The 243,793-nt window shown below is 43.7% G+C and overlaps 9 protein-coding genes and 6 long non-coding RNA genes across 36 annotated transcripts in view; 9 read left to right on the top strand and 6 right to left on the bottom strand.

Annotated features, from left to right (window-relative positions):
• Window positions 1-743: 743 nt before the first annotated feature.
• Window positions 744-4,473, bottom strand: LOC135912322 (adult enhancer factor 1-like). The gene is made up of 3 exons (XM_065444729.1): window positions 4,405-4,473; window positions 2,448-2,533; window positions 744-1,788 (listed from the first exon to the last, which is right to left on the bottom strand). Exons 1-3 carry the CDS (start codon window positions 4,467-4,469, stop codon window positions 1,355-1,357), a joined length of 585 nt encoding a protein of 194 aa, XP_065300801.1. The 5' UTR covers window positions 4,470-4,473; the 3' UTR covers window positions 744-1,354.
• Window positions 4,474-4,548: 75 nt separating this feature from the next.
• Window positions 4,549-8,029, bottom strand: LOC139046669 (uncharacterized). Its single transcript, XR_010567607.1, has 3 exons — window positions 7,876-8,029; window positions 7,593-7,781; window positions 4,549-5,598 (listed from the first exon to the last, which is right to left on the bottom strand). It is a non-coding gene; the product is annotated as an uncharacterized lncRNA (long non-coding RNA).
• A 207-nt stretch (window positions 8,030-8,236) lies between these two features.
• Window positions 8,237-22,963, top strand: LOC135912321 (zinc finger protein 586-like). 4 transcript variants are annotated; one of them, XR_010567601.2, is made up of 5 exons: window positions 8,237-8,876; window positions 9,045-9,154; window positions 13,973-14,074; window positions 16,279-20,939; window positions 21,354-22,962. XR_010567601.2 is itself a non-coding variant. In XM_065444727.2 (4 exons), the coding sequence occupies exons 1-4, from the start codon at window positions 8,507-8,509 to the stop codon at window positions 16,680-16,682; spliced, it is 687 nt and encodes a 228-aa protein (XP_065300799.1). In that variant the 5' UTR covers window positions 8,237-8,506; the 3' UTR covers window positions 16,683-22,962. The 4 variants fall into 4 exon arrangements, 3 of the variants coding, with proteins under 3 accessions (XP_065300799.1, XP_065300798.1, XP_065300800.1); XM_065444727.2 differs by having other exon boundaries at window positions 8,237-8,577; window positions 16,279-22,962; XM_065444726.2 differs by having other exon boundaries at window positions 16,279-22,962.
• Window positions 22,964-27,718: 4,755 nt separating this feature from the next.
• Window positions 27,719-48,773, top strand: LOC135912324 (zinc finger protein 8-like). 7 transcript variants are annotated; one of them, XR_011515202.1, is made up of 4 exons: window positions 27,719-28,103; window positions 29,207-29,292; window positions 30,349-30,487; window positions 32,526-33,897. XR_011515202.1 is itself a non-coding variant. In XM_065444731.2 (4 exons), the coding sequence occupies exons 1-4, from the start codon at window positions 28,101-28,103 to the stop codon at window positions 48,365-48,367; spliced, it is 648 nt and encodes a 215-aa protein (XP_065300803.1). In that variant the 5' UTR covers window positions 27,728-28,100; the 3' UTR covers window positions 48,368-48,773. The 7 variants fall into 7 exon arrangements, 1 of the variants encoding a protein (XP_065300803.1); XR_011515201.1 differs by having other exon boundaries at window positions 27,720-28,103; window positions 29,197-29,292; XR_011515200.1 differs by having other exon boundaries at window positions 27,726-28,184.
• Window positions 36,527-66,544, top strand: LOC139061130 (uncharacterized). Of its 2 annotated transcripts, XM_070540713.1 has the most exons (3): window positions 36,527-37,404; window positions 50,031-50,171; window positions 65,737-66,544. In XM_070540713.1, exons 1-3 carry the CDS (start codon window positions 36,627-36,629, stop codon window positions 66,135-66,137), a joined length of 1,320 nt encoding a protein of 439 aa, XP_070396814.1. In that variant the 5' UTR covers window positions 36,527-36,626; the 3' UTR covers window positions 66,138-66,544. The 2 variants fall into 2 exon arrangements, 1 of the variants encoding a protein (XP_070396814.1); XR_011515198.1 differs by lacking the exons at window positions 36,527-37,404; window positions 50,031-50,171 and adding an exon at window positions 63,790-63,865 and having other exon boundaries at window positions 65,737-65,867.
• A 9,054-nt stretch (window positions 66,545-75,598) lies between these two features.
• LOC139061126 (zinc finger protein 84-like) lies at window positions 75,599-81,832 on the top strand. Of its 3 annotated transcripts, none has more exons than XR_011515191.1 (3): window positions 75,599-75,945; window positions 77,683-77,768; window positions 80,924-80,975. XR_011515191.1 is itself a non-coding variant. In XM_070540712.1 (3 exons), the coding sequence occupies exons 1-3, from the start codon at window positions 76,811-76,813 to the stop codon at window positions 81,316-81,318; spliced, it is 588 nt and encodes a 195-aa protein (XP_070396813.1). In that variant the 5' UTR covers window positions 76,076-76,810; the 3' UTR covers window positions 81,319-81,832. The 3 variants fall into 3 exon arrangements, 1 of the variants encoding a protein (XP_070396813.1); XR_011515192.1 differs by having other exon boundaries at window positions 75,599-76,066; window positions 80,924-80,973; XM_070540712.1 differs by lacking the exon at window positions 75,599-75,945 and adding an exon at window positions 76,076-76,917 and having other exon boundaries at window positions 80,924-81,832.
• A 1,388-nt stretch (window positions 81,833-83,220) lies between these two features.
• Window positions 83,221-100,527, top strand: LOC135912309 (zinc finger protein 674-like). The gene is made up of 4 exons (XM_070520971.1): window positions 83,221-83,694; window positions 97,339-97,405; window positions 98,042-98,185; window positions 99,809-100,527. The coding sequence occupies exons 1-4, from the start codon at window positions 83,359-83,361 to the stop codon at window positions 100,204-100,206; spliced, it is 945 nt and encodes a 314-aa protein (XP_070377072.1). The 5' UTR covers window positions 83,221-83,358; the 3' UTR covers window positions 100,207-100,527.
• A 4,359-nt stretch (window positions 100,528-104,886) lies between these two features.
• Window positions 104,887-110,705, bottom strand: LOC139061128 (uncharacterized). 2 transcript variants are annotated; one of them, XR_011515196.1, is made up of 3 exons: window positions 110,680-110,705; window positions 108,189-108,337; window positions 104,887-104,973 (listed from the first exon to the last, which is right to left on the bottom strand). It is a non-coding gene; the product is annotated as an uncharacterized lncRNA (long non-coding RNA). The 2 variants fall into 2 exon arrangements; XR_011515197.1 differs by lacking the exon at window positions 110,680-110,705 and adding an exon at window positions 109,856-109,939.
• Window positions 110,041-113,889, top strand: LOC139061127 (uncharacterized). 3 transcript variants are annotated; one of them, XR_011515195.1, is made up of 2 exons: window positions 110,041-110,106; window positions 112,827-113,889. It is a non-coding gene; the product is annotated as an uncharacterized lncRNA (long non-coding RNA). The 3 variants fall into 3 exon arrangements; XR_011515194.1 differs by having other exon boundaries at window positions 110,100-110,222; XR_011515193.1 differs by lacking the exon at window positions 110,041-110,106 and adding an exon at window positions 110,117-110,412.
• A 13,361-nt stretch (window positions 113,890-127,250) lies between these two features.
• Window positions 127,251-144,423, top strand: LOC135912310 (uncharacterized). Of its 3 annotated transcripts, XR_011515188.1 has the most exons (3): window positions 127,342-127,476; window positions 139,297-139,731; window positions 143,817-144,423. It is a non-coding gene; the product is annotated as an uncharacterized lncRNA (long non-coding RNA). The 3 variants fall into 3 exon arrangements; XR_011515187.1 differs by lacking the exon at window positions 143,817-144,423 and having other exon boundaries at window positions 127,251-127,476; window positions 139,297-142,257; XR_011515189.1 differs by lacking the exons at window positions 127,342-127,476; window positions 143,817-144,423 and adding an exon at window positions 136,407-137,777 and having other exon boundaries at window positions 139,297-142,257.
• A 5,060-nt stretch (window positions 144,424-149,483) lies between these two features.
• Window positions 149,484-173,975, top strand: LOC135912325 (zinc finger protein 596-like). Of its 3 annotated transcripts, XM_065444734.2 has the most exons (5): window positions 149,484-149,566; window positions 150,120-150,230; window positions 167,565-167,916; window positions 169,094-169,205; window positions 173,811-173,975. In XM_065444734.2, the coding sequence occupies exons 2-5, from the start codon at window positions 150,203-150,205 to the stop codon at window positions 173,823-173,825; spliced, it is 507 nt and encodes a 168-aa protein (XP_065300806.1). In that variant the 5' UTR covers window positions 149,484-149,566; window positions 150,120-150,202; the 3' UTR covers window positions 173,826-173,975. The 3 variants fall into 3 exon arrangements, 1 of the variants encoding a protein (XP_065300806.1); XR_011515186.1 differs by lacking the exons at window positions 149,484-149,566; window positions 150,120-150,230; window positions 169,094-169,205; window positions 173,811-173,975 and adding exons at window positions 156,175-156,694; window positions 166,013-166,085 and having other exon boundaries at window positions 167,565-167,640; XR_011515185.1 differs by lacking the exons at window positions 149,484-149,566; window positions 150,120-150,230; window positions 167,565-167,916 and adding an exon at window positions 167,969-169,017 and having other exon boundaries at window positions 173,811-173,837.
• A 7,909-nt stretch (window positions 173,976-181,884) lies between these two features.
• LOC135912326 (uncharacterized) lies at window positions 181,885-192,212 on the bottom strand. Its single transcript, XR_010567612.2, has 3 exons — window positions 191,985-192,212; window positions 184,275-184,388; window positions 181,885-183,441 (listed from the first exon to the last, which is right to left on the bottom strand). It is a non-coding gene; the product is annotated as an uncharacterized lncRNA (long non-coding RNA).
• An 8,224-nt stretch (window positions 192,213-200,436) lies between these two features.
• On the bottom strand, window positions 200,437-203,893 carry LOC139061124 (uncharacterized). The gene is made up of 2 exons (XR_011515184.1): window positions 203,690-203,893; window positions 200,437-202,171 (listed from the first exon to the last, which is right to left on the bottom strand). It is a non-coding gene; the product is annotated as an uncharacterized lncRNA (long non-coding RNA).
• Window positions 203,894-207,253: 3,360 nt separating this feature from the next.
• On the bottom strand, window positions 207,254-219,650 carry LOC135912327 (uncharacterized). 3 transcript variants are annotated; one of them, XM_070540710.1, is made up of 3 exons: window positions 219,333-219,638; window positions 212,464-212,730; window positions 207,254-209,148 (listed from the first exon to the last, which is right to left on the bottom strand). In XM_070540710.1, the coding sequence occupies exons 2-3, from the start codon at window positions 212,468-212,470 to the stop codon at window positions 208,331-208,333; spliced, it is 825 nt and encodes a 274-aa protein (XP_070396811.1). In that variant the 5' UTR covers window positions 212,471-212,730; window positions 219,333-219,638; the 3' UTR covers window positions 207,254-208,330. The 3 variants fall into 3 exon arrangements, 2 of the variants coding, with proteins under 2 accessions (XP_070396811.1, XP_070396812.1); XR_010567614.2 differs by lacking the exon at window positions 212,464-212,730 and having other exon boundaries at window positions 219,333-219,650; XM_070540711.1 differs by lacking the exon at window positions 219,333-219,638 and having other exon boundaries at window positions 212,464-213,364.
• Window positions 219,651-238,670: 19,020 nt separating this feature from the next.
• Window positions 238,671-243,793, top strand: part of LOC135912328 (venom serine carboxypeptidase-like) — an 8,662-nt gene continuing 3,539 nt past the window's right edge. The window contains exons 1-3 of the mRNA XM_065444735.2: window positions 238,671-239,040; window positions 240,870-240,989; window positions 243,029-243,215. Coding sequence (XP_065300807.1) covers window positions 240,883-240,989; window positions 243,029-243,215 — 294 coding nt within the window. The 5' untranslated portion in view covers window positions 238,671-239,040; window positions 240,870-240,882. The remainder of the gene's footprint in view (window positions 239,041-240,869; window positions 240,990-243,028; window positions 243,216-243,793) is intronic.

Below are 243,793 nucleotides of genomic sequence, written 5' to 3'. Positions count from 1 at the left end.
AGTAGTGCTTTTGACATGCAGGAACAAATTATACCCCAGTTGGACACACTTCAGCAAACCAATTAACAAGTATACTAATTAAGTTTGAACTCAAATAACATTTATTTTACAAATGTACTCTCCATGGCTAGAAACGAGGGTGAACAGGTTATTTTCACTGTCCTTGATGTGGAACTGCATTTGAGCACTGCAAGGTTTAGCACTACTTCTATCATCAGCCTATTTTACGTCTACTGCAGAACGAAGGCCTCTCCCTGCGATTTCCAATTAGCACTGTTATACCAGACATCAAATTTTGTTTACAAATTTCCTTGTTGCTGCTGTAAGTGAACTGTACGTGATGAGTTCCATCACTAATAAAGCAGCATGAGCAAACATTTTCCATCTGCAGATGTGTGTAGCAAATCTGCACAATGTTTAGCAGCAAAATGAACGAGTTTGACAAATCTTGACCTAGTGACAACTGCGACACCCAGTCTTTATTGTTGTGTGACTGAGGCTCACGGGAAAATGTTTTCTGCATTTCCACCTTGTGCTTGTACTATGAATCAATTGATAGAACTGCACTGTGCTTAGCACTGTACTATGCTTGAAAGCATATTCCGCTCTACTGTCGTGCACTGAGCCAAATGGCAATGGGTAGAGAAGTTTCTTTAACTTGACTACGCAGTGCAGTAAAAGTCGACTGCGCCTGATCCGCCGTAGTCAAGGTTACTTTTCTGTGTGAAATGGTCAAGAAGGAGTTGTTTCACGATCACTGCAAGTGTTTACTAGAATATGCATGCACTGCTTTTCCCAGCGTCTTAGAGAACAGGCCAATTAAAACAAAATAAAAAGTTTCTTTTGCAATTGACTGACCACATGCATCATAATAGAATCGGAAATGTGCACAGCACCAAAGTGAATTACTCAAAGGCGGCACACGTACATCACAGAGGAACTTGCTATCTTCATGACTACCATTACAAGTTTTGCACTTGGCTGCGCCTACGTGCTGTCCTGTGTGCATTCTAAAGCGCGCTTTTACTGTGGCGATTTCTCAACCAAAATTAAACGACTGTGAGCTGTGCAGCCTCGGGTACACTTGTCTCTGACTTGTGCTGCCTATCAACTTTTAAAGTTGGCCTTGGCAACTGCAGCCACTTTAAGGTGCACATCACTGCGCAGGCTGCCACAGGATGGACTGCACACACGGACGTGAACTGTTGTATCAAACGATGTCAGTTAGTTTCGGCTCCTGTAGAATCTCAGCCTTCAGAGGTGTCCTTGTGCACTGTGGCCAGTTCGTATACTACCGTCATTTTTAAGGTGAGCACAGGAAATCACATGCACACGTGCATGCCAAGGCAGGCATTCACGCAGGTGGCATCTCCATGGGAACCGTGCACCGTTTCACGTGGTAGTCGAGTGCCGAAGAGCTGCGGTATGACCGTGTGCAGCGCTTACACTTGTAGGGTCGTTCGTCTGTGTGGGACACCATGTGGCGCTGCAGGTTCGACTTCTGGTGAAACGTCGACGGGCAGATAGGGCACGAGTAGGGTCGCTCATCTGTGTGGATGCGCACATGCATCTTGAGGTCGTAGCAGCGTGCAAATGTGCGAGGGCAGTAGTTGCACACAAAAGGTCGTTCCCCTGTGTGCGTGAGCTGGTGCTGCTCCATGGTTCCCACCTGCGCTGTGGAGAAGCTGCACATGTTGCAGTGGATCGTGCAGCCACTTACAAACACGGGGAGAGACTGTGTTTGCTGGTCACACATGGAAAGTCGGGCATCTGTCTTGGCTGATAGTGCTGGAAGAAAAAGAAAGGCACAGAAACAGGAATACAAGTGAGTACAACGTGGGAAAAGAAACGAAACACGGGAGGATTTAGGATCAAATGTACTTTTTGGGGATAACTGTAGTATTTCGTCTTCACGCAGCATTCCGAAACAATGTCCTAAAAGGAGGACAGGAAACCGTGGTACATAACCTATCAGTGAGTGTTTGTGACCCCCCCCCCGAGAAGTAATTGCCAAAGCGATGCAACTAGTATGGTCGTACAAGTCTCGCTTCCCACATTTCACATCGCAGTTTTTTTTTTTTTTTAAGTCGCAACACTTGCTACGAATTCACTACTTCACAAGTTACAACAACTTGTGGATGTTGGGCCATATCAAAACCTGAATTATGTGTACCCCTGTCCTTCCAGTATGCAACATGCTATGTTCTGGTCACAAGCAAGCGGTGCGTTGTGGCCACTGTTCATAAAAATATGTCACTTAGCTGGTTAAGTGATAAATACGTTCAGATCTCCAACACCTTCCACGTGACAACTGCGCATTATTTTGCAACATACGAGTATGAGACATAACGTTAAGTCAAATTACATGACTTATGCCTACATCTTTCACATGTGTGATGCACTATTTTAAGGCGAAAACCTAAGTGGCTTGTTGCAATGGCTCATACCCGAAAAAGGCAGCGTCTGGTCCAGTGACGCAAAAAATATCACCAGGACTGGATCATATCCGCATAAGCAAGCAAAGATGCAAAGGCTAAATATAAATGAAGAAATGAAAGAGAACAAAGTAAAAAAGAAGGAACGAAAAAAAAGAAGGGAACGAAAGAACCTTTAGGTAAAGCATTAGGTGTTCGCTTGTGTCGTTAATCTACAAGGCCATACATTTATTTCACACAGCGGCTTGTTATGTCTTGCAAGAAGTCTGACCCCTCCAATAATATAACTTAATGCATTACCAGTGACCACGTGTGCAGCAGGCTTTCGCTTTCATGTGTTAGTGCAACATGCAGCCAAATTTTTTTTTAGCGAATGCGAGCTGTGAGAGAAGTCTCTCTAGCCTTTATAGCATTGACGTCTATGTATAAAAAGAATACAGTTTAATGCAGTAAGAATGTAATCTTTTTTTTTTACCAAGAGCCAGACGGACTGCTTTTGAGCTTCTCTATTTACAATTGAAGGCCTGACGACTACTTCCACATCTCTGCAAGACGAAAAAGGCAAGGCACCCAAGGCACATGAAATGTACAGTGCTGTTTACTTATGCGCTAACGTGAAAAAACGTTTAAGACGGGAGTCACCGACTTGGCCTCCTCCTTTTCTCAATGTCCTCCAAACAGCTGACAGACTACCAAATTAGTAGATACTAACCACAGTTATCACATTACAGGGAAGTCAATACTGTAACAAGTCCTGAGTGCAACACTCTGGGCATGCTCTGCATACTTATTTCCGCTTAGCATTTTGTAATGCTCACACATATCTCTCTTCATTTGCACAGCAATGTTCCTGCAAGCACTTGCAATAAACTCGCACTGTGCTAGGTAAGAGGTGCATCAGAGTATCGAAGCACTGACTTTGGCTCCCCGTACAATTGCACCAAATTTGGTGTATTTCGCACAGGACTGCACAAAACATGCCGGATTTAGGTATAAAACAACTATTTGTTGTGTGCGACTCTGTAAGAAATGAATGCAGAGATCTAGGTTTATTTTCTGTATGTGGCATTAAATCCACCTTTCTCTGTAGGATAAGAATTTAGCATATAGTGCCATGTGACCAATTTCTATTAAAACCTTGCTCTGTGTGGCTATGTTGTAGTTGTAGATGAAACATATTTATAGAAAGGAAAATTACGCGCAAATGAAAAAGCACAACATTCCTGTAGCTGACTAAGTGTTCTCAAATGACATAACAGTACAGCAGGATTACAATGTCAAGCATAATTAAGGCATACATTTCAATGATCATTCTTAACGCCAAAACGATCAATAAATGGCTTAACACATGTACAAATAAAGCTTTTGTCTGTTTACATAACATAGGTATGATCAAAATTAGGTTACAAACTGTTAAACAGTAAAATTTTATCAATGAAAAGCCCCCCAAAAGCCATTAACCTATAGCTGATTATGAACTCAAAGTTATTACTAGAGGCACCTTTGATTTCAAATTTATCAAACACCAACATTTCTGATGAGCCACGCCTTGCTTTAAGAGCTGCTGCTATTACAGAAATTTTAGCTGATGAGAAAAAGCTTGCAATAAGCAAAAACAGAGTTCAAACTCTGTAACCATGAAGTACATTCAAAACTGAGTCAACCCAAGTCAAGCCGAAATGAAATATTAGAGCTTAAGCTGCTTCTACCCTACTGTAAGAAAGCATTTTCAGACATTCCAGACACTAAGGCCGACTTGTCAAGAACATCAATAAATGTTAAATCACTACTCAGTGATAGCTACTCAATTCAATTATCGAACAGTCTGTTAGAGATTGACAAAAATTTCATTGCATTTTGACGAAGTTTAGTAAAGCTAGGCCTCTTAAATATCAGGACTTGAGCAGGAACAGCACAAGAAAAACAGGACTTAAACACAAGGGACAGGCAGCAGCATCATTGTCTGTACCTTTCTATATCCTGTTCTTCTGCACTGTTTCTGCTCAAGTCATGAATAGACCAGTCCAAATGCATACGCTTGTGCAGTTCCTAAATATTGGGCTTCACTTTCTCTCTACCATCCTCTGTACACCATCATCGTGTGGACCTGAAAAAGTGCAAACGAAATCATTATCTAGCAACCACTAGATAAAATGACTTGATAAAAACAAGTACCAATAATAGAAGGATCTCGGCTGTTAGTGCATGTGGGGACAAAGAAGACCAGCAAGGATGGTGATAAAGAAAACATCTCGCAACACAAACATGCACGCACACTATCATGCACCAGGCACCACGTTTACAAAATGATTGTTGTAGGAAATGCCCATCTACCTCCTTGCCATTCACCCCCACAAGTGAGGGCACTAAGGCACATGGAAGAGCCAGGAAGGTGAATGGAAGACTGCAAGTCCCCACAGATTATTAAAATTCTGAGTATGTACATGTCAGAACCCTGATCTGAATATGAAGCAACACGTAGTGGGGTACTTCGGATTAATTTTGACCACCTGAGGTTTTACGATATGCATCTAAATCTAAGTGCACAATTCGTTTTTGCACTTCACCCCCATCAAAATGCAGTCACTGCGGAGACCGAATCTGTGGACTTGAGCTCAGCTGAGCAACACCATATTCACTGGGCTACTGGGGCATATCTCCACAGAGGACACTTATGGACATGGACATTTTCTGTACTTCATGAACAAACAACCCTTTGTTGCCCTGAGTAAAAAGGCTTCTGACACAGCAAAACTTAAGCAAGGCAAATGTGGGAATAAAGAAGGAATGCGAGGAGGAACAACACAAGATCATTTACAGCTGCAGGCATAGCTGCTTTCTTTGACAGACAGTCAGTGCTGCATTCCTGACCCATCGGCGACTATAGTAGACTCGGAAACAAGACAAAATGCAGAATAATAACGAATATGCGACAAAAACCACACACACGGGTTTGAAACCCATCGTTGAACTGAGCGCTCAATACGCCATGCAGTGTGCTTCGTGCACACAATAGGGAAAGAGTTTGTCCACTGCAAATAATGCATAAACACTGCTATCACTAATGGCTAATGTAAACATAGTGCCTTAAGGTGACTTTGTAGCGGCTAGAGATTACTGCATCCCCGTGCCTCCTTGTCTTCCTTTCCTGGAGCAGCTAACGCTGCAAGGAAGGAGGGAAAGTGCATTATGATGTGAATGCAGTTTAGTGACTTTCAAAAGCGTGCACAGCTACGCAAACTTCAAACAGGCCACAATGACACTTGAGAGCACAAGACCTAACACAACTTTTGGAACAGCGCTAAATGACGGGACAAGAATGACAACACATGGGTGTTGTCTTTTTTGTCCCATCGTTGCACTACATAAACTCCGTTCAGACATCAGGTGCAACACTGTGGAAGGTGGGCAAAAGGTTTGGCAACGAAAATTTATCACTCCGTGCATTCCGCCAATGCTTCACTGCGCATTAAAGCTGTTTGCTCACGCGAGCATGCGGCCACCGCAACGTGCTGCAGATACACACCCAGAAAGAAAAGCAATGAAAAACTAATTGACCTAAAACAATGCATTAGTAGCCGTATACCGAGTTTTGTTTGTTTCTAAGGATTAACACTCTCTCTATCCAATACTGATCCTATATAAACAGCAGTTTTGCACAATTGTGATCAAGAACCCTGAACTATTTCTAAGTGTGGACTCAGCCACAGCAAAAAGTTTCTCTGGCCTCCACAGCGTTACACCTGATGTCTGAAATGGAGTATAAGACGAGTGTGTCATGGATGCAAAGGACTTATCGGGTACTGTTTGCGTGCCACCCTAGCCGTCACACCTGAACATTTTGATGTGTGTAGAAAATCCAATTAACCAACCAATCCCCTTTAGGCACCACGTCTGCAAACATGCACTAAGAGATAAATCTGCAGAATTATTAACACTAATGAAAGTGATAACATCTTAAGATGTGTCATGTGCATCTTATGGCCACCGTGATCGTACCTGTACTGCAAAGACAGCTAATGAGCTTAAAGTGTGTCATAAAGAAGAGCTGGTAGACCGACGTTTTTTTAATGGTAGTTAGTGATGTTCCATGCAAGGAACGTTCCCTTTTTCTGGAAATTTCAGGCCATAATTTTGGAGTGAAGGGAATTTTTTCGATATAACAGGGAATTGTACGACTCATACCCTGATCGTACTTGTACTGCAAAGACAGCCAATGAGCTTAAAGTGTGTCATAAAGAAGAGCTGGTAGACTGACGTTTTTTTACTGGTAGTTAGTGATGTTCCATGCAAGGAACGTTCCCTTCTTCTGGAAATTTCAGGCCATAATTTTGGAGTGAAGGGAATAAATGTGGAGTAAATGTTAAAATGATGCCAGTGAACAAGACAGCACATCATCGATCATTGTCAGTGCACGGGCTTAACTTAGAGTCAGTCAGTTTTAAGTTTTCATAGTCTGCATAGGTGAAAAGACAAAATGCTGTTTTGTACAACTAAATGTGAACTTGACACTTTTGCATGAATACATTATTTGGTAAGTTAAGCCACTAGGCATTGTTAAGAAGCTGCAGGCTGCAAGTAGTAGTAGTGCTAAAGCTACGACTATACGGAAGAGACGTGTGCAATTGAACAGGAATCCCCATTAGAAATTTAGTGATTATACTGTTGACCGAAACATTGCATAAATTCTGTGATATTTCTTGGCGTGTTTTACTACTAATAATTACGGTTCACAAGGTACTTATTCAAGCGCTACATCTGTATATGTATATGCAGGGAGGTTTATGGGTTCTCAGAATTTTGTGGGGAAAAGGGCTGAATATAGATAATTTTTGTGTCAACAAATAAAAATTCTGTGAAGTACGGAACCTCACAGCTGGCAGTGCCAGTATGCTGTCATGTAGCCGGATGCTGTTCTCATACATATCTCTTTTCATATACATTACGCAATTTTTTTAATTGTTCGCGTTCAGTATTTTCGCAACTAATACACTGCATGCGCTACAGGCAATATATACCGCCTCAGATCTGCCATTCCTGCCATAGTGCTTTAGGTATTCCCGGCCGTTCATGCCACGCGGGGTTTGCTAGCACGCACGATGGCAGTTATCTGTGCTAAAGCTATCGATACGAATGCGCAGAGACAGGACATCATACACGAGGTGCACTGGTAATTGGCGTTCGAAGAAAGATTGTGCATGTTGAAGAATGGGCGCTTGCGCGCACGGCCATCGTTCCGAGAGTCTTGACTGCTACTGTTGCATATATCACAGGCTGAAGGATACTTCCGCGGTCCCTAAGGTTCACCATCAGCAGCAGTGTTCCAAACGAGCCAGGGCCAAGCACCTGCGGAAATGAGGGGGAAGCAACGAGTTATGTATGCCGGTTGAGTCGCGTGGTTGGGAACCTGTCATGAAGCCGCGGTGGCATGCAGCTTTACCAAATGTTACAAACTCTTCAGTCTCACTCCAGTTGCAAGAGTGATTTTACGCCGTCAGTGAGCGCTAACTTGTCATCGCAAACACCAGAAACTGGAGCTAAAGACAGTTCGAGCACCAGCCAGGTACGCGCGCCGCCACCATAAACCGCCATATCCCGCGGCTACAAATTGAGTTTCGTTTTCGTATACTCGCGGATGCATACGGCTTGGCAGCTTTGCGCAATAGGTCAACAAATTCCCCGTCAACAGTATTTTCGCAACTAATATTTTGTTATTATATGTGTTCGTGGAACTCGCTATCAAAGCGGTTTATTCAAAAGTGTTTTTTTTTTTTCATTTCGTCGTTGGCATGCCTGACTGCCTGAAAAGAGCTCAATCGCCGCTAACATCACGTTCCTTTGTCGTCTGCCCGAATGTTCCGTTAGTTCCGTGTAGTTTCGTGAGAGAAAACCGTTGTATGCCTGTATTGGCGTCCCTGCGTTGCCACCAAATAACCACTGAGCGCATGTGTGCCACGTGTGTGCCGTGCATACACTCAGTCAACGCATGTTAATGCACTCAAACGGCGACAACCAGTGACGGCGAGCACCTAAGAACGAGTGCTTCAGGAAAGGCGAATTCCCAAGTGGAAATGTGGACGCCTGCTGAACGAAAACAATGTGTCGCACAGCTTCGAAACTTACTGTGGGGTTGCTCACAGAGGCAAGTGGGTATCTGGCATGGTATGCCCTCACATACGAGGGGTTAGTCTTTTTAATAGGCTGGATTGAATCGGCTACCTTGGGCCCCATCGTTGCCGCCAGTGTACTATGCTTCTGAGTACAGCGCCGTACATAGCGATGAATCTGCAGCCTGATTTCCTTACCATGTTTGACCGACGCCAACGGTGTCAGCTGTCTCTGAATGACTGTTGGTCGTTCAATTAACTTCGTGTACCCCTTCGCTGGAACTCACAAACAGTGTATCAAAGAGCAAGGATTGCATCGTGTGAAACCGGAAGGGTAACAACAACGGCGCAGTGGTTGTTAGCGTCCTTTAATAGTGGACGCAGTGGCCGCGATTGGAAGTGTGAATGTGCGCTAGTACTAAGCGTAGATAACGTGTCGTTATTTTCTATACGGAATGAATTTACGTTTACTGTCTGATTTGATTCTGTATCCCTTCTACAGTGGCACCTGGCGTGATTCTGGTGGGTCTCATCTGAACAGCTGCTCGACATGTAGGAAGTGGTTCCCGAGACTGCTAGGAAAAGGCTGCATTCTGCACCAAACACAAATAGGTTGATGTTTTTGATAGCCGCATTCATGAACGAGCTAGAGCAAAAAATTTTTGTCTTTGACGGTGTGTCGCAGGAATTTTGCTACGCCTGCTGCCTTGAGAGCCAAGCTGTCACTTGTTGCATGACAAACCAATGTGAGGGACTTGTTCGCTTTGTTCGAAAAGGGCGACACAGGCATTGTAGCAGTTTTTTTCTGCCTATCACAGCCTTGTCAAGCTACTCAGCTTCCAGCTGACAAACCTCTCCAAAAAGCTTTTTTTTTGTTTTTCTCTTCTCACTTTCTGGGTAATAAAGCGAATTGAATTGGACAGAGTGACTGGTAACTGGGCGACATTACTGTAGAAACTTTGGGACACCTACAGCTTCCTAGAGCCAGCTGCCATTTCCAGCCCTTGCAACACGATTTCCCAGTAGTATAATGTGGAATGCTGCATAGTTGGATCGAAGACAGAATGAGGACTATCTAAGCAGGATAATGAATCAAGGTAACCCATAGTCGGTGTAGTCGTATGGTCTTTCACTTTGTGCTTAATCATAGCCGCCTGTATTTTTGTTCCTGTCATTGCTAAGGTATGTAAACTTTCTTCACACGCTACTGAACGAGAAGAAGGGGAATTGAGGCGCCCGAATTTTTGTTAATCACAATCATATAAAGCCAACATACAATGAAACTAACGAAAGCACAGCATAAATTGTTGTGAATTGAGATGTAGAAAATGATATAGTGAAGGGAGATGAAACTAGACCAAAAAAATGTCTTGCCGCAGTGGAATACAAACCCACGTCTTTATAATGCATACAGTGTTATTACCAATTGAGCTACTGTAGCACTATTTTCACCAGCCACGGTGGCTTAGGGGCTATGGTGTTGTATTGCTAAGTATGAGGTCGCAGGATCACATCCTGGCTGCGATGGCCGCATTTTGATGGGGGCGAAATGCAAAAATTCTCGTGTCTTGTGCGTTGGAGGCGCGTTAAAGATCCCCTAGAGTCCTCCACCACAGCGTGCCTCATAATCAAATCGTGATTTTAGCATGTAAAACCCCAGAATTCATTCATTCATTCAACGCTGTTTTGCTATTTAATATGTGAGCTAGGTCGAGCCCCGAGAGTGCTAGCCAGTGCCACAACTCAATGGCCATGGTGGCAGATTTAGAACATATCTTTTCTACCGCACTACTGCTGCTTCTGTATGCAACTCAAATTGCAGCAATAACTTGCATCAAAAACATGCTTATGCCACCCTTAGTTGTGGCCCTAAAGATCATGCATGCATGTGTGTGTGTGTGTGTGTGTGTGTGTGTGTGTGTGTGTGTGTGTGTGTGTGTGTGTGAGATTATACATATATAATAACAAAATAAACCTTCAAAACATTTCCACATGTTGGATCGCAGCAGTGCATTTGGTAGCTTCTGCCTCTTCCTCAAATCAAGCAGTCCGATTATTTTATTGAGTTTGTCTGTCCCCTCAAGGTCAAATTAAGTGAAGTCACCATAAGAAATTCTGATATATTCCCTATTGCTCACTGCATGAGTTGCCTTAAGGAGACCCCACATTCAGCGACACATTGGGAGTGACTTGTCGTGTGTGCGTCGCCTCGTGCCTCTATTGCGGATAAAAAATCAAGGTGTAGAATGAGTCTCTATCTTCAGCAAACATCTTGGATTTCTTTTAACTATATCTGTAATGTTCGAAAACAAGCTGGTTGTTTTGGCGTGGAAGGATCCAATAAACGACGATGTAAGGAATGGTCCTAAAAGTTCATGTGATCCTGTTAGTCCTACTAAATGCGCTTGAATTTGAATACGCTGTGTGTGTGTGTGTGTGTGTGTGTGTGTGTGTGTGTGTGTGTGTGTGTGTGTGTGTGTGTGTGTGTGTGTGTGTGTGTGTGTGTGTGTGTGTGTGTGTGTGTGTGTGTGTGTGTGTGTGTGTGTGTGTGTGTGTGTGTGTGTGTGTGTGTGTGTGTGTGTGTGTGTGTGTGTGTGTGTGTGTGTGTGTGTGTGTGTGTGTGTGTGTGTGTGTGTGTGTGTGTGTGTGTGTGTGTGTGTGTGTGTGTGTGTGTGTGTGTGTGTGTGTGTGTGTGTGTGTGTGTGTGTGTGTGTGTGTGTGTGTGTGTGTGTGTGTGTGTGTGTGTGTGTGTGTGTGTGTGTGTGTGTGTGTGTGTGTGTGTGTGTGTGTGTGTGTGTGTGTGTGTGTGTGTGTGTGTGTGTGTGTGTGTGTGTGTGTGTGTGTGTGTGTGTGTGTGTGTGTGTGTGTGTGTGTGTGTGTGTGTGTGTGTGTGTGTGTGTGTGTGTGTGTGTGTGTGTGTGTGTGTGTGTGTGTGTGTGTGTGTGTGTGTGTGTGTGTGTGTGTGTGTGTGTGTGTGTGTGTGTGTGTGTGTGTGTGTGTGTGTGTGTGTGTGTGTGTGTGTGTGTGTGTGTGTGTGTGTGTGTGTGTGTGTGTGTGTGTGTGTGTACACATAGTTAAACTTGATACAACAAACTTCACTATAATGATACCTTGATGTAATGAAACATTTAACTTTTTATAACTTCTTGCCCACAGAACACTGTATTTTGAACCTTGGTATATTGAAGTGTGTTTATCCACAATTTTAAATGAACAAAATTTTAATATATAGTGAAGTGCCAATTATACCTACTTTGTTATATCAAAAGATATATGTTATATTTTACCAGCTATATAGTGATCATTCACACTCTTTCACGAATTCTGTGTATGCAAACAAACTGCTTATTTGTTCCTAATGCTCCATTTGTGCTTTTAAGAAATAATGCTTCATAATGTGCGATGTAATGAAAGAACTTTGCTATTGTTACGAATGCTAGGTTGTGAACCTCGTTTTTTAGTGGTAGTGAGAAAATCCGCTCATTATTCAAAAACTGTAGGTCGTGTTTGCCGGTGTTACATGCCCTCTCCAATCGTCTGTGTGCCACTGCATTCAACTTTTTTGTCTCCTCCCAAGATGTGCAGTGGAAATGACTTGAATGCCCGCAGTGATAGAGCAATGGAATGGAGCACTGGCTGTTTTGGCGAGACTGTGCACCATTGTTACAATGAATGTTAATCCATCCTCGGGCACAATTTGTGCAAGAATCTCACATTCTTTTAATTGAACAACTTGCAAATGACTGTCACAATGTCTCTAGTACTTATCACTAGACGCACAAATGGCAGGATATGCAAATACCCTTGCTGTCTTTCAAGTACCCAGTAACATTTGGCCTGGAAACTAGTTTGAGATAGCAGACCAACTAGTTTGAGATAGCAGACCCAAAGTGAAGTCTTCTGAATGGTGCTGCTGTTCTTCACGGTGGGCATTTGCAGCAGCTAAGTGCACTGCACACAAGAGCAACGAGTTCTGCTGGAATTTACAATTTCAACATTTCTTTTTTCTTTTCACTTACAAAGCTTATGTCTGAAGAAACCATTGGGATTTTTGTTGTGGTCAGATGTCACTCTTGAGGTGGATACTGTCTTTCTTTTCTTTTTTCATAGGACCTCCACCATGTTGCATACTTACGCAGAGCTCATTTGTTTATTCAGTGCTCCTGGACTTCAAGTTGGTTAATTTCTACCTTCTACTGCCTCATCATTAGCTCAATTGATAAAGGCCCAGAAAGGTGGTTGTGATGCCATGCTCAGTTCCCAAACAAAAGGGAATTTCATTCAGACTGCAAATGTTTCTTTTTGAGAAATTTGTATAGATCTTTTTTTTTTTCTTGTCAATTATCCTTGCATGATCTCTCACTTGAAAAGCATCATATCACAGTGAAGCTGAGCGATTTGATAGTCCAGAAGTGTGATCTAGCAGTCTATGTTGTCACTCCTCCTTGGGGTCCCTTTAAGACCTTGCATTTCTTAAGGATTGCTAATGCTCACTGCACAGTACATGAAACCAGGCTTTCATCTTTAGAAGGAAAGAAAGAAAGGTGGCGTGACTTTGCCTAGCAGCTAACTTAGCAATGATTAGGAAGCTGCTTGAGAGTCTGGTCTTGACATTTGAGCCAGCTTTGGGTCAAAGCATCGATTACTGAACAGTAAATGTGAAATGCGACCAGTCTCCATTGAACTTGTGTGTTACTTGCAGTGTGAATGATGGCAGATCTCTATGGGAAGACCTGCGGGGTGCTCAGGTCCACTCAAAAGTAATTCACCATCAGCACGTACTCATCGCATCAAAATTGCCTGCATTCACCTAGAGATTAGAGCACCTGAGTGTGTGTTTTTCAAAGTGGTAGTTCAATGCTCAGTCTCTCTTGCATGGTAATCATAAGGAGATCAGAGGCTCTGTCCTCAACATGTGAGCACATGCTGAAGCAACATACTCATGCAAAACCTATTTTACAGTTAAACTCATTTTAGGCTGTACTCAAACCATGCAGCGATAATTTCTGTGGCTGGTGCCTTTCTTTGAACTCTCTACACAGCTACGGATCCCACAGCATTTCTGGAACAAGGGCCTTGCAGTGGTCCTGGGCATATTCTGCTAGAGAAGTAAAGGTGGCCCACAAGAATGACGATGATAGTGATGACTACTGTGTGGCAATTCTTGAAGAGCAGTTTGGCTGGTGTACCTGTATTCTCTGAACATGTTGGTACCTGAAAGCACCCTCGATCATCTGTACACTTAAGATTTTCCCTTTTGTCAGTGGCACTTCACGTTTGTAAAGTTTTGTGAATATGTGTCCTGCTCTCTACAGTTGAAGAGTCCTCATTACATGTGACTACTGAACGCATGGCATGAAGTGTGATAGGCCTGGCCACTTGCGGCACTGATTTACCTTGACTCCACTTCTCTGTGCGTCGATTTTGCAGGCATCAAGGCAGATGCACAACCCAAGGAAAACGAGATGGTAGAAGATTATGTCAGAGGAACTGATGACAACCTTTTACCTGCAAATTTCTGCAAACAAGCACGTACGCCAAGTTCACTTGCAGCATCACCAGCAGATGCATAGTGTCCACTACAACAGATGTATGAGTGGCGCTGCTGCCTGCTTGTGCACCTTCTTTCGATGTCATTTTGTCACATTCCCTGCGAATTTGTCTTTCTGGTGATAAGTGTAGAATGTTTGTTTTTTTGTATAGTGAGTCCTGTCATTGCTTCTCATTGTCACTGAGTTGGGTGCAATTCAGCAGCACTTTCTGTTTTGTGTCACTAGCACTGTGTTGTGACTGAGTCTGTTGGTTGCTGCCGGTAAGCATTGATCAGTGATGTCGTGTGCAGCACGCAGCATAAGGGCTTTTGCAGTTGCATTGTATGATGTGTTCATGGTCATTCTCGGTTGTCTCTTCATAACCACTACAACTTCAACAGCATAAGGCAGTTACCATTACTGGCACCTTTCTGCTTCATATTTCATCTTGCTGCTTGTGTTCCTGTTGCTATATTTTATCATAGTCTGCTTTGTTCTTTCATTGCACTTAATTGATATTGGCACACACTAGTTACGCTAGAAGTCGAGGAAGAAGAAGTGTGCGTGGTAGCTGCTGCAAAAACGAACTGTAAACGGCCGTCCGCTTAGAACTGGCTGACTGGCTTTTCCTCTCGTGACAATATAGACAAAGTATTTGTTCGTCACAGTTCTTATCTTTCAACTCGCAATGGCAACTTTAGGGAAAAAAATTACGAGTGTGTAAGCAGTGCCCATGAAAGTATCGAATGTGCTTTTTAATGAATGTAAAGGTTTTAGTTCTAAGGCTCTTTGTAAACTGCAGCTTCAAAAACTGCTCAAGATAAAAATTAATGTCAAGTGTAAATGTTTTCTTTCGAGACCCCATAGAATGTATTCTATTGTTGTTGTTTCTGCTTTTTTGACATACTTGTTATGCTGAATATGAACATGCAACATGAATGCTTTAAAACATGAATTCTTCATGACATAAAAATTCACAGCATGAAAGGGTTTAGTGCTCCAAATATTTTATACAAGTCAAATGACGAACCATCCTAACTTCCTGCATTTATAAAAAATTCCTACTCTTCATCAAGGAAACAAACAACATAAGAGAGGCCCTGACGTCACATTTCTGAAGCCAGAAGTGCAGCCATTTTGGTGTGCCATCACCCTTTGCACCTTCAATCAGCTTGCCGAAGCAAATAAGTGTGAGCTTTGAACCTGCTGTGAGCTGCCGGAAGTGTGTGCTGCTGATGCTTCCTAGAACAAAGGCTACAAAACTTTTGTAACACCTTTAGTGAAGCAAACGCACTTCTGTCTTTTTCCATGACAGATTGAAGACGACGAAGACCCGCACTGTGGGGACTGGCTAGTTTGCTTGAGTGTCTCTGTTGCTGAATGACACTCGCACTTACAGCCCCAAAACGCAACGTTCGACCTTACACCCCACACTCCAGAGTCAGCTTGTCTCGCGAACAGAACGTGCTGTGAGAAACACACAGGGCTGAAAGACCTTATCTCACTTTTCAGAGGCCGAGAGCTTCAGGAGCATGTTGATGTTTGGTGTACCAATCCCAGTGCTCCAGTGCTCCTTTATCAAAAACAGAACATTACTTCTACCACACTTTCTCCAACACATCTGTGCTGACCAGGGCCTCTCCTACGCTTTCCTTCCTCTGTGCGGCCCTACAGTTATCTACTCCAGTACTGTTTCTTCTTTGTGACGTCGTTATGTCAGTGCTATAGATCTTATGAAGGCTTCCAAGCAATTTTTATTTACAGTTACTTAAATGTACACACACATGCACGCACACATACATACATACATACATACATACATACATACATACATACATACATACATACATACATACATACATACATACATACATACATACATACATACATACATAAACTTGAGGAGAGCTGCATACAAATGATTGTGCCAAGCCTTAGTGTGGGAAAGCACTGCGGAGGACAAGTAGCAACAGCACCAGGGGTACTTACAGCAAATGAAGCAGAGAGAGAGAGAACCCTTTAATGAAAGACAGAGATTTCAGCCAGCGTTCAATGCTCAGTGTCAATCTAGTAAAGATGCTACCAACTACTTACGCATCACCTCTTGCCTGCGCTCATATGTTACGTTACCCTGTATGTGCAAGACATACAGGCCATCTGATCGGCCTTGCTGTTTTGCAACCAGTTGCATCTTCTGTCTTGCAGGTTCTGCTAGACTACTACAGCACAACGCTTATCAGCTCAGTGATGGCGCATCTACCAGACAAGTAGGGCTGCATTGCTCCCTCTTTCCATCTAGTGGGAGTGACCTGAGCTACCATGAGGGTGTGCATGGTAATGAACGGTTCACATGTGGTTACTGCAAAAAGGTCTTCAAGAAGAGGGGAACCCTGACCGTTCACCTCCGCGTCCACACCGGTGAGAAGCCGTTCCAGTGTCACCTGTGCCCCAGGAACTTCACGCAGAGGGCCACTCTCATGTATCACATGCGAACACACACCGGGGAAAAGCCTTATCAGTGCCGCTATTGCCCCAGGGCCTTTTCACGAAAGATGCTGCAGAAGAACCATGAGCGCAGCAAACATTTGAAGCATTTGACCACTCTTTGATGATGCTTGCCACCTTTTGCTGGCATTTTATGTGACGTGCCTCAATGGTTGACTTTGGGAGGCATGTGCGTCTACTTTTATTTGCCGTGGTGCATTTGCCAAAAAATAAGATATGTCTGTACATTTTTCAGGACAAATTGCAATGTTTCCCCATAAAGTGAAGGTTTATAAAGCAGTGTCCAAGAAAAAGCTAAATAATTGCCACAAGCAGTTAGCCCTTTTTCAAGAGGTAGAGCAAGTCCTTTCCCATAAGACAGCCCATGTTCTTCACTGAATATCTGTGCTGAGTGCCGATGTTGCAAACTATCTTTTTTCTGGCTCCTGTGCTTTGAAAACTTTCACAGTTAGCTGTTCCTATCCTGCAACACTTAAGCATTTCATGAAGCATGGACATATGGACAGCGTAACTAGAGGCCTGATTAACAATGCATTATGATGTAGGTAGTTGCCACCAGGTAAAAGACTTTTGCAGCAGAACTATCCCAGTATGGAAAGCTGTTGCAATTATTCTCCTGAGCTTAGTACTATCATTCCCATGTCCCCTGTTTTAAGTGATTATAAGAGCTTCAAACATGGGAACTGTGTTCCACAACATTAATACAGGCTGCTGAAAGGAATTTTTGGACATGTGTTTAAGAATTATATGCTAGATAATGTGTTCATGTCATTGGGGAAACAGCCTTGATACATGTTATACCTCTAATATCTGGCACAGTGTTGTTTGGCTATGAAAAATGATGACGTCCATTTTCCTCGTGAATTTCCAATGGTTGCACATCCTTGGCGTGTTCCTGCCTGGTGTAGTTTGACCTCGAAACAAATGTGAGCCCACAGACTTCCTGAGTAGAGCCTTATGGATGACAGTTTCATTTCCAAGATCACACAGACCACAGTAGCAGCAAGTAAGTGCATATCAAATAGATAACAGTGATAAGAGGTGGTGCCGGTGTTTTCGTTGGCCACTCAACAAGCTTTTCCTGGCGCATTGCAGGGCCTTTTCAAGTGACTTCCTTGTATGTAGCAGCATATTGCAGTGGCACGAAGGGGCAAGATTTTCTGTCTTGTTTGGTGTGGGTTGAGGTGAAGGGTGGTGGAGGGAGTATTGACTGCACAAAAAAGAAAATTTTGCTTTGAAGAGAGTCTGCCTCATGATTCTAACATTCTACTGGAAGTGCCAAGTGTCCTTAGCAGCAATCTGTCTCTTACTTCTGGTGCATAAACCCAAAGGAAGGAATGAAGTTAAGAAATTTACAAATACAGGACTGGTGTGGCAACCACAGAGAAAGAGCAATAATTGGAGATCGTTTGGAGATGTTTTTCTTTGTACTTAAGTATCCGAACATCACCCTGCCATGCTGTGGACTTACTGGATGATGATGGCGACAGTGATCGTGATTAGTGTGCACAGAATGCCTGTGTCTGTTATGAACACTAGTACCTTACAGCTTGAAGGAGCTGTCGGATCTATGTGCTGCTTATCATCCACACACATTGGAGCGGGTACAAGTGTTACTCTTTACCTCAATTATTGGTTTTCTACCCCCTGTCCTCTCTTGCCTTCACCCTTATATATAAAAAATTTACCCACCCTCCTTCACCTTCACAAAGAACTTATCTGCCCTCCCTCACTCTCACCCTCAGGTTGAAAAGCCTACCTTCCTTCTCTTACCTGTGGTTTGTTGCAATTTCATACTGTTTACTCACCTAGGGAGGTTAGTTGACAATTATGATTGTCTGCCATGCCATTACAATTGTCGAAGTGTGCCACATTGCATTGCTTATATGGACATTGGCTAAACCAGCTGTCTAAACCTAAAGATTAAGCCCTCCGCAATGCTCCCATTGTTTCATCAAGTTGCTGGGATTTCAAAATGGAGAGCTTGTTGGCATTTGTGGTGGGATACTATTAAACTATCTGTTATACTAATCAACTACCCTGTTGTGCTTATTCGAGATAATTAGCATGACGTTATAGACATTAAGCTAAAATGTTTAAGTTGCATGCTTACTGTAAATAAAATCCCTCTACCACTGTTGCCATGTGCCAGCTGAAACAAAAAGTAATTAAGTTTTCGTACTGTAATTGAGCTTTAGCTATATTTATGTCATGTATTTTCTTCTTTTTCATGTTGCATTCTCTAGGTCAAAAAACGCTATCAATGCCTGAGAAGCCTCAAACCTTAAGTTTTTGTCCCTCTCTAATCAGAGAAAGAAAAGATAAATTCCAGAAAGCTTCTTTCAAATAAAGGATCGAGCATGCTTAGTTGTGGTAATTGGTGAAAAAAAAAAAGAAACATCAGAGTGACATCAAAAAGTCACCATCCCTGTTCCCACTTTCATTGCTGTCACAGCTTCCAGTCTACACCTTTATCTACAGCTTACATCAACAGCCATTTTTACAACTGAGGTCAGTTACAAATAGGGGCTTCAGTGTACGTCAGAGCTCAAGAGCCTTCCTGCCGGTGCGCTTCAAAACTTTAGTCCTCAAACACGCATGTGGTCTAAGTGACTTCTCTGCACTTCAGCCATGATGACGTTCAACGAACTTAGTTTCACTGCCTGGCTTGAAGGACTTTCCCACCCCCACACCCTGGGCTGAGCCGAGCAGAGGTGTTGCTGTTCATGACAATTACAATCTGGTTCCTTACCCACCCCAGTGTTAATGAATCAAGATCTGTACCTATGGGATTGCACCAAGTTCCCCGACAAAGATTCGACAAGTACAACGATTCCACCGCGACTCGCGGCTGCGGCGGAATGCTATAGGACAACGAAATCCAAACCTGGGCCCAGCAGGTCTCGGCGACTCTTGAAAGACAAAGGCCGAGCGAAACCGACAGAACATTGTCCCTCAGGGCGACCGACCGCAAGAGTAACAGACGCTGAAGTTGAGTAGAGACCACCCGTTGAAAAGACGTCAGGGCCTGTGTTGCGGCACCATTTAGTCATGGTGTCGTTCTGCAGGCGACTAAATAAAGTTGTTTCTTGCGCTCTCTCTCTGCACTTCAGCGATATGAATTGCGCCTTTCTCATTTAGTTTCACATCGTCACCCTTCCTCACCCTCACCTTAACACATGAGGGTGAGGGCAGATAAGAGAGGATGTCCTCATGAGGGACCACCCTTGTGAGGGCGCCAGTAATGGCAGTTGACATATTGATTGTCGGCTGTCTCTTCATAACGGCAGAGAGTGAATATGACAATTACTATTACTGGTGCCCTCTGTACACCAATCTTCACCTTTGTGCCTGTGTTATTTCTGCCGCCATTTTCATGATTGCCTTTTTCACATTAGAAGTGTGACTGTGCCTTCATGCACTGAAATATACAGGAGCTGGGGCTTGCGTTAGCCTGTGGTCAGTGCAATATGCTGTGCAAAAAAATCTCGCAATGTGCTTCCTCACAAATTACATGCTGTCCTTGTACCCACTTTCCGTCTCAGACTTGTCCTTATGGCTGCACTCCTGGCAGCCATCCCTCTCAAACAGCATAAATAAAACACAAATATGAGCAACCAAAGTAGAAAATGCGGTAATCTTGGTGGGTCTCTGCTAGTGGACAATGGAAAAGTAGGCGGAACAACACAATGATTTGTCTCTTGTCATTTCACTTTGCGACAGGCAACTTATCCATTGCCTATTAACTGGCTCCCTTAGATTAATGCGCATCACTAACCCAATCATGTATCTTGCTAAAAAGCACATTTCAATGTCTAAATTCACCACTGTGTGCAACATTGATGTGGCATTGCAGACACCTAGAATGACATTTATCATGCAGTTATGCCAGAATCACGTGTCGTGGTATCAAATAATTGCAAGAGGTGATCTACTATGTTGCTTCGTGTTCGTATATGTGTGCCATTCCTGTTCATGTTACACAAATGAAAAGCTGTTTCAGTGTAGCGTTTGTCCAATGACATCCAGCCGCAAGTCGTATCATGCTAGAAATTGTGCAGCGACAGGCTTAGCTCAAGCCTTCTTCCAGCCTCTGTTATGTGCCGTTCATCTAAAGACCACTTCGATGGTATTGCATAATAGGTGGAAAGATAGGAAAACAGAAAGGCATAAGTGTGCAAACACTTATGCCTTTTTGTTTATGAACAGCAGATGTTCTTCGCTGTCGATCATGAGAATGTATGTGGGCAGCATATGGTAGTCGTTTGGCAGAAAGTGTTATTCCATCCTGTTAATTCCATCCTGTTTGCACAGGACAAGATCGGTGCGCGGAACACATTGCCAGGAAACTTCGCTGCGAGGTATGATGTATGCTGTGCAAATCAATGCGTTTGTAAAGCTTCAAAATGAAGCATCCTTTTCCCGCCAACTCACTGACACGACCTGCCCACCAAAAGGCCTTTTACTATTTTTAATTTTCTTATTTTTCATAACCTGTTTTCTAATTACGTCTTGTGCTACCATGTGATACACCAATACCATTCACTGACAATTGACAGCCAATATGCTCACTAGTGCGGAAAACAGCAGGTATCATGCTTGGTTCAGAATGTGACAATTTGAACAGCACAAAGGACGGGACACGTAAGAACACAATTGACGAAGCGTTTGCATTCTTATTTGTCCCATCCTTCGTGCTGTTTAGACTTCGATATATGTACCGGTTAGCCCACGTCAACACCCTGGTTCAGAGTGTGTCACTTTCTGTGGCGCAGACACCGTCGCCATGAGTCGCTACCCGGAAGCGTCCCCTCAACTATGCACAGACATGGGAAGGAATCTGCTGTGGCATACTGTGTGCGGCTATGCCACAGCTTCCCGCAACACAATGAAGATTCACCAAAGAGAACATAATGAGAATTTCCTGAACAAGCGTGACTACTGCGGCAAGGTGTTCCCACTGAGGTACAACCTGCACATACATCTACGTGTCCACACTGGCGAGAGACCAGTCTGTTGTCCCCTCTGCCCTATGCCTGTGCACAGAAAGGGGTCCTTATGTGCCGTATACAGTCGCAGAGAGGCGAGAAGCCATGTCAGTGTAGGTTTTGTCCAATGCGGTTTGGCCGCAAAGCACACCAGAAGAGGCATATGAAGAGAAATTACACATGCGGCAGGCCGCACACACTGTAGCAGTAAATTCAGGAGAATTAAGCAACACTTGAGCAAGGCGGAGTAGGAAATTGCCGCCTGCTGTGTGAAGCTATCCATGACAGCCTGTTTTGTTCTGCAGAGAGGTTGTGCATGGGATGTCAACTTCCACATGCTCACGTCAGGGGGCAGATACTTCAAGAATCATTCAAGAGATTATTGTTTCACATGCTAGCTGTTAACAGAGTCTTGCTTATATATTAATTTCCCACATATTTACATTCAGTCCTTTATTTTTCCAACATATCCGTATTGCTAAATGCAATGTTTAACATTACAACTGACATATTTGTTGAGGTTTTGCAGGTTTATGCATTTATCGACTTCATGTGTTCTTAATGGGCTGTGTTGCTTCTTCGGAACATTGTAACATTTTCATTGTGTGCATTAATTTTTGTCACAGTTTCACTTGTTTTGCAGGCTTGTACCAGGCGATCCATTGATTGCATCTTTTTTATTTTTATTATTATTATTATTATTATTTGTTGAAGCAGGTCACCACCATCTTCTGATTTTATATACAGTCAAACCTCCATTCAGTGAAACCCAACTATACAAAATTTTCTATCTGAAATATTTTTATTCCCAAATCCTATTTATAGAGATTGATGTGACAAAAAACCTTGAAGCAATGAAGTGAGTTCAATCTCTCATCTGAATCAATTATATTTCAAGGGAAAATATCGGTAAAAGAAAGAACATGTCACATCAAGTCAAGGTTATGTTCAGAATTTTACTAAATTTATTCAAGTGTTGTAGCAATGAATACATTACCTTGCCAGTTTCACACGGGTGGTTTTCCTTTTATGTAATGGTTTATCGCAGTGTCTCGGTATCACAAGCTCAGTGTTGGCTTACAAGCTGGTGCTATTCTTCCATTGCAGCCAAGTTAAAGAAGGTGTTGTCTTCTCAGTTTAGCCTTATCCCACAATTAATTATTCTTACAAAGCGCAGGAAGACAAAATTTGCCATTTTTGGCTCTTGAATAATGTTGTGTTAGTCGCATGAGTTTTGTCGATGTCAAATGAGTCTGCAATCCCTTGGACTGTTAAACTGAGGTTTAATGCTTTGTGTATACAAGAGTGGTCTTCCTTTTTGTATTGATTTTTATTGCTGCCTTGTATATCAAGAGAACAGAGCAGGTGATCCAGTTGTCTCCACTGGTGTATGTCTTGAGGACTCACCATATATAAGTGAGCAAATAAACGAAATTTCAAACTTGATATGACCAGTTTTGCATTTGTGTACACAACAACAACAGTACAGATAGAAATTTGTAACGGCATGCCCAGGTAATGGAGAAGGCTGATATTTCAAAATTTCAAAACACCACAGTATTTCGTACATCTTATGTGGCCAAGTGTAGGCACACAGCTGGAATTCCCACTCTGTGTCCCTGGTGAGAAGTGCCAGCAAAAAGTGCCCACCTCACCACACAGTTTGACCAACATCCATTACACCTGGCCTCTTGACGAATGATGTAATGGGTCAACTGAATGGCTATGCACAGGGAAAGGCAGGGAAAGTTGGGCTTGTTGGGGGAATTCTTGCTGGGCAGTGCACTTGCTGGACAGTGCCCAAGTAGATGAGAAATAAGGCACGCACATGAGCACCGACTCACAGCCACGAATTTATTGGTGAAAAAATATAAACATAAATTAAAAAAGAAAAACAGGAAACAGATAAAAATCGCACATGCATGACAATGCCTTTCGAGTACAACAAGAAGATAAGATAGAAGGTAAACTTTGTCTTTTAGACACAGAAAAGCAATATGTGCCTCCTCCCGCCCCCCAAGTGCTGGTTAAAGAAATTCATGCGATTGCAAAAATAGTAATCCTTTCCCACTAAGAGCAACTGACTGATGGCTTGCTAATGCACTTGTTCCATTTCCTAGCGACTGACGAGGCCTTCATGGTTTTCCTTATTTCCTAGTCTTCGTGACCAAACAAAATTGTAGTTTTCTCTGTTATCATGTTGGAGAGGGAGCTTCCACATCTACGAAGTGTAGGCAGGTGCAGGTCCCTCTGAAGCAAAGATGATAAGTGCTCTTTTAGTCATACGTAAACATGACAGAAATTGATCAGATGGGCTGAAATTACCAATCCTGTGCAAGATCGACAGAGCCACTGCATTATGTCGGAAGACTGAGTTCACAAATTCTTGCAGTCCTTAGAAATAAAGTGTAATCAGATCCTCTGCAGTGTAGGAATTGGTCATGTGAGACACTTTGCAAGTAGCTGATCATCCAACATTGGGCTTTTAGAAATCGTTGCTATATAGATGAACATGTTTATATAACGGAATTGAGTGGTGTGTGTGATCCAATCATGTGCTCATTGACAGCAGCAAGGTAGTGACGATGGTGATGATAGTAGTATAATAGCAGTGGCATGATGACTGACTTTTGTGTAAAAAATAAATTATGGGGATTTACGTGCCAAAACCACTTTCTGATTATGAGGCACGCCGTAGTGGAGGACTCCGGAAATTTCGACCACCTGGGGTTCTTTAACGTGCACCTAAATCTAAGTACACGGGTGTTTTCGCATTCCGCCCCCATCGAAATGCGGCCGCCGTGGCCGGGATTCGATCCCGCGACCTCGTGCTCAGCAGTCCAACACCATAGCCACTGAGCAACCACGGCGGGTGACTTTTGTGTAGTACTACAGTAAAGAAACATCACGATGTTGTGCTGTACATATCGCAACAGCAGGGTTGAAAGCCAGTAACTCTCTTTTACTTATTCAGGTGCACATTAAATAATCCTAGGTGGTAAAAATTAATCAAAAGCCATCTACTGTGGTGTCTCTCATACCTTCTGTGTAGCTTCAGGATGTTAATCCACACAACTTAATTGTTAACACTCTTGGATACAAGGTGCGTTCATGAAATTTGTGTTACCAGCAGCATAAATTTGAAACAGGCGTACAAGAGAGGCATTAAAATGAGCATGTGTTCCTCTAGCTTTGACGAAGTATAAAAATGATTTTCATAGCATTCGTGATTAGTCTGCGTAAGACCACACCACGAATTTTTGGAGGCTATGCTGTGTTCGCGGCTTCCAATACCGCACAGGTGCACCTTTGCTCTGGCCGTTTCCTTCGGCGCTCTCCCCAGGACAGTGTGGCTGTCGTAGTCCCGCCGCACGCAGCAATGTTGTGCGCTGCAAGCCAACTGCCGAACGTTGTATGCAGTGGCCAGTACTGCGTGCAGTCTACAAGTTTTCGCGCATTTGCGAACATTGTGACTACAGACATAATGCATGTCAAGTTCACTGAGATGCACTCTAATGTCCAGCTGCAGAAACAAATTAACCTTTTGAACCTGCCACAGATAGCAATTTTGTTAATTGCAAGAGATTTCCAATACATTGTGTCTCCTTACTCTAGGCTGCCGCTACAAAAGAATTCGTAGTCGGTCAAAACAAAACTTCCTCAAAACAAGGTAGAAAGATCTGATACTGTAATTCTGATACTGATACTGTAATTCGTTAGTGAATATGCAATGAAATTGCACAACTTACTCTTGAATTATACCATGTGTTTCAAGTAACTAGTGCTAAAATTTTAAAATATCGAAGTGACATGCAGCTGGACACAGCCAAAGTAATGTTGTTTGCTGTCATTTGGACAAATTCAGACTAGTCTAGTATATTGCCTAATTACATAATTAGTTATTATAGTTAATCGTTTTTTCATATAATATATCCAGAGCAAAAGTGTCAACAAGAAAATTTTGGAGCATGCTGAAAAATTCGCTATTCAGCTTTCTGTTGCTCGGTCGAATTTACGCCGTCGGCGTGATGTTCCATACGAAGTCCGAGTGCAATAATATCGCGACCGCACTCCGTATGATGTCGGTGCGATCGAAAGCCTGCGAGAGTGAGCCGAAAAGGATGGTGGCATATGGTGGCTTGATGCGGCGTAGTCTTCTTGCGCCCACAAGGGAGGAAGGCAGGGAGGGAGGGTGCGCGACGTCTTTTTACAAGCGCTATTGGGGCGGGGGCACCTCCTCTTCTACTTCAGGCGCGGCGAGAGAGAGAGTAAAACTTTACTGCATATAAATAAAATAAGGCACGATGGTTGGAGCCCCGTGCCTTATTTTATTTATATGCAGTAAAATAGGCGAAAGGCGCCGAGACAGGTTGCAGAAAAAAACTGGCTGTGGCTTAGCTAAGGTTAAGCCCAGGATGCGAAGCATACTAGCCTTTATTTTAACGCGACAGCGTTAAAGGAGTACTGACACAAAAATTTGAAGTCGAGATAACTTGTGAGATCGATTTAGTGGGTCACATACACATCGTGTGTAAAATATCAGCGGCGAATATCGCTTAGAACATATTTAAAATCAATTTTAAAGTACGTGCACGCAGCCAACCGTAAAACAGAGCACCTCGCGACATTGACATCACCCGGGTCTGTAAATAGCCAAGAAAACGCTACGTCATAGGGCTACGTCACGAATTTTCGTTGGCTGCCATGCGGCTTTACACGTGCTCTTTACACGTGCTCGCCGTCGCCGGCCGCAATATCCGAGTCGCTGCTCTCCAGTGGGTCAAATTGAAAGTGATTGGCCACGTCTAATACGGCGGCGACTCCCACATGCAGGAAATCGTCGCCGCTGGACGACGAAAACGAGGACGACGACGACGATGATGGCGAGGACATGGCAAACCACGTGCAGGCGTAGCAGACGACTAGCAACACGAAGCTCGCGTGCCGGCGCACCGCACGCTGGCTGCGCGGCAGAGCATACGTCATGGCTTTTTGCGAACACGTGACCACTTTGTTTACACTCCCCGTGGACCGTTTCGTTGCTCTCTGAAACCGAAACTTGGACTGGTCGCTACAAAAAAGACTGCAGATAATTACCTGTCGCGCTCTGAAGTAAATGAGGTCTCGTGCCGTGATTACTGGGTCATTAGCTACTTGTCGCAGAAAAGCCGGTGTCGTCGGCGCCGGCTCAGGCGTGCGGCGGTTGCTCAGGCGCACATTTCGTTGTCGCGCCGAACGCTGCGTTGCTCGACGCTCACCGCGTCCGATGCGGGGCGAGTAGTCGCTGCGCCGTAGCAAAGCCACCTAGAAACAGTCTCTGTAGCACGCCGCAACCTTCGCTTCTCATTCCAACGAGCAGCTCTGTCTCCAGGAGGCATCTCACCTCGTGAGTGTCTAGCAGAGGCAAGCGCAGCTGCTTATATACCCATAGAGAAAGAAAAATACAATGATATACCGCCACGACGGCGCGAGTTGGAGCCCCCGTTTCTCCTCTGTCGTGACGTCATGGTGTCACGTGGTCAGCCTTGAAGGCGACGCCGCGAGCGACGGCGCGAGTTGGAGCCCCGTTTCTCCTCTGTCGTGACGTCACGGTGTCACGTGGTATTGAAGGCGACACCGCCGCGCCTGAGGAGCTGGGTTGAACTCTAGTAATATGCTTCGCATAAAAAGCGCACTTTCTTCGTCACTCTCTCTCGCGCATGCCATCTTGGAGGCATTCCGCCTCCATGCATTCCGCACTCGCTCCGTGTACACTGTACTCCGGGCGCGCTCAGGACGTTGTAGCTCGCCTTCGAATAAAGAACGGTAAAAATCACGGTTGCATAAGCTGCAGTTGCCGGCTCTGCCAGTCGTTGCAGTGCGGTGCGTTGATCGGTGCAACTGAAAACGCGTATAGAAGTGCGCTCAAATTTTGCATTAGGGAGTATCGTAACCGCCTGTGAATGTTTTATCGTAATTGTCGGTAATCGTAGGTGGTGTTCAAAATTCGAAGTCTCCCGAAATCGCGCCTGCCGCATTCTACCAGCAAAAGCACAGCCTCTAAGATGTGCATTATGGACTCAGAGAGTGCCATCCAATGGCGCGTGGATGCGCCGAACGTTCTTGATGCGCCTTCAGAGGCTAGTAACGTTGTTCAAAGGCATATAATATGAAACTCTATGTTCAGAGGCAATGGTTCAAGCTTTATTCTATGGTTCAAGTACACTCCGTCAGAGGCCACGTTGCCGTCCGATTCAAAGGATTGAGCCTCAATCATCCTTCCACTTATATATTCAGTACCACGAAACACCGCTAGGGTATCGAAAGAAAGATGTCAGCGTCCATTAAAAAGTTTGACACAATGATTTGGTACACAAACGGTGATCTGTTTTCTGCATTTGAAAGAATGCAATTCCAAGCAAATTTATGCCAAGCTGGTGGTGGTGCACGGTGACAACGTCCCAACTAATGACACTGTTTTGAAACTGCGCAGACGATTTCAATGCGATCAAGCTAGCCTGGACGACGAGGAACAATGTAACCGACCGTCGCTCGATGGTGAACAACAAATTACTAATGGAAGTGGAGGCTCCATTGCTCTGGCGGATATCTGTTGAACAAATAGTGCCGCAGGATAACGTGAGTGCGGGCTCAGTGCATAGTATCCACCGTGACAAAGGTAGCCGCGCTCTGGTTTGAACGAATGCTCACAGCAATACAGAATGAGAATGACTTGCAAGCTGCGGCAATAATGTTAAAGCGTTGCGAGAGCCACACTGATAACGTACTCGACCGCCTCGTCATCATGGATGAGTGTTGGGTCCACCATTATGACCCAGGAACGAAATCGCAAAGCAAACAGCACGTGAACTGTTAGACTCTCACAGGGGCACTCACCAGTCCGCGCCGGCATCACGAAATGCCATACTAAGCGTATTCTGGGACTGCCCTGGTGCTCTTCTCACAGATTATGCCCACGTAGGCCAAACAATCACAGGGAAAGGAACTTTCTATTTGAGCTAGTTTATGCTTCCCCGGAAACATACTCGTCACTTAAAGTATGCCACACAAACCACAGAGATCACGCAAAACACGATAATCCGGGCGGCAGTTGCGGCTGATGCGGGTACGAAACTAATAGTAAATCATGTCTCATGTCGAGAAGGCATCAGTCACATCTTACGGGACAACCATCACTCAAAGAATCTAATTTCAAACTTGTATAACTGTACGGACGTATCCTTTATACATTCGCTGTCTAACTCTTTAATGCGAAGCATCAAAGCCCCAAGGGAAGATACCTGCACCATGCCGACAGAATATACAAATGGCTCCATTAGTGTGAAGGACTGTTACTGTGTGGACTGTTAACGACACAGGGGCCTTAAATGTGGTACTGCTTTCTTTAGTCACGCATGGGCTGTAAATGCTGTGCAATTTCAAGTTGTTTTCTCATTTAAATCTTGTGTCTACTTATGTTTCAGTATTATTACCTTGTTACTCCAGTACAGAGTAGCCATTTGCACCTTATGCTGGCTAAACTCCCTGTATTTTCCTCTCAATTTCCTCTGTATCTTTTGTTGAGAATGGGCCAGATTGCTTTAAACAGACTTTGTTGATGTGCATATTCATCCCAACTGACCTCGATTAGACTCTCACAGGGAACGGCATCTGTGGCAGTGTCTCATGTGAGTCTACATCACGGTTCTCCACACAAGCACGCAGATTCACCAAAGAATACACAGAGGTGAGTGTCTCCACAAGTGCAACTACTTTGGCAAGGCCTTCATGCAGAGGAGCCACTTGGTTGTAGACCTATGCGTCCATACCATCAGGAGACAGTTCTCTTGCCACCTCTGCCCCTGTTATGTTGCGCAGAAGAACCTTGCACACCATTTTCAGATCCACATAGGCGGGATACCATTTCAGGGGCACTTTTACCCTATGGCGTTTGCATAAAAACTGCAGCAGAAGAGGCCAAGGAGAAACCATGCAACATGATGTTGAATAAAAATGAATGAATGAATACTGATGCCATGGCGTCAAGTGCAGGAGCCTGGGACACTAACTCATGCTTGCACCCAATTTTTCCCGGTTGCGAGTGCAAGCAAGTAACAATGAGCATGACTAGATGTAATTGGTGGCTGATCTCGGTGGTAACAGTGGCATGGCTGAGTTCGACCTGATTATCTGCAGGCTTTATGTAGTATTGGCATATTTTTAGAAGTCCAGCGAGTAAAGCTGACAGCAGGCTGTGCATAGGTTTCATGCTGTAGGGTTGTGTGGCGGCAGAACAAACATAATGCGTCCGTTTTGCCTGTGTGTGTCAAACTGGTTGCGCCTGCTGATGCAGCAAGGGCTAGCAGTGGCTTATTGTTGAAAAAACTTATCAGAGAGAAGCCAAGCATGTGTTTGGTCTTTAGGAGTAAGCTCTAACTCTGAAGAAGAAAAAAAGCACTAAGGTAGATGGTTTAATTTTGCAACTTTGAATAACACGATAGTGAGAAGGTTAAGGAATTGGGAATGAATCCGCTTGCCATCGATCAGTTGCCTGCCATAAATGAACACCAGACAGAGTGCTTGTGATTCAATTTTTAGTGTACTGAAAACTGGCAAGAGGAGTGGCCATATGAGGGTTGAAGGGGACAATCAGTGAAGTGGCAGCCCTAATAGTCACTGAGCCGTCGTGCCGTTAGGAGGGTGACACAGAGTGCATTACAATTTCCAATGCCGCAAGTGCCTCCTGTTTTTATTGCAGTTACCTTGTGCTGAATTCTCAGCTTCATGCTTTCATTTCTTGCAGATGCTATCGCCATTCCACAGGCCAGCACAGGAAAGACTATGTAAAAGGATCAAAGGCCAACATCTACAGAAAAAATAACCTTAGATCTTGATGCCTAAACGAACAAGTCCACCGACAGCAGTGCATCGCATTTCCTTTGGTCTCATTTTCGATTCTCTGCCATATGTATAGGTGTATATGATATCTGGATAAAAGTGTTCACCACAGAACCTAAGAACTAGCACCATTCATTCACCCTGTTCAAAATATGTTGCAGAGCCTTTCGAGAGAAAATTAGTTGCTTAGATGCAGTGATTTTTTTTTTCTTCATGCCTCCAGAGTTGTGCAGACTTTTTTGTTGTTGTTGTTGTATATCTATGTGCATGCAGGTGTGTGTTCCAAAATGACTGAAAGAAGAGTACCTGAGCATATAAGCTCGACTGGTTAAAAAAAAAAAAATCTGTTCACTATGGCTTCTATAAAAGTTGTCGTATAGTTGCCTTTGCTTTGTTTAATCTTGCACAGTTATGGTGTGAAGTATTATGAAATAATTCTATATTTTTTGGGCTTTGCAAATAGTGACTATTCAATTCAAGGGCCAAATTGAATAAATTATTAGTTAAAAGTCATCTAACCGCTAACTAACATACCACTAGCCATTTGCATTCACCATCATCATCGTCAGACATAAATAAGCTGCAGGATGCATATAAAAGAAAATCGTGGCTTAAAATGAGTGAGGGGATTTGAATCCACTAGTAGATGTTAAGATTGTTCTAAATCATTTCTTGGAACCAGAGAATGTTTGGTTATTTTATAAGATATGGTAGATAATTACATGCTATTGTAGTATGCATACAGCACTAAAACACATTATGGAAAGAATATTTGCACTGGACTCGCGGATGACAAGAAGCTGGTGAAGGACGAATCAGCCTCTTGAACGAGCAGCCAAAGAACCAAATACACAGGCATGCAGGGCGCAGACTATGTAGCAAAGTGGACAGTTGGGCGTGTTGCTTAACGGCCATATTTGAAACAGCAAAAATGGGACAGGTACTTCTTCCTGAGTCTTTTACCTGGCTTGCGCTATTTCAGAGTATGTATGCACTTTCGCTCTACATGTACTACAACACCACAATAAAACGTAAATACGAGCAAACTTGAGACATTGTTATTTTGGTGAGTTAATGCCATTGGACAACGGGAAAAATATTTGCTGTCGCAAAATAAGACTACACACACCGCTGAGTGTTAGATTTGACATCTTTCTGCTTTTCTCTTCTGCATCGGATCAAATTGGTATCCATTGCACATGAAAGCTACGCCGATTTAGTATCTGCTCCAAGGAACCAAAAGCGCTGTTTAACTCTGCCAGACTACTCGGTGCGATTACACATACGCAGAAGCTGCGCACCACCAACACAATTGTTCATCTTGCTAAAACACACATTTCGCTGTCCACATTCGCCACTGTGTGAGTGGCACTAGTGAGAAAGCTAGTATTGTGACTAAAGCGTGTTTAGTGTAGAGTTATGCCACAACCACATGCCATGATTTCACCTAATTGGAAGAGGTGTTCTGTGTCACATCCTGTTCTATTCTGATATCGTGCTGGAAACTGGACAATGACAGGCTTGGCTCAACTTTTCTTTAATATATACTTTGGACAGGTTGTTTAAAGACCTCTTTGGGCGACATCACATAAGAGGTGGAATAATAAAACAACATAAATGCATAAATGTACCCTGTGTTGTCATCAAATGTTCTTCAGAGTACATTGTGAGAATGTATGTTGGTAGACTATGTTAGTGATTTGGCAGAAAATGCTTTTCCATCCTGGTTGCACAGGAAAATAATGGTGTGTGGAACACATTCATGTATGCACACTGGCAGAAAACTTTGCAAGGTTATGATATATTTTGGGCAAATCAAGACACCTGTAAAGCTTCAAAATAAACCATCCTTTTCCTACCAAGTCACTGACATAACCTGCCTAACATCCTTGTGGTCGTTCACTATTGTTCCCATTTGCCTCTTCTCACTACCTGTGTGCGATTGCTTCTTGCGCTAACATAAGGAGAACCATGTCCTTCACTGACAACTGCAGCCTTGGGATAGCGAACCAACATGCTCATTGGTGCAGAAAACTGCAGGTAGTATGTTTTGCTCAGAATGTGTCGCTTTCTTTTGTGCAGACATTCAAGCCGTGCATTACCAGCCAGGGCCATCCCCTCTACGATGCTCGAACGTGGAAAGGCGCCTTGTGCGGCACCCTGTGAGCTCCTATGTCACAACTTCCCATAAGAGAATGGAGAATCTCCGAAGAGCACGTTATAGGCAGCGCTCGCACCAGTGCGACTACTGCAACAAGCTCTTCTTTCAAAAGAGTAACTTGGACGATCACCTACGTATCCACACCGGCGAGAAACCGTTCCGCTGTCACCTCTGCCCTATGAGCTTTACACAAAAATCGGGCATGGTGCGGCACACACAAACGCATACAGGCGTAAAGCCATATCAGTGTAGCTTTTGTCCATTGACGTTCACACGCAAGCCACACCGGCAAAAGCACATGGAGAAGGTACACATGTGGCAGGGCATGGATACTTCATAGGGATTGCAGGGAAGCTAAGCACCCTGCGAGCAAGGAGAAATAGGAAATTTTCACCTGTTAAAACTATCAGTGACGACCACATTTGTTCTGCAGAGAGGTTGTGCATGAGTTGTCAACTGCTGTATTCTTGTTCCAAGGGTCAGCACTTCAGAAATCATTCAAATTGCTACACATACTAGCTCATTAGCCTTCTAATATTAGCTGTGTGTTACATATTTATTGCTCCTTCACACATTTAAGTTCACTGCATTTGTGCTTCACCCCTTTATTTTTTTCTACATGTCCTTGTTGATAAACTTAATTATTCCCAAAATACCACTTGAAGTGCATTATACGTTCATTGCCTTATTTTATTTTAACGCTACAAATGACGCGTTTGTTGAGGTCCCATATGGATTTATGCGTTTATTGACTTTATGTGTCCTATAAAGCCTGGTTTTGCGTATTGAACTCAGCATATAGGGAATGTGTTGGTTTCAAAATACCACAAAATTTATTTCAAAAGTGAACGCCTTACCTTGCCTGTTTTAGGATGGCTAGTTTTGCTTTTATGAAACACTCCATTGCAGCGTTACAAACTCAACGTTGGCTTATCAGATGGCACCAGTTGCTGTATAGCAGCCAAGATAAAACAGGTGTTGTCTTCTCAGGGCAGCCTTAGTCTGCAATCCTTTATTCCAAAAAAATTCTGTAAATGCAAAAGTTATGTCTTTTTTTGGCTCTTGAACTATATTATGTTGTCACATGAGTGCTTTTACTGTCCTTAATGTAGCACGGTAAGCCTTGGGTCCCATGGACTTAGTTAAATTGAGGTCTAAGTGTATATGTATATACGTATACAAGAGTGGTGGTCGTTTTTGTTGCAGTGTATGTAAGCTGTTCTCACTGGTGTAATTCTTTAGGACTTGCCATATGTAAGAAGTGAGCAAATAAAGCAATTTTCGAACTTGAAAGGACCAGGTTTGTATTTGTGTATACAGCCACCACAGTACGGCTATAGATTTGTGGTAGCACAGCTGCAGTTGCACTCCGGTTGTGCATTTCCGCACGTTTGCAAATGGTCCTTATGTTTTGTTATAGCTAACCCTTTACCCCAGTCTAGCATAGCAAGGTGTCCCTTATACAAACTTGCTGTCATTCTCTCTCATTTTTATGTAGTTCTCTTTTGCCGAGAATGTGTCATTTTAATTTGTGCAGACCCTGTTGGGATGCATCGCCCAATGATCTCCTCTTCAAGTGTTTGAAGAGGAGACCATGAGGTGGCGGAATGCAATTGTGGTAAAATTGACCTTGCGGACATACAGCCCGACCGAAAGTGAACGGAACGCCATCTGCAGTGGTACTTCAGAAACCAGCAGAAAACAGTGCCCGTTAATGTCGAAAAATGGTGCGCGCATGTGTCGGGTATGCGCCCTTGAGTTTGAAAAAAAAAAGCGAGCGCGCACCGGCAAGAGGAGAGACGCGACAAAGATGAAGTTGCCGCCTAGGAATAGCGAAGCGCCATCTCCACTGCGGCGGTGTCTCGTGTGTGGCTACATGACGCCTTTCCTCGGTTTTATCGTTTGACAGATGTATCATACCTCTATGGTTGTATGACCAGTGCCTGGCAATACTGGCAATATGCTCTCCCAACGTCGTCGCACCCCCTCCTCCCTCACCCCTCTCAATGGGCGTGCAGGGCCGTGACGCAAACAGGGTAGTGGAAGTAGCCCGCAAGGAGTCAAGAAGCCTCTAGGGGTGCTTTCTGGATGTGTCAAAGGCATACGACAGTGTCTCTTCACGATCACCTGTTCGACCGGATGGCAGACATCCACATGCCTAAAGTATGGATTGGTCTGTTACGCCAGCTGTACAAAAACAACATGGTCATTGCATGCTTTGGTGGAGTCCTGTTGCAATCAGTAGTGATGCGGGGACTCTAGCAGTGGCTGTCCAATGTCACTGATGCTATATATGTTGTAGCTTTCTGGACTGGAGCAAGCAATTTTAGCAGCTGGAGGCAGCTTTGCATTTAGGCACCTGTACAACGGAACCCCCGTGACTTGGAAGCTGCCTGGTTCAGTTTACGCTGACAAATTCCTCCTTGCAGGGACCCTAAATGATCTTCAACAGCTGGTTACACTCCCTGCAACCTGCTTACGCTGCCTCGACCTTAGCTTTAATGCCAGAAAATCTGCTATGTTAGTGTTCTCAGGCCCACAGCCCAATGCCAACAAGCGCGTGCCTGGAGGTGAACCAATATAGTGAGCCATGGAATACTGGTATCTCAGTGTGCATGGAGTTCAGCACAATAAGCGACCTGCTGGCAACTCATGATGAGAACCTACGCAAAACATCACAGAGAGCAGCAAAGGTTCTACATCAAGGTTCTGTTGGGGTGCAACCGCTTCCGGATTGGCTGAGATGTGGAAATCTGTGCATGTCCCTGGGGGTGGTTGGAGCAAAGGCAGCAAGAGGTGGCTCGTCTGGCCCTTGGCTGTCATGAGTGCATTGAAATCGAGGCCATTCAGGGTGATCTGGATTGATCCGCATGTGAGGCGTGTGAAGCAAAGTGTGAACTCCTCTACGAAGGACTTATGCAGCTCATGGACGACCCACAATGGCCGAGGCATGTGTTTAGATACATCTGCATAACAGGGCAACAGACCCAGTGGTGCAAGCGGGCTCAATTTCTGCTCCGCAAATATGGATTTCTTGCGAAACCAGTATGCAAGGACCGGGAGTCCAAGTGGGCAGTGGCCGTACAGACCATGAGGTGGCGGAAATGTAACGGTGGTAAAATCGACTTTGCTGACCTATAGCACTTGCTAAACCAACATTAAAATGGAGGAGCTGTATGATAACAGTGGTAACAGTGTGCTCCTCTTTGAGGCAAGAGCAGGAGCACTGCGCACGCTTGAGTACCAGCACCACTTCGACCCATCCGTTGACCCCATATGTAATTGGGCATGTCTGGAACACCTGGTCCTCCGGTGTGCCGGTTTGAGCCCATGACACACACAGGGCATCACGCTCCCGCTAGCACTAGAGTCCAGTGACTCTTGCTAGCACTGTGATTTGGGAGTGAGAATGGAGTGCGGGAGCAGGGTTCGGTGGTGTCGTAACACAATGCGTGTAACGAAGGACAGACTGGCACAGTGGTGGTGTACGACTTGGCAAGAGCACGAAGTGACGTAACTCTGGGAGGAACAAATGAATCCCAGTTTCAATGTCAATGTCTGTGCACCAGATCGGGCTGTGTGAACAAAAGAGCTGGGGTTGCCCTCTCTTTTTGTTCTTTCTCTTCCCCCATTTTTCTTTGACAGGTATATATTTTCTCCGGCTAGGGTGCTTTAAAGGAAACCAGCCGTTACAAAGGAATTAGCCACAATGCATCATCATCATCAGCTCCCGCCGCTGTCGCGATACTCTCGCTTGTTTGCATTTGCGCGTGTTCTTTTGGTTCGAGCTACTAATGGCGACACCAATCTGTGCCCGGACAATGCCTCCTTTACTAGGAGGCATTGTCCGGCATTGTAAAGGCATTGTAAAGGAGGCATTGGCCCGGAAATGCGAGTGCAAGTACGTAGCGAGCCGCGCCAATCCAATGCAGAAGACAGAGGAGGAGGGGGAACGAGGCGCCGCGAATGATTGCATGCTGTGACTCTAAACTCGGCCCAATACCTCAGCATTTGCGCTACAGATGGATGCTTCTCAACCTGTCACTTCCCCATCGATCTTGCTTCCATCTTCAATATCTATTCAACCAATGACTAAGGAAGGAGACGCTACCGTGGACGTCTCACTCCGCGAATATGAGCCGGCGGGCCAGTGCGACCAAAGTGTCCTAGTGGATAGCACCACCAAGCTTGCTGATTGCGGAAAGAAAGATGCTAGAAGATCCAAATCCAGCAACTTCCACAGAGTTGACAAATATAAGCTGGAGCGTAATCACCTGCAAGAGGACAGCCTTGTGTGTGACATTTGCTTTTTAATAGAGGCAACCTGGCAGAAGCAACCTGCTGCATTTTTTCTGCGTGACCAGATGAGAAACTTCCGGAAAAAAAGAAAAAAAAAAAGAAAAAGTAAACGACTTGGTTTGAGGAGACAACTCGTCACTGTGTTGTACTCAGGCACTTGTCAACAATGGCTTGTGAACATCAGCAGGGCAAGGAACTCGGGAGACTGCCTAGTAGAAACACTATCTGCAAATGTCGGTGTACAAAATGTAGAGACAGGCTTCACAAAGCTGATTGAAACATGGCTGCGAACGGAATGCCAGTATTTGCTGGCGCCCCAGTCCAGGGTGCGCTCTCTCACTGTTGATGAGATGCGGGTAAAAGAAACTCCAGTACCACAAGCAGCAAGACTGTTTTGTTGGCCACATAGACCTTGGCTCGAGAGACCACAAGGATATTGTTTTAGCGAACTCGCTCCTCTGTTTTGTGATCAGCGGATTGTCCACAACTTGCAGAATCCCGGTAGGCTACTTTTTGCTGGCTGGCATTCAACTCCATGAGCTGGTTCTCTTCATCATGAAGAAAGTGGAAACTTGTGGGTTTCGCATCACGAGGCTGGTTACTGACAACCACAAAGTAAATGTGCATGCATTTAAGATCCTGGGACATGGCTGACTTATTGGATCGAACATCCCTGTGACCCATAGCGACCCCTTCTCCTTAGCCTTGATCTGTGCTACGTTCTGAAAAATGTGTGCTCCCAGTTCTTGGCCCATGATACCTGGCCAAAAGAAAAAATATCATCTTCGCATCTCAAAGCTGTTTAAGAGCTTCATAAAGACTTGAAAGTAAGACCAGTGCGCTACCTCAGTCACGAGCATGTCTAACCAAACAATATTGCAAAGATGAATGTCGGACGGGCTGTACAGGTGTTATCTTTTGGGGTAACTGTCACCTTGGAGTGCCTGAAAGAATTTGTGGGTCACACTTGCAGTGTATCATTTGCAAGCGCAGGCCCTAGTATTACATTCATGAAGTACTTTTATCGTTGGTTTGTTCTTCATGACACGAGCAACACAATGCAGCACCTTCGTCAGAACTTTGCAGATGCCCGGCATCATGATGATGACCTGATGATGACTTGAAGCTACTGTGGTAATGTACTTGGAGGAGTTAAAAAGAGATATAGCCATCAGAAGGAGTTTTTGACCAAGGAAACATATTGTCACGAGCACAGTTGGCTGTGTAGTGGGTTTGCCGCTTCTGCAGATGCTGAGGCCGACAACGACGAAGATGCATTCTCAGTGAAGGTGTCGGGCGGGAACTTTCTGCTTCCATTTGATTAAACTCAGACAGTTTTCATCATATATATAGTAATGTGACTGGTGGAGGTGCGGGGTAAACCGTTCCATGCACTGTGACCAATAGGAAGCTCTCAACTTAGATTGCGACACCTTTGACACTGAGCTTCAGTGCAGCCGGCGACAACTAGGACTATCACCAGAGCTGGATCCCCTCTCAATAGTACAACCATGACAAGCAGTTCAGTGAATAGCCAGACTGGAGAGAGCACCACTCCGTCTGCTCCGTGGATTTGCAACATGCTGTGAACACCAAGGTTGTTTCACGGTGACGCATTCGAGGATGTGGAGGACTGGCTGGACCACTACAATTGAGTTGCCAGTGTCAGTGAATGGGAGGACCACTGGAAGCTCCGGTATGTCTACGTCGCCCTCGAAGATTTGGTGTGCATCTGGTTAGAAAACCACGAAGCTAGTTTGGCTTCCTGGCAAGAATTTTGTAGCCAGCTGCGCAATACCTATGGAAATTTAGACCAGAAGGAGCAAGCAGAACGTGCACTCAATTCCAGGAATTGAAGACCAAATGAGAGCGTCGCCGTGTTTGTTGAAGACATGCCACGGCTGTTCCGGCACGCTGATCTCGGAATGACAGAAGAAAAAGTATGCTTGTTGATGCAGGGCATGAAAGAGCAGTTGTTCGTAGGTCTAGCGTGCCACCAGGCTACGTTACCTACCAGGTAACGTAGCCAAACTCTTAAATGATGCAACAATGATAGCGCGTATGCTACGGCAGCGGTCATCGCAGTACAAGCACCAGAGTATCTTCACATCTCGTCGTCCATGGCCACCCGATTTGACGACCCTAAGGGAGCTCATGCACAGTACTGTACGCGAGAAGCTGCAACAAATTCCTGCGATGTCTTCTCCATCCCACGTGACTGGTTTAAGTAATGTGGTTCGTGAAGAGGCCAGGCAGCTGGTGCAACTGCTGGTCGCGCTGCCATTCGCAGCCCCTCCTTGAAGTATGCTGAAGCCATAAAATCTCCTATGTCATCAGTCGGCTATTCGTCCCGCCCACCCACACAACAGAGGACACAGCACTTCTCAAGTTCTCAGTACTTTTCGAGCCCTCTGCCTTCGTCAAACCTAAGTAAAAATATGCAGAAATCCAGTGTTTGGAGCACTCCAGACAATCGGCCGCTCTTATACCATTGTGGTGAAGCAGGCCACCTATATTGTGAGTGTACATACCGTCAGATGGGCCTTCCTGGGTTTCACCCAGACGCACGTCGACCCCGTGATAGTGAGCATCCCCGAGCTATTGTCGAGTACTTGGCGAGCCAGCAGTCCCCGACTTTTCCACGATGCCAGTCCCGCTCTCCCTCTCCTTGACATTCTCTGTACCCCAGCCAACGCTTGCCGTTTGCTCATAACGTTGGGGGCAGATCCCTTAGGTCCCGAAGCCCATGCCGAGGAAACTAGGAGGAGCGACCTCCGGGGATGAGGCCACTGTTGACGGATTTTTAAGACATCCTCGTCCCCGATACGCCAGCCAACCACCAACGATTCCCTTTCACCGCCACATGCCGTTGGCTACAAAAGTGTTTCCGCAGACAGCCCCATTCAGGTCGACACCTACCCGGTCACTGCCCTCGTGGATACTGGCACCGATAATTCTGTTACCACTGCCAAACTAGCTGCTGAACTGAGAAAAGTCATGACGCCATGACACGGACCAAGCCTTCGGACAGCACATGGTCATCTCTTGAAGGCGATTGGGAGATGCACCGCCAGGCTCAAAATCCGCCAGTCAACGTACTTTGCTTCGTTTATCGTGTTGCATGAGTGCTCTCAGAAAGTCATCCTTGGAATGAATTTTCTTCGCGAGCATGGTGCTGTTATCGATCTTCGGGAACTGATTATAACATTTTCTGTCAACTGTGCCCCAGTACTGCAAGATAGTAACACGCTTAAGGCAGCATTGCGTGTTGTTGATGGCACTGTGACACTCCCGCTGCAAACCAGTATGTTCGTAACTGTTGAAAGTGACTGCGCCCATGGTAGTAGTGGCATTGCTGAAGGAAACTTGTCCTTGCTCTTGGCTTGGCAAGTCTGTGTCGCCTGTGGCATTATTCAACTGAGCTGCCGAATGGCTGAGCTTTTAGTTGATGAACTTCAGTGGCGAGTACCAACACATGGCACAGCGAACGGCCATTGTTCACTTTGAAGATATTAGAGGTGCAATAGGTCCTACGCGTGCTGAGCTTGCTGCAGCCTCTAAGAGTGACACCATGGTTGTCAGTACAGTCAATGTAAATCCTGAGCTGTCAGCCACACAGAAAGAGTGAAAGAGCAAGTATTTTATGCATGTGTAGTGATAGTTCTACATCCACGCCAAAAGTAACACAGACCCCCATCGCGAAGCGCCGTATTATAACAGATCTGATCAAACATCCTGTGCGTCAGCACGTCTACCGCGTGTCACAAAAGGAGCAAGAGGCGATTCCTTGTCAAGGAAGCAAATGCTAGATGACTATGTAATTCAATCCTCAACCAGCCCATGAGTGTCGCCCGTTGTACTTGTCAAGAAGGACGGCACTCTTCGGTTTTGTGTTTGTGTCTACTCTCTTCCCCGTATAGATGACTCTCTCGACTGTCTTTGACATGCCCAATACTTCTCCTTAATGGATTTATGTAGCGGATACCGTCAGAAGTAGATGAACGAGATTGCAAAAAAACTGCTTTTTAACTCCTGACGGTCTGTGCGGATTTAAAGTGCTGCCTTTTGGATTATGCTCAGCTCCCGCGACCTTTCAAAGGATGATGGACACTGTGCTGTCAGGTCTTGAGTGGGAATTATGTCTTGTCTATTTAGACGACATTGTTGTTTTTTCTCGGACATTTGAACAACACTTGCAGAGACTTCAGTCTGTGTTCCTTGCAATTTGATCTGCAGACTTGTCATTAAAACCTGAGAAATGCAATTTTGGTTATCAGGAACTGAAGTTCCTTAGCCACGTTGTTAGTAATGAAGGTGTACAGCCAGACCCAGAAAAAAGTATGGCTCTTGCCGTATTTCTACCACAAGCCAACAAATGTGACGTGCGCCGCTTCTTGGGCGTCTGCTTATACTACAAATATATTGTGGAGAATTTTTCCAAGATCACAGAACCCCTCACTTGTTTCACAAGGAGGATGTTCCATTTGTTTGTGGTCCAGAGCAGAGAGCCGCCTTCGAGCTTCAGAGGTGCCTCCAGACACTGCCCTTACTTGGACACTTTGATGAATATGCTGGCATTGAACTGCACACTGATGCTGGCAACATCGGCCTCGGTGCAGTCCTCATGCAGTGGCAAGTTGGCGTTAAACGTGCTATTGCTTACGCTAGCTGCACCTTAACCTCTGCAGAAATGAACTACTCTAACACTGAAAAGGAATGCTTAGCTGTTGTCTGGGCGATATCTAAGTTTTGGCCATATTTATACGGTCGTCTGTTTGGAGTGGTTACTGACCATCATGCCCTTTGTTGGCTAGCCAATCTCAAAGACCCTTCAGGACGTATTGCCAGGTAGAACCTTCGTCTTTGAGAATTTGATGTAACAATCATCTACAAGTCTGGCCAGATGCACACTGATGCTGACTGTCGTTCGCGCGCTCCACCTGCAATGGTGTCAAGTGATGCTGACGATGGTGGTACTTTCCTTTGCACTGTCAATATATCCGACTTGGCTCGGCAACAGCAAGACGATTGAGAACTCAGGCAATTTATAGACTATCTTAAAGGCCGAAGTTTGCATCCTCCACGGACATTCACGCATTCACCAACTTCCTTCTGTTTCCGCAACAATGACTTGTATAAAAAGAATATTAACCCTTCCCTGCCGACTGGACATCTGCTTGTCGTTCCATCCGCGCTACATGCCGATATTCTGTCCGCCTGCCACGATGGGCCTTCTTCAAGCCATTCGGGATTCTTGCGTACTTTGACCCCAATCCGACAATGCTACTACTGGCCCAAGCTTGCCGAGGAAGTCAAGCATTACGTGAAAACTTGCTGTGACTGCCAACGCCGAAAGACTCCACCTCAGCTCCCAGCCGGTTTCCTGAAACCTATTACACCACCAACACAACCATTTCAACAAATCGGCATGGACTTGCTCGGGCCCTTCACCAAGTCTTTTTCTGTTAACTGCTGGATCGTGGTTGCGACTGATTACCTGACGTGATATTGCGAAACGGGAGCTTTCCAGTGAGCCACTACTAGTGATGTGCACTTTTTCATCCACAGCATAGTCCTCCGGCATGGTGCACCAGCAGTAGTCATTACAGATTGTGGCACAGGTATCACAGCTCAGATAATGCAAGACGTCAGGATGCTTAATGGAACAGCTCATCACCACCAAGCCAATGCATATCATCCTCGGACCAATGGTCGTACGGAGAGGTTAAATAAGACAATCGTTGACATGCTTTCCATGTATATCGACAACGGGACAATGTTCCTTTCGGCCATGAGGCAACCACCATGGACGCCATGCTCCTCCCTGAACAATACGACATTACCATTGGCACGGAGGAATTTACCCGGCTCACAGACACAGCTCACAAGCTTGCACGCAAGCAAATCCAGAATCAGCAACCCATAGACTCCTAGAGGTATAACGCTCGCCATCGCGAGGTTGTCTACCAACCCAGTGATCAAGTTTGGGTATGGACCTTGATTCGCCAATGCAGCCAGTCGGAAAAGTTACTGCACAGCTACTTCGGCTCTTACAGAGTCATCTGTCGCCTCAGCGAGGTGAACTAAGAAGTTCTCCCTGAAGACACCAATTGGCGATCCCGTCTTTGCACCCTACGGATATTATGCATGTTTCCAGGATGAAACCGTACCACTCACATTGATAAGACCATTCTCACTTCCACTCGCCTTCATTCCTCTTGTGTGACACTTTCCTTTTTACAAACTTTTATCTGTGTTGCCTTGTATGTGCTTTGTTTCTTTCCCTCCATTTCACATTTGAAGCATCAAGGCGGTGCTTTCTGCAGGGGGTAATGTCACGAGCGCAGTTGGCTGTGTAGTGGATTTGCTGCTTCTGCAGAAGCTGAGGGCGATGACGATGAAGACGCACTCTCAGTGAAGGTGTCGAAGGGAACTGTCTGCTTCCATTTGATTAAACTCAACAGTTCTTCTTCTATTGCGGTCAGTACTATTCTTCCGTGACTCCTTGTAAATTAGTTTTGAAGCAGCCCTGTCATGTTGATAAAGCGTTGGTCACGTGCACTGTCAGTATTCATTCTTCTTTCTTTTCTTTCTTCTTTAATACTTGGAGAACAAGTGAAGTGCATCGCACTTAATTAAGTACACAGGCACCGCAGTGCACGGTATAGACAATCGGTTTGTTCGTGACAGCTGCATTCCACAAGCTTGTGTTAGGTTGTGCACTTGCACTGTCTTTAATGCAAATCAAATGCTATCATTGGGTGCGCACACAGACTTCGTCCATTGCATAATGCTGATTGACAAGATGATGTAGAACAATGCACTTTGTTTAATGGAAACTGGTTAAAATTTTGGTCCGAAAAGCGTAGCTGCTGCAGTGCTTGCTTCTGTAGCTTACCTTTGGCAGCGTCAGGAAATTCAAGATTCCTTGAATAAAACGAAACAGCGTGAGACATGGGGTACGAATGGAGCGCATCAATGTGTTCTTACCGTCCCCTTTCCTCACTCTCTCTCTTGGTCAGTGTGAATTATCTGGCCCATCTCATTATAGTGTAAATCCTTGAGATCGTTCAAACACCAATAAGAGCTAGTGCAACGAGCATTATTTCAGTTTGTGTAGTGCAACATTTGCCTCTGATGCTGCTTCAAATTGTGCAGACCACATGTTCCTCATGCGTATGCCACTAACACACACAAGCAAGCACTATATGGTTTACCAACTGAAACACTTTACAGAAAGCAAGAGCAACTAGCTTTTTCCATACTATTCTTTGGAAGGGCTACAGAACTGCACCTCTTGAAAGCTTAGCCCTTAAACTGCCTTGCTAGCATGGTATTTGGGCACACAACAGTATGAAGAAAGATGAGTGCTGAACTAGTTCAGGCAGCAGGTTGTTTTGCTTTGCTCACAGGATACAAACTTGCTCAACTAATTTCAAGAAGTGCAGTTGATCTAGGCTTCACCGATCCTTCCCGCTTGCACGGTTTTGTTATGTGTTTATTTTCTTGTCGCATGGTTGTAAATTAGTATTCGACATTTGCATGTGTGTTGAGCAAAAACCTCTTTTACAGAATACGTTGAGTATTTCTGCGAATAAGAAAGACAAAGCATCTCTATGGTATGTTTTGCATACAGTAACATTGTATATTATTTATTTCTTGAAAGGGCCAGGGATTTAATTATGAGTGATTTATCCTGCAGTTTAATAGTTTAATATGACAAAGCAACAGTATGGTATTAAAGCAACCAGTTTAATTTTGACCATTTGGGATTCTTTCAGTATGCACCTAATTCTAACTACATGAGCATATTTATATGTCACCCCCTTCGGAGTGTGGCTGTGGTGACTATAAGAATTAAATCCTGGCAGTACATGATCAGTAGCAGAGCACCGTAGCCACTGAGTCGTCATGGCAGGTTTGTTAGTTGGGAGGTTATTGCATCGAGTACATTATAAAACCCAATGTCGCATGCACTGCACATTTTCATTGCAGTTCTTGGTTGAAATCTCTGTGTTTCACGCTCTTATTTTTTTTTTCCAGATACCACAACCATTCCGCAAGCCAGCGGAAGAAAGACTAAATAAAAGAAGCGAAGCAAAAATTTGCAGAGATAACGTTAGATACTACAGTGCATTGCAGTTCCTCCTATGATCCAATTGCAAATTTCTGCCAAGGTGCTGAAATTTGCACTTTAGCCTGATCTTCGAGGTTGCATTGTATTGGTTAAAAAAATGTTTTTGAATATGTTTGCTACTTGGGCATGGAGAATCTTAATACGCACTGAATGGCCATATTGCAGCCCACCACAGACCTACCGACCTGTAATTTTGAGGTTTGGGGTCCAATAGAATCGTATCAAACAATATTTAGTACTGTGAAGAAGAGCAGTCAGGTTGAAGCGTTAAGCAGCAAATTATTTCACCACCACCGATGTGCTGCTCCTATCACGAGATAGATATTTGGGCGAGTTGGTAAGGTTTCATGATGAAGTATGGGGATTGCAATCAACACATACAAAGCCACAGAAAAGGACAACATGAGCACTCTCATGTTGTCCTTCAGCTTCATATGTGATGATCGCGCTCCCCTACATCACCATGCTATTCCTTTGTTGGCCGCTGCCACAGAAAGCGATGAAATTCTCTTGGTGTGGGACGTGGACCATAAGTATAGCACTTTTCTCTGTTGGACGCCTTCTTTCTCTTTTCTTGAAGGTAGATATTTAGACCTGTTGGGCAAGGCACAATTCACTGTATGGTCTGGAAAGAAGGTTGGAAAATCAGAGGGAAGAACACACAACATTGTGACATGGGACAAAGAGGACAACGGTGCTGGGGGCTATGTCCTCTCTTCTGCTTATTTGTCCTGTCTTCCATGGCTTAGTGAATTATTCACTTTCCAGTGGCCACTGCTGATTTCGTGAAACCAGCTTGCCATGTTCTCTCACTTATGTTTTGTTGTGAATTTGTCCATGTTTAAGTTGTTTAAGGTAGATTCACATGGTGGAAGCAATGTTCTGCTCATAGCACTCACTGAAAATAAGTGAGCGGAACTGAACCCTACTGCCAGCAGTTTGTCTATCAAGTCCAAATGCGCATTTGGATCTGTTACCTCTACGCCACATCATAATCGGTCAGTAAAGTAAATTGGTGAACTGGCCCATTATGTGAATCAATCTTTTTCCACAATTGTACTTGGTGTTGCACCTCTTGTACGTGGTGTTTTTTGAGACTGTGGCCAACAGGAAATGTTAACATTCTACACTGTCACATTGTCAACAGGAGATTATAGCTGATTTTTAAAGTTTAAGATAGGGTGTGCAACTTTCAAGCAGTATTTGTGGTTCCCTGTCCTGCAGCATAGGTGTAATACCTGAACAAAAGCTTTTATCACAACACTACCTAACAACAAGCAGACTTCATGTACTGTTTTCAAAGAATGCTGTAGAGTCCTTCCAGAGAAAACATTTGGAGGACGCTTAAGCTTCAACTGTAATAGTGGAACACAATGGCACTCAAAGATTCCTGACTGCTTCCCACACTTCCCGGCAACTGCAGCTTATGTAACCGTAATGTTTACCAAGAAACACTTGTGAAGAACGCTATGCACTAAGGCGAGCTTTCTGGTAGAAACATGGCCTCTTGCGTGGGCCACGAATGCGCGGAGGTGAGCACCATCTGGATAGCGTTGTCGCAAGGAACCGAGCTCGCCACACTGCTGTAGGAATGGTAGAAATGCTGGAAGAGGGGCTTGAGTTCCCGCATATCAAAATTACGTTATCTGGTATATTCAAGTTCTAATACAGAGCTATCATATCTTTGGGTTATGTTTAGATTGTACTTTACGATTTTTCTGATGCATACTACTTTGAGAAATTCATTTATTTCAGTAATGCCTCTGAGCCATGCAGAGGGCCTGCGTTGTGGTTGGGAATGGTCTTTCGGGCGTCTTGCGTCTGACAAAAGTGTTAAGCTGTGCCTAATGCTTTCACAGACGTATCATTTGCTGCATGCCTCCAAACTTGGTGCGTGCATATGTGCTTACTTGCACAGGCATCTGTGTGGTTTTTGAGAATGTCTGAATGAAAAATAATTAAGCAGTAACTTTGAGCGAAGAGAAACTTGCCTCTACTTCACTGTTTACAACAGCTCATAAGCAACGCCTTTTGTAAAGGACTAATTCTTGCTTTGATATTTGACTGTTTGACTGTAGCAGCAAAAGAAGAAATTCTTGTCGTGTGTACTGATGTGACGTATAAAGTTTTGAAAGTGTACAGATGTTGCTGTCCAGTGTATAGAAACACACTTTTTCCTTGTAAAGAAGTCGCATCCAGCACGGAAATACCTTTATTATATCTGATCGTAATTATAAGCATATGTTTGCTGTATGCGAATGTTGGCAAATGTTGTAGCCTGCAAGGTGGCGTAAGGCTCATGCTATTGTCGAATAGATGCCAATTTTCCCTTTCATGCAGATGTCGGAGAGAAAAATTTCAAGTTTACTTTGTTGTATGCTATAATTATTTATGTTGGTATTTGTTACATCAACATTTAACTGTAATTATGCTAGTGTTTGGGGCACTGAAGTGTTCGGAAGGATAGCAGTAGTCAGGGTGGTAATGGCAAAGAGGAGGAGGACGAAATAGCATTTCCTAGTCTCATAGGCCCCACCACACTCTCTTGGTAGGGTCAGGCCTCCAGGCCCAGCACATCCATAACATCCTGCATCACAAACGACCACCATAATGTTTTTTACATCTGTTGAGAAGTTGTCCGCTCCAAGCTGCTGGGAGTTGTACTTCTATACTGTCGAGATCCATAGAAGGTTTGATGACGGCACACACTTTGCGTCAATCCTGCATGCTTCCTTCTCTTTAAGCCATCACTAGTTACTTCCAAATTATTGAGCATAGAGCATACAGTGTGCTCTCTGCAAACTGTATATACATTTCCCGTTACCCGTACTTGCAGCCACTGTTAGCTGGCAGATGCAAGAAATGCAAGAGTTGTGCTGTTGAACCTCCCACAGAGTGTAGTTACTACATTGAATTGTCTGTGTTGCAGGCAGCGCCAGATGGCAGCAAAGTGCTCATCCACATGTAGACTTGTCTGCCAGACAAGCAGGTCCGGAATCCTCACTACCAGCAACTAGTAGCAGTGACCTGTGCCTCTCTGAAAATGTCCACATCAACAAGTTGTATGTTTGCAGCTACTGCCACAAGTCCTTCACAGTGCGTACCAAGCTGACCACTCACCTCCGCATCCATACTGGCGAGAGACCATTTCAATGCCACCTGTGCCCCCTGGCCTTCACGCAGAAGGCGCATCTTGTGTATCATGTGCGGACACATACGGGGGAGAGACCTTTCCAGTGCCGCTTTTGTCCCAAGGCGTTCGCACGCAAGTTGCGGCGGAAACACCACGAGATCTCCGAGCACTGGAGAAAGACCACTGCTCCTTGAAGGGCTTGCCACGCATTGGTTACATTGGTTGATGATGTCTTTACCTGTGTTCAGTTACTGTGACATTGTGAGACGTTGTAGAGGAAAATGGCAATGTTTACTTATACTTAATTATAAAAAAAAACTAGTTTTGAACAGCACTACCAAGGCCTGGGAAGAATTGGCATGGATAGTCATAGGGAGCTTGCATAAAACTTTGTTGCAGCCATATTGAATTACTAGTAGCACAGTGGAAAGCTGCTTTATTCCTGTCTGCATGTATTTAGAAGTAATCTTAAAGCTGTGCTGTAAAATATTGTGAAATATGAATGTGTGAAAGTAAGTTCAACTGACATTGCATTCTGATGACATCCTTTCACACTGGATCACTGCAGTTGTGTAATAAAAGCGCTCTGATCATTATAAAGCAGTTTCAGTTTGCTTATCCAAGGTTGCTACCAATACTTTTTTTCAGTACGTCGTGAAAGATTCTTGCACTAAACACATACTCTGTGAGATTCATGAAAACCTCTGCAGTAGACAAGTAGTTCCTGCCTGGAAATCACTCGCAATTGACAGAATACATTTGACAATTCTGCAATTCATCCCCTCTGTACTTTTGATAAGACATTGTTAATGAAATGATGAAGAGCGGCCTCAGTGTTCATTTGTGCTGTTCCTCTGCTTTGCTGTGTGGTGATTCATCATCTGACCAAAGCAGGCGCAGGCAAAAGAAGCAAAAATAAGACAAACACTCATGCTATTAACAGACATTTGATGAGCAAAAAGCATACATATACAATCATGCAAGTACAAGCGTGCCATGCACTAATACACCACAACATTTTACGTAGTGGCTGTTGCTGCCAGCAGTCATTGAGATTAGTGATGCAACACTGGTATAGTGTGATGTTAAATAGTGAGTTCCAATATGGAAGTAAAGGACTTGCATTCAAGACAGCCTATTAGTGCTTCTGCCCTAAAACCACAAGCTTTTTACAGAGTAATGGCTTTTACTTGGAGGCTAGATGGCAAATATCAGCAAGTAAGTTTCAAGCTTGGATGTCTGCTGCAGTCGTTATTTGAAAAGTGATGAGGTGTCCTTGCATTCGAATGCCCTGCAGGTTGTGGAGCAGGCATGCATCTCGTCATTCAAGCACACACTCAACATAACATGGACAGGTTTAGGAAATGAGTACCTCATTCTGTATTTTCAGCTAAGTGCCCAGCTAAGTACTCTCATTGACTTGGGAAGCTGTGCTCCATGTGTGTTGCTTTTAACATCTTCGGCTGCAAGAATAAACTTGGGAAACATCCTCTGTGGCTGCCCTTGCTACAGCATGCAAAGATGAGATGTTGATTATGCTAAACGGTTTAGGATTTCCCCCTTAAATGAGAATAATTTTGGTATGCTTGTCCAGACTATTATCAGCTCAGAGGGCTTTAATTGCATCGCAGCTGTTTTTTCCTCACATGTGGACTGCATGAAAGGCTGTAAGAGTTGTGCACTTACTGATATTTATGTGCAAGTTCTTTCATAGCCTCGTCTCTTATGTTTCATTGCCACCACCATCTCACCGCAGTGTAGAGTGGCAAGCTGCAGCTCATACTGGCTAACCTCCCCGGCTTTCCCTCGAATGTCACGCTCTCTTTTGCTGAGAATGCTCCAATTTGCTTTGCGCAGACTTTGTCGCTGTACGTCGCCGCCCTGGCCGACCACCTCGTCAGGACTCGCACGTCGGAAGGCGTCTGCGGCGGTGTCTCGTGTGTGGGTACACCACACCTTTCCACACTACCATGAAAAATCACCTAAGAATACACACAGGTGAGCGCCCACACAAGTGCAACTATTGTGGCAAAGCTTTCACGCAGAGGAGCCATCTAGTCGTACATGTGCGCCTCCATACTGGCGAGAGACCATTCTGCTGCCACCTCTGTCCCATGGATTTTGTGCAAAAGAAGGACCTTGTGTGCCACTTGAAAACGCACAAAAGCAGGACACTTCTGCCTAATGGTGTGTAAAGGAGGAGACACATGAAGTTTGCTGCTCATTCTGCCGCATCAAGTGCTGATATTGGAGGGCCAAGGTTGGGGCTATTTGCCTGCATATGTGGTTGCGACTGCTGCTACTGAGTCGCAAGAATGATGGAAAGACACATGGCATGACACCTGGAGAAGTGCAAAGTGTACGCAAAGCTACTTTCAGTTTATAATTAAATATCGAATCCTATGCTTATGTCTGTGTTGATGTATGCAGCTAGGGGTGCATCGGGAAACAAGAGATTAGGACCACGGAGAATTGAGACTGCAAACCCGCAAAGAGCAGACAAATCAGCGGATATGTTAGGCATGTAGGGCCCTCTGGGCCGTACTTTTTGGCGACGAGGTAGCCTAGCCGCCTGCGGGATTATCTTACTGAGCTATGTTGAAGACACTGGCGAATGATGCAGAGAGTGAGTGGGGCTATACTAATCCAAGTACAATCAAATTAGGAAGGCCCACTAAGCTTGAACAAAGACACTCCCTCACCAGAACAGGAATTGGCCTCCCTGGTGCAGTATTCAGCCACAACCTCCCTGATGATATCCACAATTAACCAATGGCCCTCAGTCCCCAACAGCTGCGGAGCACCTGACTAAAACAGCGGTCAGACCTGACCAAGGCAGCGGTGAGACCTGTAACGCAGCAGAGGGTGCTAAGAATCTCTGGGTCTGGACAGGCCGCCAATGGAAACTGACCCTGTCAACCTTTAACAGCCGAACTCTGTCGAGTGAGGCTAGCTTAGCAGGACTCTTTGAGGAATTATCAGACGTTGTTTGGAATATTATCGGCCTTAGTGGGATTAGAAGAACTGGTGAGGCTTATACGTTGTTCAATAATGGCCATGTCCTCTGCTACAGAGGTCTGCCAGATAAGAAGCACTACGGAGTAGTATTCTCAATCCACAAGAACATAGCGGGCAACGTTGACGAATTCTACTGCATTTATGAGAGGGTAGCCATATTCGTAACCAAACTTCATAAGAAGCATAGATTAAAGGTAGTACAAGCCTACACTCCAACATTCAGCCACGACGATGAGGAAGTAGATAAGTTTTATGAAGATGTTCAATTAGCGATGAGAAAAGTGCAAACTCAATATACAGTAGTAATGGGTGACTTCAATGCAAAATTGGGGAAAAAGCAGTCGGGTGAACAGGCAGTTGGCAACTACGGCATCGATTCTAGAAACACTAAAGGAGAGGTGCTGATAGAATTCACAGAAAGGAATAAGCTGAGAATAATGAACACCGTTTTCAGGAAGCATAGCAACAGAAAGTGGACCTGGAAAAGCCCTAATGGTTAAACAAGGAATGAAATTGATTTCATACTTTGTGCCTATCCCAGCATAGTGCAGGATGTAGAAGTGATAGGTAAGGTAAAGTGCTGTGAAGGTTAGTGAGGGCTAGGATTCACCTCAATTTGAACAGAGAAAGAGTAAAATTGGTCAAGAAGAAGCAGGTCAACCCAGAGGCAGTAAGGATAAATGCAGACAAATTTAGGCTGTTACTTGCAAACAAATATGCAGCCTTAGAACAGAGAGATGATGATGATGATGACATAGAGGTAATGAATTAAACTGTAAGGAGGCTGACTTCAGACATAGCAATTAAAGTGGGAGGCAAGGCACAAAGACAACCAGTAGGCAAGCTCTCCCACGTAAAAAGGGCCTAATAAAGAAACAACAATGAATGAAAGTGTCGAACTCAAGAGATAAGATAGAATTTGCGCAACTGTCAAAACTGATCAATGAAGCGAAAATAAGTGATATTCGAAATTATAATTGAGAAAGACTGAAGAAGCCGTAAAAAATGGACACAGCCTGAAATCAGTGAAAAGCAAACTCGGCATAGGACAGACCAAGATGTATGTACTGAAAGATAAGCACGGTAATATCATCAGCAATCTCGAAGGTATAATAAAAGCAGCAGAAGAATTCTATACCGACCTGTACAGCACCCAGAAGAGTCGGGAGTACTCCATTCGAAACAATAATGAACAGGATACAGAAACTCCTATAACTAGAGATGCGGTCAGAAGGGCCTTGCAAGACATGATACGGAAAAAAGCGGCAGGAGAAGATGGAATAACAGTCGATTTAATCAAAGATGGACATAATGCTAGAAAAACTGGTGGCTCTCTATACAAAGTGTCTATCGACTGCAAGGGTTGCCGAAAACTGGAAGAATGCAAACTTGATACTAATATACAAAAAGGGAGACGTTAAAGAACTGAAAAATTATAGGCCCATCAGCTTACTCTCAGTATTATCTAAAATATTTACCAAAATAATCTCCAATAGAATAAGGTCAACACTAGGCTTTAGTCAACCAAGGGAACAGGCTGGCTTCAGGAAGGAATTCTCCACAATGGATCACATCCATGTCATTAATCAGGTTATCGAGAAAAATGCAGATTTCAATAAGCCTCTCTATATGGCTTTCATAGATAACGAAAAAGCATTTGATTCAGTAGAGATACCAGCAGTCATATAGGCATTGCGTAATCAAGGAGTACAGAACGCTTGCATAAATACCCTGGAAAATATCTACGTAGATTCAACAGCCACCTTAATTCTACACAAGAAAAGTGGGAAGATACCTATAAAGAAAGGGGTCAGACAAGAAGACACAATCTCTCCAATGCTATTCACTGCCTGCTTGGAAAAAGTATTCAAGCTATCAAACTGGGAATGTTTAGGAGTAAGGATCAACGGCGAATACCTCAGCCACCTTCGGTTGGCCGATGACATTGTTCTATTCAGCAACACTGCAGACGAGTTATACCAAATGATTGAGGACCTTAACAGGGAGAGTGTAAGAGTGGGGCTGAAGATTAATATGCAGAAGACAAAGATAATGATGCACAACCGGGCAAGGGAACAAGGGTTCAGGATCACAAGTCAGCCTCTAGAGTCTGTGAAGGAGTATGTTTACCTAGGTCAACTAATCACAGGAAACCCTGACCATGAGAAGGAAATTCACAGAAGAATAAAAATGGGTTGGATCGGGTACAGCAGACATCGTGAACTCCTGACTGGAAGCTTACCCTTATCATTGAAAAGGAAGGTATACAATCAGTGCATTTTACCTGTGCTGACATATGAGCAGAGACTTGAAGACTGACAAAGAAGCTGGAGAACAAGTTAACGACCGCACAAAGAGCGATGGAACGAAGAATGCTAGGCACAACTTTAAGAGACAGAAAGAGTGTGGTTTGAATCACAGAGCAAACAGGTCTAGACAATATTCTAATTGATATTAAGAGAAAGGGATACGAGAAATTAAGGGTTACGGACTGGATTCCAAGGGAAGGGAAGCGTAGCAGGGGGCGGCAGAAAGTTAGGTGGGCGAATGAGATTAAGAAGTTTGCAGGGACGACATGGCCACAATTTGTACGTGACTGGAGTAGTTGGAGAAATATGGGAGAGGCCTTTGCCCTGCAGTGGGCTTAACCAGGCTTATGATGATGATGATGATGATGATGATGATTAAGAGAAAGAAATGGCACTGGGCAGGTCATGTAATGCGCAGATTAGATAACCATGGGACCATTAGGGTGACAGAATGGGTACCAAGAGAAGGGAAGCGCAGTAGGGGACGGCAGAAGACTAGGTGGTGCGACAAAATTAGGAAATTTGCGGGTACTAATTGGAATCGGTTGGCGCAGGACAGGGGTAATTGGATATCGCAGGGAGAGGCCTTCGTCCTGCAGTGGACATGAAAGATGATTATGATGATGATGATGATGTGTTACACCTGTGTGATGCATATGCTTGTCTATGTGTTTACACATACCCTGAAGTCGTCTTCAATCAACTGCCTTGCAAAGTACTGATTTGGTCATGTGTAGGGTTGCCTCAGTACAGCATTTGAGTACAAGTCACTCGACATTTTGCTCCAAGAACAGGCACATTTTGTTCTTCTCTCATATCTTCTCTGTGTGAATGACTAATTTTATGTTTTATTTCGATACCCAAAGCTCTCTGTTCTTCACTGGTCTCTTCCCTGTCACAAGTTGCGTTATGGTTTGCTTCAAGAACCAACACATTTTGTTCTTCACTAATTACCTTTTTTCTGTATGAATTAGCGGCCTGACATTTTGTTTCCAGCATGCTTTGATGACCAACACCATGCTTCTTTATCTTCCTCAATAAGGATGTGCCTTAGTTCCATTTTTACTAGGATACTATATTCACACTCTCGGTGTTAGTATATGGAAGGGAAGGGCGAGTATTCTGTGATGTATAAACTGGATGCACCAGTTGCTGTTATCCATCCAGCACTCTGCCTATCCTAGCATTGGGATTGAAGCACTGTCTGGTTTTACTGAGGCAAAGTAGTCCGGACTTGATTCACGACCCCGTGTTACCCCCTGAGATTGGAGGCAAAGCTCACTCTGATTGTTGCAGCAGTTGTTTCTCAACATAGTATTACCATAATCATTTACAAAATTATGCTCTTGAAGCTCAGTATTTGTTGCAGCAAAGGTATTTTGGGACCATTTGTTGTTTCATAGCATCATTCCACCAAGAATGGAGCTGCTCACTTACATGTCTGTAAGGCCAATACACAAACCAATTCGCCTATCTTCATTACGATGCAGCATGCTTCTTTGCCAGTTTTCTCCCTCCAGTTACATGCTTTTCGTCTCATTCCTCGTCATGCGTCCGCTTCATCTGTCCACTGCAGGTAAGAAACGAACATAGTGACACCAAACCTTAGCGTAGTAGGCCAGGAAGCTTCGTTTAATTGCCCATCGGAAACATGAGCACAACAAACAAAAGTTCTAAAAGCCGTTCGGTTTGCATGTTCGGCCATTAATACTGCACTACCACATTGAACTGTACTGCAGAGGCTCCAGAAGTGTATCTTGAATAGGGGGAGCAGGGGTTGGGGCTTATGTTGCCCCTACATAGTTTTTTGTTATTGCAAAACCCAGGCCTAAATTACTATAATAGAGCGGGAGGGGTGTATCAGCAATTTCCTCACATGGTGGTTAGGGCAAATTGCTCCCTTGTAGGGACCCTTCAACAAATTTGCTTGGTCCCAAAAGTGTGTACTTTGCAATTGTATACATTAATTATGTTAATTAAACTTTCAAACTACCACACCCCCGTTCTGGACATTCTGGAATGGCTTTGGAGCTTCTGGCAGTGCGGGAGGTCCTATATTCTACAGACCATGTTTGTTTTATGAGCTTTTGCTTAATAACTGCTGCCTTTTTGCCGCTCATCAGACTCTCACTTCAAGACCTTTAGAAATTCATGAGTGTGGCAGTTCTTAATTAAAAATCAGTGCTAACAACGCTTCATGACAGTTGATGATTTTCACTACTGCTTTTTGCATGGTTAACCCAATAACGTACAAAGTGGTCCGATTGCTGAGCTGTGATGGAAGCTACTCCCCACAAATGCAGAAGCCTTTTCCTCTTGCTGAACACTTGAACAAATAGGGAATAAAAACCTGTGAACAAAACAAGGAAGATGGGTTGTGTTGGTTGTGCCAGTTACGTTGCACTCTTTCTACAGAAACACTTGCATAAATTACTTCTAGTATGAAACTTATCGTAAAGTCATGGTAACATTAGCCTTAATTCACGGAATGCTTAAAGGATCGAGCGTTGATATAACATCTTTTATTTTTCATTTTTAGCTTGTAATCAAGGTCCTCGACCCCAACACCCTCGAAATAATACTGTCAAACCTCAATGTGGCCAAAATAATTCACTGTAATGGCTTTTCCATGAAGCAATTTTGATTTTGTTTTGCCGGAAGCATGTGTGTCATGGCAATATCATGACACACATGGTGTGCTTAAATAGGAGCAGAACATTGGGATGCCATATTCCTTGCTGGTCCACCTTACTCGGCTGTCTGCTACACTGCTACATGGGGATGTACCAGCCAGACTTGTACACATTACAAAAAGGAAAACAAGTAACCGATTGCAATTACATTGTTCAAAAATGTAATTGATCACAGTGACAAATCACTGCCATACAAAAGTTAGTAGTCAATTACTTTTACGTTAGTTTCCTCCCAACTTTTATCAACAAATGGAGAAAATCGTCATTAAACCAAGTGTAGCATGTGTCTTCAAAGGAAACCCATATGGTATTCTTCTATAAAAAGCTTTACAGTTGAAGAAAAAAAAAATGCCTTGAGTGGCCAGTTGCTCAGCAATTTCGCGTGTATTCGCAGGCTTCTTTCAAGCTCGGAAACACACTTAGATATGTATCACGTTTTGAGGAACAGAAATCTGTATCGGAAGTTTTTCATGTTGCTCCAAAATTTTCTCATTCACTCTTTTCATCTAACTATAATATTTCAGAAGTTTATTAAGTAACTAAGACTAATTATGTAATTAGGCGGAACACAAAAAATAATCTGAGTATCTCCAAGCAATGGCAAACATTGCCTTGGTTCTGTCCAGCTACGTGGCATTTGCATATTTTGAAATCTTGGTGCTTTATAGTTGGGACACCATGTATATATGTATACAGGGTTCTGAATATTTGGCTGCGCGTATCTGTGCCACAAGTCCATGCCAGGGCCGGCTTTTCAGACGCCATTTTTCTCATAGGCAAAAACAGTTTCTCATTTTTGTCTTAAAAAACAAGCAACTAATCGTGCCAAGTGTTATACTAAACGAAACAGGCAACGAAATGTGATCGTTCTGCAAAATTTGAGCAATAACAACAGCGTGAGTGCAACATCTTTTTTTGAACACGTGCAGCCAAATATTCAGAACCCTGTATATATATATATATATATATATATATATATATATGTGTGTGTGTGTGTGTGTGTGTGTGTGTGTGTGTGTGTGTGTGTGTGTGTGTGTGTGTGTGTGTGTGTGTGTGTGTGTGTGTGTGTGTAGATAGTCATATCATAATTAAGAAGCCAACAAACACTGACACAAAGGAGACAACATAGGGGAATTTACTTGTGCTAAATAAATGAAGTAAAGAAAAGATAAATTGATGGCAATGAAATTGGATGAAAAAACAACTTGCCACATGTGGGGAACAATGCGAAGCTTGTGGGATTGTTCCCCACTTGCGGCAAGTTGTTTTTTCATTGACTACTTTCATTTCCATTAATTTATTGTTTCTTTACTTCATACTCACAAGCAATTTCCCTTATGTGGTCCTTGGCGTCAGTGTTTGTTGGCTTGTTATGATATGACTAATAAAAATCGGGCCCCTCGGTTAACTCCCTCTCTCCTCGTTCACACACACACACACACACACACACACACACACACACACACACACACACACACACACACACACACACATATATATATATATATATATATATATATATATATATATATATATATATATATATATATATATATATATATATATATATATACACACCGATATGTGTGTTGTCGCAAGTGCTGGCTTGGAAGGTGACAGAGAGAGGGCTCCTACAGCAGCATGTGAACAAGTGAGTGAATGCAATTGGGTGAGTGAATAAACTTTTAGTGGGTCCAGCAAAACGTGATTAGACGCCCACCCAGCTAATCCCACGCGACATCGGGGGGTATTGGGGGTACGCATGCAACACAAAATTGTAAAAATCTAGAGCTAATAAAGCTGAAGTGTATTTTCCGCGTTACCACCATTTGTCTTGCGTACTCCATGTTTCTTTCGTTTTGACCACAACAAGCGGCCATCGGGTCCATAGTGTTTCTCCACGAGACATTCATTTGAGGGATCGCCAGCCATTTGTGCACAGGCGTGAGTAAGAGGGCGCGAGAGAGAAACTCTGGGGGCTTTTGCTCCTTGAATAAAATGACTCTGCCTAGGCATTGCGGAGTGGAGTCGAGTTTGTTTACGCTCGGACGCTGGCTGCTGGCGTGGTAAAATAGGTGAAGCAGCGGACACTGACGCCCGATTTGACGACCGCTGTGTTGGACAGACTGTCTCGCACCTGTGGCACTCGTGCTAAGTCAGTCGTGGCGAAACATAGCTTTCTCGCTCCTTACGGCGAAGCGCCTTGCAAATAACATCACAGATGTTTGTGTGAGAGCAGTGTAGCGACCGTAGTAGAGCCCAGAAAATTTATAAGGCAAATCGAGCGCCTTAACAGCCGCGTTTCAACGCAAGTGGCTGAAAGGCCACCGGTGACGATGACTGACTCACCACCAGCGCCGCAGGCGCAATGTCCGACGTATACCTTCAGAGGCAAAGTTTTGACTGGTGTTGCAGAAGACGCGGGGCGCGGTAGTGCTGAACTTAGCGTCACAAGTTGCCGGCTAGACGTAATTATATTTATTCAATAGTGTTTTTTTTTTCTCTCAATGTAACAACGTGTCATTATTTCGCATTATTGGCGGCGCCTCCAGGACACCAAAGCTAGAAACCGGACTATTCTGTGTGTGTTGGCTTGCCGAGGCCTGCGCATGCCAGGTGTGTATAAGATCAGCTGTCCGCGACAACGGACAGCCAATTTTTTTGTGCAAGCACATCCTGGCACGCTTCGGCCTCCGCGGCCTCAACCTACGGGCCGCCCTGCTTCCAGCTTTGATCCCCCCGCTACCCCTTGGGTGCCCTGGAGATTCTGCGCCACCTGCTTTTTGCTCTCCTGAGGCCTCCGTTTGCCGGTTACATGCAGCCTCCTGGAGCAGTGCTTGTGAAAAATCCAATCTATCGTCGCAACGAAAAAAGCGACCCGCTACTTATACATTTTCTTAGGACCCGTCTGATTAAACCGCCTAATTTTGTTTCATCTCGACTTGATCACAACCATAAAGTCCATGTCCCTCACCAAAACACTGCAACATACTCGCACTCTTTCCTGCCCAAAACCAGCCTCGACTGGAACAATCTTCCCGCCTCATTAGTTAACATTACCAACTGTGACCATTTTCGTGAAGCTCTTTCCAGCGAAATTTAACGCATTCCAACATTTTTTTTTTCTTCTCTATGTTGGTTGGAAACTTCATCTTTAGTGTCTCAATCGATTGCAATGGTATGTTCTTGCCGTAATCATCGTACAAGCCGTGCATGACAGTGTGAATTTTTGTTATTAGAAATTACATTCATTCCCATTTTTTTTACATTTGTGATTGTGTATGTGCAAATAACTGAACTTATGTTGAATGTTGACCCCCTCCCCTCTATAATGCTTGTATGTCTAGAGGCTACAATAAATAAATAAATAAATAAATAAATAAACACCAGTCAGAACATTGCTCCTTCAGACACAGCGATCACCAAAAAAGGGCGTCCGCGCCAACTGCTTCACCGCGCGGGCAGCCAGCGGCTGAGCGTGACCGCACTCGGCAATGCCGGCATGTCTGGGGACAAACGAATACAACACGCACTAATCTAAGGTCTCCGTAGTGCCTAGGCAGAGTCATAAATTCAAGAAGCAGAAGTCAAAAGCCCCCAGATTTTATCTCTCGCGCCCGCTCTTGCGCCTGCGCACAAACGGCTGGCGATCTCTCCAATGAACGCCTCGTTCCGATCATTATGCGGAGATCCTTCAATGTAATTTCGTTTTCGTGAGACTCAGCAGTAGCTAAAAGAATGGTCCTGTTTCTGTCGTTTGTCCTCATAACGATTTTTACGTAATGCGTCCGCTAATAAAAAAAAAATTCAAATCTTTTTCACGCCAGGAAAGCCCCATGGTGATCAGCAGCAGCGAGAACGAGCTCCATCGGTTCTATCTTTGACAGATGTTGACTGTTTACAACGAAACTTCGTTGTTTTCCCGAGTGTTCGTGGCGCGTAGCTACAGTGGGGGATGCAGCCTTGGATATTTGTTGTGCACTCGACCGTTAAAAAAGGAAAAGTGTTTCTGCGCTGGCGCTGCCGGTGAATTGACGACAGCGTTCTACTCCACTCCACACTGCTCTCGGCCGACGGCGACAACCGATGCCATTGAAGCTTGTTCGAGCAATTATGATGAGCAGCTTTTGAACAACTTATCTGAATAGTGTAGCAAAAGTTGACTGCACTTGATCTATTGCGGTCAATGCTAATCGACTGTGACTCCTTGTAAATTAATTTTGTAGCAGCCCTGTCTAAATAGTTAGTCACGCGCACTGTCGGTAGCCGTTCTTTCGTTCTTTTCTTTCTTATTAATACTTAGAGAACAAGTGGAGTGCATCGCACTTGAGTACGCAACACTACAGTGCACCGCATAGAAGCTCTTTTTGTTCGCGACGGCTGCATTCCACGAACTTGTGTTAGGTTGTGCACTTGCGCTGTCTTTCACGCAAATCGAACGCAGTCACCGGCTGTACACACAGAATGTGTCCATTGCATAATGCCGATTGGCAAGATGACGTGACAATATATGCGCTTTGTTTAGTGGAGACTATTTAAAAGTTTGGTCCAAAAGGCGTGGCCGCTGCAGCGCTTGCTACTGTAGCTTACCTTGGGCAGTGTCAGAAAATTCCAAATTCCTTGAATAAAACGAAATGGTGTGAAATGGGGTACGAATGGAGCGCATCAATGTGTTTTTACCGACCCCTTTCCTTTCTCACTCTCTCTCTTTGTCAGTATGAATTATCTGGCCCATCTCATTCTAGTGTAAATCCTTGAGATCGTTCAAACACCGATAAGAGCTAGTGCAGCAAGTATTATTTCAGTTTGCGTAGGGCAACATTTGCCTCTGTTGCTGCTTCAAATTGTGCAGACCACATGCACCTCATGTGTACGCCACTAACACATACAAGTAAGCACTATGTGATTTAGCAACTGTAACACAAAGCATCTCTATGGTATGTTTTGCATACAGCAACATTGTATATATATATATTTTTTAAAGGGCTATGGATTTAATTATGAGTGAATTATCTTGGGGGTTTAACATGACAAAGCAACAGTAGGGTATTAAAGAAACCAGTTTAATTTCGACCACCTGGGATTCTTTCAGTATGCACCTAAATCTACCTACACGAGCATATTTATATGTCACCCCCTTCAGAGTGTGGCTGTGGTGACTAAGCAGTACACAATCAGTAGCAGAGCACCATAGCCATTGAGTCGTCATGGCAGGTTTGGTAGTTGGGAGGTTAATGCATCGAGTACATTATAAAACCCAATGTCACAGGCACTGCACATTTTCATTGCAGTTCTTGGTTGAAATCTCTGTGTTTCACACTGTCAATTTTTTTTTTCCAGATACCACAACCATTCCACAAGCCAGTGGAAGAAAGACTAAATAAAAGAAGCAAAGCAAACATTTGCAGAGATAACTTTAGATCCTACAGTGCATTACAGTTCTTCCTATGATCCAATTGCAAATTTCTGCCAAAGTGCTGAAATTTGCACTTTAGCCTGATCTTTGAGGTTGTATTGTGTTGGTGAAAAAATGTTTTTCAATATGTTTGCAACTTGCGCATGGAGAATATTAATACACACCGAATTGCCATATTGCAGCCCACCACAGGCCTACTGGCCTGTAATTTTGAGGTTTGTGGTCCAATAGAATCTTATCAAACAATATTTAGGACTATGAAGAAGAGCAGTCAGGTTGAAATGTTAAGCAGCAAATTATTTCACCACCACCGACGCGCTGCTCCTATAGCGAGACAGATATTTGGGCGAGTTTGTAAGGTTCCATGACGAAGTAGAGGATTGCGATGAACACATATGAAGCCGAAGGAAAGGACAACATGAGCGCTCGTGTTGTCCTTCAGCTTCGTATGTGACGATTGCGCTCCCCTTCTTGACCATGCTACTGCTATGTTGGCCGCTGCCACTGAAAGCTATAAAATTCTCTCAGTGTGGGACATGCACCATAACTATAGCACTTTTCTATGTTGGATGCCTTCTTTCTCTTTTCTTGAAGGTAGATATTTAGACCTGTTGGGCAAGCCATAATTCACTGTACATTCTGGTAAACAGGTTCGAAAACCAGAGGGGACAACACACAACATTGTGACTTGAGACAAAGAGGCGAAGGGGGCAGGTGGACTGTGTCCTCGCTTCTGCTTATTTGTCCTGTCTTCCATCGCTCAGTGAATTATTCACTTTCCAGTGGCCACTGCTGATTTTGTGAAACCAACTTGCCATGTTCTCTAACTTATGTTTTGATGTGAATTTGTCCATGTTTAAGTTGCTTAAGGTAGATTCACATGATGGATGCAATGTTCTGCGCATTGCGCTCACTGAAAATAAGTGAGTTGAACTGAATCCTACTGCCATCAGTTTGTCTATGAAGTCCAAATGCGCAGTTGGATCTGTTACCTCTGCGCCACATCACAATCGGTCAGTAAAGTAAATTGGGGACTTGGCCCATTATGTGAATCAATCTTTCTTCCACTATTGTACTTGGTGTTGCACCTCATATTCGTGTTTTTTTTTTTTTTGAGAATGTGGCCAACAGGAAATGTTAACATTCTACACTGTCACATTGTCAACAGGTGGTGATAGCTGATTTTTAAAGCTGAAGAAAGGGTGGGCAACTTTCAAGCAAGATTTTTGGTTCTCTGTCATGTGACATAGATGTAATATCTAAAGAGAAGCTTTTTATCACCACGCTACCTAATAACTAGCAGCCTTCATTTACTCTCATCAAGGAATGTTGCAGAGTACTGCGACAGAGAAAATTTGGAGGACGCTTAAGCTTCGCCTTCAAGAGTGGAAAGCAATAGCATTAAAAAATCCCCAACTGCTTCTCACACTTCCCAGGAACTGCAACTTATGTAGGCATAATGTTTACCAGGAAATGCTGGCGGCGAACGCTATGCGTAAAGGCGAGCTTTCTGGTATAGATGTGGTCTCTTGCGTGGGCTGCGAGTGCACCGAAGCGAGCGCCAGCTGGACGGTGTTGTTACAAGAAATCGAGCTCGGGGCACCACTCTATGAATGGTAGCAACGCTGGAAAAGCGGTTTATGTTTGAGTTTCAGCTTAGAAGAATTACGTTTTCTGCTACAGTTAATCCTCAATGCAACGAACTTCAATTTAGCGAAAATCTCAATATAACAAAATATTTAAAATTTCAAAACATTTTGTCCATAGAACACCATGTAATTAGAATCCCAATACAACAAAGTGTGTATGCGATTTCAATGTAACGAAATTTCGCTTCCACAGCAAAAGAATCCCGAGACAATAGAAACTTCTGCGGACGCAGATGGTCACATGATTGAATTACTAGCGACTGCTTGCAAACGCACCTCTCGTATCGCGCGCGGCGCGACAAGAGCAACCGCAGAAGTGAAGCCGCATTATGTACCATGTAAAGTCCAAGTGCGATAAGATCCTATCGCGCCCCGCGCACTTTGATGCTTTAGGTGCGAGGGTGAGAAGTAAAGATGGTGGCTTTACGCGCGAGTGTCGCCTCCCCGCGTGAGCAGAGGGAAAGAGGGGGGAGGGGAGCTCGCTCGCGGTAACGCGATCAAGCACGCGTGAGGAGAGGGGGGGGGGAGGGGGAGGAGTTGGCGCGCGTCTCTACCGTGGCTGTAAGCGCAGCTGATCGTATACGCAACCGCATACCCTGCTTTAGAGGTAATTTGCCGCGTGTGCCAAGAGTAGGCGTGCCGAGACGGCATGACATCGTGTAAGCGGTCTTCCCGCGCGTTTAGTATTGGTTAATTGCGTAATCTCCAGTTTCGGTGACCCGTTGGAGCGAGAGGCAGACGAAGCATTCACTCCCCGCTGCCGACGCTTTTAGTATAATAGCGTCGTCCCAGTGCGGACGACGCTATCAGCCGCGGGGGTGGAGTGCACGCGAAAGTGTGGCTGGCTTCCCTTAATTCGTGCCGCCTATGTGAAGATATCGTCGACGTGGCATGAAACCGTATCATTCGTCGCCGGCTCCCAAACTTATCAAAGTGAATAGTTACTCAAATTTGCTTTTCTTTTTCGATTGCCGGATAATTCGGAAAATTCTGCTGCACCTTTCCATGTGGGAAAGATAGATCGGCGGCGGCACATATTTGCATAAAAGGTCGAATTTCATTCAGTACAACGAAATTTCGGTACAATGAAGCAAATTTCTGATTTTATCTACTTTGTTATGTCGAGGTTTAGCTGTATATTCAAATTACAATCCGACGCTATCAGGTCTGTAGGTTGTGTTTAGGTTGTACTTTAAGATTTTTCTGATGCATCGTTGAGGAATTCAATAAGTTCAGTGACGCCTCTGGGCCTGCGTGGTTGTGGTTTGGAATGATATTTTGCCGAACAATGTGCAACGCAAGATGCCGACATCGAATTTTTTGTGACACGGGGCCCTTAATACTGTCGCATTAAAGTTTGTTGCTCAGATGCAGTTTTATAATTTCCGGCATGCCTCCAAACTTATTGTGTGCATATGTGCTTATTTGCACAGGCATCTGTGCGGTGTTTGAGAATCTCGTAAAGAAAAGTAATGAAGCAGATAAGCTTGAGTGAAAAGAAACTTGCCTCCACGTCACTGTATACCACTGCTCATCACCAGCGCCTTTTGCAAAGCACTAATTCTTGCTTTGATGTTAACTGTAATATGCATTGATAGCAGTGAAAGAACAAATTCTTTTCGTGTGTACTGATCTGATGCATAAAGTTTTGAAAGTTTACAGGTGTTGCTGTCCGGTGTGTAGAAACTCACTTTTTTTCTTGTTATAATTAAGTTGTTTCCAGCACGACGATGCCTTCACTGTATCTGATCATCAGTATAAGCATATGTTTGCAATATGCGAATGTTGGAAAATGTTGTAGCCCGCAAGGTAGAGTAAGGTTCATGAAAGCGAGAAAAGGCATCTGCCTGACAGCTTCATGCTGTTGTCGAATGGATGCCAATTTTCCCTTTCATGCAGATTGTGGAGAGAAAATTTCAGGTTTACTTTGTTGTATCCTGTAATTATTTATGTCAGTGTTTGTTATACTAACATTTAACTGTAGTTATGCTAGTGTTGGGGGCACAGAAGTGTGAGGAAGGATAACAGTAGTCATGGTGGTGATAGCTTAGAGGAGGAGGAACTAATGTTTCTTAGTCTCACAGGCCCCACCACACTCTCTTGGTAGGGTCAGGCCTCCAGCCCTAGCACATCCATGACATCCTGCACCACAAGTGACCGCCATGATAATTTTGCATCCGTTGGGGAGTGGTCCACTCCAAGCTGCTGGTAGTTGTACTTATATGCTGTCCGGATGCATAGAAGGCTTGAGGACATAACAGACTTTGCATCACTCCTGCATGCTTCTTCGTCTCTAAGCTATCGATAGTCACTTCCAAATTATTGGGCAGAGAGAATACTGTGTGCTCTCTGGAAATCTTCTATACATTTCCTGTTACCAGCAATTGCAGCTGTTAGCTGGCAGGTGTAAGAAATGGAAGTTGTGCTATTGAACCTTCTACGCAGTGTAGTCATTACATTGAATTGTCTGTGTTGCAGGCACCGCCAGATGGCAGCAAAGTGCTCATCCACATGTAGACAACTTGTCTGCGAGACAAGCTGGTCTGCAATCCTCATTCTTTGCAACTAGTGGCAGTGACCTGTGCCTATCTGAAGATGTCCGCGCCAACGAGTTATATGTTTGCAGCTACTGCAACAAGTCTTTCACAGTGCGTACCAAGCTGGCCACTCACCTCCGCATCCATACTGGCGAGAGACCGTTCCAATGCCACCTGTGCCCCCTGGCCTTCACGCAGAAGGTGCATCTCGTGGATCATGTGCGGACACACACGGGGGAGAGACCTTTCCAATGCCGCTTTTGTCCCAAGGCGTTCGCACGCAAGTTGCGGCGGAAGTACCACGAGCTCTCCAAGCACTTGAAAGGGACCACTGCTCCTTGAAGGGCTTGTTACGCATTGGCGACATTGGTTGATGATGTCTTTGCCTGTGTTCACTTGCTGTGACATTGTGAGACGTTGCAGAAGAAAATAGAAATGTTTGCTTATACTTAAGAAAAAACAAAACAAAGATTTTTGAGAAGCACTACCAGGGCTTGGAAAGAATCGGCATGTATAGTCATAGGGAACTTGCATAAAACTTTGTTGCAGCCATATTGAATTACTATAAGCACAGTGGAAAGCTGCTTTATTCCTGTCTGCATATATTTAGAAGTAATGTTATAGTTGTGCTGTAAGATTTTGTGAAATATTAATGCGTGACAGTAAGTTCAACTGACATTGCATTCTGACGACATCCTTTCACACTGGATCACTGCAATTGTGTAATAAAACACTCGGATCAGTACAAAGCCGTTGAAGTTTGCTTAACCAAGGTTGCTACCAATACTTCTTTTTTTCAGTACATCGTGAAAGATTTTTGCACTAAACACACACTCTGTGAGATGCATCAAAACCTCTGCAGTATACAAGTATTTCCTGCCTGGAAATCACTTGTAACTGATAGAATACATTTGATGATTCTGCTATACATCTCATCTCTGCTTGTAATAGGGCATTGTTACTGAGATGGTGTTCAAGAGTGTCCTCAGTGTTCATATGCGTTGCTCTGCTTTGTTGTGTGGTGGTTCCTCTTCTGAACAAAGTGGGAGCAGACAAAGGAAGCAGTAAATAAGACGAGCACTCTTCCTACTAAGAACCAATTAATGAACAGAAAGCATACATATACAATCAGACAGGTACAAGTGTGCCATGCACTAATATACCACAACATTTTACATAGTGGCTGCTGCCGCCAGCAGCCATTGAGATTAATGATGCAACACCGGTGTAGTGCGATGTTAAATAGTGACTTCCAATATGGAAGTAAAGGACTTTCATTCAAGACAGCCTATTTTCTGCCTATCTTTCTGCCCTAAAATCACAAGCTTGTGACAGGGTAATAACTTTGACTCGGAGGCTACATGGCAAGTATCAGCAAGTAAGTTTCAAGCTTGGATGTCTGCTGCAGTCGTTACTTGAAAAGTGATGAGGTGCCCTTCTTGCATTCGAATGCCCTGTAGGTTGGGGAGCAGGCATGCATCTTGTCATTCAAGTGCACGCTCAACATAACATGGAAAGTTTAGGAAATCAGTGCCTCAGCCTATATGCACAGCCAAGTGCTCTGCGGCAGCAAGCCAAAACTCTCCTCGACTCGGGAAGCTGTGCTCCATGTGTGTTGCTTTTGACATCTTTGGCTGCAAGAATAAACTTGGGGAAACATCCTCTGTGGCTGCCCTTGCTTCAGCATGCAAAGATGAGTTGTTGATTACAGTAAGCGGTTTTGGATTTTTCCTATGAATGAAAAAAATTATAGTACGCTTGTCCAGTCTCATCAGCTCAGAGAGCTTTAAATGCATTGCCGCTGTTTTTTCCTCACGTGGATTGCATGAGAGGCTGTAAGAGTTGTGCATTTTCTTGTGTGTTTATGTGCAAGTTCTTTTCATAACCTCATCTCTTATGTTTCGTTGCCACCACCATCTCACCCCAGTGTAGAGTGGCAAGCTGCAGCTCTTACTGGCTAACCTCCCCACCTTTCCCTCCAATGTTGCGCTCTCATTTGCTGAGAATGCTCCAATTTGCTTCGCGCAGACTTTGTCGCTGTGCGTCGTCGCCCTGGCCGACCACCTCTTCTGGACTCGCACATGGGAAGGCGTCTACGGCGGTGTCTCGTGTGCGGCTACACCACAGCTTTCCACACAAGTATGCAGAATCACCAAAGAATACACACGGGTGAGCGCCCACATAAGTGTGACTACTGCGGCAAGGCCTTCATGCAGAAGGGCAACCTGGTCGCGCACCTACGCATCCACACTGGCGAGAGACCTTTCCGGTGCCATCTCTGCTCCATGGCCTTCACACAAAAGACAAGCCTTGTAGGCCACGTGCGAACGCACACGGGCGAGAAGCCGTTTCAGTGTCGTTTTTGTCCTATGGTGTTCGCACGCAAAATGCAGTTGAAGAGACACGAGGAGATGCACACATGGTGTGCAGATGATGCTGTGGAATCAAGGGCAGCGGCTCTTTCCAACCAGTCTAATGGTCAGGGCTAGAAAAGCTACGGGTTGTCACACTCGCTCAATGAGTGAACTCGCTTGTACTCACTTTCTTATGTGTGAGTGGATGTGTGAATGTGGGCGTAAGTGTAGGTGAGCATAAGTGTATGTAAGTGAATGCTGGTGAGTGTGAGCAGGCAGGAGTAGAAGTGCGAGGGAGTGCATATATTGAAAAGGTGTTCGCTCGCAAGTGCCACCAGTATTTTGCCGACCTATGAAAAAAAAAGCAGACATTGTTATCGAATTAGTCTTTGCAAGTGGTCCATTTTAAGTATTTTCAGATGGACTGCCAGAAAATGATCTCACTGACAATTCTTGCCTCCACTCTTCAAACCCTGCACATGCAGAGATATGCACACACATCAATAATAACTGATCTCTCTATTGCCAGCCTGAAACTGATAATGGATGCATTTAGTGGTTCTTACAGTAATACAGTATGATTCTTTGATCAGTATGGCTAGGGGTGGATCCAGAGTAGCACTGGATATACCAACAAGTATGATTAGAGATAGCCGTCATCAAAGTATGCAGAGGGAGAATGGAGGCAGGTGGGAGACCCCCCCTGGTTCCACCTTGTGCAGATGGGTTTGCATGAGGCTCACCCTACGTGCAACGGTCAGTAAAGGGCACGATGCTCCTCCAGTCCGCAATGTACAAAGGTGCTATGGCAGGGTTCTACTCTCCCACATCACACAGAGAAGACTCGCGCCTGGCGCAGAGAACGTCAACAAAAACGGGTTTATGCACATCGATCCCCGCAACCTGTGAGCATGGCTTAGGACACCAAAATGTGGAATTTATGCACATATGAAGTTCTTTATCCTAGCCTTCAAACAACGTCTGCCTGTGCATAGACATTAGATCTGCATACAGATTGATACCTACCATAATGGCTTAGAAGATATTTTTCCTCCTGTGAAGTGCAAAGCTCTGTGTCCAGTTCTCGGCTTTGGTGGCTGCATTCTCATAATGGTAGAACACACTTACATGCACATTAAAGAACCCTTAACAGTTAAAATTGATCTGGAACCCTACAGCATGGTGTCTTTCATGGACATAGGTCAACATAATGAGGAGATACTTCTCATATTCCCTCACCAATATTTGTGCAGGCTATGTACCCGCACTCTCCGACATTCACTCACATTACTTGCGCTCTCTCATACAAGCACTCACTCACATTCGACGTGACTTCCATTAATACTTACTGGCACCTAATCACACCTACATTTACATCCACTCACTCTCATTGACAGTCACTCACGTACATACTGACGTCTGCTCAGAGACTTTCATTAATACTCCTGTTAATACTGGCATCCACTCACACCATTCACTACTCACGTACTACCTCAGGGCTGCGATATGAGGGTGGAGTGAGTATGAATCAGTGTACTTGTGAGTGAGTAGGCCAGCCTATGCTCATAGGCCATTCTAAACCCCACCAGTTATTACTATGCTCTTCCATCCTCCTGCTGCCTGTGTGGGCTTCATGCCAGAACAAAAGGTTCGCCTTGACATCAGCGCCCATGAAAGTGTAACAGAAATCTGGTACCAGCCTGCCTCACTTGAACAGTGTAAATCACAAAGTAGGTCCAAACTATGTCGTCGTGTGACAAATTTTACCATTTGAAAGGGCTGCAGGCATGTGGACTGGCTCTTTATGCTGAACCATCGTCATCCGACCTGTCTAAATTTAGCATTTGTGAATAAATAAACAGTGTTGAATATGAACAAGATTTTGAACAATAAGGCCTGTGAACAAGCTGTTTATGGCATAAATGTCCTCCCATTATTTAACTAAAGGCGGTAAGGTGCTCCACCCTGCAAAATGATACAGCTGCATGCAGCGGGATGACCCTTGACAAACCTTTTGCTCTGCACGTGTGTTGTGCCGGTTACCCCAACAACCATAAGCTACTGGTTACCCCAACAACCATAACAATATGTCTTGCATATTTATTACCTTCCTATGCATTTCCAGTTGAGTGTTTGTGTCTTTATAGCCTTCTTTTTCTCTCACACTTTGCATAATAGATATGTACAGTCAGGCCTTAAGACAACGAACTGCTTCATATTGGAAAGTGTTTGCATAAGGAAAAGCGCATCATGAAAGGCTGGCATCTAAGGCAACCTTTTGGGAAGCCATCAAGTTCCAGGATTACCATCTGACTCGCAAAAATAGTGCACACAATTTTTCGCAAGAGACATCATGCAGTATGCTCCACCGGTTCCTGCACAACAATTGCGCTCTCGTGGTGTGCGAGGCTGTCTACTTGCTTGCTACCTGTGGCCTATATATAGCACCACAAATTTGCACAGTGCGGGCATTTTGTAGCATTAAATTAATTGTAGGCCTTTCACTCTGTTTCATGCTTTTGCTTTAATAAATTCATGCGCACTGGCAATGGCACAGTGGCTATGGCATTCTGCTGCTGAGTGTAAGGTCGCTGGTTCAATTGCCAGTCATGCAATAATCGGAAAGTATACTTCTGTATATGTATGTACGTACATACATGCATACTGTACCAAGCTAAGGGTACAATCGGAAGAATCTCAGATTAAAATTATTCCAATGCCCCTTGCCACATTTATTCTCATAGCTCTTGTTATGCATTTGGATGTTGGATAATCTTGTCTGTCAGTCAGTCAGTCACGAATTTTACGCTGTCTTTAGCAGCTGTGTGTTTTGGTCCTTTGTTCCTCTCACTTTGTTGGATACCTCAGTATTTACAATTTTATCAAAAATGCCCGATGTTTAGCGCTCATTTATGATTGTCGTATTGGCACGAATATTTTACCATTTTTTCATTTGCACATAGTTTAGGGCAAAAATAACTTCCAAGAGGAAGACAAGTACAGTCGCTGAATAAATTATGCAGTCCAATTTTCTGAAGCCATTGATTACACTCACATACCCGCATGGCAGCGACATCAACTGATAGAGCCATTGTAACACGGCAACCGAATCTTCAACAGCCATTACATGAATATTGCATTAATAAACTTCATAAACATTCCTGCTTGTCTGTGGCACAGATCATTGTTGCTTTGACTTATATGGAGCACAATGCTTAATCACAGCATCCCTGCAAAACATAGCCTGCAAATTTGTAACAAACAGTAAACATATTAAGTGTTCTAATCATTTTTTCTATTTTCTAGTAAATTTCAGTATTTCTTTTTGCTTTCCACAGTTGTGCTTTTTGAATTGTATGATTGGCAGGTCTCCTTGTTATGATGGTAAATCATGATGCTGCACCACAGTTTTATTTGCTTTAACTGAACCGGTGCAGCAAACAGAGCGTGTGTTTCATGACAGTTGATTTATTTTAACCACATTAATTTGTTGCCTGTGGGACCGAGCGGTTGGACTGGGCGAGTTGGGTATGGTGTGTGCCAACGTCGCGTGATGAACAGAATGGAACTTGGTACTCGGCATGCGAAATGTAAATTTTTTCAGATTATGAAAAGTTGTTTGTGCTAAGCTAGAGTTGATTATAAGTGGGGCCTATTTACGTGTGCTCTACAGTAGGTAGCATACTTCAATTACACTGTCATGAGCATGAGCAGACGACCCTCTCTATCCATCTCTCGCATTGTAAGCAAAGAAAAGGAAGATGGGCAGTGAGCTTATGCGCACATGCTAGCACAGAACAAAAGGAAATGGAAATGGCAGTTACTGCCTGGGCTCCATGGTGTCTGGATGTGTGTTTGCTCTCACCCAAGCCCTGAGTTCACCAATAGCTGATGCATTGCATATAGAAATGCACAAGTTCACTGTTTCATCTCATTTATTCCATTGACATTATGTCTCGTATGTTTATTAAGGTTCCACACATTTATATGCTTAGTGGAACTATGTCCTGGTGGATGTGTTAGTCTTAGTTGCAGTTGTCTTTGTAGGCTCATATCAGCAAGTGCACTGATCAATTATTGCTGTTTTCTATACATCTCTTTCCTTTTCTTCCTTTTTTAAGTGCATAGTGCATTCAATGTCATGCAATGCACAATTCGTTTTCCTTATGTGCTACCGGTTTATTTTTACAGCCCTCCCTGTGTAATAATTGCGGGCAAATAAAACACCTTTCAAGTTTTGTGTATATATATATATACACACACGCACGCACGCGTGCAGAAAGAAGTGGCAGTGCACTCAAGCACTCTTATGCCCAGTCTGTTTTTTGCTGTAACCGTGAATTCAGAATAAAGCTAACTTGTGCCAAGCCTTAAAAAAAAACAGGTGCATGCCACGCAAGTGCAATCAATGGCAGTATTGTTGACTGCGCTTTCAAGGTACTCAAAGTATCATTAATATGATCATAAATAATTAACATTAATTAACAACCTTTTAACATATTGATTTAAATGCAAACTCTTCAAAACAAAAGTTCCAGAGTGTATTGAAAACTATCCACTTGAATTCTTTCCATGAATATACCTGTATATTTTTTCAGGGCTCCAAAGAAAGCTCATGAAATCTGAAACAATACCTCGTGACTACAGGCACTTGCTCACAGAATCTTTTGTGCCCTCAAACACGGTTTGCATGAATGATCAATGCTGCATCCAATGAGATGGTTCAAAGCGAGATGGTTCAAAGACAACAGTACTGGCCTCCACTTTTGCCGTGATTATTTGTCTGTTGACAGAACAGATGGTGCTGCTAAATGGGCTATAGTTGGTTGCAAGCTTCTTCATTCATGTTACCAGTGCAATAGAAACAAGACGCAAAGAGGACACACAGATACCACAAACACTACAACGAAGAGCAAATGCAGCCACTTGATGTAGCAATAAATAGTTTACAGAAATTCTTGAAGCCCTAGCCATCGGCCTTTTCTGCAGACTGCACAGGTGAGGAGGGCGGTGATGCATCTGACGCAATGGTCGCAGCCACCACATCGCAGCCATAATTTTCGCTTGTAGCCTACATTATTGTGTTATTATTGTTGTAGCCTATATTAGTTATGTTATATTATTTAAGGTTATATAATGTATGTAACACATTCATTGGCATGTTGCCTTGTGCTCGGGGAGCAATATGCTAACATGAAATAAAGCAATGAGCACAAACCTGTTGATGTTATGAAATTTGGCCTCTCCTGGCAAACAGCAAGGTGAATTTAGTTTATTACACTGTGTTGACCAGAACAGTATAACTATGCTACACCTAAAGTCCCTTCCCAATGTACGTAAGTCGAAAGCCAAGCTCTTCGATGAGCGGAGACAAACCTGTATCATCAGCATGCACACTTTGCTCCGCACATGTAACCAAAAGCCTGCTGCAGGCTTGATTGCAGGATCATTTAAGGTTGTTAGGTTATAAGATCCTCTGATATTAGCACTGGGAGCAAATGGAATTCCAGAAAGATAGTCCAATGTTCGACAAATACTCGCCAGGTGAGGGTGATACAGTGTCAAAATAAAACAGGCACTCGGCCCCTAAGGTTTAAAAGGAAATAAAACATTTCAAGACCTCTATGGCTTCCATAGCAATCTCGAAACGTCACTATATGTTTTATTTCCTTTTAAGTCTTAGGCAAGTGCTTGTTTTATTTTGCAATTCCAGAAGGAGCACAAACATATATTGTCACCTGACTTGGGGGCCATTGCAAGGACTGTCAATGTGTAGAAAAGAAGCCAAATTAACTTCACCAATTATGACTGCCTACACATTGTATTCCGCACGGGCATACCAGGACAGAACATGAGCGACTACTAAAATTGGTGGCCCTCTGGAGAATCGGAGCCCAGTGACGAGTCCAAGGTGAATATCTTGGCTCCTTGCTTGCTTGCCTTCTGTCTTCTTACTATGAGCCATAACTCTGGCATCTCGGAAGCCGACAATAAAAAAAAAGTCATAGTTTCGCCCAAAAGACGAAACATTGATAGTGATAGAGAAGTATTAGACATGTACATGTAGCAACGTTCTTAAGCTCATAGGCTAGCTGTATAAAATGTACTAGCAGCTCACTTATGCCGGTGTCACACGGCCGCTTTCGATCGTGATCATGCGCCCGATCTGGATCGAATTTCTCGGTCGCGATTGGTTCCTTTGGACAATCTGCACAATGGAGCCAATCACGGTTGAGAATTTCAATCCGGATCAGGCATGATCGCAATCAAAAGTGCGCCATGTGACACCCGTATTACTAACTGAATAAGCATATATGATGCGATGTGTGCACAGGCAAACTTGAACAGACCTCCGTCAAACAGTGCTCACTGTCACTATGCTGGCATAATGAGTAGTGCTGGCAGCGAGAAGTCAACGCTCCATGCTGCTGCTCGATTAATTATATCAACTGTGCCGGCCGCATATCCGAAGCTCTGATAATGTGATCTCCAGCACTAGGCATGAGGGGATTGACAATGCGCATTCACCATAACGAGGAGGGAGCTACCAGCCATCTTGGCTCGGCCTTAACTTTTCACCTGCCGCAGACTGCCTTCAGCATTCGGAGAGGAGACGCGCGCACTCAATCACGTGACCGCTACCATTGGACGTGAAGACTGCGCGCATCAAGCCATTGTCTTTCTCGGCTCAACCTCACGCTTTGGCAGGCCATTTATGCTCCTTGCACTTAGAACATCACGGCGACGGCAAACGATTTGGAGTTTCCATATATGTAATTGCTATCGCAATCAAAATTATGAAGATCCCACGCAATGTGGAAATCGCTGTACGCGAAGCCAGACATATCATACATGCATGTACAAATCGCAAAGTGGGGGGAATTGCCAAAGAAAGCCATCGCTTAAGAAGTGAACTCTGTACGTACGTGTGTCGTACTTCGCTCGCGTGTTGGATGTGCGACCGCTATCGCCATTCGCTAAAGGCATCCTACGCACACTACACAACAACTTTAAACACATGTAGAGCCATTAATGTTATTTAGTTAGCTTTACGCAGCAGTGCAACTACAAACGACTTTGTAGTTCCGACCGCTTCGCAGGCAATATTTATGACAGTACATTGACGGAGCAAGGTTGCGCCATAGAATAAAGAACATTGTTGCGCTCTTCTGCGCCTCGCTTGTTTTCAAAACACCCGCGCTACGTCATGATTCTACGTTTGATCACGTGAATGTTGATTAGGCCATTCACTTTGTTCGTTGTTATCGCATGGTTCCTGCTTTACTTCTATACACCCTTTATACCTCTTCAATCGGCCTCAAGTGCGCGCCAAAAACCACCTTCCGCAATGTGTATTCCACCGATCCGATTATTTTTCACACTTGTTTGCTGACATGTCTAGGAAAGCTCCATCGTGATTAGCAGCAGCGAGAACTCGTTTGACAATTTTGGGCAGATAAACTGTTCACCTATGCTGTTTACAAACAGTAGGCATGTTGTGGGTGTTCTGTGCTACAAGCGTTACAAGGGTGTTCTTTATAACAGCATGATACAACAGCGCGATCATCATCAGTCTTTGTTATTGCATGCCCGGTATTTACGTGAGAGTTGTGCCCTTTGCGCCAACGTTGCTTTGCGCTGGGCACTGGATACTCTTCGTGACTCAAAAAGAAATTCGTACCAGTCTACTGTTGTGCACTCAGCCGACCGACGACGACCTAAGCCGGCAGAGCTTGTTCGCGTATTTGTGATGAGCAGAAGCAGTCTTTTCAACAACTTGACTAAGTGCAGTAAAGGTTGTGCTTGATTCACCGCAGTGAATGCTATTCGACCTTGTCAAATACTCTTGAATCAGTGCTGTCATCTGATAAAGCGTCTTGTAGAATTGGCGCGTGCTGGTTTTTTAGAGAGCAGAAGGTAGGGGGCACAATGGAAAATGTATTCTTGCAGCCATTGTATTTAAATGCATCGCACGGAAGTGTGGGGCGAAGAAATTTCTTCGCTTGCCTTCACAAACTTATTGCTGGTAGTGCAGCGATCTCTCCCGCTGGATTTTATGCCGCATCCACCGTTCGCGGCCGGTTGATACCATCAACGCGGGCGAACCGTCGCTCTGCCCACTGAGGAAGCGCGAAAAGGAATAGCATCGAAAACGGCATCATTACTATATCGCACCCCTGCTGTCCCATTATGCAAATGAACGCGATGTGGCGGCATGAGCATTGTTTAGTAGAGACCGTGAAGTCATCGATAGGAAAAGGCGCACACGGTGGTCTGCATCTTTGGCTGCGCCTGGAAACTAGGTTCCTTGGATAACAAAGAAAAAAAACAATGCGAGACCTAACACGAAGTTTGACACAGACACCTTTTTGCCATTTTTTAAATTGTCAGTGTGAATTAACTGGTTCATCGCTGTGGAGCCTAAATCCTCGAGATCTCTCAAATGTTAATAACAATGCAGCAATCGGGAGCTCTGTACAGTGCAACATTTCCCCTAATGCTGCATCAGGTTGTTAAGCATATGACGAGTTTGTTATTCTTGTGTTGCAAACCCTACATATCAATCATTAATGCTTACATGCTACTTAGTAACTGCTCTTAAACTCAACGCATACGAACTTAAAATGCACTTGGCTTCCGGTGTATTTTGTGTAATTTGAAATGGCTTCCACGTTTGACCAGCTCGGACACTTCCCCAGCAAAGCAAAACTTGCTAGATATTCAACAGCACATTTCGGAAAGCTTTGCCCTTGGAACTCTGAAGAGGAGTAGGCAACATTTTCAGGTTTTGCTTTGTTTGCCAGATGCAAGCTAATCTCTGCATGTGAGGTTGTATTAGGTCACACTGTGCCTCCACCTTGTGCTTATTGTTTTGTATTTTATATTAATCTTCTTGCCAGATGCGAAACTTGCATGTTGAAAGAAAGCATCTTTTATAGAATAAGTTTTAAATATATTGGGTGAGAAAAACTAGGCTTTGCAACAGTATACCTTAAAACATCTGTGTTCTATAGAGAGGCCAGAAATTATTTGGAAATTTTTCAGCATTTCTCTCTGGAAAGGGTTAGGGAGTTAAGTGGGAGCATTTGATTTCCGTCAGGTTTAATGCCCCAAGGCAACACTATGGCTATCAAAAACAACCTGTTTACGTGGAAGTTTTATTATGTGTGCCTAGGTATAAGAACACATGCATATTTGTACGTTTTGCCTTTTCAAATGTGTTTTTGGCCGTCGGGTATCGCACGCATGACCTTGTGCTCAGAAGCAGAATAGCTACAACTTCGTATGGCACAAGAGGACGGAAAGATAGACAACTGCACAGGAAAAGTGCCTGCATTGCTTTTGTGCTAAGTTCATGGATCCATACCAACTAGCTTGATCACAGTGAATGTTTAGCAAAATAGCCACGGTGGTCGGTTCGAGATTTTGGAGGTCAGCATAAAGTATGTTAACCAATGTTGCATTTGCCATCCATTTTTATTGCAGTTCTCTCCTGCTGAAATGTGTATGCTTCATGCCCTTCTGTTTTGCAGATGCTGCTGTGATTCCACAGGCCAGCAGAAGGAAGACTACAATAATGAAGCAAATTCAACATTTAGAGAAACAACTTTAGATCTTGGTAGTGTAACTGAACAAGTTTGCTGGCTGCAATGCCTTGTTCTGGATTCAAGTTTGTAACCTGATTGTGAAATTTGCTCCTTGAGAGGCTCCATGCTAGTGAACAAAAAAAATTTTGATCAACTTGCTACTGGCATAGAGAGCCTCTAGATAGACAGAATTGCCACCTTGCAGTCTACTACAGACCTGTCGCCTGGCAATAGTTCATAGTGCACCTGAAGTGCATCGGCGCATGGTTTGCAGTCCGGCGATGGTACCATTCAGAATTCTGGACTTTGATATAAAGCACTCGCACTGAAGTCTTAAACAACAAAGTATTTCATGATACTTGAGGCACTGCCCGTACTTCTACCACTACATTACTGAAAGCTATGAAACTTCTAGTGTGGGATATGCAGCACAACTCTTTTTGTTGGATGATGCCTCCTTTCCCTTTCCTCAATGGTAGATACTTCGGCCTGTTGGTAAGGCATAATTCACTATGCCATGTGGAGAAATTCCTAGCAGAACTTATTCATGGCAACTATCCAACTGCAAATAGCTGAAATGCATCATGCATGAGGCATGTACTGCAGCCGGACTCCTCTGTCAATGCTGTACCATCTAGTGGTTACGCAGCAATGTCTGCACATACCCAGTGTCACATGCCCAAGTTGGTGTCAAAGAGGTTCACTGAAGGGCACATACTCGATGGTACATCTCCACGGGAACAGCCCACATATTTATAGATTACCTTTGGGATTGGTTTATATTTTTGGTTAGGTTTGAAACTGGTCTTGCATTGACAAGAGTGCATTAAAACATGGGACAAAGAAGAAGAGGGTGTCAACAAACAGCATTGTGACATGGAACAACCAGGCAGAGGCTGGGGGATGAGTGAGCCTGTCCGTCTCCTCTATTTATTCGTCCTGTGTATTGCACACTGTAGAGTGAATTATTCACTTTTCAGTGTATCTAAAGTGATCACAGCTGATTAGTGGATACAACTTGCCATATTCCTTTAACATATGGCAAAATATTTTCCAAGTTCCCATTGTTTAAGGTATTTCCATGTGATGGGTGCAATTTTGGCTAATTTCACTGAATCGGCTTGATGATGAATGGCACTGATTCCTTCTGTTAGCGTTTTGACTGTGATACCCATATTAGTAATGTTTTCAAAGACTTAGCCTCCAGGAGCTGGTAATGTTCCATGATGCCACATTGTCAACGGTCAATTATGGTTAATTACTCAGGGACAAGTGTGCAAACTTTTAGCAATATTTTATGCTCTCTGCCTTGTGCATAGGTTTAATAATTAACATTTGTGCAGCAAAAATGTTCATCACTACTCAACCTAATAACTAGTATAATTCATTTACTGTTTTCAAAATGTGTTGCAGAGCCCTTCAAGAGAAAATTAGTTGCTCGGATACAATGATATTCTTTTGTGTATGCCTCCAAAGTTGTGTACATACTCTGTCTGCGTGTGTGTTTGTGTGTGGGTGCGTGGACAGCCATCTCTGCAGTTTTAGCAAGCAGTAGAAAGCTACTGGAGCACATAAGCTTGACTGATGAAAGAAATGCTTGTCTCCACGACACTTTATTCAACGTCACTCGACAGCAGTTTCTTTTAAATGTACTGATTCTTCTTTTATATGCGACTCTCATATCCATGCAGTTATTTGGTGCGTGGCTAGCACTAGAACACGTTATTGTCATGTTTACCAGTGTGATCTGCAAAGTTTCAAAAGTATGCTGCTATTGCTGACCTCTGTATACAAATAATTGCTCTAGTTTCTGGTGCATAAAGTTGTTATTGAGAATAACAGTAGTCATGGGGATGAGCATTTAGAGACAACGAAGTATGTAGGATCAATGTGCAATGTTTTCTAGCATATCCTCTGTTTCACGCACACAGAAGCTGCACTGGTAGTGTGCAGTTAGGCACGCTACCTGTGCCTAACACGGACAGGCATGAACACCACGGCATTTTGGAGTGTGCCATGGTGTTCATGTCTGTGCATGTTTTTGTTGTCTTTGCACTCTTGGCTTTAGCAATGCATTACCAGCATCCACTCTAGGCAAGTCTCACTCCGTGCGTTTTGCGGTGCTGTTCTTGATCTGCAGCATTTTGCATAAAGCAACTGCTTCAGATATCACAACTACAACTTCTTTATGCAACTTTATGTCAAATCACATATTGTGCATTTTTGTCGTTCTAGTAGGCGACATACTATATTTTAGTCGTGAGCTCAAAGGATGTGCTGTGGCCACTGATTGCCAGGAACATATTACTCCGCTCATTTTGTGGTAAATAGCTTTATATCTCCGATTCCTTTCGTGTAATACATATGTCTTATTTTGCAGCATAAAGGTACAAGGCTTCATTTTACATTGAATTACATGGCATATACCTAATAAATTTCCATCATATGGTATGCATTACTTTTTGGATGCAGACAGTGAGAGAAGTCTCTCTAATCTTTGAACCATTGCCTTGTGCATGAAATAGAGTGTAGTGTGTGCTGCTGCCAAACCTATGCATTCACTGTTGTTAGCAATTGCATTCACCGTTAGCTTGCTGATGCATAACTGTCAACCTGTGAGCATTAAAATGAGTAAGAATCCTGCACACACAACACCGGATACGGACGAAGTGGGGAAATGGCACATACTTTCTTTTTTGTAGTTTTGCCTGGAGCACACACCTTTCTGGGTTACCACACACATTGTGGGATACCATTAACTATGATTCCTTTTAACCGCAGCACATAAGCAAACTTGAAACACACAAACTAACACGCAACGCTGTATTTAGATCACTGAATTTTTCGGTGACATTGTTATTGCCAATTTCACCCACCTGAGGAACTCATCTGAATAAACGTGCTCGGAGCAAGTACCCCTCCAGTGTCCCTCTACCGTTAGTAGACTTCCAAGGAAATGGTTGGATACTAAGGGAATAATTGGGTACCGACGAGTAACAAATTCTCACGAACACTTTTCTGAAGATTTGACAAGACACTCGTAAAATCTTAGAATAAGCCCAAAATCGTGAACTTTCCTGAAAATGTGGGAGAGTTGTAGGTGTGGAAATGTAATAAATGCAAATTGCACCGTTGAACTTTCCACAGAGCGTAGCTCTTGCATTGAAGTACACTGTCTGTCTTGCAGGCACCTCCAGACGGCAGCGCAGTGCTCATCAGTGTGTGCACAACTCACCTGCCAACAAAGGGGGAACACAGCTCGCAGAAACTACGGGCAGTGACCTGTGCCCCTCCGAAAACGTGCATGTCAACGAGTCATACGTTTGCAACTACTGCAGCAAGTCCTTCAATGCACGTGGCAACCTGAAGACTCACCTCCGCATCCACACTGGCGAGAGACCATTTCAGTGCCATCTGTGCCCTCGGGCTTTCACGCAGAAGGTGACCCTCGTGCATCACGTGCGGACACACACAGGGGAGAGACCTTTCCAGTGCCGCTTCTGTCTGAAGGCATTTGTACGCAAGTTGGAGCGCAAGGACCACGAGATCCGCAAGCACTTGAAAGGAACCGCTACTTATTGAAGGGCTTGCCAAATGTGGCTGACATTTGCTAGTGATGAACCTTATAGGAAATCTTAGCAAAACAGGTGTCTTGGCTTGTGTTCAGTTGCTATGACATTGTCAGACTTTGCAGAAGGGCAGTGTTTGCATATACATAAAGAGATGCACAACAGTGAGCTCCAATATGAAAGGAAACCTGGTTTGCACTCAAGAGTGGCTATAATCGGTGTGTCTGCTCTGAAGTCGCAAACACACCTTAGGGTACTTTCTTTGACACAGGGGCTGTGCGACAAGTATTGGCAAGAGAGGTTCAAGCGTGCACGTCTTCTGCAATTGTTGACTAAAAATAATTATGCAGATCCAACTCATATGTTGGAATTTATGTGAAGCAAAGCTTTCTTTATTGGCGGTGACTATATTATGCTATATGTGGGCTGGTGTGGTCATGTTTCAATGTGTGTTTTAAAGGTCTTGTGCAACATTATAATTTTATACAGTATTAGTTAAAATAAATTTTGACTCATTTGGTCATGAACATTTGAGTCGGTTGGTGAACAACAAGTGGCTTATGACTAGGGGTGTGTCATCGCATGATTCCATGGGTGATTCTTATTGGGATGATGGTGTATGTAGAACAGTGAAAAGAGGTCTGTGAGTAGTAAAGTATGAAGTGTCAAGGTAAATGTCGATGGCTTTCATATCTAGCACAAACACGTGATCTGCTTCGGTACTATGATGAGTAAGTGCAACAGCCATACGCTCTGACAATGCCAGTTACGGCCGTAACAATGTTCTCACACGAAGCACTTACCCAGTGGATTAATATTGTAGTAGGCAAAATATGCAAGAGAATAAAAATGAAAAATGAAAGAGGGCATGGGATGTAAAGTTGTATTACTTAAGAGTACTGAGTAAATCAACTAAAGCTGTTAATTATAATGATCTTGCGTGTCACACATTCACATAAAGGTGAATACAGTTAATGGCTCTACACCTCCCCTGTCATGTGGAACGTATGCATCATAAAGGACTGACCAAGAGTGGGCACAAACCCAGTGGCACATAACGAATGCTTAAATCTTGGATTATCAAGGTAATTGAAGAATCCGTTGAGTATAATGCCAATTTTGATTAAGAGATGTGTGCAGTTTGGTAGTACATATAGGCCTACTTTATAAGTTCAGATTTTACGTATGAATTCAGTGTTTTTATTACACAATAAAGAAGTGCACATAGTTGCACTACATTGTTGGTCAGCATACACGACTAGCAATCGGCGCATACACCAGCCTTGTGTACATATGCACAAATATATCTGCTGAGATATTTACCGACCCAACAGCCACCAGTAGCCACTCGAACCCTTGCAGTGTAGGCAAAGCAAGCTTCTCTGTAATACTAATTAGTCGTCTATTTCACATATGACTTTCCTCCATGTCACAGTGCAGGCCTTAATCTTGTTGCTCGCACATGCTTGCCATATAACAGGGATAAGTTTGGCGAGAATGCCTTATTTCATATTCACAGTCAAATGCCTTGGAGTAGCGAGCTAACACTCTCATTGGCATGGGGAGCTGTTCTCTGTGTGGGCTTCTTGCACTGCTTGTGATATCTGCTGCTTCAGTGAGAAAATTGGGCTACATCCTCTGTGGTTGCCCTTACTACAGTGTGAAGATCTTGACCATGCTAAACACTTTAGAATTGTGCCAATCGAAGAAATTGATTCTGATACACTGGTCCAGACTGTTATCAGCTCAGAGGGCCTTGAATGTGTTTCTGCTCTTCTTACTGACTCAATTGTGGACTCTAACAGGCTACAAGAGTTGTGCATCTTTACACGCAAGCTTCTTTCTTTTCATAATTTTGTCCCTCATGTTTCACTATCAACATCCCCTTATCCCAGTACTGAGTGGCCAGCTGCGCTATATAGTGGCAAACCTCCCTGTCTTCCCCCTCATTTGCCTGTTTTTTTATAGTTGAGAATGTGCTATTTCAATTTGTGCAGACTCTGTCGCTGTGGATCGCCACCCTGGCCGACCACAGTCTCTTCAAGGCAAGCACATGGGAAGACGTTTGCGGCGATGTCTCGAGTGCGGCTACACCACAGCTTATCACTCGAGCATGCAGAATCACCAAAGAATACACACGGGCGAGCGCCCGCATAAGTGCGACTACTGTGGCAAGGCCTTCATGCAGAAAGGCAACCTGGTTGCGCACCTACGCATCCACACTGGCGAGAGACCTTTCCACTGCCACCTCTGCCCCATGGCCTTCACGCAGAAGATAAACCTTGTTAGTCACATGCGAACGCACATGGACAAGAAGCAATTTCAATGTCGCTTTTGCCTGATGGTGTTCGAACACAAACTGCTGCTGCAGAATCATGAAATGACTCACGCATGACGTGCTTTAGATGCTGCGCCATCAAGTGCAGGGGCTTTGCCGCACCACTCAGTTGGTTAGGGCTAGAAAAGCAACGGGCTGACACATTTATTAGCGAACTCCCTTAGACTCATTAACTCATTTCTCAGGTGTGAATGATAGTGAGTGACAGTGAGCTTGAATGGATGTGATCAGTGGCTGACGTCATGATGACAGTGGCATGGCTGAGAGGTCTATCGACATAAGAGGAAAAGAATGAAAAATTAATAGAGTACTTGGAAAATATGACCTCAGGTTTATTCATGTAAGTGCCACTCGTATACTATAGCCGTAGGCTAGAATATAGAATAGGAATGCTCAGGTCCACCATTATAAAGCATTTTGTCTTTCCCCCCCCAATTTGCAGTTGGTAGCTTTTGTCCTTCAGGATGGGTCGCAAAAGGTCACAACTCGATCTCATGGGCCATTTAGCTTTGCTGGCTGGCTAGTGGGCTTGGTTGAACAAAGTATTGCTTTTTAAGCGAAGGTTTCTTTGCTTCTTTCGTTCACTTCGTGGCTGCGGGCTACAGTCTTGCAGGGTGGGCTGGTCCCGGAGATACTGCAAATCGAAGTGGCCCAGGAGAACCAGGGGTATCAGGTGTGAGCTTTAACAAAAACTAAATTGGCCTGAAGCATCTACTTGGCATGGAGGAAACCATAGAGTTTACTACAATAGTTACTAGAGGGAGCTTGGGTGCTGCAATCATTCAGCGACCATGGGCATGGTGGGTAATACATGGATTTGTATGATCTTTGTGCTTGTGGATTCTTGTTCACTTTGTGGCTGCTGGCTACAGTCTTGCAGGATGGGCTGGTCCCGGAGATACTGCAAATCGAAGTGGCCCAGGAGAACCAGGGGTATCAGGTGTGAACTTTAACACAAACTAAATTAGCCTGAAGCATGTACTCGGTGTGTAGGAAATCATAGAGTTTCCTACAATAGTTACTAGAGGGAGCTCGGGTGCTGCAATCGTTCAGCGACCATGGGCATGGTGGGTAGAACATGAATTTGTATGGTCTTTCTGCTTGTAGATTCAGATGTTCTTGTGGCTTTGTTTTCGATGCTTTATCTGCCTTCATTGTCCTAAATATCAAAGCAATCTAGACTTTTCTAAATGCTGAAGGCTCTGTAAAATGCATAATCGCTGCTAATTGCAGTGGTTCAGCCTGTCGAGATGGCCAAAATCTAAATGTGCCAAGCGATTCAATGCGCTGGTTTGCTTGCCTGCAAGAAATTCGTAAGGGTAATCTATGCGGCTTATTGATTCATGCGTCTATGGCATAATCGCTTCAATGTCGGGCTTCTGTGCTAGAGGTCCTGTGTCTAAATTCAGCCGTCTGTCAATTTTATTAATGATTATCTAATTATTTATAATGCTGTACTCTGATGAAAATGATCAGTTTAGAAAGTCACAAAGCCATTTGAAGCCAGAAGGATGAAGTTTAGGCAAATCTATGTACTAACCATCATTCCCACACTGGTTGAAGCGCCCTGCTTGCAGCTCTGTAAACCCTAGCGCCAGAGTACCCTCTAGTATTTATTGTATGAAACTCTATGGAGGAGACAGACGTTCAGAAAAAGTGCTAAGTAGAGCAGGAACGTCCTCGACATACAGCGAAACATGGTTGGAACTCAAGCGCAAGCTTGTTCATAAATGCAAAGTAGATAAATGTTGAATAGAACCAATCATCTCTGAGGAGTGCAATGAACATCTCGCCCAGAAACGTGAAATGGATAAGTATCAACAAGCAGTAAAGAATGACTTGGAGCATGAGCGAACTCTTGCTCAAAAGGTGAAGCTGGGTGGCGTCGATACACAGTGATGAAACAGCAGTAAAACAGGACTGTAATTTACGGTTGCAAACAAGTACTTTGAGAAATTTTTCGTGCCAGATTAATTCGGTTCAATGTGTAATATATTTGATAGACTGTGGTTTGTGTTGGACACTTCTGGCTGTGGTGGAGTGTCAGAAGTCTACGTCGAGTGAGAGTTGTATATTTTTTTTCTTATTAAAATGTGTAACGTTGTCAAGTGGTCTATACTCGCTAATTGTTTGATAAACAAGAACAGTATTCATTCCCAGCACCAATGAAAGCTTACCTTAAATTGAATCCCCAGTGCAAGGGTTCTCAAAGTTTCTGGCCTCGGGGAACCCCACCTTCCTTCACAGGGTGCTGCAGAAATTCACCCCCCCTCCTCCCTACTTCTTTTTTCAACTATGTATTTATCCACGGCCTCACGATGACTGTTGCAATGAATCAAGTGAACAATTAATTGAGTGAACATCCTAAGTGCAGATGTGGGGGTTTTAATTACTCAATAGCAACTCTAATCTAAAAATCCACCTAAGAGGGGATGGGGTTTGATTTGTTTTGGCCTCTTGCTGAACTCTAAAATGTCGCTTTTTGAACCCCTGGGTTCCACAGCATCCAGTTTGGGAACGCCTGCCCTAGTGCATGGGATCCATTTAATTTTCATTTCATTTATTCCATGAACATTTCTCTTTCGTATCTATGTGCATTTAGAACTACGTGCTTCAGGAGAACCAATTATTTTGTTCCTTGTATAATTTCCAGTTGGATGCATTAATTTTTGTGTTCTTGCGCTGTTGTATTTGTAGCAATGTATCGGCAAATGCACTGATCTGTTATTGCTATTTTCTCTCTCTCTCTCTCTCTCTCTCTCTCTCTCTCTCTCTCTCTCTCTATATATATATATATATATATATATATATATATATATATATATATATATATATATATATATATATATATATATATATATATATATTTATATTTATTTATTTATTTATTTATTTATTTATTTATTTATATCTTGAACTTCAAAATTTGGCAATATATTTTGCTAAGTGTCACATCGGAAACAATTTGGCCTTTTCTTTATATATATGCTATAGGTTCATATTTGCAACTGTCAACATGTAATTGTGGACAAATAAAACAGCTTTGACTTTGTTAAGAGGAACGATCGCAAATACCTACCACTTTTCCGTGCTGCATGCCCAGACGATTGGGAATGTTTATCCACATCTTCAAGGCCCCTGTATTTGCTTCATAAACCTTGAACATATGAGTGAGCACTATAGTATAACTACGCCCCTTTTTCTTGTTCTCAGTCAAATACATGCCTCCCGAAAAAACAATTCCTGGCTGCCTTTCGCTCATTGCCCGTACTGTAAACTTGGGAAGCCTGATTAATCTCGTGAAACGTGATTGCTCACTCACGAAACTACTGTACGGGTGTGCTAGGCCTAGAGCAACATGCATACAGCTACTGAATAGATTGGTCGCACTGGAGAAAATCTCAGGGACCATGGCAGTGCCACGACTACAAGATAAATACCTCAGCTCCTTGCCTGCTTGCTTTCTGCCTGCTTAACCCCACACCAAACTTCGGTGGCTTGGAAGCCAGAGCAAAAACTGGCCTCTACGCATGCTGTGTCTTACGCTCGTGTGCTTCTTATGTGCATGAGCGCTCTCACCAAATGCAAAGGCACCAATTAAAAAAGCCTACATACACAGCAGCATTACCAATGCATGTAGAGTGATTTATGCCACTTAGCTCTGCGTGGCAGAACAATATGTGACTTGGTTTTTCAAGCCACTTTGCAGGCAGTGCTTTTACAGAACAAGTTCGTAGTCTGTTGTGCATTATTGCGACAGCAATTATATAGACACTCCAGGCGCATTTATGTCGTCGGCGTCGCCGTGAGGTTCCGTATAAAGTCCAAGGCCGATAAAATCGTCGCCGCGTGCTGTATGCTGTGTGTGCGAGTGAAAGCGTGCGAGAATGAGTTGGCAATCGCGTCTCGATCTCACGCACGCAAGAGAGGAAAGCGGGGAGGATGCGCGCCGTCTTCAGTCGCGCTCAAGGCTCCGGGGGAGGATAGGGCCAATTTGATAGGGCCGGAGGGCGCTTTCTGTTCTACTCCAGGCGGCTGTCCGCGCCCGGCGGGCCGCTGTATCTTGAAAGCCATCTGCGACGGGGACAGAGTCCGCCGAGAGCTGTGTTTTCGCGGCTTAGTTAGCGTTTATGCGAGACGCAGCAAGAAGGTCAATTCACTCGCTGCTGCTTCCTTGCTCCAGCGTTTTAACGCAATAGCGTTAAGGAGCTCGTGTTGCAGAAAAGCCTGTGTCGTCGGCGTCCGTGGCGTTGGCCGTGAGCGATAAATCACGGCAGGCACTTCATAAATAAAAAGCAACTTCCAAGATGGGCTGGGTGGCAATCGAACCAGGGTCTCCGGAGTGTGAGACGGAGGCGCTACCACTCAGCCACGAGTTTTTTTTTTTCTTTATTGAACTCAGCCACGAGTTCGATGCTTCAAAGCGGTACAAAAGCGCCTCTAGTGAATGCGGTGTTGCCTTAGAAACGAGCTGTTTCTAAGGCTCAGGCGTGCGTCGCTTGCTCAGGCGCACCTTTCCTTGCCGCGCCGAACGCTGCGTTGCTCGACGCTCACCGCGTCCGATGCGGGGCGCGTAGTCGCTGTGCCGTAGCCCATTGTCTTACACCCCTTGGCGGGTGTAAGACAATGGCTACGAGTTCGATGCTTCCAAGCGGTACAAACGCGCCTCTAGTGACTGCGGTGTTGCCTTCGAAACGAGCCATGGAAAGTTATACTGCGGTGTATATCGGTGATTATGAACATGTAACTTACAGAAGTCGCAATTACACGAGTAGCGAAGTGCGTTTCCGCTGCATTTCTTCTGCGCTTTCCGCACACGCAGAGCCATCATGCGGCAAACACAGAAGACCCCCTCCTCTCCATGTACGGCGCTGCCCCGACAGATGGCGCGCCACGCGCGCATTGGAGCTGTGCGAGGCGGGTCGCTCCCGGACGCTCTCTCCCCTGACACCGCTTCGCCTTGCTCCCTCTGCAGAATCAAGCGTCCTTCCTTTCTTTAGATCACCATCTGTGTATCTCTCTGCCCGTGCCGATCACAACGTTTGGCTGGCGTGCATCATTTCCCCCTCCGAGATACCGAGTTCTTTGGTTCATTCCGCTTGCACAGGCGCACGTTTCGTTGCTGCGCCGCACGCCGCGTTGCTCGACCATATGGCTCGACGCTCACCGCGTCCGATGCAGGGCGCCTCGTAAGTGATGGCTGCCCTGTGGCTCATTGTCTTACACCCCTTGGCGGGTCGACAGGAACGCTGTCGCGTTCCACTCTTGAAGGCGAAGCTTAAGCGTCCTCCAATTTTTTGACAGCGCCTTGACAGCGATTTTCCGCGGCCATCAAGCGAGGTATGTTCATGTTTGCTTGTGCGCGCCTCACAGAATGCGTGTTAATTTAGTTCGTATGTCTGTATTTACAAATTTATACGGCCTATAAAACTACTATAATTTGCTGTCACAATCGGTGCTTCGCTTTTCGGTCGATACTGCGACTTGTTGAAACACCCGCGCCTTACGTCACATGCCTGCATTCGGTCACGTGAATTTTAGCTGCGCGCTTTTTCTTTTTTTCTTTTCCACTTTAATCCGAGCTTTAAAATTTTTTTCCCTTCTTGATTTCTGCCCAGGGAAGCATGGGGAAGCCCCATCGTGATTAGCGGGACCAATAACGAGTTTGGAGTTTACCGGTTCCCCGTATGCAGAAATATATATAAGTTGAAGCCCATGCTTGACTTGATTTGAGTGACGCCTATCGGGAACGCGCCGAAGGAGACGCAGTGAGCGTCTTTGGGCACGTTAACGCCAGGCGAAATCAAGTCAAGCATGTGCTTCGACTTAAGTTGCATTTCTTCAATGCTTTTACTTTCGTTGTGGAGTTTGCGCTTGTGCAGCTGTCTAACAGATGTGCCGTCCGAAGTCCCCTGCCGAGCACAGCGAAATATGTGTATATATTTTTATTTTATTTCTCTACTCTGCCGAGTCCCTTCGTAGCAGCCTTCGCGCGCAGATGCGTCTTCTTGGCGACAGTCAACTGCGTTCACCGGGAAGCTACTGAGCGCCTCGTCCCGCGTCGTTCCCCACGCTGGGGCAAGCCCCTGCACAACTGATGAACTCTGTAAGCAAGTCTGTCCCTGTCGCATCAAGCGAGACTGTCCGACGTGGATCGCATCGTAAGGACGCCGACGACGAGCACACGGGCCACTTTCGATCCCGATCGAGCAGATCCGGATTGAATTTCTCGATCGCGATTGACTCGATCCTCTCCTCAGCCTGGGCAAAGGAGCCAATCGCGATTGAAAAATTGTATCCAGATCAAGCTCGATCGCAATCGAAAGTGCCCAGTATGACACCGGTGACAAAATACCGACGCAAATAACTGCGTGGATATCGAAAATGCAGCCGGCAACGTTAAAAAAAAAAGAATATCACCATCATGAATCTGCACGACAGGGGTCCCTGTCCTTATCCAACCGTCAAGACTGTCAGCAACTGCAGAAGATGAAACCATCCTCCTCAGCGCCAAGGTGATCGTTCCACAGCGCACGCGGAGGCCGTTTACTAGGTCCCGTTGCAAGACGCAATGATCCGGCTATTCAAATGTTACAGCCTATGTGATGTCGCCGTTAAGTTCTTCATTCCGCTCGCCTATCGAAAGAACAGGTGCATTATCATTGCTAAAGCGGTGTTCAAACCAAGAGTTTCTGGGGTACCCGGATCCCCGAGGGATCGTGCAACCTCATAACGCATTTAAGGGACAGCAACGACGATATTCACGCCAGTGCAACAGACAGCTAGAGTTGTTCTGACTTTCCATCTGAACAGTGAACAACTTGCAGTCGTGAATCTGGGATTTATAAGGTACGAGGTGAGTAAGTTCTTTGAACCCGCACCGATGTGCTTCAAATGCCAAAGAATGAGACATGTCATGGAGTATTGCTGTAACCTCACTGGATGTGCGAAGTGCGTCGGGGAGCATGACTTCAAAAAAGTGCCGACTAGAAACCCCTGCGAAATGACCAAACTGCGCGGAAGCCCATATGGCTTTGTTCAAAGGTTGCAGAGTCTAAAAGCTGTCTCTAAGCATGCAAGAGCTTTTGTGGAAGGGTCAAAAGAATCGGCAGGAGCTACTACTGACAGCCATAAAGATGGATAAACAGACTCACGTGAATACCAATGGCGCTACAAAAACAAAGAACGAGACTGAGATAAATAAGGAACACTAGTTCAGATGCTCGAGTGGACAAATAGACTTATGCAAGCAAGAAGCCAACTGCCAAGGTTAAGCTCGATGCGCCAAGAAACAATGCGCCCCTCGTATACATCTTTAGGCAGTGTGCAGAAAATTGACAGCTTGCAGGTGCAGATGGCCATCTCGACTCCTCCTGCGGGCAAAGCGCTGGTGTTCATGACATCCAACTGAAGATCTCTGGAAGCTGTAATAACGCTGCTATCACAACTTCACGAATGCTCGCTATAGTGCGTGCCAGCAAGCCTGTCCCTAGAAGCGCCACATTGCCTTAGCCTTGATACATACAGGGGCTTGTGTTTTTCGCTTAAAATTGCAGAAAAATGATTTGGCCTCTATTCTTAGCGAAAGTTTGTAAAAAGATTGCATTTTGTGGTCCAGATCATTCAGTGTAACACTTGGCAAGTTACTTGCCTTGCTTTTAAGAAATAAAAATTATGCAGATCCAACGCACATATTAGAATCATTACGGATTGGCAATTCCAGAGTTCTAATGATTATAGAATCGTTCTACATTTTCAAGCACCCGGAATGGAGGTGGAATGGAATGGGCAAGTTGTCCTGGAGCAGTAAATGGTGACATTAAGTAGGACCGCTAAACCAGTAAATTTGCTAATTAGAATAAGCTAGACTTGTCCAATTTATTACGTTTCTAAATTTTTACTCAATGGATGTTTCGGCATCTACCTATATTTGTCTACATCTGCAGTGGTAATTTCAAACATTGCAGTATTCTACACATTCTGCACTTTTGAGGACTTGGAAACCCTTTTCCATTGCAAGGTAGAAGTGCATGTAAAGACAGCAACTCTTCGTTGTCAAGAATGATTTGATGTAGAGAAAGCATGCTCGATCTACAACACAAGGATGCAGGCCATACATTCTTGTGTTGCAACCTGTTCAAGTTGACTCTGAATTGGAACAGGCACCATGTTTTTCGCCTGCAGTCGAATATCCATAAGGAGTGATAACAGGCAGTTGGAGAGGTATGCTGGAACTAGCGGTGCCTGCTAATATGCCAGTAAATGCGAAATAAATTAAAAAAGGCACCCTGCGAGATGTATAAATGCATTTTGCTTCTATGCTAGTCGTCAAATTGACAGACAGTTTGGCTGAATACACTGCACAACAATGTAAAATTATTTTGTACCTTAATCGAATAAACATAGTTTTGGATGAATTATACATTTTTGAAGTGGTCTATTTCATTTAGATGGCAAGTCTTGCTTATATCACGGTGTGCAATGTGGTTATGAATCGCCTTACAATACTTTTTAAAACAGTACATGTTAGGTCACAGGCTGCAACACATTGCAGACATAACAGGCCACAAAGCGTGTTTGTTACTGTGTAAAATGTATATATTATTGTTCGTAATATTGAAAATTCACAAATATGTTTTCTGTTACCAGGCACGCAGCATGCAAGTAGTAAACAATTAAAAAGAAAGTGCTTCACTTACTGGAATTGGAGGAATAGAATGGTTTAGCTCAGCAGTTCCAGGAAGGAATGGCAGAATTCTCACCATTACAAGGAGTTATAGGTAGTGAAATTACGGAGATTTACACTCCGGAATGGAGTGGGAATGGAATGAAAGGCCCTACTCCAGAGCTCTGCTTGGAATCAATGTGAAGCTAACTTTTTATGGAGCAGCTAACCAAATGCTATAAATTTGCCTATTCATTGCTGCATCTTAGGTGTAATGGAAACTGGCACTCAGTCGTGTTCGGGCGCACCTATGCTGCGCAATGTGCGACAAGCGGCGGTCATCTTAAAGAGCTAGTCAGCACGACGTAAGTTATACGCTCGATTGTGGCCTAATGGTTAGAGCATCAAGCTGCTTGATCCCAACATTGGGCATGCAATTAAATTTATTTTACAGTGTGAGCTACTCAACAAAACGGCAGCAGCCCCCAGTAGCCATGGTCAGAAAAGTCTGGGAGGGTCCACAAAGAAAGCTTTGCTTTCAAATGCGAAGTTTCCTAGTCTATGGAGAAGCTAGCTGCTGTGAAGGTGGCGCTAGCATAATCTTGGGTCACCTGTCGGCAGCTGTGGGAAACAGCCGTTCTGGGAGGGTTGCCACGTGTTGCCTGTCCCTCTGGAACACGGCCAACATTCCAGAGCTTGGTTCCACAGCGCTCTTCCTTCTGCCTAGCAGGAGTAACTTTGCCTGCTGCATCATGCCAACATGTCTCACCCACTTGTATAACACTGTTCGAGGAGTTCACATACAGCACCAAACCTGCTAATGCTGTTGAAACTGTGAAGTTTCTATGGCTGCATGTCAGGCACTGTCAAGCCCCAGCCACACTGGAGGAAAAACGCACGGGGTGCATCGCCGTTGATAAAACATTGCAGTGCGGCCACGCCGACTGGCAGTTTACCTCCGTGGCAGTCATGTGAAACCATGAAAATCTTGCCTCCTTTTTTCTTACTCTGCGTGTAGGTGCGAGATGTGTGCTTTTTTTCTTCATCTAATGATAGATCGGTGCTGCGTTTACATTCTCCATCCGAGGCGATGACGACGATCGACATCGTTGCCACTGTGATCACAATCACATTGGTGTGCTCCTTTTTGTTGCGGTGTCGCCACATTCAAAAGAGAAGGAAAACGAAGTACTGTGTGTCGCCTCCACGTCCTTGTAGTCAGGGTCCGTCTTGTCATATACAATCCAATATGGCCTACTGTCTACAAAGACATTTCCATCAGAACGTCACAGTTTAGACTATCATTGTAAAAACAATTGCAAACCATGACAGTCAAAACAAGCACGAACGAGCACACGTCACTGAAGGGACGTGTGTGCTGGAATGACATTATGGAACTCCCATTAACCTGGGGCACGTGGCAAGCCACAAAACATTGGTACAGTACTGATTCCTCCTGTGGCATGAGAAAAATGTCACGCTGGAGCTTCCGTGGCACGCTGTGCGCGTTTTTCCTCCAGTGTGTTTGGGATATCACATCTTAGATGGGAAGCAAAACAAACGGTTATCTCCTACAAGTAGTTGACCATGGCAGAAGACCGGTTTTGCTTGCCTGAATTCAACACCCCTCGTGTGCCTGAAAAGAACTCTAACCCCAGCAGTCATACAAGTTGAGCTGAAAACTGCTTAGACAGCATTACCCATACCATTTGAGGGTCTGTACAAATAGCTCGGTCAACAGACAGCATCGTAGCATGACGACAGCTCTTTATATGTTTGATACCAGCAAAGAATGGGCTGATTGCGTGAAGTATTTTGTATCATCCTCACAAACAGAAATCATCGCAATTAGCACAGCACTGAACTCCCGTATCTGCACAGACAATGTCTCCAGAGTGATATAATCATTGACTTCAAAGCTGTTGTGCAATGCCTTCAAAAGCCCGCTGACAAAACAATGTTCTTTACTCTTATGAAACCAAAGTGACTCCTTCAGGCTGGAAAAAAAATGTCGCCTTTCAGAGGGTGCCATCACCCATGTTACAATAGTAGCAATGAGTGGGTCGACAGTGTTGCTAGGCCTGAGCATTCTTATCAGCCGACATCACAACTGCACCTGATGACCCTGGAGAGCTCTGATGCATGATCCATGGCCATTTTGTGTCCCTATCACCAGTCCTCTTGGCAGAGAAGCTGGTGTTGGTTACAGGAAGTTTGAACCACTTGGAGAGTTCTACATGGTTTTGGCTGCGTACCAACAGCGCTCGCACATTCAATTGGCATCCTTCCGGCACTGTCCATTCTCAAATTGTACTGAATGCCACATTAGACCCAACTAGTTGCATGTGCTGTGGGAGCGCTCAAAATGCAGCAACAAGAGAATAACTTTGAACAAATGGCTTCATTGCTTAGGGTTACCACTACCAGGACACCCATGGTATATTTTTCTCACATGGCAACATTAATTGGTGCCCTGTGAATCAGTGCATACTCTAGGATATCATGAAATTGGCTGCAGTTCTCGATGTGCTGTGATTTTCTGTGACTATATGTGACTGCCATATTAGTGTTTAGCTTGAGTTCTTGGCAGCCCTTCCCTGTTCCTCTTATTTTGCTAAAAAGGTACACTTATTCAACCCTTCTATATATATATATATATATATATATATATATATATATATATATATATTAGAAGGGTTCAATCTCTCAATCTCTTTCAATCTCATGAATCAGTCTCTCTCTCTCTCTCTCTCTTTTTAACAGGTGCTGATTGTTTGCAGCAGCAACACCATGATAAACATGAGTCTTCATTGTTGCATGCCTGATTTTGCACTGACACTGCTGACTCAAAGACAGTGTAGTACACTCCACTGCTGTGCACTAAGCCAAACGACGTCCACCAGTGCCAGCAAAGTTTGTTCGAGCACTTGTGATGTACAGCACAGTCTTTTGAACAACTTGACTAAGTACAGTAAAGGTAGACTGTTCTTAATTCACTGCAGTGAATGCTATTTTTTAGAGAACAGAAGTGAGGAGGCTCCATGGAAAATGTATTCTTACAGTCCGTACATTAAATGCATAGCATTTGAGTGCACTGCAAGAAGCTCACTTTCTTTGCGACTGTTTTGCTTCACAACCTTGCCTTGAGTTGTGCGCTTGTGCTGTCCTATCATGCAAATTGAGTTTGATGTGTCAGTGTGCACATGCATTGCATACTGCTGTAGCTTACCGTGGGCTGTCTCAGTATTCCAGGTTCATTGGATAAATGAGAGACAGTGCAAGACTGTACATGAAGTTGGACACAACAATGCCTCTATACCAGTTTTTTTTTTTTCCTTGTCATTGAATTAATTGTCCCACTTCACTGGAGCTTAAATCATTGAGGTCCTTGAAATACTTACAAGAGTGGAGCAAACAGTAACTTGGGTGACATAGCACAACATTTGCCTCCAAATCTGCTTCAAGTTGTGAAGCACACAACGTGAGTCTCGTGCGTTTGTGCTGCACCCATCCAAGATGAAGCATTAATTCTAGGGTATCACTGAGTGGCTGCTCGTAAAGTCCCTGAATATGTTGCTTTAAAGCATATGCAGGATCTTTAACTGCACTTGGCTTCAAGTGTATCGTGCAGAATCTAGAACAGCTTCCACGTTTGTGCAGCTGTACACTTCTATGGAAAGCAAAAACGTAGCACTCTGCAGAACCCCCAGGCCTTAAGTGTTATTGTCATAAAACTACCAGTATTGACAAGGATGAGTTCATCTTGTTTCAACTGAGGGGTGGCAGGGGGTGGGGTCTTGCTTTCTCTGCCAGATACAGACCAATTTCAGCAAGTGCATTTGAATTAGGTCCTACTGCCCTTCCACCCTATGCATACTACTATATTTTGTATTTTACAGTAATTTTCTTGTCAGATGTAAAACCTAAATGTGCTGAAGAGCCTGTTTTACACAACTAGCTTTACATATTTGGGATGGCTAAGAAATACAAAGCTTGTCTACGTTATAGTTTTCAAGTATGTACAATATACAACAAAGACGAAGTGTAAAAAGACAACTGGGGGGATTTCTTTTGAAAAGGGCTCAGGAGTTAAGCATGTCTCATTGACCTTTAACAGGTTTAATGTTCCACAGCAATATTGGGGTTGTCAAAGACATCTGAGTGGAAGACTGCAGATTAGTTTTTATTTGCCTGAGAATTTTTGTAGTTTCCACCATTGGAATGGGGCTGCAGGAGCCAGGAATTGAATTGATGATATCGGGCTTAGCTGCGGAATAACCAATGAATTACCATGGTGAGTTGAGAATTTAAAAGCCAATTGCAACGAAATTTCACTTTTGCGAAATTGATTAAAAATGAGTAGTAAGTACTACTGATGCTATCTTGGTAAAGCTGCAGGGCTGTTTATTGCATAATTGTCTAATCAATGGTTGCCTCTAAGCAGCACCTGGTAATTAGCAGTTATGATACAAGTCACAGCATGTTGCCTCCAAGAGATTACAGTGCGCCACAGGTAGACAGTGGTGGATGCTGCATAATCTCTTGACGTCATGCTGGAGAGCCGTACATTTTAGGTCATGCGTCACTTCTGGCGAACGGTAATGGTGGAATGTGTTTTTTTCTTTTCGATTTCGTTATTAAGTATGCCTACTTTTGCTAGCTTTTTATGACACTGCTGCTAGCAAAATTTTATATGGATGCTCCTCTGTAACTACTCTACTTTAAACTAAGCTTTTTACATAGTCCGAAATTCTGTTGCAGTTGGCCTTTAAGAGGTTAATAAAGTGCATTATAATATTCAATGGTGCATGTGCCATCCATCTTTATTGCAGTTCTCTTCTGTTGAAGTTTGTGTGCTTCGTGCTCTCATCTTTTGCAGATCCCACAGCTATTTCACAGGCCAGCACAAGGAAGACAACTTCCAAGCAAGAAATTCAACATTTAAGCAAAATCCTTTATGTATTTTGGTTGTGCAGATGAACAAGCCCAGTGTCTGCAATGCTTAATAGTGCCATCCATCTTTGTTGCAGTTCTCTTCTGTTGAAGTTTGTGTGCTTCGTGCTCTCATCTTTTGTAGATCCCACAGCTATTTCACAGGCCAGCACAAGGAAGACAACTTCCAAGCAAGAAATTCAACATTTAAGCAAAATCCTTTATGTATTTTGGTTGTGCAGATGAACAGGCCCAGTGTCTTCAGTGCTTTGCACTTACTCTTTCGGTTTGGGTTCACGTTTGTGCCAATGCATTGAAATTTGCGCCTGGGCCTGGTCTGTGAAGTTAAGTAGGCATCGTGCCAGTAAAAAAAATTCGTTGAGTATACTTGCAGTTGGCATAGGAAAACTCTTCATGTATAACATTGCCATCTTGCTGTCCACCACAGGCCATCTGATAATTAATACTGCGCCTTAGAGGTAGAGTTTTTGGCTCCCACTGATCGGTCATACCACACACGATTGAGAACTTTGATGAAGAACACCCACACTTTTGAAATGTTTAACAGCAAAGTTGTTCACCACACTTGAGGCATTATAGTACTTTTGCCACTGCCGTAATATTGAAAGCTATGGAACTTTGTCAGTGTAAGATATGAAGCATAACTCCAACACTTCTTTTTTGTTGTATTCCTTTTTTCTCATTCTTCACAGGCAGCAATGTAGTTCACCACACTTGAGGCATTATAGTACTTTTGCCTCTGCCGTAATATTGAAAGCTATGGAACTTTGTCAGTGTAAGATATGAAGCATAACTCCAACACTTCTTTTTTGTTGTATTCCTTTTTTCTCATTCTTCACAGGCAGCAAAGTAGTTCACCACACTTGAGGCATTATAGTACTTTTGCCACTGCCGTAATATTGAAAGCTATGGAACTTTGTCAGTGTAAGATATAAGGCATAACTCCAACGCATCTTTTTTGTTGGATTCCTTCTTTCTCATTCTTCACAGGCAGATATTTGGACCTGTTGGCAAAGGTGTAATTCACTGTGTAGTGTGGAAAACGTGGGGCAAACGACAATAGGGTGTCAACAAACAGTATTGTGACATAAGACAAACAGGCGGAGGCGGTGTGTCATCCCCACAACTTATTCGTCACGTGTCTTCCGTGCTGTGCAGTGCATTATTCACTTTCCAGCACATCTAAAGTGGTCATGACTAGCTTTGTGAACACAACTTTCCACATTCTGTCGACTTATGAACACAATTTTGTCCTTGTTTTCGTTGCTTAAAGTAAGTTCACATGATACATGTAATTTCTGGTTTATTGCACTGACTTGTCTTGATGTGGATCAGTATATGGCACTGAATTCCACTGTCAGTAGTTTGTCTGTGAATCCCACAAGTATGGTGCAATTTGGTGCCATTGAGTCACATCACGATTGGTCAGTAAAATTAATTGGTATTTGGCCTGTTGTGAGATTATTTTTTTTTTATATACCGCTGCACTTGCTTTGGTGGCTCTTGTTTGTGATGTTTTGGACACTGAGGCCCTCAGGAGCTGGTAACATTATATGATGCTATATTGTCAGCAGTGAATGGTAGCCAATTCATTAGGAAGCTCAGGAAGAGGTGCATCAGTTTGAGTAAGATATGTTCTCTGCTGTGTGTATGTGTGCATGATACCCAGCCAAAAATGTTCCATCATCGCAACCGAACAACTAGTACCATTGATTTAATGTCTTCATTATGTGTGGCAGAGCCCTTCCAAGAGAAAACTTGTTGCTCAGATGAAGTGGTGTTGGTTTGTGTATTCTTCCAAAGCTGTGCAACCTGTCTGTCTCTGTGTGTGCTTTTGTATGTATGTGTGTGCAAGCTCACAAAACCTGCTCGTTAGTGTTTTTCACATAGTACTAATTCTTGCTTTGATATTTGACTGTCGTATTGATACAGATCTTGGGCATAGGGTTAGCAATGAAAGAACAAGCTCTTGTCATGTGTACTGACATGATGTGCAACATTTAAAAACTTTAAAAATTGCCATTGCTCTCTGCTGCATAGAAATAACTATGCTAGTTTTTGTTGGGTAAAAGTGTTAAGAAGGATAATCGTGGTGACAGATTGGAGACAAGAAAGCTGGCACAATTGATGTACAGCTTCTTCTAGCGCACCATGGGCTTTCATCAAACTTTCAGTTCGTCCTTATTATAACTTGAACTCTGTTAGCTGGCAGATGTGTACCTGCTGCCTGTGAACATCAAATTTGGCAAAACTGGTGCTATTTCGCCATCCCTGGCCCTTGCACCATAATAACCCATATATCACCGTCAGAAAATTGGTAGAAAACTCACAAATACTACATTAGAGAGGGGTAGATGGGGCAATAGCACATACTTTCTTCTTTAAAATTTCCCTGAGCACAAACCCTTTGTGGAGTACTCTCAATTAATTAACGATTACATATTTCCTTAAGTGCAGCACACAAAGTGCTAAACAGCACACTAGAGTGCCAACTGCGCTTTCCACAGAGTGTAGTTCTTGCACTAAATTGCATTGTATGTCTTGCAGGCATCACCAGACGGCAGCACAGTGCCCAAGAGCGTGTAGATGACTTCTCTGTCAAACGAGTGGGACAATATTTCCCACTTGCTGAAGATAGTCGGGCCGACCTGTGCCCCTCTGAAAATGTGGACCTCGAGCTGCACCTTTGCCGCTACTGCAACAAGTCCTTTGCAACACGTGGCAACCTGAACGCACACCTTCGCATACACACTGGCGAGAGGCCGTTTCAGTGCCACCTGTGTCCCCGGGCCTTCACACAGAAGGCAACCCTTGTGCACCACGTGCGGACACACACGGGGGAGAGACCGTATCAGTGCCGCTTTTGTCCCATGGCCTTTGCACGCAAGTTGCCCTGCAGGTACCACGAACTCCGCAGGCATCCAAAAGGGACCGCTGCTCCTTGAAGGGCTTGAAGAGACACTAGAGAGCAATGGTAAATCAGTTTAGATTGATGATGTACTCCTTCAAAACTTTATCTTTAATTTCATGGAAAGAGGTTTATTGACAAAAGCAAAAGTGAACAATGACCTTCCAATTCTTGAATTTCGTGGCAAAACCCTGTCACCGGTAGGTCAATGTGACATCACGGATTTCAATGTATTTTCTTGTATTTTGGCTGTTGTTGCTCCATGGAAGCCATTGATGCTTGTTACGTTCATTTGATCTCTTTTAGAATACAGTGTACGCTGTCTTTGCCAATAAAGGTTTAACTAGGCTAGAGCAGACACCATCGAAATCCATGATGTCATGGCAAACTTCAGTGTGGTGATGCCACCCGCCCAATATTTTTGCATGTTTTCTGGCTCAGCAAGGCTCATCTCTTGGTATGAGTTGCATTGCTGTTATGGACTAGTGTGACTTACTAATCCAGATCATAATACAGATTACATATGAGAATTCTGCATTACATCCATCTGCATCTGCAAGTCAGCATTGCTGAGATGGTGTTGAAGGACTGCCTTGATGTTCATATCAATATTTACTCTGCTGTGCTACGTGGTGGCGTTTAAAGGTTTGCCCCGTATATGCCCAATTAATCTCTGTCCTTGGATTATTTTTTTTTTGCCTGCTGCCATTCTTCCCCAGAGCAAATGTAAGTCTTGAGAGTTACTTATCAAAGTGTAATGAATGACAATTTCGCTGTCATGTTTATGCACAGTAAATAGCAGTCACACTTGACACACTATGGGTGGATGACAGTATTTGAGGTAGTGCTTGTGATTTATTTTTGCCTGCAATATTGTTCACTTCCTGCTTTTCACAGTCACAAGTGGCGTGTACATGAATGCGACAGTCGCGCGCCGCATTTCCAAGCGCATTTGGGAAAGGCAATGTGATGTCGTTTACATGTAGAGCATTAACTCTCATGAAAATGCAGCACCACATGCGTGGCTTGCACCCTTAAATTTACACTTGCATGGTGCATTAATGCGATGCACCTTTCTAGCACATTACCTCTGTTTACATGAATGCAATCCGCTAGAAATGCGATGTGGTGCACCAATGTTGCATTCATGTAAATGTGGCTACTCTGCGTAGGAAGGCAGAAGCATGCTTTTAAAAGCATTGTGGGGTGCTGAGTTTAAGTTGCACAATGTGCATCTAAAAGGTGCGTTGCTGGCAAAATTTCTGGCCACATCAACAAAGAAAGTTTTAAGCGAAACATTCAAGCCACAGTCAACCTCACTGCCACTTTAGTTTGTGCAGGTTCATCTTTTATCTTTATGTAAAACTTTGAAACATGCTGAAATGACCTTCTTTAACAGAAGTTAAGGCAAAAAGCTGGGCTAGTTGAAACCTAGACATATTTAGACATTTCCAGCACCTCTCGTGTTGTCTTTTCGTCCTCTAAGGAGTTAACTTTTCTCTTAAGTGATGGTAATGTCACAGGACTTCCTACATTGCAACATTCTGCGTTAACTAGAAAAGGTGTAAATTTCACGTTAAACACAGTTCTAAGGGTGGCGGGTCTCGAGCTCGCACGACAATGTAATTTTGCTTTCAAACTGTTGGACTACAGTTGATACTCTTTATTAGGAACATGAAAGAACCTAGGAAAAACTTAATCTTATCTGAAGTTACACCTTTCTTTTTGTACCCAGGTTTCTCTGTAATAGAACAGTTGTATAAAAAAGCATTCTTTTTTTTTTCTACTGATGCAACCATAATGTATTCTAGGTTAGTGCAGTAGTTTGATGAGCTGAACAATCTCCTTGATTTGTTAGTTTGGCCTCTCAGAATACGCACATCTTTTTGTGATGCACTCATTTGAGCGAATTGTTAAACCTAGGCAAAGGGGAATTTTAGGGTATTCTAACTTTTTGTGCATAGCAGTTGATTCATGACAACTTGTGTTTATAAAGTGTCCAATTCTTTTATTCACTGAGTGCTGTTTGAAAGTAGCAAAACAGTTATTAATAAAGTCATTTAATATGTTTGTTAGAGCTGTGATATCAGCCCTACTGTAGCTTATTCTCCCTTGCTGACAGAAGCCCTGCTGTATTTGGGAGTCTTGAATATCCCCTTTAGTTTAAGCACGGGAAACTGTGTTTGCAAGGTAAGCTGAGTTAGTGATTGCCGATAGCTGTCAGGTATGTTGCAGATAAAGCAAGGTCATTAGCTGCAGTAAAAAAGAGTTGTAAGATGTTAGCAGAGGTGGCAGTAGTGCTTGTGAGCTCAAGGACAAAATGGGCAAGGTTAAAATCATGACAAACGCTTTAAGAATCCCTACATTCAAGCAAGTTTTATTTAAGGGTTACAGAATTCTCTTCCATATGAGATCTTGGCCATTGTCACTGTAGCTAAGATCCCCTCCACATACGCTTATATCATCAAGCTTGTGCAGCAAATAAGAGTTAATGCAGGATTCGTAATCACTGCATCTCATAGTATACCACAGTGGCAAGTTTCCACAATAAGGTGTGCATTTTCTCTGGTTCTTTGCATGTGTATCCTACCATTTTGCTGTAATTTACTTTGCCTTCTCTCAGTTATTTTAGTGCTTCAGAAGACACTGAATTCTAATGAACTACATGTCATCTTTGGGGCACCAAATATTTTGCTCTGAAACTACGGATTCTTTGTTTGTTTATGTTATATGTTATATGTTTATATGTTTCTTTGCCTTAGTGAGGCCTGTTGCTAAAGTATCATAAGATCTATGTAATTTTAAGGCAGTGTAATAAAAAAAAATGATGAATGCAAAATGTAGTGCTATTACTTGTATTAGTATCTGTGTGCTTAGTTTTAAGTAACTGACTTTTTGAAGAATTAGTTTGAAGATTGCATACCAGAAATACAAGCAATTCCATGTAATATTGCTGGAATAGTTTTAGCAGTAAGTTATTGTGCCCGGAATCAGTACTGCTCCGACCAAATGCAAAACAAACACCTTGCAGCTTAGCCATTAGAGCTGTGCTGCTGGTGTTGTAGAAGTAGTGCTGATGTTCACAGATGAACAAACATTTGTCCAACAAGCCATTCTGTGATGACATGCATAGTGGCTGTGACCTTCAGTAAGCCCAAATGTAATCTGAAAGACATTGATGAACCTCACCTCCAGGAACCATTGAGGTGGGCAGTTCTCATTGGACAGAATGGGTAGCATGTCAGGTTGTTGTGCTGAGTGAACACAGTTCGAACCCACTGGACCAATTTGGATCACTGGGTATTTGACACGATGTACCGCTCCTCAACAAATGCCGACAAGGGTCCCTGGGGATGTGCGACTTGCTATCTGGCGTACGAGTACTGTGTACGTGCCACTTTGTCTGTGCTGCTCTCCAATGAACATTTTTGATGCCAATTTGGGTAGCTAGGTAATTGCCACTGGGAATATGCCGCTCTGCAATTACAAAAAAACAGGCAGACCCCATCTGACGGTGACTGTCGACGGTAATGCGTTTAGCATTGAATCGGTATAGCAAGCGACACAACGTATTGCCACCAACAAAAATGGTTTATGTATGAGGTGTGGACTGCAGCCGGGACTCCTCTTTCCCGCATCCCCCAAAACACTCGGCGCCATCTAGTAGTGACGCAGTGAAGCCTGCATGTGGACTCTGAAATGCATGGTGCATGGCGAATGCTGAGCAAAACAAACCGTTCTGCAGTGGCAACCAGGCTCCTCTCTCACGCTTATTTCTGAACACGCTGCACCAACTAGTGGCGCTGCCATGAAGTCCATCTCTGGCCTCCGAGACAAGTGTGGCATGCCGGTGCCTGGGAACATTGCGAATTGTTCCCTCGCTTGCCAAACGCCCACTGGCATATACTCAGTGACCCAAGTTGGTGAGAGGTTCATTGAAGAGCAGCACATATCTAGTGCATTTGCGGTGCAGCCTGCTAAAGCATTGGGTTGCTGTCCCTGAGGAACCCGAGGAACCCTTGTGACATGGGTTCGATTTAACTGAGCATCGGATGAATTTAAGGGATATTTTTCGTGATTGTAAGTGGCATATTCCTAGTTACCCAAGTTGTAATCAAAGAAGTTCATTGTAGAGTGGAACACACCTATTCGCGCATACCCAGTGACCCAAATTGGCATCAAAGAGGCCCATTGATGACCAGCACAGACCGAGCAGCACGTACCCTGTGCTCCAAGTTGGCATCAAAGAGTTTAATTCAACAGCGGCACCTACCCAGTCCCGCATCTACAGTGACCCATGTCAGCATAAAAGAGTATCATTGAAGAGCGGCACATAAAATGTACACATTGCCACGTACTCAGTGAGCCAAGTTGGTCCGATGGTTGGTTTCAAAGCTTGTTCCCTCTGCACAGCAGCCTGATGTGCTACCCATTTGACCATGGACTACCCAGTGACACAGGTAGGCGGGAATACAGTTAGATATGTACATACATAGCTGCCTGAAAGTGTGTGTGAAGTACCCCAAGAATGCCAACGCATTGAAACCCTGTATATACATGCACATGAGGCCAACATGAGAGTGGCAACTCTGGGAATCTAGCGGAATTCCAAGGAGTGCCACCGCATATTGTCACCCGACCCCTTGCACCCATTACCCAGACTAAACTCATAGAGTAACCCAAATAACAATTAACCTATTGAAATGGGAGTACCCACACGTGGAGTTCTGCACTGTAGATCGACATCCAGCTGAAATCAGCAAATTGGTGGCCCTCTTGAGAATTGAAGCCTGCGTGAAGAGGGCTGCAACAAGAGTCCAAGGTGAATACGTCATCTCCTTGCCTGATTATTTTGTGCCAGAGCTATGGTGTCCTGGAAGCCAGTGAGAAAAATTGGCAGTACTCATCTCGTGATGACTGTCAACGGTAATGTTTAGCATTGAATCATACAGTGACACAACATATTGCCATCGTCGAAATGAGTTGCAAGTCATGTACTGCAGTGGGACTCCTATTTTGGGCTTCAGTGATTTACTGCCATCACCTTTGAAACAGGGCTGCGACAAATAATCACCTAATAATTACCTGAGTTGATCAGGAATGCTATACATTCTTTTTATTCTGGCATTTTTGTATACATCTCCTTCATCTTGCTTCTCCTCGAAGCTTTTCCATCTACCTCGTACTGCTACCTATGCCTACAGCGGATCTGGTCGTATCAATCTCTTCCCTGCTTTTTCTCCACCAATACCCTAACATCTCTTGCTTATCTCGACTGCTGACTGGTTGATGCTTCTGTCTACTTTAAATTCAAGTGCTTCTGAAAGGTGTAAGTCACCTACAGGTGGGTCTCACTGGATGAAAACCTTTGCATTCCATTAGGATGTACTGAGCGGTCTCCAGATTTTTGCTGCAGCAGACATATGTCTCGTTGCAAGTATTTGCTCCAGTATGTTTTTGTCCTTAGGCAACCAGCTCGAGCCTTCCCTAGGAAGACTCAACGCTATCTAGTGGAGATGCCGCAGAGCCGGCACGTGACCTCTGAAATGCATGCCGCTCTGGAATGTGTGAACGCTGAGAAACGCGTTATGCGGCAACTGGGTTCTACTCTCGCGCTTCTCTCTGGACACGCTGCACCATCTGGTGGTGCTGCCGAGAAGTCCGCGCATGGCCTCCGAGACAAGAAGCATGGTGCGCTAGGGCCTGTGAAAACTGAGAGTTGTTCCCTTGCTTGCGGCGTGCCCAGTGCGTTTGTGGCACAGCTTGCTAACGCATCGTGTTGCTGTCCTTGAGGAACCCCTGCGACCCCTGTGTTCGGTTCCGCTCAGCAGGAGAGAAATTTAAAGGATATTTTTTGTCATTGTAGAGCGGCACATTCCCAGTGGCTCATGCCCAGGCCGGTGTCGAAGGTGTTCATTTAAAAGCGGCACACACCTACTGGCATATACCGAGTGACCAAAGTAGGCATCAAAGAGGGTCTTTAAAGAACAGAACAGACCAAGTGCTACATACCCAGTGCTCCAAGTCGGCACCAGAGAGTTGTGGTTCGTAGGTGATGCGAACCAAGATTTAGTTGAAAGACAGCTCTACTTACATTTGTAGTTTCGCCTGCATGCTTGTGCACTGTCTCTTGCTAATGTACATCGTCAGTACCACCTCTCCTTAACGCCAATGTGTTGAAAGTCTAAACTGTGAATAATAATATGAGCGGTGTCGCGCAGCAAGAGCCGGCAGACCAAAAGTGGGTGTGGGGCACTGATACAAATGTCGACGAATGTAATGTTTCTGTCTTTAATGCCTCAGCATGTTCCTAAAGCAGAGGGTGACTAGTAATGAAACTAAAAATCACTGTTTACTCCACATGACACCTAACATGCTGTGCAATTCAGTGTGCACAGCTTGCTCAGTGTCCTGGAAGTAAGTCCTGGAAGTCCTATCAAGTAATTCACATAGAACTGTGTCAGTAGTTTTCACTATCTGTTTGCTAGATGAAGGGTTACTAATGTTTTCTGAAGGCTTATAACAATTCATCTGTTGTGTTTAACCAGTGATTCAGTTTATTACTTAAAGTGCACAAGAAACATGGCAAGTCATTGTTACCACATGCAATATGAAAGCATACTATACACCAGCCATTAAACTAAGTATGTGTACTAGACATTCAGAGATGAACAATCTCATGTGGCAATAAGTTCATCACAGTACTGGTTACTAATGTTTGATAAGTTATACTAGGCAGATAAAGATATGCTACTTTTTGGTAAAATGATTGGTCCCACATATTAGCCTTGAAAGTTAGATAACCCATAATTTCACTCCATTTTGTCCCCAGCAGGAACACTTCATGACAATAGCAAACACAAGTGCAATTTTCATGCTTTATTTGCCAGCTCTGCTATTTTAACTGCACATTGCTTTCTTGAGATAAGCTTAAGTTTGCACAACTCGCAACCTTGTTTTGCTGTTGTGCACAATGTTGCACACAAAAGGTGACATCTCTCATTTAAGACTGAATTTCAGAAAAAGTTAGGCAAACCTTCCCAGTTATTTCGAATACTATATAGAAACAATACTTATAGCTGTAACTATAAACACCTGACAGGCATGAGAGATGATGCACCCTCGATGTGTATGTCAAGCATGTTGAAATTAAAAGCAAGCATTGTGGCCTTGGGGTCGCAGCCTGAATACACATGGTGACCATGTGGTGACAGCGGAATTTCTTTTTCATGCTTGCAGTCTGTAGGTTTACATTGATCATGCCCTACTTAAGCTTGTGCTTGAAGGAGAAGCAAAGTGTGTATCAGAAATGCAGAGAACAGATTCAAAGGCAAATAACACTAACAAAAAACACAATAAGCAAAGTGATTAGAATATTGACAGCAAAGTGTGACACGCATGAAAAGATACTTTGCTTGGCTTTGCGCACTTGCTGCAGCACATTTACTGGAGAATTCTTTTTTCTTTGCAATTTAGTCTGCAGCGATTGCTCTTGCAGGTGCGATACATTCCTGATACTCGTAGGTGCAGCGAGTACGGGGGACACAGGGTCTATTTTCTAAGCTGTTCTATACGCTAGGTTCCGTCTAACCGCTATGCAAGCAGTGACGTCCATGCAAAGACTCGCCAGCAGTATGCCTTTCGCAGAGTTGTAGCAGTTGCACTCCGGATCCGCGTACAATGCAGACAGCGGTCCACACAGCTGAAAATCTCTACTGCTCTGCTTCCAAACGCATCACTTCAAACAGGCAAACTAACGTGAGAAATCACAGTGCAAAGGACTGGTTTTAGCTCATGGACTAAGAAGTCACGTGGCAAACCTTTAAAATTTTTTAACTGTGAGAGCATAGGTCATGTAGGAGGTCAATGATGTTGAACATTATTTTGTTTGCGCTCTCTAAACACCAGATAGTACTCAGGATTACTATATATAATTAAGAATAATAATTTAATATTTTCATCATCTAAAGAAAATGCTATAAGTATTACGGCACTTTTAGCGGGAGATAGTGCACTTACAGGGGTAAATATGAAGTTGAGGTTCAATGCTGGTTTCTCGTCCTTTGTGGCGATTTGTTGAACTTGAGAGTATGCAAGGCCTCCAGTAGCGTTTCCTCGCCTCCTCAAGTTGCCTTTTTCATCTCCTGCCCTCCGCTCATGAATGGAAACTGCGAGCGAGGAGTGGCAAGGCTGCTGTCATTCACTCGATCGTTCCATGATTGCGTAGGCTCTACCCATTCTCTACTCTCTGCAGTGCTTTTGCGAGGGGTCATGGATAATTACAGCTGTCAAGACAGTATTGTGTCAATGCCCAGGGAACTCCAGAGGGCATGCACAAGCGACGCGACGGAAAGGTCCAAACGAATTTCTTGCATCGGCTTTCCCCTCTGCCATGCTTCTGCCATGCATTTACGCTCTGGACCACCTCCAGATGCAGCATGCAAGACAGCTGCAGCTGCAGCAGCACAGCAGTGCAAAAATCGAAGAAAGAGGCAAAGAAAGCTTCGCTTCAAGAGGAAGCTTTACCTCAGGCCCAACTCCGATGCGGCCTAATATGTAAAACGCAAAAATGTTTTTCTGAGATAGCCCCTGAACCGATTTTAATGAAATTTGTTGCATTTGAGAGAGAAAGTTAAATTCTAGTGACTGTTGGAAGCGGAGTTTTGATTTATGGCCTGAATTTTGTTCAAAAGATTTTTAAAAAATGCGAAGGTTTGAAAAAATATAGAAGCACGAAGTTTACAAATCAATAGCTCTGCATCATGAACAGATACCGCGGTTCTGTAAACGGCGTCCATTAGATCACTGAAAGCGGACAAATTCTATATGTCATTTTATATCTTACGTGAATTTGTTAAGTTGTTTACAAGGTGCTGCAAAAGCTGTATTTCCATACTATACTAAATCTTTTGATATTCTTTTGTAACATATCAATTTTGTCCGCTTTAGATGTACTATTACATGCAATTCACAAAATTGTGGGTATCATTTTTCCTTGCCCAGTCACAGAGTTGTAAACTTGATAGTGTCGTTTTCTGAAAATTTTTTACCTTTGCTAATTTTTAATAAGAAGAATGACGACTTAAAACAAAAATTCGAAACCAACAGCCATTAGATTTTACGTTTTTTTGTTTTTCATGCAACAAACCTCGCCAAATTTGGTGCAGTAGTTGCCGAGAAAAACAAATTCTCCGTTTACGTGTATTTGGATAGGAGCACCCGAATTGGCTCAGTGATCCAAGTCTGTCCAAGGATTTAGTTTCTAACCCTGTTCCCTCAGCGCAGCAGCCCCTTGCACTACCAATTCGATCACGGGCGGTGCTAACCTACATACATCGATGAACAGCCAAAACTAAGCAATGTGCAGTGTCGAGCAGTCGCGCGCTGGTGTACTTGTGTCCGCGCCATTGCCTCCTCTATTTTTTCAGGAGGCGCTGGTCCGCGCTCGCGGTCCGAATGCAAACCGTTCAAAAGTACCCTACAGAACGAACGAAAAAAAACAGTCAAAAACACAAAGGACAAGAGGAGAGGTTCACACCACAAGTATGTACTCGTTCAAGTATGTACCAACTGGCCCAGATTTCAACCCTTCTGCGTACCCTACAGGCCTACACAGCAACTTTAGGCACTGATTTAGGGTAATTTATATGACTAAGTTAGCTCTTTGCAAAACAGGAACTACATACGGCTTTATTATTCCGGCCGCTGCACCGGTACGGAGGAAGTCCGCACGATCTGCTTCGCGCATTATTTGTTTTCAAGGCACCCGCGTCCACATCACATGGCTGCCATTGGCTGCGTTCAATCACGTTGGTTTTGATAGGGCTATCCAATCATGCGCCTGTTTGTTTTTGCCTTTGTTTTTTTGCCGTAGAGTTTCATACAATGGTTTTTGCTTTGCTTCTTCTTCCTCCACCTCCTCACTCAATCGCTACAGGTACGCGCCGGAAACCGAATGAACTTGAGAACAGATTGAAATATTTTTCGCATATCTGGGGAAGCCCCATCGCGATTCGCAGCAGCAAGAACAAGTTTTTGACAATTCGCACGCAGGTGTTCTGTGATTTCAGCCTTTTTGACTGCCGACGGATTCTAACAGCAACACCACAAGCAGCATGTCTTCGTTGTCTCGTGACCTATATCCTATTTGCATTCTGCCTTACGCGCTCCTTATGACTGGACGGTAGTGTACTACTGACAAATCTGTTGTGCACTCAGGCGAACGACGACGACCAATGCCAAGGCAATTTTTTCGAGCTTTAGTGATAATCAGCAAAGTTGTTTCTCTCTCTCTCTTTAAGCGAACAGCTTTCTTTGGATTTTCCGCCTGTTTTCGATCAGGATTGGGCTCGATCGCGATCGAAAGTGGCCGTGTTATACGTCGCCGAAGGCCAGTTAAACTCGCGAGCTGTCGCGCAAGAGCTTTGGGGCGTCTGAAGGTTTATGCCTTCAAGCGCATCATTCCTTTAATAAAACGAATAACTCTAGAAACGTTCGGCTATTCACTTACATTTTTACCGTCATTGTCGATGGACTCTGCGTTTTCTTTTTTATTGCGATGGCAATTGTATGGACCCTAGAGGCGTATGCTTGGTCGATCCATATTATTGAAATGCTGAAGTTCTGACCAGGTTTTATGGCATTGACTGATATATTCATCAGAATTGTGGTGATTGCAATTAAAGATAGCCAAAGAATGTTAGGGCCTGCTATTTCAAATTGTTGTAATTTGACTGGGCGCAGAATAATGCTAATGGCTCCCCATTTGCCTTGTCTCGTGCAGCGTCGATATGCGATACCTGCAACGGCACTAGCACTTAATTTTCCTTCTGCCCAGCTGGAGTTGCCTTGCGTGCTGCGTTTCGTCATGTCTTGCCCACATACAGTTGCACAGTCTGAGGAGTCCAAGTGCAGTGCTTAAGCTTGTTATTGCTGTCACTGCTTCTCCTTTAAGGCAAAATTGCAATTTTTTCCATGGCTTGACTAAATGGAGCTGTAAACTGCACTTGATCTACCGTAGTGATTATTAGTTCTTGTAAAGTAGCTTTGAAGCAGTCCTATTGTGGTCTGATAAAGGGTTTGGAAGGATTCGCATGGGCTTGTTGGTATCAGTGTTTTATGGAAAATATTTTCCTTTGTCTATACAGCGAAGAAAATAACTTTATTCACGACTAGTTCTTTTCACAAATTTGTTGCCTGTTGCACATTTGCACTGTGCTATCATGCTGTTATGCCAATCGAACACAATGTGGCAACATGCACATTGTTTGATGGGAGGGCTTCTGAAAGGTGCAGACTGGATGCTAATGTAGCTAACTATGGGATGCGGCTCAACATTACAGACTGCTTAGATGAAAACGGAGAACAATGCACAACACGAAGCCAGGCACAGTGCTGCCCTTCGACCTCTCTTTCTTTTACTCTTATTGGTGTGAATTATTTGACTCATCTCACTGGAGCTTAAATTTTTGAGATACTTCAAATGCTATTAAAAGTACAGGAAACAGTATCACGGGTGACAGCACAACATTTGCATCCATTGCTGTTGTGAAGCACAACATGAGTTACCGGTGTTTCTGCCACAAACACGAGATCAAGCACCATTTCCAGAGTACCATTCAGTATACTACACCTGAAGTCTCGGAATATGCTTGCTTTAAAGCATATATGGAAATTTGAACTGCACGCATATTCCATTGCATGGTGCAAAATCTGAAACAACTTCCATGTTTGAGCAGCTCCAATACTTCCATACAATGCAACAGCTATTAGCTCTTCCATAGCGTTTTGCAGAAATTCTCGCCCTTGAACTTCCCAGCCCTAAACGTTATTTTAGAGTGCACAAATAGCACTCGAAAGTGGCTTTGTGTGCCCAAAAAATTATCGTGGTCTCTTGTACACCTGATGACAACGTCCCCTAACTTTGGCTTGTCTACCTCAAAAACTCCTTAGTGTCCTAAAGGTACCGATGTCGCCAAAGTTCAAGCAATATGTTGTTTTGCTTCATTTGGCAGACACAAACTAATTTCAGCACCTTTGGTTGATTTAGGCACCTCTCTCCCGTCACTCCACCTCAAACTTTGTATTGTAAAATAATTTATTTGTCAGATGCAAAACTTGCGTATGTCAAGGAAGAGAATCTTTTACAAAACAGCTAAATTTCTGGATAACTGAGAAAGACAAAACTTGCCTACAGTATATATCTTAAGTAAATTAATTATACATAAACATTTATTAAGTGCAAATGAAAAAAAAATAATTTGGAATATCTTTTTTTGAGGGCTAGGGAGTTTAGCGTGATCCATTGATATTTAAGGGGTTTATATTGGGTGCCAAAACAACAGCAGTAGCTATCTTGAACTCTAGCGGATGCATTCTATTAATTTTCTTTAGCTGTGATTTTCTAATATCGCCCAAACCTAAGCACATGAGCATCATTTTTTATGCACCTTCATCGGAGATGTGTCTGTGGCAACAAGGAATTGAACCCATGACCTTGAACTCGGCAGCAGTGTAGCCACTTAGCCACCATGTCAGGTTAGGAAGTGCAGAGGTGAAGACAAAGTACATTATAAAACCCAGTGCCACATGCCAACCATGTCTGTTGCAGTTCTCATGTGTTGAAATCTCTTCACTTTGTGCTCTTGTCTTTTACAGATGCCACAGCTATTTAACAGGTCAGCAGATGGAAGACAACATCAAAGGAGCAAAGTGAACATTTACAGAAATAACTTTGGATCTTGGTTGTGTAGATGAACGAGCTCAGTGTGTGCAGTGTTTTGTAGTTACTCCTATGGCCTGTGTTTGAATTTCTGCCGAAAACTGACAATTTCAACTGAAACTCATCTACAAAGAGTAGGCATAGGTGTCATGCTGGCTAATACATTTCCTCGCACTTGGCTCTAAGAAACTAGCTGCACGAAATCACCATATTGCAGTCCACCCCATACTTGCCGGTAGTTTATAATTGGGGATTAGATTTGGCAGATTAATACAATAAAGTCATAGATGAGGAGAAGCACTGTGACAATGCTAACTGACCTACTAGAGTATTGCACCGCTGTTGCAGAAAGTGGAGCCATACTGTGTGGCGAAACATCCTCACAAATTGTGATTGCAGTAGACCAGCAAGTCATCGTCATCATCAACTTCACTTAGGAATTGAAGCATGAAGACTTAACTGTTGACAACTGTTTGATTTGACAGTTGCTTGCTGCTGTTTCACAACTGGGGTGTGACGCTGCCACACAGTCATTGTAGTGACATCATTACCAGGAGTGTGCCATCATCATCATCAAGTACCCAGTTTTCTGCAAAATGCATGTCCGAGCCGACCTGCCCTTTCAAGTACTGTGCTTGATCTACTGTCATTTGCTGTATCCAGTGTAAACGTTGAAAGAGCATACTTGATGCTTTATTCTGTAAATTGGAAAGAGCGTACTGCAAGTTTGAAAATGGCAGAAGGAAAGATGCTGGAGGTTGTAAGTCTGACTGAAGGAAGAAACTACTTGCCTCCACTTAGGTGCTTACCACTGCTAAACAGCATTGTCTTTTGCATTTACTAATTCTTGAATTGTCTTTTGCACGAAGTACTGAATGTCGGCTTGACATTTGACTAATATCTAAGCAGCAATTATACGTAGAGATAGCAGTGGAAGAAAGAGTTCTTGTCATGTTTACCAAGTGATGTGTGCAATGTTTTTAAGCTGTACTGTTATTGCTGTATGCAAATCTAGCCCTTGGTGACGTGCTAGGGTGGATAACAGTAGCTATGGTGTGAAAAGCTGGTGTTGATGGTGTTTGTGTTATGGTGTTGATGTTATGGCGTTGATGAGCAAATGTGCAGGATCGATGTAATCCAGGTTTTGACAAAATCTCATCTGGTTGGGAGGAGGCATGATAAAGAAAGCAGACTCTGACGAATAAAAAAATCTTTAGTGGCAAATTAAGAGCCGAAACGTTTTTAAATTTTTCTCTAAAAAAATTTCACCCGCAATTCTTCCTTGCTCTCTCTTGGCTGTTGCCTTTCTTTCATCCCTCGCTGCACTCCGCACTCAGTCTTTCATCATTCGCTCAGTTATGAGGGACGCTGAGGCATGCCAACCCTCAACACAGGAACGGCCGCCTAGGAGCTGCGCTTGCGCTCTAAAATCCTTTCTTGGCTGGTGTTCCCTGTCCTGTGTGTTCTGGCATAGTGTATGCTGTCATCAAACCTTCCATGCATTCCCTAGCTCTAACCAGTGCTTGTAGACGTCATCTGGTAGTTGTAATAAAAGCAAATTGTTCAGTTTAACTTTCAACGCAGTGTAGTTCTTGCACTAAATTGAATAACCTATCTTGCAGGCGCCGTCAGATGGCAGCATGGGACTCGTCAACACGTAGGCAACTCGTCTGCCAGACATGCTGGACAACATTTCTCGCACACGGAAATTAGTGGGAGTGACTTGTGCTCCTCAGAAAACGTGGACCCTGAGCTGCACACTTGCGGCTACTGCAACAAGTCGTTCACAAAGCGTTCCAGCCTGACTGTTCACCTCCGCATCCACACCGGCGAGAGACCATTTCGCTGCCACATGTGCCCTCGAGCCTTCGCGCAGAAAGTTAATCTCACACATCACTTGAGGACACATACAGGGGAGAGACCATTCCAGTGTCGCTTTTGTCCCATGGCCTTTGCACGCAAGTTGCCGCGAAGATGTCACGAGCTCCGCATGCACTTGAACGGGGTTGCAGCCCTTTGAAGGGCTTGCCTCATTTCTGTCGCATTTGCTGGTAGAGAGCGTGGTGGGAAATCTTTGCAAGCAAGATGCTTTTGCCTACCTCAAGTTCCTATGAGATTGTCAGACTTTGCAGGAGGACTGCGTTTATGCGTACTTAAATGGATTATGGACACTAAAGCGTAACGATAAATTAGTTTAGTGAATCAATGAAATTGGCAAATATACTAGTTCTGAGGGAATATTTTATTCAAGTGTTTCTTCAAGACATTGCTTTTGTCAATTTTGTGGCAAGAAGTTTATTGCACACAATGGAAATGGAGGACAAACTACGTTTTTTTTTTTATTTTATACAAGAGCACCACCGCCAATTTATTGTCATTTATTCCGAAGTATTTCAACATTTTTGGGCTTGTGTGGCTCAGTGTGAAGTCCTCAAAACTTGTTTGTCTTAAAATACAGGGTAGCAAATTTTTACTTATGAAGCAAAATTATGGATATCAGATTACATGCTATCACAATCCCATGTCACGGCGTTGCCACTTGTTTTTTACCAAGTGTTCTCTTGCGGTAAGAGTGGCTTTTCTGGTATTGTAGGAGCATAATTTAGTGATACAGATCAACCTATTTTTATGTTTAGCATCCTTTCTAGAATAAACCACAACAAAGCTTCTTTAGCAGCATTCCAAAGGTCTGGTGAGAATGGTCGCAGCTAGGCATATAGGAAACTTGGATGTTGTGGCAAGACAATTTATATTGCTCGTAGGACGGTAAAAAAAGCTGTGATTTCATCCTATCTACTTAACTATAGCAGTAATTCAGAAGCTGCACAACAGGGTATTGTGAAATATAAATGTGTGACAGTGTATACTAGACTGTTCATTTTGATGATTTATATCATAAGAAAGATATTTGAAAGAGACTAACATGCTCAGAAAGCAATGAAGTAGTGGCAGGCCATTTGCTGGAGCTGTTGGTGTCACCTTGCAAGTCTATCTTCACATGCAGCTAGTTTATATGTACATTTGTGTCATATGCTTCCTCTCTATACACTCTTTTCAATGTGTTCACACTAGATCAAGGCTTTGTGTGATGAAAGCATCCCTGTCATTACAACACTGTCGCAGTTGGCTTGTCCAAGGTTGCTACTGTGGAATTTTTCAATTCGTTTTGAGAGATTCACTCACTAAAGCATACTATATGAGGTGCCTGAAAATCACTTGCGATGGACTAATTATATCCGACAGTTCTGCACTACCTCCATTCGTGCCTGCAGGACAGCTTCAATCACATGATGTGGAACGGTCAGTGTTCATTATGTACTGTTGCCCTTCTGAGCTATGTGGGGGTGTTTAGTGGTTCACCTTGTATGTGGCCTTAGAATATTTTTGCTTTGTGTCATTCAGCCTCGGCGAAAATATAGGTCATGAGAGTTCCTCATCAAATTGTATTGCATGAGGTGACCATTTCGCTGTCATGTTTATGCGCAGTGATTAGTAGTTGCACTTGTTATACTCTGTGTGGATCACAATGTTTGAGGTAGTGTTTGTATTTTATTTAAGCATACATTGTTGTTCACTTCCTACTATATGCAGTCAGTGTGCTTGGAATGGCAGAAGCAATTCTGAAAGGCACTTCAGAACGTTGAATATAAGTAACAAATAATAGCACCAGAAATATGTATTGCTGGCAGTTGGGGCCAAAGCAACAATATAATTTTTGGGAGGTATACTAGTTAACCTGGCTACCATTTAGCTTGCGTATTTTTGTGTTTTATCTTTACATACACTTTCAAGACATAATGCAATGACCTTTTTAACAGTAGTTCAGGCAAAAAGCAGGGCTGGTTTGAACTTGGAAATCTAAGACATTTCCAATGTATGTCCTCTTGTTTATTCTTCTTGCAGAGTGTTCTTTTCCCACTTTAATTGCTGGAAATGTCACAAGGCCTTCTGCATTGCAATGTTCTACATCAGCACCAAAGGGTGTAGATGTGCTGGATTTCTTTTTGTTTAATATGAGATGTTTGAAAAAGGGCATTTAAAAAAATTTTTGCAAGATTGCATTTCAACATTCTATTTTCATGTGTAAAAAAATAGTGCATTTCTCCAACCTGAAGGCTGCGAAAAATGATTAGGCATGGTAGTTGTAGGGGCCTCGTGTTTCCATTCATGCTCTACTGATTGCTCTCTGATGGTGCTCCCAACTACATGTTTACCAAGATGGTGAGCTTTTCTGATCTGACAATTAGCTAGCTCTAGCCTTGACTGAGTCTCATTCTCAGTCTCATTCTCATCAGCTCATTCTCTACTTTTCACGGCTGTGCATGCTACATATGAAAGAATTGCATGCAGAAAGCTGTTGCATCGCTGTATTCAGGGCAAACCCCAAGCTGCAGCCAAGTGTCTCAACATCAATATTTGGTTGCATCCCAAAACAAAATTTGTTTCATGCACGGTTATGGAGATAGTCACTCGGGCCACAAGTTGGGCATCTTTCAAAACTGGAAGTTGATCATTCTGAGGAACCAGTGGGACCAGAAATGAATCAAAAGAATCTCTGAAAAACAGACAGCTGAAGCTAAATCTCATCGTGGCAGTCTAGCAAGAGAAGCCCGGATGAAGGGGCAGGCTTGCAGAGGTTCTAAAGGTAACGCCTTTGCAACAGGATAATTTTGAAGCTTTACACATCTCGTAGAAAGCCGAATTGCATTCTGGCCAAATTTCATGTATGTTTATTACCTTTAATATTATTTAACTTTCAACTTTCAACTTCACCTTTCTTTTTTCGTTTTTAATTTTGGACTGTTTTTACTTCTCCACAAAACTTCTATGACTCAAGAGGGAGCCACCCAGGAATAAACCGCGCAACAGTTTCTGCAATAATAAAGTTCCTCCTCCTCCTCCTCCTCAAACATTTGTGTTACAAACTACTCTGTGATAACTTGAATATTGGCTGTAAACTTGATTAAGCCCAAATACGTCTGAAAAACATTGTTAGATGTCAGTGTTGACAGTGATCCATATTAGCCATGGAACAAGTGTGCACACTGAGCAGCAATGCAAAATGGAACATGTGATTTGCATTCAAGACTACCTAGCTGTCCCGTGTTGCTGCTGTAAAATCAGACACATGCCACGGGACATTCGTTTTGTCAAGTGGGGTTCAATCTCGTGAAGTTCAATCTTGCAGGTCTGCTGTAATCAGTCAAGTAGTTGTCCATTTCACACTTCACTGCACTCTAGGTTGCAGAGCATCTTATCACTGACATACACTCGCCATTCAACGAGGACAGGTTCAGCACGTGAGTGCCTCATTCTATATTCGCAGCTATATATCTTGGGGTTGCAAGCAAACACTCATTGATTTGGGAAGCTTTGCTCATCATGTGTTGCTTTTGATGTGTGGCTGCTAGGAGAAATTTTGGCAACATTCTTCTCCCTCTCTAAAACGTTGCACATTGTAGTCCTTGCCTGTGCTAAACATGTTTGAAATTCCCCCAGCAAAGGAAAAAATTTCGGTACACTAGTCGAGACTGTTATCAGCACACAAAGCTTTAGATGCATCACTAGTGTCCTTTCTCACATGTGGACTGCATGGCAAGCTGCAAGAGTTGTGAATTTGGGCATGTTTATGTGCAAGTTCTATTCCTTGAGTACTGAGTAGCCAGCTGAACCTTATACTGGCCAACTTCACTATCTAATTCCCTTTAATTTTCCTCTCTTTTTGCTGAGAATCTGCCATTTTGATTTGTGCAGACTCTGTTGCTGTGGATCACTGCCCTGAGCAACAATCTCTTCTAGAATTGCACATAGGAGGTCGCAAGAAGGGGAGTCTGCAGCGGTGTCTTGTGTGTGGCTACACCACAATTTTCAAGTCGAGCATGCAGAATCACCAACGAAAACACACAGGCGAGCGCCCGCATCAGTGTGACTACTGCAGCAAGGCCTTCACACGGAAAAACAACCTCATTGGGCACCTACGCATGCATACCGGCGAGAGACCTTTCCCTTGCCACCTCTGCCCCAGTGCCTTCACGCAGAAGAGAATCCTTGAGGCCCATATTCGAACACACACGGGCGAGAAGCCGTTTAAGTGTCGATTCTGCCCGATGGTGTTCACACATAAATGGCAGATGAAGAAGCACGAAGACACGCACCCACTGTGTTCATAGGGCGCATATGCTTTGTCACAAGACTCAAATGGTCCGGACTAGAAACGCTGAAGTCTTGCCATTTTTGAGCGGACAAGTGCAGTGCATACAATGTGTGCTAATGGTAGCGTCTGCTAAGTATTACATCCCTACGTTCTATGGAAAGAACTTAACTTTCAAACCAAATGACGTTTGCCGTTCTCACAGGTGCCATGGTTCCAGCCGGAGAGTTGAACGTCGACATATTTGCCGTATTGGCAGAAGCACGTGTGCCTACATACATGGCAGTGTTGTGACGTCATGGAGGAAGGAAAATTATAAGAGGGAGCATTACGTCATGCAGCCAGCCTTAGCAAGTGAACACTCTGTGAAGCCACAGTGGTGGCATAACCCGTGACCTCTTGTGTCGGAATCACGGGGCAAGAATCAAGATTTGCCAAGACATTTGGTTCCCAGTAGCTATGCCAGTAGTCTTTATTCGGTGCACGCTTGTTCAGATGTCCTGCATTCAATCTGCTTGCAGAGCGGGAACACTAACATCATCCGCGCACTTTGATGTGCGATCAACTGTTGGACCACCAGCTTTGGCTTCAATGGCGTTGCGGTATGCTCCCTCCTATCTTTTTCCTTCCTCCATGTGTGACGTCTCTCAGTGACACGTTGCTTCGAGAAATATTAAAGGAAATATCAGTTCTTTGTTTAGTATGTTGCTTCAACAGATTAATTACAATTTAGAAAAATAATAAAACATACAAACCAAATGTATCCACTTTTTGTTTTACTTCGTACTGTAGCAAAAGAGATGTACTTCCATTCCGTCTGCTTGTTCCCAACCTTGCACATAGAGAATGAAACTGTGTCATTTTCTACCGTGTTCCAGTGCTGCGATCATGCTCTTTCATCCTCTCACCTCTGCCTCAATACTCGTGACTGTGGCACTGACTTGTACCGCTAATCAGTTGTTCTCGTACAGAACGGGTGCGATTGTCACCAGAAATGTGCCACGCTGCAAGAACGTGCGCAAGAGAGAAAGAAAAATGAAGGCTGGGCCCATGGCATATTTTTCATGCGATCCTCTGGCTCCGGTATGAGCAAAAGCAGGGAAGGAATGTTGCTTGCAGAGGCTAGACGGGGAAAGTGGAGAGAATGTCTGTGTTGGCAGCACTGACATCAGTGGTTGGCAGTGACGCTCACCTCCTGAAGTCATGGATTCGCAATACCTCAAATATTTCCATCTCTGGTCCTAATGAACTACTAATCTGAAAAAATATCGAGGTTGGAAACTCCTCAGAGGCTGCTTAGCACAAAACCAAGATTTCCTATGTGGCCTGGTGAGGGGCCCTTTATTGAGCGCACTTTCATACGCGCTCTGTACACAGTTGCGATTGATGAGTGCGACTAGATACAACTAGAAATGTGGTAAGCAGTAGATGCGGGCGTGAATGTACGATTGCATAGATGAAAATAAAACCAATTGTCCACAAATGTGAGCTTGTCTTTGTCCATTTTGCAAATTAACCTACGAGATAATACCAGACAACACCAAACATCCTAAGGACATCCAAAACAAGTATTAAAGTCTCGCGTCCAAATAAGGAAATTGTAGGGATGTCCTATGGGCTTCAGCAGAAGGATGTCCAGTTAATGTCCTGGCATAGTACTTGAAGAAATGACGCACTCTTTCTAGTGTCATTGTTTAAATTAGCGTCACTGCTTGAAAACATATCAAAATGAAAGGGCAACATGTCTGTTATTGAAACATCATCTGCTCGCGAAAAGTTTGGAAAATGACAGTTTGTTTTATTTGCGTTCATAGATACGCCAGAGAGCATTAGTAGTATCATCTGGTGATCAAAGATACCGGGATAAATTTCGCATTTAGCATTAGAAGCAGGAACACCACATATAAAAAAAAAAGTCAAGCGTGGATATGCCCTTGTATCCCAGTAAAGTCATCAACAATTCGTAATAGGTCATAGGCAAATACCTGGTGGATAATTGCTTTGCCTGCTCTGTCTGCTTCTGAACTGTCAACGAGCTCCAGCCATTGTTAGGTAGGTTGAAATTGCCAGATAAAATAATGCGATCCCCTTGTTTTACGTGAATGCTCATATATTTTTTTCAATTAAGCAAGATAGGTAGGTTCAGAGGAGGGTGGCCTGTAAACAACACCAATGATGTACCTAACATTTCCGTGATAAGTTTTACAGAAAAGGGACTCAACGTTAGGTACATCAGGCATTTTAATAATGTTCAAGAATGTTTAAAAAACATGGCTGTGGCTTAGGTAAGGTTAAGCCCAGGATGCGAAGCATACTAGCCTTTATTTTAGTTGTTGAACCACTCTTTAGCTTGGTGAACTGCTGTTGCTTGGCTATATTTGGTTCAGCTAGACGAAGAAACAACTCATGCGTTGCTCTGCTTAGCCTTGGACGCCCCGCATTGGACGCGGTGAGCGTCGAGCAACGCAGCGTTCGGCGCGGCAACGAAATGTGCGCCTGAGCAAGCGACGCACGCCTGAGCCTTAGAAACAGCTCGTTTCTAAGGCAACACCGCATTCACTAGAGGCGCGTTTGTACCGCTTTGAAGCATCGTACTCGTGGCTCAGTGGTAGCGTCTCCGTCTCACACTCCGGAGACCCTGGTTCGATTCCCACCCAGCCCATCTTGCAAGAGTTGAGCCAAAGCCACTTCTCCTCTGTCGTGACGTCACAGTGTCACGTGGTTTCAAGGCGACACCGCCGCGCCTGAGGAGCTGGGTTGAGCCCTCGTAATATGCTTCGCATAAAAGAATGCAAACTCTGCCTCCTCTAGCTCCGCAGTTTTCCCTGAATACATTGAAGCCAACTTGTACAAATTCACTGTTGAAGCCTGAATCATTCAACCACGTTTCCGTTAGTAATGCGATGTCGGGATCGTGAGAAAGTATATTACCTATCAGTTCAGTGGTATTTTTCATACACTTCTGCATTTTATGTTTAGGGTTCGTAATGAAGTGCAGGGTTGTGTTATTGGTCATTTACTGGACTGTTCATTTAGTAGATAATGTTGGCTTTTCTCATCATTCCACACACAGAAATTTCCGTCAACACTAAGTTTGTCATAAACGAGTTAGCTTTGACACCCCTATTTCTCTCTTCACTTGTCCTTACCCATAGATTTTTACGCATCTCATGCACCCGTTTGGAGAAGCCCTCAGAGAAAGGCAGAGATGTGCCTTTTAGTTTGTAGGAATTTTTCAGGATGGTTGCTTTTTCACCATAATTCATGAATTTAAGGATTAGAGGATGAGATTTTTATCTTTTGAGCCCAGCCTATGGATTCTTTCTATAGCTGGAGTTGGCACTCAGCTTTTCTATGAATATATCTTTCACGATTTTCTTTTCTAGTTCTTCAGTAGTTTCTACAGAAGACTCCTCCAAGCCGTATATTATTAAATTGTTTTTGCGACTTCTGTTTTCCAAGTCATATACTTTTTTAATGACCTAAGCTAATGTATCAATTGAAAGCGCTTTTTCTATATCATTTACTTGAATTGCTAATTTCTTAAAGCAGGAAAGCTGCTGTTCCATCCCATCAATTCTTTCAGTTAAGGCAGTGATCTTTTTTTCATTTCTTTTTGTTTGACTTGGATATTTTCTATGGTAGCACTGATATTATTTTGGCCAGAAGTGATGTGAAGCGAAGTTTATTTTCCCTTTCGTGCAAAGGAGGAAGCCAGCGCTAAAGGCTGGAATGCCTGATGAAGGCCTCGGCTCCCCTGTGCAGTCCGACATCAGAATACACAAAGAGATAACCGAAAATATAACTATATATAAATGCAAAATCACCTGCACTTGCAAGTGTTGCATGATTCAGTTATTTAAGCATACAAAAGTAAAAACGGCGTTACACCAAACCAAAACCAGAATCGATAAGATATTTCTTTTTCCTTTTTAAGCATTTTGAATGAAGCTAGGATGGACAGTTGGGCGTGTTGGTTAAGCATGATCTGAAGTGAAGGCGCTAAAATGACGGAGGACAAAGAAGAAACACGCACACACACAGGGCGTGTTTCTTCTTTGTCCTCCGTCATTTTAGCGCCTTCACTTCAGATTTTGAATGAAACATCAAATCAACATATGTCAACATTTTATTAATTGCCGCAGTTACTCGATAATATAATTTTTGTTTTTCATAGTTAGTACTTACGTGTCATGAGGACCTGATGGATTTGTTTTTGAAAATAGTATGCGTCATTAGACAAAGTATTGTTTTGAGTGTGTGACTTATTGGCTTTAATATGCTGCAGCAAATGAAAAAGGTAGACTTGGTTCGCTTTAAGCAAATCGTAACTGCGAAACAACGGTGACACGGAAAAATCTTTTGGTCTGCCATAGCAACCATGAAGGCACCACAAAGCTCTCTTTTGAAGTACTATAGTTTTTGATAGTTAGTGGTCGGAGTTGTTCCCCATACTAGAATGCAATAGGTTAACTTAGAATATACAAGCGCATAATACATCTGCAGACTCAACCACACAGGTACCAGATTAGCTACTTTGTAAAGACAGTTAACACTTTTACTTATTTCACATGCTAATTTTGATACCTGTGGGTTCCAGGAAAGGTTCTGTTGGAACCAGACACCGATAAATTTAATAAAATCAACCTCACATATTATTACGTGTCCAAAGTGGATGTTGACCTTATAGAAATCCGCAGTATTAATTGGCCTAAGAATAATGTAGGTGGTTTTGGATAAATTTAAGGAAAACATGTATTGTAGCCAGGATTGTAAGTTACCTAAATACCTGTTTACCATAGCCTCAGCTTAGAGAAGAGATTTGGCTGTAAAGAATATGGTTGTGTCATCAGCATAAATAATCATGTCATGAAGATAGCAGCTGCATCAACATTTCTTTTTCAGTCGAGCCAGGGTTAGACTCAATATCACCACATACCAACAAATCTTTGGCATAACAAGAAAAACACATAAAAATGCACTTAGCAAAAGAACTCGCAACTCCTCGCAATAGTTAGGGCCATAGAAAAATTTCGGCCATATCTTTATGAACGCTACTTCACTCTCATCACCGACCACCATGCCTTATGCTGGTTGTCGTCATGAAAAATGTGTCTGGAAGCCTTGTCCACTGGGTGCCCCGATTGCAAGAGTACGATTTTGATGTTGTAATAGGGCCAAAAGCATTAATTATACGTTTCCCACGAGGCAAACCCCACTCATCCATCAGCCCCTATCAAGAAGTCAACGCAGCGTTGACACCGACTGCTGACAGGTCCACAAAAAGCACCCCCCCCCCCCCTCCACTCCAGCACTACCTGACAGCCTGAACTAATGATTACCGCCAGAGGTTACTCACACCCTATCTTCCAATCGTGGCACTCAATTTGCTTAGGGTCAACGTTCGGGTCCATACTGCAACCACATTATCCATCCCCTGTGCGGAACTTCTCCTGCACCTAATGCCAGGCTACGTTGACAACTGCAACTATTTAAACTAAAAAAAAACGATGTGCTGCACTGCTATCTTTACGACACCAACAGACACCGCTGGGTGCCAGTTCTTCCATGTTCACTGTGGAAGAACTGACCTTGAATCCTTTCACAACGACCCATCTGCTGGCCACTTGGGTTTCCGCAAAACCTACAACCGCCTCCTGCTGGTCTTTTACAGCCTGTCCCATGTTCCGAGACACCTTTCCCCATCGTTGGGATAAACCTGGTCGGGCCTCTGCCCATATAATGCCAGCAGGTCATCAATGGATCATGACAGCTGTCGATTATCTCGCACAGTATGCAGAGACGTTCCTCTAAGCTCTAGTTTAGCCTCAGACGTTGCCGCATTCTTTCTGGGCGCCATTGTGCTGCATCATGGTGCACCTCGTGCACTGTTGAGTGATTGCGGCAGGACTTTCATGCCAACTATGATCAAAGAAGTACTCAGAGCTTGTGGTACAGTTCATAAGACGACATCCGCATGCCAGCCTAACAAATGGCTTAACAGAGCGATTTCATCACACACTAATGGATAGGACATCAATGTATATTGGGCCAAACCATGACAACTACAACATGCTTTTACCTTTTGAGACGTTTGCTCACAGCATCACTATCCAACGAACTACAGGGTACTCACCTTTCTACCTCGTTTACAACCATTCACCGACATTCACCATCGATGGTGCTTTCTTAAATGCCCTTACTGACACCTCGGCCAGTATACCCGAACATGCAGTTAGTCTCGATACTTCACGAACGTCACCAACGTGCTCGCCTCAACACAGAAGTCAGTCAGTCACAGTAGATCGCAAGCAACGTTACAACATCTCTTGTTGAGACATCTTCTTTCGTCCTGGGGAGGAAATGCTCCTTTGGACACCCATTCGTACACCCGGATTGTGTGCGAAGTTTGAATCACGCTTCCTCGGACCCTACATTATTACTGAACAAACATCCCCAGGGAACTATCGTGTTACTCCTGTTGAGGTTCCTTCAGTCTGTCGTTACCGTGGTTCGGAGATCATTAACATTTCGCGCCTCAAACGATTCGTTCAGCATTTAATTCCTGGCTAAGTCCCGGCCTGGCTGGCCACTGCGTGAACGTGGGTAAATTAGTGTGAGCTTTATTCATACGCTTCATCTTCTCATCTGTACATACTCATCATCACCGTTTTGGGCCTGTGCTGTGCTGCTCTTGCTCCAGAGAATAAAGCAGAGTCTGACAGCCTAAACATTGTCTCACAATATAATTGGTTAAGCTTCAAAAGCCTAGCTTCATGCTTGCAACTAAACTGAAAGCGCAATAATTACTATTAATACACTTTATCACACATGATTTGTTAAGCAACACGTGAAAGTAAAACTTCATCATTTTAATATGCAGATCATTTGGAAAGTGCTTTATGTATTAGGTAGTCTAATGTGCAACTATGTGTGCACCACGTTAAGGTGCTGTTGTGCTGTATAGCATATAGAACAGCTATGAGATTGGATTCCTATACTGACGATTTAAACTGTTGCATGCTAAATTTCTAAAGTGATTTTTTTACTCAGTGGTGTTCATTTTAGCGATCATCCTGCACAGGTAGCGATCAGTCCCACAATTATATACTTAAGCCCAGACACTGCTGTATTCCAGCACTTGATTTGACAATCCTGCACCACCTGCTTTATTATAATCTCAGGTGCTCTCCTGAGGCCTCCGTTTGCTGGGTTACATGTGCCCTGCTGGAGCAGTACTTGCAAAAAATCCGATCTATCGTCACGTCACAAAAAAAAAGAAAGAAAGAAAGCGCCTCGCAGCGCAAAACGTGGGCCGCGACTTCTGCAACACCAGTGCAGATAATCAAGCAAATCTGACAAGAGCTGGGAAAAAAAGTTGCAGGCCTGCGTGGCACAAGCAGCACATTCGCAGTGTAAGGTGGAGGAGCGGCTACAAAGGAGCTCCATTTTCAGCACAACGCAATACAGGTCTTCGTGGCAAAGTATCTTCACGTCTTTTTCACATGAGCAATCTGAACTGTCTGCCCGGTGTAACGGCGAGCTGTGGCATGTCCTAGTCTCTGCACAGTGGCCTGCTGAGCCCGATGTTGCTTGGTTGCAGCTGTGCGCGTGGCTCTACAAATCGCTTCAGGTTCGTCCCTTGTGAGAAGGCACCATAATGTGTACCGAAGAGTAAACACAGGTATCCAGACTATGTGGCACACATGTCGCATCCCTTGACCCGTGGCATGGTATGTTGCTGTTGATGATGGTGATGATAATGATCGCATCCCCTTCGAAACGGGATGGTGACAAATAGTCATCTAGCCTGCTACATCCAGGATCAGCTACATTCAGCATGCAACTGCTGCGTGCAACTGCTACTGTGTCAGGACACCTTGTGTAATATAATGGAACTGCAATGCAGAGTTTGTACGCATCGACGCTATGCGGTGCACATGTCAAATGGAACATTACAGTAGTAATGATGATGATGATTTTATGGCACCCCCTTTAAACTGGACAGTAAAAGCAGTCACCTAGCCTGTTTGAACTAATCAGGTACATCATAAATTTTTTTCGTTACATCAATATTTACACATCTCCATAATCTTTTCCCTCCTCAAGGCTTCTCTGTCTACCTTGCACTGCTACCTATGTTGCTTCTACAAGGCGAATCACCTGGTGTAATAATATGCAACTGCAATGCAAAGGACGCATGTATAGATGCTACGCGGCACGAATATCACATTGCAAAGCAAGTGGTACTATGTGATGCTAATGATGATCGTGATTTATTGGCATCCCCTTTGAAATGCGGCTATGACATAGTCACTAGCCAGCTTGATTAGACAAGTGGCATGATACGATGCTAATGATGGTGACGATGATTTATCGGTGTCCCCTTTGAAATGCGGCGGTGACATGTCACGTAGCCAGCTTGATTTAATCAGGTACACAATGTATACTTTTTCTAGCATTCTTGTATACACCTCCTTGAACTTCTTTTTTTCCTCAAACCTTCTTTAACTGCCTTGTACAGCTACATGTACATCTGCTACATGGCGGTCTACTTGGTTTAATAATTGCAAGTGCAGCGCAAAATGTGCACGTATAGATGCTACGCAGCACGCATGTCGCATCACATTTCTCCTTGCTTGCTAGGATGCGTTTCTAGGGCATTTTTCTGCTGCATATTAGCGAGCGCTGGCGCGGCTCAGTTGGTCAAGATGTTCCTTGCCGTGTCCGCAGAATGTGCATTATGCCAGCAGCAAAAACATTTTTCTTTAAGCTGCACATCTCCACCCTGCCAGTTAAAACATGGCTCCAGGAAAAAGGACTATATGTACTCGTAATGGCAAAGCCTTTAGTGCAATTCAAAAAGACAGGGACGTGACAGAGATGCAGGACAGTGCTGTCATGTCCCTGTCTTTTTAAATTGCGCTTAAGGCTTTGCCATTATGAGTAAACCGTACCAACTAGCCCAAGAATCAGCCATGTTGGACTATATATACCTTGGAATACAAATTGTAGACTTTGTAATCAACCCGAGACAATAGAGCATTGCTTTATACTTTGTCGCAACACATTTCATTTTTGGGACATTTTACAAAAAACTATCAGAAAAGACCTTCCTCTCGCATCTTATGGTATCCAATCCCTTCCTTTCAAAAAGACAGCCAGTAATGCACCATATGATTTGTTCATGTTATTGAGACTTCATTCATTATGGAGAAGCTGAATGATTGACAGACATGCCGAGCCACCTCGCTCGACAAGGTCTGTCTTTCGAAAAGAGGCTGCTGCAGTGTGTAGTGTGGTTGCTACCTTTGATCTCATACCTAAATGGATTTCGCGTCTGGACGCTTGTGTTTGTTTGCCCGAATTTTTTACTTTCATTGGACTGCATACCATGTGTGCACTTGTTTCTCATGTATGTTCAAATGTAATGTAACCATTTTAGATTGACGCTACTCATAATTCCATGCAATAAAGAAAAAAAAAGTGCTGGCGTGGCCCAGTGGTAGAGTAGCTGACTTCCACACAGCGGGCCTGGATTTGTTAACGGCGGGAACTGGGACTTCTTTTTTTCCATTCCTGGTGATAGCTGGCGGCAGCAGCAGTGCACACCATCGCCACCTGAAACAGCTGTTGGAATGAGCCCATAACAGCTTGCGCTGTAAAAGCACCATTATATTAATTTCCACAACAAATTGCGATGTTGTACACTTTTCCGGCTGTGAAAAGTCGGGAGAGGTTAGAGAGCACATACTCGTCCACTTGAAGTGCCCACTGTGTCTAAAAACGTCACCCATAGGTTTATTCAATTCAGCGAAGTTTTTTTGCACCTATTAACGTGCACTGTACCTATGCCTTTGATTCCCCGAGGGGCAGCGGTGCACCCTGCAACCTCGTGCTCAGTTGAATGGGGTGCAAGGCAAGGTGCCTGTTGTGCTGTGCCAAGGGTATCGTTACTATGCAAAATTAGTTGCAGCTGGCTTTAAAAAGTCAAGCATGATAGCACGCTACCTGAATCTAGCTGTGGTAATGCAAGTTGACATTGGCAGTACCGAGGAAATCGGGCCACTGAGCGCCGCTCTCGGCAGGCTATCTACCATTTTATTCATAAATAATCTTTTATGCCCTGGTATCCAGACAAGTCTAACTTTGATTGGGCAGGCGCAAGAGAAGGGAATATATGCAAGATGCGAGATTCACTATTGGCAGTGAGTGATGAACATTAGGATGACTAATCTGTTAGGACTTCTGATGAAGGTTGTACACTTAGCTTTCTCACGGCTAATATTACCACGAGTAATTCAACTAAAGATACTGGTATGAAATCTGGACTACTGAGGGCGAAAGACCTATCAAGGGCAGTGAAGAAGATGCCAATATCCGACTTCACGTTTTGACAATTCTGTAACAACGATAGTATCTGCTGCACGACTTGCTAAGTGATTGTGTAACAACCCATTTAAAATGCTCTAGGAAAGATGTTTAGCATTAAAGCATTATTTTCTTTATAGCAGATTAACAATGCACACGCACTATACATGGCATGCTAGGCGATCGGTGATGGTTGTTACGAAGTTAATCAGTATAGCCGAGTGTACATCTGTTATAGCGTGCCAAGCTTATTCTTATCGGCTGCGGAAAAAAGGTAATGATGGTGGTACCGTTTAGGAAAGAGCTGTCTTTAGCAGACATGATGAGTCACCTCTTACCTGTGGAGAAAAGGACCCCATGCCTAATGGAAGGCAAGGAAGTTCTGTGTGTTCTGGCATCTGTCAATGTATGCAGTGCCCAAGTCGTTGCTATTTAAAGACGGTTTGTACAGATGTCGCACGGTCAAAGGAAGCTTCCTACATGAATTTGAGTTTATTTTTGATGAAGGCAGCCAATAATATCAGTATGCCTGAGCTTTTCATTGTATTTTTCAGTGCCATGCTGTCTGCACTTCTTGCAATGCCTTGCGCCCTGTGCAAGTACATAAATCACGGTCTTGAACTGCTAAGCGACGAGATTGAACTAGTTAGCTTGTCTTTTCATGACGTGTTTAACCTACCGTTCACAAAAACTACTGCCACAGCGTCGTAAAGACTTTGTGTATATTATCATGATCAATGTTGACAGTTAGCATTTTGCTTACTGACACTGCTCGAGGAAAAGTTTTCGGTGAAGAAGTGAGTGCTGCAAACCTGCATTGGCCTCATCATCAGCTTGCCGATCCAGAGTTACACTACCCTCTTCTCTTTAGACAGGCATTTGTTGGAAAGGAATGAAGACTTATTTAATCCTTTGGCGCTCGATTGGTGCGCTGAGGCATGAGATATATCTTGTTGCTTTTAATTGCTTTTTTTTTATGGCTTAGATACAAGGTGTCAAAACATCGGAAATGCACCTGCATACATGGAGTCCTATGACTCCATGTATGACTCCATGTTTGTGCTGGTAATCCTTGAATTATTTCTCTCACTGGCAGCTCCGTTGCCAGATCATCTGTCTGTATTGTGAATATCCTTCTGTGGCTCTTTCGCCCACGTTTGTGGAGGTTGCACTTTCACTGCTGATAACAAAAGCACTGATGCATAGGCATGTGCACAGCAGGTACTGGACAAAAGAGCTTTGGGACGTCTGGAGGTTTAGGTGCTGTGGTGGAGTGCTTGGTTTATGCAACCGCTAACAATGTGTTGGTTATACAGCAATGTTCTCAACTGAATTATGCAATGAAAGAACCAGCTCTACCTAGACATCCCTACTGCAACAAATATAAGTGAATGGTTTCTAGAAGCACTTGGCTATTCACTTACATTGACAATCGTTGTAGATGGTTTCTGCAAAGCTATATTTTAACTTGACTAAGTGAAGTATATGTTGATTGCATTTGATCCCTTGCAGTGAATCCTATTGGTCCTGGTCCTTGTAAAGTATGTAATTTTGAAGCAGTCTTGTTGTGGTCTGATAAACAATTTTGTAAAGGTTTGTGTGCACTTTCAGTAGCAATGTCTTATTTAGAGAGCTGCAGGAGTGAAGGTACCACGAAGAATATTTTCTTGTGACTGATGCATTATAAGTCCACCGTAAGTACAATAGCTTTATTCACAACTGCCTCGTTTCGCAAACTTGCAGCCAGTTGTGCACGAGCTTTGTCAATCATGCAAATCGAACTAAATGTGGCAGTATGTGCATTGTTTAGTTAGGGGCTAAAAGGTGCACACCACAAGGTTGTGTCTCAATAATTTAGACTTCTCAGTTAAAAAAGAATAGCATGAGTCTGGGCACATAGTTGCATGCAATGACGGCTTTCTAAATTAAAAAAAAAATATTTTGTTTGTTGGTGTGCATTAATTAATTTACCTCACTGGAGCCTAAATTCTTTAGATACTTCAAATGCCAATGGGAGTGCAGCAAGCAGTATATCATGGGATGTGGCACACTTGCCTCTAATGATGCTTCACATTGTGAAGTACACAACAGGAGTCTCATGTGCTTATGTCACGAACACACAAGATCAAGCACTAAGCTTTGTTTCATTCATAGGAGGCAACACTATGAAGGCTCAAAAGACTTATCTCATTATATGCATTCGTGACCAAAAATAAATGCATCACATATGAAAGAAAAATATGAGGTACTTGCTGTGTAATTTAAAGTGAAATTAGGTTTCGTACTTCTGCATCGCACAACGTCACGTATTATTACATGAATGGCGTCGGAGATTTACGCCTGCTTACCACTGCAAGAGCAGACTAACGTTCCTGTGACCAGCAGTCACAATGCATCACTTGTGCCCCTACCAGAACATAGTATGTCGCCTACTAGAAGCACAAATATGCATAACCAGTGTGTGATATGACGTAAAGTTGCATCCAACAAGTAGCATTTGTAATGCATGACATAGTTACTTCGTAAAATGTTGCACGTCAAGAGTAACTGCTCTGCAAAACGTGTGGAGTGAGACTTCTGTGGCCACACTGCTTGCGTAGCTTCCACAATGTTGCCTCCTATGTATGAAATGAAGTATAATTCTGGGATACTACTCCTAAAGTCACTGGATATGCTTGCTTTAAAGCGTATATGGGAGCTTTAATTGCACACAGCTTCCAGTGCCTCATGCAAAACCTTCCACATTTGACCTTCTATAGAAAGAAAAAGCTTTTAGCTCTTCCGTAACAGTTTCCACAAGGCAGACCTTGAACTGCCAAGCGTTAACTACTATCCAGAAGTTTTTGGAAATACTGCCTCCAAGTGACTTTGCATACCTGAAAACCCGTAGTCCTGTGTATACCTTTTGCATTTTTTGTATGCCTGCCTGATAACGTCCCTTAACTTTGGATCTAATTATTTTGAAAACTCCTGATTGTCCTAAAGATCCCATGCAGATAATGTTCCCCGAAGGACTGAGAATAGTTTGCAAGGAGATCTCGTGCCTTCTTCTCACACATGTACAAGTGGTTTCCAGTTCCCGAACCTCGTTCACCTCTTTATCTGCATAAAGAGGTGGAGCAATTGCCTCCCCATACTTTCAGGTTAACATTGCCTGTAATATTTACCTTAACCAACCATACAGTTTCACAAAAAGCAAGTGCGACTAGTTCAGGCTGTGGATAGTTTGGTTTGTTTCTGAGATACAAGGCAATTCCAGCATGTGCAGTTGTATTTGGCTGCTTTTTCTCTAAACCCCATGCATGCTATTTTGTATTTTGCATTAATTTCCTTGTCAGATGTAAAACTTGCACGTGTTGAGTAAGAGCCCCTTTTACAGAACAAGTATTAAATATTCTGGGTGGCTAAGAAAGACAAGGCTTGTCTACAGCATATTTTTCAAGCATATGCATTGCACATGAAAATTTGACGAAGTGCAAAAAAGATATTAAAATTTTGCATTTAGTTTTTTTTTTTTTTTTTTGTAAGGGCTAGGAAATTGAGCATGATCCATTGATCTTCGAGGGGTTTACTTAATGTATTAAAACAGCACTGTGGCTGTCAAAGACACCTTAGCAGACACATTCATATCATTTTTCTTTACGCGAGTAACCACTGAACTACCGTGGTGGATTAGGAAGTTGTAAGGTTAACACAAACTGCACTATAATACCCAATGCCACATATGGCACCCATTTTCATTGCAGTTCTCGTCTGCTGAAATATCTGCTTCATGCTCTTGTTTGTTTCTTGCAGATGCCACAGGTGTCACAACTCAAGGTAGCATTCAGGCCAGGAACCCTCCAGGCATAGGGAGCAGTATGTCGAGGAGAAGGAGCGAAAAGGAGAGATTTATTTGCATATTGAAGCAAAAATAGTCAGATTCTAGTCAGTGCTCCTCAGAAAACTGCAGCACGCTACGATTTGCTTCTGCTGTTGCACAATACTTGCTGCAAGAACCTCACAATTCGCAGTGCAAGTAAAAAGAAAGTCACAGTTTTGCCTGAAAGGCGAAGCATCGATTCTGATAGCAAATTAGTGGATAGGTATACAAAGTAGGAATAGTAGTTTTATTTGGCTTTATAATCTTCCAAACATAGCCATACTAACTAAATTAACAAGCATGGTGTCACGCACACATGAGCAAACATGAATATATCTCACTCGATGACTGCAGAAGCTCACTCTCAATGTGCTGGAGTGGGGAAGCACGTCAGCAGCAGCGAGCGAATTGACCTTCATGCCATGTCTTGCTAAGCCGCAAAAACACAGCGTGCGGGAGGCTCTGTCCTCGTAGCAGATGACTTTCAAAATACAATGGCCCGGGCGGGAGCACGCAGCTGCACAGGCTGTCTCGAGTAGAATGTGCCCCCTCCCTACCCTGGTCCCGGAGCCTTGCACATGATGGAAGACGGTGCGCTTCCTCCCCACTTTCATCCCTTGCGTATGCGAGATTGAGCTGCAATCGCTGGCTCACTCTCTCACGCTTTCACTCGCACATACGACATGTGGCGACAATTTTGTTGCCCTTTAACCTTATACGGAACCTCACGGCAATGCCACCTGCAGAAATGGGCCTGGAGTATAGATTTATTGCTATCGAGATTTGTTTATTGGAGTGTAGATTTATTGCTGTTGAGGTAGATTCATTGCAATAGCAATAAATTTACCAGCCTGGCAAACATTACTGCAGAAACCAAATGCCTACCCACCAAAGTAACACCATGTTCCCATGTCTTTCAGCATATCAAATCAGTCGCACGAAGTTGTTAGTCCTAAGTCGCCTTCAGTTGATTGGAATTCCAATAGCTCACCATTTCCCACTTATTTCCACATTAGTATGAGGTGTAGCTGCAGTAGCTGGTTCAGATCTATGCTGAAAGTTGCTTTCTGCTGAGACATGCAACAGCCGTAATTTCTCTAGGGGTGTATACAATAGGGTGTATACACCCTATTGCCCTTTAACAGTTCTAGGCTAAATGATGCAATGCATCTCGAGTATAAGCCAGGCGCTCGTCCTATACTGTGCAGTCATGATGCACTGCATTCATCCTGCCGCTCACCATCCAATAGTTGGTGATTGAAGTTGGTCAAAGGTTCCGTTTCACCACTGTCAACCTGCGGTTAAGACTCTGGTTTTGATTTGTGGTTGAGTGTCTGGTGTGAACCAGAGGGTCGCTTGTCTATGCCACCAAAGCACCTAGAATGTTGTAACTGGCTTGTGCTATACCAGGGCGCTGCACTAAGCCAACTAAGCGGACCCAAGCCATTGTCCGTCTACGTCATTGTTAGTTACTTGTTGGTGAGGAGGTGAGGTCGGAAGATTAAAGCAAATGAATGGTTTTATATTACATATTTACAAATGACTCCATGGTTGGGAGCACACTATTTCTCAGCAGTCTACACAACTGTATTAAAGCACACTACATGTCGGAGCACTACATCTCAGAGCCCAGCTTATATACACTGATAAAGTATTTTTAATGTAATTGTTCTGTCTCCTAGACGAGGGAATTCAATGACCTTGTCCTGGCCAATCCGAGTGGTCAACTCTTTGCAGCACTCTGCCTATCTTGTTGCACCACCTTGTCAGACTCCGCCCCTAATGTTGTGCCTTCGCTGTCGCATATGATGCCATCACAAGGCAATCGAGAAGCAGAAGCTGACACCATTCTCACAGAAGTCGTACATTGGCTCCTTGCAGCAGTTAATTGGCTGTTCGTGACGATCAGCTTGGGCTGCTTGCAGCAATTGTGGTTGCACGTGAACATTGCCAGATGACAGCCTCTTGAGAAACATGTAGGATTCGGCAGACGACTTCCATGATAACAGTGATGTCGAGTTGCTTTAATAGAGGTTCTTGACCTCTTCACAAATCTGATGCACTGTCCCTCAGGAATGCTGAGGTTATCAGCAGTCCCATGACCTCCGCGGCCAGTAATAACACAGGCCAGCCGAAGGACTACATAGAAGGAAATGTAACATTTACACAATTTCAAATCTTGGTGTCTGATTAAACAAGCCCACTGACTGCAATGCATTGCAGCTCCTCCCATCGTTTGGACAACAATGTCTGCCAAAATGATAAAGCTGGTACATCACCTCTGCTTAATTGTCCTATGGCTTCCAGGCTGTGCAATAAATCTAGAGTTGTCACAGTTAGTTTTGTACAACTTGTCACATTCTCTTGCTTAACATTTTGCCTGACTTTGACCTTTTTTTGCATTAAGGGGCACTCTGGCGATATTGTAAGGTCCGTGGATCGTAACAATAGTTCTACTACATGTTCTCCTTGGCATGTGTAATATTGTGGCAAAACGCTATTCAATTTCATTCAAAATGAATTTTAAAGATCATCATACATGCTCTCGACTTATGCACATGATTGTGTGATCTTTTTTTTGATTAATTGTCCTGTGCTTGCTGACTTCAGCACTTACTAGCTGAGGGTGGTGACTGAGCAGTGTGTGTTTGCCAAGTAATCGTTTTTGCACATGTGCTCGTCTTCACTGCAAGGTTCATTCCTTGGCCGTTACGCACAGTATTAAAGCACACAGAGCTCCTAATAGAATGACACATAACATTCAGTGGCTTTTGTTGTTGTTGTGGTTGTTGTTGTTACATGTTTTATATTTGAACTTGATGGAAGCATTCGGGCTCACAAAGCCAAGTTTTGGTAGGCACTTGAAAGAGGACACTCTGTTGGCGTTCACTGTGTTCACAAAGAGTAGGCTCTGATGTCATCACACGTAGTTAATCTTCAAGCTACCCTGAGTAGACTTGGTTTCAATACATTGTTTTTTATGCTACTTAAAGTTCTAAGTTTCTAAGCTAATGAACCTCTTGTACTTATGGTAACGGGATCTATGTAAATTTAGAACAACATTTCTTGTAGAGTTATCCTTTAAGGTAAATTTACACTGTGATGCAATGTCTGACTGTGCAGTTACTCAACTTGGTGTCGATTACAGTGGACAGCGCAAAACTGGTACCTTGGAGCCATGTCACGATTGATCTCTAGAATCAATTGATATTTGGTCCATTTTGTGAGTCTGTCTTCAGTTTTTTACCCCACCCTGTACTTACTCTGGTGGGTCCCGTTTGTGAAGTTTTGGAGGATGTGGCCAAGAGTAGCTGGAAACATTCTACAATGCGCATTGGCAGCAGGCAATGACAGCCAATTCATCAGGAAGCCCAGGAAGAAGTGGACAATGTTATAGCAAGATTTTATGCATAGGTTTAACAATGAATATCTGCATAAAAATATTCTTGGTTATGTAGCCGTGATGACCAGCGTCAGCTGGTGAACAGGTCAAAGTAGGCCACATAGCTTCCTGGACTGAATAGGCCAACCGCAAGGAAGGTGACCAAACAACTTCGTCTTCTCTCAATAAAGTCCGGTGATCATCATCATTATGTAACCCAATACAAGCTGATTTCATTTGTTTGATACAAAATGTGTTGCAGAGCCCTTCAGTGGAAACAACTACGTTACTTATTGCTTACTTAAAATACCCTCAGGCATTGGAGAAGGAGCTACTTGAAAAGAATAATGAAGTACTAAACAAAAAAGTAACAGTATCCATCCAAAGCCATGCTGACTTTCCTTTTGTATACATGTGTATGTGTGTTTGTTCACGTGCGGACACTAACAAGACTAAAGCATTCAACAAGGCTGGTAATACATCACATTGTTCTGGTTGGTTTCTTCATTACGAAAACTACAGCTAGGGAATGAGACATAGGTGACAACACCGCACCATGTTGTTTTGTCTTCATCTCGTGTCCCATTCCCTACCATTGGCTCGCACATTAGCTCAGCAAGGTTTCATGTGAGACACTTTTCCCATTTCTAAAGAGCTGTGGTTGCTGAACCTAAAAAGCTACAAGACGGTCATTTATCTTGTTCGTGGTTGTGTAGTTACCTTGCAGTACGCCCCAGCCTGGTCATGTACTTAGGCTTACTTACAGTCTTTTGTGTCATGTTCAGGTGCCTCAGGGCTTAAACCTTGGGCTCTTGTTGCTATTGGTATTTATTAATTTACATAAGAGATCTGCAATTAAGAAATGTTGCTTCCTGGTAGCTTATAGTAATTGTATCTGAAAGCAAAATTACTGCCATTTTCTGCAGAAAGACATCACATAGATTAAGCAATGGTGCTCGATAAACAGGGGTCATCTTTGAAGAAAACTTTTGTTGTATATCTTTTAACAGAATGATTCACAGCATAACATTCGAATATTGTCTTGCAGGTGGATCAATATAGTGGTTGAGTCAAGTCAGGTTCATCGATCTACAACTTGGTTGCAAGCTGGATTTTTGCATGCATGTATCCCATGTTGTTAACGTTGCACTGTAATTGCCTGGAATTGTTTAATAAACAGATTTCACAGGCTGAAAACACTTTTGTAGCCTCTATTGTATTCTCATCCAGCCCTGCTTTGTATTGTGAAACTCTGCATGTATATTATAGCAATTTGATGACAAATGTGCTGCAGAAATTAGTGTGCATAGCATGTGGCAAGACGCATAGGCCAATGTTTTTACAACTATAAGTCTGTCCAGACAGACATAGACCTGGAGGCTTTAGGTGTCAGGAGGCTTGTGCATGACGGAAAATTTTTGCATCTATATAGTGGTTTGCTGTGATGGCATTGTCATATTTACGATTCTGTGCCCCGCCTAGCAAAGCATAGAAGCGTTTGCATATATTGTACACAGATGAACCAGCTGCCTGCTTTATGATGCATTTACAACAAACTTGCGACACAATGTCTTACACTACAGCTTTATTTGAATGTTTACTTGTGCTATTATTTCTCTGTCACGAACTCCTCACTGTGTCATAACGTATTGTATAAATTACAGGACACTGGTACCTATTTTTTCTGATCATCACCATCATCAGACTATTTTTATGTTCACCGCAGGAATAAGTCCTCTTGTGCTAGCTGATTATAAGCTATGCCTGCAAATTTATTAATTTCATCATGCCACCTAATTCTCTGCCATCCTTGACTGCGCTTCTGTTCTCTTGGCACCCATTCTGTAATTCTGACAGGCCACTGGTTGTCTGCCCTACACATTACATGGCCTGCCCAGCTCCATTTCCTTCTCTTAATGTCAACTAGAACATTGGCTACTGCCGTTTGCTTTCCAATCCACACTTGTCTTTTATTGTACGGTAAATTGCTGTGAGACATTTAATACCATATTGTGTGCAATATGTGTTTTGTACATGACATTGTGTATTGTCGCAGAGGCCTCTGGGCTGTTGGGAAACGCAGATATCTCTCTGTCTGTTTGCCCGTCTCGTAAAAAATTGTTTTTAATGACAGAAAGAGAGGTACTTGAAGACACAAGATTGAGCAATGAAGAATATACTTGCCTTCATATATGTGCTTACAACAACTCCTCAATGGTGTCTTTTGCTAAGTACAAAATCTTGCTTTGATACTTGTCTGTACTGCCTATGTACCTTTTATATGTACAGACAGCTGTGGAAGACAGAGTTCTTGTCACGCTCGCAAAGTCATGTATGCAAAGTTTTAAAACTGTACTCCTATTGCTGTCTGCTCTATGCAAATGATGCTATTTCTTGGAGCATGGGTGCTAGGAACAATAACAGTAGTCATTGTGGTGAGAGCTTAGAGCTGAGGAAGAATGGAGAACTTATGTGCAGTTTCTTCTAGCATAGTGTGTGGTGTCGTCAAACTTTGTGCATCCTCTAGCTGTTATGAGCGCTTGCAGTCTCTCTTACCTGGCAGATGTAAGAAATATAATCTCTGCTCTTTAACTTTCCGTACTGTAGCCGCTGCACTAAATTAAATCGTTTGTCTTGCAGGCACCATGAGATGGCAGCACAGTGCTCATCAGCATGTAGACAACTCCTCTGCCACTCAAACAGTACAGCATTTATCACCCACAGAAGTTAGCAGAAGTGACCTGTGCCCCTCCGAAAACGTGGACGTCGAGCAGCGCACTTGCAGCTACTGCAACAAGTCCTTCACAAGGCGTAGCAACCTGACTGTTCACCTCCGCATTCACACCGGCGAGAGACCATTTCACTGCCACCTATGCCCTCGGGCCTTCACGCAGAAAGTTACCCTCAAGTATCATATGCGGACGCATACTGGGAAGAGACCGATCCAGTGATGCTTTTGTGGCATGTCCTTCGTGTGCAAGTTGTCACGGAGGTACCATGAGCATTGCATGCATTCAAAAGGGACTGCAGCTCTCTGAAGGGCTTGCCACATAGTACTGGTGAAAATCGCTGGTGGTGAGCATTGCAGAAGACCTTTGCAAGAGAGATGTTTTTGCTTGTCTTCAGTCACTATGAGATTGTCAGGCTTTGCAATATGGCAGTGCTTGCATATACACATAAAGGGACGCTGAAGTGGAACAAGTAAAGCTACTTCAGCAACTTTCCAGAGGCCTGGAGAGGATGGCCCCAGCTAGTCATGTAGGGAGCTTGAATATTGTGGCAAGCCAGTTTGGTTTACAGATAGCACAGTGAGAAACTGTGACGTAATCCTATCTGCTTAATTATGCAGTGATTTTGCAGCTGCAGAACAGAGTATTGTGAAATATATATGCGTGACAGTGGGCACAACCGACAGTGCGTTTTGATGACTGATATTGTTACGGAGGTATTTGCAAACGACGATTGTGTGCTGAAAGTGGTGAAGAAGTAGTGGAAGACCATTCATTAGCTGGAGCTGTCAGCGTATAACCTTCTTGTCTACCTTTACGTGCGAATAGCTTATATGACAGGTGTTTCCATGAGGACTTTTAGTAATATTTAAACAAAGTTGTTTTGAAATAAAAGGACGGTTCCTTTGGAGACATGCCGTGAGCAGTGGTGACCTTTAGACTATTAATTTCAGTGGGCTTATCATCATCAGAAAATTGAAGCGAGCTCTTTGTACAAGCCATATCAACTCTTGAAAGAAAAAAAAAAAAGATTACACGCATAACTTTGGGAAGAGGAATCTTTGCTGTCTGAGTATATGAAACCAAAACTGGGAGGTAGCAGTGTGCACACAGTGTTACGTTTGGCGTATTTACCCAACAGCAGAAGCCTGAGCCATTGTGGTACTGACGTCAAACAACATTCCACTGAGTCAACACTGAGATGCTGACAGTGATGACAAATTGGAGGTGCGTGTGAAATCGAGATGGCAGAGGTTTTCCTAGAACTTCATTGAAAGACGCCAGGACGTGGGGAAGCTTTACCTTCTTGTGAGCTTAGGCCATTGGTAGCACAGGCCAGCCACCCTTCTTGAGATGCACTGGTGGCGTAGGCTAGAGAGCGACCTTCAGTGTGACACCCGGTTCCAGGACCACAACACCCGGAATCCTGCAGTAGCCGTGCCCCACGAAGCAATGTCGTGCTTCCAGTGGTGGGCAGCCTGCACCTCGTGACAGCCAGGAGCAAAGAGCTGTAACCCATTGCCCATTACCCACCCATTACCCACAACTAGGTGATGTAAGCTGTACATTGCCTCGAGGGGTCCTGCTAGGCATGTGGTGCAGCCTCCCAGTTCCAGTTTTGCGTGCTTGGATGGCCGAATTGGGTCGTGCCAATGTTCTGCAGCTAATCACATCCATACAGGCACAAAAGTTGATGTGGCTTTTGCAGAGGGGTTGCTTCAGTTTGCTGTATACAATAAGCCCACTGAAATTAAACGTTTAAAACTTAATTATTACTGTAAAATCCCAAGAGATGCCCAATTCCTGAAAGATAACCCCCACTGATTAAGCTCCTGGCTTAAAAGAAGCTGAAAGTTACCTATCGCACTGAAAGTTAGCCCACCCCATATTTTCACTCATTTTTTCTTGATTTTAGGTGGGCTATTGCTATGATATTTATGGTAAATTATTGTTAATTAGTGGCCAATTACAACATTTCACTTGCCATACCATGGAAGCCACTTCTCACGGCTTATTTTAGAAGGAACTGGTCTTTCATTTAAAAACTCCTATACTTAAATATTACTTAAAATCTCTGTAGAAGCGCCAAGTCTACATTCCTGTCCAGCGAACTCTGCGTAACAGTATGTTTTCATACTGGATGAAGACTGTGATGAAACCATTCCAGTAATAAATTTGCTGTGCTTGGCTTATCCACAATTGCTACAAAATGCTCTTTCCAGCTCGCATTGAGAGGTTCACATACTCTGTGAGATGCTTGCACTTCTAACTGGAAATCAGCTGCAACAGACGGATTACATCGAGAGTTCTGCGCTATATTCCATAAATGCCTCTAAGACCATTGTGTAGGAGATGGTGTTGGAGAGTTGCCTCGGTGTTCATAAGTATTGTTGCTCTGCTGTGTTATGCGGTGTTCAATGTTTTGCCTTCCTCATATACGTCCGATTATTGTTCATCCTTGGGATGTATTTTTGCTTTATGCCGGTCTGCTTCAGAACAAACATAGGTTGTGAGAGTTCTTTATCAAAGGGTAATAGATGACAATTTCACTTTCATGTCTATACGTAGTGAATAGTAGTTGCGCTCAACACATTGTGGATGACAGTGTTGAAGGTTGTGTTTGTCTTATTTTTATCTGCAGTGTTGTTTACTTCCTTTGTTTCACAATCAGTGCGCTTAAAACACCAAAAGCATCTTTTAAAGACACTTCAGAATGCAGAATATAAGTTGCAAATGTGCATCTAAAATGTGTTTTGCTAGAACTTGTGGCCATAGCAATAAAAAGCTTCCGAAGCAACAGTTTGCTTGAGGCAAGGTCTATTGCCTGCCTTTGGTATTTGTGTACTAATAAAAATAGCATTTATTCATTTTATCTGAGCTTGTTGTCGCTCAAGTACCAAATGATGCATGTAACTTTAATGCAGGGTGATAGGAGAAATGCAATGCACACAAAATAGTGCTCACAACTGCAAACCATAAGGCATACAACGCATGTAATCCATTAGTAAGTACAAGTCACAGAGGAGTGCAAATAAAGCTAGGTAATCCTGCACTCCAAGAACTCCACTAAATGACTTGACATTTTGTCTCTTCACTTAGTTTCCATTTTCGATCTTCACATGTCTTTATTGATCTCATAGGCTGCGTGGGTTCAATATGTGTGCACTCACTTCCCAGACTGACTTGCAGTAGAATTAGTTCATAAGAAAATTACAGACGACTACCCATCACCACAATGCATGCATAGCTTTAGCGTTAACAGTTACTAGCCCGATACCATTTACTGTCACAACTGAATCCCCTCCCATAAACAAGAAGGTTGCAGTTTAACACCCATATGTCATTAGAGCTATGCTACTGATGTCGCATGAGTAGTGCCAATGTTTACTGGTTAACCAGCATTTATTTTAAGATAGGACTTGACTTTGACTGGGATATTGACTTTGACTTGACTTTAACAGGACTACATGTATGATTTTCATAGTAAAACTTCAATAAACCCTAATGAAGTCTGAAAGACTCAAGTATTTGGGCTTATGTTGACAGCGACATCTCCAGCACCAACAGCCGTCAATATTAGCTATGCGGCACTGGTAGAGTGTGAGTGAAAACGTTGAATATCGATGTCAAGAGGAGAACCTGATTGGCAGTGAATACCACACGTTCACAGAGTTTCTACTGTGAAATCATAGACACACGACGGGGCATTTGTTTTAGCAAAAGAGCTACAGCAAGTGTGCTTCAAGCTCTGATGTCTGCTGCAATGGTCACTTGTACATCATTGGTTGTCCATTCCATATTTGACAACCGTCGAGGTTGCGGAGCAGCTGTCCATCTTGTTGCTCGCACACACTTGCCATTCAACAGGTTTGGCAGAGGAATGCCTCTTTCATTATTCACGGCCCAATGCCATGGGGCTGAAAACAAGCTCTCTCATTCACATGAGAAGGCATGCTTCATGTGGGTAGCTTTTGACATTGACCTTAATTGCGAGAAAAAACTCGGGCAAAATCCTTTATGATGGCCCCCATAGAGCATACAAACATGAAATTTTGGCCATGCTACACACTTTAATGCTGCCCCCCCTCCCCCCCCTCAATAAGGATTCTGATGTACTAGGTCTAGATTGTTATCAGCGCAGAGTGCTTCAACTGCATCACCGCTGTTCTTTCTCACATGTGAGCTGTTTGACGGACTATAAGAGTTTTACACATTATGTTTTTATAACAGTTGTGTAATAAGATGACAAGAGTTGTGCACTCTCATGTTTACGAGCAAGTTTTCATAATCTTATTGCTCATCATGCTTCACCATCACCACCCCTTTAACCCAGAACAAAGTACACTAGATAATACTGGCCAACCTCCCTGTCCAATTCCCTCTCATTTTCCTTTCCATTTTGCTGAGAATGTGCCATTTTAATTTACGCAGACTCTGTTGCTGTGAATCGCCACCCTGGCCAACCATGTGTCCCAGACTCGCACATGGGAAGGCGTCTGCGGCGCTGTCTCGTGAGCGGCTATGGCACAACTTTCCGAACAAACATGCTGAATCACCAAAGCATGCACACGGGCCCACACAAGTGCGACCTATGCAACAAGGCCTTCACACGGAAGAGCAGCCTGGTCATGCATTTTCGCAGCCACACTGGCGAGCGACCTTTCCCATGCCACCTCTGTCCCATGGCCTTCACGCGGAAGAGAATCCTTGAGGCCCACATTCGAACGCACACGGGCGAGAAGCCGTTTGGGTGCCACTTTTGCTCAATGATGTTCACACATAAATGGCAGATGAAGCACGAAGACGTGCACCTACAATGTGCATCAAGTGCAGATACCGAACAAACAAATGCAGATACCCTATCGCATTACTTACTGAAATAGTCTGTCATTGGCTGGCACGCTCTCGCTCATATTCACTCTCTTCTCAGCTGTGAGTGACCAGTGTGAATGCTGAAGAGAAACACTGTTTGAAGAAACAACTGCTTTGCAGAGCTTTATTGTTTAACTTAATAAAACAAGCCTAGTAATACAGAAAATATGTCTTGCATCATTATTAGTTTCGTACACATTTCAAATTCAGTGTGTTTGTGTTTAAGAGCCTTTTTTTATCTCTTGCACACTTTGCACAATAGACTTGCATCGAGTCTGTAGAGAATGCACTGCTTCATATAGGAAATTGTTCACTTTAACCCTTTAATCCCTAAAATAATTCTGGAAAGACGTACCAAATTTCCCCATTATTTTATTGCGATAGCAATTATATGGACACTCCAGGAGCATTTATGTTGTCGATGTTGCCGTGATGTTGCATATAAAGGGTGATAAATTCGTCACCGTGCGCCATATGCTGTAACTGCGAGTGAAAACATGAGGGTGAGCCAGTGATCGGGGCTCAATCTCTCACATGCAACGGTGGAAAGTGGGGAGGAAGTGCGCCACCTTCCGATGCACGCAAGGCTTCAGGGGGAGGGGAGGGAGGGGGGCGCATTCCAACCCGGGTGGCCTGGGTGGCTGCATGCGCCTGGCCCAGCTGTTGTATCTTAAAAGCCATCTGCGATGGGTACAGAGTCCTCGCTGCGTGGTGTTTTCACGGCATAGTTCACGTTGATGCGAGCGGCAGGCAAAGGTCAATTTGCTTGTTGCTGCTGCCACATTTCCTCACTGCGGCGCTGTGACAGTGAGTTTCCGCGGTCATCGAGTGACGTGTTCATGTTGGCTTGCGCACATGACATCATGCTTGTTAATGTAATTAGTATGCCTATGCTGAAAAGTTTATACGGCCGATAAAACTACTACATATACTTACTTCGTTTAGCTGTCCACTTATTTGCTATCACAATCGATGCTTCGCCTTTCGGGCGAAACTGCTATTTTTTCTTATGTAACTGTGAATTTTTCTGTCATTCTCATTATGAAAATTTATCACTTAATTTTCTATACTTGATTACGTGCTTCTTTCCAGACTTTTACCGCCCTCTAATGCTGAAAATTTAACCCAAAGTCAATCACCAACCATAACTCATGTTTGGCGGGGGGAGCATCACAACATCAAGTTGAGCGAGAATGACTTGTCATTGGCGATATTGGTACAACCTCCCATGATGAGTATAGCTTGCGATTCGGGGTTAAAAGGTTAAGAAAAGTGCATTATTAAAGGTTGCCCCGAAAAGCTGCCTTCCAAGAAGGCAAGTTGAAGGATAAGCATTCGGTGTGCAAAAATGGTGCACACGGACACAAGATGCAGTGTGTGTGGTATTGCTTCGACAGGGCGGCCGGCCAGGAGTCCTACTAGGTGTGGCCTAATGGCCGGGGCATGAAGCGCCGCAAGAGAAGAGCTGGACTGCTCTAGTTGGGGACCAGACAAAGAATGTGTTTATTCCAGTGAGGGGAAAGGAAACACGGCAGGGTACACTTTTAGCATTGGGCACGGAGTAGCGCTAGCAGTCATAACCATTCAGAACTGAAACTGGGTATCAAAACAGGATATCACATCACCTCTCCCTTAAAAGAAAATGCACCACTCGCTCTCCTCGCACAAGAAAAGCCAGAACCATGACTTACCGAAGAACACAGAATTGTAAGCAGTTATACAATTAATAGTGGATGACATCATTATGCAGTAGAAAATTCAGGAAAATCTTTGGTTTTCCCTAATTTTTTAAAGAAAGAAAGCATACAATATAAAGATAATCAAAATTAACACGAGTTCATGAACACAATTTTACTGAAATTCGCAAAAGTACCCGTCTTGGGCAGACAGTGAAGGCATATGTTCTTGCAAATACACACCGTGCATGGTAATAATTCAGTAAATGCAAAAAAGAAACAGACTGCAAACATCCATTTACCCCTTGGACAACACAAATGGGTGGCTCATTCGCTCAGAGCCTGAGTCTAGACAGCTCTGTGGCCGTCGTGGATCGAAAAATGTGCGCATTGCACATTTATGCTGCCACAAATGCCCCCTTTGTAGGATACTACTTGTATACTGTCTACCTAACAAACATGTAAGGAAAGACATTTTTGACGTAAGAGCTGGATTCGCATGGGAGGGTTGAAACCTCAGTACAAAATAAACCAGGGCAGTAAAGCTACTTGGAAACATAATCCTTAAACCGTACTGGGGGTTGTCTATGACATGTAGACCTTTGGAGAACTGATTCTGGTTGTGGAGTAGGACCAGACGAATTATTACTAGTAAATGAACTGGAATGTGTGTCAGTGTCCCGAGTTCCTTCAGGAGCCCTATCTTTGAAGAGAGTGTCGGACAGGAGCTCAGGAGATTCTTCTGCATGGGATAAACCCGGTCGCGGGGGAGAAACAGGTGGTTGTAATGACGTGGATGCAGCAGGAAAACCAGTACCAGTAGGAACTAAAGAAAAAGTGGGAAACTATCATCAAAGGAAGTGTAGTCATTGAAATGACTCCTTTCATCTAAGCTTTCAAGAGAATCCTATTGTACCGGGTATTTCACCAGTTTAGAAGCATTCCAACGATTGCCATTTTCAAGCTGGAAAGTACTTCGACCTATTTTACAATAAATCTTGAATGGATCGGAGTATTTAAAACCAGATTTCCGTGAGGTACGTATTCTGACAAGATCTCCTGGTTGAAACTGGGGGAATTTGGTAGCGCGGCGATGATCTACATACTTTTTGGTATCTTCTTGTTTTTGACGTACCAGTACTTCCTAGCGCAACTTCAGAGAGGCAAATTCTGGATGAATTGGAGGCATGTTTGCGACGTCGAGTACTTGGATGACGACTATGGAGCAGCATAGCTAGACACACCCGTAGTCATGTGTGGAGTAATTAACCTGTAAATTGCCAAGTATTCTAAGACTGCAAACCTGAGGTCTGATTGTTTCAAAGTAGCAATCTGTATGAATTCTTTGAGGAGCTGGTTGAATCTTTCTGCCTGGCCATTGGCCCATGGGTAGTAAAGAGAAGTCAAGAAATGCTTAATACCTCTCCTTCAGGAATTTCTGAAATTCTGGAGAAACAAACTGTGGTCCATTGTCGGACACTATGGTATCAGGAAATCCTTCTCTACTGAATATGAAAATAAGACTGCGCATAATGGTTTCAGATGTGATTGAAGGCATAAAAGCAACTTCGGGCCATTTGGAATGATAGTCAACAAAGACTAAAGCAGAACATGCATACTGTGGAGCATGATCAAGAGGACCTATTATCAGGGTGTCTACCAACCGGGAAAACCGGGAAAACCGGGAATTCTCAGGGAATTTGAACAGTCTGGAAAAACTCAGGGAAAACTGCTTCTATCATGGAAAATTAGCTATAACTTTATTGAAAGGGAACGAAAGTCGTGTTAATGCCGGCTCCAGTAACAGAGGAATCGCAACGAATCGTCATTGACGCCGTGTAATCGGCACGATGTATTGCCAGAGTAGTTAACGACCGATTTTCTAGACGCCCGATTTTTCGGACATGCCCGATAATTTGCACGGTTTTGCGGCACCACCACGTACTCCATATAGTCAATGTATATTGCCCTGACTGCAGGTCTGAAATGGCATTAATCAAAGCCGCCACCGCCGCTATTTTGATTATCTCGCCGCCTCGAACCGGCACTCTCGCAGGCAGAACCGCTGGCAGCCGTAACCACCACCGCGGCAACGTTAGGCCTAGCTGCTTCTATGTTCGCTATTAAGCTTCTTGCCGTGCGGTGCCGTGTTTTTCATTGAAAGAATTCGCCGCTATCACCAATGGCACCGACTCCGCCTTTGTAATCCTCGCAATTGGCTTTGAAGCTCGCAGAGCACATCGCGTTGCGTAATGCCAGTCTCCGAAAGTTAGCTTCGCCTCAGTACATTAGTGTTAGACGGTGAAGCATAACAAGCGTGGGAAGGCGGCAATTGTCACGAGACACAGTATGTATACCTTAATTACACCCCGTCTCCTGTCACAGTACAAGCCCTGATATGCCTAATAAGCGTACTGGCAGGCCTTCAGAGCTTTTTCAGACGTGCCTGTGGTAATTTTAGCCCTTAAAGGCAGTTAAAGACATGCATTAATTTTTTTCAGACTGCCCTTTTTTTCAATTTTTTTTGTGGCCCCTCAGAAGTCTGAAAAATCAAATGTTGACTGTACAACTGACCAAGAGGATGCTTCAGATGATCCATGTGGTGAAAGCGTGGTAGAAGGAGGATGAGAACAGAAAGGACTGACGCACTGAGGAATTAACGGGAAAGGAAGGGTGCCGGCGCTTTTTTGAAGGAGCTTGAGCTAAGAAAACTAAGTGTTGGCTGACGCTGAGACACAGGTGTCCCTCATCCAAACCAAAATAAATTGTTTAAGCAGTGAAACCCAACACAGATGTTGTGTACGAGCTGAGATTATGTCAGGACAGTTGAGGTTGACTTCCCAGCTGCTGAGAGAGAACCTTAGTTGTGACAAAGTTCAGGACCTCATACAGATGAGCTTGCTATCAGTTGATAGAAATAGCTGATATTAAAAAATATTTACTTATGTATGCATCTCCTTTTCATTCGTATTTGAAAATGTTCGACTCAATTTGGAATGGGCTTTACCAATATTTCTTTCGCTGTGCATTTTACTAACACCTTCCTTCTATTTTCTTTTTAAATAAAATAGATATTACTCCTTACTGTTAAAACTGGATTAAGTCATTTTTTGTTTCAGCATGCTTACTAGAGAGTGACAGCATCGGGCAACGTGGTGTCAGCCTGTCTTGACATAAAACAGAGTTCTGGCTCATTCAGGGAATTTCGCAAAGGTGCTCAGGGAAAACCTGGAAAACTCAGGGAATTTGGAAATGTCAACTTGGTAGACACCCTGATTATGTCAATGGCTAATTTTTCCTCTGGTCATAACTTCCATTCGACAGGTTGTAGTGAAGCAAAAGATGTTTGGCAGATTTATCTGCTTGTCGACACACAAAGCAGTTTCCCACGAGTTCCTCAACTTGTCTATCTATGTGAGGCCACCAGTAGATGCCTCTCAGTCTGAGCTTTGTTTTAGTGATGCCCAAATGACCCTCATGAGCAATAGACAGGAGTTTCTGGCATAAGGATCGATGTAGGAGGAATGGTGTAAAGTGGGGTTCAATCTGGTGAAGTTCAATCTTGAAGGTCTGCTGTAATCAGTCAAGTAGTTGTCCATTTCACACTTGACTGCACTCTAGGTTTCAGAGCAGGTATGTATCTTGTCACTCACATACACTCGCCATTCAATGAGGACAGGTTCAGCACATGATTGCTTCATTCTATATTCACAGCTATACGTCTTGGGTTTGCAAGCAAACATTCATTGACTTGGGAAGCTTTGTTCCACATGCATTGCTCTTGTCATGTGTGGCTGCTAGGGGAAATTTTTGCAGCATTCTTTTTTCCGTCTCTACAATGTTGCATGTTGTAGACCTTGCCCATGCTAAAGATGTCAGAAATTCCCCTATGAAAGGAAAGAATTTCGGTATGCTAGTCCAGACTGTTATCAGCACACAAAGCTTTAGATGCATCACTAGTGTCCTTTCTGACGTGGACTGCATGGCAAGCTGCAATAGTTGCGAATTTGGGCATGTTTATGTGCAAGTTCTATTCTTTTGCTACTGAGTAGCCAGCTGAACCTTATACTAGCCAACTCCACTTAATATCTCTCATTTTTTTCTCTTTTTGCTGAGAATGTGCCATTTTGATTTATGCATGACTCCATTGCTGTGGATCACCACCCAGAGCAACATTCTCTTCCAGAATTGCGCGTAGGTGGTCGCAAGAAGGGAAGGAGTCTGTGGTGGTGTCTTGTGTGCGGCTACACCACAATTTTCAACTCGAGCATGCGAAATCACCAAAGAAGACACATGGGTGAGTGCCCACACCAGCGTGACTGCTGCAGCAAGGCCTTCACACGGAAAAACAACCTCATTGCACACTTACGCATGCATGCTGGCAAGAGACCTTTCCCATGCCACCTCTTCCCCAATGCCTTCATGCAGAAAAGAATTCTTGAGGCCTATATTCGCGCACACACAGGTGAGAAGCCATTTAAGTGTCAATTCTGCCCGATGTGTGTTCACACATAAATGGCAGATGAAGAAGCACGAAGACACGCACCCACTGTGTTCATTAAGCACATTTGCCTTGTCACAATAATAAAATTTTTGTGGCTAGAAAAGCTGAAGTCTGGCCATTTTTGAGCTGACAAGCACAGTGCATACAATGTGTGCTAATGGTAGTGTCTGCTAAGTATTACATCCCTATGCATTACGGAAAGAGCTTAACTTTCAAACCAAATGATGTTTGCCCTTCTCGCAGGTGCCATAGTTCCAGTAGTAGCAGGCAAAATGAAAATAGAGAGAGGCAGAACATTTAGCATGTGCCTATAAAGCAGCAATCAAATGTTATTAGTTCATATATTACTAACTTATGGTCAGCTTTTGCAGTGACACGCTTTCAAGGCAGGAGACAATGTATTCGCCTTTGATGCCCTACGATACAAGTATAATGTCAGTGTTTCGATCAGCCTTGGGAGCGTAAAAGAATGCAGGTTCAAAGGTACAGGCCAACAAAACGTTTGACACATTAACTTTGTTATTTTTCTACTTTCTTTCTACACCTCGATAATGACATCCAATTATTTGCATCGATGCCACATTTTCTGCCTTTGTTTACACAGAGCTAAAAGGCCTATGGAGCATCGATCTGTAAAGACTCAGGATGAGTTGATTGTATTGTCGAACGAATGCTCACATGCCTGAATTTTGTGTCATTTTGTGTGAGCATTGTGTCATCAGACGACCTCTCTTTCTTCCTCTCTTCTATTTCCGGTGGCTGTGTCTTCCCCACTAATATGAAATTAAAGAGCTTTCAATTCTATGTGATCCCAAGCACAGTATATTCTCCCTGCTGCATTGTGGAAAAGACAAGTGTAGCATTTGCAAATATATATAGAGCTTTTGAGGAATGCAACAGAGGCGCTAAGTGGTTTTAATTGTACTGAATGTCATCATTCGATTGTTTCGTTTATGCAGCCTAGGGGCTTAGTGGCTATTACGTGCTGTTGCTGAGCACAAGTTTGCAGACTGCATTCCCAGGAGCACTGGACACTTTCCTATGAAGGCGAAATAGAAAAAGGAAAAGCCTTTATTGCGGAGCTTTTCTTAGCCCGGACATTAAAGTCCGCAAATCAATTGACCATTTGTTTATTTAAATTCTCATTTATATATTGCTCAGCACTCGCCTTAAAAAAAGCTACTTCTTACGCGTTACTTGAGCTAGTACTTCCCACATTCGAGGTTTCATTCTCTAGAAAAAAAAAAAAAAGAAACATTGTGTGCTTTCTTTTCTTTACGGATGCTATTTTCTTTGCATATTTATCCACGGTTTCATAATATGGAGCTTGAAAGTCAGACCTGTCACATAAAGGCCCGTCAAAGACAAACTAGCAGTTAACTTAAAAAAGAAGAAAGGCTATGCTGGCTGCAAGAATGCTGCTTGGTCACATTGTTATGAGGCTTTTGAATGCATTTTCCGTGATCAATTACAGTGAATAAGTACATAATGGCTAATATTTTCTTCAGTAAATTCTTGAATATTGTGTCTGGTAAATGCTTATATTAGACACTTAGGAAGGTTCTCTTATCCGAAGACAACTTCGTATTTTTGTATATAAAGACTTCAAGGGCACTTCTGTTCGTAGATTTCACAATCAGCTATCATCTCGAACTCACAGGCGTGGGCTGTTATAAGGCAGGTGGTGCTTATCACGACCCTGCACCTGCTCTAGGCTGGCAAAAACAAGAGTAGTTTCCACCTCTTCACAGCAAACATATGCATCACATCACACAGCCGCCTCTGAGTGTGGAATCAGTGCACTGAATGTCGGTTGCCTTTTAATACGATTGTCTTTGAGTTTCTATTACAAACATGCCATAATCGTTACATGAATTTTGCTTAATATAAATCTGGCGCTTTTGCGTAAGCGCAACAATTTAGTCTGCCAAAGCGCATAAGCACCTGTTCAAGGGTCATTTACGCAACCAGTATAGCTTTCTTTATTATAATTACAGATGCCTTTTTTTCTTGATATCCCTTGGGCACCGCTGACCCCAGTCTTTTGCTCCGCTAAGCTACCTTCCATACTTTCTAACACTCTGTAATGCCACCTGTGCTGGACATGAGACTCTGTTATTTCTTTCCCTGCTTTCGTTGCCTCAGATTTTGTTTGGTTGCTATTCACGGCTTTGTTGCCCATTACCTATTTGTTGGGGCATACAAAGGTTTCACGGTCATACACCAGGCCACTGATATAGCACTGGAATACCATGTGTGGCATTGTGGCATCTTGTTAAAAAGAAAATTGTGCTTCATCACACCAGGTGGTCTCCTTTAGTGCAAACAAAATTACACTTCGTCAGGTGGAATTTACTAGCGCGACAAATTGCACTCTGACGTTAGCTAATTAATAAAAGGCTTACACATGTCTGTTAATTTCAATAGATTCTTGTTACAATTTCCACTTGACATATGTATTGAGTGGCCATTTATTGAGAGGGTTGATAGTGTGTTGGGCACTTTTGGGGGCTTTTCCGGTTGCTCCTATGCAAGTCATGATGGCAGCAGAGTCCTGTGCGTGACATCACCAGAGAAGAGGCTGTCAACAATAGCAGGTACGATAGCATCTATGTTAGGAGTGCTGACTGTGCTTTAGGATAAGTGGGGGTGGGGCCGCCCATTTTGTACTACTGGACCTTCTGTGTAGCTTTCATTGAATCATCGAGACACACACAAGGCGATTAGAGGCGGGCAATGGAGGACCCTTTCTTCTGGTGTGTACCTGTAGCTTTGGGGTACACACTAATAAAATTTCAATATGCAGAATATTGTGAACGAGTTGAGCAGCCTGGTGGCGAGACGGGACTGTGTGAGGAAGTTGCACAGTGTTTTGTGAGCGACCTTCCTGTGTGCGAGAGGAGCCACAGCCCACATAGTTATAATAGCGACTCATTGCTGTTGGCTTGCAGCCTGTGTGCATGGTAGCAGCTCAAGAGTTCCTCCTGCTATGCTTTGAAAGTATTGCACCGTAGAAGCAAATGTTTGAGAGTGTTAACATAAGCATGCCGCTACTGAAATCGGTGACCCTCTGGAGAATCGGCCTCCGGTGATGAGGGCCATAACACAAGGCCAAGGTGATCGATGTTGGTTCTTCTTAGCCTGTGCCAAAACTTGGGCATCTCGGAAGCTCGGAAAAAAAAGGAAGAAATTAGACTGCTAAATTCTTTTGTGTCCTGTGCTTGCGTATGGTTTTGCAACAACATTCACCGAATGCAAACACATCAAAGGCACCCTACACACAACTTTGCAGACTCATGTACAGCCTTTTGAGTCGCACAGTTGGCTCTTCATAGAAGAGCAACAACATATGGCTTTGTTGTTCCAGCTGCTTCGCAGGAATGCGATTCACATTCTTTATTTTCCTACTAGCTTCGGCCAACAAATGCGGCGGCCGTCTTCATCGCATCACTTGTCGCTTTTGTGTGCAAGATCGCTTACATGGGGCTGATACTTAATGACGAAAAGTGGCAAGGTTCTGACGACTGGTGTTCCAGAAGTTGCGGGACACAGTAGTGTTGAACTTAGTGTCCCAAGTTTCTGGATAAGCATGATTATACTTTCATGTATTTTTTTTATTCATTGCAGCAACGTGTCATTATTTCGTATTGGCAGTGCTTCCAGGATGCCAAAGCACCAAGAGGGACCCCAAAGTTAGAACTTGACCTGGTCCGTGGGTTGGGGCCAGCCTAAAGACTGCCCAGCTTCTCCCAGCTTCAATCCCCCCCCCCCCCCCCTCCCGCTGTCCCTTGGGTGCCCTGGTGATCCTGCTCCGACTGCTTTATTATAATCTCAGGTGCTCTTCTGAGGCCTCCATTTGCTGGGTTACATGTGTCCTCCTGGAGCTTATTGTAAAAAATCCCATCTATCGTCACGAAAAAAAAAAAAAGAAACACAGTGCCCCGCGACTTCTGCAATACCAATCAGAACCTTAATTGCCTGTCGAAATATATATATATATATATATATATATATATATAGGCAAAGGTGGATTCTTCAGGCTACCTTTCAAACGAAAAGAACTTGAGTGGTGCTACAAGGTAAACAGAACAAGTATTTAATTTTGACAGTTTCGATCGGTGGACCGATCTTCATCAGGAATTTACAAAAAAAAATGGCAGTTCGGCCCTGGTAGCGAAGACACCAGACGTGCCCGGTCGTTCTTATATCTTACAAGAACGACCGGGCACCCGATCTGATGTACTCACTACCAGGGCGGAACTGCCATTTTTTTGTAAACCCTGATGAAGATCGGTCCACCGATCAAAACTGTCGAAATTAAATACTTGTTCTGTTTACCTTGTAGCACCACTCAAGTTCTATATACACACACACATATATATATATATATATATATATATATATATATATATATATATATATATATATATATATATATATATATATATATATATATATATATATATATATATATATATATATATATATATATATATATATATATATATATATATCAATATAAAATCAAAGGCGATTTCGATTGTGACACAAAAAACGTAATATATACGCTTGAATGTACGCTCTGCAAAAAACGGTACATCGGACAAACAGAAGGGCCTTTCAGATTCCGCTTTAACAATCATAAATCCCACGCTAACACGTTGCCCAACCTGCCCATCTCAAAACACGTACATCTTCCTGACCACTCATTTGATAAACTGAAAGTCACGTTGCTTGAATCTGGATTTCGCTCAAATTATGATAGAGAAGCCCGCGAATCCTTCCTTATCTATAAGTTTGATACTGTCGCGTGTGGTATGAATGAATGTGTAGGAAAATTGAGTTGCCTGTCTTTGTAGCCCGTCACTTGTCCCTTCTACTAGTACGTCGCTATTCCCCTTTTTCTGTGTCTGTGTTTGCTTGATAACATAGCACATATTGAGCGCATATAGACGTTTTGTTGTCACGTGGCGATTGGTTCTTACAATTCATTTCGGTATGTTTTTATACTATATGTTTGCAATCGCCATCGGTCTATACACGTGTCAGCTATCCTTTGAACGATTCGGATGTATTTTGTTCGCCCATTTTATTCGTTTTTGATGTTAACGTATCTTCATTTGGTTGATAAGCGCATGTATATTAACTGTAGTGACACCATGCAATGTATTCTGATGAAGGCCGGACCCCGGCCGAAACGTCAATATACCGCTTCATACGCGCGTCTACTTCACTGTGTATATTTACCCGGACCCAGAACTGCTTTTTTTCTGGTATATATATATATATATATATATATTATATTATATTCTGTGCTGGGTGGAATCGAACCCGCATCGTACATGCATAATTGCGTCTGAATATATATTCAAACACGATCTACGCGCGGACTTCACCGCGGTGCCGCTGGATGGCAGGAGAAAGGAACCCGGCCGCGTACAGCGACCCACAGAAAGCGTCTCTACGGTGGCAACATAGAGGTTGCTACATTGCCTCAATGCTATTTTCAATGCTAAGTATTAACATCCACATTTATCATGAGGTGGGTTCTGCGGTAATTTCTTATGCGGAGGAAGTTCGCGCTCGTTCGCGCATTATTTATTTTCAAAGCACCCGCGTTCTACGTCACATGCCGTTCGATCACGTGAATCCCCATGCGCGCGCTCATGTATGCGCTTCCCACGCTTATCTGCATTTGCTTTGCTTTTCATCGAGTTTTGGCAGATACCAACGTTTTTAGATTGCAGATACTGAGCACCATTGCTGAGCACAGTAGCATGACAGTAGCTGGGGTGGCTGAAACAGCATGGGAATAACCACCTCTCGCAATTTCGGCACAACCAGATATTTTTCGCACTTGTTTTCCCAGATGCTTAGATTTGCTTTGCCTCTCTTCAAACGAGCCAGATACTGAGCATAGTAGCAGGTGTGGCTGAAAGCTCGTGAGAACCGCAATTTCGGCCCTACCAAATATTTTTCACACTTGTTCACCGAGATGCCTACGGAAGCTCCATCGTGATTAACAGCAGCGAGGGCGAGTTTGACAAATGTTTTCAGGTGCTTACTGTTTACAACAGCAAGGCTATAGCATACATATGAGCGTTGTCGCGTGCCAGTGTATTTACGGGAAAAAAGTGCGACTCGGCAACGATGTTGTGCTCCACTCCACTGTTGTGCACTCAAACTAACGATGATGACCAGTGCCAGTGAAACTTTTTCGAGCTGTTGTTCTCCGCTGTTGTGATGAGCAGGAAAGGGTACGTTCGATTCCTGTGTTCGCAGAACCGGAGCTGAATTTCCGGCGATGCCGGCGCAGCTGGTGAACAGTGCCGCGGGTGCTGGAGCAGCACGCGCTGTGCAGGCGGTTTTGAGTCAAGTGCTGAGGTACAGGCCGTGTCCGTTGCATTTTAAGGCGAAAGCCTTGCGTGACCCCCGACGGTCTGCATGGAGAACGCAGCATGCGGTACTGAAACTCATGTGAGCCCGCCTCACGCGCTCGTGCCAGTGCTGCTCGCGCGTTCGTCGCCTTCTTCCAGAGCTGGCTCCCTCTTTGCTCATCATGCCGCTCATGTAGAAAGAGAGAGAAGGGGGCAAAGTTAATTAAGATGGAGTCCATTAAAGCACGCGAACCCACGACGTTTGATGTTAAGGCGAAGCTAATTGAGGCACTTAATTAATCCAGAGTTAAGGTACTCGAAACCACGACCTGGGTTGTTAATTATGGCGGGGATAAATAAGGCACAGTCAAAGTAGCGCCAATTAAGGCACTCGAACCTACAACTTTGGTGGGAAATAAGTAATGAGTAACAATGCATTCGAATGAGAAGACTGTCAAGTAATTTTATATCTTTTGAGCGGGCAGGCTTTTGGCGTATGCTAAAGTGACTCGATTTTGCACCAAGTTCCAAAACATTCCCTTGTGCTGTGCCATAAACAACGTTGCTTGCTCGGTCTGACAGCGCAGATAATCAAGCAAGTCTGACAAGAACTGTGAAAAAAAGCAGCATTGTAGTAATTTCCGCAACAAGTAGCGATGGCGGACACTTTTCCCGCAGTGAAAAGTTGGGAGAGGTAAAGGAGCATGTACTTGTCCACTGGAAGCGCCCGCTATGTCTACAAACATCACTCATAGGTTTATTCGATTCAGCCAAGTTTCTCTGCACTTTCCACACCTATTAACGGTGCACTGTACCGAGGCCTTAGATTTCCCTAGGTGCAGCGGTGCACCCTGCACCCCTGTGCTCAATTGAACGGGGTGCAAGGCAAGGTGCCGTCGCAGTGGAGTGCACCCTTGAACCTTGCAGTGAGTGGATGCAGCCCGGCACACCGTAACTGGCACCACCTGCACCTTTTTGTTTGTGGTGCCGTGCACTTTTTCTGGATCGAACATACCTCCTTGCTAGTGCCGCCTGCGTGGCGCTGTGCACCTCAGCTGCAGAACCTCGCGAGTAGGGGCTGAGGATTCCTTGCACCTCAGTGGTACCAGGCGTGCCACCTGGTGCCGCTGAGGTGCAAGGAATCCTCAGCACCACGTCGCACCACGTCGTGATCGATTCACCACATGTGAATCAAACAGACCTTGTTTGTATGTTTGTTCTCATCACTGGCTCATTCATACCATGGGTTGGCAAAGATGCAGACGGAATTAGCGATTACTTATTCTGAGAAAACAGAGATAAGCAGGGAAAGAAATTGAAAAAATATAGAAAATAACAAGTATGAATTTAACTAAAAATTTTTTTGAGAACTATAAACCCTTCATCAATTATGCAAGCATCCTCGTGACATTCTCAGAAGAGGAGGCTCGGAGAAAAAGAATATCAAGAATTGTGAAATTCACTCCAAATTTTCGAAATGTTGCTTCTTAAATGACTTTCCTTTAATGTGTGAATTCTTCTTTAGAAGAAGAATTCACACACGAAGAAGAAGCATTCTTCTTTACAGCAAATTCGCAATGCACACCCACTATACATGGCATGCTAGACGATCAATGATGATTGTTGCAAAGATAATCAGGATAGCCAACTGTGCGTCCTTTGCAGCTTTTGCAGCGAATGCTGTTGGTCCTTGTAAAGTATGTAATTTTGAAGCAGTCTTGTCCTGTTCTGATAAGCGTTTGGAAGGGTTCACGTACACTTTCAGTAGCTATATCTTATTTAGAGAACTACAGGAGAGATGGTACCATGAAAAATGTTTTTGTGTGGCTGATGCGTTTTAAGTGCACTGCAGGTACGATAGCTTTATTCACAACTGCTTTGTTTTGCAAACTTGCAGCCAGTTGTGCACATGCATTGTCCAGTCATGCAAATTGAACACAATGAGGCAGCATGCACATACTTTAGTGGGAGCTAAAATCTGCACACTGCAAGCTAATGTACTTAAACGTGAGCTGCGTCTAGATATTTCATACTTCTCAATTAAAAAGGAAGAACAACAGGATACTGGGCACGAAGTTGTATGCAATGATGCCCTTTTAACACTGTTCTCATTTTAAATTTTACTGTGCATTAATGGGTTCATCTCACTGGAGCCCAAGTTCTCAAATGCCTATGAGAGTGCAGCTACCAGTATATTGTGTGACACAGGTTGTTATGCATATCATGCTTCAGGTTGTAAAGCACACAGCATGAGTCTCATGTGGTTATGCCGTGAACACACAAGATCAAGCGCTAAACTTCATTTCATTCATAGCAGACAACGCTGCGAAGGCTTGAGAGACTTCTCTCACTGTTTGCATCTCCGACCAGAAAGATGTGCATCGCATATTAAAGGAAAACATTAGGTATGCGCGGTGTTAGGTGTCGTAGTTCTGTGTCGCACAACATGATGTGTAGTGAAGAGGAATGTTCGACGCTGCAACCACATCACCAGTTCTGTGGGGTGGCGCGAGATAGAGATTGCCTGGGCGTCTCGGACTGAAAGAGCAGCTGCCTGCTGCTCTCGTGTTCTTTCCTTTGCTTGCTTTATGGATGTATTTATTACATGAATAGTGTTGGAAATTCAACTCTTTTTACTACCGTATGAGCAGACTAATATGTTTCTGCGACCAGCAGCCACGGCACATTGCTTGCGCCACGGCGAAGACGTAGTACGTCGCCTACTAGATGCACAAATTTGCATAACTAATGTGTGATTTGACGAAAGCATGCATCAGCAAGTAGCAGTTATAATATATGAAGTCGTTATTTCATAAAAAATATTGGAGATCAAGAATAACTGCATTGCAAAACATGCAGTGAGACTTCTGTGGCCACACTTAATTGCGTAGCTTCCACAGCGTTGCTTCATATGTATGAAATGAAGTTTAATTCCGGGATACTACTTCTAACGTACTAGTCACACTACCCCTAAAGTCACTTGATGTGCTTTCTTTAAAGCATATATGGGAGCTTTAACTGCACCCAACTTCCGATGCCTTTGGCAAAATCTGAGAGCTTCCACATTTTACCAGCCCTAACACTTCCATAGAAAGCAAAAGCCTTTAGCTATTCCATAACAATTTGCACAAGGTGAACCCTGAACTCCCAAGCGTTGACTACTACCCAGAATTTTTGGAAATACTATCTCCAAGTGATTTAGCTTATCCGAAAACCTGTACTTCTTTGTACAACCTTTTGCATTCTTTTGCACATCTGCCTGACACCATCCCATAACTTTGGAGCTCACAATTTTGAAAACTCCTGATTGTCCTAAAGGTCCCATGCAGATAATGTTCCTTGAAGGGCTGGGGATAGTTTGTAAGAAGACCTCGTGCCTTCTACTCACACATCTATTTGACACTGAACTGATATACTACATGTGGTTGCAGATTCCCGAACAGCAAAAGAGACGAACAGGTGGAGCAATTGCCTACCCATACTTCCAGGTTAACATCGCCTGTAATATATACCTTAACCAACCGTGCAGTTTCACAAAAAGCAAGTGTGACTAGTTCAGGCTGTGGGTGGTTTTGCTTTGTTTCTGAGATACAAGGCAATTCCAGCACCTGCAGTTGTATATGGCTCCACCTTCTCTCAACTCCATGCATGCTATCTTGTATTTTGCATTAATTTCCTTGTCAGATATAAAACTTGCACTTGTTGAGTAAGAGGCCCTTTTACAGAACAAGTATTGAATATCCTGGGTGGCCAAGAAAGACAAGGCTTGTATACAGCATATTTTTCAAGCATGTGCATTGCACCTGAAAATTTGATGAAGTGAAAAAAAAATTTTTTTTGCATTTAGTTTTTGTTTTGATAATGGCTAGGAAATTGAGCATGATCCATTGATCTTCAGGGGGTTTACTTAATGTATTAAAACAGCACTGTGGCTGTCAAGGACACCCTAGCAGACACATTCATATAATTTTTCTTTACACGAGTAACCACTGAACTACCGTGGTGGGTTAGGAAGTCGTAAGGTTAACACAAACTGCATTATAATAACCAATGCCACATATGGCACCCATTTTCATTGCAGTTATCGTCTGGTGAAATATCTGCTTCATGCTCTTGTTTCTTGCAGATGCCACAGGTGTCGTAACTCAGGGTAGTGTTCAGGCCAGGAACCCTCCAGGAATAGGGAAGAGTATGTCCGAGAGTAGGAGCGAAAAGAAGAGGCTTATTTGCATATTGAAGCAAACAGTCAGATTCTAGTCAGTGCTCCACAGAAAACTGCAGCAAGCTAGTTCTTGTTAAACTCACAAGGGCATGGTCATTACTTTAAGGTTTGATTCTGCTGTCGCACAATGCTTGCTGTGAAACCCTCACTATTCGCAATACAATTAGAAAACTACCAGCCTGGCATACATTACTGCAGAATCCAAATGCTTACCCACCAAAGCAACACCATGTTCCCAAGTCCTTCACCGTATCAAATGAGTTGCATGAAGTTGTCAATCCTATGTTGCCTTCAGTTGATCGGAATTCCAGTAGATCATCATGTTCCAATTATTCCCACATTAGTACGAGGTCTGACTTCAGTAGCTGGTTCAGATTTATGCTTAAAGTCGCTTTCTGCTGAGACATGCAACAGCCACAATTTCTCTAGGCAGTTGTATACGCCCTGTTGGTCTTTAACATTTCTGGGCTACATGACGCGATGCATCTAAAGTCTAAACCAAGCGCTCATCCTATGCTGTGGAGTCACAGCATAGGATCATGGTGCCACTCGCCATCCAGTCGTTGGCAATTGGAGTTGGTCATAGGCTCCATTTCACCACTGTCAACCTGCGGTTAAGACTCTGGTTTTGATTTGTGGTTCAGAGTCTGGTGTCAAACAGAGGGTCGTTTGTCTATGCCACTAAAGCACCTAGAATGTGGTAACTGGCTTGTGCTATACCAGGGCGCTGCACTAAGCCAACTAAGCGGACCCAAGCCATTGTCGATCTGTGTCGTTGTTAGTTGCTTGTTGGTGAGGAGGTGAGGTCGGAAGATTAAAGCAAATGAATGGTTTTATGTTGCATATTTACAAATGGCTCCATGGTTATGGGTGCACACTATTTTTCAGCAGTTTACACAACTGTATGAAAGCACACTACATGTTGGAGCACTTTACACTCCTGGGACACACTCAAGAAGTCTTTTTAAGTTGTTCTCCGTATGTTCTCAGAAGAGGGAATTCGATGACCTTGTCCTGGCCAATCAAAGTGGTCAACTTTTCCCAGCATTCTGCCAATTTTGTTGCTCCACCTTGTCAGGCTCCGCCCCTAATGTGCTTTTGCTGCCGCATATGATGCCATCACAAGGCAATCGAGAAGCAGAAGCTGACTCCATTCTCACAGAAGTTGTCGTACATTGGCTCCTTGCAGAAGTTAGCTGGCTGTCTGGGACAGTCAGATTGGGCTCCTTGCAGCGATTTCAATTTCACATGAACATCACCAGATGACAGCTGCTTGACAAGCGCTGTCACTTGGCTTCGGCAGACGAGTTCCACAATCACAGTGACGTTGAGTTACTTGAATAGAGGCTCTTGATCCCTTTGCAAATCTGACGCACTGTCCCTCTGGAATGCTGAGGTTGTCAGCAGTCCCATGGTCTCCACGCCCAGTCATAACAAAGCCAGCAGAAGGACTACATAGAAGGAAATCTAACATTTACACAACTCTAAATCTTGGTGTCTAATTAAACAAGTTCACTTACTGCAATGCATTGCAGTTCCTCCTATCATTTGGGAGTAGATTTCTGCCAATTTTATAAAGCTTGCACCTTGGCCTGGTCTGTAAGGGGTAAGCATATGCATCATGCCAGTGAATACAGTTTGTTGAATATTCTTGCACTTGGCATGAACAACCTCTAGATGGATGGAGTTGCCATTTCACAGACTTGCCTGTAGTTTAAAGTTAAGATTCTGCATTTGCAAATTGATCTGATAAAGTCCTAAAAACATGCTCCGGTAAACAGCTTGATAGTTTAGATTTAGCTTAAACACTGAATTTCGGGACCCTTCCAAACGTGAAGATGAAACTGTTTAGAGGGTTTGACATGTTTGAGCAGTTGTTTTCTGTTGTTTCACTGCTGAGGCATGATATTGCCTTGCTGGCAAGGTATTCCAGGAAGATGCATGTTCAAGACAGGCCTGTCCTTTCACGTACTGCACTGTATCTACTGCCTTTTACTGTATCCAGTGTGAATGTTGAAAGGGTGTTCCCAATGTTGCATTCTGTAAACTAGAAAAAATGTGCAGTGACCAATCCGAGCATTAGTAAGTGTGCATGTATGTGTTACTTCTAACGGCGATAAACCATTCTGCGATTGTAAATTTTGACTGTAGGTAAGAATGTTCCTGGAGCTATATGCTGGCCTCCTGTTTTTTTTTGCAGTCAATGGTGTTTTTGCCGTAGGAGAAGGTGGAAGGCAAGTAACACTAAGAAGGCAGAAAAAACTCCTCATTTCATTACACTGTGAGGGGAAGCTTTGACAAAATCTGACATTTGCTAACAAAATAGATAAAAAACAGCATCAGACTTGCTCCTCAAAAAACTCCAAAAATGCAGAATATTTATAGTGCACGTGAGGCGCATGGTGTGTGGCCCAGTAACGGGCCATACCACACAGCGATTCAGGACTCTGGTGAAGAGAACCTATGTTGAAGTCTCAACAACAGAGTAGTTCACCACTCTCGAGGCACTTCTCGTGCTTTTGCCACTACCACGTTACTAAAGGCTATGAAATCCTGTGGATGTGGAGAATATGCACCATAACTCTGTAATAGTTTGCTAGGTGCCTTCTTTCTTTTTTTGTTCAAAGGTAGATATGTGGACGTGTTGCTAAGACATAATTCACTATAAACTGTGGAACACGGGATGAACAGGCAACATGCTGCATTCTGACATAAGACAAGGAAGAAGAGGGGAGAGGGGGATTCTGTGTCGTTGCCTCTGCTTAATTGTCATATGGCTTCCAGGCTGTGCAGTCAATCTAAAGTTGTCGCAGCTAGTTTTGCACAACTTGCTACATTCTCTTGCTTAACATTTGACTTTGATCTTCATGTGAAGAGCCACTCTGGTGATATTGTGAGGTCTGAGGACCTTGACAAAATTTCTGCTGCGCGTTCTCTTCGACACGTAAACTTTTATTAAAGAATGTTACTTAATTTCACTTCAGATTGAATTTTAAAGATCATGATACATGCTTTTAACTTACGCAGGTCACTGTGATTAAAAAAATTTTTTTTTTACTAATTGTCCTGTGCTTGCCGACGCCGGCGCCTACTAACTGATGGTGGTGACCAAGCAGCGAGTGCTTGCCAAGTAATCATTTTGCACATGCTCTCGTCTTCACTGCAGTGTTCATTCCTTGCCTGTTAGACATACAATATTAAAGCACACAGACCTTCTAATAGAATGACACATAACATTCAGTGCTTTCTTTTTTGTTTTGTTAAATGTTTTATATTTTAACTTGATGGAAGCATTTGTGCTTGCGAAGCCAAGCTAAGGTGGGCACTTGAAAGAGGACACTTTGTCGGCATTCACTGTGTTCAATAAGGTAGGCTCTGATGTCATCACATGTAGTTAATCTTCAAGCTACCCTGAGTAGTTTTTGTTTCTATACATAGTTTTTCTGTTTACAGTTAGTTCTAAGCTTCTAAGCTGCACGTGTGATGACAGGGTCTGTGTAAATTGAAGAACAACATTTATTCTAGAGTTGCCCTTAAGGTAAATTCACACTGTAATGCAGTTTCTGGCTTGGTGCAGTGACTCATCTCGGTGTCAATTAGTGTGGACAGTGCAATTTGGTGCCTCGGAGCAACGTCACAATTTATCTCTAGAATCAATTGGTATTTGGTCCATTGTGTGAGTCTGTCTTCAGTTCCTTTTTCTCCCACCATGTACTTGCTTTGGTGGGTCTCATTTGTGAAGGCTTAGAGGATGTGGCCAACAGTATCTGGCAACATTCTATGATGCCACATTGGCAGCAGGCAATGACAGCCAATTCAGCAGGAAGCCCAAGAAGAGCTGGACAAAGTTATAGCAAGATCTTATGCATAGGTTTAATAATCAATATCTGTGTAAAAATGTTTTTGGTTATGTAGCCGTGATGACCAATGTCAGGTGTTGAACAGGGCAAGGTAGGCCACATAGCTTCCTGGACTGAATAGGCCAACCGCAAGGAAGGCGACCAAACAACTTCGTCTTCTCTCAATAAAGTTTGGTGATCATCATCATTATGTAACCCAATACCAGCTGAATTCATTTGTTTGATTCAAAATGTGTTACAGAGCCCTTCAGTGGAAACAACTACGTTACTTATTGCTTACTTAAAATACCCTCGGGCATTAGAGAAGGAGATAGCTGAAAAGAATAAGAAAATACTAAAAACAACAAACTAACAACATCTATCCAAAGCCGTGCTGACTTTCCCTATGTATGCATGTGTTTGTGTGCACGCACTGACACTAACACGACTGAAGCATTCAACAAGGCTGGTAATACATCACATTGTTGTTGGTTTTCTTATTATGAAAACTACAGCTAGGGAACGAGACATAGGCGACAACACCAGGCCATATTGTGTTGTCTTCATCTCATGTCGTATTCCCTATCGCTGGCTTGCATATTAGTTCAGCAAGGTTTCATGCGAGACACTTTTCCCATTTATAAAGATCTGTGGCCAAAAGGTTTCAAAAGGGGCGCGTGGCCAGGGTGTGCCACTGCACATGCAGGATGGTGGGGCCATCTCTTGAACCTTCTTGTAACAGTTGCTAAACCTAAAAAGCTACAAGACGGTCATCTATCTTGTTTGTGGTTGCATAAATACCTGGCAGTAGGCCACGACCTCGTCAGGTTCTTAAGCTTACTTCCAGTCTTTTGTGTCATGTTCAGGTACCCCAAGGCTTAAACATTATGCTCTTGTTGCTATTGGTATTTATTAATGATTTACATAAGAGATCTGTAATTCAGAAATGTTGCTTGCTGGTAGCTTATACTAATTGTATTTGAAAGCAATATTACTGCCATTTTCTACAGAACGACATCACGTAGATTAACCAGTGGTGCTCAATAAACAGGGGTAAACGCAACTTTGAAGAAAGCTTCAGTTATATATCTTTTAACAGAATGATTCACAGCATAATGTTCAAATATTGTCTTGCAGATGGAGCAATATGGTGGTTGAATCAAGCCAGGGGCATTGATCTCCAACTTAGCTGCAAGCTGGATTTTTGCATGCATGTATCCCATAATTGCTTGGAATTGTTTAATAAAAAGATTTCACTGGCTGAAAACGCTTTTGTAGCCTCTATTGTGCTCTCATCTGGCCCTGCTTCGTGTTGTGGAACTCTGCGTGTATAATACAGCAATTTGATGGAAAATGTGCTGCAGAAATTAGTGTGCATAGCATGTGACAAGACACATAGGCCAATGTTTTTACAAGTATAAGTCTGTACAGACAGACATCGACCTGGAGGCTTCACGTGTCAGGAGGCTTGCGCATGATGTAAAATTTTTGCACCATATAGTGGTACATGGTATGGTTTGTTGTGATGGCATAGTCATATTTACGATTCTGTGTGCTGCCTACCAAAGCATAGAAGTGTTTGCATATATTGTACACAGACGAACCAGCTGCTGCTTTATGATGCATTTACAACAAACTTGCAACACAGTGTCTTACACTACAGTTTTATTTGAATGTTTGTTTGTGCTATTATTTCTCTGTCGTGAACTCTGCACTGTGTCATAGCGTACTGTATAAATTGCAGGACACCGGTACTTATATTTTCTGATCATCACCATCATCAGACTATTTTTATGTCCACCGCAGGAAAAAGGCCTCTTGTGCTAGCTGATTAGAAGTTATGCTTGCAAATTTATTAATTTCATCATGCCACCTACATCTCTGCCATCCTTGACTGCGCTTCTGTTCTCTTGGCACCCATTCTGTAATTCTGACAGGCCACTGGTTGTCTGCCCTACGCATTACATGGCGTGCCCAGCTCCATTTTCTTCTCTTAATCTCAACTAGAACTTCGGCTACTCCCGTTTGCTTTCCAATCCACACTTGTCTTTTATTGTATGGTAAATTGCTGTGACACATTTAATGCCATATTGTGTGCAATATGTATTTTGTACATGACATTGTGAACTGTCGCTGAGGCCTCTGGGCTGTTGGGAAACACAGATATCTGTCTGTCCGTTTGCCCGTCTAGTTAAATATTGTTTTTAATGACAGAAAGAGAGGTACTTGAAGACATAAGATTGAATGGAGAAAATACTTGCCTTCATATAAGTGTTTACAACAACTCCTCAATGGTGTCTCTTGCTATAATTACAAAATCTTGCTTTGATACTTGTCTGTACTGCCTATGTTGCTTTTATATCTATAGATAGTTGTGGAAGAGAGAGTTCTTGTCAAGCTCGCAAAGTCATGCATGCAAAGTTTTAAAATTGTACTGCTATTGCTGTCTGCTCTATGCCAATAATGATGCTAGTTCTTGGAGCATGAGTGCTAGGTACCGTAACAGTAGTCATTGTGGTGGGAGCTTAGAGGTGAGGAAGAATGGAGAATTTATGCGCAGTGTCTTCCTAGCATAGTGTGTGGTGCCATCAAACTTTCTGTGCATTCTCTAAATGTAAGAAATATAAACTGTGCTCTTGAACTCTCCATACTGTAGCCCCTGCACTAAATTGAATCGTTTGTCTTGCAGGCACCATCAAATGGCAGCACAGTGCTCATCAGCACATAGACAACTCCTCTGCCACTCAAGCAGCACAACATTTATCACCCACAGAAATGAGCAGAAGTGACATGTGCCCCTCTGAAAATGTGGACGTCGAGCAGCACACTTGCACTTACTGCAACAAGTCCTTCACAAGGCGCGGCAGCCTGACTGTTCACCTCCGCATTCACACCGGCGAGAGACCATTTCACTGCCACCTATGCCCTCGGGCCTTCACGCAGAAAGTGAACCTCAAGTATCATGTGCGGACACATACTGGGGAGAAACCCTTCCAGTGTCACTTTTGTCCCTTGGCCTTCGCACGCAAGTTGTCGCGGAGGTACCATGAGCATTGCATGCACTCAAAAGGGACCGCAGCTCCTTGAAGGGCTTGCCACATAGTGCTGGTGACAATTGGTGGTGCTGAGCATTGTAGAAAAACTTTGCAAGAGAGATGTTTTGGCTTGTCTTCAGTTGCTATGAGATCATCAGGCTTTGCAAGATGGCAACATTTGCATATACAGAAAGGGACGCTAAAGTAGAACAATCAAATCTACTTCAGCAACATTCCAGAGGCCTGGAGAGCATGGCCCCGGCTAGTCATACAGGGAGCTTGAATATTGTGGCAAGCCAGTTTGGATTACAGATAGGACAGTTAGAAAGGGTGACAAAATTCTATCTCTTTAATTATGCAGTAATTTTGCAGAACAGAGTATTGTGAAAAATAAGTGCATGGCAGCGGGTGCAATCGACAGTGTGTTTTCATGACTGATATTGTTAGGGAGGTATTTCGAAACAACAATTCTAAACCGAAAGTGGTGAAGAAGTAGTGGCAGGTCATTAGCTGGACATGTCAGCGTATCACTTTCTTGTCTACCTTTACATGTAATTAGTTTATATGCCAGGTGTTTCCATGACGATTATTTATAATATTTAAACAGAGCCGTTTTGAAATAAATGTACGGTTCCTTTGGAGGCATGCTCTGAGCAGTAGCAAGCCATGGTGTGTGCAGGTGACACAAATAAATAGTCACTAATTAACAAAAATCGAATAACACTTAGACTGTTAATTTCAGCGGGCTCATCATCATCAGGAAATTGAAGCGAACTCTTTGTACAAGCCATATCAACGTTCAGAGTGAAAAAAAATGTGATTACCTGTGGAATTGCGGCACAAGGAATCTTGGCTATCTGAGCAGATGAAACCAAAACGGGGAGGTGGAAGCGTGCGCATAGTGTTAAATTTGGTGTATTTGCCCAAGAGTGGAGGCCAGGTTCACTGTGGTACCGACATCAAACAACATTCGACTGCATGAGTGAAAGTCGACACTGAGATGCTGACAGTGACGAAAAATTAGAAGTCAGTGTGAGAACAAGATTATGGAGGTTTTCCCAGAGGTTCAGCAAAAGGTGCCAGGACCTGGAGAAGCTTTACCTTCTGGTGAGCCTGGGCCATTGACCTCTCCGCGGTCGTCAGTGAAACACTGAGTGTGGTATGCTTGTTTCCCCCTTTCCAGAATGAGCTTGCAGGTGATGCATGGGCATTACGTCAACCTTCTCCTTGGAGGTGGTGTGCTGTGCCGATACGAACCACGAGACTGGTTGATTGAAACATTACCCATTTTTCTAGTGAGTGATCTAGGGAAGACAGGAATTTTGAGAGACATCCTATTAGTGTGTGGTTTACTCTTCCAGTCTGCTCTGACGTGTAGCTCATGCTATGAGAATGATGTGCTCCTGCCAGTATGGATATCTTGTGCCTTTTCCTGTAAATAAGTTTGCCCATTTTCCCCCATGTGAATAAACCCCCTGTTCTATTCCTCCAACCTCCCGACCTCATACTCATAAAAAAAATCACCACCGATTACTATTCTCCCCGATGCGAAATTTGAGTGCAGCTCTATAAGTGTCTTCACTTCGCAATATAGTGAGGCATCACACCGATCTCCACACCGACTGACAGAGCCGCGACGCATGGCGTTATATATAGAGAGGCCACACAGTTTGCCACTTTCCGGCAACTGCAGCTTATGCAACCATAACCTTTACCGGAAAATGCTTGTGGCGAACAATATGCGTGGAGGAGAGCTTTCTGGTTCTTTTTTTTTCCTTGCATGGTCGGTGCCATCACGGACATGCACGCCATCTTGTGGTGATTCAAGGTCACTTGCTCCAGTTTTTCCTCATGCTTGCACTGAACCCTCCTCCGCGTATCTCCTTACGCTGTTGATGTACAGTTAAACCTCGGTATAACGAATTTCAATATAAGTAAATTCTCGATCTAACAAAGTATTTAACTTTTCATAACCTCTTGTCCATAGAAAAGCACGTATTTAGAACCTCAATTTAACAAAGTGTGTTTGTATGCGATTCCAATATAACAAAATTTCGTTTCTGCCGCAAGGGAATGCCGAGACAATAAATGGAAACTTCCGTGGATGCAGATGATCAAATGGTTGAATTACAAGCAGCTGCTTGCAAACGCACCTCTCAAATCGCGCGGGGTGTGACTGCCGAAGTGGAGCCACATCATGTTCCGTATAAAGTCCTAGTGCGATAGTATGCCCCCCTGCACTTAGTGCTTCAGGTGAGAGTGAAAGCGTGCGAGGGTGAGACAAGATGGTGTCTCACCCTCGTGGTGTCGATGGTGTCACGTGAGCAAAGGGAAAGAGGGGCAGGGGAGTGAGCTCGCGGTAACACGATCAAGCGCGTGCGATGGGCGGGTGGGGCAGAAAGTTGGCGTGTGTCTCGGCCGTGGCTGCGCATGGCTGTAAGCGCAGCTGAGAGCATACGCACCCTGCTTTAATGGTAATCAGCCGTGTGTGCAAAGAGTGGGCGTGCCAAGACGGCATGGCATCATGTAAGCTGTCTTACAGCACCTTTAGTATTGTAAGTTGTGTAATCTCGAGTTTCGGTGACCCGTTGGAGCGAGAAGCAGACCAAGCATTCACTCCCCGCTTCCGGAGCTTTTCATGATAGCGTCGTCTCAGTGTGGGCGACACTACAGCTGCGGTGGCGGAGTGCACGCGAAATCGTGGCTGGCTTCGCTTAATTCGTACCGCCGATGTTAAGATATTGTAGACGTGGCATGAAACCGTTTCATTCGTCGCAAACTCCCCAATTCATCAAAATAAATTGTTTTCTCATTCAAATTTGCTTTTTCCGATTACCCAATAATTCGGAAAATCCTGGGGCCCCTTTCTGCGTAAGAAAAATTGATTGGCGACTGTACTTATTTGCATAAAAGGTAGAAATTTAATACAACGAAACTTCGATATAATGAAGCAAATTGCCTATTTTGCCTACTTTGTTATATTGAGGTTAAACTATTTCATACCCTGCCGCACTCCGCGTTAGCTGTTTTTTTTTATTTGATTGATTTGATTGACTTTGATTTTTCACTGGGCTCATTTGCTTGGTTACGCCAAGGTACAATGCCAAGGAATGCCGACACAGCTGAGCTGCGCTCTAAAAGTTGGCAACTCCTGTTGAGAAAGTTCTGATGATGGTGGTGGGCCTTAGTCTCCCTGCGATGCCCCAGTAGCATAGGCCAGCTACCTGTTGCGAGACACATCGGTGGCATAGGCTACAGAGCAACCCTCAGTGTGACACCCGACTCCAAGACCACGACAGCCCCAAATCCTACAATAGCCACGCTCCATGAAATAACGTGCTTACTTCCAGTGGTAGGCAGCCTGTGCCTTGCCACAGCCAGAGGCAAAGAGTTGTAAGGCGCTGGCTTCTCACCACTCGGTGACGTAAGCTGAATGTTGCCATGAGGTGCTCTGCTGAACTTGGTCATGCCACAGTACTGTGGCGAATCACATCTTTTCAAATGTGAAAGTTCGTGTCACTTTTACGGAAGGCTCGCTTCCATAGAGGTATAATTATTTTGGGTGCTGCTTTAAGGTCATCGTAGAAACCCCAAGCCTGCATTTGTGTTATGCGAGCTCTGCTTAACTATATCTTTTCACACTGGATCAAGACTTTGTGTGGTAAAAGCATTCTGGTCAATAATATGTTGTGCTTGGCTTGTCTAAGGTTGCTACAAAAAGCTCTTTCCAGGTCACATTGAGAGATTCACATACTCTGTGGGATGTTTGCACTTCTACCTGCAAATCAATTGTAGCAGACAGATTACACCCAGAAATCTGCATTATATTCCATCTGTGCCTGTAAGACCATTGTTTAGGAGATGGAGAGTTGCCTTGGTGTTCGTAAGTATTGTTGTTCTGCTGTGTTATATGATGGTGTTTAATGCCTTACCTCATATATGCCCAACTATTGTTCGTCCCTGGGATATGGTTTTGCATTCTGCCATTCTGCCTCAGAACAAACGTAGGTTGTGAGAGCTCGTTATAAAAGTGTAATGGATGATTACTTGACTGTCATATTTATGCACAGTGAATAGTGCAGTTTCACTCAACATGGTGTGGGTGACAGTGTTGGAGGCTATGTTTGTGTTTTATTTTGATCCTTGATCGTGATATTCTGATGTTGTTTACTTTCTGCATTTCACAATCAGTGTACTTAGACTGGCAAAAGCATTTTTAAAGGCATTTCAGGATGCTGGATATAAGTCACAAATGCACATCTAAAATGCTTGTTGCTAGTAGACGGTGTGGCCAAAGCAACAAAAAAAATTTTGAAACAAAGGTTTGCTTGATGCAAGGTTTACTGCCTGCCTTTGGTATTTCTGTACTAATAAAAATGTCATTTCTTCATTTTATTAGAGCTTGTTGTCGCTGTAGTACCGAAAGATACATGTAACTTTAAGGCAGTGTAATAGGATAAATGCAATGCACAGAATTTAGTGCTCCATTGATAACATTAATTTAATCACTCAACTGCAAACCATAAGGCATAGAATGCATGTAATTCATTAGTAAGTACAAGTCACAGAGGAGAGCAAATAAAGCCAGGTAATTCCATACTCCAACAACCACACTAAATGACTTGACATTTTGTTTCATCACTTAGTTTCCATTTTCGATCTTCATGGGTCTCTATTGATCTTCATAGGCTGCATGGATTCAATATGTGTGCGCCGACTTCCCAGACCGACTTGCAGTGGAATTAGTTCACAAGAAAATTGCAGACTACCCATCACCACAATGCATGCACAGCCTTAGCAGTAACTTTTGCTAGGCCAATGCCATTTACTGTCGCAACTGAATCCCCCCCCCTCTCCTCCCCTCAAAACAAGAAGCTTGCAGTTTAACACCCATATGTCATTAGAGCTGTGCTACTGATGTCGCACGAGTAGTGTCAATGTTTACTGGTTAACGAACATTTATTTTACGAACCACTTAATGATGACTTACATAGTGAAACTTCAATAAGCCCTAGTGAAGTCTAAAAGACTGCATTTGGGCTTACGTTGACAATGACATCTCCAGCACCAACGGCCGTCAATATTAGCTATGCGGTACTGGTAGAGTGTGAGTGAAAACGTTGAATATTGATGTCAAGAGGAGAACCTGATTTGCATTGAATACCACGTGTTCTTAGAGTTTCTACTGTGAAATCGTAAACACACGACGGGGCATTTGTTTTAACAAAAGAGCTACAGAAAGTGTGGTTCAAGCTCTGATGTCTGCTGCAATAGTCACTTGTACATCATTGGTTGTCCATTCCATATTTGACAACTGTCGAGGTTGCGGAGCAGCTGTGCCTCTTGTTGCTCGCACACACTTGCCATTCAACAGGTTTGGCAGAGGAATGCCTCTTTCATTATTCACGGCCTAATGCCACCGGGCTGAAAACAAACTCTCTCATTGACATGGGAAGGTATGCTTCATGTGGGTTGCTTTCGATATTGGCCTTAATTGCTAGAAGAAACTCGGGTAAAATTTTTTATGGTGGCCCCCACAGAGCATACAAAGATGAGATTTTGACCGTTTTTGACTTATAACATATGATACATATGATAACATGATACACTAGGTTCAGCTCGTTACCAGTAGAGAGTGCTTTAAATTCATCACCGCTGTTTTCTCACATGTGAGCTGTATGACGGGCTATAAGAGTTGTGTGATAAGATGAAAAAGAGTTGTGCATTCTCGCGTTTACGAAGTTTTCACAATCACCACTGCTTTGACCCCCCCCCCCCCCAATACAAAGTGCAGAAGCTTGTACTGGCTAACCTTCTTTCCAGTTTCTGGAGTGAAATTCCCTTTCATTTTGTTTCCTTTCTGCTATTTTTCTGAGAATGTGCCATTTCAATTTACGCAGACTTTGTTGCTGTGAATCGCCGCCCTGGCCACCCGGGTGTCCCAGACTCACACACAGGAAGACGCCTGCGGCGCTGTCCCGTGTGCGGCTATAGCACAACTTGTCGAACAAACATGCTGAATCACCAAAGAAGGCACACGGGCGAGCGCCCGCACAAGTGTGACCTCTGCGGCAAGGCCTTCACGCAGAAGAGCACCCTGGTTGTGCATTTTCGCAACCACACTGGCGAGAGACCTTTCCCGTGCCACCTGTGCCCCATGGCCTTCACGAGGAAGAGAATCCTTGAGGCCCACATTCGAACGCACACAGGCGAGAAGCCATTTAGGTGTCGCTTTTGCCCAATGGTGTTCACACATAAGTGGCAGATGAAGAAGCACGAAGGCACACACCCACAATGTGCATCAAGTGCAGATGTCCTGTCACGCTGCTGAAATAGAGCTAGGTAGGTTGTGGGCTGGCCACACTCTCACTCATATTCACTCTCTTCTCAGTTGTGAGTAACCAGTGTGAATGCTGAAGAGAAGCACTGAAACTGCTTAGCTAGCCTAGTAATAGAGAGAATACGTCCTGCATATTTATTAGTTATGTACATTTCAAGTTCTGTGCACAATAGACATTCAGTCAAGCCCACAGGTAACGAACTGCTTTACGTAGGAAATTGTTGACGTTGACCCTTTAATCCCCAATAATTACAGACAAACATACCAATTTACTTTTTTTTATGCAGCTGTGAATTTTTCTGTTATTCTGATGATGAAAATATATTACTTGATGCTTCATACTTGATTATGTGTTGTTTTTCAGCCTTATGCCACTCTCTAATGCTGAAAATTTAACCCAAAGCCAAATCGACCTTAACTCGTCTTTGGCAGTGGGAGCATCATGACATCGAGCTGAACGATGTGACCTATCATTGGTGACATACAACCTCTCCCATGTTGAGTACAGTTTACGATTCAGAGTTAAAGGGTTAATGGTGCATTATTTGCAGTTTCCCTGAAAAGCTTCCTTCCAAGAAGTCAAGATGCAGCATTAGCGCTCGGCGTGCAAAAATAGTGCACAGGCTAATTTTTCTTCTAGACACAAGATTCGGTATGCTTTATCAGTTTTTATACAACAGTGACTCTCACGATGTGCCTTGTTATCAGCACGGTTGCCGTGCATAGCCTATCCCAAACAAATATGCAGAGGCACAGCAAGTTAGATAGTATATTTTGTTGTATAAAATTCATTTTAAAGCTTCACTCTGTCTTTTGTTCCTTTGCTTCTACACCCAGTGCAATGGCTCAGTGACTCAGCATGAGGTTGTGGGTTCGTTTCCCAACAGTGACAAATTTAAAAGGTTCGGCAGCATGTTGCATTCTTGCAACACGTGAAGGTGAAAGCATGCTGCACACTTGGTAATGTGCCGTCTTGCATTGTCGCGCTGCTGCTTTCACAGCTTGGCTTCTTCGGCTCGTTTTTGATGCTTAGCTGCGGTTGGCATGCTCGCATAGCGGGGCAAGACTTGTGCCAAAAACACTTCTCTTCGACTTTGTGTTGCATCCTCTGAGCAGGGGATTGAATTCTGTGTGTCGTAGGGGCGACTTCCATGATTGTGTGCAGTTTGCTTCACTTTGCTGAGCTCTTGTAGGCTCAGCCTTATGGCAATATGAGCGATTGCATTTTTTGCTTGCTCATGGGGGTATGAGCCATTGAGTTCCCCCTTTTTTTTTTGTACCACTTGTCTAGACACCGCATTTCTGTTCATTGTATGTGCGACTTCAATGAATGTATGCGCTGTACACTTCACTTTGCTGAATGCTTGTAGCCTCTGTGTTACGAGAGAGACGAGCCATTGCATCTTTTGATTTGAGGGAAGAAGGGGGGGGGGGAGTATGAGTCATTGCTGATGATGATAGTTTTTGTACCATTAGACTGAACTGAGTATTTTTTTGTTTGTTTCAAAGCCATGAGTGGTATGAGCCACATAAGGCTTTCGCCCCCGGCCATAGGGGCTGCATTTCGATGGGGGCGAAATGTGAAAGCCCCTGTGTACCAAGATTTAGGTGCATGTTAAAGAACCCCAGGTGGTCCAAATTACTCTGGAATCCCACACTACGGCATTCCTCATAATCACATCGTGGTTTAGGCATGTAAAACCCCATTATTTAATTTAAGGTTTTCACCTTGAAAGCACTCCTGTACCAAGCTGTGCATCCCGGTTGGTCAAAGTTTATCAGGGGTCCCTTGCTACTGCACCTATCATAGCCCTTGTGCTGCTTTCAAATGTTGAACCCTGTCAGTAACGAATGTCAGCCATGAATACATAAGAAAGTTGGAATAGTTTGTAGGATCATATTTGGTGCCCTTGCCATGCATGAAGCATACTCGTTCACAAATTTTTTCCATGACCAAGTCAGTGAGGCTTCCTCTTTGCCTCCAAGTTGGTGCATCCTGAGTTTGTTCTACTTGTTTTGACCAAACAGGTGTGGCAACCAGAGCCTGTTATGTGTCACAGTTAATTTTATTTTGTTGTCATCTGTTGGATCCAGTGGCTGATGACCTTGGCAGTAATAGTGAAATTACTATGTGCGAGCCAATGACATGGGAGAAGAACGATATATGACTCAAGGTTGCATTAAATAACGTACTTGGTAGGCTTGATATAGAATACTTGGATCAACAAAAGGTTTGTGCAAAGTTAGAGTTTACCCTAAGTGTGCCCTATTTAAGTGGGCTTTTACATATATATCTAAAAAAAAAAAACTTCTATTTAGTGCCACAAGCACAAGATGCTCTCCTTGCATCTCTCACATCATATATATGATGAAGATCTGCAGTGAGCTCATGCATGCCTGTGTTTGCACGGAGAAAAAGGAAATAAAAGAAAAGGGTCTTGCTTGGATTCTTAATAATTGGGTGTGTTAGTCCACTCCTGAACCCTGAATTTATCAACAGCACGTCACATATAGGAACGCACAGGCCCACTATTTTATTTCAGTTATACCATTATGTCTAGCATATTTATTAAGGTTCTGCAAATTTATTCACTTATCAGAACTATGTCTCGTGAGTGCAGCTTAATTTGTTCCTTATAAACCTTCCAGTGCATGCAGTAATTTTTGTTTTATTCCCCATTGTACGCATGTGCCAGCCAGTGCACTGATCTGTTGCTTGTTCTGTATATTCTTTTATTTACGCGCAGGGTGTGGAAATATCCTGTATTCACTTTCATTTAATGCACATATTATTGTGATATGAATTATATGGACACTCCAAGCACATTTCTGCCGTCAATGTCGACATGATCCGTATAAAGTCGAAGGGCGATAACCTATGTCTCCACACGCTGTATGCCGTATGTGTAAGTGAAAGCATGCGGGTTGAGCCAACGATGGCGGCTCAGTCTTGTGCGCAAGGGAGAAAAGCGGGGACAAAACAAGCCGCCTTCTGTCCTGCGCTAAGCGTCTGGGAGATTGGGGTGCGGGGGTATTTTGGCAGCTGCTGCGTATGGCATGGACGCATGGGCTCTATCTTTAAAGCAATCTGCAACGGGGACAGAGTACACATGATGTTGATAGCTTCACGTAGGCTGTGTTTTCGTTGCTTAGTTCACATTGAAGCAAAAGCAGCACGAAGGTCTGCTGCTGCTGCCACGCTTTTTACTCACTCCAGCATTCCGACAGTGAGATTCCGTGGTCCTTGAGTGAGATGTGTTCACGTTTGCTTGTGCGCGTGTGACACTATGCTTGTTAATTTAGTTAGCGAGTGCTCACAAGTTTATTTGGCTGATAGAACTAGTATCCTTACTTCTTATAGCTGTCTACTAATTTGCTGTCGCAACCGATGCTCCGCCTTTCGGCCGAAACTGCGGCTTCTTTGTTTCTCTTTTCTGTGCTCTACGCAATATTCCTAGGTCCTCCGTATAATAAGTGGCTGACATGTTTGTGAAGCTACTTCTGTGCATTTACATTTCCAAAGCCCTCCCCTCCCCGTGCGACCAATGGACAAATAAAATACTTGGCAAAACCCATCTTCCGACGACTGCTGATGGTAAGGTAATCAATATATATGACAGTAAGGTATAATCAATATAGCCACACAATGTATTGCCACCGTCAAAACGAGTCACGTAGGAAGCATGTACTACAGCAGGACTCCTCTCTCGGGTTTACCTGTGAATTCACTGCACCACCTAATGGCGCCACCACGAAGCCTATGCGTGGCCTCTGAAATGCATGGCCTGTCGGTGCATTCGCCGAGAAACGTATAATGCAGAATCCGGACTCCTTCCTCTCTCTCGCACTTTTCTGGACACTCTGCACCATCAAGTGGTGCTGTTTTACAAGTCCATGCGTCGCCTGCGAGACAAGATTCATGTAGTGCCAGTGCATGTGAACACTGAGAATTGTTCCCTCTCTGCCTCCACACCCAGTGGTGCATAATCGGTGACTCAAGTTGGCAAGAGATTCATTGAAGAGTGGCATATGCCCAGTGCATTCACAATGTAGCCTGCTGAAGCATTGGCTTGAAAGACGTTCGCTGGAAAGCAGCACACACCAACTGCGTTTGTGGTGCAGCTTGCTAAGGCATCGAGTTGCTGTCATTGAGAAATCCGTGTGAAGTTGGTTCGATTCTGTCCGGCACGGGAGAAATTTCGAAGATTTTTTAATGGTACATTCCGCTGGTTGAAATTGCCCATTGCAAGATCGACTGGTCAAAAGTAGCCGGGCTCCTCTCCCGCTGCGCTGCTGCACACTGCTGCCCGCTGCACACATTGTGCCGTGTATTGGTGCCACTGTGAAGTCCACTGCACTTGGTGTGGATTTGATTCTGCTGAATATCGGAGAAATTAAAAGTGTCCTTTGTGTCAATATGGTGGCACATTCCCAGTGGCAATCAACTAGTTACCTAAGTTGCTGTCAAAGACGTTCATTGAAGAGTGGCACACACTGACTGGCATATACCCGGTTGCTCAAGCTGGTATCAAAGAGGTTCATTGAAGAGCGAGTGGCAGATATGTATTTCCCCAAGGCAGCATAGAAGAGATTCATTAAGAGCAGTACATACCCATGCCACATACACTTTCCTGCATCCTCAGTGACCCAAGTTGGGCCAATGGTTAGTTTCAAACCTTGTTCTCTCAGCACACAGCCCGATGTGTTACCCATTCAGTCATGGACTAACCAGAGGCCCGGGTTTGCGGGAAAACAGTTAGAGGCATAGACAGATAGATACACAGTTAGCCCCCTGGAAAGTGTTGAAAGTGTGTGGAGTACCCTAAAAATGCTAATCGCATTAAAATTTTGGCAGAAACCACCTCATGATGAACGTCGACGTTAATGTGATTACCAGTGTAGTGACACACTGTATTGCCATCACAGAGAGATGCCATTTATGAGGGGTGTACGCAGCTAGGCTCCTCTTTTGCCTTTCCCTCTGGACACGCTGTGCCACGTAGCGGCACCGCTGTGAAGTCCACACACGGCGCATGTGAATGTATCTTCAGACAAGATTTTCCCAATTACTGATGCAAGTTTGATTTTGCACAGCACCAGATAAATTTTAAATGACATTTTTGTCATTGAAGTGCAACACATACCCAGTGGGGCAAATTGGCGTCAAAAGTTACGTGCCCATTGACCCAAGCTGGTCCAACAGTTGGTTTTGAACCTGGTTCCCACTGCGCAGCAGCCCAGTACTCTAACCATAAGACCATAGACTACCCAGTGATCCAAGTTGGCAGGAAAATGGTTAGAGACACAGCCAGACAGGCAGGAAGATAGGCACTGGAAAGTGCGTGAAGTATCACAAGAGGGCTAATTACATTAAAACAGTTTTCTTGCAGTTCAAAAGTTGCAACAAACATTTGTGCATGCAACGACTGCAATTTGCCTATCATTTCCACATTGCATGCCCGCACCATAAGGAAGATTTCACGCTCACTAGTACGAAATCTAGCACTGCATTAGCCACGAGTATAATGGTGAAAATGACATGGGACTGATATTAAGGGGATTGATTTGTCTGTGCTTTGTCCTGTCCTTATGCCCTAGTGCGTTCCTTATAGATCTGTTTGAGGCCTCTACAGATTCCATGCAAGGAAAAAAGTTTGTCTCATTTTGCCTCCAAGTGTAACAATTCGACTGCATTCAGTACACTATGGAAGAAAAATAATCGTTTGAATATCAAGAATAATTTACCAGTGGTGAACATTACTGACCATATACCATCTTAGCAGCACACATGCTCTCTAAATGTGATTGATTAATGTGCTCAACCAAGCTGCACAAAAGGAGCAATTACTTGGCAAACACACAACACAATTGAACCTTGGCATGCATTGTCAAAGAGCTGTCCAAAATATTTAAAAAGTCCATGTACCAGCCATGATTTACATAATGAATGAATGACTGCAGCCACCATGTTTCCCTCCAGTAATCATCGTGAAGCCGTATGCATCTGGCAAGGCATTTCATGTAGATGGCAATTCTCTAAAAAGACGCTAATTAAGTCAGAGAGGTACGTCACACTTGCAGAAAAAAAATTATACGGAACAAGGCCGATATAACGTAAAGCTATTCCACTATGTTTTTATTGCCAATCTGCCATTAGCCCTCCGTGACAGGTCAGAATGGTTTGAGTTCAGCCTATATGGTTGGGCGTCACGTCCACATGGGCACAGCCCAAGCCATTCTGACCTATCATGGAAAGCTAATGGCCAATTTGGAATAAAAAAAGATGGAATAGTTTTACGTTCTACTGGCCCAGGTCCCTTTTGCAAGAACCAATGACATTGAGTTACAGAAAATGACTTGAAAGCACAACACTCCAAAGTGCGCCAGTAATGTTCCAAAATGAAATTGACTTCTCTTGTGTGTGAACGTACAATCATCATCATCATCATCAGCCTGGCTACGCCCACTGCAGGGCAAAGGCCTCTCCCATACTTCTCCAACAACCCGATCATGTACTAATTGTGGCCATGTTGTCCCTGCAAACTTCTTAATCACATACGCCCACCTAACTTTCTGCCGCCCCGTGCTACACTTCTCTTCCCTTGGAATCCAGTCCGTAACCCTTAATGACCATCGGTTATCTTCCCTCCTCATTACATGTCCTGCCCATGGCCGTTTCTTTTTCTTGATTTCAACTAAGATGTCATTAACTTGCGTTTGTTCCCTCACCCAATCTGCTCTTTTCTAATCCCTTAACATTACACCCATCATTCTTCTTTCCATAGCTTGTTGCGTCGTCCTCAATTTAAGTAGAACCCTTTTCGTAAGCCTCCAGGTTTCTGCCCCGTATGTGAGTACTGGTAAGACACAGTACGTGAGTACTGTGTCTTACCACAGTAAGACCAGTACGTGAGTACTGGTAAGACACAGAATGTTGACAATGTTCCATTGTGAACATACAGCTAGTGCTGAATTGAAGAGGCCTTGAATGAGACATACTCTTGTAGAATTTTTGTACTATTCTGCAACTTTAAGTGCAGGTCAGTTTGCAGATCTCACCAGACGCAAAGTCGGGTGGGTACTTTCGTGTCAAAACATATCTGTTTAACAGCGTGCCAACTAGGTTTAGGTGGTACTACATAAGCGAATAAACAGTGCTTTTGAATGTCAGTGAACCCTCTGCGCTTTTACTGTGGAAATAGTTATTGGATCTTGCTGGCAAAATGTAAACGTGTCATGCTCTTGTGCACTTGGTGACTACTGCATATACGCGGCCTTTCACCACATGAACAAACTGTATGGTTGCTAGTCAGTGCTTGAGTCTATCGTCTGCCTCTGTCTCGTTCAGAATGGCTGTTTCCTTGCATATCTGTTTACCCTAATCAAGATACCTACCCAAGCAGACACTCATTGACAGCTGCTACAGTGAACACACTGAACAACTGCCTGGACGGTTAATGGTTTATGAATTCCTCTTGTACAATGACAAAGCGAGTGATGTACTGTGCTTCACGTTTAGAAAGAAAATGCAAAGGGTTTTAAGGCACAGACAGAAATCCGACAGCATCACTGCCAAGTGTAATGCAGACAGCAAGGACAGCTGTTTGTTCATGCACATGACACACACAAATAACTGCACACAACAATACTCAGATATTTATGCAAGTAAACCATCACAGCTGTCAGCATTTGAACAATATATTCAGAAACAACTCTGTTTGCATCTTTGGTCATTAACATTGTACGTACTGCCATGTTGAATCGCAATGTGACCTTGTGACAAGTTGCAGTGAAGCCACACCACGCATCAACAGAAGGATTTGCATGTAATTTGCATACCAACTTTGTACTTGAAGGTCTGAAAATATTTGGAGAGGGTAATGTGCATTAAAATATATTATGCACTGCACTTGTTTGATGAAATTTACAAACTCTTTTGGGGACCATTGCTAGAGCTTTCAAGAGAAGTGATTGCATCGGAGGGACCTGAAGTTAGTGTATGTCATCCACCCTGGGTACTTAAAGGGACACTAAAGCGAAACAATAAATCAGTTTAGACTAATGAAGCATTGTTTGAGAACTGTGCAGGCAGTCATTTCAAAAAAATAGTTTGGTCATTAGATGGGAAAATTAAGGTCCAAGTATCGGTATTTGTATTTTGCGTCGAAACCCCAGCGCCGGTACGTCAGCGCGACGTCAGGGATTCCAAAGTAGGTTTTTGCATTTGGGCCACGTTGGCTGAATAAAGGTTCCCGAAACTTGCCATGTTTAATATTTTGTTCCTTTAGAACACAATGTAGTCAATCTGTACCGCTATATATAATTAGCAGGCCCTAGAAGATGCCATCAAAATCCAAGATGTCACAGCCCCTGAGTGTGGGAACTTAAGTAGGCATCGCCACCCGTATTTCGTTCTTGCACTTTTTCTGGCTTACCAAACGTCTTAGCGTTGCAAGAGTGGTGTTTTTGGTGTTGTAGAAAGGTAATTTACTGATGCAGAAGAAATCATTTTTCACTTTAGTGTCCCTTTAAGAACTCAAGCCGAGTTTAGGTTGCATGCAAGCTGCTGACCTGATCCTTTGGGTATGCTCTGTTGCTTGCATCTGCTGCTCATAAATATATTAAGGAGTTTTAATGTGCCCAAAGATAGCATCAGAGTCACTGCACATGTGCAAAACCTAAACTCTGCTTAATATATTTTGTGTATAAGGCAGCTGTCATTCACTAACTTTGGGTCCACTATATTTAAAACTCCCCATTGTCACTTGCTCACTCGTCGGTTTCACACAAACGGTCTTCTCAACTGTGCTTTTGCCGTATGTGCCGGTAGAGGTTCCTCTTTGCCGTAAACCTCTTGCAACAGTGGGTGCACTGGAATGGGCTCTCCTTGGTATCTGATCTCTGGTGGTCTTCCAGGTGAGAGGGGGCATTAACCACGATTGGACGGAGGTAGCAGAGATGGGGTTTCATTATGAATGGAGAAATCTTCAGTCTAGCATCCTGCTTGTCGTTTGTGTTGTCTCCATTTGACTGCTCACTATGAGCTGTGGCAGGGGCGACACCCATCGAGCCACTCCTGGCCCATTCGATGTCGGTGATCGGAGCTGTCTCGCAGATGACAGTCATCGACTGAGGTGTCGCAACATCTCTACCTCCATGATGAGCTGCTTGGATAAACAGGTCGGGAGTTTCTGCGAAACACAAAGTGTGGACAAAGTGCTTGAAAGAAAGGCCTTGTGCATTTTTGAGGGGCTTCCTTGTCTAAGTTGTGTACAAGGTTGAAATATTTAAGCTGAAGTCCCCTGGGCTGCAAAGACAACTTGACTTCAAGTAGTAAAGTGTGCTTGCACAGGATGACAGGCTCCTTCCTAAACTGTCAAGATCGCTTTCCCATAAAACAATACACCAGCATAAAGCTGACAGAGACAGGCTTTAGAACACTTGGTTACTCTCACAGTAATACTGACAGCTAAAGGTGATTTCCTCTTTGCAACCATCAATAACACTCCAACTCTATAGGTTTAAGGCCATAAATGTTTCCATTAAGAGAGACTACAATGTTTCCATTACATACATGGCATTTTATATTTTGCTTCATAACAGCAAATCATTAATCAAAGCTGCTCTTAGGACTAGCTGGCGCAGCGTAACTAGATATATTTGCACATGCAAGCGTTACTGAAACACAAAGGCAAATTGCATGTTTGTGTGCTATTTTTGTTCACCACATCTACATACTTTACATCTTTAAAATGTCTGCAGCACAAACATTGGCATTTAAACTAGTCGTGCATAGAACGGATACCTCACGTTAAAAATTCCTGGCTGTGTCATTGCAATGAACACTTGACGTGTGTCCCTTCATCGATCACGAGACAGCTACGAGTTGGGTCGTTGAGAAACAGCCGTGTGTCACTAAATTTCACCTGCAATTACCATGAACTTTTGAGATGTATCCTTCCTCATAGTGAGCTAGACCATGAACAGCACAAGAAATGCCATGCGCATGCTACCAGCCACTGACCTGTTTCGTGTGGGGTTTGCTTCATGGGTGCTGGCTGGGACACGATGGGTACAAGGATGTGGTGCTCAGATGTGCCGTTTGGAGCAGACATTACAATCAGCGACGACGGCCATGCTGCAAGGAAAGTAATGCATTTGCGCTTCATCCATACCACTGTAGCTTACTAATGAACTGAAAAGTTAGACAATTTGAAGAGGCAACAATCAAAACCAGTGTGAAGAACAGCATGCAAACCCCACACCAACTTTCCTTCCAGGCACTAATTTTGCCAGAAAGATACAAGAGTGATAACGGAAGCCCACCACATAAGTGAAAGGAGGGTAAATGCACTAGTAAGGTAACAGTAACACTGCGTGGTAGAAATTCCTTGTCTTGACAGGGTAAAGGAAGTGGCCAGCATGGTGCCATTCTTATTCGAATTTCTAAGCTTTCTTTTATGCTCTATCCCTCTCTCGTGTTGTTGGTTTCTGTGTACATATATAAACTATTTTATTAACAACAACAACAACAACAACAACAACAACAACAAATGCTTACTTCAGCTGTGCACTGCAATTATTTGTAAATAATTATAGCTATTCATTGTTTACTAAAATCAACCAATGATGTGAACTTATAGTCACGCGGAAATAGAAGAACCAGAGCGTGACATAAATATGACATCTTGTATCAGCTTTTATAACCTATACAAATTGTACAATGTTGCAGTGAACACAGAGTAACATGTACGAAGTCTCACAACACGGTGATAAAAAAAAAAAAAAGAAAGCTGTATATGATGGAGCCATCTGAAGCTAATGCACAGAATCTTCTTGAAGTGTAATTAACGAAGTGCATGCTTTAACAATACAAAGATGTGATGCGTTATGATACGTTATGCACAACAGGCAAGGGCTAATTACTAGATGAAATACAGCTACTATTGCAACATTACTGATTACAAGCTCCTCTACAGGGTAAGTATGTTGCTGAAAGATGCAAATATGTACAGGCATAACAAGGACAAAAACATTATGATGCAGAGCACCTTGTATTGGTTATACATGCGTCGCAGAAGAACTAAATGGAAATGCATTAAACAATTGTGAATCTGAATGGAAGGGCTTGTTTTTCACATAAGGGTCAACAATTCTTGTTCTCTAGAAGGAACAATGCACAGGAATGTGAAAAAAGCTAAGCAGAATTGCAGTGGAAACTGGCTTTATGTATTACATGTATGCTATAATAGCAAAACACTGTGTTTCAACAGCTAGAGGGAAATATTACTCGATCAAACATCAACATCTCACGTGAACGTACAGTGACAACAGTCCCCAGACCAATAAAAACATGATGTATCTACATTTCACTTGACCGAACAGTCACTTGAATAAGCAGTCTCTTGAGGTCCTTTTAAATTTGTTGAAATGAACTTTCACTAGATGAGGTAGCCACGAATAAATGCAGAGGGATGCTATGTCTGACAACTCAGAAAAACATATGATTTCAATGTAAACCAATGGCGCGCAACGCAACTGCACAAACGAGCTCAACATGGCATGATTTACCGTACCTTAATTGTTGGGAAATTCGAACAGTATGTTAGCATTCACACAACATAGTGACACAACATGTGTGCTTGTACAGGACCACTTGCGCATGTAAATGATGCTGTGTGGGTGCACATTGCATTAAGCTAAAGCAATCTAGCAGGAACACAATGTGCTGCCACAGAAAGCCAGATGTGGCCACGAATTGAGGCAGCAATTAGTGGTGTTTGCACAAATGCAACAAGTGGTGCATCACATCACATCCATGTAAATGATGCAATGTGAAAAGAAGGGCTATTCGCATTGATGCAACGGGAGTGTGCAATTCGATACAGGGCAAGCCATACTATGCAGTGCATGTAAATGTTGGTACATTGCATTGAGAGAAAGAGGAAAATTGAGAAGGTTGTGGCCGTGTGGTCAAATCCATTCACCAGCGGAATGCGAATTGCTGGGACATGATTCAGCTTGTTTCAGTCAAAGAAGGATGGACCATGTGTAAACAATGATGCACAAGTATTAAAGTGATGTGCTAAGAAACAAACTGTGCTAGTGTCACACCCATATAAATGCGGCTATTCCGACCAATGGGCTGCTTTGTGCCATTGTTCCTGTCCCTTTTGTGAGCCTTTGTTTATTACTGTGTCTGTTCTCTCCCTTTGGATGCTGAGAGGCTGGCTTTCCCACAAGCTCAGTAGCCTGGTGGTTCAGCACACAGCATTGTCAAGCGTGAATTTGGAACTGTTCAATGCACCACATATTTAACCACGAAACTGGGAAAAGAAAAAGCATTATGTTTGAAGCATGGTTCTAACAACTACCTATGCATTTTTAAATTGCTAATCACATGAAAAAAAAGAAAGCACTATATTAATATGAATATGACATAGTAGCACATGTGTTGACAAAAGCATGCACATCTGGGCTGTAGTAGAGTAGCTAGCTGGAGAAAGTTGGTACATCTTTACATGCGAGTGAACAGCGCAAACTACAAGGGGCACTAGAAGCAGACAAGACAAGCGCTGCGTCGCAGCTCGGCTGGTAGGATCACAACTTGAGCAGAAACGGCACAAGAATGAGACATAAGAAAAGGATGCATGCAGCGCCATTGTCTGTCTCTTACTCGCAACCTGTTCTTTTGCAATGTTTCTGCTTCTGTATTCGCGTGTGTGCTGGACCAACCAAATGCATTAAAATGTGAAGAAATGGATACAGCTGCAACATTTCACTTTGCATGCATAATTTCTTGCTGAATGAATGAGTGCTGTTCATTCATAGTGAGTGCATATGGTGCTTCATTCTTCAGTTTAGCATGCCTGAAAAAAAAAAAAAAAGATTGATGAGACAAGCAATGATTGTAGCCAAGTAGCAAGTAGTCTTAGATGGATTTGACACTGCTTCAGTATGCAACCTATTTAATATGCATTTATTGACCACAAGCAGTCGTCCCAAAGTGATAAAAAAAAAGAAAGAAAGCAAGCAGCTAGCATTTGCATAATATGTTTTGACAGTGGCTGTCAACTGTAAAGGTAAATGTGCTTGTGAAAAAATAATTGTTAGATGTGGTACTAATTAAACTGCAGGTCTGCATCGACACAGTCTGCTTTTGAGTGTTCAATTTTGAATTGTTTTTGTAGAATTGGAGCATGCTTCATTAAATATGGCAAGCTTTGACATTAGTTAAGTTACTGTGGACATACATTATAAAACATTATGAATGCCAAGGTTGTAAGTAGACAAACTATACAGGATAAATGCAATGAAACTGACAAAAAGTTATTAAAAGTGATTTCATATTTATCTGATATGATGCACACACATGCAGTATGTCAGTGTTACCACAACTTTGCAGTGTAAGAATTGCCTTGCAAGATGCAGGTACAGAGGAAAATAAATGCAACTCAGTGGCAATTTAGCAGTATATGCGAGATAAATGTGTTAGCATTACATTGCACACCCCTTTGAGGTTCCGGATCCATGATATAAACTGTGTTCACCGCATTGCAAAGTGTTGTTCATGAACTCGCTCAACACACATTCTGTCTCTTTGAGAACACACACACATGCACGCACGCGCGCGCGCGCGCACACACACACACACACACACACACACGCACACACACACACACACACACACACACACACACACACACACACACACACACACACACTTCTAAGCTCTCCCATCCCTTTTCTACCTGTACCACGTGACCGGCTTCCCACACTTCACACACACACACTTTTTTCCACTCATAATGCTAATGCATTAAAAAATTGTGTTTATAGTCAGTACATGTTTTACTTGCACAAACTTGCTTAAAACAGGATACTTTTGCTTAATAACACTGCTGGGAGAACCAGTGTTAAGCTGCAAGACAATTTGCACATCTAAAACAATGCTACCACTTTCGGAAACAATAATGAAACAAGCAAATAAAAAAGAAAGCATGTTTTCCAAGCAGGTCTTAAAAAGCTAGCAATAGTAGTCATGTCATGCGACAGCCAAGGGCACAGAGTCTACATTTCTTCATTGACAATATTATGATAATGAAAGATTCTCAGTGACATATTGCTAATGACAACAGAATTTTAGAGGTTAGAGCTATATACTGTATCATTGGCGCCAGATTCTCTAGATATGCTGTGTACAATAGAGCATCTTGTAAACAGATTTTGTCACTGCAACTACTCTTCCTATGCATGCTTCAGCAGGAAGCATAATTGTATGCCTGTCTTCCATGTAGGTGGTTTAGAAAGGAATAGTGGGAATAGACATAGCTTGTGTCATAGCATTCAATGGCTCACCCTTTGAAGAGGCTCAATAAAACTGGTAATAAGCAACCACACATTAAGCCATTTCAAAGATGAGTGGCAGTTTGGACCATGGGTGGGCAGAATACGCACTTACTCACTCACACTCGTTCGCCGATATTTTTGCAGGCTACGAACTTGCATTCATTGGCATTCACTCACGTTCCTACTCACGCCCACTAATGCTTACCAACATTCAGTGTTGCCCCCACATTTACTGGTACCCACTCACATTCATACTTGTGTCCACTTCCTGTCACTGGCACTAAGTTGTGTATATAATCACATCCACTCAGACTCGCTGACATTTACTCATGTTCGTACACGCATCTGCTCAATACCATTATCACAGAATTTAATTCGTGCTCAAGTTAATTGTTGCGCACTCTAGTTTATACTTGCATCCATTCACAGCAGCAATAAAGTAGTAACTCAGGCTAGTTGATACGTTACATCAAAAAATAGGCAACAGAGCAAGGCACAGGACATGAGAAGGAGACGGAAACAGCGCTTCATCTGTCTTCTTCTTACGTCCTGTATTTTGCACTGTTACACATTTTTTTATACCATTCACACCATTTGTTGCTCGCTAATGTTCTATTTCACGCTTGTGAAATAAGTGTCGAGCAAGTTTGGGCCAGTGTACCCATTAGTGAGTATGCTGACCTATGGTTTGGACACTTGCAGTTCTTTCTATTGCACTGTGCAGGTCTCTGTCAATGCCACAGCTGCACCCCTGCCTGATGCATGTTCAGTGACAGTGGGTTTCTTCACTTGCAGTGTATACAACTTAAACAGTATGTAGTTTACTATAAAGTACATTTGGTTCACTGTTTGCTCTTTCATAATTCATCTTCTTCTGGCTTCTCTTCATTATTTTCTTACAAGAGCATTGTAAGCCTCTTGATGGTAGTATGAAATCTTTCACGGCAGCCCAACATTTAAGAGATGAATAAAGAATGCAAGTACTCACACAAATATCAGTTATTACTACTTTGTTGCAGGCACATCATATATTACATTCACGGCTTAGCGATGCTAATGGTGTAGTCAGGGTGTTGCACACTGGGCACTGAGAGAATCAAAATAAAATTTCTGAATTAACAAGGAATAAATCACCATGAACTGACAGATACTGCCAGATTGTCATGCTGTACTACTTACCCCTACCCAGTCACTTGGTTGCAGCAATCAAGCAGTAGCTAAACAGCACTGTGGCAATTACTGTTACACAGTGCAGTTTTTTTTTTTTTTTTTTGCTGTGAAACCGTATTCTATAGGACAGCATGACAGTGAGCTCACCTATTGAGCAAGGCAAGAATTGCAGGTGGCAGTTTGTCTTACATTTTACGCTGTGCTCTACTTCGTGTTTTTCATACATTTTATATTTTTTGCACCAGGCTGTTCTTATATTAGTATCTACCCAGTAATGGGTATCAACTAGTCATCAACTAGCACCAATAAGTAGGACCTTTTGTTACAGAAGCCTTTTTTATAGCTTCATCAAAACTTCTAAGGCAGGACAATGGGATGTTCCCAGCCATTGGCAAGAGCACCTCCATAGACTTGATGCTGGTTTGCGATTCTGACTTTCACTTTGGCTGCACAGACGCCAGCAAACAATACTACACCGATTACGACTCGGTGTGGCGTACACTTGCCGATATCTTCACAAGATTGGACAGGAGCGGGATCTTGACTGTAGCATCTGTCACACTCTAGAGACAATAGACATGTATTGAGGGCACTTTGCATGTGCTTTCAATATGTGGCCGAGTGAAGGACACTTAAGAATAGTGTTAACATTTGGACTCCCGTCCCTTTTCGGAAGATTTTCGGCACATGGAAACGAGTTGACCATGCCCAATGCGCCATAAGATCACTCCTGAACTTTTTATATGAAACTGGTTTAGACGCTCGTCTCTAGAACCAGTGTGATGTGAAAACTGTGCAAAATGTGTTTGTGTTTTGTGTGGACACAATTACTCCTGCTTGAAGTGCATCTAAAGCGTACATCCGCATATTGGACATTTATATAGTTGCTCATTGTACTATATTATAGTTATGTGCCATCTATCTCTCTCTTTCCTTGCATCTCCCACTACCGCTTACGCCAGTGAGCAGTAGCAGGCTAGACACGCTCTCCAGGCTGACCTCTCCTCCTTTCTCTTCATTAAAATCTGCTCCTTCCCTTGCAAGAAATGACACTCCAACTATATGCTAATGACAGAATGTAAGCAAGAACCAACAATTTGCCTAAACATGCAGTGGTTAACAGTGCATGTTAGTGCATGAAACAATGAGAAGTCAGTACCGAAGTGAGAGATGCTAAACAAAGCCAGAATAAAAAGGTCAAGTCAAGAATAGGTTAGGCAGATCAGGAGGGTAAAGAAATTGTGGTTCTCTATAACAATTGTTGGCTTTATGATTAAATGGACATAAAATACCAGCAAAGCTTTACTCACAATCTGCTACTACACATGAGTGTGATTCCCGTCTCCTTATCCTAGCTGGGAATAAGGGTTCTATTCCTATTCCCAATGCTTATACTTTTTCGTACTTTATCAATGGTTCTGCAGCGCTCCGCCCTCGTTATCAATGGTATCGGCCGGCCATGAACACAATGGATGATGTGAAAGGAATATAATCGAGCAAAAGAAAGAAAGAGAGGAAAGGCAGAAATCCTTACGTGTTGGTCACAAATGCAAATAGCTATGCTGGCCGACACCCTAGGCACGTGACACATTCTACGACAAGGCGAACAGGTTCAAGTCTCCAGCTAGTCCCCCGTTTACTGCACACTCCCGCGCGCAAGTGCGCTCCTAAGTACTCCCGATCGCAAATGTTTAAGGTAAGGGCAATCGTCGCGCTTTTTCTCGCGCGCAGAACCTACAAAACAATATGTTTGGTAAGGCATACGTGGCCATTACGCGTGGAACACTCTCTTCATACTACTGCGTTTAGAAGTGCAATGGACGATTTGCCTACACCGTGCTCTTGCCCGAGCGAGATCGGAACGCATAGACCGTCCGTCCGACTTTGTGCTCTTCTTTGCACAACTTGTTTAACTAATTTCTTTCTCAATATGGCAATACATCCGGTGGGCTACGTTATGCGAACGACCTGCCACTACCAATTTTGAAATGCGCGCGCTTTTGACAGCTGCGCGATACGCACATGTGCACCTAAAGCTGCTCTTCTCGGTGCACAAGGACCTTACAGCAGCCGCTAACCTGTTAACCTTGTCCCGATCAAATGTAATTTAGCGGCTTAGCGTTTAGCTCATGGTTCATCCTTGGGTCACTTCGGCTGGAAGCACGCGGACGGTAAGGACAACACGCCGGCGCAAGCAACAAAAATGTCACGATACCATGAATGTCAGCACAAGCTTGGGGCGGTAAGCACGGCAACGTTAATTCGTCGTAGTGAATGCGAATAGCAGGGGCTCGCAAACCACACCTAACATCAAGCTAGACATGCTAAATATGTGAGCAAACACGACAGAAAACAAATCGCGTGTAAACGCGTGAAACTGCAATAGCATGGAGACATAGCGCTCCAGCAGCGGTAATTCTCAAAACTCTGTCACTCTGTCTCAAACAAAGCACGAACTTTTAACACGGCCGCTGCACCTACATGGCGCTCGCATCGCTAGTGCGGCAACCACCTTTTTTTTTTTTTAGAGTTTATTACTGTAACTTATTTTCTTCAGAATGACAACGCACTGAAGTGAATGTGATGCATTTCAATGAACACATCTCTACATAAATGCTTGATAAGGGTGAAATAATAACAGGGATACAAAGAGCGCAATATTTATTTACTTTCCCGACCTCAACACGTCTCCCGCTGGGTCTGCCACTGATTTGTGATATCGGTGGTAAGCTAAAGTCATGTCCAGCCTGTTATTTATTTTATTCTTTATGCGATGCTTCCATAGTAACCTTTCAATTTATGTTGGCGTAAGTTATATTTGGCGTCTGGTGAAGATGCTGGAGAGGACGGGCGGGACACATGGGGACACTTTGACAACTCCCGCTGTGCCACTTCCCAGTTCGTTGGAAGTTGGAAGATAGTAGGGGTGTGCATGGGTGCGCGAGTTCTTGCTCGGGAGTAGCACATCATCATGAACAATCGCCCAATGACTTCGGGCGGGTCTACATCTACGACGTAATTATGACGTCATAGTCGGGGCATAGACGTCATAAAGGGGACCTTGAAAGCCACCGAAATTTATTTTTGATGTGCGATTATGGGCTCTTTGCTGCATGCAATGTAAAAGTATTTAACTCGCATACGTTTATGAAAGCATTGTCTGCGGATCGCGTTTAGTTTTATTGTGTTCAAAAGGCGAGGCCCATTTATAAGTGTGCTAGCAACAACACAAATCCTTAAAATGTTTTGTTAAATGAAGCGTATATATGACACCAAGTCATATTTCCTTTTTATGGCACCATGTATTTCAATGTGTTTGGCGTTTTTTTCATCCACCTGTTCTGAATGACTTGCTGTTTATACTGTCAATTCTCAGTGCATATGCTACATCTGATGAAAGGATTGGTCAGCCGTTGGAAGAGACTGCAGTGGTTAGTCAGGTTCTTCACAAAGTGACTCGCTCAAAGAAGAAACTGTCTCGTGCATCGCGATAGGTACTTTAATTCTGAGCATAAGTTTATTTCATAATAATAGATATTGACGTGCACCAGCACACGCAAAAAAAGAGAACGAAAAAGAAGAAGCAGACAGGACAGCACTTAACTTACAACAGAAAATTTTTGTTGGATACAAGTACACAAAATTTCCCTTGCGAGTTTAGCACAATCCTGCAGGTCTGCTTTTTTTCCGTTCTATATTTAATGTCTTCTGGTGCACTTCAAGACTTGTCTATTACGAACATCAACCAACTAGCTGAACTCACAATCTTGTTGCGTTACAAGTTTATTTCCAACAGCTTTGCAATGCGCCAAACATCATCTCAGTGGGCAAATCATAATATAGTAACCAAATCATTTAATCATCTATATATTAGCTACATTTTATCCTTGTTGGTACAGTAATTATACGCTTCGAAGTCGAGCTTCATAGCACTGACCAACCTTCTTGCCCCCACAACCTCCAAGCCTCTACAGACAGGCACAGTACCTGTTTCTCTACAGTGCCAAAGTGGAAGCCATTTTCATTCCTCCGTAAGTGTAACTAAAGCTGATGACAAACTAGGAGTGCAGTCATGTAGATGCACACTTCTGCATAGCATGTCCCTCTCCATCTGAGCATCTGCTCAGCCTCAAGTACCAGAGCATGTCTCTCACATCTTCCACTCTAGTGTGACATAATGGTTAATTGCTGGCATGAAAGTGTCCAGCTCTACAGTATTTCGGTAACCTGTTTCCATATTAAGTTGTTTTCCTGCCTTACAGCTTAGACACTGCAGAAGGCTGCCATATATAAAGAACATGTACTGTACAATGTAGTGTGCTGTATGTATGCTGGATGTGTTTATGGCATGCTGGCAATGCCTGGCTACCACATGTGACACAGGGTGAAAAACCTGAACTATTCTGCGACAGACAGAGAGCCATTAACACCATAAGAGCTCTTGACTAATACCTCAGCTTGTCGTGAGTGACCGTCACTTTTCGGCTCATGTGACAAGCTTTCGCTACAATGTTGATGGTGGTAGATGACATTCTGTCATTATCGTTTTTATAGAATTAGATTTCTCACAATATTTGCAGACATGCTTTTGTGTTACAACCAGGTTATTAAATCGCATAAAAATGTAAAAAAATGCCGTTATGGTATTTTTTTTTAAATGACATGAGTCCTTAACGGTTTAACACTCAAGATTCCCAACTGGTCTTCTTTCCAAGGAGTGACCGATACTAATGCAATTTAGCTTTGATGTTCCCATGAGAAGTGTAACGACCAGCACAGCATGACCAATAGCTGAGCATACTGCGTGGCAGACAAGTTTTAAGGTCAGACTAGCAACGCACTTGTGAACATAAGTGTGCACATACATTGGAGCACGAATGAGACACAAGAAACAGGGTGGCACCATTTTGCCCTTTAGTTAAAATACTGACCAGCCATATATACATATATATATACACACATACACATAACCCTTCAGTCAGGCCCCATAACACGTACACCATACACTTTATGAAGTGGAATAGATGCAATGGAAATGGAATGTTAGCTATTAAGATAGATCTCAAGTTATCACATACAATGCCTCCTTGTCCAGCACTGGTAAAAAAAAAAAAGCACAATTTATGTATGCAAGCCCTCCGAATAAGTGGAAATCAAGCAGCCAGCCAGGTTCACTGAACAATAAAGAACAGTGCATCTTACACTTTTAGCTGCCAGGGACTCGTCGACTTGGCAACAAATTGGGCACATGTTTTTTTAAATAGTCACTAGAGACTACTGTTGAGTAAATTAATAACGTTAGATGAACTTTCTATAAACCTCGCAATGTTTGTTTTATGCCAAGAGATGACTTTTCAGAGATGTGGCTGAAAGGGCTGTGTCATATATTTTTGCAATTCGAACTGCCCATGTTGAATAGCGTCCCTTGTGTAGCCAGTACGTTGACCTTGGAAGTTGTGCCCTTCTGGGAGTGGCTGTTTGCTTTGAAGCCTGCAGAGGGTGCCGCACTCCTAGAAATAGTAAGGTCCCTGAGAAATAGTGCGGAGACAGTGGTGTGAAAAGGTAGCACCCATGAATTCGTTTGCACGAAAATCAGATAAAATTGTCAAAGTAAAATTTTATTTTTCTTGGGTTGACATGCAACATTTTGTTTTACTATCAGTTGACTGGGACTTACAAATTATGAACTAGACATGCAATTTCAGGGAAGCTGGCGCCATATTTTCCCATAGTATCCCATCTTTAAGTAAATTTGCAACATTTAAAGGGTGTGTTCTAAGAAGGAAAGAAAACTGGTGCCTTGGAGATGTGGCAACACAGAACTATTATTTCACCTTGACTCAATATTTGCACTTAGTGTGCTTTTAAAGAAAGTGTGCAAGAAAAAAAGAAGTACATCATGGAACCATAACAACTGAAAGCACACAGCATATTAATCTGCTGGGTCATGTTCCAAGAAATGTCACTAGCTCCCCGCAGTTAACTTGGAATGCTATATTGCATGCTGGAAAAAAAGATAGTGACGGCAGTGTGTGTTAAGGAAAGTTGAAGCCTCAAATACATTCCAATATCGACTCCATTTCTTGTTAGTGATCCAAATCGTAACTAAAATATGGCTTCATAGAAATTACATGACAGATGCTTTGCAAAATGTTACCCGTGCTTTTATGATTGATAATGCTGGTTAATCCTGCCTTTTCTAATTTCTCTCTCTTGTCAAGAACGACTTGTCTGCGATGCATATATAATCTTTGTCTGCTACAGTATTATATTTTGTGGCCTCTGAAATATGCACAGACACCGCGCTGCCGCTCCCAGTCTGCATGGTGCACAAATCTCAGCAACAATCAGGCATCACATGAAATTTTGCAAGTGTGCTTCGCCGTGCACCTTCTTTGACTCTCACGTGATGGAAGCCTACCCTCGGCTCAGTGAGTGGGAGGTTAGGTTAGGCTAAGGAAAGTTGACATTCTGGGCAAGCCTACTTCTAGTATTTTGCGCACCCTCCGTTGCCCAGTACAAAAGCTGCACAATAGGTGCTGTCCAAATTTACCCCCCAGCGACGGCTCTAAGTAACAGAAACCAATCTGAAAGGCTACACTTATGCAGGTTAGATGTGCTGGAGGCGATTGCAAATGCTGGAAACATGTCACCGCCGCCATGTTTTGGGCTCCTAACTGCACATTGCTGCAGAGACATGAGCAAGTGGTGTGGCGATGGGCAAAGTGTTGTTTTTCTTTGCCATGTGGTGAGGGCGAAGCTGAGTATGAGAAAGGAAGTGGCCTGATGACGACGAATTTACAATGGTGCTGGTGCTAAGGTTAGAACAGTGTAATGGTAAGGACGGACAGACACAGTAAGCCCAGTTTCGAGCCTTTAACTGCTGTCACAGTAAAAAAGTCAAACGAGATCATTCCACAAACAAATACCACGGCTGTTTTCCAACGAGCACTAAAAAATGGCACTATACAGCAGAAATTTTCTGGAATTTAAAAAAGATTGCCTGAGGCAGACAGCATAATCCTTGCCCTTGAGCTGGATTATTCGAAGAGGCAGACATTATGAGCATGAGAAATCAAAACACATATTCAACCAATCAACAAGAATTCATAATCAACCTAACTAATTACTTCACGACACATATTGTAATTTATGAGTTGTAGCCAGTAAATTTGCAAGACGTATCTACTTAAAATGAGTGTCCAGGATGACATCAGTTTTGAGATATTATTTCCCAAAAGGTGGGATAAAATAGATGGGTGTTCCAGTTATTTTTGTGCTTCAATGGATAAAAGAGCGTTTTGATAAAAAAGTGAAACAGTGCATTTTTACGCCAAGTTTGATGGCGTATATCTCCAAAACTGATGTCATCCTGGAAATCCATTCCAAATGGCTACACCTTGTAAACTCACTGGCTGCAATTTGTAAAGTGCAGAATGTGCTGCAATGTAACTAATAATTTTTTTAAAATTAGTTGAATATATGTTTCGATTTCTCATTAAAGTTATGTCGACTTCTCTGTATAATCCAGCTCAAGGACTAGAACTATGTTATCTAGCTATGACAGGCGATATTTACAAATTCCAGAAAACTTAAAGGTGATCACCCCATATGTAGTGATTATAAAATTAATAGGTGGTCGTTAATAGCATTACTGACTAGTAATCAGGCAGAATAAAAAATACACTTGTAGATTGTTCAGGTGTCTGCTAATAGAATACAAATGGTTCCATTTGCAAAGAAGGCTTTGTTTTCTTTTAATGTTGTTTGGAACGCCTTGTTGAATGCATTAGCAAGCACCTCTTCTAGCCTGTAACCTGGCTTCCAAGCTACACTCGCTGCAAATGGTGGCAGGAGACTTGCTCATGAAAGCATCTACACAAACTACTAGGCCTAGAAAGTGCTACTTGAGAGGTATTATAAGATCTACATCTCCGCGATGCCAAGATGTATAATCACGCGACACCCACCGCCAAGCTTTGCCATAAATAATGGCAAGAAAGCTAGGTTATAACCAGTTATGTTAACCTAACATCTTTCTGGTGTCAGCGGCAAGCAATAAAATAGGACCCGCCACAGAACTAATAAATCACTACTTGTGTGTATATCAGGCAATTTTTTTTTTGGCTGCACCAAATTTGTGAAAATTACCTATGGCAGATAACACAATTCTAACCCTTGAACTAAATTACTTGATGAGGTGGACATTACTTTGAAGAGCAATTCAATGTGTGATTGACTAATTAAGGAAATTTTACTTAAGTTTTGTACTAATCAACTTACAGCACATATTGCAATTTACAAGCTGCAGCAAGCAAATTTGCAAAGCATATAGACTTGAACGAATTCTGAGGATGGCACTGTTTTCATCATACGTGCCATCAAACTTGCAGTAAAAATGCAGTTGTTCCACTTACTTTCTAAAGAAAATCCTGCGCTATGCATTGGAGCACAGAGGTAACTGCACACGCCAATTCATTTCGTCGGACACAGTGAAAATAAATATCCCAAAACTCGTGTCATCCTGAAAATTAATTTCAAGTGGATACTTTTGGATACTTCTGGCAAAATCACCAGTTACAATTAATAAAGTGCAATATGTGCTGTAAAGTAGTTACTTAAAATGTTAATTAGTAACTTTATGTTAATTTGTTGATTATGCATTTTGATTTTTTGTAGAAGCTCGGTCCACCTCATTTAAAACATTCGCAGCCATTACATTCTGTGAATGTGGGCTACCAGCGGAGCTGCAAGAAAGACAAAGCACACCACTAAGCGTAAAAGTTCACGTATTTTGGGGCCTTTCCCTTCCGTGTCTGAAGAATACCCTGCGAACATGCACAATCGCTACTACTAGTGGCTCAACCTGTCGAGGTGTGCAAATTGAAGTGCATCAAGCATCTAAGACGCTGACTTGCCTGCAAGAAATTCATAAGGGCGACCTATCCTGCTTGTCAATGCATGCATCCATGGCGTAATGGTTTCAATGTCAGGCTTCTCTGTTGTAGGTCCTATGCTTGAATCCTGCTGGCGGATGATTTTAATTATGTTTCTTTGATTATTCATTACACAGTAATTTGCTGAAGATGACGAATTTACAAAGTCGAAGAGACGTTTAAAGTCAGAAGGACGAAGTTTAGGCAAATCCATGTACTCCCCATAATTTGCTTGCTGGCTGAACCACCACAATTGCAGCTCCCATCAGAGTTCCCTCTAGTAATCATTGTATGAAACCACATATTGAGTGGTTTCTTAGCATTCCTTTTGCTACACCAGGTGTCAGCACATGCCTTACTTTGCCTCCTCATAGAGGGTGCGGGAGCTTTGAGGCATGGACATTGAAGAATGTATGGGAGGGTAGACATATACAGCTCTGCTGTAAAAATTTAGTTCAAGAGTTAGAATTGTGCTATTTGCCGTAGGCGATTTGTAAAAATCTGGTGCAACTAAAAAAGGGCACCTGATATAAGATACCAAAGGATAATACACAAAGGCAAGCTTTTTCCAAGCCCTGCAAGTACAGTATAAACTTGTGTAATAGCCACCCTGAAAAAAGAGAATCCTTAAAAATATTCCAGGAGTATATTTAGTTTGCACTCACTGCATGCCACAGCTTTAACCTCAGGATCTGAAACAGACACCTACTTTTGAAGAAACTAACAAGTGCAGCTTAGCCACGTGGAGCCATAAGCGAGCATGCATGTTCCTAGGTGTTATCTGCTTTGACCTATTTTACATGGAAGTTTGACTTTGTGAACAAACACCAGTTGCCTTTTGTGACCAAATATTGAGGTATGGGGGGTGGGAAGGATGGTGAAGCTGTTACAAGAGTCCGCAGAACATGCCCCCCCCCCAAAAGAAGTATGAATAATACTACATAAAACAGCAACAACCAAGGCTCTTTGTTTAACTTAAGCGACATGCACAGGTAGTTCGGTAATAAGCACTTACTAGTTATTGATTCTGTCCAAAATGCCTGCTTAGTATCTGTTTGCATCCTGCGAGCTCTCTAGGAAAAAGAAAGCCAAACATTTCAGGTCATTGCTGACCTTCCCCACTGCCATGTGGTTTGGCATTTAAATATCGCCACGAGGTTTCATGGGAACAGGGAAGCTGCCGTCTATCTAATGCACCATCCACTGGAACACAAATCTATGTGAAAAGCACACGTCTTTGTAGCATTGTGCTAACTTTTGGGTGTATGACAATTTTTCTCTTTAAGAAGCTTCTTCCACCTTCAGATCAATGCAGAACTGGTTCATCATATTTAGTGTCCCTGCATGTTGAGTTGTCGATTAATTCAACCTTGCTCTGTGTGGTTACCTCAGACGGTGAAATGATCCCCCTGCAAAGGTGTTGGTCCGGAGCTCTCTCTCCAGACCAGGACGAATTCTTTCTTCAACTGCGAAGTTTATGGTGAAACCCGTGTGGGTTTCCCTTGTAGCTTCACGCTACTGTCATGTGGATGAGTTTTTCACTGATGCGAAATTTTCTTCACCTAGTGAATTTCAGGAGAGCTAGTTTGCCAATGTTCTATGCATATGTGAAGGACCACATGACAAGATGCCTAGGGATGGCTGTTTCCAACTGTGCACACAAGTAAATGTAGTGGTTAGACCCAATAAGAACAGACCCACAAAAAGGAAGAGAAGGAGAGAAACAGCAAACACTTTTGGGTTATAGCTTGTTTCCAGAAAAAACATGAACAACTATAAGCACACTTTTAAGTGCGCAGTTATAAAAATAAAGAAATGAAAAGGCAGGCGTACAAAGCATGAACAAAAGAGAAACAACACAAAATGTTGGCTGTTTCTACTTTATCTGTCCACATTTTGTATGCATGCCATTTCATACCCATGAATTTACACCAACTTGTTCAGATTTCTGTCTGTCTAAGCGACGAAAGACCAAACTATACATTTGTGCAAAATATGAAACCACTATAGCACGGAGAACAACACCCCAACTTATTCTTACTGGCACAAACATACATGCACACTCTAGAAGAAAGAGAAGGAGATGGAGACAAACACATGGTACTCGACAATCTGAGCGTAAAGCTTGAATATTTATGCAACTAGTTGTCATAGTCCAAACAATTCACTGGGTGTTATTTACACAAATAGTCACTCCACACATTCTTGCAGAATGAGTTCAGGAAAGCAGCAATATCTTGGCACGGCTGCTGTACTAGAGTTTAGTTAGTCACACGCTGCCTTCCTCTTATATGTGGACCTACACAAGGTAGTTGTAGCCGTTTTTCTGGTTCGAACCCTCCAAACAGAAGAGAATCGTAGCAGTCTCTTTGGCGTATGATAACACATGATTCTTACAGCTATATGAACATGCAAAAGCATAATGAGAGCCTGTGGAAGGTGAAGTAGTGCTTCTTTTTTCTTAAAAAAAAAATCAAATTTCTCCCCTTTTCATACAATCTCAAAAGATCACACATTCACCTGCAATAACAATGTCCGCAGGTATACAACACAGTTAATGCTGAACATTCTACGAGCCTTAGACATCCAGCAATGCCCCACGGATATCTACAATGTCCAAAAAGGAATGCCCGACGCACATATGACATATGCCTGCAGTTACTTGAGCACACCGCTTGACATCACTTGTCACTGTACAGTCTTGTGGAGCCTGTCCAGAATGTACAGACATTTTGACACACCCTAGGTGACCAACATAGTGGTGGTGGTGATGATGATTCTGTTGCTTCAGGCACAGATATGCCTGGTAGTCTTGGTCTGAGGTTCTTATTCCAGGGCACCTAGGCGAGTGTCTATCACTTCAGTTGCTTTCAGAAATCTCAGCAGAAGGTCTGAAGCTACCTTCTGTTCAGACACATGCGGAAGCTCTTTTATTCAAGTATGTTGTCAAGCAACTTCATTCTTTTGGCACGGAAGCACCGGCAAGACTAGGTGAGGTGCTTCACATTATTGCACTCTGTGCAATGTGGGGAAAGAGCAAGCTTGACCTTAAATGTCTGTGTTGCTTTGATACGCTGCTCTCCTGCTCACATGTGGATTCGCATGTGTCGGTTGTAGTTGCCCTTCTGTGAGAAGCCCTTGAAGCAGTGGGGACATCGGTACGGTGTCTCCTTGGTGTGTGACCGCAGGTGTACCTGAAGCTGTGAGTGGAAACCGAAACTCATGGGGCAGACGTGACAGGCAAAGGGCTTGGGTGTCCTCTGGGACTGCGATGCAGTCATGTCCTGGTCACTGCTGGCACCTCCTTCGCCCAGCTGCTGAATGATGGGCTCGCCGGTAGCAGCAAAGTCTGCAGCTCTAGCACTGTTGCCCTGCGCTGAAAACTCGCACTTGCTGATACTGGGCGCACAAGGGCCTATGATGTCGATGCCCCTGTGAAGAATCGCCGTGTCGAAGGGTGCGCATACTGTGGCAAGAGAGAAGGGATTAACAGTGAGCTCCTCGAAAGTGTTAGGCCTTCAAGTAAGCTGTACAAGACAAACTGCACAAGCTACAAGAACAGTCTGCACGTGCCAAGAACCCTGAAACAATGAAATTAGCACCACTTACTTAGGGAACATTCTGAAGTGGCCAGGGATATTGAGCGACAGTTCATTGGAATGGACTGTTTGTTGCGGCATTTTGTAAACAGAAGCAGCACCGAAAGTGAGCACACAGAGACATACCGCGTGATAGTGTGTCCCTGTATCTCTTCGCCTTTTCCTGGTTCTAAGGATTGTCTGCTTTCACAATGGTGGTTTAGATATAGAACAAAAAGCTTTTATTTTGTACGATTACGTCAAATTTTCATATGTTTATGGCAAGGTCCTGATTTGGGTCACATGTTCTATGGTGGCACGGTACAGATGTACTCACAATACATATGTACTGGGCCAGCTTATCGAAAAAATTGGGCAAGCCCTTTGGTGCACAGAGACCACTCTGAGTAATCCCAACCGTACGATTTCAAGTGAGTCTGAGTTTGAGCAAGCTCTACAAAGTCCAACTCTTGCAAGCCCAAGTGGGCCCTAAGCTAGAAGTTAGAGAATTAGATTAAGTTCTGGAGTTCTATGTGTCAAAACCACAATTTCATTAAGAGGCATGGCTAAAAGTTAGAAAATTAGATTTCATTCTGGGGTTTTATGTGCTGAGAGACTGGAATAATTTTGACCAACTGGGTTTTTTTTTTAATGTGCACCCAACGCACTTGCATGGTGTTTTTGCATTTCACCCCAGTCTAAACACGACTGCGGCAGCTGGGATTTGATGCGGCAGCCTTGGGCTTAGTAGTGTGATGCCATACTATCACTATGCCACCACGGCAGATGCCCTAAGCTAAATGTAGTTTTTACAAGAGAGTATGAGTGAGCTCCGTTTATTCTGTGACATACAAGGTTGTCAAAGATGGCATGGCCCCAAACTATGCATACAACCTGAAATCATGCCACATTATACAATTGAGCACCTCTACAACGGATGCGTCTATACAATGAAATGACCTGTATAATGAAGTAATAATTCCGTCCTGGTTCTATTGTGAGATGTGGGGTGCGTGACTGCTACAATGAGGTGACCTGTATAACGAATGATTTCAGAGGTTCCAAGCATTTCATTGTAAAGGCATCTGACTGTACAAAGTGGCAAAAATTGAAACAAAAGAATGCATTTTACTTAGCCTTATTCATTCACATTTCATTTGTCTACAATAGCACATACAAGCAATAACTATACCACACTGGCTTCCTTTACTTGTACAGATGCCAGTACCACTCATCAACTAATTGGACACAGAAGAACAAATAACAAAAATTGGATTGCAAAAAAATTGCAATCTCAGCTTCATCAGGGCTTTCTAGCTAAGATGCGGTGTGGTCCTTGTGAAATTGCACAACACTGAAAATGCCCCAGAGGGGATTTAAGCAAAGCAAAAATGCTGGTCACTCACCTATCCCATGAGGTGTGATGCTTGTGGCTGTAACTTGAGGTGGGACCGGTACAACAGGTCGGCGCTCGGCAGCACTGTCTGGCACAGGCGTTATGACGAGGGATGATGGCCATGCTGCGAAGAAGCCACCATTTATGCCACTCAGCGTGCAATCAGCCAAATGCCTGTTTGCACATGCATTGGTGCTTCTTGCTCAGAGTGAAAGACGTACACAACTTTATAGTACAGCAGGCATTGGACTTTCTTGTTCATCTGCCTGCAGTACTGAAGGTGCAAACCCAGCCCAGACGTGAGAGCCGATTAGCTTAGAAATTCTCAAAGATTCCTCTGATCGATGAATCACCAGAACATTGGGGAATGGACAGCACTTCTCTTCCAGCTGAAGTCATCGCTGCAATTAAAGTGTTCCATGGTAGTTTCTGAGCAGCATTTTTGTTATCAGACATTTTCACCATCACCTCTAATGTACTTGTGTGGATGGCTGCTTCACAATCAACTCCTTTTTGTAGGAGCCATCAAGCAGCACTATTGACAGTGACCCCCTCAATTGAAAAGTGGTGATAGTCTACGCTTACTGGCATCGAGATGTGTTAACAACTATGTAGCAGAATGTTAAAGAAGAGAGGCACAGGTGTTATTTCTGCAGGAAAACTAGCATTCCTGTGTCACTAGCAGCCAATACAAATGGGGCAGTTAAAAACCATCTCTGGAGATCAATGTGCATTGCAACACAGGGGAGCTCTCAAAATGTACTATATAGTTGGAACTTGCCAATTTATCTGTGCACAATATTTAAGGCTTAGTGTTAATGGTTAACAGCTTATTAAGAAATGTAATTCTTGGATACCGTGATAAATATGAAGTTTTTTATAAAACACACAAGATATCCTATGAAGACTGGCAGAACTAATTTCGCTGGTTTTCGGATCTAGTGTATTTTGCACGTTCATAGCCATGATATAACCTGTATTGTGAGACACCCCAAGGTATTAGCACACTAAGGCACATATATGGCAATAATCTATGCATTATTTTTTAATAATACTTTTGTTTGATACAGTACTCAATAGATTGCCTCACTGTCAACAAGTTATGCATCTTTAGGGGCACTACAGTATCTAGTACAAGAAGATGAAGAGATAGGGTGTGGAACAGGTTTGGGGGAGAACAGCTGAAACATACTCCGACTCTGATTCTGACTGCACATTTCATTGGCAACCGTCACTTTCAATGATACTGAAAGACAAATTAGAAGCAAATATGTTTCCAGGCATTAGCGGTTTCAACAAAACTTGTGTAACAAAGTTTCTTTGGAACTGTGTGGAATAGGGCTGCAAGCTCACTTGCGCATGTCAAGCCATGGTATGGCCGCCCCTTTCGCCTTGACCAACATTGCCGTCAATATTACTGCAGTTTTGTGATGTTGGTCAAAACAGTCGCACACACAAATACATATAAAAATAAAGGAGGAGAGAGAGAGAAGCATCATCTGGCAAGGTGCCTGCTACCAGAAGCATGCCCATTCACAAATTGCTGATGTCACACCTGCTTTTCTTTGCTTGATCAATGGTTACGTGCTGAAGGCAACACATTCAGGTATAGCCATTTTATGTATTCAATTTTCTATGCACAGGGTATACGACACTGCTGGAGCACGACTTTGCTACATGAATTCCAAATACCATTTGCTTACTACATACAATGCATCTATTGTGATCTTCTTGATAAAAGCAGTCAGCTAGTGGCGATCCAAACTCGTAGTTCAAATGCTGAATTACAAACAAATCAAAGTTCTTCAGGACAGTTTGCTGTTGGGATATGGCAACAGGAACGAAAACAGCACAAAAGAAAAGGAACAATTTCTTGCTTGGCCTACTGTTTTACTTCCAAATTTATTTTAAGCTGCTCAATTCAAGTAAGGGCTTCGGTCAATTCAATTATTTTGGCTTTTTCAGAGCCAAGAATGACAACCAGCACCTGCCAATTTAGGCAAGTTCCCAAAGCATTAATAGAGCATGCCCATGTTTGGTGATTAAGCAACTATGTAGGATAGTGGAAGCCACCAAATATAGATTCGACTCTGACAGATCTGAGGATGACTCTCTTTCTCTGCACTATAGAACCTAACTCTACTGTCTTTACACCTGCTTGCCACTTTCTGAGCAAGCCTGCTCCTATAACCCGTAATTGCTTCCTAGCTTACTTTATTTAACTCCGGAGGATCCATGCAAAATTTAGCAGTTCCTAGGAGTTCTAATTATGGAACTTCAGCTGCACTCTTTGCCTTCCTCTCGTGACATGATAATGTGCTTCATTTTGTTCCCTTGACTGTTAATGTCTCTCTAACCTTTGAGGAAAGCTTAAAGGTCCCCTGACCAGCTTTGGCATTGCAAAAAGACAAGCACGCTGGGCGCATCATGAAGCGACCATCAGGTACGCAAAGTGTTAAACTGACTCAATATGATCAGCGCGGCGAAAGATGGGATAAGGAATAAGAAAATAACACTTAACCTGTGTTTTCCTATTCTTGATCTCATCTTTTCCTGTGCTGATTATCACGAACGTTTTCCACTTGCCCAATCTGGAATCCTCTTGCATTAAAATGATGCTTGCCATTAAAGCAGCTCAATATTCAAACAAAAGCCCATGAGCAATTCATCCCAAAGGAGCCACTCGCCAGCACAGAAAACTCCCCTGGCACCACCTCTGCGTCACACACAGAGCGCAGTGCACAAACAGCAAAGAGCAACATCGGGGTTTCTGTAAGACATGGGGTGCACAAAAGCGACAGTCGAAACGTGCTGCACAGCAACAGCGGAATGAAGGGGGGGGGGGGTGATATGAATATTGCGTCGGCCCTCGGTTCTAATGCAAGAGAGTGCAGTGGGGGAATGTTGCTTGCAGGCATTGGTCGAGGCAGTGAGAGAGGGGTTCTGCTGTGTGGAGGGTCGCTCACCTCCTTCGATGATTGTATAACATTTCATTTGCTTGTCTTCGCTAATACCGACTCTATTTTTACAATTTTAGTGGTAGGAGCACGCCCTAGAAAGTGCCTTACAACTTCCAGTATATAACAAGAATCTCTGACTGGGCCTGGGGAGAGGGGCCCTTTTACAAATGGTCACGTACGGACACTTTACTAAACACAAGCTCAATTATATAGTAAAGATTGTCACAGTCCAAAGTACGATGTCACATAACAGGCAAAGCTTAGCCAAAGTTACAAAACTAACACGGTAGAAACAGGCTTACAAACAAATATGGGACCAGCAACGCTACATCCAGCTTAATATACAGTGGCATAAACTGCAGTTTAGACTAGTAACTTTCTCTACACTAGCACTGTTCAACTTTCATTCTGACAGACCTAATGACAACTAAGTTTGCAACAACTGCAATAATTATGGACACCAGCCCACTTGTGCTCATTGATGCAATGAATACAGCCTTTTCTCCTTTTTATATCAAAACAGTGACAGCAGTGTCACGTCTCTGTGTCACGTTTTGCAGACTGTTGGTTTCTCCTGGGGTTTTATAAGCAAAAGATCAGTCATGTGCAGCTGGTAACTTTACTCATGAAACTTTATTAACTGCAGAAACTACACCGCAAATGGGCAATTTAGAAGATTACAGGTGCTGATCAAGCTTTGTCAACACAATGATGAACATGTAATGCACTAATTTGGTAACAAAACTACGTTACAAAGAAATATAAAGCTGTAACGAAGAGTAAGAGCTAGACATGAAATATACGTGGAGCATACAGTGAGTATTACGAGAAAAGGAAACATGGTTTTACCTCTTTACCACGAATCTGACCATGTCTATCCTTCCATGTCCTCTCCTTTTTTGCCAAAAGTTGAAATAATTTTGAGCAAATTCGAATACGTGAAACATCCGCCTTTCTCTTACAATGACTCCATTATGCTCAGCAAGCTCCATCCTGCTATGTCTCGCTCACAACTTTTCTGACTAGCACACTGTAACAAGAACACTCTAACACAGGAGATAAACAATAAAGTTAAATTAACAAACAAAGTATGCAATTATATATAACTGAAGTTATGCTGCATACAGAATATTCAGGACCAAACGCTTCACTTATTTGGCAAAACGACATTAACACCAGAGGTTTATGACCTTGATACAACCACAAAACTTAACAATCACACAGGTACATCTAATCTAAAAAAAAAACGGCTTTATGCCTACCTCACCGGCTCATTATAAATGACCACTCACATTATTAAATGCTGTGGTCACTGTGGTTTGACTGTAAAATGCAATGTCTAACAGCTATTACATTTGCCTGAAAGCCTGGGTTGTGAGTCCAGTAGTGCTATTTGTTTTTCCTTTTATCCTGAGTAACTTAAGCCAGTTCATAAAGCTGTCAGCAATGTCTCGACAAGACTGGCATGCACGCTACAAATAGCAGTAATCATCAATCGCTGTGAGAAATATTGACCTGTGTCTAGAACCTAGTGTACTCTCTTACACTGGAACAATAACGCTTCTTGCACTATCAACAGCTCAATTTTCTGCAGAAACAAACAAATAAGAAAGGAAACAGAACACCTGCACGAGACTAGTTTTCTACAGTTCTCTTCATCGAACAGAAGAATGGCAGTGGGGAAGGGTATACTAGGGGTGGATATTCTGGATGTGAGTTGTGAGGATACGCTTGTTCGAAAATTTCGTCTTGCAGTGTAGGCACTGGAACACTTTCTTCCTGGTGTGTCTGTTTATGTGATCAAGCAAATTGCCCTCATAGACAAATGTTTCTGGGCATTGTGGGCACAGGAACATCTTTTTCTGCTCTCTTGAGGTTCGACGGAGCCTCCTTTCTTGCGACATGTCTTGCGGTGTTTGTTCTGATGTTGCGATGACCTTGAAGGGCATGCCCAAGGAGGCAGACCTTCGTTTTTTGGGCTTGGACTGTCCACTTCTGTCATGGAACTTTTGCTTAATCATGGAAATCGTCTTGTCATGCTTCTTCACCTGTGGATCTGTGTCCTCAGCAGAATCAACAACAATGCCAGTGCCAGGTGCTCCTTCCTCAACAATGACGTTTGAGGGCTCTGCGCACCATAGCTTCATGTGCTTTGTCGGGAGACTACAAAACACTGCCGCTGGGAGAGTGGAGGATGCAGCCTTGGGGTCGCACATGGCATCGCAAAGTGACAGCTCTTCTGGAGAAGGGTTTTCAAACTGGATATCAGGGCCATTTCCAGAGGTAAGAGGTGACATATTGTGTTCAGTCTTGATGTGATCTGCCGGAATCTGCTGTGGTGGCTGCAATTTGGTCAAACCTAGTTGAAGCATGAAAGCAATGTTGCGATTGTCTGGCTCTCTCTTGTCACTTGCACCAGGTGCTGCTGTGGTAGAGTTCTCGACGTCTTCTACCTGTTCTTGAGAATCTCTGCAAAATGTGACAGATGCTCCACCGCGCGGCACCAACCCTGTGAATCAAAACAGAGTTTATGTCATCAGTTAATGCACAGCGACTGAACCATGCATGACTGAAGTTACAACGGGACACTAACAGGCTAACGAAAGCTATGGATTGGTAGATTACACGTCCCGGAATTTCAAACAGCTCGCTCTTATCGTAAGTGAAAACTTGATAAGCTACAAAGGGTGCCAAATTATGGACAGGTGGCACTGCCACCTTGACAATCTCATGAGACTGGCTGCCCTCTCACTTAGTCACGAATTTAAAACTGCATGGGAATTATAAGTGTTCATCAATCAAGGAAGATTACATTGTGTTAAGTAAGCTATGGATCAGTTTGCCTGTTTGGTAAGTTTGCCTAGCTGCACGAAAATGGCTCGAATGATCAGAAATGCTGTGAAATTTGTGATGATGTAATGGCATCATGGGTGTGACAACTTTGGCACCCAATTTTGAAATGAGGATAGTCAATTGTTATTTTTGCAGAGAAATGCAAATAATGTTTGGAAGCAGCACGCTACCAGTCTAAAGTGCTTTATCACATATCTTCAGCGTCCTTTTAGAATGAGAAAAGATGTACTTTGCTAGCTGGTATGCAAATGAAGCAGCCATTTTGGATGACTCACTAAAGATTCATGAAATGTGATCTGGAAGCCACCATGGCTAATTGGCATTGTGTGTTATTTTTGGAACTGCACAAACAGTAGATTACTGAAGAAACCCTGCTAAATTTAGGCACTGAGTTGAACTAACAATCATTTCTTGCGCCTGCCGTGGTTGCTTAGTGGCTATGGTGTAGGGCTGCTAAGCACAAGGTCGCGGGATCGAATCCCGGCCACGACGGCCGCACTTCGATGGGGGCGAAATGCGAAAACACCCGTGTACTTAGATTTATGTGCACATTAAAGAACCCCAGCGGGTCGAGATTTCCGGAGTCCCCCAGTACGGCGTGCCTGATAATCAGATTAAGGTTTTGGCATGTAAAGCCGCATAATTTAATTCTTTTAATAATACTTTCTGTAAAAATTGCCAAGCAGAGACAAAAAGACAAAAATGGACAATTGTTCGGCAACAGTAACACTGCAGTAACCTCTGTATGACACAACCTCAATAGAAGAATAAGATACAATATTTCGCATACAATGACAAACAGTGTTGGTTCATATGCAAGTCCGTAAAACGCAATCACACATACTGGCACTAGTATCGTCCTGGACATTATACTGCAGCGTCAAAAATAATGGGATCTAGGATTGATAGAATGTTGATCAAAAAGCACATTTCTTAAAACTCATTTTCAATTTCATTCAAAGAACACAAGTAACAAAGCCAGTGCAGTTTGTGAAACAGAAGAGGCTTAGTTGTTTTGCTTGCACAATGTTCATGTACCATGAAAGAAAAATGAGTAGATATTCCGAACATATAACTTGAGCTGTTCTGGCGAAACTGTGCAAGCTCAGAAAGTTTCACATGCAATATATGGATAATTTCAAGCTTTTAGCTAAGGTATCACTATTGCTGTACATGCAGACATGAATACTGTTTGCACATAATGATTAGCCACCATCTCATAAAACTTGGCGATTACAGCAGCTGCTTGGCCATGGAGCGCACGTGGGATAAATATGTTTTAGGCTAAACCAGAGGAAGCAGAAATGGAGTATTGCACAATGATTACAGTTCTCTCACAATGAAATTTGCATGTTGTTGCTGTCGATGTTGGCAGAAATGGCTGCGGAAATATTTGCTATGCTTTAAAGGGCCCCTCACCAGGTCTGGCCATTTTGAGCTGACAAGCGCAGAGCATACATTGCGTGATAACGATCGTGTCTGCAAAGTATTACATTGCTAAGCGTCGCGGAAAGATCTGAAATTCTGAGACTGAGAAAATTCATAGCGAGATACTGAGAGGGAGTCTCGCTATGCAGTGGAGCCCGCCTGCTGAAATCATGGGTTCGCGGCAGTGAAATATTTCTATCTCGGCTATTAATGAGCAGACTTGAAAAATTTTTGTGGCAGAACGCTTCCTAGAGGACACATAACAACTTCCAGCATATAACCAAAATTTGCTATAGGGCCTGGTGAGGTGCCCTTTAAAGTTGAGCTTCCTTTCCCTCTTTCAATCACTTTGCAGGTGCTGAGGCAACAAGTGAAGTCAGCAACGGAAAATTGCAGCTGGTACCAAGAAGTGAAAAAGTGTGGATAGAGTGTGCATTGAATGGAGCGCTGATCTACAGAGAAGTGCATAAAAAGATTCTAGCTGCGTAATATTGTGCACGCGATATAACACTCCCGTCACAAACATTGCGTTTGCACAACATTCGTGCAGACATAAAAAAAGCCGAGCCTTTGTCCAATGTGGTGTTATCTTTTAACTTTGATTTTTACATACCCATTAACTTATTTCCGGATAGTCATTACTGTAACTATCAGGAGATAAAAAAATAATGTGCCGTTCTGCTTAGAGATTATTTAAGAGATAGTCACTTTCTTCACTGAGGATTATGAAATTCTGTTGCCTATTGGAAATGCAAGTTACAGCAACTTGTTCCTAGCAATGTCTACTGTGCTATGTGCGCTGTGGATTGTACGAAAGAAGGTGCTGTGAAAACAAAATGCTGCATTGCTCCGGAGGAGCGCTGCACAATTAGGGCCCTTTAGAAGGCTTACAGCAAATGGTAAACACAGTTCGACCTGCATGAATGGAACAGATTGTGTCACAATGAGCAATGATAAAAAAAAGCACAAGCTATTGTTGGCGAATGCAAAACAATATTTTTGCAGAACAACTTGAGGCCTGCTTTTCTTTCTTTTTTGTTGCTGCTTTGCAAATGATGAGACCTGTTGAATAGTCATGGGAAAATTTTTTTTTTTACCATTTGGCTACCCCAACCATACGCTTTTTTTCAACAGCAAGATAGAGCTTTACAATCAAGGAGCACATTAACATGAATTCAGTAGGCAAAGCAACTCCAAAAAGAACAAAAATATACAGAGCTAATAAGCAGGTTGCATCTGGCTTCACTGGCATCGATGTACTTTGTACCATTGCAGCTGCAATGTTAGAAAGCAAATTTTTTAAATGGTGCACACAAAGAAGAGACATTGCATGGAGCATAAATATGTCATCTGTCAGCAATGAAGAAAAGCACATGCAGTAACACACAAAAATGCTATCGGCAGAAGCTTTCAGTCCAACTTCACTTACAGTTCTAGCAGTATGAATTCAGCCACTGCAGAAAGAAAGTGCTCACAATTAAGTATATGCAAAATGTAAACATGAAAGCTCTAAATAGCGACTCAATACAATTAGGAAACATACCACCCATATTAGCCAAACACACATCAAAGCACTTTTCTATGTGGAAGTTCACATCACAGTTATCAAATGTCGCATCTCTTACACTTGACAATCTCTCTGACTACAACATGCATTTTATAAAAAGTTAAGGTGACTAAACAAAACATCTTTTTTTTTTTTCCATGCGGCTTGAGAGTAACGAGACTACAGTGCTATGCTACAACAGTCTTTGAAGACACAGGAATTCTGGGCCGTGTTCATTCCTGACCAGCTTTAGAAGAAGACAACCTGAAAAGTATGGAGAAACAACTAGTTTAGCTTTTGATATCAAAACACTCACAAAAAGTCCAGACCATGCAAGCCACAATCACAGACATTTTATAATGCCAGTGCCACCACTGCAAAAACATGCAAGAAACTTAAGTGGGTAGCCAGACGAGGCAGCTGTGCAATGGAATGGCATGTTGCATCCTCTCTGACCTGGACAGGTAAAGCAAGAGTTTTAAAGGTGCCACGAAATGGTCGTCCAGTTATTTCCAGTATATCATTGTAACCAAGAGTATGGTTACACGAAATATGGTTACACACACGCACACAAGAAAACAAGGTGTCCAGCGCACATTTTGACCGGAAATTTTAATTTAAAGTTGATGCCTCCGAGCGCCAGACAGCAACTGCTATTTTGGCATGGCTGGTGGGTTGTCAAGAAATGCGAGGCTGTCGCTGTGTCATCTGCTTCAAGATGTTCCAAAACAATGTGCACGCCTTGCTGAACTCTCGTTGCCCCACACACTCTTGCATCCATCAGTGCAGCAAGGGTGCAATAATATGGCATGTGGATAAATATGGCACAAACCAGACAGTGCCTGCAGAAACCGTCTCGGGCCGACTTTCGAGACGGAATGAACTTCATTTCGTCATTTGTCAATGTTGCCAGACTGCTGTACAATCCAACTGCGACACAAGAAAATCGGAATACAAATTTCTACCGCACCTTTTCTTTTTCTAAATTCTACTGGCAAATATGCTACAGTCCAACACAAAGAGAATTCATACGTATTTTTAAACTACACAGAATTTTAAAAAATTGTCTGTCCCAGATAACACATTTCTAGTCCTTGAGCTGAATTACTTGAAGAGATGGATATTACTTGCATGAGAAATTGAAATACATAATAGACTAACAAAATTTTTGAAATTCTGTTAAGATAATTACTTTACGACACATATTGCAATTTATAAGTTGTAGCTGGTGTAACTGCAAGGCGCGTCTTCTTGCAATGTACCTGCTTGCACTGTGCCAGGAGGATTATGAACAGTTCATTTCAAACCTAACAGAAATCTACGATTGCGCTGTTAGAAAAAGGCAATGTTATTTTCCAGTGGCTATCTGGGGAGGTATTCTGTAAGAGTCGCCCGAGTGGACTTGTCCATTTTGTCTGCTGCTGAAGTGGTTATTGGCTGTGGCGCCTCGCTGCTATGGACGCGCAGCCCAGCGCAGCCAATCAGAACTTCAACAGCAGACGAAATGGACATGTCCACTAAGTGGACTTTTACAGAATACCTCCCCTGTCACTGAGGCATTTTTGGCAAACACCTTGCTGATGAAGCTGTCAGATCGGCCCATGATGAATACAAAAACCATGGTCTGTGCGTCTGAAGATTCTGAAGCTTAAGATTCTAGAGCTTAAGATTCTGGGCATGAGTACTAACACTTCTTCTAGAGTTGCAATGGAAGCATTTTTTATCAAAAAGAAGAGAGATTGTTGTATAAGTGCGTCATCAATCACACTTCTTAACCCAGAGTTCGACTTCTGGTGCAACCGCCTTTAACCTATCTACACATTCTCCCTGTGCTGTTTCTGTATTTTGATTGTGCGTACACATGACTAGGCGATATATTTGTGAAACCCTTCCCCCTATTAGTTGTGAGTGCAGCGCTTGTCTTTATCTTTTTTTCCTATGCGAGTTGTCTTTTTGTTCGCGCTAACTTTCCTCATCAGCATGCTCATACCACTATCAAGAATGGACACAGCCAGCGAACTTCAACGAATTACTCACAACATGCTGGCTCTTTATATTGTCTTGCAGCCATTGTTTGTGCATGCCTGATATATCACTGCAGCTATGATTACCACCAAACCTCCCCCGGTGTGTCACTACACTACTGTGCTACCCGCAAATGGGTGTAGCTTCCACAAATTTATACTCCTTCCTCATTGGAATGGCCGACTCACCCATAAGTGACCTAGATATTAATTTTGAGGAGACCATTAAGCCACTCCTTTCCTACAGCCCTTGCTTTTACATCCAATTTTAGCCTGTCCGGAGTGCACAGAGCCAATTGGATAGTTGAACCTTTAGAGAGGAAAAGATCTAGTGCTTGACCTCATCCATCAACACAGAAAACTGTGCGCGCTCCCATGACTTTTCTAAAATCAACAAAAATGACAAGACGCTTACATAGACACTTTGCGTCTATTACTGTGGGTATGTTTCTTTGCCTTCTAAAGATGATAGAAGAAGAAAAAGAAGAAGATGGGGCTTTAACGTGCCAAAACCACAATCTCATTATGAGGCACGCCGTAGTGGGGGACTCCGGAAGTTAGAGCACCAGGGGTTCTTTAATGTGCACCCAAATCTAAGTACACAGGTGTATTTGCATTTTGCCGCCATCAAAATGTGGCTGCCGTGGCTGGGATTCGATCACGCGACCTTCTTCCGTCTTCTTTCTCTTTAATCCCCCATGTAGATTACCAAACCAGATGTTCATCTGGCAAGCCTCTGTGCCTTTCTCTGTTTTTCTCTCTCTCTCTCTCTGAGGATGAGACCAGCCTAGTGATATGCTAAGCATGCTAAGAAATACACTGGCAGTCGAGGTATTTTCGTGCTTCCATGCTCAAAACGTTTTATTATAAAGTAAGAGAAACAACAGTGTATTTTTATCCATAGCTTGAAGGCACATACCTCCAAGCCAGTGCCACCCTTATAGTTAGTTGAAAACTTCATAACCGACCTTTTTGTTAATTATTGACCTACGCATTTCAATTGATTATGCAAGTAATGTTTGCCTCTTTGAGCAATCCAGTTCAAGGATTTGAACTGAGCTATCTGCCACAGGCCGTTCTTAAAAATTTTGCATACTCTTTAAAAAAAGGTAAGCATGTGCCAGCCAATTATGTTTCCTCATCTTTATTATGCTGTTGCAGAAGTGAACTTCTTTCAACACCGGCATCTCTCAGGAAGAATGGTTTGAAGAGTGGAAGGCAGCAGGCAGGTGCAGCATGGGCACACAATATGACATTAACTGCTTAATGCCTTCAAGTTTAATTCATTTCTTGTGGTGCCACTGCGATAAACTTGATGTCATAGTGGCACCATAATGCTCTGCAAGTATTGCACCGCAATACTTAATGCTGGCTGAGGCATAGTGCGTTCTCACAATTTATGCAGCCTTTGAATGTGTATTCTTGCTCCCAATGTTAGCAGTTACAGGAATTTGAAAGAGGCATTTATGAACTTAAATAATTCTACATAAGATATGCCTATCAATGTGTTAGTATAGTTTCTCAAACTTCTGCAAGCTAAATATTTCTGTGTGACACTAGGATTGTAAAACAAACTCGCAGCGTTAACTTCACACGAGTGGCACTGATATTAGGGAGTTTCAGATTTTGTACACGCAAAGTTAGGGGAGGCAAACCAGCAGGCTTAGAAAAGAACGCAAAGGTATACAAAAGAACCCCACAGGGGTACAAAAGAATGTAAGTTGGGCATGGTGCTTTGCTTACTCAAACTCGTCCGTATACAAAAAATCCAAAACTCCCTGTTAGTTTGTCACAGAGTATAGAAGGCTCATTTCTGCCTGGTGGTTTCATGAACTCTAATTTCAAGGTCAGCAGAACACCACTGCTGCTACCAGTTTGGCCACCATACCACTGCACAAAACATCTGTTCAGGTAGTGATTGACTGGGAATGAAAATGCTCTTGTGGTTTGAGGCATGGAAGAAGGAAACAAAACAGAAGAGGCGCCCGACGTCATTTATCTCAAGCCAGATGTGACGACTAAGGCACCTTGGTAGGCCACCCTTCTCCTCCTTAGACCCTTTCTACCATGTTCTTTCCAGAGGAGCCACTGGCTTGCACCATCTCTTATCGTGCTTTGTAAACCAAGCTTTTATTGTGGGGAGTGCAGGACACAGCATGACTGCAAGATTCCTGCAAATCAGTCTGTCGGAACAGAACAGAAACGTAACTGAAACATTATTATTTACATTCTTTTAGAGTGAAACTGGAATAATTTTTATCGACTTTCAATTCAACAGGAAAGTTGGCAATTCGAAACAACCGACGTCAAGCAATGTCAGCATTAGTGCGTATCTCAGGCAGGGATAGTAAGGGTGATAGCTGGTCGAGCGCTCCACTTAACCTAAGCCTGCCGCTCGGTGCGCTAGCAGATTGGCATTGTAGCATAACACAGGGTTTGCGCACTGAAGAGCTCATTGTTTTGTTTTCTATGTGTACAATGCTTTGTTACCAAAATTTTATAGTTTGTTTAGGTTCGTTTTATTGGCACAGTGGTCTCGCATTTCGGCGAGTACACTCGATGACGTGCTGCTTGAGAGCTCATGCTCAATGCCTTGATTCTGAATTCTGAGATCATACTGCTTGCTGTGACCCAAAGCACTGAGCGTGATCTCAGAATTCATAATTCAATTATTAAGAACAATAAATAATATGTTTTTATCGTTACTCCGCATCAAAAATTTTTTGCAAGCAGACAAAAACCGTTATGAACCGTTACGGATCACTTTCTTTTTTGTACCGGAGCAGAACCGGAAAGAAACTTTTTTCAGTAAAATGAAACTAAAACCAGAATGAAAAACCTTTCGTTCCAACAAGCTGCTGCAAATGCACGCAGCGCCATGACAGTATTGCATGTGCCTGCTCTGTGCGCGGTGCAAGTGCAGATGTGCCAACAGCTGAACAACGGTAATCAATGCTGTCCACACTTGCTCACCCGAGTAGAGGATCGAGGAGCTGTTGCAATGACTGTTGTTGCTGTTTGGACCACTAGTCCCAAAGGCACACAATTTGCACCCCACTTTTTCCAATGCGGCCGGGGCCTCCCCCAAGCTTTCTTTCCTTCAAGGTTTGAAGTGCGTAAAATTAAGTAGGGTGTGGCTTCGACATATAAGTCGTACTGTACATTTTGTTTCAGAACTGAGGCACAAAGTACTGTTGCAATGGCTTGTTGTAGGGCGCCTTGTTGTCCTCCTCAGCCGCTGCTTCGTACAGCGTGGAGACAACCGCGGCGTCTACTATGGTGTCAGGCATGCGCATGCCCAACACCGTAGGGGCGTGTCGCTGGCGCTCGTGTGAATCCGCCATACACGTGCCCAACGCTGTAGTAGACAACGCAGTTGTCTTTACCTTGTATGGAGCAGCGGGCAAGGAGGACAGAGGCACTCTCACGTGTTGAGATGTTGCAAATACTGTTGTGCACCTACCCCTTTATCATTGTTGTGGATCAAGCAACAAGATCATTAGCAGTCTGAATATACTGTAAACGAAATGGAGTGCATGAAAGGGTGTTAAGAGCAATGAACAGTGACCTCTGAAATGACCTGCATGCGAGTCATACAGCCCCCAAATACCGTGAAATCTTTTTGGATAATTTGATAATTACAGTGACTGACTTCACATTAAACTGAGAAAACGCATGTTCCGGTTTCTACGTTATAGTTGTTACATTCTATTCTGCACATTTGTGTCAAAATTCGGGCATTACAACCTCCCCTGGAGAGGCGACTGTGAACTCCATCTGCATTTCTGGCTCAATGATGTGCAGTTCAGCCTGAAGTTAATGACTGCTGATTGCATGTACACTTTTCAGTTATTTACATGCTACTGTGGATTGCTTAAAATGCAATTTGACCAAAAAAAAAAGGATATCTCAAATTATGACTGAATTTCAACAGCAGAATACTGAATTTGCTATTTGAAATTTTCAAATGTTTGCACACACATAAACAGTTAGCAAATGGTCGAGTGGGCAGACTATTTATGCAAGGGATAAAATGAAGTCACAGCAGCATCGCAAGCTCAATGAGGTTGCTGTGCCAGCACTCTCTCCAACAGCCTTGAAATATTGCTATGTAGCATGCAAATAAACTTAAATTATGACACACTGTTCAGCCTTATTTCTGCGCGGTCAATATGTATCTCCATCATGTTTTACGGTTAAATATTGCTGAAAAGCTACAACACCTAAGAGACGGCATTTGGGAGTGGAAATTCAAACGCCGAGATCAAAACCTCTAGATCTCTCGAAGGGCTTTCCTTGTTTCATTTTTATAGAAAATAACTGCCAAACACGATAACTGTATCATTTGCGTGGAATCATTGAAAACTGCACTACAGGAAGCTTAGGGTACAAGATGTTTCTTCTGCTTCATTACATGCTACTTGGTACAATCGCGAATTCTACGATATGCTTCTAGCAGCCGTTTTGCTGCGCTTTAATTGACCGATGAACCGCACACAATTACGCAAAAGTTTAGCCTAGAGCAGTTTCGGCTGACGTTTTCCTTCCTTTTTCGTTTCCTTCAGGCAGCCGCAACGGGAAAACTTGCGGCGTCAACGCCACGGTGACAGCCAAAGCTTTCGCATTAAACAGTTTCTGCGGTTAGGGTGACAGTGTGCTGACAATGTGCTGACAATGTGCTCGCAGTTATTCGAAAACATCGTTACCGCGTCAGCGAAAGCAGCAAGTCAGTTTTATAAAGCGCGCGCATTTCGATCTCCCAGCACGATCAAGAACCACACACGAAATGCAAACCAACACTCTCGAAATTTGAGTTAGTACTGACTTCACTGCAGTACTCACATTACATGGTCACTGCGCTGGCCATCTATTGCGCGGCATTTCTTTAGAAAGCTTGGCGCGCAGGCACATTTGAGGATGCAACATGCCACTTCAGCGTTGACTAAAAGCGAGCACGGTATGCAGGCTGGATCACAGAATAGCTTCAACAACAGACTCGCAATCGTGAGCACAATACTATCTACGCATAACGAACATTCAAAGCACCAAATCCGCACAATCACTCAACAGAATGGGTAAGCTGCAACCGACAAGAGTTTGCGTCGGTTGAGTTGCACTGCAGAAATGCAAAACAAAGAAATGCAGAGCAGAGCGCGTCGAACGCTAGTGGAACGCTGAAAAGGCCCGTGCTTGGAGAAGTGCTGAAAATGGCCACCGTATTTCCTAGCGCTGCCATCGTTAACGAGACAAAGCAAGGAGAGAGAGAGAGAGAAAGAGAGAGAGAGAGAAATGTGTTTTGTCTCGCAGGAGTTGGGGAACGGAACAGAATTACACATAGAAGAGCAAATAAACTGCCAGCGTAAAAAAAGCGATTAATTTTGACAACGAGCCTGGGGCTCTCTAACGTGCACTCAAACACACGAGCAGATGCACAAGCGTATATTTGTTTTTGTTTGTTTGTTTGCGTGCCTCTGGTTTCATTGCGTACCTTATTATTGCGGTAGCATTAAAAATTAAATCAAATTATGGGATTTTACGCGCCAAAATCACTATTTGATCATGATGCAACCGTAGTGGGGGACTCAGGAAATTTAGACCACCTGGGATTCTTCACCGTGCGCCTAAATCGCCTAAATTTATACTCCATTCCATACATAGCAGTCAGCGCTGTGGGAACTACGCAAGAAGTTCGGTCAAGAAAAGTTATCACTCCGCGCTTTCCGTCGATCATATTATTGTATGAAGCTCTATGCCTGCTTCGTCCGTCTGCTAGCGCGAGCATGCACGTGACGCTTCCGGCGACGGGTTGCACCGTGGAATGCAAATAAAGAACAAAAAACAAACAAACAAAAAAACAAGGAAAATGAGAAAAAAAGAATAATTTAGAACAACGGATTAGCAGCCGTATGTCGCAGTCTGATCTGACAACTTTATTTGGAATCCGGCGATTGGGAGGCCCGGGCCTGGGGCCGCCTAGATGGCCACTGGGAGCTGCTGCTCCCGTGCGGCTTCCTTGGCTCGCTGGACGGCCCAAAGTTGGTCTTGGAGTTCTGAGCTGAGCAGCATGGCCGACCACCGCGCCCGTAGATTTTCTGGGGAGACTGCCATTTTATTTTGGTATATTTCACATCCCCACAATATGTGTTGAAGGGTGGCTCTAACAGACTTGCATAGCTTGCACATATCGCTCTTGTATATATCGGGGTAGAAAGTTTTTAGTTGCACGGGACTCGTATAAGTTTCTGTTTGTAGTCGCCTCCAAGTAACGGACTCAGCTCTGTTCAGTTTAGTGTGAGGCGGTGGCAATACTCGCCTCCGATTTTGATAGAATTTGGTAATATCACTAAATCTTGTTAATATATCTTTTTCTCTCCAGATTTCCTCCTCCGCGTTCTCCTGACCGATGGAAGTCACTCTTTGCTCAGCTCGGCGAGTAAGACCTCGAGCTTCGCGGTGTGCTACCTCCTTGAGGTTGACTGCGGGAATGTCTGGAGTCGTATGCGCTGGGAACCAGAGCAATTGCCTGCCGTTCTTTTTTGCATTGGAGAACTTTGCTTCATTGACTCTGATGATGTGCCATGCCTCAGGAGAGATCCTACCTTTTGCATAATTTCTAATGGCCGCTTGAGTCGCAGTGTGTTTGTTTCTAAGGATTAAAACTGTTTCATTCGGTACTGAGTCTATATATAAACAACAGTCGGCCACAGTTGTGGTCAGAAACCTTCGAACTATATTCAAGTGCGAACGAAGCCATTGCAAGAAGTCTCTCCAGGCTCCACTAGTGTTCCTGTTTATGCTCCCCCAGGGAGCATATACAGGAACACTAGCCTCCGCAGCGTTGACTGCTATCTATGGAACACGGGAGTTTTCGCATTTCGCCCCCACCGAAATGCGGCTGCCAGTGGCCCTATACCGTAAAACTGTTCCAGCATGTTGTTAGTCCCATCTCCTGACGTCAAATTTGCATAACCGCCGACGCAAGCATCGGGCGGTGACCCGCAGGGTTGTCTGGAGAGACCAATCAAACACTCTCCTTATTTATAGGAGGTCATGTTTGTTTGCTTTAAAAACGAATAACATTGCCTACACTGAGCGGTTTGTCTTGAGAGGAAGCTTTAGCTCCAGTGCTCGTATCTAAATATATGTAAAAGGATAATTCGTTTTTATCGGCAACTACTGCACCAAATTTGACGAGGTTTAATTTGTTGCATTTAAAAGAACAACTTAAAATCTACTGACTGTTGGTTTCGAATTTTCGATTTACGGCTTCAATGTTTTATTAAAGAATGGCAAAAATCGCAAATTTTCAGAAAACGAAACTATCAAGATTACAACTCCGTAACTCAGCAAGGAAAAATGATATCGCAATTTTGTGAATTGTGCCTAATAGCACATCTAAAGCGGACAAATGTGACATCTTACACATGAATCTAAAAAAATTTCGTTAATATGTAATTACAACTTTTGCAGAACCCTTGTAAACAACGTAACAAATTCACATAAGATGTAAAATGACATATGAAATTTGTCCGCTTTGAATGACCTAATGGATGCCGGCAGTTCACAGAACCCTGATATCTGTTCTTGATGCTGAGCTATTAGTTTGTAAACTTCGTGCTTCTATTTTTTTCAAACTTCTGAATTTTTGAAAATCTTTTTAACAGAACTCAAGCCCTAAATCAAAATTCCGCTTCCAACAGTCACTAGGATTTAACTTTATCTCTCAAATGCAACAAATTTCATTAAAATCGGTCCAGGGGTTATCTCAGAAAAACGTTTTTTGCGTTTTTACATGTATTTGAATAGGCCGCGTCGGAGTTGGGCCCGAGCTAAAGCTTCCTCTTAATTGGCTGAGAAGAGGCGAGGAGCACGCTCAAGTGGAGAGGGTTTTGGTGGGGCCGAGCCAGTGCACTGAAAATCGATAACCGGATGAAGGAAGAGGGTGGTGCCGGCGTCTGCGATTGGTCCGCTTTCACTTAATTAGCTTGCGGTGGCTGGTAGAAAATCGTGAGGGCATGCAACGGAAGGTTAAGAATGCTGCTAAAACGGATCCTCAGCAAAAAAGAATTGGCAGGACGAGGTCGTAAACGTGCCGAAAGTGCTCAGAAATGTTACACGACCACGCAAATAGTTTTATTGTACGCAAACAAAACCATGCTCTTCGGCCGGTGCGAGTAGCCAGGGCCTGAGCGATTGGCGGCAGCCATCTTTTATTCCTTTCAGAACTGGGCAGCCTGCGGCTATTCAGAAGAAAAATCCAATTTTGTTCGGCATATTAATGCATCTTTAACGCGTACACGTCACTTTAACGGGGTGAGTTTTCGCGGTTTTGTGACGTCGCGTGATAGGCAGGTGAAGTGGCTGCAGCCTTAAATATTTTGACCAATATCCGAGGTCTAATGGCGAAAAGGCATCGAATGAGAAATGAGTTTTTCTTTTGTTCGACCCAATCATGCATAATCAGTGTGTACGCGTCATATCAGATGGGGACCCATCGCGGTTTTTGTGACGTCGCGTGACAGACAGGCGACGGGAGGGGGTTCAAAAAACTTTTTGACCAATCGCGGAGGCTGATTGAAGAATTGGAATAGAAAAATTTGGGATAGCTTTACGTTATAGCGCCTCAGGTTAGAGCATCAAAGTGGAAAAAAAATATATATGTGAAGTGTGGGAAGCCGGTCACGTAGTAGAGGTAGGGAGAGGATGGGAGAGCTTAGAAGAGCATGTATGCATACACACATATGAGTCCAAGGTATATGTGGTTGATGTAAGGTTATAATTCAAAAGTTTATGCGCTTAAAAAATGTTGGCTGATGGTTTAGCTCTGACAGCATGAACAATATTGTGCGTTAGCACCGTCGACCCTAACTTCGCATAGTTTGTCCTGGCGTGCCATGGGTATACATGGCCCTCAGTATATGCTAGTCTCCAATGAACCTCTTTGATGCCAACTTGGTTATTGGGTGTGTGTCAGTAGGTGTGTATTGCTCTTCAAAGAACGTATTTGACCAACCACGCGCCGCATACTCTTCGATAGTCTTCTTCGCCCGTCGAGTCCTCATAGCTTGAATGTTGGCGCCTTCGCGGCGTTGTCGCTGTTCGAGAGTTTCGTTAGCCCTCGCGTTTCTCGTGGCCTCGGCATCAGGGTAGAGATGGCGTTCCATATGTGCAGGAGTTTTATTTGCACGTTCACAGTCTCTCAACCTGTCTGCTTCTAACTTCTTTTTTCAGCCACAGTGACATGATCAGTCGACGCGCGCTCACGTTTCAGCCGTAGTTGTGCGTTTCGTCGAGCCCGGCGCTTCGCTTTAACGAACTCAGATGGACACGCCGCCTCAACCATGGCTCGTCTCTTAAGAAGTTCGACACGACTTCCGATGCGCTACTTACTACCTCAGAGACGAAGAAAACCGCGCCCTACCCCCCCCCCCCCCCCCGCCCCCATCGGCATCAACTACGATTTTCTATTGGCTGCAGGTGTCGCGGCGCGCGCGCTCTGAGTGGCAGCGCCGTGCCAGGCGGGAGCGCGTCATTGGCTGCAGACGGATGCTCTTCTCTAACGCCTGACGTATCTACACCTCGCCTCCTCTCCGCCGCCCGGCGCTGCTGTTGGCTCTTCTTCCTCTTCGCAATCACACACTCTCTCTGGTCGTGCAGCGGACGGACAGACAGACAATGGCTTTTCGCCAGATTGGAAGTGCTAGCGCACTAAAAACTGTTTATTGCGTCGACGTTGTGTCTCAGGACTGAGTCTCAGTCTTGAGAAAGGTCTGCCTCAGGCCGAAACGATGACACAATAAACAGTTGTTATATGAGAAGTGCATCAATGTTTATATTTAGTGCCACTGATGGTAGTCTGCTCCGGAACACTGTCAGTTGCACTCCGCTCTTCGAAGAGGCAGGACGCGTGTCGAGTGAACTCTTGAACAATGCTTTGCAGTGTGGTGAACGCGGTTTAGATCATGGATCCGGTAGCTCCAAGAGGTGCGATGTAACGCTAATGCATTTCTCTCGCACTTACCGCCAAATTGCTACGTAATTTTCTTAGGGCGCCTTCGCAGCGTCTGAATAACTCGCCCCACCGTGCAGCTCACAGAGCTGGTGGCGACCGAGCGCTCACCACAGATGTTCTGGGGTGTGCCTCTGTGATAGCAAGCTGTGCCATTATTACGTTTCTCTTATCTGTCGAAGTACGTGCTAGGAAATTTTGAGTCCGGTACAGTGCTGCCTGTCTTCCCAGTCTTAACGCGCACGCACGCGCGCGCTCTCCACAAAGCAGGCTTTACCCCACAAGGTATCACACTGAGGCAAAGTCGACTTTAAGGAAGCTAGATGCGGAAGCAATGCAGATGCGCTCGGTAAGTCTTAGATACATTTTGCGGCAATAACTGCGTGTAAACTATGTCACCGGTAATAATGCATGGTACTCTGGTCATCAATGATGCGTAAAACTGCGTGCCAACGTACACGAAGGTTCAGTGACGTGCCGCATGCGTCAATGGCAGGCTTGTATGCATCTAATTTTGACTGACTGAGTACTTGCAATCGACTATATGTCTTCGTAATATTGTAACTGATCATTTAGACCATTTTAACGGCAACCTAATAAAACAATTACTTTTTTGTAATGAATTAGAAGTAATGAGTTACATTGTTCAGCAAATAAGTTGAGCCAGGGATACAGCAAGAAGCACTTGGTGAAACCAGATGAAACCAGATGAAACCAGATGAAAGCACCAGATGAAATATAAAAGAAGGATTAAGTGATGAATGCTCGTGACAATATAGTAATAAAGTACTTGCGATCGCAAATTATAATAACATACTATTTGCGATTGGAAATGATAATAGAGTATACTTGCAAGTAAGTCGGAAGATGTGCTGAGGTATGTTGTTGTTTACACGTCTTTATTCACATTGTTGCCCTTAAAGGGCTGCGGTGAATTGGCTTGTTAAGTGGCGGGAGTGAGAAGGTAAGGGAAACAGTGATGAGGGTGACTTAATTATCTACGTCATGGGGTCTGATGCTTTCGCTGGTACGCTCGAAATACAGAAGCCTGGTCCCAGTGGCTGGAGCCTCAGGATCACCCAGGAATTTGTGCAGTGACCGCCAGAGCTCGTTGGCGGTCGCAGCACCGCTGTGTCTCGGTATCACCCGGGTCTGTAGGGAGGTTGGTCGCCATTCCGTTGGGAGCGAAGCAAGGGCCCTTTGCCTGGGGCTAGAATACAGCGGGCAGTCCCAGATTGAGTGTTCGAGGTCCGCCCTGGTGTCGCAGGGGCCGCATGTACCCGGACGCGAACATTCCAGGCCACGAGGGTCCTTCTTTCTGCGAAAACGCTGCACGAGGAAGGGAGTAAGGAGGGTGCCAGTCTGTACCTGCCGGAGCAGAACCTGCTGCCGACGAGTAGCAGCCTGGGAGGGAAGGGGAGGGATGTACATGGGATTGGACGTAGTCAGGAGATAGCTGCGCCGAGGTGTACGATTACTGTGCATGCGTCCCTGCGAGGTTGCCTTGCAAGCAGAAGTTTGTGGTGGATGATGACCGCATCACTTCCCCAATTTTCTGCCGTTTCGACAAATACGTGCTTGTTACAGAGTGCCCTGTGCTTTCACTCTTCTCTGGCACAAACAGACTCAACTTACTCCTTCGGTGAGTGCGAGAGTTGTAGAAAATAAAATTTCACGTGGATTACGCAGATATTCCCGCAAAAGGAGTTAACCCCGATCCACTTTTTTCCTAGTGTCCTCGATAAGTTTACGTGGTCACTGTGGTAGAAATCTGTGCTGCCGTGAGCCCGTGTTTACAACAGTACTTTTTGTCGCAGCGAACGTGCTACGTGCAGAAATTTGACAAGTATATCCTGTCATTATGACAGAAAATTTTACATCAACGTTGTGAACTCGATATGAATGTTACGAAGGAAGCGATATGCAAGAACAGGCATCGAAAGTGACGATGCCATGTGCGTTCATATTGTGACGGGTATAAAATTGTTTACAAGATGTGTTTACAAGGCATGTATAAGCAGCAGCCGAAAATCCCGAGAGGCTGTTGCCACTTCGTCGTCCTTACCATTGACGACCTTGTCCTCTTTTCCACCGTAACTACATGCATTGTCCAAGACAATTATCGTGAGGTGCCTAAATGTAATTTTCGAGAGCTGCTGTTAGTCTTTAGCAGGCTCCTCCAGTATTGAATGGCTCTGTTACTACAATCAACTAAATGAGGCAGCTAGAACTCAAATATTTGGCGGCCCGATGAGAGGCGTTAAATATAGAAAAGAAGCGTAGCACACCTAATAAACACGAGCACAAATACAATAAAAGGGTCGAAGAAAAAATTACGTCACGAAAAATACAAAGGAAACGACACAAAGTAGTTGTCAGTGCTACAACTACAGCGTATGCAAGTTAACACTAAAATTTTCACAGTTTGTTGGGAACGCTGTGGTATTGCCTCGAATACTGTGCCGTATCATGCGGTGGCACGATGCATTAGCGTCTTTGTAACATAACCAGCAGCATCCGGTCAATGTGCAAACAAGTTGAATGCTCGAAGAATACCAGCACGCAACTGTCCTGTGTGCAAGTTCTTAAAAAAAAAAAGTACGTTTCTTTATTTGTGCCCTCAGAGCAAAAGCCGCAGCCCCTGAACGCTGAAGGCGGCGGCGGAGGTGGAGGTGGAGGGGGTGTCACGAACGCGAGCGAAGTCACCGTGGCGCAGGCTACCACAGCGCCGGCCGCCGGGAAATTCAAACCCCGACCACGTGACAAAGGTGAGCCTCCATGCATACTCCGTTTCGTACATCAGATGCAACGCCTTGGAAGCTGCACAAGTAGTGCGGTCTCCAAATTGTATCACTCCGCGCGCTGCGCGCCAGCGCCGTTTGATCGCGCGAGCATACACGTGAGGTTGCCCCGACGGGCTGCAAATAAATATCAACAAAGAGCAAATTGATCTAAAAAAAAAAACGTGTTAGCAGCCGAATGAGCGCATGGTTTGTTTGTTTCGAAGGGTAAATTCTGATTTTCATTCAGAGCTTACCTTATATACGGAACGTTTTCACAAAAATCGGTCAAAAGACAGCGAACTGTTTCTAAGTGCGAACGCAGCTACTGCAAAAAGTATCTCCAGCCTCCACAGCGTTGCACCTGATGGATGAAGCGGAGTATTGTTTCATTCGATTCGCGCGCGCCACTTTCTGAACTCTATTTCACGAGGCGCCGCACTTCGCCGTTGGTTTCACCACCGGGTCAACATATATGGCGGCGTCTGCACGCGGCCAATCTTTTTCACTCGGTGCCCGGCTTCGTGCAGGACGCGTTCACAACGTTCCTCGCACTCGTCAGAAATGTGTATAGCGTATATACAGCGCTTCGTGGCAGGAGCTGCCGATGCCGGTTCCGCGTGAGCAAGAACTGCCACTGAACTGGCGGCGGGAGCCTTAGTTCCCAAAGGGCAGGGAGAATGGAATAGACTTTATCACCCGTATTCCAGAACGTGACTATACAACGCTTCGCTTGACCCAAGAAAGTAAATTAGAAAAAAAAAACTCCCACCGTTTCACAGTGTCGCCTATCGATCATGGGACCTCGCACTCAACAGCCGAGCCTTTTAACTATTACGCTACGTGCGCCGCTATGAAAAATACGAATAAACTTCAACAATATTGCGCGGGGCGCTTTGTAAGTAGAGACAAAAGCGCAGTTGACCTCACGCAGCGTCTCGTAGCGGTCTGTCAAAACGCGCGGGCGCGTTTACTTGGCGTCAGCGGTTGCGTGCAGTAAACGAAGACGTAGCGCATGACGTAGCGCGTGCAGTTGGGGTAACATGAATGTCCCGTTGCGGTTTCTCGAGTCGAGAGAGAATGCAGCGGGGCTGACGTATCGTGGCTTCTCTTGCTTTGCGCTGCACCGGGCGGAATATGAGAGCTCGGAGCGTCACCGCGGGCAACTACAAACGAGGAGGAAGAGGAAATGACTTTATTTGCGTGCCCTGCGAGCTGGTGGGGAGGGCCAAAGGCCCCGCCCAGGTGACGGCCAGGAGTTCGTGGGTCCTGGCAGCATCCTCGGCCCGCTGGACGGCCCACAGTTGATCCTCGAGGGCGGGGATGAGCAGCGCGGCTTCCCAGCGCGTGCGAAGGGTGTTTCTGGAGGCCGCGTTCTCGTTATTGTTATGCATCCCTCGGCATTCCCATAATATATGCTCCAGATTGGCTCTGGATTCACACGTGTTGTTGGCGTCCTAGTTTGTAACTGCCGCTATGCGACAGACTGCTTTTTTGTCAATTTTGGGTGAGGTCGCGGGAATATGCCCCTCTGTAACCTATAGTGTTTCGTGATGTCATTAGATGTGGTCATTCTACCCGCCACGGTTGCTCAGTGGCTATGGTGTTAGGCTGCTGAGCACGAGGTCGCGGGATCGAATCCCGGCCACGGCGGCCGCATTTCCATGGAGGCGAAAACACCCGTGTACTTAGATTTAGGTGTACGTTAAAGAACCCCAGGTGGTCGGAATTTCCGGAGTCCCCCACTACGGCGTGCCTCATAATCAGAAAGTGGTTTTGGCACGTAAAACCCAATTATTTAATTTTTTAAAGTAATTACTGCATGCTTGTTTTCCTGTTATATTTATGTGTTATAAAGGACGCGTGGTTGGTTTCCTCGGTATCCTAGGTGAACTGAACGAGGCACACAACTTTTTATATAATAGCCATTTTTGTGTGAAATAGATGATCAAAGTTTAAAACGTGTAGGTTCATTAGTGACTATACGTATAAAAATTATTCAAGCGTACTAGAGCATTAAGCGCATGTGTTACAAACCGCGTAGAAAGTTTGCCTAATATCTTGGAAGGAACTCAACGTGTTACTAAGGTGAAATTTCAGGGGTTTAAAGGCAATCTTATGAGTAATTAGGGGGCGAAAACTTAAGAGCGTCAGTTAACTGCCTGCTTAACTGGAAGCTTACCATCATCATTAAAAATAAAGGTGCACAATCAAGGCATTCTATCGGTGCTAAAATATGGGGCCGAAACTTGGACACTGACGAAGCAGCTCGAAAAGAAGTTAAGCACCGCGCGAAAAGCGATGGAACGAAGAATATTAGGCGTAACGTTCAGAGACAGGAAGAGAGCGGTGTGGATCAGAGAGCAAACGGGGATAGCCGACATGCTAATTGACATTAAGAGAAAAAAAAATGGAGCTGGGCAGGTAATGTAATGCGTAGGTTAGATAACCTGTGGACCATTAGGGTTACACAATGGATGCCACGAGAAGGGAAGCGCAGTCGAGGTCGACAGAGGACTAGGTGAGGTGATGAAATTGAGAAATTCGCATGCGCTAGTTGGAATCGATTGGTGCAGCACACAGGTAATTGGGGAGAGGCCTTCATCCTGCAGTGAACATAATTCGATGGAGAAAGGGATCATGTTTAGGGTGATGTTCGGAGAAAGTGTAACCTTTTGTGGCTGAGTTAAGAGCGCTGGAAATACGAAATACTAATTGTGTCCCTGTAATAATTCGTGCGTTGTATGTGCGTGGTAGGTTTCTCCGGTGTATTCGACTAACTAAATGAGGCACCTTGATTATAGGGGGTGTTTGTTTTTCAGACCATACGTATTTTTTATGAGGAGGTAACGAGCTCAGCTAACGTGGCGTTCTTGCAGACGAGTTTCTAGGCGAGGAGGATGTACTTTGCCGCCAGCAACGTGAGCTTTTTAAATACTAATTAGAAGAAGTGTACTATTAACTTTTTTTATCATTTACTTGGTGGTTGTTGTCCAAAGGCTCATTTGGAGAAATATACATATTAGCGCACACCCATATTTAAAAAAAATTGGAGGACGCTTAAGCTTCGCCTTCAAGAGTAGAACGCGACAGCGTTCCCCTCGATCCGCCAAGGGGTGTAAGGCAATAGGCTACGGCGCAGCGACTACGCGCCCCGCATCGGACGCGGTGAGCGTCGAGCAACGCCGCGTTCGGCGCGGCAACGAAATGTGCGCCTGAGCAAGCGACGCACGCCTGAGCCTTAGAAACAGCTCGTTTCTAAGGCAACACCGCATTCACTAGAGGCGCTTTTGTACCGCTTTGAAGCATCGAACTCGTGGCTGAGTGACAATAAAGAAAAAAAAAAAAAACTCGTGGCTGAGTGGTAGCGTCTCCGTCTCACACTCCGGAGACCCTGGTTCGATTCCCACCCAGCCCATCTTGCAAGTTGTTTTTTATTCATGAAATGCCTGCTGGGATTTATGGCTCATGGCCAACGCCACCGCCACCGACCACACCGGCTTTTCTGCGACGCGAGCTCCTTAACGCTGTCGCTTTAAAAAGAAAGCTTGAAAATCGCGCCATATTATCGAATTGCAAAGCTCAACCGAGACAACATCGAGATCGAGCGCGTCCAGCTGCTTGTCAGACGGCAGCGCCCCCGGAAAAGAAGTGTGGGGCGGAGTTTGAACGACAGCGTGCCGCGGCAAATCCTGAGCCCGACAGGCATCCGCAGTTGCTTGCCGTGCAAAGTGTGCCGCATCGGTATAGCTGCCGCAACTGGCCGAGACGTCCGGTTTCCAACTTCCTCGCGCTTGTCGTCGCGGGGCCTCTCGCTCCGATATATGACAGCAGAGCCGCCTTTTCAGCGCACCCGCGCAGCTCGGTTCGGTTGTTGCCCGGATTTCACCGCTGAAATTCGATCATGCATATCTCGAATTAGGTGCGGCTTTCAATATATTTTATAAAAGCAAAGCGCATTGAAATGCGACTCCCTTCAAATTCCCCATTTATAAGTAGTCCCTTGAGCATTAATGAAAAAAGCTAAAGTTTTAAAAATTACCCTTTTGAAGCTAACGTTATTAGCGGTAAAATATGTCCGCCAGGTAGAAGAGCATACGCAATTACCGTGACCAACAACCAAGGGAAGGAGCTAGTCGCTGCCACCATACTGGCCAGCAATACAGAAACGGCGGAGGAAGTGGCCATCGTTCTCGGCATCGCCACATGCAAATACACAGCAATCATCTTGAGCGACTCGCAAACGGCATGTAGAAACCTACGAAAAGGCCGAATTTCTGCCGAAGCAGTGAAGATTCTAAAGGAAATAGCAAGGCGCCAAGAACTACCCGAAACCTAAGTCGCGTGGACCCCAGGCCACGAACACCTGGCAGGAAACGAAGCAGCACATGCTGTCGCCCGAGAGCATACCAGCCGGGATTTCCTGCCGCACGGTCTCCGGAAAGCGACGAGGGTGGAGCACGTTCCCATCAACTACGCCGCAATATTGCAACATTACCGACTGGAAAGAAGAGAATATCCTCTACCACATCCAAAATTAGGCAAAAAAGAAGCCACTGCCCTCCGCAAACTACAAACGAGTGCGTATGTCCATGGAATTATCATGCACCGGACGCACCCCACCAAATTCTCATACCTATGCCGATATTGTGAGATACCCGACATCCTCCAACACATGGTATTGGTGTGCGCACACCGCGAGAAAAATAGCCAAGATGATGCCCTAGAACCGCTACAAGCGACCGAAGAAACGTGGGAGGCAATGTTAAAGGCACAGAGCCTGGAAGATCAGCGAAGTCTGGTGGACCGGGCCCGGGCTGTAGCATTAGCCAACGGCTTTCTGGACTAAGAGAGCCGCCCACCTAGGGCGAAGAAAGGACACTTTCTCGCTGTTTCTCACAATAAACGTTCATTCCTCCTCCTCCTCCTCCTCCACATCGGGTATAAACTCCTCTGCGAAAACAGCACGCTAGCAGCATGCGCTGATAGCCTTTTAATGAAAAATCTGTATTGTCTAGAAAAAGAAAGAGAAAAAACAACGAGCAACCTGTATTTGGTGAATGTGATGTAGAGGCTAAGGTTGACATGTACGCCAACTTCAATATGTTGAGTTAAGTATGGCCTTTGGGTTAAATTACCTATGCAGGGTGTTCGAGAACGTTGCGTGTTTTACGAACGGCGCAGAATTTAGACCGCTTGTCTTGGGAGAATAATAAGTGTCATCGAGGTCTGATTTACCGAAAATGAGGAGGACGAAGTTATGGCTGGTGGGATTGAGAAGGAAAATGGCTGTGACTGCAAAACAGATTTGGTAAAGAAATATTCCCATTCTCGTGCGCGAAAGCATTAAACGGGCATTATCTGATATGTTTTTTAGTGCGCCGAGATAACTTTACCTCACACCGAGGTTACGTTTGATGCTAATATGGGGATTGCTATGTAGAATGTGTCACGAAATATTAACCGTTTCCGGTTTATGCTGTCTAAGCTGTTTAAGCTATTTATGAGCTTTTGTAAGCTATTTATAAGCTGTTTACGAACACTCGTTTTCTACCGGTACTCGTGGGTTATGCGAGATACCCACGACGTTGAGCTAAAAAAGGCACCGCATTTGTACTTCGAATAAATAGGGGGCAAATTATGGGTGATGCGTACGCCGAATTCAAAGTGCTGCTTTAGTTACATAGTTAGCAGTCAGTTACTTATGCAAGCGCACCAGAGGGTAATAGTATACGTGTCTTTCGCGGACGGGGTAGGCTATGTATGGCTGGCAGTCCCGGCAGAAGCATTGTGGCCATTGAAATTAAACTACCCGGAAGTGGGGAAACATTGTGGCTGAGATGCTTGCGGAGGTAGATGTCTGTGGGGAAGTAGGGCCTATGGTAATTTTTTATTGAGCAGTAGTTGGAAGCATTACATGCGGGGAATGTTTTAAGGCGGGTTATTTAAATGCAGGCAACTGAGTTCGTTAACGCGACGGTTCGAATGAAACTTCGCCGGAAAGTGAGCTGTCATATTCTTCAAAGTCGCACAAGTCTGCTGTATTCTTCTTTTTTTAACGTCGTATCGTTTTCATTTCTCTCTTGCTTAGTGTGCTCTTTTACATTGATTCTGTGTAGTGTAGTGGGGCCACTTGTAGTTTAAGCGGTGCTTGTTTCTATAACTTTTTTTATTCTTCAAAATCTTTCTTTAGCAGTCTGTACTCCGGCAACGTGAATTTTCTTATTTTTCGGCTCAGCCCATTGTTGGCCCCATGTTTAACCAGGATCTCCTTGCATTGCTTGTTTCTGCGAAACATTAGGCACAATTACTGTACTTTAAACATGAATGAATGAATGAAATCCCCCCCCCCCCCCCGAGTTTCACCCCCCCCCACTCAGCAATACAAAATCAGCTATCGCACTCCTACACGTTCTACAGCTCTTCGCAGTGAGTGCTGTCACCAGCGATCACTGAATTCACTATGTATAGGTAGGCACAAATGCTTTGCAGAAACACCGTGTAATGCTGCTGATAGCGCCCTTGTACCGTATCTTGTGTAAACGGTTATCGTTGCGTCCATTTACGAGGAGGGAAAATGCGCTTGTTGACATGCGGCACTCTTTCGAATTATCATGTCTTTTCGAGGTCACAAGGCTTTTCGAGAAGCCTTGTGACCTGTAATCACATTCACTTAATGTGAGAACTGAAAGCCTCCATCAAGGATAAGTGCTCCGACGTAGCTCCTCACGATAAGCCACTGCTACGCATGACTAAAACAATGATATTCATATGTCAAAACACTCCTTGCCAACGCAGGGTACCGTTCTTTTGATGCAGACACATGAGTCATTGAACAGTATACTCTTCTCTGGTGTCTCTTTGGCAATTTTTAATATATTCACAGTTATTTTTACTGAACTTACTTAAAGATGAGTTAAGGCGAAGCATCAGCGTTGATGAGTACAAAGAGGAAAATGAGTGGCATTTGGACAAAAAGAACGTTGTGCTATGAAAAGTTAAAGAATACATCTAGAAGTATCCCTAGTTTTTAGCCATACTTAACGAATATTTAATGATGTCTGATTACATGCAACACTGGTGACTTAGTTTCATCATTGTCGAAAAACAGCTTACGATACATTTCTTCTGTTAGAACTAATTCTAATACGTTCAACATAGCTACTACCAGCAAGCTCCAGGAAGCTTGCAAGGTTTCTTATTCGCATGTTTTCTGTGGCGCTGATTAATCTACTTTGGACCCACCCCTTACATCATGCCTCCTTTTGCATGTGTATTCATGTATTTTTTTAATACTGCAGTTGCGACACTTTCGTATTAAATTTTTACAGCGTGTGCCTCAAGAAGGATCTAACTGTGCAAAAACACATTTGAATGCACATGCATACGTTCAGAGGTGTTCAGGAAGGCACAGCAAAAATGACCCTAAGCCTGATTAGGATTTCTGCGAAAAGAATCAAAACTCCTGATGTAGTGCTAATGCAGCAGTCTAAATGAATGTCATCGGAAAAGTGTAGTATAGTAATCTGAAAAAGCACGCAGCAATTAAGAATGCATCAAAAGAACCGTGGTTAACATGCTTTAGGATCGCACCAAGAATGCCGAAGGAATTCGGCATTTTATCCGAAATTTCCTTACGGGAAGAACAGCCAGAATCAGACTGGACGAGGAGGAGAGTATCCAGGTGAACATGGGCAGCGCTGGCACGCCGCAAGGGTCCGTCGTGTCACCGATGCTCTTCAACCTCGTCATGATCGGACTATCGGAAAAACTGGACCGAATAGAAGGCATTAATCACACCGTTTATGCAGACGACATTACGATTTGGACCACGAAAGACGCAAGCGAGGGTGATATGGAGAACAGACTTCAAGGGGCGGTGGAGGCAATCGAAAATCATCTAGAGGGCACCGGACTTGAATGCTCACCGGAAAAATCGGAACTGCTGCTCTACCGCCCCAGGAGGTCCGGCAAACCGTCCAGAGATGTAGCGGAACTACACAAAAGGGGAATCAGATTAACCACGAGGAAAGGCACGGAGATACCCATGGTCCAAAAGATTAGAGTCCTGGGTCTCTGGATCGAAGCCAGGGGAACAAACACGGAAACTATAACACGCCTGGAAAAGAAAGTCATGGCGGCCATTCGGCTAATACAGAGAGTCTCCAACAACAGGAGGGGCATTAAGGAAAGAAACGTCGTATGGCTCGTTCAGGCCTTCGCGATCAGCCACGTCGCGTACGTGGCGGCATTCGTCCACTGGAACAAGGCCGAGAAAGACAGGATCGACGCGCTCATTAGAAAAGCGTACAGAACAGCACTGGGTCTCCCCCAATACACAAGAAACGAAAGGTTACTACAACTCGGGGTGCATAACACGCTGGAGGAGATCGCAGAAGCACAGAGAATAGCGCAACTTGAAAGACTCTCCGGAACCAAGGCGGGCAGAGAAATCATGGAAAAGATCGGCATAAACTACCACGGAATGAACGGCCCCAAGATGCAGATTCACCCAGACGTCCGAGCCGCAATTAACACGGAAAATATCCCGAAGAACATGCACCCCGTGCACAATGTCGAGAGAAGAAAATGCCGCGCGAAAACGATTCTCAAAAATCACGGCGCGCGGGAGGGGGTGCTCTTCGTAGACGCCGCGCGGTACCCCCGAAACAGGGACGACAATGGTGGTGTCGGCGCTGACAAAGGTAACTCCCTCTTCGCAATGGCGGTCGTATGCACGAAAGGAAAGACCGTGACTGCGGGCTCCGTAAGGACTAGATCGTCGGAGGCAGCGGAAGAAACGGCAATCGCATTGGCTATAATCAGCGGTCGGCAACAATACAGAACAATAATCAGCGACTCGAAGACGGCTATTAGGAATTTCACAAAGGGCTGGGTCTTCACCGAGGCGGCCAAAATCCTGAACCACAGAGCAGAAGACTTTAAGAACGGCACAATTACACCCAAATACCTCAAATGGATCCCGGCACATATGGGAGAAGTTACCATGAATGCCCCTCCCAACCTCAACGAGAAGGCCCACCGAGTCGCGCGAACACTAACCCACCGCGGCACGGACAGTGACGGCCCAACACCCCGCAACCCTTGAGGAAGAGGAAAGGACTGCGGCGGAGGCGATGGAGAAGACGGAGGAGGCGTGGACGACGAAGAAGCGATAAAAGACGACAGGGACAGACTGGTCACGTACCACGACATACTGACACACTACACGAAACAAAGAGAAGCATACCCACAACCCCACAAACAACTCGAAAGGTCTCAAGAAACAGATTGGAGAAGATTGCAAACCAGAACGTTCCGAAACCCAGTACACTTAAACAGAATAAATTCAACACAATATCCAGACGCAAGCTGCAAGCTCTGCAAACACGAACACGCAGACATGGCACACATCTTGTGGAAGTGCACACAGATCGGTTCAGTATACGTAGAGGACAAGATAGAACCGGACCTTCTCGAGGAGCGATGGCTAAGCGCTCTGACTAGCTCAGAACTACACGACCAATTATGGGCTATCCAGCGGGCCCGGGCAGCGGTGGAAAGGCTATGCCTCACCGCACACAATGCCCGGGTGGCCTGAGCCCGGGCTGGCAACCTCGCAGGTCCTTTTTCCATTAAAGTTTTTTCCGTCCGTCCGTATAAGAGACACAAAAGTCAAATTGAAACCAGTGCTGCGGGTGCCTACAAAGCGGAGAAAGAACCATAAAAAAGAAAACTTGTTATCCATTCGCGAGTAGCCGAAGTCGCAGAGGAAGTCCACACGTTCATGCCAGAAAATAAAGCTTCGTAGTTGAAGGAAAACTTGTCTTGGTGCGGATCCCAGCTTCACAGAACCTGGGATCCACGCCTTTCCAGGGCGGTTGCTCTACTGTCTGAGCTAACCGGGAGCTCGCAAAGCAAGGGAGAAATAATTGACGACTCCAAGCACAGGGACATGATCTGGTGAGTCTGATGCAATAAGTCATTAGAGTTAGCCACACACCATTATACACACATCAGATGTCTTTAAGCGTTAGGTAACACAATGAAATGATAAGCTTTTGTACGGTGAAGATAAAATGAAACCTCAATAAAAAAGAATTGCCACGCGATCGCAACAGCTCCAGAGAACAAGTACTTTTTCAAGGTGAGGATTTTTATCTTGATGTACGAAGAAAAAAAGACAATGGTTTTGAGATATCTATGTACAGAACAGAAAAAGAGGCCAGAAGTTGCGCCATTGTTTGACGAAATCGAAGATAAGTGGTGTTCAGGACGCCTTCGGCGATTCCTCGAACCGACAATGACGGGGCATCGATCGCCTGACCGTGCGAAATGGCTGCTTGCGAAGGACTAAACGATTGGTCTGAGTGTCGTGGAAGGCTTCGACTACTAATCGCAACGCTCGTCGCTTTGTTAATGGGACTGTAGATATTGAGCACGTTTTCGCTGAGCGAGCACCACTCACTTATGACAAACACGACCATACAGGGTGTCCCTACTATTATGCACCAAGATTTAAACATATGCAAATTCCACGTAGCTGGATAGAACCAAGGTAATGTTGTTTGCCGTCGATTGGAGATACTCAGATTGTTTCTTTTTTTTGCATTGCGCCTAATTACATATTTAGACCGAATTAATAAATCAACTTCTCAAATATCATAATTGGATCGAAATAGTCAACAAGAAAATTGTAGAGGAACATGAAAAACTCCCGATACAGCTTTCTGTTGCTCTGTATGCGCTACATAAACGTGTTTTTCTGAGCGTGAAAGAAGCTCGCGAACCTAACCTAACCTAACCCAAGGATGGTGTGTATGGAGGTGTCGCCGTGTTTGGCGCCTTTCAGAGATGTGAAATGTGCGCCGCGTAGTCTCGACCCCTGCGTTTACTCTTCAGCACACGTCATGGCGCCTCCTCGTAAGACACGAACCGCTGCTGAAGAAGCGAATCGTAGAGCCACAGCGCGCGGCTGCAGGCCAGGCAGCGTCGGGCTCGGCAGACCGCTGTGCAGAGGGCAGCGCAAGCCGCAGCTCGCCGTCGACACCGGGAGGCTATATTGTTCTCGCGAAAACGATGCGAACACCCTCCACTGCGTGATGCCGAAAATGGAGGTCCTATGGGGCCATTCCTCCAGCTTACGCTGTGACTGTGCTACATGGGCCGTGCAGGCCTGTGACATCTTTTTTTTTACCGGAGGGCATATCTTCAGGCTATACCGAGGCAGCCGCTCGCACGATCAGCGCAGCCCTTTGAACAAAAGATCGCTGACGGTTATCTGGCGCAGCCTAAACAGTGGGTTGCGTTGCACCGGAGCTTTCGGCACAAACTCATCAAAAGTGCCGTATCGGGTCGGCGTGTTGCGCGATCTAAACCCGAAGCCTGAACAGCCATCTTCTCTTCCCGGACGCTGGCGAAGCATGAAAGGACTCTGGCCGAAGAGATAATAGTCGGGTGGGCGTAGCCTGGAGAGGGCGAAGTGTCCCACTTCCGCGGTGCTCCTCGCGCCAACGGATGCAAGAGGATTATAGGAAACGCATTTCAGTCTTTCGACGGGAAGTCTGCGTGCTCCGTTGCAGTGTGTGTAGGTTCCAACTCCAGCTGGACGTGGGGCGGCAGACCGGTGGATCCGAGAACTAATGATTTACGTGCGACCTGAGGGGCCTCTCTTAAGGTGTCTGATCTACTGACGACAATTGAACTCACAACATAAATCGCTCTAAAGAGGATTTACGGGCTGCTTTGACATTTACGCAAGGTGAGCAAACTGTTTATTTTTTAAATACGATTTCGAATTTTGTTTTCTGCTTGGAGAGCCGCGTTGAAAAAAAAAATAAGGAGAGCTGCGATCATTGCAAAAAGAGGGGAAGAAAACCCACACTTTTTCAGGAGACTGGAAACTGTTGCTTTCTGTGGAAAGTGATTCGCTTTGCTGAGAACTTGAATCATTGTGGTTTCCTTTACACGAATAATATTTTTTGTCCATTCAAAATGTGGTTCTCTCGGCTCTGGTTTTGTCTGTTCTTTGACGGAATTCTTTTTCTATCTTGCCAGTTGCACCAACTCTGGCCTCGCTCCAATTATGTTGCTCAAACACCGTGAATGTGTGGATAATAACTTTTCAGGCTGCATTGAATACTGCTAAATTCACATCGCGTGTAGGGCCATCGAACGGGCCAGAGGCTAATTGAATTGACTATGGAATGCATTCAATAATTTTCGAATAATGAACTGCCATTTGAGCCATTAATACAAAATGGTGTTTACATCGTAGTACGTTTATTCACAGCTTTAGAATATTTTGTTGTTGCCTTGCATATTACGAAGCGCTGTTTATTAACGTCACAAATAAGTAGCTTGTTCGCATACTCAGAACTCTTCGTTGAGTGCGAATCATATCGATTTAGCCAGAGAAGCCTCGTTCTCTGAGCCACGTACTGCGTGCTACACTGCGTAACTTCAAGATTCTCCAAGGTTCATTTATTTCTCCAAGATAAAAAGGCCCAGGACTAATAGCTGTCTTGAAGCAGCTTGACGCGGTCCGGGGCCCGTTTACTTCTGGACACCAGGATACAGTTCGAATTCTTGCTCAAATTTTATGCTTGATCATGCGCAGCCAACGATTTAGTATAATCAAAAACTTCAAAAAATATTCGTATTTGCGGATAGTGACTGTTTGGTTCGAATACCGGATTGAATTGGGCAATAGTGGGTTCGTTATTCAAAGGTTTCGAATAACTGCACAGTTATAAAACATTGTATTCACTGCGCGGCAAGCATCATGATTGCAACTGCATAAAAGCATGCGGTTTAGGCTGTGTTAATTTCGCTGATTAATGTCGCTCGAAATGTGGTGTTAGAGTAGGAGATTGCCTTCAAAGCCTTGTAGTCAGGACTACCTAGAGCTGAGGAGACGCTTCTGTGCCGCTTGTGGCTTGGTGTGGCCTTCACTAATGCGCACTCATTTCGAATCGGAATGGCCAACAGCCCTACATGCGATAACTGTGGCTGCAAGGGAAGAATCGCCCACCTTCTCTGTGAGTGTCCCCGCTTCAGTGCGGCCAGGAAATAATTTTCGAGAGTGCTAGATAATCTTTAAAAACGCCCTTTATCGGAGGAAAAGGTCTTGTCACAGTGGCCGAGACTGTCCTCAGCACAGATGGCTTTGAAAGCGTTGTTGCGCTTCTTACGGAGGACTGGTCTTAGAGACAGACTTTAAGCAGTGTCGTGTTCTCCTTTCCTTTTTCTCTTTTATTTTTGCTTTTCCTTCCTTATTTCCTTTTTTTTCGTAATATCTCTCGTCTATTAACTTTTATTCCTCTTACTCCTTTTCCACAGCACAGGGTAGCCAGCCGGTTTGAGAACTGGCTAACCTCCCTATCTTTCCGTCTATTTATCCTCCTCACCCTCCTTTATCCTACTCATCCTCGTCATTTATCCTCCTCATCCTCACATATGATATATGAGAACATGCGGGTGTTTACAGGCAATTACCATACATTCATGTGGGAGTATTGCATAAGGGGGCATATATGTAAACATTCTTGTTGATGGGGCATTAACTTATTTGACAAATTTTACTTGCAGGCACTGAATCGACATGCACGGTTATGGGAAAGCGCTCCTGTGCCTGGCCTGCTTTGGGCTGCACCTCTTTGCGAACACGGCAGCAAACCCAAGTAATGAAACTGCACCCTTGGAGCAAAGGTAGTATATCGTTTTTCGTAAGTAGGGACCTCCACTAATTGGCCACAGAAGGACTCGGCCCCTAATTAGGTAATCTTATCTCACGCTAGAGAAATTATTTATGGTCCACATTTGGTGTCCCGACAGGTGTGATAACGATCGGTGTGACATGTGATGAGCAATCGATGGCTGCACGGGGATGGTCAATTATCGATGGCTCACATACATATCTCTTGTGTGAATTTGGGCTTGTTTGCCTTATTGCGGGCTGCTTGCATTCCGCACCGTGCGCTGTCGCATCTGCGAGTGCAACAGTTTTCTCGTCTGTTCTCCGATAAGTATAGTCTGAGTTAGGAGCTCGCCATACACGTATATTGCGCACTTTCAATGATTCGTCATTTTGATCAAGAATTATTTCGCAAGGTCGCATGTTATATGAAATTTTACTTCCTGCAATAGTGTGACGGCCCTCTGCGTTTAAAATGGAGGCCACCTATTCAAACATAGGTAAAAAAAAATGGCAGTTTCGGTCGAAGGATGAAACACGGGCTGCGATGGCCAGGTTTTGCGTCGTGCTTGAATTTGTTGGACGTTGTTCCAACAGTACGCGGGTCCGACTAACACGGACGCTATACACGTGGGTGCACAATGGCATCTTGAGAAGCTTTAATACCCCGTGTGGGGCCTCTAATGACATCGCAGAGGCCCTACATGCTGCCCGCAATGAGCCGCGCCACTAAAACTATATCACTTTAACGTTTGAGCTTTAATATTGTTGTTTTGAGCTTTTTGATTTACCAGATTGAGAGGATTTAAGATAAAAGGCACGCGCAGTGAGTGTTATGTGTAATGACATTCGTTTGTGGGCTGCCGTTCTCAAAATCCGGAGGAATAATTTAGCCAGGAATGTAAGACCTGGTATGAGCAACTCTAGCGACAGAATAGTGTAGCAATATAACGTGCACATACAGCGTGGCATGGCATATTGTATAGATATACCTAAATATATGCAGAGCCTTACGGCAACGCCGACGATGAAAATTCGGTTGGAGTGTCCATATAATTGCTTTCGCAATAAAAAAAAAACGGAAATATGAGTTTTGAAATTTGAAAGGTGAACTATCTTTTTGTAATGTTTTATTTGCAATCTGCCAAGCTACGTATACCTTTTCGCTTGCTTCGTGTCACCGTAACGGTTATTTTGCACTCTCAGCGAAAAACGACAGCCATGCCTTGCTTGCACGACGTCAGAGAAGCTGTTTCATCATAGAGTTGGCTACTACATTTGCGTCCTTCTATGCCTCCCGCGCATGACATAAACAAACAAAGGAATCAATTCTATTTAAATGCACTGCGGTCCTCGAATGCGCCCTAACTGAACAAAACCACTGCCTCAATGACCGCACTGTGTCTTTGCGCCATTCGTAATCTTTCTCACTGCTGGTAATAGCCATAAAGAAATGCAATTAACGTCGATGAGGTAAATTTTTAAACGAAGTATACTTTTGGAAGAATCACCTCCTCTGTAGTTTCAGGGCTGAACGCAGAAAAATACGCAATGTAGAACAATTATTAGCGTTTAATTTCAGCACAAATATGATGCACACACAAGAAAAGCTTACAAACGTGCTTTTAAATGATCGTATACGTTGTTTTCTCTTACACCCTTTCGTGGTTCAGTCCAGTAGAACACAAGTGCGCGAATGAATGAATGAATGAATGAATGAATGAATGAATGAATGAATGAATGAATGAATGAATGATTGAATGAATGAATGAATGAATGGGGTAATATAATATCGAAGTTACGTCTAATCCGATATAACCTACGGATTACCTTTCGCTCGATTCTATCCCTGTCTTGTCCACCCCTCACGACCGGCCGATCCCGGTGACAACGTATATTGGCACGTCGCCGTTCGAACTGCCCTGACAAAGCGCGGAAAGGATTGCCATTTCGATAGAATTGAATTGAATTGAATTGAATTGAATATTTATTCTCTTATAGAAGTGCTGCCTTACTCCGGCCCCTAACGAATTCTTGCTGTCCCATCATTCAGGGCCACAGACGACGTACCGCTGTTCCTGACACCGTACATACTGAACGGGAGCATCGACGAAGCTCAGAGAAGGAGCAAGGTGGACCTGTTCGAAAGCCGCGTAGGAGCGAAGGCGCATTCGGGCTACGTCACCGTGAACGAGAGCACCGGGAGCAACCTGTTCTTCCTCTACGTCAAGGCTGCCAATGTACGCACACAGCTGGTGGCGCACTCGAGCGGTATACGAACAGAAGCTTAGAACGACAGAAAGCTGAGCTAGTTGGTAAGGATTCATTACGCAAAAAAAAAGTGAGGCGTGCAGACAGGACACAAGAGTATAGAGACCGGACCTCGTTCGGCGTTCGTGTTGTACACTTCTCTACTCTTGTGTCCTGTCTGCACGCCTCACTTCTTTTTTGCATAATGAATACGAACAGAAATTGGTATACACCGTGGGTCACTCGTCGCTTATCTGTAGGCGACGCGTTATTAGTGGTGTGCGAATAGCTATCTTTCAGACTGAAGCGGACGCGAATCGAATAGTTGCCAAAATCTAGCATCGAATACTTTTGGAATACCCAACAGCGATTTTCACAAATGTTTTGAAAGGATGTTACCTGCCATGGTTGCTCAGTGGCTATGGTGTTGGGCTGCTGAGCACGAGGTCGTGGGATCGAATATTGGGAACAGCGGCCATATATCGAGGGGGCGAAATGCGAAAAAGCCGGTGTACTTAGGTTTAGGCGCACGTTAAAGAACCCCAGGTGGTCAAACTTCCGGAGTCCT

Source organism: Dermacentor albipictus, chromosome 6 (assembly GCF_038994185.2).
Source record: "Dermacentor albipictus isolate Rhodes 1998 colony chromosome 6, USDA_Dalb.pri_finalv2, whole genome shotgun sequence".
Taxonomy (NCBI): domain Eukaryota; kingdom Metazoa; phylum Arthropoda; class Arachnida; order Ixodida; family Ixodidae; genus Dermacentor; species Dermacentor albipictus.
This window is presented reverse-complemented; position numbering and strand designations above follow the sequence as displayed.

Coding starts and splice junctions, on each gene's coding strand:
- LOC135912325 (XM_065444734.2), top strand. CDS start 150,203: ATGCGAAATCACCAAAGAAGACACATGG. Junction 150,231..167,564: donor TCACCAAAGAAGACACATGG/GTGAGTGCCCAC, acceptor TTTGTCTTGCAG/GCACCATCAAATGGCAGCAC. Junction 167,917..169,093: donor GCACGCAAGTTGTCGCGGAG/GTACCATGAGCA, acceptor CCCCCTTTCCAG/AATGAGCTTGCAGGTGATGC.
- LOC135912322 (XM_065444729.1), bottom strand. CDS start 4,469: ATGCATTTGGACTGGTCTATTCATGACTTGAGCAGAAACAGTGCAGAA. Junction 2,534..4,404: donor GAAGAACAGGATATAGAAAG/GTACAGACAATG, acceptor ATTTATATTTAG/CCTTTGCATCTTTGCTTGCT. Junction 1,789..2,447: donor CCAGACGCTGCCTTTTTCGG/GTATGAGCCATT, acceptor TTTTTCTTCCAG/CACTATCAGCCAAGACAGAT.
- LOC135912324 (XM_065444731.2), top strand. CDS start 28,101: ATGGTGAACAACAAATTACTAATGGAAGTGGAGGCTCCATTGCTCTGG. Junction 28,185..29,206: donor AAATAGTGCCGCAGGATAAC/GTGAGTGCGGGC, acceptor AGACTCTCACAG/GGAACGGCATCTGTGGCAGT. Junction 29,293..32,525: donor TCACCAAAGAATACACAGAG/GTGAGTGTCTCC, acceptor TCTTTTGTGCAG/ACATTCAAGCCGTGCATTAC.
- LOC135912321 (XM_065444726.2), top strand. CDS start 8,779: ATGACTGTTGGTCGTTCAATTAACTTCGTGTACCCCTTCGCTGGAACT. Junction 8,877..9,044: donor CATCGTGTGAAACCGGAAGG/GTAACAACAACG, acceptor TCCCTTCTACAG/TGGCACCTGGCGTGATTCTG. Junction 14,075..16,278: donor AAATTTCTGCAAACAAGCAC/GTACGCCAAGTT, acceptor TCTGTCTTGCAG/GTTCTGCTAGACTACTACAG.
- LOC139061130 (XM_070540713.1), top strand. CDS start 36,627: ATGGATGCTTCTCAACCTGTCACTTCCCCATCGATCTTGCTTCCATCT. Junction 37,405..50,030: donor CCACAACTTGCAGAATCCCG/GTAGGCTACTTT, acceptor TGCTTTGCGCAG/ACTTTGTCGCTGTACGTCGC. Junction 50,172..65,736: donor TCACCTAAGAATACACACAG/GTGAGCGCCCAC, acceptor TCTGTGTTGCAG/GCACCGCCAGATGGCAGCAA.
- LOC139061126 (XM_070540712.1), top strand. CDS start 76,811: ATGGCTTCCACGTTTGACCAGCTCGGACACTTCCCCAGCAAAGCAAAA. Junction 76,918..77,682: donor CCTTGGAACTCTGAAGAGGA/GTAGGCAACATT, acceptor TCTGTTTTGCAG/ATGCTGCTGTGATTCCACAG. Junction 77,769..80,923: donor AGAAACAACTTTAGATCTTG/GTAGTGTAACTG, acceptor TCTGTCTTGCAG/GCACCTCCAGACGGCAGCGC.
- LOC135912309 (XM_070520971.1), top strand. CDS start 83,359: ATGGGAAGACGTTTGCGGCGATGTCTCGAGTGCGGCTACACCACAGCT. Junction 83,695..97,338: donor AGAATCATGAAATGACTCAC/GCATGACGTGCT, acceptor TCTTTGTTGCAG/TTCTCTTCTGTTGAAGTTTG. Junction 98,186..99,808: donor AGCTATGGAACTTTGTCAGT/GTAAGATATAAG, acceptor TATGTCTTGCAG/GCATCACCAGACGGCAGCAC.